Source organism: Tursiops truncatus, chromosome 1 (genome assembly GCF_011762595.2).
Source record: "Tursiops truncatus isolate mTurTru1 chromosome 1, mTurTru1.mat.Y, whole genome shotgun sequence".
Taxonomy (NCBI): domain Eukaryota; kingdom Metazoa; phylum Chordata; class Mammalia; order Artiodactyla; family Delphinidae; genus Tursiops; species Tursiops truncatus.
This window is the reverse complement of record NC_047034.1, coordinates 4,073,094-4,361,451: the sequence shown is the minus strand read 5'-3', so window position 1 is coordinate 4,361,451 and position 288,358 is coordinate 4,073,094. Positions and strand designations below refer to the sequence as shown.

Sequence of the window (288,358 nt, the reverse complement as noted above, 5' to 3'; positions counted from 1 at the left end):
ACCATCTAGTTAATGAACACACTGCTCACCTCACATGTTTACCTTTTTTTGTGTGTGTGAACATTTACATTCTCTTAGTAAATTTCAGTTACATAATACAGTGTCACTGTGTTTTACATCACCATGTACAACATCAGATCACCATGTTTTACATCAGATCTTCAGACCTTATTCATCTTATAGCTGAGAATTTATACCCTTTTTACCAACCTCTCCCTATTCTCTCCCATCCCTGCCTTTCTGGCCCCTGGCAACCACTTTTCTACTCTCTGCTTCCATGAGTTTGGCTTTTTTCTTTTAGATTTTACACATAAGTGATACCACACAGTAATTGTCCTTCTCTGACTTATTTCACTTAGCATCATGCCTTCAAGGTCCATCCATGTTGTTGCAAATGACAGGATTTCCTTCTTTCTCATGGCTGAATAATATTCCATTGTATACATATTCCACATCTTTATCCATTCGTCCATTGATGGACATCTGTGATGCACATCTGTGAACCATCATCACAGTCAGTATAACGGACATTCCATTGTCCCCAAAAGGCTCCTCCACAGTCCCTCCCTCCTGCCACTGCTTTTTCCTCCTTAACCTGTTCCCGTGTAGCCACTGATATACTTTCTTCACTAGAGATTATTTGGTACTTCAAAAAAAATGAAATAATATAGTAAATATACTTTTAAGGCCCAGCGTTTGGCTTCTTTTGCTCAGTACAATTCGATTATCTTGAGTGTCTTTCACGTTGAGTGTGTCATTAGTTCATTCCTTTTTTTATTTTTTTGCCTCAGTAGTATGGATTAGATGAGTACACTGCAATTTGTCTATCCATTATCTGTTGACATTTGCGTTGTTTCCAGTTTGGGGCTATAACAAAGTTCACTATGAACTTTGATGTGTGAGTCTTTGCCGGGACATTTGTTTTTATTTCTATTGTGTAAATACCTAGGAGTGGAATGGGTGGATCATACATACGGTCCATGTATGTTCACTTTTCTAAGAAACTGCCGAACTGGTTTCCAGAGTGGTTGTACCATTTTCTATTCCCATTATCAGTTTACAGAATTTCCAGTTCTCCACATTGTCAACATTTGGTGTAACCAGTTTTTGTAATTTTCAATAGTCTGATGTCGTGTGTAATGGTATTTCATTGTGGTTTTCATTTGAATTTCTCTAATAACTGTTGATGGTGAGCAGCTTTTCATGTGCTTATTTGCCATCAGTGTATCTTCTTTGGTAAACTGTGTGTTCAAGTCTTTTACATCTTTTGAAATTGGGGTGTTTACTTTCTTACTATTAACTTTTGAGGGCTCTTTATATATTCTGGGTATAAGTCCTTTATCAGATAAATATTTTGAAAATATTTTTCATAAGCTGTGCCTTGTCTTTTCATTCTCTTAACACTGTCTTTAAAACGGTGAAAGGTTTCAATTTTGATGAAGTATAATTTATCAGTTTTTTTCTTTTATGGAATGTGCTTCTGTTGTCATAGTTTAAGAAATATTTGCTGAACCATAGGTCACAAAGGTTTTCTCCTATATTATCTTCTACAATATTGTAGTTTTAGGATTTACATTTAGATATATGATCCATTTCAGTTAAATTTTGTATGAGGTGCAGGTATAGATTGAAGTTTCTCTTTTTTTGCATGTATATATCCAGTTGTTTCAGCATCATTTGTTGAAAAGACTGTCATTTTAACATTGAATTTTCTTTGCTTCTTTGTTGAAAATCAGTTGTCCTTATATATGTGGGTCTATTTCTAGATTTTTTTTTATTAAAACAATTATTTTATTGATATATAGTTGATTTACAATGTTGTGTTAGTTTCTGGTGTATAGCAAAGTGATTCATTATACATACATTTGTATATATTCTTTTACAGATTTTTTCCATTATGGTTTATTACAAGATATTGAATATAAGTTCCCTGTTCTACACAGTAGGTCCTCGTTGTTAATTTTATTTTTCAATTTTTATTTATTCTTATTTTTAATTAAAAAACTTCTTAACATCTTTATTGGAGTATAATTGCTTTACAATGTCGTGTTTGTTTCTGCTGTATAAAAAAATGAAGCAGCTCTATGTATACGTATATCCCCATATCCCCTCCCTCTTGCGTCTCCCTCCCTCCATCACTATTCCACTCCTTTAGGTGGTCACAAAGCACCAAGCTGATCTCCCTGTGCTATGCGGCTGGTTCCCACTAGCTATTGGTTTTACATTTGGTAGTGTATATGTCAATGCTACTGTCTCACTTTGTCCCAGCTTACCCTTCCCCCTCCCTGTGTCCTCAAGTCCATTCTCTACATCTGTGTCTTTATTCCTGTCCTGCCCCTAAGTTCATCAGAACCATTTTTTTTTTAGATTTCATATATCTGTGTTAGCATATGGTACTTGTTTTTCTCTTTCTGACTTACTTAATTCTGTATGACAGACTCTAAATCCATCCACCTCATGACAAATAACTCAGTTTTGTTTCTTTTTATGATTGAGTGATATTCCATTGTATATATGTGCCACACCTACTTTATCCATTCATCTCTTGATGGACACTTGCTTCCATGTCCTGGCTATTGTAAATAGAGCTGCAATGAACGTTTTGGTACATGACTCTCTTTAAATTATGCTTTTCTCAGGGAATATGCCCAGTAGTGGGATTGCTGGGTCATATGGTAGTTCTATTTTTAGTTTTTCTTTTTTTTTTTTTTCGGTACGCGGTCCTCTCGCTGTTGTGGCCTCTCCCGTTGCGGAGCACAGGCTCCGGACGCACAGGCTCAGCGGCCATGGCTCACGGGCCCAGCTGCTCCATGGCATGTGGGATCTTCCTGGACCGGGGCACGAACCCCTGTCCCCTGCATTGGCAGGTGGACTCTCAACCACTGCACCACCAGGGAAGCCCCTATTTTTAGTTTTTTAAGGAACCTGCATACTGTTTTCTATAGTAGCTGTACTAATTTAAATTCCCACCAATCTGTATACCTTCTGTGGAAAAATGTCTACTTAGGTCTTCTGCCCATTTTTGGATTTGGTTATTTGTTTTTTCGATATTGAGCTTCATGAGCTGCTTGTATATTTTGGAAATTAATCCTTTGTCAGTTGCTTCATTTGCAAATATTTTCTCCCATTCTGAGGGCTGTCTTTTCGTCTTGTTTATGGTTTCCTTTGCTGTGCAAAAGCTTTGAAGTTTCATTAGGTCCCATGTGTTTATTTTTGTTGTTATTTCCATTTCTCTAGGAGGTGGGTCAAAAAGGATCTTGCTGTGATCTATGTCATAGAGTGTTCTGCCTATGTTTTCTTCTAAGGGTTTTATAGTGTCTGGCCTTACATTTAGGTCTTTAATCCATTATGAGTTTATTTTTGTGTATGCTGTTAGGGAGTGTTGTAATTTCATTATTTTACATGTAGCTGTCCAGTTTTCCCAGCACCACTCATTGAAGGGCTTTCTTTTCTCCATTGTATATTCTTGCCTCCTTAATCAAAGATAAGGTGACCTTATGTGCATGGGTTTATCTCTGGACTTTCTATCCTGTTCCATTGATCTATATTTCTGTTTTTGTGCCAGTACAATACTGTCTTGATTACTGTAGCTTTGTAGTATAGTCTGAAGTCAGGGAGCCTGAATCCTCCAGCTCCGTTTTTCTTTCTAAAGATTGTTTTGACTATTTGGGGTCTTTTGTGTTCCATACAAATTGTGAAATTTTTGGTTCTAGTTCTGTGAAAAATGCCATTGGTAGTTTGATAGAGATTGCATTGAATCTGTAGATTGCTTTGGATAGTATAGTCATTTTCACAATGTTGATTCTTCCAATCCAAGAACATGGTATATCTCTCCATCTGTTTGTATCGTCTTTAATTTCTTTCATCAGTGTCTTATAGTTTTCTGCATACAGGTCTTTTGTCTCCTTAGGTAGGTTTATTCCTAGGTATTTTATTCTTTTTGTTGCAGTGGGAGTGTTTCCTTAATTTCTCTTTCAGAAATTTTGTTTTTGTTGTATAGGAATGCAAGTGATTTCTGTGCATTAATTTTCTATCCTGCTACTTTACCAAATTCATTGATTAGCTCTAGTAGTTTTCTGGTAGCATCTTTAGGATTCTCTCTGTACAGTATCATGTCATCTGCAAACAGGGACAGTTTTACTTCTTCTTTTCCAACTTGGACTCCTTTTATTTCTTTTTCTTCTCTGAATGCCATGGCTAAAACTTCCAAAACTATGCTGAATAATAGTGGTGACAGTGGGCAACCTGTCTTGTTCCTGATCTTAGAGGAAATGGTTTCAGTTTTTCACCATTGAGAACCATGTTGGCTGTGGGTTTGTCATATATGACCTTTATTATGTTGAGATAGGTTCCCTGTATGCCTACTTTCTGAAGAGTTTTTTTTTTTGTCATAAATGGGTGTTGAATTTTGTCAAAAGCTTTTTCTGCATCTATTGAGATGATCATATGGTTTTTCTCCTTCAATTTGTTAATATGGTGTATCACATTAATTGATTTGCGTATATTGTAGAATCATTGCATTCCTCGGATAAACCCCATTTGATCATGGTGTATGATCCTTTTAATGTGCTGTTGGCTTCTGTTTGCTAGTAGTTTGTTGAGGATTTTTGCATCTATGTTCATCAGTGATATTGGCCTGTAGTTTTCTTTTTTTGTGACCTCTTTGTCTGGTTTTGGTATCAGGGTGATGGTGGCCTTGCAGAATGAGTTTGGGAGTGTTCCTCCCTCTGCTATATTTTAGAAGAGTTTGAGAAGGATAGATGTTAGATGTTAGCTCTTTTCTAAATGTTTGATAGAATTCGCCTGTGAAGCCATCTGGTCCTGGGCTTTTGTTTGTTGGAAGATTTTAAATCACAGGTTCAATTTCAGTGCCTGTGATTGCTCTGTTCATATTTTCTATTTCTTCCTGGTTCAGTCTCGGAAGGTTGTGCTATTCTAAGAATTTGTCCATTTCTTCCAGGTTGTCCATTTTATTGGCATATAGTTGCTTGTAGTAATCTGTCATGATCCTTTGTATTTCTTCAGTGTCAGTTGTTACTTTTCCTTTTTCATTTGTAATTCTATTGATTTGAGTCTTCTCCCTTTTTTTCCTGATGAGTCTGGCTAATGGTTTGTCAATTTTGTTTATCTTCCCAAAGAACCAGCTTTTAGTTTTACTGATCTTCGTTATTGTTTCCTTTATTTCTTTTTCATTTATTTCTGATCTGATCTTTATGATTTCTTTCCTTCTGCTAACTTTGGGATTTTTTTTGTTCTTCTTTCTCTAATTGCTTTAGGTGTAAGTTTACGTTGTTTATTTGAGGTTTTTCTTGTTTCTTGAGGTAGGATTGTATTGCTAAAAACTTTCCTTTTAGAACTGTTTTTGCTGCATCCCATAGGTTTTGGGTCATCATGTTTTTATTGTCATTTGTTTCTAGGTATTTTTTGATTTCCTCTTTGATTTCTTCAGTGATCTCTTGGTTATTTAGTAGCATATGATTTAGCCTCCATGTATTTGTATTTTTAACGGTTTTTTTCCTGTAATTGATATCTAGTCTCATAGTGTTGTGGTCAGCAAAGATCCTTGATACAGTTTCAATTTTCTTAAATTTACCAAGGCTTGATCTGTAACCCAAGATATGATCTATCCTGGAGAAGGTTCCATGAGCCTTTGAGAAGAAAGTGTATTCTGTTGTTTTTGGATGGAATGTCTTATAATTATCAATTAAGTCCATCTTGTCTAATGTGTCATTTAAAGCTTTTGTTTCCTTATTTATTTTCATTTTGGGTGATCTGTCCATTGGTGAAAGTAGGGTATTAAAGTCCCCTACTATTATTGTGTTACTGTTGATTTCCCCTTTTATGGCTGTTAGCATTTGCCTTATGTATTGAGGTTTTCCTATGTTGGGTGCTTAAATATTTACAATTGTTCTATCTTCTTCTTGGATTGATCCCTTGATCATTATGTAGTGTCCTTGTCTCTTGTAATAGTCTTTATTTTAAAGTCTATTTTGTCTGATATGAGAATTGCTACTCCAGCTTTCTTTTGATTTCCATTTGCATGGAAGGTGAGGAATTCCACCCCCTAACTTTCAGTCTGTATGTGTCCCTAGGTCTGAAGTGTGTGTCATCTTGTGTAGACAGCATATATACAGGTTTTATTTTTGTATCCATTCAGCCAGTCTATGTCTTTTGGTTGGAGAATTCAATTCATTTACATTGAATGTAATTATCGATATGTATGTTCCTATTCACATTTTCTTAATTGTTTTGGGTTTGCTTTTGTAGGTCTTTTCCTTCTCTTGTGTTTCCTGCCTAGAGAAGTTCCTTTAGCATTTGTTGTAAAGCTGTTTTGGTGGTGCTGAATTCTCTTAACTTTTGCTTGTCTGTAAAGGTTTTAATTTCTCCATCAAATCTGAATGAGATCCTTGCTGGGCAGATTAATCTTGGTTGTAGGTTGTTCACTTTCCTCACTTTAAAAATGTCCTTCTGCTCCCTCTGGCTTGCAGAGTTTCTGCTGAAAGATCAGCTGTTAACCTTATGGGGATTCCCTTGTATGTTATTTGTTGCTTTTCCCTTGCTGCCTTTAATAATTTTTCTTTATATTTTTGATACTTTGATTAATATGTGTCTTGATGTGTTTCTCCTTGGATTTATCCTGTATGGGACTCTGTGTGCTTCCTGGACTTGATTAACTATTTCCTTTCCCATATTAGGGAAGTTTTCAACTATAATCTCCTCAAATATTTTCTCACACCCTTTCTTTTTCTCTTCTTCTTCTGAGACCCCTATAATTCAAATGTTGGTGCATTTAATGTTTTCCCAGAGGTCTCTGAGACTGTCCTCATTCATTCCTTTTTCTTTATTCTGCCCTGCAGCACTTATTTCCATTATTTTATCTTCCACATCACTTATCCGTTCTTCTGCCTCAGTTATTCTGCTATTGATTTCTTCTAGAGAATTTTTAATTTCATTTATTGTGTTGTTCATCACGTTTGTTTGCTCTTTAGTTCTTCTAGGTCCTTGTTAAATGTTTCTTGTGTTTTCTCCATTCTATTTCCAAGTTTTTGGATCATCTTTGCTGTCATTAATCTGAATTCTTTTTCAGGTAGACTGCCTATTTCATGTTCATTTCTTTGGTCTGGTGGGTTTTTATCTTGCTCCTTCATCTGGTGCATATTTCTCTGTCTTCTCATTTTGTTTAACTTATTGTGTTTGGGGTCTCCTTTTCACAGGCTGCATGTTCATCATTCCCATTGTTTTTGGTGTCTGCTCCCAGTGGGTGAGGTTGGTTCAGTGGCTTGTATAGGCTTCCTGGTGGAGGGGACTAGCGCCTGTGTTCTGGTGGGTGAGACTGGATATTATCTTTCTGGTGGGCAGGGCCGCATCTGGTGGTGTGTTTTGGGGTGTCTGTGAACTTGGTATGATTTTAATCAGCCTCTCTGATAATGGGTGGGGTTGTGTTCCTGTCTTGCTAGTTGTTTGGCATGGAGCATGCAGCATTGGAGCTTGCTGGCCGTTGGGTGGAGCTGGGTCTCAGCGTTGAGATGGAGATCTCTGAGAGAGCTCTCGCCAGTTGATATTACGTAGGGCCAGGAGGTCTCTGGTGGTCCAATGTCCTGGACTCGGCTCTCCCACCTCAGAGGCTCAGACCTGACACCTGGCCAGAGCACCAAGGCCCACTCTTGTTTCCAACACACCCTGCAGGCAGAGATCCAGGAGACTGACTTATGTGGTAGGAATTCTCACCTTCTGCTGGCTTCCGTCACTTGCCCAGCTTCTCTTACTGCAACAGCTTTGGGGAAAGTAGTGTCCAGCCAGTAAAGTTGCACAACATTCTCATCCCAGCTGTTGGGTAGGAAGAAATTGCCCTCTACCCTTCTAGGTTCTTCTGGCTGGTCTAAGAATTAAATTGACAAGGGACAGATTAACAGTAGAAAATCAAACAAAAGTTTAACAACATCTGTACATGGGAGAGACTCAGAAAAGCTAATTCCAGATTAATATATTTTTTAAAAATACAACAAATCACTTATCATTTACAATTTTGAAAAATACAAGGACATTTCTGCAGGCAAAATACCCCAGACAGTAATGGTTAGGACTGGTGAACATAAATCAGTAGGTGTATGTTACTAAGTGTGTCGGGAAAGTATGGCAAGCTTTCTTCTGTTACATACAGATGACTTGCTAAAAAGTCCTTTGCTAAAAAGTCTTTTTATTATTCTCTAGCTACTTGAAGAAATGAAAATAGATTAGCCATTATTAAGGAGGTGGTTGAGTTGTTTTAGTACTATTACTTCTTTTCTCTTAAGATGTTTTCTAGGGATGTCACAAATTTCTATGGCATTTGAGAATGTTTATCATGCTTTTAGATATAACAAGATTCATGTGCTTTCTGGAAAAGCAAATGAAATATGAAGGTAACTGAGTAAAATAATAGATTTTAAAGAAAAGAATATATAAGTTTGATCCCATTGCATCATTTATTTTCTTATCTGCTTTTATAAAACCACATTCAATAATTCTTTAAATTTATATATCTCCACCATTTGTTTTAAATCGAGACAGTTTTCTTGATTTAAATCACCATGAAAATATCTGAAGTAAAACACGTTGTTATTGTGGTATCTGATATCACAATTAATTCAATATAACTCTCATGGATTAACAATGGCTTCTGTTAGAATCTTTGTGAGATTTAACAAAATCTGGCATCACAACATTTAAAATAGATAACCAGCAAAGACCTACTGTATAGCACAGGGAGCTCTGCTCAATACTCTGTAATGACCTAAATGGGAAAAGAATTTGAAAAGAATAGATACATGTATATGTATACCTGAATCACTCTGCTGTACACCTCAAACTAACACAACATTGTTTAATCAGCTATACTCCAATATAAAATAAAAAAATTTAAAACTTTGTCACTTTGAAAGTCTGATGTAATGACAGTTTTGTCAAAATCATGTATCTCAAAACTATGGAAAAATAGTTTTCCAAAGGTTCAGTGGCAGAAATCATGATAGCAATGAGAGTGGGCCTTGCTGACCTCCAGCTATGGGGATTATAACTGACCAAGAGCTCCAGTGGCTATCCTCTGAAACCCATTCCCATGTTTGTACTGCTCCAGCCAGTGACTGCATGTGACCGGGGTGTTAGGGCAGACCTATTACTGAACACATGGGGCCCCCCGATGGCCTGCTTTGGCTCGAGACTTCCAAACGTTCTTGCCAAGCCTTGATTGGACTGCATGGCCGTCTGGATGATTCCTTCCACTCAGCCTTCCCTCCTTCTCTCCTTTGCTTCCTCCTCTGGGGTCAGACTTGTGTCATTGTCTGACAGCTCTTTTAGCTCCTCCTTTTTTCCCTAATAAAACTCTTGCACTGTCAATCTCTTCTTTATATTGCTTCTCAGAGGATCTAGAATAGGATTTCAATATAGGAAAATTTGCATTAAAACTATAACCAAATATAATCTCTAATTGTTTATTAAAAATATAAAATTATATTCGTAGTGTTAAACCTATATTTGAACAGACAGAGTACATGCTTCTAAGGCTTGCCTGTGTCTCAGTGTGACAGCTAAATTCATCAAACATTATCTACCAATTAGATGTCTTGTGCTTCTGATTGAAAGTGCACACTGAATGTCAGGGTCAGCAGAGGGAATTAAAATAAAATAATATTTTTGAAGGGCCAAAATGTAGCAAAAGTCAATGAATATTTTAAAAGCCGATTTTTTTCTCTCCTGAGATCAAAGAGTATAGGTTGCAGATAGATATGTGTAAATATTTTTAATAAAATAATAATTATTATGGTGGTGTATTTCCATTAAAACATAAGGGGATTGCATAGAATAGAATATTACAAATTATTTAGGAAATAGTACCAATTATCATAAACTGGTTGCTATTCTTTGTAATGAAGCAATGCTGCAAACTCACAGATAGCAGGATTGGGAGTCGAGTTCCTTTTCTGTTCATAATTATGGTTTCCCCTGAGACATTTGTATCCTCCTACCTGGTTTTCTTATAATCAGCAATATTGGTTTACAAGATGGCTGAGTAGGATTTGGGTGCAATTTATGGTCATGGATCTTTTCTGTTTATACATCTGTCTTGCTCAATAAGTGCTCACATTATGACTTCAGTGTGCTCTAAGCAGTTAATTAAAAAGCTCACACAGATCCCTATCAAAATACTGATGGCATTTTTCACAGAACTAGAACAAATAATCCTAAAATAATATGGAACTGCAAAAGATCTTGGAAAGCCAAAGCAAACTTAATAAAGAAAAAAGCAGGGAGTATCACATGTCCTGATTTCAAACTATACTACACAGCTACAGTAATCAAAATAGTATGGTAGTGGCATAAAAAATAAAGACGCACAGATATCCAAAATACATAAAGAATTCATACAACTCAATATAAAAAAAGGGCAAAGGATCTGAATAGACATTTTTCCAAAGAAGATATACAGATGGCCAATAGGCACATGAAAAGATGCTCAACATCACTAATCATCAGGAAAATGCAAATCAAAACTACAATGAGACATCACCTCACACTTGTTAGAATGGTTATTATAAGAAGACAAGAAAAAACAAGTGTTGGTGAGGATGTGGAGAAAATGGAACCCTCATGCACTGTTGGTGGGATTGTAAGTTGGAATAACCACTATGGAAAAAAGTATGGAGATTCCTCAAAAAACTAAAAATAGGATGATCATATGATCCAGCAATTCCATTTCTTGATATTTTCCCAAAGAAAATGAAAACATGAATTAAAAATGATATATGTACCCACAATGTTCATAGCAGCATTATTTACAGTAGCCAAGATATGGAAGCAAACTAAGGGTCCATCAACAGATGAATGGATAAAGAATATATATATATATATGGATATATATATATATATATATATATATATGGGTATATATATAGATATATATATATATACCCATATATATATATATATCTCCATAACCTAATCTCTGAAATGTAATGAATTCAAATATTTCTTATTGACATTTTTTTTGACATTTTTAAATGGATATAATTCACATATGTGCTTGTGTGATGTTCAAACTCAATTAACTCTATAAGACCTAACATATATTTTTGTAATGAACACTGTCATAGGTAACATAACCTGTCTGTACCCATAATTACTAAATATTTATATCTATATCTAAGAAAATAATGTATAATCTATATCTGTCTATCTAAAGAAAACAACGTATAATAAACAAATTGGCATTTAGTGATATAAATTCTCAGGCACAGCTACACTGCAGTACTGAAACTTCTGTGGAAGACACAGGAAGAAGCCCGATTCTGGCACCTGTGTGTAGAATCACCACACATGGGACAGCAGCAGCAGATGTGTCTTGATGAGCTTGTGTTCTGTTCAAATTTGTCTACTACAAACAGCAGGTGGACCCACTGATGGCATGATTTACCAAAGTGGAAATCACATCTTTATAAAGTTAAAAATAAGACTATAATACAATATTTCTTCAGTATAATTACAATAATAGCATTTCTGGAAAATTCAGTTTATATTAAAGCTCTGAAAAGAAAAAAAAAGGTCACACAAAAGAAATACAATATCAAGCAAGACCAATAACATTTGTCTGGTAAGTGAGGCATTTACTGGATCCACTATGCCTTCCGCTAGGCTTTGGCAGGAAAGATTCCTCTTGCTCGTTCACCAGAATTTTCTTGCATTAGCTTGTTGGCTATGCAAGACTTTTAGAAAGGAGTTAAGTTCAAGGTGATTATAAAATCTAAATTTTAAAAATTTTTTTAAAAAAGAACAACAAGTGATTTTTGAGTAAGTGGATCATTTAAATGTTTAGTTTGTTTCATTGAAATGAATCACACTCTCTGGTTACACTGAAAGGTATAATATAATACAGTTTTAGTTTTGAATTTTAAGCAGTTAGTGGAAATAAACTTTAAGGGCAATATATATATTTTTCCTTCAGAAACCAACTTGCTATTTATGATTTTATTCTTTAATTAATTTTAATTAATATAAAGAAATGTATAAGAAATTATATAAGAAAATATATATAATATATAATTATATAAATAATATATATAATATATATAAGAAAATATATAAGAAATTATAAAGAAATTTAATTAATATAAAGAAAATTAATATAAATAAAATAGAGTAAAAAGGTAAAATGGGAGGTCCATTAAACTCAGCACCACAAAGATAGGTTTTTCTTTTTTCAATCTTTTGTACTACAAATAAAGGAGAACAATTTGCAGCTCTAGGGGAATGTTCTGAAAATAAAAGTAAATTAAGCACTAAAAGCATTATTTTTAGCACTTCTGTGGAAGCTGCTCTTAGTTTCCCAGTTAGACTCGCCCCCTCTTTGCCTCCCCTAATCACACGTATCTTCCTCCTCTGGCCACGAGTGGCAGGGGACGTGTCTCGAGGCTTCGGGGTGGCTTGTGGGAGCCCTTTGCCCTCAGTCCCTGCACTGCAGGTGCTTAATTGGCTCAGCGAGAATAACTCAAGGTGAACCCTCCCAGAGCTGAGACTCACGTTGCATTAGCCTTAGTGACACCTTTTAACGCTTATGGTATTTTTCTCCCCCTATTTCAAAAGTGCTCAGGGATTTGCAGGATTGTGCATAGAACTCAATTCCAACTACACTCATAAACTTTTTTTACAGGACAGTGTAAAACATTTAAAAGCTCTGCTCATTTTATTCTGTAATTTATTTGTATTTCTTCTCCTGAAATATATATGTATAATATATACAAACGTGTATATAGATATATATGTATCCATCCCTAATAATACAAATTCTGTTATTCTTTAGAATGAGGTATTTTTTGAGTATTTCAAGGCACTAAAACATTTGACTGGGCTTCCCTGGTGGCGCAGTGGTTGAGAGTCCGCCTGCCGATGCAGGGGACGGGTTTGTGCCCCGGTCCGGGAAGATCCCACATGCCGCGGAGCGGCTAGGCCCGTGAGCCATGGCCGCTAGGCCTGCGCATCCGGAGCCTGTGCTCCGCAACGGGAGAGGCCACAGCAGTTAGAGGCCCGCATATAGGTAAAAAAAAAAAAAAAAAAATAGTGATTTTCAGTAGAGAGCACAGTAGTTGCCATTGTGGTATTTTTGCTGGCAAATGGTTAAAAAAATTCTAAACATAAGATCTAAAATGAAAAACTAAAATCTCACTTCTCCTACAGCTACCCTTAGCCCCACTCCTAAAGGTAACTCTTTTTGAACAATTTCTGCTTTTTAGGTCTTTTTATAATTATGATTCAACATAAACTACACTTAACTAAGCTGAAATTTAGACTGATATTTCTTGGTACATGAACCTCAGACAATATTTATTAGTGTATTTACCTCTACGTTCTTTTCCTCTCCCCCATCTTCTATTTTGGTAGTTATTATTTTTACATTAACAAAGTTTATAATAGGTATTCTGTATTGTGTGTCTTCTATGCTTTTTTTCTGTAGGCTTATTCTTAAAATCATTTGAAGTGCATTTACATTATGATGTAAATATTATACACTGGAGAAATAACTGATGTGAATGGACACATAAAGAAAGGGAATGCAATTTTATATTACCAATCCTCTACTATTTAAGGTGGATAACCCAATCTCACAGTCCAAAGGAATCCTTTATTTTTATCAGCTTTTCTTGCTGTTATTTCTCCTGGTATCTCAGTCATCCTTAGTGGGTATTCTTTTATGTTTTCCTGGAGTACCTACTCGTGCACTTTTTTATATGGGTGCATAAAAGGTAATTTTCTTTTAGTTTGCTTTGCCAATCCCAAAATATCTTTACATTTTTCTCTCTTTATTTCTTCTCTTACAATTGATAGTTTCTAATACTGTCCTCTCAGAATGGGGAGAGGAAATTATTTCATATTGTTCTATCACTCATTGCTGCTAAAGAGAAGTCTGATATCCATTTCTTTGTAAGATACCACATTTTCCACTCTGGAAACTTTCTTGATTTATCTCTTTGTTATTAGAATTTAGACCATTTACTGGCATAGATATTTTCTCCATTTACCGTGAATATATGTGATAGGCTCTTTTAATCAAAATACACACCAATTTTTTTAATGCAGATAAGTTTTTTGAGTTAAAAAGGATAATATCTATTATTTAATCATGTCCTACCTTCTGTTGTCTCTAATTTTGGCTTCTGGAACTCTTATTCCTACATATTAGAATTTGGGGATCTATGTTCTATGTTTCTGAAATTTTCTTTATTATTTTCCTTCACTCTTTTGGAAAATTACTTTGCTGTTCTGTGTTTCAGTTTTCTCATCTGTAAAATGGGACTAATAACATCTTATTAGATTGTTTGGTAATTTCAAGTGCTTAAAACAGTGCCTAGTGCATAGTAGGAGCAGATATGTACTCTGTGGCATATATCAGGTCTACAAATAAATCTATGTTATGGGATATTTCCTTGATTTTATTTCTCAGTTACTAGCTTGGGTCTGAGAGTTGTCTGTTCTATTATTCACACTATTCATTGAATTTTTATTTCAACAATCACCATTCTTAGATTCCCAAGTCTATTCCTCATTCTTTGATTGCTTTTTTTGTAGCACCTTCTTTTATTAAAATGGTTTATAAGCCCTTTAATCTCCGTGGGTCACACTCTTCCCACACACAGATGTATTTAATTGATTTATATTTATTGTGATACCTGATATAGATGACTTTAATGTGCTTTAATAATAGGCATAATTGTAATACTTTCAAAATAAATTACAATGTTTTATTTTTAAATTGCCCACATGTTTATTAATTTCTTTGCTTCCTATTGCTTCTGTAAATACCCATTTCTTTTGAGTCCAGTTTCTTTCTTCTCAAAGTCTGTTGTTTACAAATTCTTTCAGTGAGAATATTTTGCTAAGTTCAGTCTTTGAAGGCCTAAAAATGCCTATTCAGCTCTTTCTCTTGAAATACAATTTAGCACTTTGGAGATATCAGTTCACTGTTTGGGGGAGCTCTCCTTGTTGCCCATCTATTTTTAGAGGTAATTTGTCCTATGTCCTTGGTTGGTTTCCAGATTTTCTTTGCTTTGATGTCCTGCAGTTTATGTACAGTTGGTCAAGTTGTAAGTTTCCTTTTTAAAAATTTTTCTTTAATACTTGTTCTGATTTTAGCATTTGTATATTCATCAATTTTCAAAAATCCTCAACCATGATCTCTTTGAATATTGCATCTCCTTTTTTTAAAAATTGTTTTAAAATAAAAAAAATTTTTTTTTTGCATTCTCCTGAAATTCTTCTTAGATATGCATTGGGTCTTCACATTTTACTTTCCTTGCCTCATAACCTCTCTTTACTATCCTCTGTCCCTTTGTATCTCTGTGCTATATTTGGGTATTTTCCTCAGATCCAGCTTCCATTTTACTAATTACCTCTTCAACTGTACCAAATCTAATCTTTAATCCATCCATTTAGTTTTAAGTTTCAATGACTATATTTTTCATTTCTAGCTGTTACATGTGATTCATTTTAGAATCTGATCATTCACTTTTATAGTGTCATATCTTTCTCATAGTTTCTGCCTCCTTTTGTCATTTACATTATTTTAAAAATAATTATTTTGATCTGTTTAACAGTATTATCTTCAGTTCTTGAGATGTGAATCCTTTTGTTTGTTGTATTTCCTGACTCTTACTCATGCTCAATCATTTTTGCATGTTTTGTAATTTTTGATTATGAGCTCATCTTCAGTGGATTTTGATTTTCCTGTGACAGTTCTTAGGTCCTGTTTGTAGAAGGGGTGATACAGAAAAGTTTTAGGTTTTCTTCTGCCAGACACCCAGATGAGGTGGGATTAGACTGGGGACAGATTTTATTATTTTTTGGCATTGAGAGTCTCTCACCATACAGATTAAATTCTGACTCCAAATTCCCACATGGCTCTAACACATTTTTTCCCCCTAACCCTAAGCTTTGGACAAAGATAAATTTCCTTGTTACATACTACTGAGCAATATTTTTCTGGTCTCTCTTTTTCTGAGAAAACAGCCTTCTGAAAATCCTGGTTTTATACAGGTGACTGAGTTCCAATTACTACACTTTTGTGCATCAAAGATTTTTTCTATTCCTGCATGGATGTTAGAACCCAAGTGATTTGTGAAAATCTATTTCTTGATGTAATAACCCCCTAGATCCACAGCACTATCTTTATTTATTGTTCTGTTTTTTAGTTCCCATTTTCATTTCTTGGAAATTTCCCTCTCTTTTCTTCCAAGTCCAATTTTGAATTAATTTCTTTTGTTGTTTTGTTTCATTCTTAGTTATTTTAGCTCCTCATTAGCACTGGCTATCTATTTTCCCCAACAGAAATTCTTGTCATTTGTATATTTTAAAGTTTATTTATTCTTTTCTTTAAACTATCTCTGTTTTCTATGATGGCATTTTCTCCCCTTTCTGTGCTATTAGTTTCTCTTAAGTAGCTGGAAGACTTGTTTTTGTTCATATTTTTGAATAAAGATTGAAGGCATTTAGTGTGCATGTCTTCCGACGTTGTGTAGTTCCGTTTTCCTGACATGTCACCCTTGTAAATGGGAGGGCTAGTTCTAGATGCTATAAATTTTCCATGCCTGTTAGAAGCTTCCTCATTACTTTACCAAGGAGAGCTTTACTCTGGGGTGGAGTGCTTTGGTGTGTTTCACCACTGGATGGAGCTGCCTTCTCTTCCTATAATTTCTTTAGTGACTATGCGATGGGCCAGTATTACCACCACACTGGTAACAGTTCGGCTTTGCTCGTTTTGGCCTTGGCTCTTCTCTGCTTTTCTTATAGCCTTCAGCAACACGTTGAATCTTCTCCCAGGTAGAAAAACAAGTTTGAGTTTTATCCTTGAGGACTTAAAAACTCTGCTTCATAAACTTTGAATAGAAGGAGGCTGGAAGGGAGGGAAAGTTGCCTAAATGATTCAACTATGCCAAAAGCAATGATCTATTCAATTGTCACCACGGTCCACTCTTTGTGGTCACTGATGTTGACCTACCAGCTCTTAAGGACCTCTTTGGAAAGGGCCATTCTTACTTCTGGTTTGGGGGATAAAACTCTTCCTGACTTGTTTTCTCTACCAATCTGAAATCTTCTTGTCCATTGCTAGCCCTATTTCTAGTTTTTCAGCCCTCCTATGGTTTATTCCTTAAAAAACACCTATTGTGTCCTTTCAATGGAACATCCTTAAAAAGGAGAGGTGAACTCATGTGTTTAGTCTACCATCTTAAACTAGAAGGAAAGCCTTACCATTAGTTTATAAGCCAAGCATTTAAATGAAATAAAGAAACGAATGCATTTTTAAGTTTTTATAATAATGTGAGTAGGGCATACAAATATAAAAGTGCACAAAGATAAATGTACAGCCCCATGAATTTTTACTAAGTGAATACACACCCATGTGACTAGATCGAGAAGCGGAGCACTGCCAGGCTCCCAGCTACAGACCACTTAAAATGTGGCTAATACAAGTGAAGCACAGAATTTTACATTTTATTTGATTTTAATTATTTTTAAATAATAATCACATGGGGTTAGTAGCAACTGTATTGGACAATTCAGGGCGAGATGACATAGGGCTTTGGGATTCATATAACAAATTTTGTCCTATCCTAAGAACAATGGGAAGTATTTTTTGTAAAGGAGAAACATGACAAAATTTGTCTTCGAAAAAGATCAGAGTGGATGCAAGCTGAGCAGGATCTCTCCCAGCTGTTTCTTGGCCTTTGGCCATTTGGGGTGTCTTTTTCCAGTGTCCAGTTGGGGTGTCCAACTTCTAAAAGTTGATGTAGGGATATGTTGAGTAGTAGTACAGTGAAAATTTAAATTCCCTCTTAAGTAGAAGCTGCAAACATGTAGTTGCTGATACGTGTGGGAATTTTTCTTTCAGGTCTCATTTCCAAATGAGATGGTAAATTCTGTTAGCTAGACATTTCTTCAGGCTTTTATCATCTAACCCCAAGCGTCTTAGGAAGTTAAACTACTAAATGCACACAAACTCCTTTTTATTGTTCAGTAGATCAATGACTTACCAATGGCTTTCAGGTTCATTTCAGGTTATTTATCATCTTTCAGAGCATATGGCTTATACAGAGAACATTTTGTCTTTTTCTAAGGTAATTGCCTGCTCTGGGTTTCCCTTCTTTTCTGTTGTTCCTCCACCTTTTATCCTGGAGGCCTGATGAGTTCATGGATTTGGAAATATTTCCATAGAGCAGAGGGGAAGGGTAGCAGGAATTTCCAGTAGAAAAGATTGTAAAGGCAGATCAATGCCCGATCATCATTCACTGAAAGCTATAGGACACCCCTGAAGGATTTTAAGCAGGGGAATGGCACGGCAGCCCAATTCTTATCCATCCTATGAGAGGAGAAAATGCAGCTCCCGTCATATTACCCTTTAGTTCAAAAACTTTGAATGCTTTCAGGTGAGGGTCCAAATAGCTGCAATTCACATTAAAATGTTTTAACAGTAGCAAATCATGAATAAAACATCAAATGAACAAGTGCCATTACAAGCTGGTAAAGCAGATATGACAAGAACTAGATGATTAAGGGCATGAGGCTTCATTAAGGAGATGTATTATAACTTGAGAGTTATACTTCAGCAGATACATGTGTATATATTTATATATAAATTTTGGTTGATTATGTGTTGAACAAAGATTGAGGTGACTGGATGGGGGAATTACACAGGCACAAGGGTGAGCATGAGAATCCCATATGTGAGGAACAGTGAAAAAACCTGATGTGAGTAGCTGGAATTGATCCAGTCAAAATCTGGAGCTGGATGGGATTGGTAGAGGATCAGCTGACGAAACACTTGATCTGAGTGCAGGTTCCTGAACACAAATGACACTTCAGGGAAGTTTTTAGAATATAATTTTGTTTCAAAATCTGGTGAGATCCAAGAAAGACTTAAAGAAATATTTCCGAAAAAGAAACAGCCCCTCTTAACAGGCTGTATTCTAACAAGAGTACATTAAGTTGAAATGTTGAATATGTTCATTAAAATGTAGCGTTCTTAGAAAAGGAGAGTCAGGATGGAGGATTGTGACGGATTTGGGGTTGATAAGCTGCAGGAAAGGCAGGGCTGATGGCAAAGCTGACTCCTGGTATGAGAAGTCTGGGAAATTAGTGAGGAGGGAATAAAAAAGTATACAGAACCCAACCCAACCACAGGTTTGACTAGAACCTTCCCTAACACGTTCAACAATGTAAATCACGGTTCCTTTTTATTTTCTCAGCCTTATTATTCCCCTGCATCAGTGTCCATTTTAAAATCTTTGCTAAAAGCTTTGCTAAAGTTATAAAATAATAAAGTTCAAAGCAAAACAAAAACTTAACAGTTTTACCATATTTACGTGTGCAGTCACACTTGACGTTTATAATTCCACATGGACTTGCGAAGGCCTTAGCCTTCACCATATATAAAAGTCCATTATTACTCTAGCATTATTTCTCTCTGCTGCTAACATAAAAAGGATCCAAAGATATTTGAAAAACAAACAAATAAATAAATGTTACTAGAAATAAAGGGAATACCACGTAATGACAAAAATACAACTTATACAAAGAAAACCCAAAAGAATCAAAACATAAATGAGACATTATTTATACTCTGTGGAATGTAACATACATTTTTTAATGGTTTTTATTCAAAATCTTATGTTACCCTTTCTTTTTATTCTACCTCCCTTCCTGCTTCCTTTCTTCCCTTTTCCTTCCGTCTTTCCTTCCTTCCAGGATGAAAGAATTGATAGTTTTCATCAATGTGATCTGATTTATCTTTACTTAGCAGAATGAAGAAGAAATGTTAAAATAGCCTTTAAATTCCTCATAGGACACAAGGGGAGACGAACAGAATCCTTTGGAGGACATTATTCATCATAAGGCTTGATAATTTGATGATTTTGTGTGTGTGATTTGTGTGCAAGTTGTGTTAATTATACATCATGTTTAGAAAAATACGTTTTTGTTGAACAGTGTAAATGTCAGTCTCATTAGCTATCATTATTACCTGTCAGAAGGAAGATGCTTTCCATGAATTATAATTTCCCTTTATAGTTCTGAGGCTGCATACAAGTGTAAAAACTGTTTTTTATGTTTTCTTATTTTCAGTGCCAGTAACCTTGCCTCTTTCTTTCGAAGTGTTTTCAAACCAACCTCTAAACTTGAAAGAGAAACAAATTGGCCTGATTATAAACTACTAGCTTGAATTAGTTCAGATTGATTCATGGGGATAAGAGAGAACAGCCTTATGGGAGGGCCTACTAGCTCAGGTAACTGCATGCTAATAATGGTAACTGAGGAGAGTCAGACCTCCATATCTGCAGCTTTCACATCCAACCAACGGAGATTTTGAAATTTCAATCTGCGGGTGGTTGAATCCATGGATGTGAAACTCACGGATATGGAGGGCCAAGTGTATTCACTGTTCTAAGCCATTTTATAAAATACCTCATTATTTAGTTATTTTATTTACTTAATTTTATTAATTTTTTATTGGAGTACAGTTGTTTTACAATATTGTGTTAGTTTCTGCTGTACAGCAAAGTGAATCAGCTCTATGTATACTTATATCCCCTCTTCTTTAGATTTCCTTCCCATTTAGGTCACCACAGAGCACTGAGTAGAGTTCCCTGTGCTATACAGTAGGTTCTCATTAGTTATCTATTTTATACACAGTAGTGTATATATGTCATTCCCAATCTCCCAATTCGTTTCACTCCCCCTTCCCCCCTTGGTAATCTTAAGTTTGTTCTCTACATCGGTGACTCTATTTCTGCTTTGCACATAAGGGACTTGAGCATCTGTGAACTTTGGTGTCTGTGGGGGCTCGTGGAGCCAATACCCTGCAGATGCTGAGGGAGGACTGTAGTTTGAAAGGGAAGGGTGGAAGGGAGTACAATCCCCAATTTAATGTTGATTATCTAAAATGTCCAATTTTAGCCTGACTAATATAAATAACTCTGTCGTTGCACCACTTCGAACTGGATAGTTCCTACTAGGTCTAAATGTCAGTGGGCTTTTGATAAGATATGCTTATTAAAAGAAACTGACAGCCAAAAATGATGGTATATGTAAGTTTCTCCAGTGCTCTTGTATCATCACTGAAAAAGAGTTATGAAAGATTTTCTACTTTTCAAATAATTTTCACATCCATTGTCTGTTTCTTTTGACCCCTACTTTACCATGCTTTGTAATGATCAGAGAGTTCTAGAGACTGTCTACTTAAAATCCACATTTTGTGGTTCCACTGAGACCCAAAGAAGAAATAGAATTGCCCAAGCTTGTAATGCCAGTTATTAGCAGAGAAAGTGCATTTAGTATGTTGCACATTTGATACGGGGCAGTTAATAAATATTTGCTAAATCATGCTATTATTCTTTTTTGAAATTTGGGCAAAACCCAAAGGCATAGAGAAGGTGGTGACATACATGAGATTTCATAAGTTAATGGTAAAACCGGGACTGGAAACCTGAATCAGAGTTCATTTTCTTTTCCTACGCTATTGCTGAACCTGTCACACAATTGCAAATTTAGATTCAAAAGAATATTTTCAAGGCTAGAACTTCTGATGAGCTAGGGACAAAACAGCAACAGAATGTTGCACATTAGTTCTCACTGAGGAATATGACACAACCAGAAAAGAACGAACATTATTTAGGAACTGTTCTGTTCCTAAAGGTCTTGATTACCTTGTTCTGGCACCATAATCCAAATGTAATTCCTGGTAGAATCTGCCAAGTTCATGTGAATCTACTTAAAAAGTGAAAAAGTTTCTAGGACTTTATCAGTATGACAAAGAGTTTTCATTAAGAATGACTGAAACCACATATAGGATGAATGATAAAATGTTCACTAAGCATTTCCAATGTTATGCCACAAATTTCAAATAATATACAGAAATGAAGACAATGGGATTCTAGGGTAAATTTTCAGTCTTTTTTATTTATGTGAATCAGGCAAAGCACTTAACCTGATACGGTTAAGAAAATTGTTCCTCTCCCAGGTTAATTTGGAGACTTTTCTGTATTTATGATGTCATTCTGCATTCTTCATTGACTCCTGTCTTATGTTGATCTACAACACGTTGGTCATTTCTCTGGAGAAGGGCTGAGAAAGTGTTCACTGCTGGCTGTTCTCAGCCTATGTTAGCAATTTCTCAGTCCAGACTTCCATTACAAAGTGGTAAGCAGTGGTGGTGGATAGCAGTGGTTGTGGTTTAGTCTGCTGAATGATTTTCCTTCTTCCTTTCGGTGTCAGCACCTTCAGCCTTCGTTTTGAGAATCCCCTCCCTCTCCTAACTCCATGTAGCTCGAGTAGGGCTGTCACTGTCTTACTTGACCCCTACTTCCCAATCCTGGCCATAAACTGGACATGTGAGTTGGATCTGGGGAAGCAAATATCTCCTCTCACTGACCATTGGTTCAGAAAAGGGCATGTGAGCCAGGTTGGAACAAGAGCTCTGCTCAGGTCTTTTTAGCTAAAGTACAGTGGAGGACTGTCCTGCTTTGGGGATCATGTAAAAAGAAAATGTGAACTTGGACCTGCGTGCATCCATCTTCCTAACTCCAGGGTGGCCACTAATTATTAAGGTGCCTTTGTATAGATTTGAACAAAGTACCCTTTCTCTTAGAAAGGCTTTATATGGCTAATATATTATTCATTTCTTAGCAATAGGAACTAGAACAGATGTAATACAGTTATACGTTTTGTTCTTTTGGAAGTAAAATTCTTTTGCTGTTTATTTGCTCCAATATCTGTTTTTTCTTGAGATGTTGTAGGCATTAAGTAGTTTTTAATATATTTTAACCTTAAAAAACGATATTCTCCACTGGTGTCTGATGTGAGAAAACAATTTAAGGTCCTTCTTTCAATGTCAGGTCTGTACTGGGCCATTAATTGATTTCAAGGGAAAACGTTTATATAGTTGCAATAGTTCAAGCCATGATTTTCTTCAGTATGATAATCTTTCTTTTTAATGGTGATATTATTATATATAATATAGAAAAAATACATTGATTTTGAGATTTAATTTGGAAATGTAGACCCACTTGATCAGGGAGTTTGTAGCTGAAATTGGTCTTTTTACTCTTTTCCACTAGTATTCACATTGGATAAGTTGGTATCAATGTCAAGCGGCTGCAATTTGTTTATCATCAGCAATTTTTTATAAAGATCATTGTTTAATTTTTCTTCCAAAATGTATTAATCCCTTTGATATTTTCAAGAAAATTATATACGTTGAATTTGATGCTTGCATAATTTTGCTCATAACATTAATTTTACTTCAAATATGCCTGATTCGTTCTGAGCAATGAATTTACAAAGGCAATATTTTTTTAAACATCTTTATTAGAGTATAATTGCTTTACAATGGTGTGTTAGTTTCTGCTTTACAACAAAGTGAATCAGCTATACATATACATACATCCCCATATCTCCTCCCTCTTGCGTCTCCCACCCATCCTCCCTATCCCACCCCTCTAGGTGGTCACAAAGCACCGAGCTGATCTCCCTTTGCTATGCGGCTGCTTCCCACTAGCTATCTACCTCAGTTTGGTAGTGTATATATGTCCATGCCACTCTCTCACTTCATCTCAGTTTACCCTTCCCCCTCCCCGTGTCCTCAAGTCCATTCTCTATGTCTGCGTCATTATCCTGCCCTGCCTCTAGGTTCTTCAGGACCATTTTTTTTTCTTTTAGATTCCATATATATGTGTTAGCATATGGTATTTGTCTTTCTCTTTCTGATTTACTTCACTCTGTATGACAGACTCTAGGTCCATCCACCTCACTACAAATGACCCAATTTCATTCCTTTTTATGGCTGAGTAATATTCCATTGTATATATGTGCCACATCTTCTCTATCCATTCATCTGTCGATGGACACTTAGGTTGCTTCCATGTCCTGGCTGCTGTAAATAGAGCTGCAATGAACATTGTGGTACGTGACTCTACAAAGGAAATATTTGTAGGTGCAAATCTGACTTGTCTCTAGAATAGATGCCTTCATTGATATCACCCATGGTTTCTAAGAGTAGAGCCTCCTACCTCCAGCTGTGTTTCTGGTGGCATGATAGTGTCAAGTTGACTATCGTGTAGCATAGTTAATAAATATGTCAACTTGTGTTTACACTTTAGTGTTTCACTGAAGCTGAAAAATAGTTGTTAGCTCTTGGATAATATAAAATATGGTGGTATCAAAAAAGAACTTACCTGAATTTTTCATTATCAGACTTACATAATGCACACTCTTAAGTAACTAAGAATGCCTAAATATTCTTTTTTGAAGACCCTCTTTTATGATCCATTATGTTTTCCATGCATAGTTGTGACACTATTATTTATGCTTGGTTTTTCAAAATAGTTTTATCTAGATGAAGTTTTTAAAAATAGTTTACTGGGGCTTCCCTGGTGGTGCAGTGGTTAAAGAATCTTCCTGCCAATACAGGGGACACTGGTTCAATCCCTAGTCTGGGAAGATCCCACATGCCACAGAGCAACGAAGCCCGTGTGCCACAACTACCAAGCCTGAGCTCTAGAGCGCACGAGCCATAACTACTGAGCCCGCATGCTCTAGGGCCTGCATGCTGCAGCTGCTGAGCCCACGTGCTGCAACTACTGAAGCCTGCGCACCTAGAGCCCATGCTCCGCAACAAGAGAAGCCATCACAGTGAGAAGCCCGTGAACTACAATGAAGAGTAGCTCCTGCTCGCCACAACTAGAAGCCCACACATAGCAACGAAGACCCAGTGCAGCCAAAACTTAAAAAAAAAAAAAAAGTCTACTAAAATGTATATAACTCTTTTGGATCCATGTGTCTACTGGACTAAATATTTGTATTTTGAAAATCTGCAAAGATCTAACAATAAATGTTTAAATTCTATGTGGTTTACATGAAGATTGGATCTGTAGTAACTGAGAAATAATTAACATTGTTTTGGATCAAACAAAATAATCATGATCATTGCATCTACTATAATTTTAATCATTGGTTTTGTATTCCATCCCCTAAGAGGTATATTATTTGATGTTAATATTTGTATTCTATGTAAATATTCTACAATATTATTATCAGTCATTGCTATGGTTTCCGTCAAATGAGGGACATTCTCATTATTAGGCTTATAAAGTCTCCTGGGTGGTTCTCTGAACACCATGATTGCCTTGCCAAAAATGGAATCCTGTATATTGTGCACTTGACAGTGTGCAGTTTCCTTCATTGCCCACATGCAGCATGATTAATTACATATTGTTCAGACCAGACATCAGTTTGGAATCCTTTGCAATGTTGGTATGGACATGCATTTCCACCTATTCATGTTTACTAAAATCTGTAATAAATGCTATCCACCACTGCACCCATTCTTGTTCTTCAAATTATTATTGTTTTTATTCCCAAAGAGTTTTTTTTTTTTTTTGAAGATGTTGGGGGTAGGAGTTTATTAATTAATTAACTTGTTTTTGCTGTGTTGGGTCTTCGTTTCTGTGTGAGGGCTTTTTCTAGTTATGGCAAGCGGGGGCCAGTCTTCATCACGGTGCGCGGGCCTCTCACTATTGCGGCCTCTCTTGTTGCAGAGCACAGGCTCCAGACATGCAGGCTCAGTAGTTGTGGCTCACAGGCCTAGTTGCTCCGCAGCATGTGGGATCCTCCCAGACCAGGGCACGAACCTGTGTCCCCTGCATTAGCAGCCAGATTCTCAACCACTGTGGCACCAGGGAAGCCCCAGAGTTTTTTTTTTTTTTAACATAAATGTAATGCAGAGTCTTTGGAGATAGAATAAAGTAACTAAGAGATAGGATTATTTGTAACCACTTGGATGGTTTTTGTGTGTAATAGGTTCTCCTAAACTTCCTACTTGTAATGTGGTGTTATTTTATAAATGTTAAATTTCTTACTTGAGGTTGATAATTATCAACAGAATTTTAGTATTACATAATAGTCAAATTGTATGTCCTGTACCTGGTTAGCAGAAAATACATTTCGTTTAAGAATTTTTTTTGCTTTAAAAATTTTTTGTTTTGTTTTGTTTTTTAAATCATAGGTTTTGGTTGACATGGAAGCAGAAGTGGAATTCATATCTTCTGCTTTCTGTAGACAGCATGTGTCTATGCTACATTTTGTTCAAAGCAGTAATTATGAAGACTTTTCCTTTTATTATGGATTTGCCATATATATATTCAATATTCCAAATATTTCAAAATTTTACTTCTCTAAGGGCTTTCCATGTTCTGATCTTGAGAAATTAAAAAATATACTTTTTTTGGTATCTGGAGAAAAATAATGTAATGATTAGTATTTTATTTAACAATTTGTAATATTTTGAAATAATCATATATAAGATGTTAAATTCTAGCAGCAGTTAAATTTTGTATTGGTGACTTTAATAACAAATAACAACTGCTGTAATATTAGATCATTATGTAATAATGACCAACTTATGTCCAAATAATACTTTGTGAGTTATTATTGGTGATTATTATTATTATATAATTTTGAGCATAATGACTAATTTAAATGGATATGTAAACTGAGAACTCATAAATATTATTCTAACATTGTAAACAACAGATGGATGATATAAACTACAATTTGAAAAATCAGTTTACCCAGTGTACTCATACTCCAGCAAGAGATTTTTTTAAAAAATTGAGATATTTGCCAAGCAATACATCAGTCTAAAAAAAAAAAGCTGCACTTTGTTCAGAAGCACAGGTAATTTTAGATGTTGTTAGATCAACTAGGTTTCCGATGGTTAATTCCAGTTTTGTAAGTCAAAGTAAAGTGACATACATTTACCATATTGGAACAAGATGCTTTATTGCCATCTGCCAAAGAATTGTCACAATAAATACAGAAACTGCCCATCCTTAGAGTTAATAAAACTGTAATCATAGAAATAAAGAGTCCATGATGTAACTAATATCCCCTTAGATAAGTGCCCTTGTGCAGTGCAAAACCTGAACAACCATACCTGACAGCCTTGTCCCAACCGCATGGAGAAAACAAATCTGTTAGCACGTGAGCTTTTCCAGCATTCATGACAGGTGAGCTACATTTGACATCTTCATTGTGGCACAATTTTGCAGGACTAAGAAAGATAGAATTCTTGGCAGTGTTAAGCACTGGAAGTTGTGTCTATGCAGTACTGCTTTGGAAACACGAAATCCATAAGCTGACAAGCTTTACTTTAATCATTTTAAGCTGAAAAAGTTTGAATTTTTAAAATCTGTTTTGAGGGAAACTCCTTCCTTCCTTTTTTCCATTTGTGAACAAATTAGAGGTGGCTTAGAGTAGAGGAAATGTCTGCTCTTTGCTTGGGTGTGTCCTAGAGTCCAAGGTTCAAGCACTGGCCCTTCTGCACATGACTATTGGGAATAGTTCACTCGTCTTCATGTGAGATCAGGGTACCCCTGCTGGGCGAAGGTCCTCCTTAGGAGGGAAAATCCCACCGTGAGGAGAGCTGCCAAGTCAGTTTCCTATGAATGTAACAATTTGTCAAAATCATGGTTGTTGAATACAATTTGTTCAGTAGATATTGTTCAAATGAGATGGTAATGTAAAAAAAAAAGTATATATATTAATATACATATAAATGATAGGTATACAGTTTGAGAAATATACAGCAAGAAGGTGCTGTTTACTGCATAAACGTATAGCACACCAGGCTAGGAAAAGAGAGATTAAGTACCTGAACAATGGCTCTCGTTTTCAGCTGCAGTCAAAACCCCCTGGGATCCACATTAAAGCCAGGTCTTCCTAAACCTTCCTCCAGAGAGGTAGAGTCAATAGGTCTGGTGTTGTGCCCAGGAATCTGTATATTTTTAGAACTACAGAGGTGTTACTGATATCCATCCAGGAGTCTGCATCTTCCTTTTTCCCATCTGCTTCCTCCAGCTCTCTTTTGTCTGTGTCACAGAACAGGCTGCCCCTAAAAGCAGTCATTTAATTACCAAATGTCTACCATGTACATATCGTGAGCAGCATTATAGGAAATACAAATACAAATAAGATCCAGTTTTGAGGGAGGTTAGAATCTAGTAGGGGAGATAAAAACCTGAAAACAGTAAGGCTACAGGCAAAAGCGTCACCCTCCCTGTTCCGTTCCCACCCAAGAAATCCAAGGTGCTTCTCCAAGTCCTGGTTGTTTTATTCTCTGTACAGTGTCATTGGCAGTGCTTCCTAGCTGACATTCAGAGATAAAGGAGCAGGTGAATTATTATGTACAGGTTAAGGAAATTGAACACAATGATTCTTTGTTGTAAGGAAAAGGTAGGAATAATTCCTACCTTGAATTAATATGAATAGAGAGCTCTATTTTGGGATTTAAGATTTCATTGAGGCTTACTACGGGACCTTTCCATTATTGTTGTGGATATACTGCCTACGTTTATTTTAAAATATAAAAGTGCTATTTTTCTGAATTGATCTATAATTTATAAGGAACATCATTATACTTACAAAGATGGTATTATTATTCTGCATTCATCGCGTGAGAATGGTAGCTTAATGCTTATGGTAATTCCTTCCCTATTTCTCCACAACTGATTTATCACTTGTCTGACCCAACTTCTCGGCACACCATTGTTCCACGCTCTCCACACCCCTCATTTCACAGAGGAGTGTTAATAATAGGATATGTTATTCAGCTTTTCATTTACATGCTTCTGAGATGCCAGGCAGTATAATTAATCACCATCACAAATATTCTCATGTATATGCTTTATACATATATACTCTTTCTGGGTCACTGAACTAATAAAACAGCATATTCTAAGGATTGTTGCAAATCACAGCCTATGGCTACAAGGTAGTTAGTAAAATGTGTAAGGTAAACATAGATTTGCAAGATATTTTCCTTCAGGTGAAAATATAGGAAATCTTTTCAAATAATGCATGTGCTAATAGAATCCAAAATAACCATTCTGTGTTATGTTTAATAAATGCTAGTGTTTCCATAGCTTTTAAATATTTATAAAATAGTTTTATAACAAAATTGGAGGAGGGATGGGACTCACCTTGTGCCCTTTTTCTCCAAATAAAGAAAAGGGTAGCATATTCTTTTTTTTTTTTAATTGGAGTATAATTGCTTTACAATGGTGTGTTAGTTTCTGCTTTATAACAAAGTGAATCAGTTATATATATATATATATATATATATACATATGTTCCCATATCTCTTCCCTCTTGCGACTCCCTCCCTCCCACCCTCCCTATCCCACCCCTCCGGGTGGTCACAAAGCACCGAGCTGATCTCCCTGTGCTATGTGGCTGCTTCCCACTAGCTATGTACCTTACGTTTGGTAGTGTATATATGTCCATGCCTCTCTCTCGCTTTGTCACAGCTTACCCTTCCCCCTCCCCATATCCTCAAGTCCATTCTCTAGTAGGTCTGTGTCTTTATTCCTGTCTTACCCCTAGGTTCTTCATGACATTTTTTTTTTCTTAAATTCCATATATATGTGTTAGCATACGGTATTTGTCTTTCTCTTTCTGACTTACTTCACTCTGTATGACAGACTCTAGGTCTATCCACCTCATTACAAATAGCTCAATTTCGTTTCTTTTTATGGCTGAGTAATATTCCATTGTATATATGTGCCACATCTTCTTTATCCATTCATCCGATGATGGGCACTTAGGTTGTTCCCATCTCTGGGCTATTGTAAATAGAGCTACAATGAACATTTTGGTACAAGACTCTTTTTGAATTATGGTTTTCTCAGGTTATATGCCCAGTAGTGGGATTGTAGTTCTATTTGTAGTTCTATTTGTAGTTCTATTTGTAGTTCTATTTGTAGTTTTTTAAGGAAGCTCCATACTGTTCTCCATAGTGGCTGTGTCAATTCCCATTCCCACCAGCAGTGCAGGAGTGTTCCCTTTTCTCCACACCCTCTCCAGCATTTATTGTTTCTAGATTTTTGGATGATGGCCATTCTGACTGCTGTGAGATGATATCTCATTGTAGTTTTGATTTGCATTTCTCTAATGATTAATGATGTTGAGCATTCTTTCATGTGTTTGTTGGCAGTCTGTATATCTTTGGAGAAATATCTGTTTAGGTCTTCTGCCCATTTTTGGATTGTGTTGTTTGTTTTTTTGATATTGAGCTGCATGAACTGCTTATAAATTTTGGAGATTAATCCTTTGTCAGTTGCTTCATTTGCAAATATTTTCTCCCATTCTGAGGGTTGTCTTTTCGTCTTGTTTATGGTTTGCTTTTGCTGTGCAAAAGCTTTGATGTTTCATTAGGTCCCATTTGTTTATTTTTGTTTTTATTTCCATTTCTCTAGGAGGTGGGTCAAAAAGGATCTTGCTGTGATTTATGTCATAGAGTGTTCTGCCTATGTTTTCCTATAAGGGTTTGATAGTTTCTGGCCTTACATTTAGGTCTTTAATCCATTTTGAGTTTACTTTTGTGTATGGTGTTAGGGAGTGATCTAATCTCATATTTTGACATGTACCTGTCCAGTTTTCCCAGCACCACTTATTGAAGAGGCTGTCCTTTCTCCACTGTACATTCCTGCCTCCTTTATCAAAGATAAGGTGACCATATGTGCGTGGGTTTATCTCTGGGCTTTCTATCCTGTTCCATCGATCTATATTTCTGTTTTTGTGACAGTACCATACTGTCTTGATTACTGTAGCTTTGTAGTATAGTCTGAAGTCAGGGAGCCTGATTCCTCCAGCTCTGTTTTTCGTTCTCAAGATTGCTTTGGCTATTTGGGGTCTTTTGTGTTTCCATACAAATTGTGAAATTTTTTGTTCTAATTCTGTGTAAAATGCCAGTGGTAGTTTGATAGGGATTGCATTGAATCTGTAGATTGCTTTGAGTAGTAGAGTCATTTTCACAATGTTGATTCTTCCAATCCAAGAACATGTTATATCTCTCCATCTATTTGTATCATCTTTAATTTCTTTCATCAGTGTCTTATAATTTTTTGCATATAGGTCTTTTGTCTCCTTAGGTAGGTTTATTCCTAGATGTTTTATTCTTTTTGTTGCAATGGTAAATGGGAGTGTTTTCTTGATTTCACTTTCAGATTTTTCATCATTAGTGTATAGGAATGCCAGAGATTTCTGTGCATTAATTTTGTATCCTGCTACTTTACCAAATTCATTGATTAGCTCTAGTCATTTTCTGGTAGCATCTTCAGGATTCTCTATGTATACTACCATGTCATCTGCAAACAGTGACATCTTTACTTCTTCTTTTCCAATTTGGATTCCTTTTATTTCCTTTTCTTCTCTGATTGCTGTGGTTAAAACTTCCAAAACTATGTTGAATAAGAGTGCTGAGAGTGGACAACCTTGTCTTGTTCCTGATCTTAGTGGAAATGCTTTCAGTTTTTCACCAGTGAGGATGATGTTGGCTGTGGGTTTGTCATATATGGCCTTTATTATGTTGAGGAAAGTTCTCTCTATGCCTACTTTCTAGAGGGTTTTTATCATAAATTGGTGTTGAATTTTGTCAAAAGCTTTCTCTGCATCTATTGAGATGACCATATGGTTTTTCTCCTTCAATTTGTTAATATGGTTTCTCACATTGATTGATTTGCATATATTGAAGAATCCTTGCATTCCTGGAATAAACCCCACTTGATCATGGTGTATGATCCCTTTAATGTGCTGCTGGATTCTGTTTGCTAGTATTTTGTTGAGGATTTTTGCATCTATGTTCATCAGTGATATTGGCCTGTAGTTTTCTTTCTTTGTGACATCCTTGTCTGGTTTTGATATCAGGGTGACAGTGGCCTTGTAGGATGAGTTGGGGAGTGTTCCTCCCTCTGCTATATTTTAGAAGAGTTTGAGAAGGATAGGTGTTAGCTCTTCTGTAAATGTTTGATAGAATTCGCCTGTGAAGCCATCTGGTCCAGGCCTTTTGTTTGTTGGAAGATTTTAAATCACAGTTTCAATTTCAGTGCTTGTGATTGGTCTGTTCATATTTTCTATTTCTTCCTGATTCAGTCTTGGCAGATTGTGCCTTTCTAAGAATTTGTCCATTTCTTCCAGGTTGTCCATTTTATTGGCATAGAGTTGCTTGTAGTAATCTCTCATGATCTTTTGTTTTTTTTTAATTATTTTATTTTATTTTATTTTATTTTTGGCTGTGTTGGGTCTTCGTTTCTGTGCAAGGGCTTTCTCTAGTTGCGATGAGCGGGGGCCACTCTTCATCGCGGTGCGCGGGCCTCTCACTATTGCGGGCTCTCTTGTCGGAGCACAGGCTCCAGACACGCAGGCTCAGTAGTTGTGGCTCACGGGCTTAGTTGCTTCGCGGCATGTGGGATCTTCCCATACCAGGGCTCGAACCCATGTCCCCTGCATTGGCAGGCAGATTCTCAACCACTGCGCCACCAGGGAAGCCCCATGATCTTTTGTATTTGTGCAGTGTCAGTTGTTACTTCTCCTTTTTCATTTGTAATTCTATTGATTTGAGTCTTCTCCCTTTTTTTCTTGATGAGTCTGGCTAATGGTTTATCTTTTTTTTTTATCTTCTCAAAAACCAGCTTTTAGTTTTATTGGTCTTTGCTATCGTTTCCTTCATTTCTCTTTCATTTATTTCTGATCTGATTTTTATGATTCTCTCCTTCTGCTAACTTTGGGTTTTTTTTTTGTTCTTCTTTCTCTAATTGCTTTGGGTGAAAGATTGGGTTGTTTATTCGAGATGTTTCCTGTTTCTTAAGGTAGGATTGTATTGCTATAAACTTCCCTCTTAGAACTGCTTTTGCTGCATCCCATAGATTTTGGGTCATCGTGTCTCCATTGTCATTTGTTTCTAGGTATTTTTTGATTTCCTCTTTGATTTCTTCAGTGATCACTTCGTTATTAAGTAGTGTATTGTTTAGCCTCCATGTGTTTGTATTTTTTACAGATCTTTTCCTGTAATTGATATCTAGTCTCATAGCGTGGTGGTCGGAAAAGTTACTTGATACAATTTCAATTTTCTTAAATTTACCAAGGTTTGATTTGTGACCCAAGATATGATCTATCCTGGAGAATGTTCCATTAGCACTTGAGAAGAATGTGTATTCTGTTGTTTTTGGTTGGAATGTCCTATAAATATCAATTAAGTCCATCTTGTTTAATGTATCATTTAAAGCGTGTGTTTCCTTATTTATTTTCATTTTGGATGATCTGTCCACATATTACTTCTTAGTAGAAAATTTCATCTGGCCTAAGGTCAAGTAACCCACTAAATGTTAACCTGTGACAAGAGCCACACTTGAAAGATTTTAAGTGAACTGTCCTCCCTCCAGCTGCATTTCTCTGCATTTGTAGAACAGATGGATTTCTCAAAAGGAGGTGGGTTACAAAATAAATGTATTTTCTTACATTTCTTTGGGAAAGTTGTATCTAGGGAGTAACCCCAGAGACTTGGGCCCCTCGAATCCCTTGGGCCCTGACTATAATCTGGGAAAGAGTGTTTTGTCTTACAGATAAGAGGGAAGAGGGACATATATGATACTCAGGATAAAACCCAGGTCCCAAAGTGCCAAGGCTAGAGCAAGGATGTAGTCAGAAATCAGGATCACAGTAATCAGATCAGTATCAGAAACACGGGGGTCAGAATTTTAGGCTAGACAGAGGCGACAGAAAAATCGACGTTAGAAACTTAGCTTGTTTGAATGATGCTTGCTATTCATTCTCTCATTCACTCATTCATTCCTTCAGCAGACATCTGTGATCACCTATTCCGTGCGTGATCCTTCCCTGTATGGAACTTAAAGTGAGGGGTGTAGGAGGTGGGGTTGGAGGCGGGCAACGTCCAACCACTTTTTAACTTGATTAGATTCTGACAGGAGTACTAGGTAGTCTGTGGTGCTCTAGAAAATGAGAACTTTAGTGCTAAGGGAACATGGGCTCCAAGAAACAAAGACAGATATGAGCTTAAAGGATAAATCAGGAGTTATCAGAACAGAAAAATGCATGACATCTGGGTCTAACATCCATACTAGAGCCAGTACAGGTACGACAGGAGGCCAGGTATTAGGAGGAGATGTGGAATGTTAGGTTAACACAGTGCAGCGTGAAGCCCAACGGCTGGGAAGTTAGACAAAATTCAAATCCCAGGTTCACCTTTTCCTAGCTCTGTTGTCTTCAACACATCAACCTCTTTGAGCCTCAGGTTTTTTTAACTGTCATTAATAAATGATGCATAGTAAAATAAATAAATAATGGGTAATACTATCTACCTAACAATGGGGTTGGGAGAACTAATTTTAGAATTTTGCTATTATGGAATTTATGACTTCATGCACATAACTACCTTCCAGTAATTCGGAGCTCCTTTGAGTTATATTTTTGGAGTTTGTTATGACTTATATCCCAATGTTAAAATTGTGACATTAACCTGCTGTGTTATCAGGATTCCCATTAATAGTGTCCATATGCATTCCATAGCATTTTTATAAAGAATTTGGTCTAGGTTTCCCATTCTGGAAAATATTTACCTCCAGCATTTTATGAAATAACTAAATCCAAAAACAAATATGTCTCTCAGAAGAAATGAATTGACTTTGTCACTAGGGGGAGACCTAGCCAGGTTTTGAAACTTGCCCCAACTTTGAGAGGACAGAATCTTTTTCTTTCCTGGACGTTCTCAGGAGATAAGAGAAGTGATAATGTAGGAAAAGGCATTGACAAAACTGGCAGTCCCAACAGGAGGATTGGAGAGAGTTTCTTTTTCTTTCAGTGGCTCTTAACTAAGTGTTTTCTATGTAGATGGGAATAAACCTTAGGGGATACAGATGCTGAGACAGCCTAGAAGCATCAGGTGAAGCCAAGACTTCAGGGGGCACCAAGCAAAGGGGAGTTGCATCCTTTCACGGGAGCCTTCTGAGAGGGTAGGGACATTTAATAAACACCAAGATTTCTCACTGGAATTTTCGGTGACCATAGACAGTCTGCATGTGTGCATATTTATACACTTTTTTCTATTATATCTTTTTCTGTTAATTACATTTCCCTGCTCATCTTGAATCATAAGCACTTCTGAAGAAGTGGGGCAGGGATATCTTGACCGTTCTGTGGAAGGAAAAGGCCAAGGGGTGCTAGGAGGGGAAATGCCTCTCACAGGTAACGTTCGCGGACTAATTCCCTGGGGAGCCAACTCATAAAAGGGTGCAGCAACCCAGGCAGTAGAATTCCATCTGGTTAATGATATTTCTTTAAAGAAGAGAGATCCAGGCTCAGAACTTAGTGAATGGCAAACCTTTTTATCTTCTCAGTTCTCTTCAATCTATCAGTGCAACTAATTTATAGAGGATACTTGGAATAAAGCAGCAGACTTTTATTTAAGAAAATGAAGAATATAAACATGAAACATAATTGGCTATGAGGCTGGCTTAAAAAATAATTTCAAGTATATAGCGTGTATTAAATGTTTCCAATTGTACAGTTTATAAATATCAAATTCTATACCTCTTACCCAAGTGATAATTTATATTTAACAACTTGGCATTTGCCTTGCTGAGCATCCTAAGTCCATGAGTTCCATTAGTATAAAGTTCAGAATATTCAAATTATATTGTATATGGTTGAATTAGGGATCTCTAGAAAACTAATGGAAGTATCTTAAAAGAGTATTATTTTTTGATTATCAGAACAAATACATGGTAAAGAAATTTAAAATCATCTGTAATTTTTTTCACAGAGTAATAACCACTGTTGACATGTCGGGTTAGTTCTTTTTAGCTCTAATTCCATAACATTTTTTACAAAGTTGAAATCATGCTGAATGTACAATTTTGTATTCTGATCATTTCTTTTCCCCAGAGCACAAGGCTTGTGGTTTCTATACTCATTGCCGTCTACAAATGGAGCACATTTCTTGCTCTTCTTTTAAGTACAAAATCATTATATGTTGTTTTTTAAACTACATAGTTATTCAACCTTTTCCCTTATCATTCAAAGTCTTTGTAAATGTCATTGTAATGGTGACAAGATATTTCATCAATGCATATATCACAATTTATTCTACAGATTCCTATTATTAGATATTTAGTTATTTCCAGTAAATAATACTGTAATGAAGGTCTCTGTTCATAAAATTTTAGCAGTTTTACTGTATTTAATAAGGATCATTTGCATTGAAACCAAAAAGCTATTTTTAACTATAGTGAGATAAGTTGATTATATTTTTAAATAAAACTATAAACCACTAATAGTAGAACTACTGGAAGTATATGAGTTTCTGTGACATATGATAATTCCTTAGGATATTTAAAAACCCCTTTTCATCTCAGGAATTGAATATAGGTGTTAGATGTCTCCCCAGATCCTAGCACCTCAGTGACTATGAGTGCCTGCATATTAGAGAATATGTAATGTAGACTTGTCCATCTCACTTAAGAAGTGCTTACATTGTAGGAAGCACACCGCTAAGTGTTCTCACTCACATGAACTCTTAATCATCAAAATAACCCTATGAGATATAGAATATCATTATTATTTAATAAATAATGCCTCGTGGATATGACTTGCATCAGGATTAAATGAGCTAATACACTTATGAAATGAACACTTCCATACACATAAATATCACTTAACTATATATACAAGTAGTATATAGAAAAAGGTCTGGATGAATCTGTACTAAACTGCTATTATGTTTATTTCTTGAGAGAGAGAAAGGGGATTGATCTTGGTGGTAAAAGTCAAAGTAGACCTTAGCCTTATCATTGATGTTTAGTTATTTTCCCAAAAGAATGTAATCATATACTACTTATTTAATTAAAATTAATTTAAAAATATAACTATATGACAAGGGGATTCTTTTTATTATTGAGCTTTACAATCATATTTGAATGCTTTGGAGTTTACTAGCTCCTCATTAGTTATAGAAAAAAGATGATAGTGGAAAAATTTAAACCCCAAACTTTAGGTCTCTGAAAATTGAAGTCAGTAAAATAGACGAAGAAAACACTTCCAGACGAATACGCTATGTCAAGGGCAAAATAGGATTGTTTGCAACACTCTTTTACATTCAATTTTTATAATAATTTGTGTTAAGATCTCATTGAGCCTGTAGAGTAAGATCATTTTATTTTTAGTTAATTGCTTGTGCCTTCAACAGATGTATATTGAGCACCTGCTCTGTCCCAGGGACTGTTTTAGTGAGTAAAATAGAACAGGCTTGCTTCCATTAAAGTTGGGGAGAGGCACAATAAATAAATCAACAGATACGTGCATGTCAGGTTGTGATCCGCTCTGAAGAAAGTAAGCAGGGTAAAGGGGGTGAGAATGGTGAGCTGGGATGAGGTGGGAGGGGTGAGCGTGGACCATTTGACATCCAGAGGCATGAAGAGGAGGCCGCCCGAGCAGGGTCCTGAGCGAGCTGAGGGCGTGAGTCCGTCCAGACAGAGGGGAACGCGAGGGCGTGGTCCTCAGGCCCGGGGAGCCTGCAGGACATGACATGGCGGCGCAGGGAGAGGAGGAAGCCAGCGTGTGGGCTGAGCTCAGGGAAGCAGAGAGGAATCCAGAGACAAAGTAACGTGGCATGTAGGTAGGGCACGATAAGGAGTTCAGACTCAGCCCTTCAGTAACTCCCTAGATGGGCAGGTTGGGGACTCTGGTGGCATATGCGGAGAGGGAGTTTGGGGGTGTAAGGTATTTATTAGAGATCAACATCTCTGTAGGAAGGAGAACGCAGAGGGAGCCCTCATAAATCTCAAGGAGCTGATGCCTTGTCCTGTGCAATCAGCAGATCTGTGGATGCCCGGGGAGGGTGTGGCTATGGGGAGGCCGCTGTCTACAGCTGGACCTGAAGGAGCTGATAGCTGGTCTCGGGGGCGGCCACATTAGGACATTTGCTAATGCGCTATAGGAATGGTTTACGATTTTTCTAAACGATCATAACTATTGAAAGGTTCTTTCATAAAGGTAAATGGTCAAGCCTGATTGGTATAAAACCCTAGTAAAATAAGAATGGCTTGATATTTCCTCACCGTGATAAAAATACCTATGTCAAGCTAAAATGCAGGGTCACAGTTTTCAATGAAACATTAGAAGCCATTGCTATTAAAGCCAGGATGCCTGCTACCACCAGAATTATTTGGTAGTTCTCTGGAAAGTCAATCCAAAGCAGTTACAACAGGGAAAGAATAAAAACATTAAATAAAGGAAAGAAGAGGCAGTAGTATCATTCCTTGCACATGGTGTGATTTTTTAACCTAGAAAACCCAAGAAAAGTGAAAATCATTAAAAACGTTAAGAAAATTCAGTAGGGAAGTTGCTTATCAATTAACACATAAAATCAAATAACTTTCCTGTACGTCAGGGGTTGGCAAATGTTTTTCTGTAAAGAGCCTAGCTAGTAAATATTTCAGGCTTGTGGTCATACTGTCTGTATTGCAACTACACACCTCTGCTGTTGTAGGGCAAAAGCAGCTGTAGACAAAAAATAAACACAGGCATGGCCGTGTTCCAATGGAACTTTATTTAAAAAACAGGCAGCAGCCCAGACGTGGCCCACGTTGGTTGTTTGCTGAACCTTGCTATAGTCATGAAAAAATCATTGAGAAATTATAATGGAAGAAGAAATCTCATTCCCAATAGCCAACAAAATGATTGAAACATTAGACACTTGATTAAAAAATGTACAAGACATAGAGAAGAAATTTTCTGAAAGACATTAAAGAAACTTCAAGTGAAAGAGAATAAAACTCTGCTTTGAATAGAAAGATTCTGCTTTGTAAAAGGGTCAGATTCCCCTAAATTAATTATAGATTTAAGGGAGTCCCTGTTTTAGCTATTTCGATGATCTAAAAAATATCTCTTATTTTTAAAAAAGTCTTGTAGACTTATATCATATGCATATACTATACTTTAGTCAGATTTCTATTGATAAAGCTTTGATTGTTGCTACTTTTTTTTTTTTGCTATCACAGATAATTTCTATAATAAATATCCTCATACATGCTGGAAAGCTGTGAAAGTAAATCCACAGGCCAAATTGCCAGAAGTGGGGTTACTGGGTCAAAAAATATGTCATTTTAAACGTTGATGAGACTGTAACAACCTGCATGAGAGTGATCTTTACATCTTCTCTACAACTGGGCAGCATCAGTTTTTTGTTATTTAAAAAAATTTCTGATATGTGAAAAATCATATCTCCTAGATTTTTAATTGATAATATTTGATTTTAAGAGAGAAATTGGACATTTTTTTTTCTTTTGCTCATTGACCATAGGTATTTTTTCCTAACTTGCTTTTCTATACCCCATTTTAAATGTATTTGATTGCTCCCTTTCTTACTGGTTTGTGTGAGCTCTTTATTAGTTATGGAAACTACCTCTAGGTCTGTTGTTTTCCTTGCAAAACAGATTATGGTTACCCAGAGTGTATAAAGAAATTATATATTTTTTTCCCTTTATGAGCTTGAGATTTTGTGTACCTCTTAGAAATGTCAACCCTTTATGTCATGCAGGACTCTGCAAAAAATATCACCTCCTGTGAGGCTTTTCCTAATTGCCTACCTAAAATAGGTAGTATTTCCCTCATTATGTCAATAAGGAAACTAAGAGAGAGGAAATAACTGGCCCAAGATCACACAGCTCATAGGTAGCTGAACCTTGAACCGGAATTTAAGCTCAACATCGTCTGACCTCAAAGCCAGTCTTACTGTTTTATCTCATCCCAACCTGGCCACACCCACCAGCATATGGGTGGATAGGAATATAAAATTTTAGGGTTAGTAGAGACTTTTTATGCAGGGTCCTAAAAGATAGATCAGGAAGGATACATAGATTTCTGGTAGTAAATATTTCATGCTCATTAGTTTGACCAACAGTTACTTCTCTTAGAGAAATTCTCAGAATTATTTTCTTATGATGCATAGAATCTCTGTTACTGTTTTGACATGCATTAACGCACTCCCAACTTCAGTACCCATCGTAGATGTTAAACATTATTGTGTGTCATTATAATTATTTGCCTTAGGAAGGCTGTGATTCCTAGCTGGATTTAATAATTAATCCCCATAAGTATAGTATTTATTATTCTCAACATTATATAGTAGCAGAACCATGATTTTCAGTCATTAAGAGTTTCTATGAAACTCTTTTGGAATGCATTTTCAGATTTGGGAAAAACAAAAGGCTGATTAATGGCACATTCCTGCTAAATGTCACAAAAACAAAACATACGTTGTCAGTAAATCAAAATTACTGGTAGTCCTAGAAGAATGCATAATCAGAGGAGATGGTGATATGTTAACTAATTTTTATATTTGAGGTATTTAAGATGAATTATTCACCTTTACTGACCATAGAAATTAGATTGTTTGAGTTGAAAGGATGAAGCCATACAGAGTGATGGTTAAGAGCATGTTTAAATTCTGTCTCCGTAGCTTCCTAGCTATGAGTTATTGGGCAAGTAATTTAACTCCTCTGTCCCTAAGCTTCCCCATTTATAAAGTAGGGATAATAATAGTACTAATAGCACAGGAGTGTGGTAAGTATTAAATCAGGCTACATACAGAAATTTAGGAACCATATGTATGGAGAAATTGAAGAAATCTCAATTGTGATGGTGAAGAGCCAGGCTGAGCAGGCAGATGGAGGAGAAAAGGCTCAGGGAAACCTCTAAAGAGTACAAATTGTTAAAATTTTTTTCTTAAAAATTTTTTTTTATTGACATATAGTTGATTTACAATATTGTTTTAGTTTCAGGTGTACAGCAAAGTGATCCAATTACACATATTTATATATTTTTTCAGATTATTTTCCATTATAGGTTATTACAAGATATTGAATATAGTTCCCTGTGCTATATGGTAGGTGCCTATTGTTTATCTATTTTAAATGTAGTCGTGTGTATATGCTAATACAATACTCCTAATTTGTCCTCCCCCCAGCCTTACCCCTTTGGTAACCATAAGTTTGTTTTCTTGTCTGTGAGTCTGTTTCTAGTTTTGTAAATAAATTCATTTGTATCATTTTTTAGATTCCATGTGTAAGTGATATCATATAATATTTGTCTTTCTCTTTCTGACTTACTTCACTAAGTATGATAATCTCTAGGTCCATCCATGTTGCTGAAAATGGCATTATTTCATTCTTTTTTATGGCTGGGTAATATTCCATTGTATATATGCGCCACATCTTCTTTACCCATTCATCTGTTGATGGACACTTAGATTGCTTCCATGTCTTGGCTATTGTAAATAGTGCTGCCATGAACATTGGGGTGCAAAAAATATGGAACACTTCACGAATTTGCGCGTCATCCTTGTGCAGGGGCCACGGTAACCTTCTCTGTATCGTTCCAATTTTACCATATCTGCTGCCAAAGTGAGCACCAAACTGCTGAAATTTTTCGACATAAAATGTGTTCTTCCAGTAGAAAACGCCAGACCGAGCACACTCTATTTTATCTCTGTTGAAACCTCATTAAAATTATAGTAAAAGAAAAAAAGGTTTAAACATACAGTGAAAAGAAAGCATGGTAGATATCAGAGGAAGTAGAAGGAAAACTGATTTTTAAAAGTGCTGACATGGGACTTCCCTGGTGGTCCAGTGGTTAAGACTTCGCTTTCCAATGCAGGGGGGTGCAGGTTCGATCCCTGGTTGGCAAGCTAAGATCCCACATGCCTCGGGGCCAAAAAGCCAAAACATAAAACAGAAGCAATATTGTAGGAAAATCAATAAAGATTTTAAAAATGGTCCATATCAAAAAAATCTTTTAAAAGAAAAAAGAAAATCATAGTCTGGATATGAAGCAAATGAGCTAGGGTACATCTCATGATGATGAATGAATGAAGATGAATGAAGTGAGGTTCAAGCAATTGATAGAAGGAGTAGGAAGCTGAAGATATTAGGGATGGAGGAAAGATGACAAAGAAAATCCATTCAGAAACAGAAGGATAAACTGTGCAATAAATTCATAGTTCAGAAGTAGAGCAAAGTAAACTATGACACGAGTTTGAATAAATGGTGAAGACATTAGAAGGGAGAATCAACTTGAACTTGATTCTAGGAAGATCCTCTTTAGAGAGTGTTCACGATCTTGGTGTCTTAGAGACGAGAGTGGAGTTAAAGCGCAGTACTTAGCAAAAGTGATTAATGTTTACACCATCAAATGTTGTCACCGCTATTAACTGTTTCTTCCTCTTGTAGAAGCAACCCAGAGGCAAACACCAAAGACTTTATGTGGGTACATCAAAAAATGTAAATGTTATGAACCTTGATGATATAAGAGTGAGATTTGTTTACAACATTGAGAAGTGGAGGGAAGGATACAGGTGATAACATGGTCATTTTACAAAGAGGGCATAAAGATAACATAGAGAGAGACCAATATTAGTGAACTAACTGTATTAGGGAGGGGAAGGAAGAAGGGAAGGGGTTATAGATGAACTAGATCTTCATCCAACATTGCGGAAGCCAACAGGTAACATCTGAAGCTGATTGTTCAGAAAGAGCTGCATACGTGTGGCAGGGGCTTCTAGTGGATCTTTTAATGTTCATTCTCCCTTTCTTTTATACAATAAAAATGAATCTGGGTACATGAACACCCAGCTAACAACTACATTTTCCCTGAAGCTAGGTATGGCCAACAAGGAGCCATGCTGGAATGTAGTGTGCAGCCTTTAGGTCAGTTTCTTGAAATAGAAGGAGCCTGGCCGCCCCTCCTCTCTCTCCCTGCCTTCCCTAGGCTGGAGTGCAGGTGAGGCAGAATGTCTATGAAGCTTGTGGAAAAGGGCCATGTCCTCCACAGGGAGGCCAGAACAGTGCCTTATATCACTGTGTTTTGGAGTTCCGTGTTAAAGCAGTCTGACTTGTATCCTATTCCTATGAATAATTGTTTCAAGACATAAAGGCATGTAAGTCTTATAACAGCAATGATTAAAAGTTGTTTTCTGGAAAGCAGGATTCAGTGTGTGGTAGTTGAATCGAAGACAAGCATTGTTTTTCCTTGTAACTATTTCTATGCCATTTAATTTTTAAGCATGTGTATGCATTATTTTGATGGAAATAAAATGAAAGTTCGTTAAGATAATTAGAGAAAAATAGAACATATACAGTAGTAAAATGGAAATAAATAACTCACTCTCTAACTAACCTGAGAAAACGTTTTAGTGACTCACTTCAAGCTATTTTTTCTACATATAGTTTTTTGTATATTTGATCGAAAGTCTACATTTCAGGGATGGATAGAGGAAGGGGACTCCACCGAGAGGACTGAAAAGAAATATTTGGAGAATTATTAGACAAACCAAGAGAATTAAATATCAAGAAAAACTGGAGGCGGGTGGTTTCAGTAATGACAGGTTAGTTAATGGTTTCAAATGCTCTGGAAGAGTTAACAGGTTGAGATTTGGCAATTGGTTAATTGGATTTGGCCTCTTGGGTTGAACAGACTAAGGGTGATTGTGTGAAGTGCTGCTGACAGGGCAAGCGTGATGGGGGCTGAGAACCGACTTGGGTTTGTCATTGTCAAGGTCAGGGGTCAGTCCTAGTGGGTGGCAGGTACAAACTCCTGGTTGCAGTGGTTTAAAGAGAATGGAGGATATCTTTAGATGAGAGAGAAGTGAGTAGATTTGTAGGTAAGATTTAGGACCTGAACATAAATTTGTAGGTAAGTAGTGCCCAGTCAAGGACCTGATGGGGATTCTACCAAACTGGTTTAAAAGCAGAAGTGTATGATCCTTTTAATATATTGTTGGATTTGGTTTGCTAGTATTTTGTTGAGCATTTTTGCATATATGTTCATCAGTGATATTGGCCTATAAGTTTCTTTTTTGTGTGCATTCTTTGTCTGCTTTAGGTATCAGGGTGAAGTAAGTCAGCCAGAGAAAGACAAATATCATATGATATCACTTATATGTGGAATCTGAAAAAAAAGATACAAAAGCAAAGGTGGAAGCTTTGGCTTGGAAAGAACATTTCATCTCCCAAAACCAAAGGGAAAGGGGAATATTAGGAAGGGAGAAGTTAATCTCTTTATCCATGTGTTAGTTTACAAAGTAATATCTTGAAAGCGTGAGTTTGTGGGTTTAACAAGGGAAACAGTTTGAAAGAGTTGACCTGGTGAATTACGCAGGAGATGAGCTGAGGGCTGGCCAAGGAGTCCTGTGCACTTGAGTAGGATTATCCATCATGGAAGCGAAATCAGCTGGGTCCTGGGGCTGGACCCAAAACTCCCAGCAGCTTAGCATTGGGAGCAGAAATAAAGACAGTCGGGTTAGCCCAGGTTACCACCTTTTAGTAGTCTTTCCGCTTAAAAATGTTTAAGGTAAAAAGTAGCTGTGCTGTTTTCTGTTACATCGATAGATACACTGAATAGCATGTTTACTAGTGGGTCAAATCAACCTGGCATGCAGCAGTGATAAGGGTGTGCCTTCCTTTTCATTCATGTCCTAATTTCTGTTTTTCCCCCATAGAAATTCAGTACATGTGCTTAATCTTACCTAAACTGACCTGTTTTCTGCTTCCAGGAAAAAAATTACTCAAGAATTTTCTTCCACTGATATATTTAAAAGATTAATAAAAGAAAGAAAATAAAATGGAGACCCATGTAGAATAAAGTGTGTATTAAATCTGCTAAGCAATTCTAATCAGACTCATTGACTGTTTCTGCCCTGATTATTTTGGACACAAACTACTGGGGCCTGTGTTTATATCATAAGGCACAAGGAAGGAATGGATTGTGATGTTTTTGTATGTTCCTCTGTTTTCTGCCTACAAAATTGACAGTGACTCTTTACGGTAGGAAATGTTTAGCTGTAACTCTTTGGTAGGGACCAGTGGAGACTGCAGATTTGGTTGTAGTTATACTAGAAAATTCTGGTATGTTTTCTCTATACAGCATGGAAGTGTAACCTCAGAGGTATAGCTAGGGCTGCTGAAATGGGTTCAGGATCTGATGAAAAGAAAAATGTTCAGGTCCCTCCCAGCATTTGGTTGAGGTTCACATCCTCTTCCAGCCCAGATTATTTGTACTGAATTTCTCCAACCTGTTCAGCCCTAAACGTGCCAAGAAATCTAAGCGTAGTTCAAATAAAGATATGATTCCATCATTTCAAGACCACCTGCCAGCTTTTTGTTGTATTCTTTCTTTCTTTCTTTCTTTTTTTAAGCTCCATAAAGGGCTTTAAAAAAAAGCACAGAGTTAAAAAAAAAATAGTCAAATGGGTACTAGGTATAATTTCTGCTCCAATGGTCCCTACAAAACTTCAAGAAACAAAAGGTGCCTGAAAATAACCATTTGGAAATGACATTACCAACTAATTCTAGCTCTTGTCAATGTAACCAGTGATATCATGTCTCGTTACAATGTCTCTATTTTCTACACTGTATCCTTTCTTGTTGTAAGACAGTATCTGGCATCTTTTCTAAGATAACCACCTAAATGACTCAGGATTACACAAGGCGAGAGACAATCCTCTCTTTTCTTTCTCAAGTGTGGTGGACCCATCCAAATAGTGGTCCCTTGGATTACAAAGGGGGCTGGGGTCTCTTTGTACCCTTGGGTAGGTGTGGGGAGGAGTTGGTCCTGATTCTTCATCTTCAGAGGAGGTGATGAGGATGAGAACCACAGAAAACCCTTGAGTTTCCTGACCACATTGAGGTAATCCTGAATGCATCACCTGCTGCTTGTACCTAGGATTCTAAAGTTTAAGAACAGTGGTACTAGTCCATGAAAGATGAAATAAGAAATTTTAAGATACGAAAACTATAAACTAAACTAGCAGCATATACGTGGAGACTGTTTAAGACTTTTCCACTTGAGGCTCTGGTGGAGAGTGGTGACTCAATCACTGTTTAACTAAAAACTTAAATAAAAAATTGTGAATGTATTCTTTTGGTAATTATATTTAGCACATGCCCACATTTTGAGACTTAGGTCATAAGCCACTAGTTCAGCCATCTGTCTGACCCAGTTTCACGTTATGGTCTCAAAGCTGCATGCCAGACCTGTTAGTAAAGATAATAAAATTTAAAAAAATCTGAGCTGGAGGGGACTTACAATTTGACTCTGAAACCGAACATTGCTTGACTCATCAAGATATTATAAACATCTGGGAATTCAGGGAGCGATCTCAATGGAGCTTAGAAATATGTGTAAAGAAAAGGTTTAATAGCCTCCTAACCCCTGAAAATTATTCATGCTGGTGAAATTCTGCTTTGGGCAAATGCTCTGTCTTCTCTTTGTTTTCTGATTTACTGGCAATTTTAACACTTCAGCTGAAAGCAGTCATACCACATTTCCAAACTGTTTCACTTTTGCTCTAACTTTCAACCTAGGCTTAAAGCTCAGGGATGCCAGGAAGTACGAGCCAGTCCGGGACACTGAAAGTGGCAAGGAACTAGATACTAAAAGAGAGATAATAAAGAAAACACCCGTGATGCATTTCGGCTAAGTCAAGCATACAAACACCGTCTCTGGAAAGATAAAAAAAAAAATGTGTTCAGTGCTTCAAAGCCATGAGCTCTGCTCATCAGCGATCTAATCCATGACATGGTCTGAAGTTCCAAATTCTGCAGCTGAGGGCATGGCTTTGGCTACAAGTAGTGCTTGAACCAAAAGGAGTCTGGAAGCTCTGCCTTGTGCATTCTGTGGCACTGGACTTGCAGAGGTGGCTGGGATTGTCATGTGCAAACACAGAAACACTGACCTCATCCCCAGGATGACGGCTCCCCTGATGGGAGGAACCTTGGAGAACATCTAAAGCCAATCCCCCACCCTGCAGTTGAGCAGCTCCCACTCAGTTAGGGGTGGCTTTATCTATTAAAATTACGTTTTTGTCCATTTCTCCCATAGTTAAAGAGTTTTTGCTTCTGATGCATTTTGATGCAATGCTGCCTGTCAAACAGAAGTCTATGGCATTGGCGTGTGAGCTGTAAATTGTATCTTTTTGATAACCACCTGAACAATGTGAAGATTACAAAACAGATCCAGAGAAGTTAAATAACCAGCCCAGAATCAGAGAGATAGTAACAGATGCACAACTAGATACAACCTTGCTTTCCTTGCTGTCTCCTTGAGCTTTTTTTTATTCTTGTGCCACATCAGTGTGGGTTTTATATGGCCACCGTACGGAGAATCCCCTCTGTGTGTCATTTATTGCTAAGTACCATTACTCTGTAAATAATGAGAGCCCAATATGGAGACTTTCGAAGTGCTCTCAGGTTCTGGCACACACAAAGAAATGGGATTACATTTTTCAGAAGAGAGAAGGCAAGCCTAACCTTGGTTTCCAAAGAATGGCATAAATGCTGGGTGAATATAAAAACCTCTAACAAAAATGCAATCATGGAAGAGGCAACACAGAGCATGGAGTTATATTACTGGGTTCCAGCCTGGCTCTGCCGTTTCTCACGGGGCCAGCACTGGAGTAGCCTGGATAGACTGAGTCAGATGCAGTGACGTTGAAGAAGCTATCAGTGAGCACCCCCCGATCAGATGCTGTTTCTCCTTGTCAATCAGAGTCCTTGCCTGGGGCTAAGGCGTAGAGGAACAAATATGTTCTTGCTGAAGTACCTTTGAAAACCAGGGTCTCAGGCATTCTGAGTGGGTTTCAAACCAGGAATAGGCAGGGTTCTTTAAAACAATGTGGCCTCTGTTTCTGGCCATGAGGTTCTAAGATACTTTTTAAAAAATTTTTTATTGAAATAGAGTTGATATACAATATTGTAATGTTGTGTTAGTTTCAGGTGTACAGCAAAGTGATTCATATATATATATATATATATATATATTCTTTTTCAGATTCTTTTCCATTATAGGTTATTACAAGGTATTGAGTAGAGTTCTGAAAAAGCTAGTCTTTCTTGACTGCTGTTCTAATCCCAAATCCTTTCCAGAATAACCCCCGTTATCAATTGATGTGTATCTTCCAGACATTTTGCTGAATGTTTATACATATACATACAATGTACACATATATGTAGACATATGTGTGTATAGAAATATCCAGGAGACTTTGATTACTGTGCTTCATTTTCTCCTGTAAAATTTTTCTGGAAACACACCCACCTGTGACAACCCCAAGCAGTGAAGCCTAATTAAAGGGAGGGTAAGAGGAAGTGGTCTAACAATTTATAAAATGACTAAGTTTTTTCAGGCATTTAAAATTTTTATTATTTTCTTATTTAAGTTTCACAAAAATTCTTAGAGTTCAGAATCATTTTATCTATTGTACTGATGCGGAAATTAAAACACATCGACAGATGAGTGGATAAAGAAGATGTGGCGTATATATACAATGGAATATTACTCAGCCATACAAAGGAACGACCTTGAGTTATTTGTAGTGGGGTGGGTGGACCTAGAATCTGTAATACAGAGTGAAGTAAGTCAGAAAGAGTAAAGAAAGTACCATATGCTAACACATATATATGGAATCTCAAAAAAAAAAAAAAGGTCATGAAGAACCTAGGGGCAGGATAGGAATTAAGACACAGACATAGGGAGTGGACTTGAGGACACGGGGAAGGGGAAGGGGAAGCTGGGACAAAGTGAGAGAGTGGCATGGACATATATACACTATCAAATGTAAAATAGATAGCTAGTGGGAAGCAGCTGCATAGCACAGGGAGATCAGTTCGGTGCTTTGTGACTGCCTAGACGGGTGGGATAGGGAGAGTGGGAGGGAGGGAGATGCAAGAGGGAGGAGCTATGGGGATATATGTATATGTATAGCTAATTCACTTTGTTATAAAGCAGAAACTAACACACCACTGTAAAGCAATTATACTCCAATAAAGATGTTAAAAAAAAAGAAATTAAAACACAGAGAGGTAAAGTAACTTGCTAATAGTAAAGACAGAACTCAAACCATGTCTGTTTGGTCTCCAAAATCAAGTCTCTTTTCACTCTGTTATACAGCGCCACCCCGATTCTAGTACACTGCATTGTATAGCATATTGAAATGAAAACTACTGTAAGATAGTTCATAATTTTATTACTGCATGCAAATAGACTGGATTTTAGAAGTCTGAAGGATAAGATCATGTACTATCCACTAAGGAAAATAGCAATGATAATTCTTTCAGTTTTCAGTTAGAATCTGTTTGCAAAGTACCCGTTAAGGCAAGAGAGATTATTTTTATTTTGTATAATGAAAAGAAAAAAAGCTAAAATTTTATAGATACAATTATTAAAGACAATAAACCTTGAAGAAGGTCCAAAACAACACTTCACATTCAATATTAGTATTTTACTTTGCAATCTCAAATAGAACACGCTAAGGTATTTTTATGGTAGTCTTCAAATATGTAAATGTGTTGTGTTAAAATTCTTCCCATTTTATGATTGGGAAATGTGAGAAAAAGGAAAAGACTTCTGTGAGGTCACCAGGTCAGAAACTAACGTATTAAACTATGGTTTTAGCTTAGGGTAGACAGATTTTTAGAACAGAATTTAGGGTATAGGTCTCTGTAAAATGTAATACCACACAAATATTTGTTATTTGTGTTGCTGTTATCGTCACATGAGAATGGAGGCCCATAGAGGGTATGCATTCATTGAAAGTAGCTGTCCCATTGAATGGTTTGGAAAATCACCAATGGGTCTATAGAGTATAGAAAGTTATATATATTATGTAAGTAGACAGTCTTTGGTATGATTTTTCCCCCTTTGTAAAATATCAAAAGGAGTAACACTAAATTTAAGAGAATAATGCACCAATAACTGAATTCTTATGATTTCTCTTCTTCCCATCTCTTCTCTCACCAAACTCTCAGCTCCTTCTTTTCTCCTTGTCCTTCCTTTTCAAAGATAGAGATGATATTAGAGATGGGAAAGCCATGGAATTGTTTTTAGATTGTAGCTCTTTTGACTTTGTCTCTCCTTGGATGTTCTGGGGCCATCATCATCTCTGGCTGAGATTTGCTGGAGACTTCTGATAGAGCTTTCTGGTCAGCCAGTCACCCCATCAGACTGGGATTCCGAGAGCCCGAGAAAGTGACTCACACAGCACGGAAGGTCCCACGGCTGTCCACTCCCGCGGGTCTCAATTATCATTCATTCCACTAGGGTTTGGTGTTCACTTCCATTAGGATACACCTCTGTGTTTGGTTTCAGTGAGCCACACTTCCCTTTTAGTCCTTGGTGCCCATTACAACTTTAAAAAGATGTCCATTGACTGATGAATGGGTAAAGAAGATGTGGTATATAAATATAAATATATATATATATATATATATATATATATATATATATATATACAATGGAATATTACTCAGCCATAAAAAAGAACAAAACAATGCCATTTACAGTAACATGGATGGACCTAAAGATTATCATACTAAGTGACCCCAATGAGTGGACAAAGTATCATATGATATCACTTATATGTGGCATCTAAAAAAATGGTATAAATGAACTTATTTACAAAACAAAAATAGACTCACAGACATAGGAAACAAACTTATGGTTATCAAAATGGAAAGGGGAGGATAAATTAGGGATTTGGGATTAACAGGTGTGCATTACTATATATAAAATAGGTAAACAACAAGGACCTACTGTCTACTACTGGGAACTATATTCAATATCTTGTAATAACCTATAATGGAAAAGAATCTGAAAAGGAATATATATATATATATATATATATATATATATATACACACAGACATATATATGTATATATGTTTAACTGAATCACTTTGCTGTACACCTGAAACATCGTAAATCAACTATACTTCAATTAAAATTAAAAAAATAAAAGCTAGCTGACAAACAACACATGATGTAATTTGAATGGCATTGGAGGAAATTAAGGAAGTAGAGACCAGCGGTGTATATATTTAGAAATGTGCCTACCCTCCAGTCATCCCCCATCAGCCTCTGGAATCTTCTACAACCTGTCATTGTGACTCTGCTACAGAGTTGACAGTCCCCAAATGAGGAGACAAAATGCTCGCTACTTGACCTGCACTTGCGAGATCTGTTTCACTTCAGGCCCTGGGACAAAACATCTTCGGGAGACATTTACATCCTTCCCACTGAAAATGGAGGCAGCTCAGCATCATCAGCCTTGCTGTTGGTATGGCTCTAATTCTGGGATCAAGTATTTTGGAAGCCGAGCACCTATCTCTGATGCAAGCCTCTAAACCTGACACCCTGCTTTGTGCTTGTCAGTGTTACATTCTCTGCCCCTAAAGTTCCGGTAGATCCTGAAGCCCTGCAGCCTCTTGACAAAGTTCCCCGATGCCACACCTCCTTGTGTCCTGCCCCTGGACCATGTGTTGCTATGGTGCGCCTGGGTGGTAGACAGAACAATGGTGCCCCAAAGATCCTAATCCCTGGAACCTAGGAATATGTTAGGTTACAGAACAAAGCGGAACTAAGGTTGCAGATGGAATCCATGTTGCCGATCAGTTGACCTTAAAATAGGGGGGTTATCCTGGATTATCCAGATGAACCCAATGTAAACACAAGAGTCCGGAAACATAGAAGAAGGAAGCAGAAATATCAGTGTCAGACTGAGGTGGAGTGAGAGACTCGACTGGTCATTGCTGACTTTGAAGAGGGAAGACCGAGGTCGTGAGCCAGGGCATGAAAGCCACCTCTAAATGTGGAAGAAGACAGGAAACAGATTCTTCCCTGGAGCCTCTGGGAGAAACACACACATCTCGTTTTGGTTCAGTGAGACCCATTTCTGATTTTTGACCTCCAGAACTTAAGATGATAAATTTGTATTGCTTCAAGCCACCAAATTTGCAGGAATTTGTTAGAGCAGCAATGGAAAACTAATATATCCTGCACATCCTCCCATCTCTCTTATTTGTGTTTAACCCCTAGTGAAGCAGCTACATTGCCGACTCTTTTTTCTTTGTTGCTATTATTGAAATGACTGTGTCTGTTGGTAAGTCTGGGTCACAGTAAGTCTCCTCTGCCCTGTGAAGGTTGACCTTTCCATGCCCAGGTCACGAAAATTGATACTCAAAAGTCCACCAAGTAGAACCTAAGATTTAAGAACACTGTCGGTCGGCCAGACCACATCTATAGGTACCAATCTACCTAACACCAGCTCCCCCTTTGTGTGACCTTGGGCAAATGACTGTGCCTCTCTGAGCCCCAGTTTTTATCTGTAAAATGGATAGTAAACCTCCTTGGATAGCATACTTGGAATGAATAAAAGATAATGCCAGAAAAGTACACAGTGCCTGGCACAAAGTAATGTTTACATAAATATTATTTCTGCTTCTTATCAATGTCTCACTCATTATTTCCCAGCTGGTACAACAGAGACACTAATTTAACCAAAGACCTTGATGAAATGCCTTGGGAAACCAGGCATATGGTCCCCTCTGCATTCAAGAACCACTTGACTCTGTGCTACTCCAGCGTGTAGACCGTGATATATCAATATGGGAAGTCATGCCCTTGGGGATTCCAAGACCAAACTTCAGAGGGACAGAAAGAGAATAATGATGTCATTTTGCAACACAGAAACTTGAAAGTGTACAGTGTGGTGGAAGATGTGGGCTTGAATCCTCTTCTACCACCTCATGGCTTTGAGTGGACTGGCCCTGGATAAACACTGAGGTCACTGAGCCTTGGTTTCCTTGGCTGTAAAATAACACTGATGAAACCTACTTTGCAGGTCGTTATAAGGATTAAGTAAAGCAATGTATATAAACAATGCATATAAATTGTTTAGCATATTTTTAGACTGCAACATGTAATTAATACATGATAGTTATATATTTTATTTTGTTTTTGTCCGTTTGCTATATTCCTCACAGATTTTCTCAGCACTCTGATAAAAGAATAGGATTGATTATAAGATGAAATGTAAAATTCTTACCTGAAGATCTAGATTCAGTTTTAAGTTCACCCTGCCCCTTCCTCCAAAATCCAAATAGCTTGAGATCCAGTGCAAATGTAAGTGAAAAAAAAATGTTATTGGCAACTGTAGTAGATCACTATACATCCTCTTGTTCAGAGCATATTAAATAAATTAATTCTTGGTGTGATCCTAAAATTGGTAAGGCAGCTTAGGTAAAATCCAGGGCAGTAAGTTGCCAGAACTGATTATGCGTCCTGGTGGCAGGACCTGAGAAACGGAGCAGCTGATTGGTTTAAAGAGGCTTATTCTATGGATACACCCTCCTCCAGGAACCCCATATACGTACAAAGCCACTTAGGTGTTTTGTCTCCTCAGTAAACATCTTTAAGGGGAAAAAAATGTACTGAACATCTATGGGCATGCCAACTAATGTTTATTATTTTAAAATACGAAATATGTTTTCTGGTTCACAACCCTCTCACTTAAGGTTTGACGGCATGAGCCAGTTCTCCCAGGGGTTTATTGATCCTAAAGAAATTAATCACTGAGGTCTAAAGTGGAGTGAAGAATTCAGTCTTGACCTACAGAAATGTGTCAACCAGCCCATGTTCTCGCCCAAATGTCCCTTCTTCATGATTATACAATCTGCTCCGTTTTCCAGCTCAATACAGCACAGTTCGGGTAAGAGGCTGGGGTAGGGGTCGGGAATTCCAAATGACACTGGGACCAGGTGAGACAGAGCCTACGTGTGAGTCACATGAGAATGACTTGGATGGGGTACGAGAAGGGTCTCTTATAGCTGGACAGCCTTGTATTTCCTCCAGCATCAGGGATTAATCGTCGTTACCCCTCTCTGGGGACCCTGATGCAGTTGTGTGGTAAGAGTGGGAACTGTGATTTCCTGCCTCGGGCTTGAGGTGTATGACCCTTTCACTGACGGGAGGAGAAAGTAGACAAAGAAAATGCGTGGTGTAACTTCCCCCCGGGACCTTGAGATTGGGGTCCTGGGCCAATCTGCTGAGCTGGTGTTATCAGAACAAGCCCACGGGCAGCTAGGAAAAATGTAATCTCTCAATATGTTCCAAGATGGAAATCTTATGTATATACCTTAAAAGAGCCTATAAAACGGTGTCCTTATTTTGGCCTCATAATTAAGTCATAACAGAAGTCTGCACTGCTTTTACAAGGCAATATTCTAGTTCCTAAGTGGGTAAGAGACATGGATGCTTTTGCCAAAAATTGTAATTTATTCTGACAAGCACCCTCCGCCCCTGCTCCCACCCTGTTCTTGATGAGAGAAACAGGTCTGGGCTTGCTCTGAAAGAGTTAAAATGAAGCTACTTAAGCTCATGTGGGACATAAAAAAAAAAAAAGAGCAGCAGAGTCTGTTGACGAGAGCAAAGTTAAGCTGGAGTTGCCATCAGGGCAGGAGTATTGATCATTTTGAAGAGGAGTTCTGGGGTTAGAAAGTAAGGTTGACTGACTGTTGTCACTTCGTGTATGTAGGGGACCACGCAGAAGTTGAGCTGCCCACTCCTGGTCCCTGGCAAACTGCAGGGGTCATGCGAAGGTGCCCCATCTCACATAAAGAAAAGGGAAATGTGTTTTCATTTTTCTCCCATAAAAATAATATTTAAAGTATGGTTCGGTTTCCAGACAGTTTTAAGAGCTAAAAGGCTCATGAGGTAGGGGTTGGGGGGAGTTAGGAATGGTCATAACATTTAAATGTGCAAAAAATTACCTTAATTTGGGGAACTTGCAGGAATTGTATATTTGATATCAATTTATTTTCAGATCAGTGGTTTCATTCTTAAAATATTCACATTCTGCAGAGTCCGGATACAATTAAATTATAAAATGAGATGTTTGCAAAGAATTTGTTTCCAAAAAATATGGTCCCATAGGCCTATATTTTAGTAAACTTGACTTTAGAAGACCTGCTCCAGGCAATTAAATGTACGTAACTTAACAAAGCCCAGGAGTGAGGTTGCCTTCAGCTATACTCTTAGAAAAAAGATTTCCATAAAAGCGTGCTTTCTTGTATCTATTCGTGAAAATTCTCTAAATATTATTCTGCATTAAAGACATGTGAAGTAAAATGATTCTTAAACGAGCTCAAATTTATCTAAAGGAAAATGAATCCATCGTTATTTGCATCCTTTCCCTTGGAAGGAGGGAAAAGGTAACATAAAAACGGAAAAGGTAGTGGGATGAATTCATTCCTTGGGTCTTCAGAAATTATGTGCATTTTTCCAATAGCTTTTTCATTGCCAAAAAGCACAATCCTAAGTCATCTACATTTTTCCCATTTGGAAAAAAATTGCATAATTGAACTGTTGCCAAAAGCAAAATATTTGATTGCACATTCGAAAGTGGCTTTCAGAAAAGACCAGTAAATCTAAGACCCCATTGCAATGTAGAAAGAATCTAAAAATGTCGTTGTCTTATTTATGTCTTCCAAGTATCTGACTGAGAAAATGATTGGCAGCTGTACACATACCCCGGTGTCTCCCTTGAGTTCTCAGTTACCTACTGCTGCGTAACAAACACCCCCAAAGACAGTGACTTAAAGCAGTGACAATAATGTCTCACAATTCTATGGGTTAGCTAGCTTCACCTGGGATCCTTCACGCTACTCCTTCCGTTTTCTGTTCTCAGCTGGGACAGTTGGACCCCTTCCTCCAAGTGGTTTCCTGTCCTGGAATTAATTCTCTATGCCACGGTAGCCTAGGGGAGCACTCCAAGAGGCTCGAGATAGAGATGATGAGGCCTTTGAAGATCTGGGCTCTGGAATCTGGCTGCATCACTTCTGCCACCTTCTATTGGTCTTAGCAAGTCACAAATAGAGCCCGGATTCAAGGGGGTAGAGAAACAGACACCACCTCTGCGTAAGAGAAGTGACAAAGACACATGTGAGGGTCTGATATACTGGAATGGAGGAATTTGTGTTCACTAATTCAGGCTGCTCTAATAAAAACCCCACAGACTTGCTGGCTTATAATCAACAGAAAGTATTTCTTACAGTTCTGGAGGCTGAGAAGTCCAAGATCAAGGTGCTAGCAGATTCAGTGTCTGGTGAAGGCCCACTGCCTAGATGGTCATCTTTGGGCTGTAACCTCACATGGAGGAAGGGACAAGGGAGCTTTCTCAGGCCTCTTTGATAAGGGCTCTGCCCTAATGACCTAGTCATCCCCCAAAGGCTCCATCCCCTACCATTATCTCCCCAAAACCTTATTACTAAAATCACACTGGGCATTAAGTTTTCAACATATGACTTCTGGGGGGACACAGACATTCAGTCTATAGCCACCATCTGCCATAGGTGATTTGTAAGATTTGGTGTCAGGTCAGGAATGATAAGTGGGACTCTTTCTTTGACTCGACAGATGCTAATGGACTTGGAAACAGATTCACTGTTATCTTCCCACCAGTGACCGCTGATTGTTTGTCACCATCGAGATTTGAAGTATCACCTTGGCCCAGAAAAGTGGCTGGCACATTGTACAGCTAAATAGCTAAATAAATACTGAAGGCATTGAATGAAGAAAACACATGTGGATAAACCTTCACTCCTTTCATAAGAAATGAACTTACAGGAAAAGAATCCCATGGTTTTCTTGAAGAGGCAGTGGGGTGAACAGTTCTACACTCAGAGTCAGATTCTAATGCCCTCTATCACATTTCCCTGTCAAAGCACAGTAAAAAATGGTAATTTTTGGTACATAGTAGTAGCGGCTCCCTGCTTGTGTGTGTCTGTGTGTGCGTGTCTGTGTGTGCATCTGTCATAAGGAGTGGAGTTGTAGTGAGTATTTCCTGTTGCCTGAAGGCTGCAGGGATCCAGATTTCTTGGCACACTTCTATTTGCAGAATACCTGGCTTGAGAAGCTCTAAATGACTGGACACATGACCCTGGTCCTGGACCCTTATTCTATCTTTGGAAGTGTAAGAATAAGGCCAACACCCTTCCCTGCTTCCTCTCAGGTTACTAGGAGGACGAAATTACACTAGTGAATTTGGATGGTAATATCCTAGACCCCCCAGAGTCCAAAGCTGGAAGTAGCACCAGTGAAACAGCATTGTTTTTTTCTCAAATGAACAAAGTTGTTCATGGAATGCTCATCATAATCTCCCCATCTTACACCAATATATTTACTATTTTGTTGTACATAACCTCAAAGCAATGCACCTCTGAAAGGAGTGCCTGAGGTAGTAGACTGATGTTCAACAATTACAGCCAATATTCTCTTGTTGGATAGTGTGCAGCCAGTCCCTGAAAGAAAAAGCCACAGAGATTTGAATGAAAAAACACAGAGCTGAATGTTATAGAGACATTTTGCCAATAGAGTCGAGTCCCAATAATAGTTTCTATGAACTAAATGGTTATGTGTCATGGTAAATAAAATCTGGTTTACATTTTATTTTACCCATATGACTTCTCTTTTCTGCTATTACTTAAATAAATGTAAGAGGATGACCAGAAAAATACATATGTTCACTGGTGAATATTCCCTCTGAGAGAAGTTCAATTTAACAGGCCAAGCAATTCCAGAGCCTTCCTGGCACTCAGGGATCCAGCGGGGCATCTCCAGGATCCCTCCTTTCACGTTCACAGCCCTGCCCCAATTCTGCTCGCATCACCCCAGCTTGGAACCACAGTCCTTCATGAACATACATGAAAACAAAACAAAAACTGCTTTTACCAATCATTTACAAAGTTTAGAAATTTCACTAAAGGTTTGAAGGTCACATAAAAAAGAATGCAGTCTTTTCTTAGTTTGCTGTCTTCTTTGCGGTTTTTTTTTCCTTCTCATTTTCTTCTCACTCTTCAAGAAACAAAGAAATGCTCCTGTCCTTGTATTCAGTAGATCAGCTCCACCCACATGGAGGACACTCGAGGTCTCAGAATCCCAAGGGAATTTTGTAATCAATTTTCCCAACAAAGATTTCTCACTATGATAATCCCTGTACTAGCCAATAAGTGAATAAAAATATCTCCACATTTTAGCATAACTTTATCCCAAGTTTCCACTCTATGAGCTGATGTTTATGTTCTGTTTTATTCACTGATATTCCTGATGACACTAATAGTACAGAAAATTAAGTTGGGGATGATGTTGTTTTAAAATGTAATACTGTCATCCAGCAACTTGTCTGCATGTCTAAACTCTCCCGTTGTCCCACAGAAACTGTCCCATTCCTCCCCCGCTAACTCTTCCTTCTCATTCTCTGCACAAATGCTTCCTTCCTAAATCACAGCTAAGACAGAAGTCAGGAGGCATCAATTCCTAAACTTGCTTCTCCTCCATCTAAAGACCTCTTTATGTCGGTACCCACCCTCTGTCTGGTCTTAGGGGAAGAGGCATCCCTTCTATAGCTCAAAGCGAATCCTGCCACCTGTTCTCTTGATCCTGCCAACTCCCTCGCTCCTCAGGGGTTTATTTCATCCATTTCCCTCCTGACATCGTCAGCCTCTCTGTTTCAGCTCTTTCTTCCTCCTAAAACTCTCATTGGACCCCACTCTAACTACAGTTCTCTCTCTCTCTTTTTTTTTAATCAATATTTTTTTACCTGAAGTACAGTTGATTTACAGTGTTGTGTTAATTTCTGCTGTACAGCAAAGTGATTCAGTTATACATATATAATTAGTTTATTTTAATTTTTGGCTGCATTGGGTCTTTGGTGCTGCATGCAGGCTTTCTCTAGTTGTGGCTAGAGACGGCTACTCTTCGTTGCGGTGCACGGGCTTCTCATTGCCGTGGCTTCTCTTGTTGCAGAGCACAGGCTCTAGGCACGCGGGCTTCAGTAGTTGTGGCACGCGGGCTCAGTAGTTGTGGCCCGTGGGCTCTAGAGCACAGGCTCAGTAGTTGTGGTGCATGGGCTTAGTTGCTCTGCGGCATGTGGGATCTTCCCGGACCAGGGCTCGAACCCGTGTCCCCTGCATCGGCAGGCAGACTCTCAACCACTGCGCCACCAGGGAAGCCCCGGCAGATGGACTCTTAACCACTGCGCTGCCAGGGAAGCCCTGATCAATATTATTTTAACTGAAGTATAGTTGATTTACAATGTTGTGTTAATTTCTGCTGTACAGCAAAGTGATTGAGTTATACATATGTATGCATTCTTTTTTAATATGTTCTGTTCCATTATGGTTTATCATAGGATATTGAGTATAGTTCTCTGTGCTGTGCAGTAAGACCTTGTTATTTATCCATTCTATATGTAATAGTTTGCATCTGCTAATCCTAAGTTCCCACTCCATCCCTCCCCCCAACCCCCTCCCCCTTGGCAACCACCAGTCTGTTCTCTGTGTCCCTGATTCTGTTTCTGTTTTGTAGGTGGGTTCATTTGTGTCATATTTTAGATTCCACATATAAGTTGTATCATATGGTGTTTGTCTTTCTCTTTCTGACTTACTTCACTTAGTATGATAATCTCTAGTTGCATCCATGTTGTTGCAAATGGCATTATTTCATTCTTTTTTATGGCTGAGTAGTATTCCATTGTATATATGTACTGCATCTTCTTCATCCATCTGTCAATGGACATTTAGGTTGTTTCCATGTCTTGGATACTGTGAATAGTGCTGCTATGAGCATAGGGGTGTGTGTATCTTTTTGAATTATAGTTTTGTCCAGGTATGTGCCCAGGAGTAGGATTGCTGGATCATATGGTAATTCTATTTTTAGTTTTCTGAGGAACCTCCATGCTCTCTTTTTTCTTGCCTCTGCAGCCAAGCTTCCTATGATGACAGTTCATAGTTGCTGTGTTGACTGACTTGTTTTTGCTGCTAGCATCCCTTCTTGCTGCTTTGGGTAACTAGTACCTGACTGCCCTCTGAGGAACCAGGCCCTCCTGCCTCTTTGTGATCTCAACCTTATCTAACCAATCTCACAGGCAATACTGATGGATTCAGAGATGGACACATGACCCAAGTTGGGCCAATTAGAATAAATTAGACCCAAGGAATTTTGTTTGAGTTATTGAGAAAGTAGATTTTTTCCCCAAGGGCTTGAAACCTGGAAACAGATAGTCCTGGAGCTGCAACAGGCTGTCTGCCAACAAAAGGAGAGGCCAGCTGAGAAGGGAGCAAACATGGAAGACGGGCCTGGAAATGGAGAGAAACTGGATCCTGGTGACGTCACCAGTGTGGCTGAGTCCAGCGGTGGCTGAAGCCAGAAATATTCCTGGATGTTTTAGTTACATGAGCCCATAGATAGCTTTTTACGTAAGTCATTTCAGTTGTATTATTTTCCGTCCTTTTCAAGCAAAGAAATGTCTCACAAGACATTCCTCACCGTTTGCAATTTTCCCCTTCTCATTCATCTCTCATCCGCTGGGGTCCATCTTCCAGCCCCACCGTGACACTCAAAGCTCCGTCGCCAAGTTCCCTTCTTTGCCAGGCATTTGTTCACTTGTCCTTCCTGTAGAGCTTGAAAATATTGGCCAATCTCTCCTTTTGTTGAAACTATCTTCTCCCTTGAATTTCTCCACTTTTTATTGTTTTCCTCTTGCCTCTCTGCATTTTCTTTTCTCCTTCTTTCTTCAAATCATAAATCTTATCACAATCAGAGTGTCATCCTCTTCTTAGTCTCTAATTCTTTTCCTGTGTGATTTCATCAGCTGTTAGGGTTGTACGATCATTTATCTTTTAGTAGTTTGCAAGTTTCTGTCTCCTGCTCTGAGCTCTCCTTTGAATCCTAGACTCACACAGTCAAATGATCTTAGGTGTCCTCACCTAAATGTCCAAACCTACAAATACCATTTTCCTTCCAAACCTGCTTTACCCTTTTTCTATATTTCCTACACATTCCTGTGTTCTTATATTTATTACATCAGGCAACGACACCATGGACACCCTGCACTTGCCAGGGAGTCCCCGTCTTTGGATTTCTCACCTCCAGCCTTCCTGTCTCCTATTCATCACTAATTAGTTGCATGACCTTGGGAAAATGTCCTAGGCTTCAGTTTTCTCATAAATCAAACAGAGGTATCCATAATATTTGTTAAGAAGATGAAGTGAAACCTTCACATAAGCAATCCCATTCCTGGGCATATACCCAGAGAAAGCCATAATTCAAAAAGATCCATGCACCCCAATGTTCACTGCAGCACTATTTACAATAGCCAGGTCATGGAAGCAACCTAAATGTCCATCAACAGAGGAATGGATAAAGAAGATGTGGTACATATATGCAATGGAATATTACTCAGCTGTAAAAAGGAATGAAATTGTGCCATTTGCAGAGACGTGGGTGGACCTAGAGACTTATACAGTGACGTATGTAAGTCAGAAAGAGAAAAACAAATATCGCATATTAATGCATATATGTGGAATCTAGAAAAATGGTATAGATGATCTTATTTGCAAAGAAGAAATAGAGACATAGATGTAGTGAACAAACGTATGGATACCAAGGGGGAAAGGCAGGGCAGGGGGTTTGTGGGATGAATTGGGAGATTGGGATTGACATATATACAATACCATGTATAAAATAGATAACTAATGAGAATCTACTGTACAGCACAGGGAATTCTACTCGGTGCTCTGTGGTGACCTAAATGGGAAGGAAATCCATAAAATAGGGAATATATGTATACATGTGGCTGATTCTCTTTGCTGTACAGCAGAAACTGACACAGCAGCATGAAGCAACTATACTCCAATAAAAAAAAAAGAAGAGAGAAGAAAAGTAAATCTAACCATGGAGGGGGGGAAGCACTTCAAACAGTATTGGGCTCATAAAACATCTGAAATAAATATTAGCTTATATGTCAGTTTTCTCTTGATATGTAACAGGACACCCCATAACCCAGTGGCTTAAAACAAGCCACTCATGAATTTCTTTTGCTCATGAATCTGCAAAGAAGTGAGGGCTCAGAGGGCCCAGATTACCTGCCCTGTGCAGCATCAGCTGGGGTGGCTGGACCAGGGGCCGGAGGGTAGACTTCAAGATGGCTCAACCGCTCAGGTGGTTGACAAGTTGGTGTTGGCTGTGGCTGAGCTCAGCTGGGCCTGGGGCCAGAGAGCCACGTTCTCCATGTGGGCCCCCCTGCCCGTTAGCTTCTTCATCGTAGGAGGAATGAGCACCCACGAGAAAGGAAGTGAGTCCTGAGAACAAGCACCCCATGGACAGAAGCCGTCAGGATCTTAAGGCCCGCGTGCAGAAACTGGCACTGCACTGCCACCATATCCTATTGTTCAAGTAGCCACAGAACCCGGGTTCGAGGAGAGGGGCCATGACAGTTTTAGACGGGCAGACTGTCAGAGGATGGAGAAGCCAAGTTACAAAGCCACCGCGGCTCTTTCTCTCCACTCCACCACCGTCCTCCTCTCCACAGCCTCTGCCACAGCTTTGCTTTAGCTTTTAGTATATTTCCTGCACTGCTGCCACCACCTATGAACTTGTCTCCTCTATTCGTGCTTTTCTCCAGTCTCCTCCCACACTGATATTTCTAAGACTACATTACTCACCGCCTTTAAATCCCTGGATCACTCCCCATAATATGAATAATTCCAATTCTTTACCATAAAACTGTAGTTCCCAAACTGTGCACCAAGTTACCCTGGGACATCACATCAAACTCACAGTGGTACAGTGGGATATTTAAAAATTTCAAGGCAAACACAGAGACATCTATCAGCTCCTGCACAATATCATAGCTTAAGGTCTTTACCAGTTTCTGGATCGAGCTACCTTTCTTTTGACGACGTCTTACGTACACAAAGTTTGGTTTCGGGTGTTTTCTCTGATTAAAAAAAAAAAGTACTATGTGAAAATCAGTGTGGAACAGGAAATGAGGGTGGTGGTGTCCAACCTGAGAGTTAATAAAATTTGAGATGTTCTCTGTGACCAATAGACATGCACATCCCATCAGTAAATTATTATTAAAGAATGATATAAAAATTACTTTTTTTTTTTTTTTTTTGCGGTACGCGGGCCCCTCACTGTTGTGGCCTCTCCCGTTGCGGAGCACAGGCTCCAGACGCGCAGGCTCAGCGGCCATGGCTCACGGGCCCAGCCACTCCGCGGCATGTGGGATCTTCCCGGACCGGGGCACGAACCCGTGTCCCCTTCATCGGCAGGCGGACTCTCAACCACTGTGCCACCAGGGAAGCCCTAAAAATTACTTTTTATTTCAATTTACATGCATTGTTTTTCCAAACAGCTGTTAAGTTGTTGGGACACAATTACTTAGTAAATGGTTTGGACCTGATTACTTAATAAACAGAACTGTTAAGTACTTCGTTTGTGCTCAGACTGCCATGAAAAATTCTGAGTCACTGAGGACACCATGAACTGAGAAAATTTGGGAACTTCACACATCATGTGTGAGACAGACATCTGAGAAAAAATGTTTAAAATACTGTTGGCCATCTTTCCTTTTTAAAATCTCTCCCCCAGCCACCAAGGTACTTAGTCAGGAGGAAAGACACTTGTTTCCTTGAGTTTGTCGGGATTATATTACTCTGTGCCTCATGTGCTATTTCCTCTATGTTTGCCCAAATGTCAACCCCTCTGGCCAACTTCCTTCTTCCAGATTTCCAGTCTCTGTGCTTCCTGTTCTCTAATCTAGGTTTGCACTCCCCACCTCTTTTCATGGTATCCTCTGGAACTTTCTCCATGATTTAATGACTCTCCCGTATCCTGAATTTCTTCACAGCCTATATCCTACTCTTTAATCAAAACCAATTCCTCCCCTGGTACGTGGCTTTCCCAGCAGCCTTCTTCAATGGAAGCCTTTCATTCTCTTATGTTAGGAATATTCCCTTACGTGTTCTCTTAGTGACTAACTTGCTTTGGAAAGCTAACAGCAGACCCTGACTTTCTCATCTTTTTGAAACACTCCTGCTCCTATAAGACTCTTGCCATCAGGTTAATCCCCCTGTCCTCACCCAGCTCCTCTCCGTCCCCAAGAGCATTTCGTTCCTCACTTCTCACTGTATGTTCCCCCATCCAGTGATGACTCTGTCCTCTGGCTCACCGTCCTTTTCTCCACCCTGTCTGGTCTCCATCCTGAGTGACGTCAGCAACCATCTGAATGTGTCATCCCACACCGAGGCTTTTCGGTCCTTGGTCTCCTCATTTCCAGCCACCTTCTCTTCTGCTCCATGTCGTGGTCTAGCCCAGACTTCTCAAAGTGTGGTCCAGGGACTGGCTGTACCAGGATGGTTTAGGAGGCTTGATAAAATAGGCCAACTGTCCAGTTCTACAGAATCACATTTTTGGAGGAAAAGTCCAGCAAATCTGCATTTTAACACTCTTCCCAGGTGATTCTTAGGCAAAGTGACTTTGAGATCCACTGTGTTAAACTTGGCTCTCATCAAAACTATCCCATAGTTTAATTTAATGACTCAGAAATCACATTCTTTAACCAGAATCTCCTATCTTTCCAGAAAAATTTCTCAATTATTCCCACTACAACTGCTCCTTATATAATGAGGCCTCTCCCTTAGCTATTTTTTCTCATTATATGCTGTTTCCTGATCTCCCTTCCCTCTCTCTTTAGCTTAGATTTTTATTAATAATAATGATAGCAAATGTTTCCTGAGCATTTACTATATGGCAGACACTAAGTCCTTTATCATATTAATGCATTTGACCCTCACAACGTGATGAGGTAAGTGCTCATTTTAGTCCTCATTTTTTTCTTGCCCAGAGATTTTGGATTCCCTTGCCTGTGTATGCCTTCTGAGCTTCCATCCAGCAGTGCCCCAGCCCTGATCCACCCTCCCGTGCTTGGCCCCTGGCCGCTGAGCACAGCAGGAAGACCTGGGACAGTACGAGTTCATGGTCACCTGCCCTAATGGGTCCTGAACACCAAGTGTTGGGGGTCGGCATGGTCTCTCCCCCTCTAGTGGGCTATATCATGCCTCCCGCCTCAAAATCTCCCTTCTTTTCAGCAGAAAACTGTGACTACTACTTCACAAAATGGAAACCCTCAGACAAATACAAACAAAACTGCTTGCCGCCCAGTCTACTAAAACATCTACATTAGCACTTATGTTTCTTTCTTTCCTTTTTTTTTTTGGTTCTCTTTTATATTTAAAAAAAAAATTTATTGGGGTATAGTTGGTTTACAATGTTGTGTTACTTTCAGGTGTACAGCAATGTTGTGTTAGTTTCAGGTGTACAGCAAAGTGATTCAGTTATACATATATAATACATATATCCACTCTTTTTCAGATTCTTTTTCATACAGGTCATTACAGAGTATTCAGTAGAGTTCCCTGTGCTCTGCAGTAGGTCCTTATTTATCTATTTTATATACAGTAGTGTGTGTCTGTTAATCCTAGTCTCCTAGTTGATCACTTCCCCCTACATTTCCCCTCTGGTAACCATAAGTTTGATTTTCGAGATCTGTGAGTCTGTTTCTGTTTTGTAAATAAGTTCATTTGTGTCCTTTTTCTTTCATTTACTCACATATTTGACAGAAATTTATTGGGTATTACCATGTGGCAGGCTCTGTGCTGCACTGTTTCAAGGAAGAGACAGGTTGTATGCCTCTTCTTATGTTATAATGTGAAAACTAACACTGAGAGCGGTCAAGAAGCTTGCCTGATGCCAAATCTCGTCAGTGGTGGATGAGCTCACCAGACCCAGGGTCCAAGCTCCTAACTGGCAGATGTCACCACTGCTCCCTCAGTGTCCCAGGAGTCCTGTGACCAAGAGTGAGAACTGCCAAGGGCCCTGGTTCAATGAGAGCGGCTACACTCACCTATTTCTTCTAAAGCAAAGCCTGGAGGTTAGGAACAGCTTTGTTATCGCTGGAGAATCTATGTGTTTTCTCCTCTGGACATTGAGAACCACATAATTGATCATGGTAAATTTCGCTTTGTCATTCTCAGAAGCTTAGGGCCAAATTCCAGCTCAGTGAGGACCTGCGGCTTATCTAGTTGTGCTCTTTTCTCTTTGCCCTTAACCACCCATTCCCTTGTTTTCACCGTTTGTCCAGATGTTTTAATTTTGGCATATGTTTTCAGTAAATTGCTCAGATCCTTTTTGGAGCAATATTTGACACAGTTAGAGATAATGTGTGTGAAACATTTTTTAAACTATAACTGTAGTTATATAAACTATGTAACTGGAGCTATATGAACTAAATATATAAACATAAAGAGGTAAAGGCAAGAGTTTTAGTCTTTTCAACAACTGCGGTACAGCCCAGCTATATGCATCTCAGATACAGTGAACTAAAGTTTTGGAGAACTTTGGAGAGAGCCCTGTAATTCCCATTGAGACTTCTGGCAACGAAAGTTTTGTCAGAGAGAGAAACTACATGAATGAAGGGTTCATTACTCAGCAATTCAAGAAAAATTGGGGGTCTGCATTCTTTTAGGTATTTAGAGTGCTTGTTACTTTGCGGTACGTGGGTGCTCACTGTGGTGGCCTCTCCCGTTGCGAAGCACAGGCTCCGGACATGCAGGCTCAGCGGCCATGGCTCATGGGCCCAGCCGCTCCGCGGCATGTGGGATCTTCCCAGACCAGGGCACGAACCCGTGTCCCCTTCATCGGCAGGCGGACTCTCAACTACTGCGCCACCAGGGAAGCCCAACTTTTAAAACTAGTTTAAGACTGAGGTTCTGGATAAAGATGGTGGAGTAAGAAGCCCCTGAGCTCCCCTCCTCTGATGGACACACCAAACCACAAGTGTATGTAGAACAGCTATTTCTGAGAAGGACCTGAAGCCACCCAGAACAGATTGTCTACAGCTGAGGACACAAAGAAAAGATCACACTGAGAGGGGTAGGAGAGGCAGAGATGTAGTCTGGTCAGAACCCACCCCAGTGCAGCAACTCACAGCAGGAAGGATGTCACAACCGCAGGGGTCACCTGAGGAGCAAGTGGTCAGAGCCCCACGTCGGACTCCCTAGCCTGGAGGTCTGCACTGGAAGAGGAGCTCCCATAACGTTTGGCTTTGAAAACCAGCAGGGCTTATGTCCGGGAGAGACAGAGGGCTGTGGGAAACCAAGGCTCTGCTCTTGAAGGGCTCGTGCTCAGACTCACTTGCTCTGAGTCCCAGTACAGAGGCAGCAGCTCAAAAAGCACCTGGATTGTAGGAGAAGGAGGTTCACTGACTAGTTTTAGGGCATGTGCCAGAGGTGCAGGGAGACAGTGGAACTTCCTCTGGGGCTGGCCGCTCTATTGGGTGCCATTTTTTTTTTTATTCTCCTTCCACCTAGCCATTTGGGTGGGGTGGGTGCTATATCTGTCACTCTTTGTCAACCTAACACTGCTGTGAGGACCCACCCACCCTGGCTGGCTCTCCAAAGCAGCTCTTGTCCCGCCCCACCTAGTGGGTGGCCTTGGCCAGCACTGGTCCCCTCCAAAGTGGCTTCCACTCCAGGGGGCCAGTCCCGCACACCAGCATTCAACAGTTGTGTCTGGGCCTCAGCCAGCCATGCCGGAGGCCAGCCATGCATATCACTGTGCCCATAACAGTCACAGGTGGACATCTCAGCTAGCTGGGCCAGGATCCAGTGCCCCCCCTGCCCCCCACCAATGTGCCCACAGACATCATGGCCCAACCCCAACAGGAGGGTGCATGCAGCCCACACAGGGGACACCCCTGGAGCACCTGGCTCTGGTGACCCAGGAGGGATTGTGACACTGGGCTCCACAGGACACCTTCTACATGAGTCACTCTTTCAAGACTGGGAGATGCAGTTTATCTACCTAATACATAGAAACAAACACAGAAAATTAGGCAAAATGTGGAGACCAAGGAATACCTTCCAAATGAAAGAACAAGTAAAACCTCAGGAAGAGAACTGAATGAAACAGAGATAAGCAACTTATCAGAAAGAGTTCAAAGTAATTGTCATAAAGATGCTCTTGATACAAGAATGGATGTACTCAGTGAGAACGTCAACAAAGAGACAGATAATATTTTAAAAAATCAAAATTAAAGAATACAATATCTAAAATGAAAAATACACTAGAGGTAATCAACAGCAGATTAGAGGACGTAGAAGAACAGATCCGTGATCTATAAGACATGGTAGTGGAAATCACCCAATCAGAACAGCAGAAAGAAAAAAATATTTAAAAATCAGACACCAAGATCCTTTTTGATCCACCTCCTAGGGAAATGGAAATAAAAACAAAAAGAAACAAATGGGACCTAGTGAAACTTAAAAGCTTTTGCACAGCAAAGCAAACCATAAACAAGACGAAAAGACAACCCCTCAGAATGGGAGAAAATATTTGTAAATGAAGCAACTGACAAAGGATTAATCTCCAAAATTTACAAGCAGCTCATCCAGCTCAATATCAAAAAAACAAACAACCCAATCCAAAAATGGGCAGAAGACCTAAACAGACATTTCTCCAAAGAAGATATACAGATTGCCAACAAACACATGAAAGAATGCTCAACATCATTAATCATTAGAGAAATGCAAATCAAAACTACAATGCGATATCATCTCACACCGGTCAGAATGGCCATCATCAAAAAATCTAGAAACAATAAAGGCTGGAGAGGGTGTGGAGAAAAGGGAACCCTCTTGCACTGTTGGTGGGAATGTAAATTGATACAGTCACTATGGAGAACAGTATGGAGGTTCCTTAGAAAACTACAAATAGAACTACCATATGACCCAGCAATCCCACTACTGGGCATATACCCTGAGAAAACCATAATTCAAAAAGAGTCATGTACCACAGTGTTCATCACAGCTCTATTTACAATAGCCAAGACATGGAAGCAACCTAAGTGTCCATCGACAGATGAATGGATAAAGAAGATGTGGCACATATATACTGTGGAATATTTCTCAGCCATAAAAAGAAACAAAGCTGAGTTATTTGTAGTGAGGTGGATGGACCTAGAGTCTGTCATAGAGAGTGAAGTAAGTCAGAGATAGAAAAACAAATACCACATGCTAACACATACATATGGAATCTAAAAAAAAAAAAAGAGGTCATGAAGAACTTAGGGGCAAGACAGGAATAAAGACACAAACCTACTAGAGAATGGACTTGAGGTCACGGGGAGGGGGAAGGGTAAGCTGGGACGAAGTAAGAGAGTGGCATGGACATATATACACTACCAAACGTAAAATAGATAGCTAGTGGGAAGCAGCCGCATAGCACAGGGAGATCAGCTCGGTGCTTTGTGACCAGCTAGAAGGGTGGGAAAGGGAGGGTGGGAGGGAGGGAGACACAAGAGGGAAGAGATATGGGAACATATGTATATGTATAACTGATTCACTTTGTTATAAAGCAGAAACTAACACACCATGTAAAGCAATTATACTCTAATAAAGATGTTAAAATAAATAAATAAATAAATAAATAAATAAATAAATAAATAAAAATGAGGATAGTTTAAGGGCCCTCTGGGACAAAATCAAGCATACTTACATTCATGTTATAGGGGTCCCAGAAGTAGAAGAAAGAGAGAAAGAGAGAAAGATAGAGAAACCTATTTGAAGAAATAATGGATGAAAACTTTCTTAAGTTTTCAATTTTCCTGAAACCTGTGTCCAGGAAGCACACAGAGTCCTAAACAAGATGAACTCAAAGAGACCCACACCAAGAGACATTATAATTACAATGTCAGAAGTTAAAGAGAGAATCTTAAAAGCAGCAAGAGAAAAATAACTACAAGTTACATACAAGGGAGCCCCCATAAGATTATCAACTGATTTTTTTAACAGAAAGGACAGAAGGATCTGGCATGATATTTTCAAAATGCTGAAAGGAAAAAATCTTACAACCAAGGATATTCTACCTGGTAAGGTTATCATTCAGATTTGAAAGAGAGAAAAAGGGTTTCCCGGACAAGGAAAAGCTTGATGAAAAGGAGCTCATCACTGTGAAATTGGCCTTATAAGAAATGTTAAAGGGACTTCTTTTAATGAAAAAGGAAAGACCATAACTAGAAACAAGAAAATTATGAAAGAAAAAAATCTCACTGGTAAAGGCAAAAATGTAGTGAAGGCAGTGGATGTATCACCTATAAAGCTAGAATAAAGGTTAAAAGATGAAAGTAGTAAAATCATCTATGTCTGAAATAATTAGTTAAGCAATACACAAAATAAAAAGATGTAAAATGTGATTTCAATAACATAAAATGTGAAAGGGGGGAACAAAAATGTAGTGCTTTTAGAATGTGCCTGAACTTTTAGCAATCATCAACTTACAGTAGACATATATATGAGGTTTGTCATATATGAATCTCATAGTAACCACAGACCAAAAACCTATAAGATACACAAAAAATAAAGAGAAAGGAAAGCAAACATAACACTAAAGTTGTCAAATCACAAGGGAAAGGAACAAGAGAAGGGAACAGAGAAGAATGGAGAAGAGCTACAAAAACAACCAGAAAACAACAAAATGGCAATAAATGTATACCTATCAAAAATAACTTTAAATGTAAGTGGACTAAATGCTCTAATCAAAAGATAATGGGTGCCTGAGTGGATAAAAAACAAGAGCCGTCTATAATCTGCCTACAAGAGGCTCATTTTAGATCTAAAGACACAGACTGAAAGGGATAGGATGGAAAAAGATGTTCCATGAAAAGGAAATGAGAAGACAGCTGGGTTTGAAATACTTATATCAGACAAAATAGACTTTAAAACAAAGACTGTAACAAAAGACACAAAAGGGTATTACATAATGATAAAGGGATCAATCCAGCAAGGGGATGTAACATTTATTAATGTATATGCACCCAACATAGGATCACGTAAATACACAAAGCAAATATTAACAGACATAAAGGGAGAAATTGACAGTAATACAATAAAGTAGGGGGCTTTTAACTAAAAACTTCCCTAACTGGGTGAAGGAAACATACATCCAAGTCCAGGATCTTTCTCCTCAGGCAAGGGAAACAAAAGCAAAAATAAACAAACAAGACTACTTCAAACTAAAAATGTTTTGCACAGAGAAGAAAACCATCCACAAAACTAAAAATCTGCCTACTGAATGAGAGAAGACATTTGCAAATGATATATCCAATAAAGGGTTAATATTGAAAATATACAAAGAACTCACACAACTCAGTATCAAAAAACAATCTGGGGTTTCCCTGGTGGCGCAGTGGTTGGGAGTCCGCCTGCCGATTTACGGCACGTGGGTTCGTGCCCCGGTCCGGGAAGATCCCACATGCCACGGAGCGGCTGGGCCTGTGAGCCATGGCCGCTGAGCCTGCGCGTCCGGAGCCTGTGCTCCGCAGCGGGAGGGGCCACAACAGTGAGAGGCCCGCGTACCGAAAAAAAAAAAAAATCTGATTGAAAAATGGGCAGGGGATCTCAATAGACATATTTTCAAGATATGCAGATATCCAGCAGACACATGAAAAAATGCTCAACATCACTAATCATCAGGATAATGCAATTGAAAGCACAGTGAGCTATCATTTCACACCTGTCAGAATGGCTATCATCAAAAAAGACAGCAAATAACAAGTGCTGGCGAGGATGTAGAGAAAAGGGAACCCTCGTACACTATTGGTGGGAATGTAAATTGGTGCAGCTAGTATGGAAAATATGGAGTTTCCTCCAAAAAATTAAAAATAGAACTACCGAAAAAAAAATAGAACTACCGTATGATCCAGCAATTCCACTTTTGGGTATTTATGTTGGAGAAAACAAAAACACTTTTCAAAGATACATGCATCCCAGGGTTCATGGCAGCATTATTTACAATTGCCAAGATATGGAAGCAACCCAAGTGCCCATCAACAGAGGAATGGCTAAAGAAAGTGAGACGTACAAACTTAAACATTTACTTAAACAAATTATACAGTCACATAGAAAAGCTCCAAAGAAAAAAAGTGAAATACAATAGTATTTCATAAAATAAAAAAAGAAATTTAAAGAGCCTTTCAAGCAACTGTCAAATATTTATTGAGGGTCTACAATACACTAGGCACGGTTCTAGCCACTGGGGATACAGTGATGAAAAGCATAGGCAAGGTCTCTGTGACCTATAAACTAGACTAAGATTTTGTTCAACCGCCAGTATGTTCCTGTTTTAGAGGATGCATCCCATTTGAAAATTAACTCATGTACATAGACTTACATATTTAAAGGATATATCCAACAAGTGTACCCATGACAAGAAAAGGCTGTTATTAAATATTAGTATTATTATAGCCTAACCCCTTTCAATGAAATGTGACATGTTTAATAATATTCATACTCAGCAGCTCACTGCAATGATCCATGTAGATCTTTGAGAATTTCCTTTCATTCTTTTTATTTGTCCATAAGTATACTTGGATAGCTTCTTGAAATAAATCTGTTTTAAAGAAAAGATAAACATTTAGATAGAAAACACAGAAGGCTGTTTTTGTTAAAACTGAAGTTTTCTCTTTAAATGATTTATATGGATAAAGGAATGTGTAGCCTTATAAACTCTTGGGAGTTGAGGGATTGGGCATGAATATTAGTGCTTTCACTATAAACTAGCTGCAAAACAGGAAAGCATTATTCTAAAAAATATTTTAGATGTAAGACAAGAAGACATATTTCCTTTAAATACAGGGTAAAGCATAGGAGTATGCTTCAGCCATCTTCATCTGAACCATAGGGTCTTCTCTTAGAAGTTTTGCTACTGTATATCATTTTTCTAATTTGACTTCCTAGTCTACTCTCTTTTCAGTTCTTAGAACATATTCCCCAACAAAATAAATAATTAAACTATAGATGAACTGTCAAAAGGGAATATTATTTTAATGCAACATTAACATTTTGGTAATTAACATGGAAGTTAATGCATTTAGCAGATGTAACAACATTAGACTTGTAAATTTTAATTAAAGTTAATGGCTCGTGATAGCTGTAGAGAGCAGGCATCCTCTCTAGATACTGAAAACATGTCTGATGTGATTAGAAATACTAAATGTAGAATAAAGGATAGTACTGGCAATGACTATTCTTCATTTCTTACAAAATCAGCAACTTGAAAGTCCTTTCAAATGAGGAAACTGGCAAGCGAATGGAAGTTAATAGAAGAGGTGATGATAATATTTAAGGGACTGACTCAAAACGCACAAACCGTTTTTGTGTATTTCCCTTTCTATATGAAGCTACCTGAGAAAATTCCAAGAAAAGCAATGAAGTTACTGAGTAATTTTAAACTAGGAACTAATATGTCATCTTCAATTCTCTCTGAAATTTCTAATGGAAAGTTGCCATCCAAAAGTATACTCAGATGGCTCAGTCTAGATTTCTGAAAACAAGAGTCAGTTACTTTGAGTGACAAATAAACAAAAAACCTGCATGTAAAAATTTTGATAAAATGATGAATATGTTGACTGATAGGTAGCTACACTTATTAACCAGCTAAAAGTATATGTAATATTCAAATTCAATGCCAATGATAGATGTTTCACAAACAGATAATAAGTCTGCCTATTTGCCATTGGGGGTCAAGATTCCTTTAATGTTTCCCAAGTATCTTCCTTTCTACTAAGGCCTAATTAATTAAGGTTACTAATTCCAAACAATCCACTAAAGATACTGTATTTCTTCCATTCTAAGACATAGCTTCTTTATTTACTAGACTATAAGCCTGTCTTGTTTAAATAGTACTTGGCAAAAGTAGGAACCCACTAAATATCAGGCGAATGAATGAATAAATTTAGTTTTCTGAAATTTAAATAAATTTACAATTAATATCTATATTTAATACTGGCTATGAATTATATATTATATACATTATATTATATATACAATGAATACTGCTTTCTTGTTTGGTCCCCCAAAACTGTTTTAAAATCCAGAGTGTCTTACAGTGGATGGTGGAGTGGAATCAAAATACAGAAAGTTAAGTGTTTCCATAAGTAATTATTGTTTTAAGAATAAAGTGAACTCTTCAAAGAATAAATTGGACCCTGTATCCAAGCAGCTCTGAATGCAACATTTTCACGCGCCTTCACTGAGAGTACAAAATACAAAAGACTCAATAAAGGATGAGCTGTAAATACCAGAAACTTGGATGCTGGCACACCCCCAAGGAATGATGGATTCTGAGTTGTTGGTCAGGGCTCACTCCTGACTGTCAAATTCCTTGTGGTGCAAAGCACTGAACCGGTCAGCATGAAAGCTTCTGTCATTCTTTAGTCCTAGAGGTGGTATGGATTGCAGAAATTACAGATTAAACAGAGACCATTTCAATTTCTTTTCACACTCGATTTTTGGCTTGGTTTCCAACCTAGATGTAGACGGGCTAATTTGCAGGGCTAGTGAAAAGTGGTAGTCCCGAGGTTTATTGTATATTATAAACCTAATGGAATGTTGAGAACGAAACCTTGCTTTCCAACTGGTTTCTCTAGCCGTCTTTAAACTACGCTATAAAAATGACGAGAACTCGAAGCGGAACTGCATCTGCTGGCGAGTGACCATTCAACGTCTCAGATTTCTACACATAGAACATGGATTATATCATAATTTTGTTATGAATTTTAAGCCTCTTTCAATAATAACAGTGACCTCCTAGGTCAGGTATTTTCTGGGTAATTAGTAACCAGCTGGGTTAGGAGTCTAAATCTCATAAAATATTTTAAAGATGATTTTATGTTTTTGTAATTCAGAAAGGCCAACCAGTGAAATCAGGTAGTTCTCTGTTTTTCCTAATGGTGAATATGAACTTACACCTCAATCTCACTTGTCATTTTGTGAAACATGGACTCTTCCTGTCATTAGGGGCAGAAAAATACAATTCCAAAAATTTAAATATTTGGAAACACAGAGAAGGTAAATGATAAATTTACCGGTGAGCAGGAATTGTAATTCAAAACATGAACCACTGACCAATCCAGTACAGACACAGTGATTTTTTTCAACCACCCATGTTTAGGTCTCCCTGAACTTTGAGTGCTAATAGTATATCAGCGTGGCAAATAATTTTACACCAGAGTTACCAGACTTAGTAAATATAAATATGGATGCCCAGCTAACTTTGAATTTCGAATAAATAAAGAACAATTTCTTTTTTAGTCTGAGTATTGCATGAGACATACTAAAGTATTATGTGTTGTTCATCTGAAATTAAAATTTGAGTGGACGTCCTGTAATTTCTTCTGGCAACCCTACCTCCTTGTCCAGATTCTGGTGTCTCCCCCTCATTGGCCTCTTAGCCCTAGTTCCTGCAGTTTAGGTGGGGCTGTTTGTGGCATGTGTGTGAGGTGTCCTATGTGTGGCCACTCATCATCTTCTCTCCTGCCAGACCTGCCAGACCACTGTTCACACTTTCCTGGGTCTGTCCCTCGTCCGCATGGACTTTGACATTCTCTCTTCCCAGAGCTCCAGGCTCTGGTAGGAATAAATGCCTGTGCTCGGGACACAAAATCTGCCCAGTGTCTCTAATGACACCACTTTCGGGATTTCTGACCACAGGGCGGAAGGTGCTTCAGAATCCCTGATCCCCAGAGACCTCACCTCCAACCCATGTCCCCCTTTTCCTTTATCTCAGGCTCCTGCCCCAAATTCTGAACTGACCACATTTTTGTGAGGTGATCAATCACTTCCTCATAAAGATCTGCCTCCCTTGATGGCTTACTCACCTTGCTTTTCAGCTGGAAAAATCTGGCTTTGCTGGGTTTTCTGACACAGACTTCAGAGATCTACTTTTGAAATTGAAAACCTGACTATTGAATTTCTGTTTGCTTTCACCTTTAAGCTACCTTGAGGCCAAGGTTGCCTGTGGTTGAAAGGGGGGGGGAACAAAAAAGAAAAAAATGACTATTGTATGATTTTACATGACTGTGTAGCTACTCTTAGAATGTGACTTTGGGCTCAATGTTTTGCCCCAAACTTCTTCCTTATCTTCAGATTGAACACGTGGTCATCTTTATCAACCTACCGCCATCCAGTTATCTGAGGGACCCTGTGACCCTGTGAAAGGTCTTAGTCTTGTAGTTCTCAGTTTTCCTCCTTGTTTACAAAATGGGACATGTTGAGGAAGAGTTATTTAATATTTTTCAAGTAACTCTTATGTGTTATGTAATATGAAATATTTCATTACACACAGTATCAAATACAACAATTCCTAGCCTACAAAGAACAAAATACAGTACAAGGCATGCCTTTGAAATATGATGACTGTACACAGGCTCCCCAGTTCTCCCTTATTATAGAGTGTATGGTTGTATGCGGTGATGGGATCACATTACGTTGTGAGTGGATCACAGATTTTCGACATTACAAGGATTCCAATTGTGTATTTATTTAGTCAAATTTCCTCATTTCAAAACAGCACAGCTGTATTTTTTTAAATTAATTAATTAATTAATTTTAGTTTTGGTTGTGTTGGGTCTTCGTTTCTGTGCGAGGGCGTTCTCTAGTTGCGGCGAGCGGGGGCCACTCTTCATCGCGGCACGCGGGCCTCTCACTATCGCGGCCTCTCTTGTGGCAGAGCACAGGCTCCAGACGCTTAGGCTCAGTAATTGTGGCTCACGGGCCTAGTTGCTCCGCGGCATGTGGGATCTTCCAAACCCAGGGCTCGAACCCGTGTCCCCTTCATTGGCAGGCAGATTCTCAACCACTGCACCACCAGGGAATCCCCCACAGCTGTATTTTTCAATTAAGAGACATGGTCGGGAAGTTTCAGAGAGAGTCGGCCTGTCCTTTACAAATGTGTAATTTTACACTTCATATTCATCCCAGTCATCATTTAGCATTTATCTTGTCAGTGGAATGTGTTAACTTTTAGAATAGAAAATCTAAATATTGATTTTTCTAAGATTGAATGTATCTTCACTGGGGGTACTCACACTCATGTCCATTTCACTTTTTGCTCATAAAACAATTTATCTAGCAATTATCTAACAATTTAAAAATCAGGACAAGAACAAATGATTTATGGTGAAAATGTGTATCAATTATTGATAAAGATGGAAAATATACATATAATTTTATAATAATAAAAGAACTATGAATTAAAACAATATGACCCTTTTATTTTTTTCCTTCCAAACTGGCGAGTATTAAAATGATTAGGGTAGTCCCTGTAGGTGTAAAATATTGAAGTGAATCAGAAACACAAACCTTGCTCGAAAATTCTAGCTTACTTCATTGGCATTATCCTAATCCTGCATCTCTTTTTTCCTTAGCAGTGATATCCACCCTCCTGGCTTCATTTACCATTTTACACCTATGTTTCAAAAATAATTATCACCTACATATTCAGACCCACACAATCAACTGGCTACTTGAATTCCACTTGGATGACTCACAATTACCACAAATTCAATACCACAGTGGGATCAGCCCATATATATTGTTCTACAATTTTCCTTTCTTTTATTTAACCTTTCATTGTAGGTGTTTTTTCATAATGGTATATTTATATCATTAAAAGTAAATCCATTTTTGTCCCTTTTTGCTCTCCATCCCACTGTTAATGCTCTCTGGTCGGGACATCATCATAGGTAGCCTGGAATTTTGCAAGACCTTGCCTTATTGATTTCCCTGTGCTCACTCTTGGACACTTTCAATCTTTTTTTTCTCTAATTAGCCAAAGCCATCTTGTAAAAATACTGAATTTAGCTCTCCGTGTGATCCGAAGGACCTGGTAGTCCATGGGGAAAGGTTTGAATTTTCTTCCAAAGGAAAAGGGAAGCCGTTGAAGAGATTCAGAGGTGGGGAAGTCACACACCATCACTCACCCTTTTCAAGGGGTGCTTTGGCTGCTGTGTGGAAAAATGGATTGTGGGAGCACTCGTGGGATCCAAGAGACTAGTGAGGGGGGCTTTAGCTGTGGTCTAGACGGGACGTGATGGAGGTTGGGGCTGAGGTAAAAGCAGTGACGAGAGGTGGACAAATTCTTGAAATATCTTGTAGGTTTAATTGACAAGAATTTCTGATGGCTTGGATGTGCGGGGTAAGGGAAAGAGAGTAACTGAGAATTATGGGAGATGGGGAAAGGAATTCGCTTAAGGAAGCAGTCAGAAATTTCACTTGGGGTATATTAATTGTGTCATGCCTCCACCACATTCAACTAGAGATTCGAGTAGGCACTTGTCCATATCAGGCTGGAGCACAGCGGAGGAGTTTGGGCTAATCAGATAAACGTGGGACTCATATTTATAGCCCTAAAAATGGAAGACGGGGAATATAGTTAGAGAAATGGTTGCAGAAATGAGTCTGAGGAACTGTTACATGTAGCGACTGAGGAGTGAAGAAAGAGGCAGCGAAGGAGACCAAGAAGGGACAGTCAGAGGCAGGAGAAAACCAGGAGAGTCAGGTATTGCAGAAGCCAGAACTGAAAGTGCTGGAGAAAGAGGAAGTGCTGCTAAAAGGTTAAGTAAACTGAGGACAGAAAAGTACTCACTGGAGCTGGCAGCACAGAGGTCAGGGATAATTTTGATACGAGGTGTCATTACTGTTATTTGCCAATCATAACGAGTGAGTTTCCAGCTTAAATCCTTTCAGTGGCTTCTCCTCGGCCCCATGATGCAGTTCAAAACACTTCCTAGGTCTTTTAAATCTCTCCACCTTCCGGCCAGTGCCCTGTTCCCTGACCCGTCTCTGCAGCCATACTGGACCTCTCTGAGTTGCAGTCCTGAAAACGTGATGTGCTCTCTCTCCTGTCAAGGTCCTCACACAGGTTTGAACCAACAGTAACTTCTAGACTGTGTGGCATATGAGAAGCAGCATTACATGGTGGTTAAGAACGCAGGCTTCTGTTAATCCCAAGCTCCTAATTTATCCCTGCCCCCCTTTCCCCTTTGGTAACCATATGTTTATTTAGATTCACACTACTTTATATAAAATAGATAAACATCAGGGACCTACTGTACAGCACAGGGAAGTCTATTCAATATCTTGTAATAACCTAGAATGGAAAAGAAACTGAAAAAGAATATAGAAGTGTATATGTATAACTGAATCACATTGCTGTACACCTGAATCATTGTAAATCAACTATGCTTCAAAAAGAAAATACAAGAATGCAGGCTTGAGAGTCAGCCTTCCCAGATTTGAATTCTGGCTCTGGCTTTTCTATTTGTGCCATCTTAGGAAGTTCCTTTTCTCAACTTAAGTTTCTGCAGTTCTTTTTGGCCCTTGAGTAAAATGGGATATGTCATAGAATTATTGTTAGAGGGAAAAAAAGTCACACTCGAATGAGAATTACAGGGCATCAGACTATGGATGTTAAAAAGGTAATTGAATCATGCCTTCAAAATCTCAAAGAAAAATTATTTATAATCCATATTCCTGTATCCAGGGAAAAAAAGTCAACCAGTTAGAAGGGCAAAATAAAAACATCTTTCCAGACATGTAAGAATTTAGAAAATTATCTCCCACACGGCCTTTCTTAGGGAATTATTTGAGTATGTACTCCTAAAAATAAGGGAATTAAAAAGTTGAGGAGAGGACAGGGAAGGCAAGAATAAATGACTATAGCAAAGGAAAGGGATGAAGGGAAGTCTGAAAAACAGCTTCACAGCAGGCTCAAGTGACAATTAATCCTGATTGGAACCAGAGGATGGAGAACTTTTGAAGTTCCTAGGAAAAAAATACAGCATCCAGGGATCTGATCATATGCCTAGCTTTAATATACTGGGTGATCTGAAGAAGGAAATAAATGCTGACAGTATAAGAAGCAAACAAAGGCAACAAGACAATCCAGGATAAATTAAAAAGGTACGTAGGATAGTTATGCTACACTAATTGGATTTGAAATAAACAAGATTTACATGGTTAAACCACAAAGTTTAAGTTTCATTTGACATAACCTCTAGAATTAACTTATAGACAAAAGATTTAGTTATGGTCAAAGTGCCAACTTGATTCTCTACAAGTTCAAGTTTAGATGACTGCAGTGGGAAGGTAGAAGGTGGAGAGTTCAGCTGATGGGAAGGACATGGGTACAGTTATCCTCATCTTACAAAATGGGGAGTGAAAAAATAACATCTCTAGTTGCTGGCATTCATCAAGGGTGTCAGATGCAAGGTGACTCTGACTTTACCAAGCAGAAAGGAGATCACTAAAATCATACTGGAAAGCTAACAATAAGAGTTTAGTTTTAGGAAAGCTGATAAAAAAAACAACAGGCTCAGAGCTGTTTTTAAAAGTAATATCCAAAAGCATGTTGCAGAGCTGGTCTGATGAGAAAAGCCTTGGTGCTCCCACTGCTTCCGCTCCCCAACCAACGACACGACAGTGCCAGGAACTCGCTCACGCAACTCTGGGAAACAAGCACTACCATTGCCATCAGCGGTCACCCTCTGCCATCCACGCACTGCACACTTGGAGGCTCAGGAGAGCCTGTTTCTTTTCCCTCATGTTGTTCACCTGTAAATGAGACTATGAACAGGTGCATCTGATTGGCTGAAACTAGGCCATGTGCCTCTGTCATAGACACAAGGGAAATGGGACTGAGTTTAGCTCTTAGAGTAGAGGGGAAGGAATCAGAACATTGGTTTTTCCCCAAATATGATATTTTAACGCTCGCCGGAGATGAGGACAGATGAAACAATATGTAAAAGTCTATTATTTAAAGTTATAAGAATAATTTAAACAGAGACTAAAATTATTGCATTCTTTTTTTGTTTCTTGTTCTTACAACCTGAATCCAATTCATCAGAAAATTCTGTTGGTTCTCCTTTCAAAATATGTACAGAAAATGACTCCTTAATGCCTTTCCTGCACACAGCCTCATCCCAGCTAGCGCAGTCTCTGCCCTAAATTACTAAAATAGCTTCCCAGCTGGTCTCCCTGCTTCATTCTTTGTCCCTTTACAGAATATTCAAAGTTAGCAGCCAGAGAATTCCTTTCAAGATATAAGAAAAATCCTGTTGTGTCTGTGCTCAAAACCACGCAAAGACTTCGAAGGTGACTCATTGTAAAAGTCTAAGGCCCTTCAGGATCTGCTGTTCTCCCCACCCAGCTGTGACCTCATCTTCTATTCTGACCCCACTCACTGGTCTCTCATCCTTCATCCAACGTGAGGGAAAAGCTTTGGTCCTGAGCACTCTTCCCCCAGGTGTCTGCATGGTTAACTCTCTCGTACCTTCAAGACCACCCTGCCCTTAGACCTCCCAGTCTCACCCTTTCTGTTTTACCAAGTTACCTTTTTTCAACAGCTCTGATCACCTTCCAACATACTATGTACAATTTACTTAATTATGGTGTTTATTTTCTGTCTCAAGAATGGTAGTTATTTTGTCTCTTTTATTACCTGGTGTATCCAGGCCCTTAAAAAAGCTCCCTGGTATAGGAAAAGAATAAGCCATTGTTGAGTAAATAAATAAATGGATGAATAAATAATTGCTATAAAACTTCATAGGGAAGAGCTGGTGGAATTAATTTATCTAAATTCTGGTTTGTCAGAGCAGAAAGCTGATAGATAGACCCTAAAACAGGTCAGTCAAGAAATATCAGCATATATTATTTAGAATTATGGCAGTAACTACAAAAAGAGCAAAAGTAGAAATATATAAAAGTGGTTGTGTCTGCAGGACAGTACTGGGAGAAGAAAGAAGTAGGGCAGAGCTCTGTGGCTTTTTATTTTAAACCTTTTTGAACTCTTGGATTTTTTTTTTTTTTTTTTGGCCGCATGGCATGCAGGATCTTAGTTCCCTGACCAGGGATCAAACCCGTGCCTCCTGCAGTGGAAGCATGGAGTTTTAACCACTGACCACCAGGGAATTCCCGTGAACTCTTTGTTTTTAAAAAATCATGTATGTGTATTCAACACTTTGACAAAAACTAATGTTTTTGGTATAATCAATTAAAAGGAAAATGTAATGCTGCATTAAAAAATTTAAATACATAATGAAAAATGAATTATATGTTCATTGTGAGTAGGAGATAGAATGTACAATGGGAAGTTGATATGGGCTGAATGTCTGTGTCCCCACCAACACCCATACGTTGAAGCCTAATCCCCAGTGTGATGGTCTTTAGAGGTGGGGTCTTTGGAAGGTAATTAGATTTGGATGAGGTCCTGGGGGAGGAGCTGTGAGATGATTGGTGCTCTTATAAGGGGATGGAGAACCTAGAATCTCTCTTTCTAATCAATGTGGGGATGCAACATGAAGTTGTTTGTCTGCCACCTGGAAGAGGGCTCTCTCCAGAACCTGACCTCCCTGGCACCCTGATCTCAGACTTCCAGCCTCCAGAAGTGTGAGAAATAAATTTCTGTGGTTTATAAATTTCTGTGGTAATTTGTTAGAGCAGCCAGAACTGACTAAAACAGGAGTAAAAATCATGACTAATAAAAATAATGAAGTAACTTCAATATTCTTCTGGTCAAAATACCTTCCTAAATTTTTTATTTTTATGATGACAAATTTCAAGCAAAGAATGAATATATATGTGCCCATCTCTTAGCTCTGTCAAATTTTAACATTACACTTAATTTTGTATTCCTACTCTTTGATTTGCCTGGTGTGAGTCCCAAATATGGGTATAGATGGTTCATGGAAATATTGACACATGACTCTTACAAATTCTTTTTTTTTTTTTGCGGTACGCGGGCCTCTCACTGTTGTGGCCTCTCCCGTTGCGGAGCACAGGCTCCGGATGCGCAGGCTCAGTGGCCATGGCTCACGGGCCCAGCCACTCCGCAGCATGTGGGATCTTCCCGGACCGGGGCACGAACCCGTGTCCCCTGCATCGGCAGGCGGACTCTCAACCACTGCACCACCAGGGAAGCCCCACAAATTCTTAATAGTAAAGGTAATGGCACATGTGCTACTCTAAAGAGAATTTTGTAAATTACAGGTAGAATAATGCTGTTGAATATGATGAGGCAAAATAATGGCTAAGCATTGCATTTCTGGATATTTTTATGCAATAGGACATACTGATCAAATCCTAACAGTTTTTGCTTTCCTGGCAACTCACAAATATGCATGGAACTTATAAGACATGTCTGTAAATGGGAGGGCAGGATCTAAAAATTATGCTACAAAGATGGTATATACCCTTGTGCATATCTGAAACTCAATTTATGATTCTAGAAATGTAATTGTTGGACGTCAAGTTCATCCATTAAATAGTAATAGCAGTTAATCTCAGTTGTTTCCATTGAAATTGGCAAGCCTAGCTCTAATCTGTTATGTTGGGTGCCATTTTGATAAGAAGTGTGTGATAATACCATCCCCGGTATACAATATTGCTTCAAATTGCTCTTTTCATGACTTTGCAAAGCATTTCTCTTACCTGGTTATCATCTGGCACTCCGAGAAGACAGTGAGCATCAGCTGACCCACTTGGGGAACGAGGAAGCCACATCACTCTCCAATCTGTCCTACTTGCCATATTAATGAGCTGTGTTACCACCTGCCTCAGGGGAGCATGTGTGATCAGTTCTCCCACTTCTGATCGTGCTGTCATGATGATGAAGGGCTGAGAGAGAGTTTAGGAGAAAGAAACCTAGTTTAGTTAAAAAAGAAAAAGAGCAGAGCTGATTTTAATAATAGCAAAATTAGTATTAACACTCTTGGACATACTGTAATTCTCAAAGATATTAAAAGGAAAACCTCACCAAGTTAACTCTTCCTGTTTGTTTGCAGTCCTTCCTGATGAATGATTTAGAGGGACAGCCTAAGTTTTAGGCCACCTGTCAAATATAGAATTTACATGAACACAGAAAGTTGTTACTAAGCATCGTGGTCTCTGGTGAATTCTCAGTAGAAAAATATTAACATAAAATCTGTGGGGATTACAATATTTGACTCAAGACTTTACTAAGCTCACATTAAGAACCAAATATTTGGTTAGAGATATGAGAAAGCATTTATTTTCTTCCTGTGTAACTCTTAATGCTTCATAATATCTTGATGTGACCTTGACATTTTTAAGGACTTCATTTATATTTTTGTCGATTACAAAATACAAACATTACTATTTTAATTCTTTTTATTGAGCTATGTATAAGGACTCCACAGACAAAGAGCTCTAAAAATGCTTTTTTTCTGTGAGTATCTCAATTTCATGGGAGAATCCCACCCAAACCGATCAGGTTTATACGAACTAGGACATGTGCAAATATAAATCCAGAGAAAGCTATGAAATTGAAAAGAGCTTTCAGACTTACTATAAAATTTAACTAGACATAGGTAAAAAGCCAGCTAAGCTCAAATTTAATGACTAACCTTCACTGTAAATTGGGCATATCTCAAAAAACACGATACTTATTAAATGATTTCAGAAAAATCACATACCACAGTTTTTTCATAGAGTTTTAAAGCAAAAGCGAACTCAGAATAATTATTATTTCTCTTCCAAAATTCTATTCAGCATTCTTGTCAATGAAGGATACTGAAAATTTTTATAATAACTCTTAAAAAACCATGCTTCATTTTGGTTCCTTAAGAAGGAAAACTGAATCTCCTCTATTTTTTTTAAGGCTTTTATAACAGACTGAAAAATGATTCAATAATATTGTAAGACTTCAGATATACCCCTGTTACATTCTAAGAGGCCAAATTAGTTGGCTATGGCTACCGTAATAAAATATCACAGACTGGATGGATTAAACAACAAAAATTTATTTTCTCAGAGCTCTGGAGGCTGGAAGTCCAAGATCAAGATGTCGGCAGGGTGGCAGTGTTGGTTTCCTTGGAGGCCTCTCTCCTTGGCTTGCAGATGGGCTTCCACATGGCCTTTTCTCTCTGTACACCCCAAGTTGTCTCCCTTTGTGGGTCCACATTTCTTCTTTTTATAAGGACACAAGTCAGATTGGATTGAAGCCCACCGTCACAGCCTTTTTTCTTTAATTGAAGTAGAGTTGATTTACAGTGTTGTGTTAGTTTCAGGTGTATAGCAAAGTGATTCAGTTTTATATATATATATATAAATAGATAGATAGATATAGATATAGATATTCAGATTCTTTTCCCTTATAGGTTATCACAAAATATTGAGCAGAGTTCCCTATGCCATACAGTAGGTCCTTGTTGGTTATCTATTTTATATATAGTTGTGTGTATATAGTAATCCCAAACTCCTAAAGCATCCATCACCCCTTTCCCCTTTGGTAACCATAAGTTTGTTTTCTCTGTCACAACCTTATTTCAAATTAATCTCCTCTTTAAAGGCCCTGTCTCTACACTTACAAATTCCTCTTCCTCTTGCCCCTCCTCTTCTTCTCCCTCTCCCTCCCCACCTCTTCCTCCTCCCCACTTCCTTCTCCTTCTCTTTCTTTTTCCTCTCCCCCCCTTTTGTTATCTTCTTGACAATTCAATAATTCAAAGCTTAGTTATGGAAGAGTGGAGAAAATAGGAAAGAATGTTTGAACTGTCATTTTTCTGCATTTTTCTCTAAGTCCAAATCTGTTTCATTAAAAGAAATCATAATAAATTTGGGAATCATGCAGAACTTCTAGCAAGGAACTTTGAACTATTTGAGGGTCTGAATTGCTTCAGTGCCCCCTTGGCATGTCTTGGCGGTGGCATAGGCATGAGAGGAAATTTATAATAATTCTTTAGATCACCACTTTAGAATTTTCTGGTATTAAATTTTCATCACTTTGCTCTGGTCCTTGGAGTCTCCCTGTTTAAAATACTAGCATATTTTTCAGTTTAAAAAAAGGAAAAGAAAAAATAAACTAGTACAGCTTTACCAAGAGCCTTTATCCTGTGGGATAAAATTGTTTCTGAAGTTAAAATTCTTCTTCCTGTTTTCCCAGCATATCAGGTGGGGTCTCCCTTAAAGGTGAAGGACAGGGATCATGCTAGTGAAGGGCGAGTCTGCCTTCCAGTCCTTAGCACAAAAGTCATCCTGCTACTGTCTGAAGCTGTTGCTCAGACAGCTTTCAATTCAACTCAGAACACTTCCTTGAATTATTGATAAATCTGCATCATTTGGGGAAGTAGAAAATGGTAACATGGTGGAATTAATAGTTCATCTCATTCTTTCTTCAGGGATATGGCATTTTTATGTGTTGCACAGAAGAAAGACCTTATAAGTGAAGATTTCATTTTGTAGGAAGTATATTTATGTAAGAGGATACAAAGGATGCTCCGAAGGGAAGTCTTGAATCATTCATCAGTGTATGCCTCACAGTACTTTGTACTTTATAGTGAATTTTCAGTAAATATTGGCTGAATAAATAGATGAATTTACCTGGAGATGAAGCAAACTCAGGCATATTAAAATCCATATTGTCAACAGCACTAATTCTCAGCTCTGAGGCTGCAATCAGATAGATACGCCATAAACAGAGATTTCCAAACTTTCTCAGTTCGTGGTGGTGCCCTTAAGTGTATCAGCAGTTTTTTTTCCACAAGCCCCTTGACAAACAAACAAAAAAATAAACCAAAAACCAAATCCCCAAACCCTAAACCCCAACAAAAATCAAACAAACACCACCTGCCGATTCAGGTCACCAAGTAATTAAATCTTAACAATTTAGTGTTTATGCCCTAACAACTCAGTAGCCATTTGAAAAAAATTATATGCATAATTTGAAAGAGCAAATAATACTTTTATTTCATTCTTAAATAATCACAATTACTAATAAGATGCACAGCTTCTTAAGCCTCAGAAGCAGATTGGACAACACCCCCCATGTCATTTTTGGTTCTACATTGATTATTTTCATGATATTTGTTTTTTAATCTCAGCAATCTCCCAAAACTCAACTTCACAAAGATATGATGTCATCAAAAGGAATGGAACTCGATGTAATATCCAAACAGTGAACTGCCTCAGGCTAGTAGCTCATAAGAAGTCTGACAAATGTTGAGTGTTGCTGTGATTCCCTCAAATATTTAAAATTTTCCTAAATATTCTCATATGAGTTCACTGTAGTGAACACAGTTTGAGCAAATAAAGTGTTATCAGCAAGAGTCAGATTATTGAAGGTACCAATCATTTTCCTAAAAATAAGACTGTTCTCAGTTATTTTTGTAATAATACCACTTATGTATTGACTTTCCAATACTTTTTTCAATAGTTTTAGGGAAGCAATGCATGTAAGAGCTTAGGATGTGGGACCTGTACATAACCACATTCATTGAACTTGCTGGAGTCACAAGTATTTGGTATTCTCACCTGTTCTGGGCATTTATTATTCTTTCTCAGTTCCTCTATTGGAAATGTGGAGTCTCAGTACCCCTATTTGCTATCACCTAGAAGAATCTGCTTGGCAACTGTATGTTTTTTTTTTTTTTTTAACTCCTTCCTGCAATTAAGCTACAAAACCACTTGGTGGTGATAGATGCTTTATTCATAACAACCAATTACCAAATATGCTTTTTGAGGTCTAGTCAAAATCATTTTTCCACTATTTTCAGATTTCTAAAATTAAAACAATAAAATAGCTGAGTTGTAAAGTAAATAATTCTAAATAGAACTTGCAAAGGAATAAGTAGAAAGATTTGGTTTGGTACTTTCTTCACTAATCCTTGTATACAATTTACTTTTAATTTTCATTTTATACTTAGATTTTGATTAAAATATTTTGTGTTTTTTAAAAACAGATTTAATGTTCTGCACCTTTGTATCATAGTTCATTGATTCTAAGACACCACTGAATATGAGAAGCATTCCAACTTCACAGATGTTAAATGTTAAAAACACAAAAAAGGTGTCTTAGAAACAGTGAGATGCTGTATTTGCAGATTCCAAAAGAGTCTTAGTTCATGGGAGATACTCAGTAAATATGTCTAGGGAAGAAAAGAAGGAAGGAATAAGAAAGAAAGAAGGGAAGGAGGAAAGAAGACTGTGGAGGGGAGGATAAGGAAAGGAGAGAGGAAAGAAAGCAAGAAAAAGGGCAGAAAAGAAAATGACATCCTCTTCCCCAAGAATGGGCATAATTCTGAGGCTTTCTTGGTGGGAAACTTCCAATTTTCCTTTTCACAGATGGAAACTTTATTTATTACATCAATAGTAATTTGATATTGATGAGTTAATAAAAATGAAGCCACTGAGTTGTAATCCCAGGGCCATGAGCTTCTGCATTCCTTTCTTCCCACGTGGAAGGAAGAAAAACCAGACATAGCTACCTTTGGACCTTCATGCAGGGGCTAAGCCTTGTTGCCTCCTTTCTGTCTGGATCTCACTTTGTGTCACCTCCTCAGAGAAGCACTCCTGGACTGCCTATGCCAATGGGATTCCCTCTCAGAGCTTCTTATCCTTGGTTCCCTCCAGACTGTCTCCTCATCCCCACAAGGGCTCATTAACTAGGCTTAAAGTGTAACTCATTTCCAAAACCATGTATACTTTAACAGTGATTTCAAAGATCAGAAACCATTTAGAAACCAAAGGAATGCAAGCCTACATATTAATTACAAGATTTAGATTGAAAAAAAAACAAACCACAGTAACATGCACTAACACTGAATAATCTTAAACCTACAAAACTAACAATTTATAGTTAATCCGTGATGATAAAGGAGGACCAAACTCTGTACCAAGGGCAATGAGAGTGAAGGAAGGATAAGCTGGACTTACTTCCATGTATTTCTGGAGCTGGATTGCTAATTGGCTTGTGTGTGAGCTTCTGTGATTTAGTAAGCTAACAGGTAAGCTTATGTGAACCTAGCCCATCTTCCTGCTTTTGGACAGGCCAGAAAGATGAGCTAAATTCCATTTTTTAATTTCAGTAGAGAAGGATATTTGAGAGCCTACTTTGCAAGTTTACAGACTCTTTTTTTTTTTTTTTTTTTTTTTAATTTATTTGGCTGTGCCGGGTCTTAGTTGCGGCATGTGGGATCTAGTTCCCTGACCAGGGATTGAACCCAGGCCTCCTGCATTGTGAGTGTGGAGTCTTAGCCACTGGACCACCAGGGAAGTCCCAAGTTTACGGACTCTTTTCTTGCAGTTACTTTTAGGCCATATCTTTTGTAAGTTTCTCATGTTTTACTTTAAGGCAGGTTATTACTCTGCTTTACTAGTAAAGGAGAATAGCAAGCCTGTTAGTGCATGAGGGTCATCCTCCTTTTGCTACCCTGAGATGTGATGCCTGGAAAACCTCCATGTGCTTTGTTACAGTTGGTACCTCTGTTCCTCACCTCAGCCCCACCACCTTTTCTTTGCCTCACGTCACACTCCAGCATCCCAGGTAGAACCCCAGGGGCAAAACACAGATGAAGCTCCATCCCAAAGCTGCACTGGTCCCAGAACTGGTCCGTGAGCTGCTGCCCCATCAAAGTTGTGAAGATCTCCTAACACAGCAGCTGATTTATCTCAGTATATGTTAAGAAACAGAGGAGGGTATTGGTTTTGATTTTTGTATAGTTTTGTACACACATAAATTTAAAGAATCATGAAACAGGAAAATATATAGATTATCCATAAAAAGAATTAAAATAGTAGATTCTGAAAGTCATAAAAGTAGATTCTAGCTTTCAGGGGCTAAAAAATCAGCAGCAAAGATTCAGATGATATGATTGTTCTGACTTAATATAATCTCTCTACATATTTAGATGTCAAGATAGTGTAATTGTCCATAAACTCACTAGCTAGGTATTAGGAATAAAGGCTTGGTAATGTAGTAATTACAGAAATGTATATTAAAAATTTTACATAGGAAATTAAAACTAACCAATCATTGACATGACACGACTAATTTTCATGTTTTGTTCCAATCATTTCTAGTTTATATTCTGACAGTTCTACAAACTTCCTATTGTAAAACTGTAAAACATGCCTAACTATTTAGATTGGAGTTACAAGATATAGGCCTGATGGAAGTATTAATTTCATGTAATTTAGAACATGAAGAAGTAATATTTTTATTATTTACTTGTCTTCAGAAAATGATTGTCTTTACCTTTCAATATGAGCAAGGAAAAGACAAATAAAAACAAAACAGAATTTTTAAAGTTGCATACTTTGGTTGCCCAAACTATACATTATGTGTGTGTATATTTATATATTCTTAAATAATTTTTAAAAGTTACTTATATATATATATATATGAGCAACTTTAAAAGTAATTTATATTTTAAAAATAATAATAATATAAAATAAGTAGATATTTATATAAATAATTTAAAAGTTCTGAAGATTAAATAAACCTATTAGTAATACAGCAATAAATAACACTAATGGGCAAATGTAACAAAATTGTCCATTTAGGACTGTTTGCGGTTTCCATGGGTGACAGTCTACTGTTTGTCTTCTACTCTTTCAAAGAAGGAATTATCCCATAAATCTATGGATAAATATTCGTTTGCCTCACCCAGTACTTGAATGGTTTATGAATTTAAAGGTTCTTGCCCTGAATTTTAAGGATCGGAAGTTCACCAAGTTTTTAAGCATATTTCTGATTTTTGCCCCCAATTTTCAAGCTTTGGAAATGACTGTTTTGTTCTAGGAAGTGTTGTCCCAGGCGCCTCTTACTCTACATAATGCTAACTTTTCCATAGGAAAGCTGATATGACAGAGTGATTAAAGAAATAAGATGTCTGTATACATGTACCACATCTTGAATGAAATTGTGCCATTTGCAGAGACGTGGATGGACCTAGAGATTGTAATACAGAGTGAAGTAAGTCAGAAAGAGAAAAACAAATATCGTATACTATCGCTTATATGAGGAATCTAGAAAAATGATACAGATGAACTTATTTGCAAAGCAGATATAGAGACACAGACATAGAGATCACACTTATGGTAACCAAGGGGGGAAGGGAGGGTGGGATGAACTGAGAGATTGGGATTGACATATACACACTACTAGGCATAAAAGAGATGACTAATGAGAACTTACTGTATAGCACAGGGAACTCTACTCGATGCTCTGTGATGACCTAAATGGGAAGGAAATCCAAAAAAGAGGGGATATATGTATACATATAGCTGATTCACTTTGCTGTACAGCAGAAACTAACACAACATTGTAAAGCAACTATACTCCAGTAAAAATTAATTATAAAAAAGAAGAAATAAAGTGTCTCCATAATTTGAATTTTACCTGATGGTGAATTCAATGGCAGAATTATGGAGGGTGTTGAGGGTGTTTATGATTATCTAGGCTTATTGTCATAAAGACAGTGAGAGCCTGCTTTCGGTATATCTTTGAGTTTGACATGGCATGATTCCAAATCTGGCTTTACTCACATCCTGTATTTCCAAATAGATTGAACATTAACTGTGCAGTTGAACTGCTGAAGAAATCATTACTGAGGTATTTTTAAATGCACTTCCACCCTTAAGTAGAACAGCTGAAAACAGAAGATCGAAGAGATGCATATTTTAAGCAATAAAGGCTCAAGTGTGAGCAAAGAGGGTTAGAAAGAGGAAAACAACATTGGATGCAACTTTTCACTTCTTGTATTGACTTTGTTAGTGATGCCCTTTTGGATCTGTAGTCTAAGGGCAGCCTCTCAATTTATCTATGTGAAATATTAAAATCAAGAAGAAAAACATTATTTTCCATTTTCTTTCCTTCGTAGGAAATAGACAACTGTTTCAACTGCTCAGACCTGAACGAATTTGGTGCATCCCAAGGCAGAAGTGAGAGCACAGAAGTGGTAGAGGGTGATAGAAATTAGACAGGACTCTGAGATATTCCCATTCAACTTTGTGAAATCACAGAGCATTTGTAGCATCCCCCTTTCAGGGTAGACACATGCACACAAAATTTTCCAGAGAAACCTGCACTCTTTAGATTTATCTTTAACCGGGCTTTCTGTTAGCATAGATCAGAGAAATTGCCACCAAGGTGGAGGAAAGGGCACCCTGGGAAATGGCCTCAGTTTGGTCCCACATCAAGGATGGGATGTACCAGTGTGAAAAGGAAAATCATTCCTGAGTATATTTCCTTCATTGCTTTGACTCTTTGCCTACTGCCTATTGGCCTTCTGGCTTTTGTAGTAAGAGTCAAAAAGTAGAGATTCAGTTGAATCCTGTTGACCAGAGGCAATCATGATATAAACATAAACGGCCAGTTGTGCTGTTTCTTTCTTGTTTTGCAACCAATATAAAATATTAGGGACTTCCCTGGTGGTGCAGTGGTTAAGAATCCGCCTGCCAATGCAGGGGACACGGGTTCGAGCCCTGGTCCGGGAAGATCCCACATGCCGTGGAGCAACTAAGCCCGCGAGCCACAACTACTGAGCCCTCGTGCCACAACTACTGAAGCCCGCGTGCCTAGAGCCCGTGCTCCACAACGGGAGAGGCTACTGCAGTGAGAAGCCCGTGCACTGCAATGAAGAGTAGCCCCCGCTCGCTGCAACTAGAGAAAGCCCACGGGCAGCAATCAAGACCCAACGCAGCCAAAAATAAATAAATAGAAGAAAAATATTTTAAAAAATAAAATAAAATATTACATTTTCCTATGTTAAATATATATATATATCTCTAACATATATGTGTACACACACACACACACACACACACACACACACACACACACATACAGTGTTGAAATGATTCTTCAGTTTTAAAACTACTACAAAAATAGCTGGGAAAAAGCTGCCGTCAGTATGCTGCTAAAATAAACCATGAACTGTCTTCTCAAAGTACAGAACTAGATAGATGGGACATAGCAGAGTTGTCTTTCTGTGATTTTGAATTCTAGGTGTTTGATGGCAGGATAACATTAAGGCAGATTTTATTGCTTTAAAGGGAAGTTCATCTGCATGATCCGTTAATAATCACATGCAAGGGGCCAGGAAAGTGAAAAAGTAGCTTTCAAATATTTTTCGTGAGTGTTTTTACAGCACGGTAGAGATTTATTTTCTGCCACTGTACAGTGACCAGAGCCAGGCCCCGAGGAAAGTGATCTCCCTGGGGTTGTCTGCAGTGTGCACTTTGACCTCTTCCTCTTGGCCCAGGTTAGTCCAGACATTTCAACAGCTTGACTAAGCCTCATCACCGGTCAGCTGCCAAGTTCAGCGGCTGCCAGGATCACTAGCTGCTTTTTAAGTACACCTGTTGCCAGCACTGTGTATGAGTCAAGAAGGCTAGACCTTTCTGGTCTATCCCACTGGCTAGGATCTCTTTCAAAGAAGAATTATTTTTAATACGACTTCATCCTGCTTCATCAGGAAAACATTTTTTTTAGCAAGCTTCTCTCCTTACAGAGAAGTTGTATTGACCCTGAATTGCTATGGTACATCAGGTCTGGGTTAACCTACAGATAAAAAATGGTTTTGATAATCAGTACTACCTCTACTTTGTATTTTTCATTGTGTGGGCCAGCAAAGCTGCATGAATAACAAAACATGTAGACAGGGTGTAAACTGAAAGGGTTTTTTTTTTTTTTAAACATCTTTATTGGAGTATAATTGCTTCACAATGGTGTGTTAGTTTCTGCTTTATAACAAAGTGAATCAGTTATACATATACATATGTTCCCATATCTCCTCCCTCTTGCATCTCCCTCCCTCCCACCCTCCCTATCCCACCCCTCCGGGTGGTCACAAAGCACCCAGCTGATCTCCCTGTGCTATGCGGCTGCTTCCCACTAGCTATTTACCTTACGTTTGGTAGTGTATATATGTCCATGCCTCTCTCTCGCTTTGTCCCAGCTTACCCTTCCCCCTCCCCATGCCCTCAAGTCCATTCTCCAGTAGGTCTGCGTCTTTATTCCTGTCTTACCCCTAGGTTCTTCATGACATTTTTTTTCTTAAATTCCATATATATGTGTTAGCATTAACTTCACCGTAAATGGTACTTGATTATGACACTTAAAACCTTTCATATATAATAACACATATATATGAAAGGTTTTAAGTGTCATAATCAAGTACCATTTACGGTGAAGTTAATCTGATAGTTAATGGTAAGTATTGCATGGTAATTAGGTATAAACACTAAGTAGCACGTATAAAGGACTGTAATTAGTGCATTTCAGGGAGCCAGGCAAGCATTTTTGAAGCAAGCTTGGTGGGGAGATGAATAGAAAAGCAGTTAAACCCGGACTCTGCTCTAATGATCCCTCGGACCAGAGGAGCCTCTTTGGCCAGAACTCTCTGCTTTTCCATGAGCATTTGCTCTAGGCCAGGGGCCCAGGGCAAGGGGACAGCCTCCCCTATCAGCACAGAGGTGATGAAAAGTCATAGATAGAAAGTATATTGGATTTGGAGAGTCTTCACAACTTCTGAAACACTGTACACTATCTAGCTGCAGCTTTGTAGTCTTTTAAGGTGAAGAAACAGGACACATAGGGATGTTTTCAACACTCTGGGCATCATTTAGCCATGATAGGATACTTCTAGGGCTTCATGAGCTCTGTTTTGATCCATTTCCCTATCAGTCACTGTTCATGAGGGATAAGTGTTTTCCTCATACCAGTGAAATGTCTGGTCCGTATCCGAATGTGTAGTTCATTTAATTAAGCGTGTTTTATTGATTATCTATCTACCTATTGACCCATGTACATTTCTAAAAGGTGGTACAAAAGATAGTTTTTAGAAACCTTAACCAGGGTGAAATGTCTTAATCCTGGGAATATCTGGTTATTTTCCCTGCTGGGTGTGCCTGTGTATAACTCAAGTGACACTGTCCTTACTTGACTGATTTTGATTTGGTGGGACTCGACAGAGCAACCTGGTTCAAATGCCAAATCATTGGCTTCATTCTTGCCCACTTTCCTACCCCAAGTTCAGTTCATTGTTAAATCTTGTTGGCTGTATCTTAATATATCTGGGAAATATATATATCCCAGAAATATATCTGGGATCTGACCATGCTTATCACCTCCACTGTTAGCACGACAATTTAAGTCATCAATATCTTTTACCTGATTGTTATACTAGTCTTTTAACTGTTTGACTAGTTTCTACCCTGGAATCTGTTCTCCACAGCAGAGCTATTCTCTGCAAACCAAAGTCGATTTGGTCACCCTTCAATGGCTCTCCATTCATACCCTGCTTTATTTTTTAATGAATCACCATTTGACATAGTATGCATTTATTGGCTTATTACATTATTATTACCTTTTCTACAATATAAGGTCCATGAGAGCAGGGACTTTGTGTCTTGGTAAGGGTTTATCTTTATTCCTTAGAACAGTGTCTAGCAGGTTTATTAACACTTTATTAACCACTGAAGTCAACATCTACTATTGAGATTTTGAATTATTTTCGTTCTAAAAGTAAACTTTCTAAATCTTAATTCCATGGCTTTAACATTTTAAGCATTTGAGCTATAATCTACTCATTCTTAGCTCGAATCCCTTTGGTTGGGAAGCCAAACTAGTGAACGGACCTAGGAGTAATAGCAACTGCTTAATGAGCACTTCTATGCCAGGCTCTTGTGCTTCAGCATTTTGCTGTATCTCATTTAATTCTAGCCTAGTTCTAGAGACAGGTATTATTACTATTCTCCTTTTACATTTAAAGAGACTGAGACTTGGGAGAGATGAAATAACATAATACTCAGAGTTAATAACCCCTGAGCTGAGATTACAATCAAGGTGTGGTTGACTCTATACTGCCTTCTAGCCGTGTCCTCCGGTAACGCGTGTCAGGTTATTGAAGTAGCGAAGCGGCTTAATTCAAAGCATTCCTTCTGCAGTTCCATGTGCTAGGGTTCTGGGATATAACAAATGTCCCTCCATCCCCCAAAGACTCTTAGGGACCAAACCAGGTAGTTCCGCTTTCAGGAATGTCCTAAAAGCCACTGTCCTCTAAGCTGGGTCTCTTACTTTAATGTAAGTTTCTCAAGCGCAGAGGCAGTTACATCACCTAGGAAAAGACGATGGGATCAAAACGCTATGATCCAGAAGAAGAAAGCGTTGTCACCAATTTGGCTGACCGCTTGCAAATAGGGCACTTAAACATAAAGTTCTCAAAAAGCAGCCGACCCCCGGCTTGGAGGGAAGTTGGCGGAAAGAGGGGAATAGGTTTCGGCCTGACCACAGGACGGCTTCTCCAGACCCGCCTGGGCTCCAGCGCGTAAGTCGAGGGGTCCCTCCGCGGAGGCCAGCGGATGCATCGTGCGGCCAGAGCAGGGCTCGGGGGCGGGGCTCGGCGTGGGGGCGGTGCCGACGCCCGCTCCGCCCCCTCCTCGGGGATGCCGGGATGTTTACACTCCTGACAGCAGCAGCCGCTGGAGGAGGAGCGGGAGTCTTGGGAGGATGGGCCACCGCTAAGCTCGCGCTCCGGACGCGCCTCGCCGTGCACAGGGTGGGTCTCCGTGCCTGCAGCGTCCGCGGGGGCGGCGCGGCGGGAGGTGGCCAGCGCTCCGGGCCTAGCAGCCACAGCCCCTGGCCCAGCGGGCCTGTGCGCGGCACCGCCTGGCCGAGCCGCCCGCCCGCCCCGGGTCCCTCGCCGGCCGGAGAACGGAGAGCTCCCCGCTTCTTGGTGAGTCGCCACCGGGGTCTCTGGCGCGCGGGCCGGGGCCCCGCCGGCTGGGGCCGCCTGCGGGAGCCAGGCGGGAGGGGAGGTAGGTCCGGCTCGCGCGCGGCAGCCTCGGGACCCCGCCAGGGGGAGAGGAGGCTGTGCGGGGCGCGCGGACGAGCGGGCGGGGGCTTTGGTCCGGTCGTGGGCGGTGGCGAGAGCCTCGTGCCCCGTGCGGCTCGGGCGTCCGAGGCCGCCGCCGTAACTAAGAAACTCCGCGGCCACGGCTGCGGCGCAACAGGTCTCGGTTCGGGGACCCGAGGAACTTGGCGAAGTTCCGCCTCCCGCCGCACGCTCATTGGCGGCGGCGGTTATTTATTCCACGTGGATTGGTTGGGTTCAGCTGTCAGCCGTCAGCCTCAGCCGGACTGGGCAGAGCGAACTTCTGAGGAGAGGTGGGTGGTGGGAGCCTTGAAGACCGGCCTTGAGAAGTGCGGGGAGGGTTACCGGTCTGTTGGAGAAGGAGCTTTCCTGGGACTCTGTCAGAACTAGGAAGCGTCAGGGAGAGGGATTGCAAGGCAGTAGCGAACATTGGTGGTGATAGTGGCAATGGAAAAGAAATAAAGACATTGAACACTGAGGCCCAAGCCAGAGAGGCGAAGGGGAGCGCAGAGAAGAAAGGAGAAAAGTAAGACCACATTGCCCCAGGACAGGGTCAGGAATCGAACACAACCTAGAGGAAGGATCCTACAGTGAGATTTAAGAATCCCTGTTACCTCTTTCCTATATACTGTAGGCCTTGGGAGATGATGTTTCAAACAGGTGAATCTTGTTCTTGCACAGCTGTAGGTCTTGTTAGGGATAGATACTAAGAATAGACTTATTTTACAGTAAGATATGTTTCCAACCTTGAGCATTGTTGGTGATGGAATTGAAAGTCAGAAACATTGCAGAAGTGGAATGATTTTTCCCCTCCTTTGAGGCTACTGATCTTAAGGATGCAGTTGAAACGATCAGATGCCCATGGTTTGTAGAGCATTGTGTACCCGTTATAATTAGAACCACTGTTTCTAATTCCTTCTCCAAGGAATTTGCAGTTTCAAGGAGTATGCACACTCCCAGCAGGCTACAGCAGAGTGTCTCGCCAGGTTGCATTACAGAATAAAGTACAGAATGTGTGTGTGAGACCCATCTGTTCTGTTTAGGAGCTTGAGCTGCTCCGGGTGTGGTCGGAGAATAGCATAGTACTTTCACTCAAAAAGTTTATGGTACGTTTGGGACTATCAGACAAACACTGAAAGGGTGAATAGTTAGACAAGAGATACAATTAACTCTGTAATGCTTTGTGGCAACTCTTGCTGAATTGATGCCGAGTATTCTTGGCTGTAACGCTTGATGAAGGCCAGTGCCCCCAAAACGGTTAACATAAAGCGTAAGCAACTTCATTTCCAGACGAAGGGATCCCTCGCTACCGTCGAGGAGATCCAGTCCACAGGTTGCTTCACTCCTAAAACCGCAGCATCCTCAGCTTGGCCCTGGACTAGGTGGGAGCTTGCTGGGGTGGGGGAGAGATGTTGGAACTTTGAAAAACTTTGCGTCTCGGAGGCGTCAAAGGGGTAGAAACTATGGGGACGGCGAGAGGAGGGCGGCGAAACTAAAAGGCTAAGGCACCCCTAGTGGAAGCTGGTTGCTTTCCCGGGGTCTGGGGCAGCCCGGGACCTTGCAAGACGCGCGGTCCTGAGATTCGGCTCTCGAGCAGGAGGCCCCGCCCCCTTCAGACTGACGGCCTCCACAGCCAATGCGCGGTGAGGACGGCGCTGCTCCCGCTGGAGGGCGGGCACTTCCCCCGGCCCCGGGGGCTCAAGGGAGGGGGGCGGCGTGTGGGATAAACGGGCAAGATAAGGGGAGGTTGTGAGGTAAACACGCAAAACGAGGAGGGGGGGCTTGTGAGAGAAACGCATAAAACGAGGAGGGGGCTTGTGAGAGAAACACGTAAAACGAGGAGGGGGCTTGTGAGATGGGGGGCGTGTGGGGTAAACGGGCAGTGTAAGGGGAGGTTGTGAGAGAAACAGGCGTAAAATGAGGAGGGCGCAGCGGCAGGTTCCTAGGACCCCGTGGTGCTCGTCTCCTTTCAAGGTTCAGCCGCGCTTTGGACCCACCGGTTGGTGTGACTAATGGAGGGGAGGAGGGGCTCTCACAAGACCCCTCCTCATTTTACGCGTTTCTCTCACGAGCCCCCTCCTCGTTCTTTGAAATTATCTGAAAATGAAAACCAAGAAATGTCAGAATCCCAATCCTTAAGCGTTTTTACAATTACTTGGGACTCTTTCCACAGTTAAAAAAATTTTTTTTTCACCTAAAAAAGTAAAGACCGTCCCTGGAGTGCAGACTCATTTCCTAGTTTGCACTGCTGTGCTGCTCGGGGTCGTTGACTCGGGTCACACCTGCAGCGCCCTCCACGCCCTTTCCAACTCACACATTGTCCTGGCTGGACAATTTCAAGAGCGCTTTTCCAGCCCCTAAAGCAGCACTTACGCCAAGAATGAGGAAAGCACGCCTGGTATGATGGCCGCGTACTGGTGGGGAGGGGAGGTTTGAGGCCTCGGGTGTTAACCTACCCGAATAGTAAAACTCAGTTTTGTAGTCTCCACATGACCAGAACGCGGGTATAGTTTGTGCGCAGGAGTATCTGATCTCGTACTCCCCTCCCTTCATCTTTCTGGTGGTTGCAGTTGGCAGTGTGAGGCTCTGGTTTATTGCAAACATTTAAGTATTTTCTTCCCGACTCTTGTGCATTTACTGAAATGTAGATTTCTTTTTTTTTTTTAACTTAAATATGTAGTCAGAGAAATCATTAGAGAGTTTTATAACCAAAAACTGTTTTCATTGGAACTGCCTGATGTTTTAAAATGTATCTTTCCAGTATTACTAGTGTAGCCACTGTTCAGGGCATCTGGAGAGGAGAGAATAACGATTACTTAATGCAGTTTTGGAAAAGAAGTTGCTTAATTAGGTAATAGGTCCCCAAAATTCCTTTCAGGTTTTGATTTTTTTTTAAAACAGGCTTTGGTGTTTAAAAAATGTGCAGGGCAGCTGCATAAAGCAATACACTGTCCACATTCCTGGTTTCATTCAAATTAATATATTTGTCCCTTCAAATATTTGCTCAAGAGTTATGTGGGTAGGTGTTTTAGTACATCATTCATAAAACGTGGCAGCAAACTTAGCATAATACTAAGGGTGTTTTGGAAATGACCTGTGTGATTAATGTTTGCTCTGAATTGCCTTACCAGCAATTATTTTATCAGCATTTCTATAAATATATAACAAGATGTTTTAAGAAGCATTTCTTCATACTTTCGAATGTTTCAATTCATTTCTTCCTCCCTTCAATTTTATAGGGAATTTATATAATTGTAATCAAATATATTTATTTGCAGGATATAACGGCAATTGAGAAATTTTGAACTTATACATAGAACTAATGTAGAACCATTCATTCTTAGAGCTATAAAACCTCTAAACTGCTGATTCCTCTTTTGGTGATTAATAGTTTGATTATCCCTGTGTATTATACATCTTTACAGAATAAGGAAAACACTTAGAGAATATATTTCATGGTTTTTAGTGAGCAGTGGAAATGAGAAGGACAGGTAGATGGTCTTGAAGCATTCCTTAATTTTTTGGAGCAGGATAACTTCTTTTTTTTTAACTTTTGTTAAAATAACAGCTGTCATACTATGTATATAACGAGCCGATACAATGAGCTGTTTGCTAATAGCTATCCAAAGTGTTAATCGGAGTGTGTAACTGAATGGAAGTTATTTAATTGGTCTATCAAATTTTAGAAATTTGTATGTTTTCTGTTACTTAATGGAAATAGACCTTTCTGTAAATCTTGCCATTGGTCTTCTATTGATAATCAGTGTAAGTCATTAAAGGCAGTTTTTTCATACCAGGTTGCTTTTGTAGAGAACAGGGGTTCGCAGACTTTGTCTCTAAAGGATGAAAGAGTAAATATTTCTGGCCTTGTGAGCCGTATGGTCTCTGTGACAGCTACTGCCACTGTAGCCGTGGACATACCTGAACAGGTGGGTGTGGCTGTGTTCCAGTAAAACTTTGTTTATACAATCAGGCTGGAGGCCCAGTTCTGCCCTAGAAGGTAATACCAAGGGTCTAAACCTGATTCTAGGATGGATGTTTGGGCTGACAGGGATTTTCCACAGCACTGTGTTCGCCTTTTCTGGTCCTTTGATCCCTTATGACGTTCTCTTGATCTTCCCCAGTCCTCTCAGAATAACGCCCAGTTATTCATTGCCAAATTTTGTGTTTAGTCTCAGAGCCCTCATAAATATATCAGCCTCTTTCAGATTTATTCACCTGTTCAGGGATTTCTGTCATTCTTTGCCTCGGGGCAGGGGGGGATCCCACACCCATCCAGTGATGTTGAATGGATTTGCGCTCTCTCCGCTTCCTTCTTGTTGCTAAGCCAAGATGGACTCTGATGTCAGACATTTTTCTTTGCTTGATTGACTGATAGCCCTAGAAGGAATGTGCTTTGCTGTGTTTCTTTAACTAGTAGTTTTTGTTCTAAGTCGACTGGAGTGACTGCTTTTTCTGCTGTTAGAGAGAATTTCTGGCATGAGCAAGCGGGTGCACAGATTTTTTTTTCTTGTTAGAAAAATTGACTAAGCCTTTTTTTCTTTTTTTTGGCATTCTAATTTAATCATTTTATTAAGCTTTTTATTTATTTATTTATTGATAAGTCTTTTATAAAAGACTGTTTTTCCAGTAAAAAAAAAAAAAAATTCTAAAAAGGGCCTGCATTTGTAAGGAGAGGCTATAGTCACGGGCGTTTGTGGCCTGGGAGTACTTGCGGGGTACCTGACTCTTTGCTTTCAGTAGAGTTAGCTGTGGCTGACCTGGTTGCAGCTGCTGAGAAGCGGTTGAATGGAATGGAAAAGGCAACAGTTTTGAGCTTACACAGAAGGATTTCCCAGTCCTAGCCAGGAGTGGGTTCTGGGTGGGCCGAAATATTGACCCCTCGGGGCGGGGCCTGGGGCTTCAGAGCTTCCCGGCTAGTTGCCAGCAGCTGCTACCAGCCTCTTCTCTTTGTGTGACCTTGCTGCACAAATATCATTTTCTGTGTTTACCATGATGTGAAAAAGACTAAGGCCAAGGCTTCGCTCCTACTCTCTGACCTTGCTTGAGTTACTTGATTTGTTCAGACCGTAGTTTTCTCAGCTCAGGTCACAGTGCTTTGAGGAGTAAATGACAACATCTTTGTAGAAGGAGGGTAGTAGGCTCCGTGAGTGTTAGTTTCATTTCACCTCTTTCTCTATTCTTAGGACGTTTTGTGGTGGGAAAAACACGTCTTCTCAGTTTCTTCTGATGGCAGGCCCTGCTGCCCAGCTTTATCTGAAGAGGCTCCTACCCAGCTCTGCTGCCATTTCTACTTTCTCCGCCTTAATTATTCTTCCCTTTTGCCCTGTGATTTCCATATTTATAATTTAATTGTTCCCAGCACGAGTTAATGTTTTTACTAAACTTTGTGGGGAGAGGGCAGTAATCCTTAGTTCCTCAGGTAGAAAAAGCCACAAGAGCCTTGGGGGTTATAGTTTGGACAACAAAAAAAGTGAGAGTTGCAGAAAGATACTTAAATACTGATTCAAAAATGGAAAAAATTAAAATATTCTTTCTAGTGTGCTTCCAATTCTGTTTTTTTTATTGTTAAGATATTTTTCTCATATTCTGCTACTTAACTGGCAAATTACTCTAATTTTTTTGTGGTCGTAACCATAGCAAAGCCACATATCCTCTATATATTATGATTGGAAAAATGGAACAGTTAGACATGTTTATGAAAAATTGTTATACCTCTAAAATGGAAGGAGTTGCCAATCTTCCATTGCCTTTTATATCTGTTGAACCCTATAGTAAAATAATGGGATATGTTTGCATACTGTCATAAAGATACCCAGAACTGGACAATAGGTAATTTATTTCAGGCAAATAGCTTGTTCTTATTTCAAATCGTTTACTTCTAAGCATGGTTTGTTATTTAACAAGTACAGGTAAATTGACAGACATTATACAAGAAGAATGTTTATTGATGGATTGATTTTATAGGAATAAATTATGTTTATTCTCAATTTTTTATGGTAACCTACAAATTCACTTCTTTTGTGTGTGTGTGTGTGTGTGTGTGTGTGTGTGTGTGTTTAACAGTCTTTGGTATTTAGACACATTTAGAATAACATAGTAGCAGGTGAGGTATTCAGTGAAAAATGGCATTTTTTAACATTTTAATATATACCTAAAATAAAGTTTTAATGAAGTTTCTACATTTGATAAATATTTTGGTTGTTGAATGGCATATTGTTTTCAACTTCACTTTGTCATTTTGTGACCTAGAGTGTTCAAAGTATCAGCTGTTGATGAAGAGTTGTATTTTATTAGGTGCTTCTCCCACTGCTCTTCTAATCATTCTCATCGCTCTCTCCCTCTCTCTTTTAAGTAGGAAGGAATTTATTACACCATGTTTAATAGTATTTGGTGGCTGGGAGGGAGTCTGAGCTTCTAGCAAGGTTTCCCAATACTGGGCCACCAAGGGAGTTGCTGCCTCTTTCGTGATCAGAAAGCCACCAGCCTGGGACTACACAGCCACTGCTCACGATGGCGCTGCTATTCTGGGGGCCCTTGACTGCTGCGGTCCAGGTGATGGATGCTCTGGGTTCAGTACTTAACACCTCCTGTATTAGTTTCCCAGGGCTGCCCCAACAAATTACCACAAACTGGGTGGCTTAAAACAACAGGTGTTTACGCTCACAGTTCTGAAGGTCAGAAGTCAGAAATCAAATTGCCCACAGGGCTGTGCTCTCCGTGCAGGCTCCTGGGAGAACATGCCCCATGCCCTTCTCTCAGCCTCTGTGTTGGCGGCCGTCCTGGACGCTCCTTGGCTGATAGGTGCGCCACTCCAGTCTCTGCCTGTGTCATGTGGCCTTCCTCATGTGTCTCCTCCTCCTCTTAAAAGCGCACCAGTCTTACTGGATTAGGGTCACCTGATGACCTCATCTTTACTTCTATTCACTTACACTTAAAATTTAACAAGCAAAATCTGTACTTTTTTTTTTCCCCTCCCAGATTCTTCACCACACAAAAGATTTTTAAGATTTCTGGTCTTTCTGTTCTGAACAGAATATTTTCAGGTTGTACAGAGATTGTACCTGAGAGATAAAGGTACCCAGGTTATCCTGTACATATGTCATCTGCAGTTTGTATTTTATACTACCATAGAAGAGCTGTTCCAAAATCAATTTTCCATTCACCATTATTTTGTAGTTTCCCTTAGGAGACCTTAAGTCCATAATTCACTAAATCAAATACTTTCAGAACTGGAAGGAAACTTATAAATTGTCTAAACTGGCCTTTTCATTTAATGTGAGAATAAACTGAAACTCAAGGATGTGAATTTGCTAATCCACATTCCACTAGATTCCTTAATAGTCCATATTGCCTTGTGTGTTACCTTTGTCATGCTCTTGGTAGTAGGCATGGTGTTTTGTTTTCACTTGCTTGAATTAGCAGTCTTGTTGCATTCACAGTACGTGCTCAAAAAAAGACTTGAGGATAGAGTGACATTGCACCTCTGATTGCCCATATCAGGGCCTTGATTCAAGTCAGCAAATATTCGAGAGCCCAGCTGTGTAGTGGGGAAGTATTTCTGTTGCCTCTAGAACGAGGAACGTTAGCGTATGTTGCTATATCCTTACTATGAAATAGGATCAAAGAAGAAGAAATTCCTGTTATGGAGGCCAGTTCTAGGAAGCAGTCCTTAGTTAGAGATGGTAGATAGATAGTAAAGGCCAGAAAGCTCCTGGGTGATCACAGGGTTGTTTGGTCAGTATTTCATAAATAACACATTTCATTATATTAGTTACCTTGATTCATGAGGGCCAGGCTTCATTGTTTGTTTGTCATTTTGCTGTATTGACAATAACTTACGTGTCCTTGTTGCTTCTTGCACAGTATGTATGACTGAAACGTTTGTTAACCCCACTGACCAGTTTCTCCCTTTAATTTCTTCTTTTGCCATGATTCAGAGATCATGATGGGCTGTTTCCTTTTTCTCTGTAGCCATGCCTTTCTCTTAAGTTGGTTCTCATTTGTTTATTATATGTGTTCCCTGTTTCAGTGAAAATCCTATCTTACAAAGCAGTTATTAGAGATTAATCAAATCAATCCTAAAGGATTTGTCTTATAATTCCTTGAAATAGTTATATCTATCTGTACATTGAAAATAATTTTCAGAAAACTTGTATAGCCGTTCAAGAATACATAGTGACCTTCTTGCCATCACCGTGGTAGGCTGTATTTTCAAAGCATTTGTCCTATTACTGTGTTTCTCAAACTATGGTCCTCACAATGCCTGTGTCAGAAACACTGATTTGATAAGTACAAGCACTGGCGTTTAAAAGCAAGTACCCCAGATGGTTGTTATACACAGATTGGAAAGCTACTGTTCTCTGATATAGTGCAAGTGATTTTAATGGAGGTGTTCCTCAGGCAACAGTAAGAAATGCCACATGGCCTTTTTAAAAAAGATTTTTTCATTTAAAAAATTATTTATGATGGAAGTCCATCCCTACTGCTACCATCATTTCTCACTGGGGCTGTGTGGCCCTTGGAGTAGTTCACACTTAGTAATCAGACCCTTCTAAGCATATGTAGCCAATGTTTCAGCTCAACTGGTGGCCAGGTATTACTGAAATCAGTGTTATAAATCAATTAAAATAAATTAGATAAATACACATAACTGTAAATAAGAATTGAGTAATAATAGAAAATTCCACTTCAAACTAGTGAGAGAAAATAGTACATCTAAGTGTTAATTTTAGTTCTGTCCCAACCAAACGGTCCCTCTTGAGTGTACTGCTTGTGCTGTGTGCTGTTCTCACCATTTTTGGCATTTTTAGGGTATTTTTCTCAGCTGGGTGTGAAGGCTTACCACTTCCCTTACCTCGAGATGGTTTGCATTTTGCTTAAGGGCAAAGCCCTTAGCCTGGCAGCAGAGATTTTGCCTCCAGGCCCCAAGGCCCGAGCTTTACCTGCAGTTGCCTCTCTTGCTCCTGGGTTTGACTTTGCCAGGCTCTCCTGTCCTGCTTATCTGGCCGAGCTGGAAAGTGTTTGGGAACAGCGTGATGACGGCGTGATGACTAACCTGTTCCTTTTTCCATCGATAACAAGGAGCTGGTTCTCGAGTCCTTTCTAGCTGCCCTCCTTGTCCCAGATACAGGCCTTAACATGTAAGTTATGTTCTTTACTTAAGCAAGCCTATGTGGCCATTTTAAAACTACTTTCTATCAGTGATTTTTTGTTTACCTTTTTCTTTAATTAATTTGGAGTGTATCAATAAATTCAGGCCCTTTTTGTTTATCACCATTTCTACACCCACCTTAAAGAAATATATATTTATACACATATACATATGTAGATCATAAATAATGTAAGAAGAAACAGCTTGACAAAGAAGGTTTTGAAGTCCTGGATTGAGTCCAGGTTCATTTTTGTATGTTTTCAGAGGCCAAGCACAGGGTCTTAGGGTGAGTTAAATTAATATCCACAGAACTCAGTTTAAGAGTTGAGTGTCTGGCTTAGGAGAGAGATCACGGGGTGTGATTAATGGTTCAGTTAATAAAAAGGAGCCTGGGCTGCAACGATGTGCTCGGTTGCCAGGGCACCCTGTCTCCCGGGCTGTGGTCCCTGCAGGGCACGCTACAGTTCCTAGGCCTTTTTTGTTCACGAGATGGGTTGTCAGCCTCTGAATGGCAGTGTTTCCAGAGTAAGACCCAAATGAACATCCATTTTTCTTCATTGTGAAGTTTGTGGGGTATTTGCGTATGCATCTTGAGACCCCTGGAAAGATGATCCAGTTGGCTGCACAGCATTTGATGTTAAGCTTAGTTTCAGATCAAGGCCAGCTTTCTCTGAATTTGGAAGGCATACTTGCCTGCAAGCAGAGAGGCAGGCCGTTTGCTCTCTGGAGAGCTGCGGCAGCTGTAAGGGTGAGTCTGTGTCTCTTCCCTTTATGATCCTCCTTTTCGCATTTGTTCCTTTATTGTTCTCCCCACTTTCCTACTGGGCCCCACCAATTCACAGGTTGAAGAAAGAAATTTGGGGATATTGGTAAGTAGCTCACAGTGAGTAGACAAATAATCTAAACAAAGATCTATCTTTATGCTTTTAAAACTCAGTTTTGATTAATTGCGGAAGATGGGAGACAGGCGTGAGCAGTGTTATCTGTATGATCACTCCTGGCTCACCCGTCTTTAACAGCTCTGTATCGGGACCTCTGTCTTCAGCCTCAACCCTGACCTGCCTTTCCAGATTCACTTCTTTATTCTCCCCCAGATGTTGGTCCCATCTGACAACTTACCATTTTTTGATAAATTTTGTACCCTTTCTGGCCTCTGCTTTATCTTTTTCTAGCTGCTTTTAATTTCCATTTTTTTATACTTCAGCTGTTCAATCTCAGTGATTAAAAATCATCTTTATCCTTTAAGACTCTGCTCAAATGTTATACAAAAAGTACAAAGAAATCTTCCTTCTGCTTCTTTAGGCCTTTAGTGCTTATCGACTCTCCCTGTTGTTGTACTTGTCTTAGCTTCCGCCCTGGAATATGTGCTTCTGGAAGGTGTGAATCATGTCCTGTACATATTTGTGTTTCCTGCAGGGCCTGGGACCATTCTTGTCAGAACTGGCCATTCAGGGAATGGCAGATGACTGCATCCCAGAGCCTGTATGGGGCAGAAGGTCTGGGTAGATACGAGTAGTGAGAGAATGTCCAGGACAGTTGAGCAGTTGATTTCAGGGAAGTATAGGGTGAATGGCAGACACAGGGGCCCACAGGGTGTGGTATGAGGGAGGTTTACTCAGTGAAATGGGTAAAGGTCTCACCTGGGCTTGGTGTCTGAACTCTGAATTTTTGAAAGATCTCAGAGTGGGGTGAGATGGGAACGAGGACTGGGAAAAAACAGGAGTATATGCCAGACACGAAGTTGGTGGGGATGGAGAGGGGTGTGGGGTCAGGACAGAGAACAGTTGGGTGATTAGGTATAAATTAGAGGCTTGGGCAACAAGGAACAAAGTAAGAACTGAGCTCCTCTAATTAGGACATACATTGAAACAGGACCAGGAGTCAGATGACATTGATTTGAACCTGACTTATTACTAAGGTGTTCACCAAGTATCCTTCTGTTTCCCTTCCTTAGAGGCTAGCCCATTCCTAGTTCAAGGTAAGTGCTTTGGCTTTTCTGTAAAGGGAAAGGAACCTCTCTCTGCCCATAGAGGGTGCTTACTGTATATATTTGCCAAATGAATTCCATTATGATGTTCTGATAATCCCCTCATGGAGAAAATGTTGAACTAAGTTATTCCCTTCTTAGGAATAATTACTAATTTGAATTGATGGAAAATTATCATTTGATTTGTGTTCATCAAATGCTGACATAGTAAAAAGTTGTTCCACTTCAAAACAGATACGTTTTATTTAGTATCTTTTCATATTTTTAATTGCTAGAAGTTTAAAAGAACAATCAAAATGTCAATAATTATTTTAAAAAACATTTAAAGGCCAAGCCAGATGGACCAGAAATACATTGTATATTCATGAACTCAAGAAGAGACACATAGGCAGTTAACCTGGGAAGGTACCACCTTATCAAAGGTCTTGAACACTGTGCTCAGGAGATCGACCCTTTCCTCTCCTGTGATGTGATTATAAAGAGTTACTTGTACCTTTATGGTTTCAAGTTTTGTTTTTAATAGGGGTAAAAGCTATAGTGCTTTGATACTTCTTTATTTGGTTCTTAGTTAATGGCACGTCAGGAACTAGCATCAAAATAGAATCAAGGTTATTATAAAGGGGACCTCAGATATATTTGTTAAAAAAAGTATTAAGTTGAGTTTGGTTTATGAGATGTATGAAGAAATTTAGTTTATATTTGAAAATCCAGACTTAAGTGATCCTATACTATACTTTAAAGTTACCAAGAAAAAGTAAGATTACCAAGAAGAAGTGCTATTTCTTTCTTTTTTTTAAAAAATAGATTCCCCCTTTAGCGTCCTCTAACTTTTTCCCCCTTTTAAAATTAAGGATTAAGTTAAATTTATTTGTTTGTCTATCTACTCGTTGATTCAGTTTTTAAGGAAACACCCCCAACACCTTCTGCCTGTTTCTAGGTAGGTTTTAACCTTGTTTAAAATCCTTCAACTATTGTCTTGAATAATTTCCAATCCCTTAGTCTCCTAACTGCGGTTTGGGCGTTGGTGCTTGCTCTGCTGCGTCCTTAGCTCCTGTCTTCCTGCCCTGCTTGTGGTGGCCCCGCTCTCCCTGCGTCAGTCGGGACGTCCCCGTCCTCTGCCCGGCCAGCTCGCACAGTTCCTTCAGATGCACCTCGGTGTTTTCTCTGCAGGGCTGGCCTGGCTGCCAGGCTGCCTGGGCATCCTTCCCATCAGCTCTTGTCCTGGCAGTCCCTGCCACGGCGTCTGGTGGAATACTTATTTCCTGATATTGTAAAGTCTGTTTCTTTGTCTCCCCTAAGAATAACCTGATGGGTTGGAATTACCTCAGTGCTTTTTGTATTCCCAGCCACTGGTAGACAAGTTAGCTGTGGTCAAAAAGTGGCTGAATGAGTTTTGGAGAAGATAAGAAAGCAAGCAGATGGGCATCTGGGATGGGTCCCAGTCACGGCAGAGGGTCTGGGTAGGTGATATTGTCCTTTATCTCCAGTTCCAGCACGTTTTTCTCCCTACCCCTGTCCCCCACCTTTGAGTAGCTGTGGCTGTTTATTGAAATGGGATGAAATAAAGACATGAGAGACTTCACTTTCTTGCAGATTCTTAGGATGTTTTATTTGTGTCCTGGTGTTTGCTGCCTCATTGAAGGCAGGGGTTTAGATGTCTTTGACTAAGCGTGAAGAGTTGATTCATCTCTCTGTTACGTTTTCTAATTCTTTTGCAGTTGTGACTGTCTCTGTCCTCCTTCATAAGCAGAAGGAGTATGATCATGGGGGTCAGGAGGGCAAACCTTGTCTCGTATGGTTTTGGAGGCCTTCTCAAAGCTCTGTGCAAAATACACTTACCTCTGGTCTGCCCTTGTCACTGCAGTGCCAAGATGGCCTCCCACGCGGAGCACCATCCAGTCAGTGACTGTCAGAAGGGCGCAGATCCCTCCACTTGGCTTGGGAAGGGAAAGTTGAAATACTCTAAGATACAAGGAAATACAGGTTTTGCCTCAGTTTTAGATAAAGTTACCATAGTGCCTAGTGCTGAAGAGCAAAGGCGAAGAAATATTAACCAGATCAGTGTAGAGTTCAGAGCCCTGCTGTTTACGCCGAGAGTACAGAACAGCTTCCTCCGTTCTCATTCAATGTGCATTCGCCAGAACTACCCAAGTTAAGAACAAACATGGCTTCTTGGTGGCGCGGGGGTGGGGAAGGCCTCGCTCACGTGGATCTTGGATGCCTGTGGGAGGCCCGCATGACCTGTCTAGTAAGTAGCTGGTGGTTGCATGTGGCTTGAACACCGCAGAGCAGTCCGGCTGGTGAGCAGCTCTGGGGTCATCAGCGTGGAAGGTGGAAGCAGGTGAGCATGCCTGGGGAAGGTGTGTCAGGGCCTGTCCAGCCTTCCTCACGTAAAAGGGCAGGTTCACTAAAAGGTAAGTAAATACTCAGTGAATCCTGGGAGAAATTAAAAGTTAACTTCTGTGTTGCTGCCTGACTTCAGCTGTAAGTATGACATGTAAGGTATTTCTTGTGAAGACCCAAATCAGGCTGTTTCCATCCTTAATGAATCTGTGCTTTTAAAGCCTCTTACTGTTTGCCATTTTTCTAAGATTTTATCAGTTCTTTAGTCAGAGGAATGGACTTCTGCAGAGTCAGAAGGTTTCTGAAAACAAAACTGAAGTAGGTGTCAATTATATAATTCCATTTTGAGTGTAAGTCTGTAATCACTATTAATTAGATTTTCAGGTTTTTTTCTATGAGTCCTTTATGTTTAAAGTCTCACGTACAGTCCTAGGTAGCTTCCTCAGCATGCCGTGTTTATTATTGCCACTATTAATGTAAAACAGTCATCCTTGTTCTTTGGGTAGTATCTTCATAAAATCATAGTTTCACATGATGAGTGTGCCAGAGAAAGTACATTTGTTTCTAGTGACTGTAAAAGTTTGGCATGATTTGTAGTGTGTGTTCAGAAGAGCAGGAGAGGACTGCATGGTGGTGCAGCAGCAGTGACATGATGGGCGGTGTTGGCTGAGAAAGTCTGCCCCGCAGCCGCCTTGGTCAGCTTCACAGAATCCGTTTAAAGACTTGTGTGGTTCTGTGGTATGAAGAAGAGTGTAACAGCGATTGAATTTAGTTCCTCAGAAGGTAAATTTTAAAACATAAAGTATAGCCATGATTTACTTAAGTTTGTTGAGAAATCTTTTTATTAAAAGCTAGGACAGTTTTGTGTGACTGTCAGTGGCTTTTCCTGCTTGCTTCTTCTCCCTTCTTTCTTAATTTTCTGTTAATTTTCATTACATTGGAAGTCTGTGCACAGTAAAACGGAGGTCAAGCAGCCAAGAGGTCTAATTCTTCTTCTTCTTTCTGTTTTTGAGGGGCGAGGGTGGGCAGGAGGGGGCAAGGCAGGAGTTTTCATAGAAGTAGAGTAACACATTCAGTTTGTTTTGCTAGACACTGATTGTGTCCTACTAACCTAATTGTCCCTTAGATAGACTCTGTTGTTATGACTGACTCAGGTCGTGAGAATGTCGTGGGGCCCTGGGTGTGGGTCAGTGGAGAAGTTCCCTGGCAGGGAGTCCTGCCTTTACCACTGGGCTGTAGGGCTCCTTTCCTTGCCTGGGGTTTAGGAGCATCAAAGGAAGGAAGTGATAGGACATCTTTTAAAACCACTTCATAGTTTACTGTAAACTAGCCTGGAAAGAAATGAGGGTTTTGGAAGTTCAGGAATAATCAGAATATAGAGCAGTGACTGTGGTAGAGCACATGTGCTAAACAAATGAAGAAACAGCAGTTTATAAGCTTTTTTTAAATAAGGATAAAATATAAAATCTGTGTTAATTCAGAAAAATCTATTAAATTTTTCCTTTATTTAAATAAGTGTTTTTTAGTGATGATTTTTCAGTTAGTGAGTGCTTGTTACAGACAAAAGGCTGTTAAAACAAATGACCTTACAATACATAATTCATACTCATTAAAGTGTTCCCAAGTACTGGCTTGTATTCCATGGGGTCTTATCAGCTTTGTTATGATAGAATTCACTCCTATGAATTATTTAGTACAAGGAATGCTTTTTATAATCAGATTTGGAAGATGGGTCCAAGCTATTTATCTTAGCTCTTTACGTATGTCAGCCTTTTGCCGTGGATGGTTATAGTTCGGCTACCATGCTTTTTTCTGGTGTTAACAGCTGAATGGTTGGCCTAGTGATCACGTGCTTTTGCCAGGCCTTCGTTGTTGCTGTGTGGGTAACTGAATGACATGGCAGAATGATAAGGGACATTTATTGTGTTTGTAACAGCATCCTGTGCCCACAGTTAACCAAAACAAATGGAAAGTGTCAAAAGCTTTTTTGGACAAATTTCTTTGAAAGGGGTGAGTAAGGATCACTTGTTTTTTTTAATCCTCATAGGGAAATTCTTCTGTAACGATAAACAGAAGAAATAATACCATCTTTTATTTGTATTGAACTTTAACCCTTTTGAGAAGTAGTAATACTTCATTCTTCCAGGCACTGTTTCTGGTAGAAAACTCCCTGTATTTGCCACTCAGGGAGAAGGATTTGGGGCCTTGCTGTGTCACCGCAGGCTGTGTGCTCATCGTGAGCTTTCCTTCAGAGCAGAGCAGTAACTTGTCCTTGATCGTTCAAAAGTGTCAGTAGATGCTCATGTGAATTTGAACTAGTTAGGTCCTGATTGTTAGACCTGTGTTCTTTATAAATTCTTGTTTTCTAAATTTGATTATTTAACAAGTGTTTATTGGACTTTCATATGTACTGGAGGTAAAAAAAAAAAAAAAAAAAAAAGGAAGAGACAGATTCTGTCCTTAAATAGTAATTGCTTGTGTTGTTATTGGACCTAGTGAGGTATTGGACCTCAAATGCACAGATAATGGAGTCACTAAAATGCCCTGGGACAAATTACTTAAAGGGGTGTTTTATAAAGGTTCACCTGAGTGTGAAGCAAGGTTGGCCAGGCAGGTAGGCTAGCTGGGAAGGGTGTTTCAGCTAGGATGGCACACTGTGTCAGAGGCGCACAGGCGTGAAAGAGCCTGGCATTTGGAAGAAGTGTCAATGGTTCATTAAGGCCAGAGTATAGGATTTATATGCAAGCCAGCAAGGCTAAGAAAAGTTTCATTCCTTAAAGGGTTTTAGGCAGGAGTGTGACATATGGAGGTTTTCGTTTGAGATTGATCATTATGGTGGGTGTGGGGAGTAGGAATTACATTACCAAAGTCAGGAAGAACAATTAATTGGTTATAATAGCTGCAAGGATCATGAGAGTCCGGGAAAAGCAGAGAGAGGTTTCGAAGGTAGAATTAATGGGAGTTGGGGACTCGTGCAGGTGAGGGAGTCAAAGGGTCTGTGATGGCCTAGGAACTATATGACTGAGTGGCAGTGCCATTCACTGAGGAGGGAATACAGAGTAGAATGGATTTGAAGTGGTCAAGATTTTAGACGTTTCTGGTTTGGCTAATCAGGCAGAGAGATCCAGCCAGTAGGGTTGGAAATGAGATTCTGGAGCTATTGGTTCATAAATCATCAGTATGTAAGAGGCAGGCTATGTGCCAGATGAAAATGCATAATTATTGATTTAAATAATCAAGGGACTTGCTGTTAAAGGAAACCTGAGCAAGCAAATAAGCAGAATTGCTCATTGATCATCGAGCAAAAGATGTATTTTGTGTGGAAAGGAAAGAAGCAGATAAAATAATTTTCTAATCACGCCCTTTATGGTGGTGATTCAGATTGCTAGCTTGATTTATTCCCAGCAGGTAGTACATTAAGTAGAAGTAAATACATTAACCAATAATTGATAAAAGTAAGTCACTGGAACTTGGATCTTCATCCAAGAAATTGGAAGGGATTAACGTGTTCTCTTTAGTATCACAAAATACTGGAAGTAACGGACCCGTTACTGCAGAGAACAAAGCATGGTGCTGTGGCTAAAACAGTGTATACATAGCCAAATTATTGTTCACGTGTGGTTAAAAGGGAGTGACGGTTTCAGATTTTCAAGGGGTAGAGAAAGTGTGTTGCATGTGTGACCTTTAGAAAGAATACTTATAGATGTACTATAGGAGAAAAGTCAAGACTAAGAGTTTGGGAAGGGGCCATCTTTGTACGAAAGCATTGGGAATGAGCACTGGAGCAGATTAGATGTAAAAGCAGGACTAAACAGGTGTTATTCAAGGTTGGAAATAGTACAAAATGCCAGGGATAACTTGGATAGGCTGTGGCTATAAAACGTATAATCTCTGGAGATGGAGCATTAGGGGAAAAGTAATGGCATGATCAGTCCTTGGCTAACCTGGATCGGATTGTGCATCATAAGATGGATTTTACTTTTCCCTTGATAATCAGCCAAAAACTGGTTAGTGGAGGACTTAAAAAAACTTGGAAGTCACCATTAGTAGAATTTAAAATTGGAGGGGATATATGCTTTCTAAGTAGCTGGACAGGATTAAAGCAAGCAAACATGGTTCATACGGCAAGAGATGAAACAACAAACCAAACAGGAAGGAAACAAAAAACAAGACTCTAAAAGACAAATACCAGTGAAACAATTTACATTAAATGTGTTTAACGTGTTAAATGTGTTAAATGTATTAAATTTCTGTTTTAAAAGATGGACTCAACCTAAAAAATAATCCTCACCTGTGTCCTGCTTTCAAAAGATACTTAGAACAAAGAAACATAGAAAGGTTAAAAATAAAAAGGTAGGCCAAGATTTGTAAGGAATACACAACAGAAAACACAGAAGGTTAAGAATAAGAATTCCAGAGTAGAATTGAATGAAAAAAAGAAAAGCACTGAAGACAATAAAGGACAGTTTTAAAAAAATTGACTCGCTGTAATCATTAGCAGACCAGTAACTATGAAGATCTGAAGTTATATGAGCTGCCTTCACAACAGACTTCTAAGCCCAGTTTTTATATTTTCACTTCATAAAATTAAATGAATGGGAATCTTCTGATTCATGCTCTTGAGTTAGTATATTCTTAATACCAAAAATTGGACCAAACATTTAAATAAAATATCAACCAAGCTATGTTTAACAGATTACCAGAGTTCTCCAAGAGATTAATGGAAGTTCTGTGGAAGAATTTTGTGGCTAGACAGTTTTGGAAAAATCTGTATAGGGTACCATTTTTGAGGGTCACAGTGCACTTTTTAGCATATTAGGGTCCCTGAGAAGTCTAGCCCAGTATTTGTTTAGCCCAGTATTTTGCAGATACCTTTGATGATGGATCTCTCTCTGTCTCTCTGTTTTGGTTGTGGAATACCAATAACAACTTAAGGGAATCCGGTGTTTTAAAGAACAGAGTTTGGAAAACACTTCTGAATATTGGTGTACATTCTGTAATAAAATTAAGACTAATGGAACAGTTGAAGAGTCAGTCATTCATTAATCAAGGAGGGTTTATCTGAGCATATAAAGGTGGTTTAATAGAAAAGATCTAGTTATATGATTCATTACCTTGTTTGGTTCAGTAAGAAAACTTGTATGATAAGCTTACTAGAGCAGAAAAGCATTTGATATCATTTGATACCTAACTCCTCCTTTTTTTACATTAAAAAAACTTAGAAAATTGGGAATATCGTTTGATATGGAATATGGTCAGTATCATAATTTGTTGCAATTTCATAGTTCGTCCTTATTCTTATCTGCTATATTTTAAGCTTTTTGAGAGAAGGAAATAATAATTAATTTTTACATTTTTTTTGTTACCCAGTCTAATATAGGACCTTGTGTTTTATGCATTCTGTTGCGATTTGTTAATGAAGACATTATTTGGAAGTGTATCCGTATGTAGTTTTTAGATCAAAATGGATTATAGTAAAAAATGATCTTTTTCTTTATGTCAAGTATTTTTTAAGTGTGAAATACATGATTTTTCAAAATGGAAATAGATACTCTTCAGGATGGGCCTCTTTATGTTTGCTTTATTCATTTGCCTAGCAAGCCTTGAATACTTAAGGTGAATTTAAATTTTGTCTAACAGTTAAGTGACAGGAAATTTTATAAAGGTTCTTGAACAGTAAAGGGGTATTATAAATACTGTTTTTAAAAAGGATTATCCTGGCCAGAAGGATTATCCTTGGTAAAGCAGGATGCGTAAGGAAGACTCCTATAATGGCAGAAGTGCTCATTTAGGAAAAGCAAGGGATTTGGGGACCCGAGGCCGGCTCAGAACTTTCCAGGATGTGGTTGGGTTTTGAGCTAAACACAATTTTTCTGTGGTCTTGAGGATTGCATTCCAGCCCATGAAACCCTAGCTGTGAACTGTGGCTTTACAGAGCTTGAGAAAATTTTGTTTGTATGCAGATTTCTGCAGTCTTTCGATTTCCAGGAAGAAGCCACAGTTACTCAGGGCTGTGTGTGTGTGTGTGTGTGTGTGTGTGTGTGTGTGTGTGTGTGTGAGTGAGCGTGTGTGAAGAGACACACAATAGGCTGAACTTAATACTGATTTATAGGAGTCAGGAAATCTGAATTCTAGTATTTTCTCCTTGTATGATCTTGGATAAGTCATATAACTTGCCTCTTTGGAGTTTTCTCACCTGTAACCTGGAAATTATTCCCCCCCCTCACTCCACTGTGATGTCTTGAGAAGGTGCCTGTGGGAACTTTTTAAAAATTACAGGGCTTCCCCGGTGGCACAGTGGTTAAGAATCCACCTGCCAGTGCAGGCGACACGGGTTCGAGCCCTGGTTGGGAAAGATCCCGCATGCAGTGGAGCAGCTAAGCCCATGAGCCACAACTACTGAGCCTGCGCTCTAGAGCCCACAAGCCACAACTCCTGAGCCCATGTGCCACAACTACTGAAGCCTGTGCGCCTAGAGCCCGTGCTATGCAACAGGAGAAGCCACCGCAACGGGAAGCCCACGCACTGCAACTAGAGAAAGCCTGAGTGTAGCAACGAAGATGCAAGGCAGCCAAAGATAAATAAATAAATAATTTCAAAAAATTACAAAACTGTAAGTGTAAGATGTCAGTAAAGCATATTCATACTCATTTTGCTGGAAGAGGACATATAAACAGAATTTGGAAACCCTAAAAATCATGGCAACAAGGAAACATGAAGATCTTTTTTCTTTTGGATTTTCAGGTGAAAATTAAGCATGCAGTTAAAACTAGTATTTAAAAGCCTTTCTGTTACAGAGAGAAAATTAATAATACAGTTGTGTCATAATTTAGAATCAGTATTTACATTGCTAACATTTTGTTACTTATTCTAAAGTGACTTGTTCAGTGTATACCCTGAAGTCTGTTGTTTTAACTGTATAGCTAGATGAAAATATGGCAGAAGAGGTTTGCATGAGCTTTCTTTTCCTTTTAACGGTTTGCTTGAGGAATGGGCAGGCTTTTCTTCACTGGACAGACGGTAAAGGGAGGACATTGAGTGGATTTCCTAAGCTTGCATTTGCTGGACAGTGACAGAGTCAGGGCTAGAATTCATAATTTTTGTTGTTACCATATTTTCTCCCTTTGGCTACAGCATTTTTTTGCTGATAATTATGACTTTGTAATAATATTTGATAATCATAATAATCTTTTAGGAAGATAGTCCAATGGTGTGTGCCTTTTGCTTATTGATTTACAGATTCACAGTAAGAAGACACAGGGAGTATTTTTTATAAGAGGACATACGATTTTTTCTTTGAAACAACAAATTCTCAGGCTTATTAAATAAATTACATTCATATAGTCATTTACAAATGTGTGAATTAGTAATGGCCTTATAGCTCACACATTTTTCAATGTTGATTCATAATAGGACAAACTGTATAAAGTACTTCATGAAATGATGCTCTAATATGCATTCATAAAATGATTGGTTTTTTTTTAAATGTAAGAGAAATATCTATATGGGAAAGGTTAAAAGGGGATAAGTTATGAAACTGAGAATGTCATCTATTTTATATGGTTTTTCCCATTAACTTTAAACACATGATAGTTCCCTTGTACCTTGAGGTAAATAATTATAAGTTGGAATCTTAGAGCATCACATCATCTTTAAATAATTCAGAAACAGTAACAAACACAGTAGCATTAACTTAGTTTTTTTTGTGAGGTCAGCTGTGTACTTGAAATGTCATTCTAAGCAAATAAAAACTTTCGCTTCTTGGTATTTTAGATTTCAGATTAATTGGCCACTGACTGTTTCTGAGTAGTGTTTTATTCCGTGAAGAGTTTCATGAAGGGATCTTAGGAATGGCTCAGGCATCCTAGGGAGGCTCTTCTCGGGGGCGGGGACTGACCTGCAGCAGCCCAGGGTCCCTAGCTCAGAGGGAACTGCTCCAATTTATGCAACGTGACTTATTTATTTCAGAGGAAATTAGAATTTGGCGGATGTTTGAGACTGGAAGGGACTTTGGAAGTCACGTCCTCCAGTTGTATTTGATATTTTAGGTAACTGAGGCTGAGAGCGTTAAGTGAGACGTTACAAAGACCGTGCTTGGTCCAAGTGGGTTAAGTTGTATTCTGCGTATCATATTCAAGTGCTTTTCTTCCACTGTTATTATTTATGTTCGTGAGAATCTCCTTGATAACATCACTGAAGAAGTAAACAGAAACAATGAAGTTCTAAACTTGTAGGGTTGTAGGACTCTTACATTTCATTCAGTGCTATAACAGAAGAAATGATTATTTGAGAAATTTCACCTAGATGGTGGACTAATCCACAAGCTGTACTTAAAATATATTTCGTTAACATTTAACAAAATGTTGTAAAGCAAATCAGTTTCTTAAAAATGACACGTGAAAGGGACAGCGCTTTAATTGAAGTAAAGACCTCATTAAACTTTGACAATTAATGAAATAACTACGTTTGTTAGGACACTGGGTTTTATGTTAATATATCTTTGACATATTAAACAAAATATAGGTAGATGTTCTTCAAGTTTACCTCTGTTTGATGGAAGTAAAGAGTGAAATCATCAAAAGGTGGGCAACAGGGAGAAGTCTGTATCAGGACAGCAGATTAGTCAACTTCTATGTAGTTGACTGTAATGGACATTTTTGATGGCAAAGCTGTAAATCCCAGGAGATACAGAGATGTGCATAATTTGATTGCCAACTTTCAGTTAGGAATGTGTTCTTGGACATACATTAATAATGGTTTTGCCATTCTTGAGTTTTCTCTTTTGTTTAAATATTAAATAATAAGTAGGTCTATTTGGCCTCTGTTTCCAAGCGGAGAGGCTTGTTTTAATCTCTTAGGCTTTGACCTGGAGAGGCAACAGTTGTGAATAAGTGTGTGTGTGTGTGTGTGTGTGTGTGTGTGTGTGTGTGTGTGTGTAAGAGAGAGAGATGGACTTGTGTTTGCCTGCTTTCTTATTACAGCCTAAGATTCTGATCATGGATTATGACTTGGTTTTCTGGTTGGTATTCTTGCTGCCACGCCTGCAGTTTTGATTTCTGTATGTATTACAAGTAGTTAAATAATATGAAAAAAACATGCAGGGATTTTAGGGTTATTTTTTGGAAATACTACTTCTGTTTTTAAATTTGAGAAACTGTGACTTTTAAAACCACTGTTCCTTGTTCCATGCTATCTACTTAGGGACTTAAACACACTTATTGTTTTGATAAAATAGAATCCAGCTGATAAGCAGTGGTTATTCACTGTACCTTGTGAAGGCGTATTGTGGAAGAACTGTGCTGGATATGATGGGAGATTCAGAGGAATCTGCTACAGCCTTTGTCACCAAGGATTTTATAACCCTGACCGATGGTGTCATTGACAATGTGAGGAAGGCCCTTAGTGCCTGTAGAGCACACCATAGTGTCAGGCTACTGCAGGGACGTCAACGGACAGGGGCTCTCCTGGGGTTTGGGTGGACTCCCCCGAGGCCCCAGGGAAGCAGAGGGGTGTGTGCTGGGCTGTGACTGGAAGCTGTTGCGGTAGGCGAAATTAGGGTTTCTAAAGGTCAAAAATGGGCCAGTTTGGCAAAAAGAGTGCGACATGAGGCTCTGATTCATTCTGTCTATGGCTGCCAAAGTGGTATTTGTAAAATGGAAAACCAGCTCTAACTCTTCGTCTGAGAACCAGCCAGTCTTCTGAGTCTGCGTTGAGTAGCCTGAAACTTGAGCCTTCCCTTGACTTTCCGTCGGCTGCATCTCTGGCAGCTGCTTCTGAGGCCTCTTCACTGGGATGTGAGCTCTTCAATGGAAGGCTCCCTTTGTTGTTCATCTTTTTATCCTTAGTACCTGCCTGCTTCAGAGAAGGAAGTCAGTACATTGCTGTTGAATAAATAGGGGCCTGCAGTTCCAGGCTAAGGAATTTGGACTTTATTCTAAAAATGGTGGAGAACAATTAGAAATTTTTAAGCAGAACGATGATATAGTGAAGGTATTCTAGGATGATGAATGCAACTGATTATTATGATGCTAGCTAGCCTTCTCAACATTATACTCTGAAGTGCTTCTGACTTATGGTAAATACACATTTGTAGTCCTAGACACTTGTGGTAGTTAATCGATGGAACAAATCCCTGCTGCTTTTCTTATTTTACTCTAAATTAGCATTTAGAGTCAGTTTTAACCACTGCTTTTTAAGCTCACCAAAACAAAGCAGGATTAGGTAGGCTTTATTTTTTCATTCATTTGGCAAATACTTGAATGTCTGCTTTGTGCCCATTGTGTTCTAAGCATTGGGGGACACATAGCGTGTGATTCCAGTAAGCAAAAATCACTCCTAGGGTGGTTCAAAAATCATGTGAAGAGAACATAAATAGAAACATTTTCCTTTTCTCTGTTTCATATTTTTCTAAAGGACATCAGAAATCTGGGAGTGTAGGAACCTCCTCTGGACTTTCTTGGACGTTGTGTGTATTGGTGATACCTGGACCATTTAACAGTTTGATGCTTAATTAACAATAACTTTCAAGTGATTTAATAATGAGATATGCACATGCCAGATTGTAGTTCTTAGGAAATGTATCAGTGTTACTGGTGCTTAGTACTCATTGATTACTCACAATATACGATGTGCTCTAACAGAAAGCAAGGTTTTGACTTTATTCACTGGGCAGTTTTCACAAATGGTAAATACAATATAAATAAATGTGCATAGTATTTCACTTACTTAGGCATCGGAGTCCTTTATAATAATCTATGACTTTAAGTGCCCCCTTTGAAGGAGTGGATGAATAAGCACTGTAGAGTTCTGAACTTCATTTCTTCAGTTGATAGGCTTGACTTTTTTCCCGTCAGCCTATTTGACTGAGAGACAGTTTTTACATGGCTTTATTGGAAAATTCATATATATAATAATTTCAATTTTAAATAGTCAAACTGCTTATATATTCATAAAACTTCCATTATTTTTCTAGATCATTCAAAAATTTAGAAGATTTGTGACTAATGGTTGACTTAAGGATTCTTAAGTGAAATTTGGGTTTGTGTTGACAGCAGTTTTACCAACTTTAGAACACATACACACACAACAGAACACGATGTCAGCAGTAATAACAAGATTATCCTTATCTCCACTAATATAGTGACAAAATATTCTAAGCCAAAATAGAACGTTACTGGTGGTTTGGGGAAAGTCCAGTGACAATACGCTTTTGAAAGGTACTAGGAAAATCCGTATTAAAAACAATGTCTTCACTGTTCTATTTTCAACATACAAACAAGCACGCCTGTGAAGACCGGGGTGTGTTAATGGGGGTGCCCACTTCTCCTCTCTGAGGCGTTTCTTTTACTTAGCAGGAAGAGAGAAGCTTTTTGCTTAGTGATTCTGTATTTTAACTTAGTTCTGTCATGAATGGGAACTGTGTCCATCAGTTGAGATAAGCCAGGTTTTCTGGCGGATATTTTGTTTTAAACAGGTGTTATTGGTGATTGCCTCATTTTATGTATGGTTCAGCTTTGTGAAACTACTTAAGACATAAAATTTTCACTTCATACTCCTCTGGGAGGGAGGAAATGAATTCTCCCAATTCAGAATGTTCCTTGGTAAAGCTTTCTTGATGGGTCTATTAAAGTCTTGTTCTGAATTATAGAACTAAGAATCTCATTCCTTTTTTTAAAAAAAATTAATTAATTAATTAATCTTGGCTGCATTGGGTCTTCGTTGCTGCGCGGGCTTTCTCTAGTTGTGGCGAGCGGGGGCTTCTCATTGTGGTAGCTTCTCTTGTTGCAGAGCACAGGCTCTAGGCACGCGGGCTCGGTAGTTGAGGCGCACGGGCTTAGATGCTCCGCAGCATGTGGGATCTTCCCAGCCCAGGGCTAGAACCCGTGTCTCCTGCATTGGCAGGCGGAAGAATCTCATTTCTTGAATTATGTGATCTGATATTAAAACAGTAGAAGTGTAAGAAATGTGGTGTCTTGACATATTGAAGGTTGCAAGCACCTCTGACCATCCATGAAGTGGAGCCTTTCTGTATGTAATGAGTATGAGGGACAGACAGAACCCAGAAAGAACACCTCCCATGTGGAGGGGCACTGCCTGGAATTCCTCCTCTGTCCCCTTTCTTCCCCTTCTTTCACCCCCTCATTAAATGAACTCCCGCTTATCCTTGAGGCCTCAGTGGGAAGAGTTCCTTGACAGCCCCCTCCCCCGTTTCCCCCAAACTCTGGTATATGCTCCTTTATCACCTTGCCTTTTTCACCTGTCAAACTAGCCATCACAGGGACCCTTTCTAACTAGATTGCAGGCTCCCTGAGGGCAGCGTCCGTGTCCGTTCTGTGCAGGATATACGCCCAGTGCCTAGTGTAGCACCTGCATATAATAGGCCCTTAATAAGCAGTGTTAATGTGGTGACGACGGAGATATAAAGGTACTCAGAAATACTTAATCAGTGTCAGTGAGGATCTGTGTCAGCGGAACTGGGTGAAACACATCTAGTCAATCTGAAAATAATAGAGGAAAAAGTCGGTGTGATATGTGGACTGCCCAAAATTGAAAAAGTCATATTATGTTAGATTAGATTTATAATCATACTGACTTGCTTCGTCTTGTGGATTTAAACGAACCTGAAAATAAATTGACCAGGGCCTTCCTCTCAATCAGCTGCACTTGTTTTTTATTTCTACCCTAACTACGCAGCTGTCTATGCATCCCTTGTGCTCAGTTGACGGCTAAATTGTCTTCCTAACAACTAATCTTGGGTTTGTAGCACATGTGACTGTGCCTTGCCTTACTGATCAGGTTCTCCTCAAAAGTTCAACATTGTGTCTGATTTCCATGTTTCCTTTCTTGGAACGTAGCTCTAGGGTCTCAGGGATTTGGAAACTATTTTTGTTATTGTTTACTGCTTTGTGTAGTGACCTTTTGATAGCTGCTGAGTTGTGGGAATAGGTTTGATAGTATAAATATAACAGGAGCATATCTCAAAGAGATTTTTTTCTTTGGTTTTAAAATGTTCTTTTCCTTAATTATGTCCAACCTGATTTAAACGTTAAAAACAATTATTCTGAATTTTTCTCACACCAATGAGAGTGTTGAACTGAGTACAGAACATACGTGTGAGCAATACACACTGAAGTATAAGTTAATTTATGTGTATGGTTTTTCTTGTAATCTTAAAAATTGAGACCAGTGCATTTGTGGTAACTGTGAAGTGTCACCCACGGAAACAGCCTTAGAAAGCTGTAAATTGTGGAATTTGCTAAGGAAACAGATATCTTCTTCAGGGAGTCTGAATTATGGTTGTTTTTCTGCACATTGTATGATACATGCTTAAAGTATAACTACAAATTGGTGAGGGAATGATGAGGGATGAAAGGGTCCAGAGGGGGGAGAAAGGTAGTCTTGTTACTTGTTTCAATAGAAACAACATTGGCATAAAAAATTATGTATAAATATATAAAGCTGGGCTTTGTGAAAAGAAAGGACTCGTTCAGTTTGATTGGTGATTGGTTGCTGGTCGTCTTCCAGATAACTTGTCATTTCTGTTTCAATTTCCTGAGGCCATACCGTTGGGTGCATACTGAAATATTGAACGTGAAAATGAAAATCTATAAATCATTTTCTTTGTTAAAACATGCACGCAGAATCTTGGCCCTAGAAGATGACCTTATGAGAGAATTTATGCTGCGATTCTTTAACGAGCTAGAAGATTTATGTCACCGGATCACCTTTCTAATGGTCATTTTATTTAAACTTATGGTCAATATGTTTAGAACAGTAAACTGATTAATGGAAATTATTTTTATATGTGAAAGGTTGTATTTAAAATTATTTCCATAGCTATTGAAATATTATCTTTCTTCTTAGTTTTCTGTTTAGTAATGAACTCAGATGTCAAGGCATATTGGGTGTGTGTTTGGTGAAATAGAACATTAAATCCATCGAAGTTAATATTCTGATTTGTTGAACTCCCTCTTACCTTTACAGTTTCCTTTAAAGGTGTGAAATGCCAAGATACTGTGTGAAGAACAGGTGGTTGTTGTTTTACCCTGTTTCTAGTATTGTTATTTGCTGGCTGTCATGCAGGCCCAAAAGGAGTCGGTGCTAAGACTAGAATAAACGACAAAGCGAGCAAGAAGCTTGGCCTGCTCCGACTCTGAGGGAGCTGAAAGTGGATGGGGAGACGTGATTAGAGCCCAGGGGTTCATGAGAGCACAGCCACCAGCGGGAGCGCCAGCATAGCCGCGTTGGTGCTTCTGCCCACGGGTCCCAGGGAGGAGGAGAGGGGCCTGGTTGGTTGCTGTGCTTGCCTTGCGTTCCGGCTCGTAGCTCCGGAACCCAGGGCTGTCATTTGAAATAGACGTTTGAAAATTTTGCTGTTTTTGGTTAATTATGATGTAATTAATCCCTGATTGTATGAACCAATATCTTATACTTCGATTAGTTATAGTTAAAGCACAATTGAGAGAAGTAGATACTTGCATCTTTCAAGTTAAAAGGACTAAGGATTCCTTCTAACTGAGTGGAGTGAGCAGTCATAGGACGCTGCTGAGTAGGCTGTCATAGCTGTCAGGTGGATGTTAGGTTGCACTTTGCATTGTTAATACTGCTTTTGGTTTTAATAACCTCTGGTTGAAAATTCTTTCCAGGGAACAATTTTTATATAGAATTTCAGTCTGGGAGAAAACATCTCATGACTCACAGACCTCTTTAAACTTTCAGATTAATGTTAAAGGCTTTTAAGATGAAGGCAGATTTTGTTTCAGAATATTTCAAAATATTTATTCTTCTGGGACCAACAGCTTAAAATTATTTTATTCATTCCTTCAGGGGCTGCATTCTTCTTAGTATTATGCTCAGAATAGCTTCTAAGCTCGGATGATACACTTTCAAAAATTCGAAAAGGTAACTACTCGGTTAAACAGCATTTAGTCGATTTTAAGAAGTTGTTAGAATGAATAAGGAATTTGTATATTAACTGATTTAAAAGTTAAACTTCACTTTAGTTTCACTGATTAAAAAAAAAGAAAGGAAGAGTATCATTTTATGTTTACTTAAATTATTTGTTTTGTATTGCTGTATAAACTAATATGTTAATTTAAGAATACAACACTGTATTAGACAGGGTTCTCCAGAGAAACAGAACCAAGAGGATACACATACAAACACACACACACACACACACACACCTCTCTGTATATGTGGTTACCTTAACCTGTGCAACTAGCCGTGTATCCAGCTGTATACATACATACACACATCAGATACACATGTATAAAGAGATTTGTGGTAAGGAATCTGCTCACGCGATTCCAGAGGCTGGGGTGCCCCCAGATCTGCCACCTGCAAGCTGGAGACCCAGGAAAGCTGGTGATGTAGTTCTAGTCCAAGTCCAAAGGCCCCAAAACCAGGAGAGGTGGTGGTGTGAGTTGTAATGCAGTTACGAAGGCCTGAGGGCTAGGAGTGCCAGTGGTGTGAGTCCCAGGCCAAGGGCAGGAGAAAACCAACATTCCAGCTCAGCAGTCGTCCAGAGAGAGAGTTCCCCCTTGCTCCGCCTTTTTGTGGCATTCAGGCCCTTGATGGATTGGATGCTGCTCCCCCATGTGGGGAGGGCAGGCTGCTTAACTCAGTCCTCTGATTCCAATGCCTGTTTCATCTGGAAACACACTCACAGAAGCTCAGAAATCATGTTTAACCAAATATCTGGGCACCCCATGACCCAGTCAACTTGACACATAAAGTGAACCATTCCAAACACCACGGATAATTCTTTCCTATGCTCTTAGTCATACTATTTCCAGAAGTGCTTGTACTGTACTTGAATCAGATGAGACAGAGGAAAATGTTTTGATGAAAATATTACTTTCGCCTTAAGTTTCCTTTTCCTGAAGCTGCATAAAGAATAGCCAGGGATCCCTCTCGCCCACCCCCAGTACTGTCAGTGATGTCCAAATCCACTGTGAAACTTAGGAATTGGGTCCGTTTCAGGGTTGTCGTCTGGGAGCATACTGTCATGTCTCAGTCAGTTGCAATAGACAGACTCTTGAGACTCCTCTAAGTTTCAACATACCTCCATCTTCCTAAGTCAGAGTATTCTGGTATTTTCTCCCAAGACAGGCAAACCAACTCAAACTGTCAGAGTGGTGGTGTTTTTATACCATTATTTTTCTTTAATGCTTTTTAAATGACTTAAGCTTTAACAAAATATATATTTATTGAGTTTGCTATTTTATGGAATGCTAGAATTAAAATATGGTTTTTCTAAATGAATAATTATCAGTTATACATTTAGAAATTTAGTATTTTTTTCTAGAAATGTTTTGTTTTGTTCTGTATTTCCACCATTTATTAGAAGATTGGCCCAAGAAGAGAATGACTATTTTATTTCCAACAAGTGAGATTTGTTAGAATATTGACTTTTCTAAATCAGTGAAAGGTTTTTGCTGTGTTTGCTATTAAACAGTAAAGGGGTAGTCATAAATTTTATATAGTATTTATCATTTTTATATTTTTAAAACGTGTTTAAAAACAAGTCGTAACAGAGATCAAGTTTAACAGAGATCACTTCTGTTTTAACTCAGTGGATTAGGAACCCTGAAACTGGGAAACTAGCACATGGAGGGGGTCCTAGGCTGTTATTCCCCTGGGAAGGGGGTCTTTTGGCAGAAGTGAAATGCTCTTTCCAACACGCCCTGAGCATTCTTGTGTGTGTCTTTTGGGCACGTAGGAGGGGAATTGGGAGGTCCTAGGGACATTGTCCTCCAAATATTCCCACCTACGGTATATGAGAGTTCTAGTTGCTCCATATCTTGGTTTTATTTTGCCAGAATTCAAAGTTTTTAGCCTCTCCGATGGGTATGACATAGTACCCTGTTGTTAGTTTAATTTGCCTAGCTCTGATCTTAAAATGCTGAGATTGAATATTTTTTCAAATGCTCTTCTGAAAATTACTTGCTCATGTCTTTGCCAATTAAAAAAATTGGATTGTCTTGTTTATTGAGCTCTTCACAAACCCTAGATATTAAGGTCTGTGTTGGTTATACGTATTATGAATATTTTTTTCCTGGTCTGTGAATTTTCTGCACTTTTTCAGTTGTCTCCCTTGATGAACGAACATCATTGAGCTTATCAGTGTTTCATAGTTGTATCTTTTATCCTGAAGTATATTTCCTTCTACTTTGATGTCATGAAGATACTTGTCTATTTTCCTCAAAAGTTTTACTTTTCACATTTAGGTCTCTAGCCCACTGTGTGTAGTGGAAGGTGGTGGTCCCCTACTTATGTATGTACACATGTAGTGCCTGTTCCGTCACATACAAAGTTTTCATACGGGAGTAGTTCTGTTTCTGGGCTGTAGTTCTGCTCTGCTGGTCTTTGTTTTTTCCTGCTTCAGTTACACTTTCAGTAAGTCTTGATCTCTGTTTGGGAAAAGCCCTTTGCCTTGGTGGTGTTTCTCAAAAATTTCTTGGCTATTTTTGGCTCCTTTTTCTTTCATAATTCAGAATTAGTTTCATAGACATAACAAATACACAACACATTTTTTCAGGAATTTGTCCATTTCATCTAAGGTTTTAGATTTACTGAGAAAAATTATTATTATTTTTGTATTCTTTCCCCCTGACACTTCTTATTCTTCTGGATTTGTAGTTATTCTTATATTTTTATTATCTTTCTTTTCACTTTCCTTTTTTCTCGATCAATCTTGCCATAGGTTTGTCTATTTTTATTAATTTTTTTTTTTTTAAGAACCAGCTTTTGGTTTTGTGGAGTATTACTGTCTTTATTTTCTATTTCATTTATTCCTGCTCTTTTTAAGTTATTGGTATGACTTGGAATTTTATTGGATGTGGGGCAGACAGGGCTGAATGAAGGATTACTCCATGGTTTCCACTGTAGGGACGAAGTGGATGGTAGTGTTTAAGGGTTGAAGTGAAAATAGTTGGAATCAGTTCGTGGGGAAGTCATTGAGTTCACTTTTGTATAGCAAGCTTGCAGTGGAGATGCTTAGAGGAGAAGCTGGACCTGAAGTAGTCATTTCGGTATTTGCTTATTGATAGAGATAGTCAGTGGAGAAGAGTGGGAAGAGGGAAAGACAAAATGCTTGTAGGTCAGTGGGAAGCCTTCCTGGCACAGCAATACCATCACCATCCCTATTTCCATTTAGTTTAAAAACCTCTGTACTTCCAAGAATAGTTGTGCGTACATTTGCAGTAATGTACTAATATTTGCAGATTCCACAAATATTTCTACATGTTTATTTCCACAAACGCCCCTATGTCACATCTCAGAGCCCCATTTCTTCCCAGTCTGGATCCTGACCTCGGAATAGCAGTCTCAGCAGAACTGATGATCTGCTACCCCGACAGTTAGTCTTGGGCCCAATCTTTGGCCCTTTCTGCTGACTGCAGACGATGAAAGGAGCCTCCTTAACTTTTCATGTGACCTCAGATCACTCTCAGTTTTCATCCCCTACCATTCGCTGACGACCCCAGCAACAGCTGATTCCATAGTTCTTGCAAGTCACTACTTCCCATCAGCCTCTCATCAGGTGGGATTACTCCACCTGCCAGTAAATTTCTTTCAGCTGGTATTACATCCCACTGCATGACTAGTGAAAGTTTTAACCATCGCACTATTACTCATGCGAGGGGCTGTCTGTGCTTCACCTGTCGCCTGTGATCCAGGTGCAGAATCCCATCTTTGAGACTGCTTTCTGGACCACTCCTACTGGCAACTGACATTGGCCAAATTCTTCAGAAAACAGACTCTGAGATCTGCATGCGTGGCCTTTTTTTTTTTTTCTGTATAATGCTTTTGGGAACAACACCTGGGAGGAAGCAGGATGGTCAGTGGAGGTACTTAATTGCAGTGTGGTTGCAGCAGAGGCTTCAGCCAATCCCACGGGAACATTCCAGGGCTGGACTGGCCCTTCGGGATGGTCCCAGGTTGATGGAGGAGTCTGGACCTTTGTATGACCGTCTATGGAGGCAGCTGCCTCGAGAGGAGCTCAGGTGTGAGCCCTCAGCAGCCGTCACTCCTGCAGCTCGAGGGACCAGCTCCTGACCTGGAGGGTGACCTGGAGGCTTTTAGACTCTCTTCTTCCCAGTGCATGCATTTCATACCACTGATATTAATTAGTTAATTGTGTGGTTTAACTCTTTTCTTTACCTACTGCTTTTTTGTTTTTTCCTCTGCTAGTTCTGCTTGCTGCTGAGAGAGGTGTTTTAAAACCTCCAACTCTTGATTGTAGAATTGTGTGGGGTTGTTTTCCTTCTAGTTTTATCAATTTTTTGCTTAATAGATTCAGGCTATGTTATTCAAATATAGGATTGTTGTGCCTTGTTGAATTGTACCTTTCATTTTTATAAGATATTCCTCCTTTTAATAATGCTTTTTGTCTTTAAAAGCTACTTTGTCTAATCTAAATAGAGTTTCACCAGCTTTCTTTTTGGCCATTGTCACGTAGTATTTCTTTTTCATTCTTCTAATAAATCTTTTTGTGTTCTACTGTATATGACGTATCTTACAGACAATTCAGAATTTGTGAGTGTCTGGTCTGATCAGTTTTGTCTTATAATTGGAGCTAATAGTTCATTCATTTACATTTAAGTGCCATTACTGAAATATTTGGATTTAAGCCTATCATTTTATTATTTATTTTCTACTCTTCCAGCTGGTCTTTGTTGCTCTTTTGCCTTCTTTCTTGCCTGCTTTGTCAATCATTCCATTGTTGTTTTTGCTGTTTCACCCCTGCCCCATTACCTTGCTAATTATACTCTTTCAGTGCTCTGTTGAAGAATGCCAGGGAGATTTCAATGCATCTCTGACCTCTTAGAGTCAGCATTAAATTAGAACTTTTATCACTTCATGAGCAGTGCATTGCTTCTTTTTATAGATATTAGTTTTCTGGTGAAATTCTCTGTATTTTCAACTAATTTACAGAGCATATTAATCATTATTTTAAGGTTTTTTTCTGATGATTCTAAAATCTGTTTCACTTTTGGGACTGTTTCTGTTATCCACTCCCCACCCCCTTTTTTTTTAGGTTGTATGTCTGGTTTCTTGGCCAGCCTGGTGATTTTTATTGCACAGCAGATCATAGAGGCCCTGAATGGTGTCACCTTCTCCAGAAAGGATTTGGTTTTCTTCTGGAAGGCGGTCACCTTTCACCTTGATCCGTGGAGGTTGGTCTGTCCCAGGTCTTGACTGCTGCCTCGGGTGCTCACCTAGACCTCTGCCCCATAGCAGTCTCTGAACTCCAGCTTTGTCACCCCAGCACCTCGATTCTGCCAAAATCGCTTGTTTGGCTTCTTAAGCTGTCAGCAACTGCTTTCTCTTTGGGTTTTTGGATTATTTGTGATGCTAGACTTACTGGCTGCCTTCCCTCAATTTTGTACTTGTTCATGTTGAATTGTTGCGATCCATAGAATTTTTGATAGCGATTCTTGCGGTCTCTGATGCACAGGCTATGTTTTATTGTTTATAATTTTATTAATTTGTGGGCTTTTTAGTGGGAGAGGATTGTATTTGCATTCATTGTGGTGAGGAGGGAACAACAGAAGTGTCAATTGAATTAGTGAGTCCCCCCAGAATTAACCCCATAGGGTGTATCTGATTTAGTGTCGTTAGGATAGCCACAAAATAGTTCAGTCTTACTTTAGCTTAAATTTCATGGGCCTGTATCCTATTTTATCTCATTGATTCATTTCATACACTTGATAAACCCAGAGTATGTAGTGCAGTACTCAATGGGAATGGCAGGCTCCAAGTTTAGCAGAGATGGTTTCACATAAAAAGGGCCAATGAAATATCTCCTGGGTCCCAGATTTTCACTGGGCCAAAATGTGACAACCACTGCTTCACATCAAGGGTGGGCAGACTATGGCCTGTGGCCAAATATGGCCCTGACCCATGTTCTGAATAAAGTTATATGCGAGCACAGCTGCTCCCCTCCTCCGTATGTGTTCCACGGTGGCTCTGCCATTAGGGTCGGCTGGCTGCAGCAGACACTGTATGGCCTGTGAAGCTGGAAATGTTTGCTCTGTGACCCTTTGCTGAATGAGTTGGCTGATCCCTGCTTTAGATTGTCAAACTTCAGTGACTGAATCCTTTTATAGAATCCATCATTAATATGCTAAGAAATTGGCCACCGCTTAAAAAAAAGGCTGTTCTCTCTCTCTTCTTGCCTGCTGTTCTTCCTTGATTTTTAGAATTGCTTCTGCTCCCGTCTCTGCTCTCTCTGGACCCTCACCCTGTTGATCATCTGCTGGGAGAAGGCAGGTGACAGAGGTGGGTGGGGTTTCTGCCCCAGGGACGTGCAGACCTTGAGGAAGCAGCAGGGCTGGGAGGTGCGCCTTCCCTCTCAGGGGCCACAACGGGGGACACTTGAAGGTCACGTTTAAGCTTTGTTTCAGAATGCAGCAGGTACTGAAACTGGGTGAGACACAGACTGGTTCAGTCATCAGAATTGGGGAGCCTTTTGTTCAGCAGGGCTTTTAATGACCTGTGTGGCCGTCACAGAGAGCACTGTAGTTTAGATTTAGCACCGAGCTAAAATGTCACGTCTGAGGACACTTGATGACAATCGTTCCTCTGAGGGCATCTAGTCTGCTGACTCTTTTTGGCTGAACGTAAAAAGTCAGAGGTACTTTAGCCACGTCTCTTTCCAGAACAGAAATAACTCAGATGTGGCCGCGGCAGCACTGGAGCTCCACATTTGTTACACTGGCTTAGGGGCTGGGTGTTCGCAGGCGTCAGTCATCATGTTCAAGTTTTAGTGCCGTCGTAGGCGTTGTCAGGAATATGAACAAATGTGGCCCAGCCTTTGTTCACACGGAGGGCTGGCTGGGCGCCCTTGTCACTTGGCGTCCCCTGCCAGCCACGGGAAAGGTGCTGAAATCCAGCGTGGAAACTCAGTGCTTGAGAAGGTTTTATTTTTGGGTTGGAAGCAGATGACTCCCGCACCTGTGGAGCGCTGCGTGCACAGCCTCACAGGCAGGCGGAGCGCCCCCCTCGCTCTCCTCCCCTGTCCCGGTGCCATGTCACCAGGACAGTCTCGCCGGGAGTCGAGGTGGCTCGGGGGCCCAAGGGGAGCCACAGCCTCCGCGATCTCCCTCTTATCTCATGTGACTCTCGTGTCAGGGAGGAGGGGGATTAAGGAAAAGAATAGAAAAAAAAATTTGTTGGGAAACAATCTTCCTGCCACTTCTGTTTTTAAGCTAGAATCAACACATTTGAATTACAAATGCTTTTAGAAGAAAATAATGTATTTAGTATGAAGTTTTCATGAATTCTTACATGGCATTTATAACCATTTCTCTCCCCACCATTAATTTCCCAAGTCTGTTTAGAATCTCAGTGATTGTAATTATTGTGTAAAGTTGAAGGGGGTTGAAATAGATGACACCTCACACCCGCATGGATGTTGAAACGCCCGAGCGCTCTCTGGAGCGTCAGGTGATTACAGTTCACGTTTGCCCAGGGCCGCGCCTCTCAAGCCTGGTCCCTGAAACCGTCTTCCTGGAGCATCAGTTACACTTGTGGATTATTTGGGGGGAAAATGTTTCGTATAATGAAGAGGAGAACAAAAACTTCTCATCTTTTAACAGAAGCAATTAACTTAGGGGTGAATTTCTCGCTGACCTGGCTTGAGGCCAGTTCCCCCAGGTCCCAGGGCTGGGCCCCTCCTCCGGCTCCTGGAAGAGTTTGAGAAGCAGCGTGTTACACACACGTCAGAACTCAGTTTCTTTCCTCTCCGGGGGGAGCAAGAATATCTCTCTGTGGGGACGTTCCATCTCTGCCAAAGGAAAGGATGATTCGGTGTTGACTTGGCCACTCTTAACGGCCTTTGGAGGCTGAAAGCCCTGTTCAGTGAATGGAGACCGTGGGGGAGAAGTGAGGACCATCACGCTTCTGAGAGCACGTCCTCATCAGGACAGTCCTGCGGCAGAAATAATGACAACCCCCCCCCCGCCCCCCCCCCCCACACACACACTGCCCCTGTGCCCAAAACAGGGCTGCCGGTGACAAGAGCTCAGAAGAAGTGGCGTTCGTTTCATCTGCAGCCTGGACAGTGCCCGAGGTTGACTCACTGCACTTCCTTTGGGTTCCCTCCCTCCTTCCTTTTCTTCCTTCCTGTTTTCTTTTATAGATCCTTTCCTTTTCAAAGATCCTTTTCAGGAAAGTAGCAGTGTTTGCACCTTGATGATACAATAGAGAGCTCTGAAGGTGAGAGCATATCTTAACACTTACTTGTTGCTGTGCTGAGACCTTACTTGGCATGTGTCTGAACTGGAAGATAGTAAGATGCTTGATGGTTCTTCAAGTTCAATAGCTTAGATCTATATATTTGTTATTTTAAAAATCAAACTCAGAGGGCTTCCCTGGTGGTGCAGTAGTTGGGAATCCGCCTGCCAATGCAGGAGACATGGGTTCGAGCCCTGGTCCAGGAGGATCCCACATGCTGCGGAGCAGCTAAGCCCGAGAGCCACAACTGCTGAGCCTGCGCTCTAGAGCCCGTGAGCCACAACTGCTGAGGCCTGCACGCCTAGAGCCCGTGTGCCAGAACAAGAGAAGCCACCGCACTGAGAAGCCCACAACGAAGAGTAGCCCCTGGTCGCCGCAACTAGAGAAAGCCAGCGTGCAGCAACGAAGACCCAACGCGGCCAAAAATAAATAATAAATAAATAAATAAAAATCAAACTCAGATATTTCATTTATATATATTGTCTGAAATAACTTCCAAACATGGTAATTTAGGGAATAAGTCAGATTACATACGGATTTGAAACTAATGGATAATCTGTTTTAAACCAGGAGGAGGGGAGATATTCAGAAGAGACTTCTGTGTTGCTGAGAGATGTTTGTGTTCCTTCTAATTTCCCTTTTAAAAAAAAATAACATATAATAATAACATGCTAACAACAGAAATCCATCAGAGAGAGTCTCGAGCTCCTGCTGCGGCTGCCCCTCCCCTACTCCTCCTTCTTTCAGGTCACCAGTCAGTGTCCTGGAGTAAAAACCCCACTGCTTCTTTCTTTTGGGGTCCAGCTTAGACTCAGAAAGATGTTGAGTGTGAGCTGCTTTCGTCTTCTCTGCCTGCCTCTGAAGCAGCGCTGTTAGTGGGCCCAGCACAGTGGCAGATTTGGTGGCCAGAGTGCTCGTCAGCACAGCCGCAGTGACGCTCCTGGACACAAGGGCGAAGCAGGAAATAGACTGGCCCACTTCCTTATTAAGTTCTAATGCTGCGTAGTTTGCAAACTGAGTTGTGCACCATCATCATATGTGTACCTGTTTATGTATTTATTCTTTTGTACCCTGTTTTTAGGTTTCACATATAAGGGATATCATATGATATTTCTCTTTCTCTGTCTGACTTACTTCACTCAGTATGACAATCTCTAGGTCCATCCATGCTGCTGCAAATGGCGTTATTTTGTTCTTTTTTATGGCTGAGTAATATTCCATTGTGTGTGTGTGTGTGTGTGTGTGTGTGTGTGTGTGTGTGTATGTATACACATCTTCTTTATTTATTCCTCTGTCGACGAACATTTAGGTTGCTTCCGTGTCTTGGCTGTTGTAAATAGTGCTGCTATGAACATAGGGGTGCATGTTGCTGCAAATGGCGTTATTTTGTTCTTTTTTATGGCTGAGTAATATTCCATTGTGTGTGTGTGTGTGTGTGTGTGTGTGTGTGTGTGTGTGTATACAGTACATCATCTTTATTTATTCCTCTGTCGACTGACATTTAGGTTGCTTCCGTGTCTTGGCTGTTGTAAATAGTGCTGCTATGAACATAGGGGTGCATGTGTCTTTTCGAATTATGGTTTTCTCCAGATATATCCCAGCAACTATACGCCAATAAAATGGATAACCTAGAAGAAATGGTATGCATTTATTCTTTAATGGAGAGATGCCGGTCCCACTCCAGACCTGTTCAGTCAGAATCAGGGGGCAGGAATCTGGGCGGGGAGCCCAAGCAGCTAAATAACAACAAGAACAACTCCGCAGGTGACCTGATAGCCAACCAGGGTCGCAAACTACTGATTCATGGGCTGCACTCAAGATTAATTTTGTTCAGAATGATGTATTTGAAAATACCTCTTACTTTGGTTTAAACAACTATTTGCTGTGGAAGAAACATATTAATGCATAATTAAGAAATGAAGGAAATGTATTTACTCACAGCCTACATTGCACACTTTTTGACTTCCTCCTGTGTATCCTTGGTCTTGGATTTGAGTTAATCCTTTCCCCTACTGAATGGTGGTACGCGAAGCCTGTTTCTTACTAGGTTTGCTGAACTAGGCAAAGAGTAAGAGCAAGTAAAAAGATAAGTAAAAAGACGGCTCACTGGAGCATTTCTTTTCCTTAAGAGACATTAAAAAAATTTTTTTTAATGTTAGGAATATGAAACACCGAAGTTTCTAGGAAGAAGAAACTTTATTCTTTCAGGTTTGATATATTTATTCAGAGGGTGATTCAACTACAGAATGAAGCATTTTTAGCATTATGAAATCCAATGTTTTAAAATCTTTTTCCTTGCAATTCGATTACTAATTTATAATCCTGAAGAAATTGTTTCATCTAAAGTTGTTCATGCGTTCAGGTCTTTTGCATGATGTCTGATGTGATCGGTAATAAAGGTTGCAATGTAGTAGTAGCTATGATCACAATCCTCTAAAATAATATTTTATAATGGGTTTAGGGGAAAGAAGGAGGGAGGGAAGAGAGTAAAAATTTGAGGACTTAGTAAGTGACATGTATTATCATCTTATTTACAAGCATAGAATTTTGAATTTGCTAACAACAAATCGAAACTTATCCTAGATAATACTTTTAAAGACGTCAGCTTTTTGGCATTTTTGAGTTCTAACAGCATGACCTACTGGCTTTTGCAGTTGAAGGTTAAAAACGTAACTTTAGTATCAGAATTAAATAATAAGGCAGAATCAAAATATTAGGTCACAGGCAATTTGTATTAATTAAATTCATTGGGAAGTGAGTTATGGTAAAGCCACAACACTGATTTCAGTAACTCAGTGGATATGGGAAGTGATTTCCTGACATGTGCTCATTTAGTTTTTGGGTCGTTGGTCCCTTGATTAATCTAAGGATTCTGTTTCACGTGCTACAAGCTTTTGCATCTAAGATGCTTATATCTTATACATGGATGTATATATTAAGGAGGAAGATAAGATTGAACCAGCAGGTGTCAGCAAGAACCATAATAAAACCATCAGTCCTGATTATCTCAACCTTTGTTTTGTTACTTTTCAGTGATGCTTTAACATAAAACAACATTAAAGTGATTTTTCAGTAGACACTTATCTGCCTTGTAATGTAGAACCCTTCTTTCAGATGTTTTAGAGAACATGTCTGAAGTGTAACAACAGCTTTAAAAAGATTTAGTTCAAAGAAAGTGTTGTTTGCCAAATGCTGTGAACTTTTCTTCATTTCACTCTCTTGAAAAAATTCACCATAAATTATTCCATATCAAAAAAGTTTATATTTAACAGTTTAAATATTTCTCTGGCTATCTGTGTTCTACTTTTTTCAATACACCACTCCTATTGACTAGTCAACAACCATATGCATTTTATAGGAATAGGAATTCATAAACAACTCTCCTCGTACTGGGTTTAATCGTTCAATGAAAATACAGCATTTACGTTCTCTCAGCATCCAATTACTTATTTTATTTTAGACCAATTCTAAGTCATTGAATTGTCAGGGGACGGTAATGTCTACATTTCCACAAAATTAAAAGGTTCAATACATTTCTCAATGTGCCATAATTTTTATTAGAAATTCTATCTCTTATTTCCTTCTTCCTCACATGATGACTTGACAAAAATACAAATACAAAAGGCAAACATGATACCATCTTTTGTGATGATTTTATTAGAGTAAACAAAAGAAGAATGAGTAAGGAGAACCTCACTGAGACCTCAAGGAGGTGTGTGGGAAGCAGGATGATTTCAGGTACTTTTCGTTTTCTTATTATCATACCAAATAAAGACCTTCTATTTTACAAGCATCCTTATTAAAATCTAACGTTACCTGAGCAATCCCATTCCTAGATATTTACCCATGTGAAGTGAAAACTTACATGTGAACCTGTATGCAGATACTTATAGTGGCTTTATTTGTAATTGTCCCAAACTGGAAAACAATGCAAATGTACGTTAATTGGAGAGTGGATAAACAAGCAGTGATACTTCCATTATGGGCTGATGGAACTGTTCTAATTTTGATTCTGGTGGTAGTTACAAGACTAAATTTGTCAAAATGTATGGAAATTGAACAGGAAAATGGCAAGTTTTCTGTATATAAATTATACCATAATAAAAAGAAGTGCTAAAATAAATTTTGGACAAGATAAGTAGACTAGAAGAATGAAGATAAGGCTAATTTGTACTTTCCTTTTTCCAGACATTGTAATAGGAACCTTAACATGCTTTATCTCCATTTAACCTTCTTTTATATGTTGGTTTTCATGTATTCAATTCTAGATTTATTTGTAACTCTACAGTCACTTTTATCTATTGGTTCATGCCGATAATACTTACTTAAATGTCTGCCATTGCCTTTATTTATGATTCCTTCCTGCATCTTCCACCTTCTGTCTGAGAGCATTTTCATTCTGTCTTTTCTCTCTGCTGATTTTTGTTCATGTGGTCTTATTTGCTAGAGTGCCTAGTTATTTTTTATTATGCATTGGAGATTATATGTGTAAAATTGTTTGTAGCAGTAATTTGAAACCTAAGATATTCTCTTTCTCCAGAGTGTATGTTCATGTGTTTCTGCCAGGTACCTGGGGGTTTTAGCTATCAGAGATGACCTCAATCCAGTTTCAGGATTTCAGATGATTTAGTATTGTGAAGGTGTGTTTACCAGGGTTAAGGCTTTCAAGGTCCCAACCCAAATTGTGGGGCTGTTCGCCACAGCCCCTTGTTGAGACGTGGACTACACTTTCTCTAGTCCCAAGAGGCTGGAAGTGCTGTACAGCCTCTCGGCATCATAACTGCCCCTCCACAGGCAGTGCAAAAAATGCCCAGATATTAGACCCACTTCTCCTTGGTTTCCTTCATCCCTCAGACACTGGTCCTTTAATTCTTCCCTATTTCCACAGCTCCGTGATGCATTCAAGCAGATTGAAAAATATTTCTTTTGTGTAACTAACTGCCCTCAGAGGGGAGGGTTGGTCTGAATTATCCTTTTGCTATTATGGAAGCTACGTTTGCCTGTACTGTTTTTAATACCCATACATGTATACAAATGTGCTTTTCTTAAAAATAATTTTATTCTATTAGGCAACTTCCTGTTTTTGATTTAAAATATTATGAAATCATGCTAGAATCATAGATGACTATATATTTGCTATATGTTTAACTCTGTGCCAGCCACCATGGGGATGCATAAAACAGATAATTTTCTACCCTTACTTGGCTGATATTTTGGCAAGATAGTTAGCTTAAACAAATCACGACTCAATTATCTACTTGTTACTGATAAGAACAGTATACTTTGAGTACATATAACATGGAAATTTGTCTCCAAATCTTGCTTTTTCACTTCACATTATACTGGGTACATCTTTAAATATCATTACAATTTTTAATAAACATTTGGTCAGTCTAGGGTTCTGTTTTGTATGTTTACTGTAATTTATTTAGACATTTTCATATTGTTGGACCATTATGTTGTTCCTAGTTTTCCTTTATGATAAATGCTTTTTAATAAACATTCTTGTATATAATCCAAAATTCACTCACTGATTTATTTCTTTAGGATAGAGTTGTGGGATTGAGAGTCTTGAGTAAAAGTGTATGAATGATTATTAATGTTTATTGCCATATTGCTTTCTAGAAAGGTTATTACACGTATGTAAGCATTATGTATAATTTTTAAATATGTGTCATTTTGAAAGGTTATCAGGTGTATACTATTTCATTGTTGCTTAAATTTGTATTCTTTATCAGTGATATTGAGCATTTTTTATATTTATTTCTAATGTACATTTCTTTGTGCCTATAACTATTAACAAAAATAAGGCAGAACATTCTGCTTTATGAATGAAACTGTAGCGCTAGATTTAAACTAGAATTAGGTCTTCTACTGCTTCTTTTCCAGTGCTATAATTTTATTATTTTATACTTGGATTGCCATTTTTAACTTGTTCCTTTGTTGAGAATATTTTTTAAAAATTTCTGTAATGAGTAGCAGGAAGTAGCTTCCGGAGTCTTTAATAATATAGAAAAGTATGTGTTAGATAAGGAACGATATAGTTGATCATTGTTTATCTGAAATCTCTTGAGATTGGTATGTACATAGTTCAATATTTAGGATTTAGTACTGTGTCAAAACTGGTTGTTGAGAAACTGGATAGAATGATGAAATTATCAAAATATATGTTTGGGAACAGAAAGAGAAAGATTTTTAATGAATAGAATCTATACATACCCATTGTTAGTTGAATTGCATTTACTTTAAGCTTTAAGTTAGAAGTTTAATTGAAAGATTGCAAGATTGACTGACCTTTAAGTCTTTATTGTTAAGTAATTTTTGTTGCAGAATGAAGGAAATATTTTTCTTTAGCTAAGCATTCTTTAATATTGACTATAATTAAATTTTTTTATTTAATGGCTAGTTATAACTTTTTTGACCAAAATCACGATCACAAATAAAATGCACAAAATGATTTTCTTACAAATATCAATGCATATTTAAGTCTCATCTTTATTATTCTGTCATATGTTTAGTACTGTACTTTATAATTGACCAAAAAATCAGGTTACTGTTTTGAAATGTATGATTTTAAGGCAGTTTCTGTAAGAAATAATTAATTCATTGAGGATGTCTATAGACACAGAATAAAGCTCATTTTGTTGAAGATTTTGGCCAAGGTGAACATATTAACTGAGGTTATTCAATTCAAGTAATATTCAGAAAAAAAGTATAAATTTAGCATGATTTAATTTGCTTATAACTACCTCAGGGCTTTGTATTTTATAAGTTTATTAAAATATGGGAACTAGGAAAGGTATTGTTTTCATTTAAGGAATGGTGCTGTAAATGCTGTTTCAGTGTTCAAATTAAGATGGCTATCTAATACCTTGTCACTGAGGGCTATGTTATTATCGTTTATAGTATATATAGTATTTTGTATTTTACTTAATAATTTTCTTACCAGGGTCATGTGAATTATGAATTAGTCCACTGACAGACACAATTGCTTATAAATAAGTACTTTGTCACTGAGTTAGCTTTTATATCTGAAATTCAGATTCTTAATTTTGTAGTTTTCTTTTCTGCAAAATATGTGACTACACACAAGAATTGTTTTACTTTAATGTGTACTGAGATTGTGGATATATATGAAAATATTTGGAGTATTTAAATATCCATTCATGATAAAAAATTTCAACAAAGTTGGTATAGAGGAAACATACCTCAACATAATAAAGGCCATAATGACAAACCCACAGCTAACTTCATACTCAGTGGTGAAAAGCTGAAAGCTTTTCCTCTAAGATCAAAGACAAGACAATGCCCAGTCCTGCCATTTGTATTTAACATAATTTTGAAAATCCTAGCCACTGCTATCAGACAAGACAAAGAAATAGCATCCAAATTGGAAGGAAAGAAGTAATACTGCCATTGTTTGCAGATGACATGATACTATATATAGAAAACCCTAAAGTCTCTACCAAAAAATTATTAGAACTAATCAATGAATTTAGTAAAGTTGCAGGATACAAGATTAATATACAGAAGTCTATTGCATTTCTGTACACTTAATAATGAAACTATCTTTAGATCAGAAAGAGAAATCAAGAAAACAATCCCATTTACAGTTGCATCAAAAAGAATAAAATACCTAGGAATAAATTTAAGCAGGTGAAAGATCTGTACTTGAAAAACTGTAAGATATTGATAAAAGAAATTGAAGATGATACAAATAAATGGGAAGATACATCATATTCATGGATTGGAAGAATTAATATTGTTAAAATGTCCATACTACCCAAAGTGATCTACAGATTTAATTCAATCCTATATAAAATACCCATGACATTTTTCATAGAACTAGAACAAATAATTTTAAAATTTTCTGTGGAACCACAGAAGACCCCCAAATAGCCAAAGCATTCTTGAGAAAGAAACACAAAGCTGGAAGTATCATGCTTTCTGACTTCAGACTGTGCTACAAAGCTACAGAAATCAAAACAGTATGGAACCGGCACAGAAACACACACATAGATCAATGGAATAGAATAGAAAGCCCAGAAATAAACCCATGCTCATATGGTCAATTAGTCTATGACAAAGGAGACAAGAATGCACAATGGGGGAAAGACAGTCTCTTTAATAAGTGGTGTTACAAAAACTGGACAGCTACATATAAATGAATGACATTAGAAAACTTTCTCACACAATATACAAAAATAAACTCAAAATAGATTAAAAACTTAAATGTAAGGCCTGAAAACATGAAACTCTTAGAAGAAAGCAGAGGCAGTGCATTCTTTGACATTGGTCTTGGCAGTATATTTTTTGATCTGTCTCCTTAGACAAGGGAAACAAAAGCTAAAATAAATGGAACCTAATCAAATTTAAAAGCTTTTGCATGGAGAAGGAAATCATCAACAAAATGAAAAGACAGCCTACTGAATGGAAGCAAATATATGCAAATGATACGTTTGGTAAGAGGTTAATCTCCAAAATATATAAAGAACTCATACAACTCAATATAAAAAAAAAATCCAATTAAAAAAATGGGCAGGAGAACTGAATAGACAGAGAAGACATACAGATGGCCAACAGGCACATGAAAAGATACTCAATATCATTAATTATTGGGGAAATGCCAATCAAAATCACAATGAGATATCACCTCACACCTGTCAGAATAGGTGTCATCAAAAAGACAAGAAATAACACAGGTTGGAGAGGATGTGGAGTAAAGGGAACCCTCGTGCATTGCTGGTGGGAATGTAAATTGGTCACTATGGAAAATAGTATGGAGCTTCCTCAAAAAATTAAAAATAGAACTACCATATGATCCAGCAATTCAACTGCTAGGTATTTATCCAAAGGAAATGAAAACACTCATTTGAAAAGATGTATGTTCCCAAGTGTTCATAGCATTATTTAAAATAGTGAAGACATGGAAACAACCTAAGTTTCCATAACAAATGAATGGATAATGAAGGTGTGGCATATATACACAATAAAATATTAATGAGCCATAAAAACAGAATGAAATTTTACCATTTGTAACAACACGGATGTACAGAGAAAGACAACATGTAGACAGAGAAAGACAAATACTGTAGGTTTTCACTTGTATGTGGAATCTAAAAAAGAAAACAAACGAACCAATATAACAAAGCAGAAACAGACTCACAAACACAGAAAACAAACTAATAGTTAACCAGAGGGGAGAGGGGTGGGAGAGGGGGAGATAGGTAAAGGGAACAACTACTAGGTAAAAAATAAGTAAGTTACAAGGATGCAATGTACAGCAGAGGCACTGTAGTCAATATTTTATAATAACTTTGCATGGAGTATATTCTATAAAAATATCAAATTACTGTGTTGTATGCCCGAAACTAATATAATACTGTAAGTCAATTATACTTCCATTTTAAAAAAGAGAACTGTTTTCAAACACATTGAAGAGCTTTAGCTAATAAAAATAATCGATATGAGAATTACAGGACAGTGTATTGAATTCCCCTTTCCTAAAGATTCTACTTGGCAAAATGTGGCTGTTATGAACTTTTTATATATGGCCTTTCTCCTAATAACTCACAGTTAGGTTTTTCTGTATCATTTTCATCCTGTACCCTGCTCTTCCTAACACCCACCCTATTTTGGTTTCTTCTCTATCAGTCTAGTTTGGATGGTGCTACTACTGTGCCCTGTGTCCTCCAAGCTAATGATGACTTCTGGAGTTGTCTTTAACTTTCTAATCAGTCAGAAGTCCTACACGTCTAAACATAAGCCACTGTAAAATCTGTCCTCTGTTCCTGATTTTCCATTCATTCAGCAGATGTTTATTGGGTGCCCGTTATGTGCCAGGTTCTTGCTGGGGGAGTACAGCAGGGAACAAAATGATAAGGTCCTGCCTTTATGTTACCTGCCTTACAGCAGAGGAGATAAACAATAAACAAGTTTAAAAATGAACAAGATAATTATAAATTGCTATAATTGCTCCATAGGAATGAAAGGGTGATGATATGAAAGGTAAACAGGGAGGGCTGGGTCCTACTTTGGAGAGGATTGTTAAGGTAGGGACAGCGTAGAAAGGCCCTGAAGCCAGGAAAGACTTAGAGGGTTTCAAGAGCAGAGGGGTTTTCATGTTGATGGCAGGTCATTAGTGGGAGAGACTAGGATGACCTGATGTGGGAGAGGGAGGCAAGAGATGCTCTACAGGGCCCTCCTGTATTTGGCAAGGAGTTGGGATTTTAGTCCAAGAGTAATGGGAGTGTCATGAAGTGACTTGTGTTTTTAAAATATTGGGGTGGCCAAAAAGTTCGTTCGGGTTTTCCTGTAAGATCGGAAATACCACTGTGAAGAGAATGGTGGAAGAAGAGAGAACACTTCCTAGGCTATGAGAGTAATCTCTGGCGGAGATATAATGACACCTTATAGGGTTGTATTAGTGGCAGTAGAGAAGCATGGACAGATTTGAGATTTATTTTGGAAATAGAACAAATGGCACTTTCTGGTGTGTTGGAATGGGGAGCAGGGAGGTGAGGGGGAGGGAAGAATCACAGACGAATTCTAGGTTTTTGACTGGACCAGAGCTTCTGAAAGTGTGGTCTTTCGACTTCTGGGGATGGTGAGGGTCGGGGGTTGGGTGGGCTCCTTGAGGTTCATTCATGTGGTCTGCAAGAGCAAATGATTTTTGTAATATTAAGACATTATTTGTAAAAGCACTGATGCCTTAGCTTGAATCAGTGCAGCAATACCAAACTACTAGTCTCTGTCTTCTCTACCCATATGGAATAGTACTAAAAAGTATGAGTTTCATTTTAAAGTGTACTTGATGAAGCAGTTAAAGAGTATTATTTTTATCACATTTCAACCTTTGAGTACAAGTCCCTTAATATGTGCAATGAAATGGGAAGTAGACTTTAAGCGCCATGGCAGCAAATCAAAGTTGTCTTGAGAAAAACCTCTCTTCAGGTGTTGGAGGAGCAGCCTGACAGCTACTGTTTTCATGGGACACCGTTTTCTCTTGAAACAGCAACTGACATTCAAACCTAGGTGTTTTGTAGACATTTTCTTGAAAATTAAGTGCCTGTCATTTAAGGGAAATCAAGTGACGTTGTTTGTTACTAATGATAAAATTCCAACTTTTAAAGTGAAAGTTGGAATTTTGGAAAAATTATATTCGTCACCCTGTCCTTGGCATCTTCCTGGTATTTAAAGACTTCTGATGAGATTAGTGGTGATATTAATGAATGTGTTTTTGAATATTGTATAATGAAATGGTCAACATTTATAGAGGATCTGAGTAACTAAGGGAACTAAAATTTTCCAGATGACCAGTGCATGATGTTACAAAATCATGCATGAGTAAAAGATCTATTTAGAGGGCAAGAGAGACCATTGGATTTTCACATTACAGAGTACAAAAGTTCATTGGTGAGTTTTGACAGTCCACATTGCAGTTAACCTTTATGAATCTGCCACTTGTCAAGTTTGGTGTTAGTACTAAAGAAGAGTATCCAAGACAGGAATAAAGACGCAGACCTACTGGAGAACGGACTTGAGGATATGGGGAGGGGGAAGGGTGAGCTGTGACAGGGCGAGAGAGAGTCATGGACATATACACACTAACAAACGTAGTAAGGTAGATAGCTAGTGGGAAGCAGCCGCATGGCACAGGGATATTGGCTCGGTGCTTTGCGACAGCCTGGAGGGGTGGGATAGGGAGGGTGGGAGGGAGGGAGACGTAAGAGGGAAGACATATGGGAACATATGTATATGTATAACTGATTCACTTTGTTATAAAGCAGAAACTAACACACCATTGTAAAACAATTATACCCCAATAAAGATGTTAAAAAATAAATAAAAAAATAAAGAATAGGAAAAAAAAAAGAGTATCCACAGGGATATCCACAGTGGGTATTAAAACACTCTATTTTCCAACTATACATCTGTGTAAGACCAGATTTTTAAAAATATACTTTAGCCAAAACAACATATCTCAACAAACTGAATGTAGAAGACAGACATTAAAGAAATTTACAAAATGTAAAACAATGTTTCTCTTCTAATTTTTGAAAAGTTAACTATTTTTCATAAAAATATGTTATTTATAAGCATGTAGTGATTGCTTTTATTTGTAAATGAATTAGTATGTATTTTAAACATTTCTCAGTTTTAATTTCTAATGTGGGAAATATTGATAGCCATGATCCACATGAACAAAAGGTCTTTGGGGTTCTCAGATAAAGAGGTCCTGAGACCCAAAAGTTTAAGAAGTTTGGGCTTGACCTACTGAGTAGATGGTGATACATGTAAAGAGATAAAGAAGATTAGAGAAGCTTGCCTTTTTTTTTTTTTTTTTTGAAGAATGGGAGATGGAATCTTCTATTCAGGAATTGTGAAGATATCAGGTAGTCATTTGGATATTGGTGTTTGTGGCTCAGAGCTCAGAACAGATGCGTGTAGTAGACAGAAATTTCAGAGTAATCATACATGGTTAGTAATCAAAGTCATGGGACTGGATGGGTTGACTTGAGAGAATGTAGATTTAAAAAAAATAAAGATTCAAGTCATAGAGCACTCCAACATAAATGTTGGATAGCAAAAGGAACTTAGAAAAAGTAGCTATAATGTGGGAGAAAATCCAGGAGAATGTGGGACACAGAACGTTTCCAGAAAGTGAGATAGTTGTGTTGAAAGCTGGTTGAGGTGAAGTAAGAGACCTTGGTGAGGGCCCTTATCATCTCTTGTCTGGACTGCTGCAGTAGCTTCTTGACTGGTCTTGCTTGTGGTTGTGAGCCCCTCTACTCTGTCACAGAGCAAGAAAGGTTGTATTTCAAAAAATGAACTTCCCTCTCTTAGCTTCTTGAAACCCAGCATTAGCTCTCTGATACCAGCTGGATAAAGTAAATATCATAACAGCTTTCTCATGAGCGGACAGCTGTCTATGTTGTTAGCCTAACCTTCTGATATTAACTCCCCCCAGCTATCTCTCACCACCTGCCAACTTTAATTTTACTTATAAGATGTTGTGCTCTGCTTTTGGGTATTTTGATGTGTCCTTTCCTTTTCCCAGGTTTCCTCTCTTCATTGCCTCGTCTAAACCTTGTGAACTTCTCTTCCTTATTGAAAACCCGATTCAGGCAGCACCTTCTTTGGGCAGCCTTTTTTTATTGAAGATTGGTTGACAAATTTGTTGAATTTGATCATAATTTTACTCACCATTGATTTTAGACTTATTAAACTCTAGCAATTATTATTTGATGTTTTTATGACAGAGATACATTTATTCATTCATTAAATAAATATTTGCTCAGCACTCATTTTGTGCCAAGCATTGACCTAAGAACTGGGGGTACAGCCGTGGATGACACAGATCCTGTATCATGGAAATTATAATCTAGAAGACTGAATGCATGTTTAACATATTTATACATTAAATGTGTTTTTATTTCATTTGTGAGGAGATTAGTGGAAAGAGATAATACATAAATATATTTGGCCTTTGGAAATATGATGATATTAAATCAGTATACAAACATTGATATATTCTTATTCTGTAAAAGCATTAAGAATCCAGTGACACATGGAACCGCGTTAGATATTATGCAAAGAAAATTTTGTTGCGTTATTATTCATTGTATTACTAAGCTTATGTGCGACATGAGTATTTCATACAGAGTTTTATTTCTAAGCAGAGGCTCTTTGACCTCTGTCTGGGATACTGTAGAAGTGATTTCCCTGTTATGCAGATTGTTAGATTAAATCACTTCTAAGTTTCCTTTGATTTTTATGTTCTTTTTTGTGTTTTTTTGTTGTTGTTTTACTTTGGCTTCTTTTCTTCATAATTTTATTTGCTTAGACATTGTCACACATCAGGAGGTGTGATGAAACCCACTTTGTTATAATCTAGCATAACATTTCTCATAGTGTCTTCTCTTCTTAGGATTGGTCAAGCTGTGGGATATTAAAATATGTTACACAAAGAAAGCATTTTGTGCTTAAATAAGTTAAATATAAATGAAGTTGTTTTTTTTAACTGCAGGCCTGCTTGGGTCCTTTAGTAATATTTAGCTAATATTTACTATGATTTTCTAAGAGAGGTTCATATAGCGAGTAGTATTTCACAGAGGTCTTTGACCAGGAAACCTTTTTTTTATGAAGTGTCTTGGGAAACTATCTGTGGGACACTAGATGTGAAATGTTGATTTTAATGATTTAGATTTCTTTTTTTTTAAATTTAAGTCTTTATTCAGATGTTGTCTTGCTTAAAATGTAACAAAAAAAATGAAAATTTCTTGGTGTTCTGAAATGTGCAGTTTTGAGCAATAATCTGTCCTGCACTAGAATAATAGCAGTTAAGTTGTAAGATACCATTTTGGATGTGTAGTTGGTTTGTAATAGCTTTTCTTTTCCTAAGCTGGAGAAACTGTTTAATTTATACTGCCTTTTGCAAAAGTGTCCTTGTTGCTTATACACATTTTAAATAACCAATGTTGCCTTAATGTGTAGCCTTAAAGCATTGTCTGTTGATTGTTTAATGATTCAGATTTCACACTAAAATGTATTCTAATTCGTTACTGGGATTCTCTTTCTCCTTCCCCCTCCTCACTCCTCAAATCCAACACTATATAAAATTGAATCCAAAAATACATAAGTAGGATTATATATCATGACTAAATGGGGTCCATCCCAGAAATGAATACTGGCTTAGTGTTCACCAAAATGAATGTTCAAAATTTAAAATAAATGAACCACCAAAATTCAACATTTTAACAATTTAAAACATGTATAATCAGCTCAGACACAGAGGAAGAATTTGACAGAAATCTAACATCTATTCTTTATAAAATCTTTCAGCAAAGTAAGGATAGAAGGGCACTAGCTCAACCTGATAAATTAAGGGCATTTATGAAAAATGTACACCTTACATTATACTTAATGGTAAATGGCTGAATGCTTTCCTCCTCAGATAGGAATAAGAAAATGATGTCTCTGCTTCTATTCATTGTACTGGAGGTTCTAGCCATTGCAATAAGGCAAGAAACTACAAAAAATCTACTTGAACCAATAAGAGAGTTTAACAAGTTTGCAAGATAAAAGGTCAATATACAGAAATCAGTTGTAGTTCTGTATGCTATCAGAACAGTGAAATAAAAAACACCTACTATTAACAATAGTATCAAAAAATATAATATACTTAGGAAATAACCTGAAAAAACATGTGAAAGGCCAGTATTGAAACTGAAAACCATTACTGAAAGAAATTAAACCTAAAATAAATGAGATATCCTGTATTCATGGGTCTGAAGACCCAATATTATTAAATGTCAGTTTTCTCCAAATTGATCTATAGGGTTCATGTACTTGTAATCAAAATCTCAATAGACTTTTTTTTTAAAATAGAAACAAACAGGCTGGTTCTAAAATTTATATTAAAATCATATATGTGATTAAGCATGTAACAAGACTTTATAATAAACCTACACCATACACTGCTATATTATATATATGTGTGCAGTCATTTGATACATGATGAAAATGATATAGTAGCACTGTAATGGGGTGTGGGGTAAAGGACAGTCTTTGCAGTATATGATTTGAAATCAGTTGGATAGCCATATGGAAAAACAAACTAAATATTGACTTCACCATATATTGTACAAGACTTTAATTCCAGATCAATTGCAAATTTAGATATGAAAGCCAAAGCAATAAAGCTTACATTGAAAGATAATGTATGAGAATTTAGAGTAGGGAAATAATTCTTAAATTATTAAGCATTTTGTACACAGAAGCATTAACCATAAAGGAAAAGATTGATCAATTAGAACATATTAAATTTATGAATTTCTGTTCATAAGTTAATTAAAAGATGCCATTGGGAAGGTTTTCTATAAGATGGTAAAAAATATTTGCAATACAAATAACCCATGTCTAGAATATTTTTATTGCTTTTTAAAGGGTATAATGAAGTGAAAATGTGTTTTAATTTCTGTCTGTTGATCCTATTTAAATGGACCCTAGTTTTTTAACCCACAAGATTTTAGTTATAAAATTACACTTATGAAGAACCTAGAGATACTTGGTGTTGTGTAGAATCAGTGCAGAAGTGGCTCCTGGACAGGGGTGTCAGCTGTGTTTATAGTTCAGTTCTTGAGCCTTGTGCAGGACTTGGCGTATGCTTGGTCTTCAGCCTGTGTTTACTGAATTAATGGGTGGATGTTTTGTAATTACAAAAAAATATGTATAAAAGAGTAAACACCCTCATATGAGGACAGGCCTTTTAAGTTTAAACCTAAAAATCACAGTAAGCATTATAGTTGGACATGAAGAACCAAAGTGCTAACATTTTTAGAACATGAAGATGAAGTGCATTTTAGGAATGTAAAATGTTAGCCACAATTCTGGGAAGCTTACCGTGGTTATTATCTTCTCACGTCAGGGAGGGAGAGGGGATGCCTCTTTGATCTATAAGAAGTAATGGAGAAGAGAGAATTTCATCTCACAAAACGGGATTTTCTAAGCATAACATGCTACTTTTGATAAGAATTAGCTGAGATAGTGAATATTTGTGTTAGCTAAGCAGAGCTTGGATTTAGCGAATGGCAGATAAGAGTATAGAGTGTCTTAATGGACATTTTTGAAGCATTAGGTTCATCTCAAGTATGTATTGGTAATGATTGCATTATTTAAATTTCAACTTTGCATTTTTTGCAGAGTTCTGAAGTTCCTGTTGCTTCAGACGATGGATGAGCAATCACAAGGGATGCAAGGACCACCTGTGCCTCAGTTCCAACCGCAGGTAGTTTGTTCTCATAAATGCAGCCGTAAGAGTGTGTGTGTGTGAGAGTGTGTGTGTGTGTGTGTGTGTAGACATAGATGTACATGCAGTGAGGAAGGAAGTAGTACATGTACAGTCCCTTTAGGAAATAAAGTAGCCAAAAATGCTAGTATGAATTTCCAAGCTTCAATCAGGATTGTTTTTATTATAAAATACTGTTTTAGAATATTTAGTTCTCATGTACAAATATGAAAAAAGAGGGGGGGCAGCTTTAGCTTTTAACTTGAATTGAATGACCTACAGGCTTTGGAAGCTAATGTTTGGCTCAGAGAGGAAGAGAAAAGGCAAGGCGGCGCCTGTGTGTCTAGTGCCTGTCTCTGCTCTGGCTGGTCCTGCATTGCCCACGACTGCCTTCTGTTACTGTCACTTTTCTTATTTTCTCTGAGTAGCAGTGTGTTTCCCCTGTTACGTAGTTGCTCGTTTTTTTATAGCATGAAATGAAGTTAAAGGAATGTTTCAGCAAAACATGTCCACACACTATAGAAGTTAATTACCTAGCATGCTGTGTTCTCTATGGATGCTTACCCTAAAGCCCGATGCATGATGACGTGTCTAAAATAACATTCATCCCTGCACAGAGGCAGCAGTTCGTTTCTGTTGTTGTTATTAATAAATACCGTGTTTTTTCAGTTTGGTGTTGGAGACCTTCTACAGTGTCCCAAATTTACTGTGCTAGCCTTGTCCAAGTTTTGCTTGATCGTATTTCTGGAAATGAAGAATTGGTAGATGTACTTTCGTGGTATCTTTGTCTGGTGTTGGTATCAGAGTGATGGTGGCCTCATAGAATGAGTTTGGGAGTGTTCCTTCCTCTGCAGTTTTTTGGGAATAGTTTCAGAAGGATAGGTGTTAACTCATCTCTAAATATTTGGTAGAACTCGCCTGTGAAGCCATCTGGTCCTGGACTTTGTTTGTTGGGAGTTTTTAAATCACAGATTCAATTTCAGTACTTGTAATTGGTCTGTTATAGATGTTATTTCAAATGAGTTCTGTAGTCAGATAAGTTTGGGAGACTTGGATTTACACAGCTGCTTCATGACAGTACTTTCTCAGAGCCTTCCCTGTATTATTGGGGTGCACTGTGAACTTCCTGGAGGGGGTTTTGGGGTGTCGTGTTTTCCAGACTTATTTGACCACGGGATCCTTTTTGTTTAAGCACATTTATTGGCTTCTCTCAGAATCCATGTCTGTGAGGCACAGTGCAGGAAATACTGCCTACAGAATAAACTATCTTTTCTGCCTCTGTGACTTTTTTCATCTTGTACCCTCATATTCCTCTCCAATTTTTGAAATCCTGCCCACCCTTTAAAGGACCATCTAAAATGCCATCTCCACTATGAAGCTTTTTCTGATTTTGTGAATGTAATATTTTTTCCTTGGAAACGTGATGGTGCATCCTTTGTATGTCTCTTCTGGTATTTCTGAGGCCTTTGTGTCATTTTACATAGGCATTTTCCTTATCTTTGCTGTTGGGTTAAACTCTCCTTGAGGATTTATACTGTGTCTTACTTTCTTTGGATGCCCTGTGATACTGCAGCTCCCCACATGAAGCAGGGTCTCAATAAGAACGTGTGATTGAAACCAACCAGGGACTCCTTCAAATGAACATGTTTAAATTAGCCCTTTACCCAATTGAATTTTACATTGTTTTCTTTGTTACACCCGTCTGAATCCTCTGTACCGTATTCAGAAAAGAGACCCTTTAGAGAGCTTAGAGTAAGGCCAATATTTTAATTTCAAGATGATTGTTTTTTATTTTTTAGATCTACCATCTATATTTTGTGTACGGTCATAAATTATCAAGATTATAGTAAGCAGTTTCTATCTATTAGATACAGACGTATCTTAGTGCTAGTTTTACACACATACATAGATACTGTGGGTCCGTATTATATTGTTTCTAGTGAAGACAGTAAAAGAAGCACTTCTAAAATTAGGTAGGTCATGTCATGATTTTGAAATTCTGTTTTGAACAGTCCTAAATTTCAAAGGAAAAAAAAATGAGCACTTTCATTTTTGCCTTCTACTGACTCACCAGCCAGGAAAGTCATGGTTTCCTGGGACCATGCAGCATACATTTCAGAACCACGTCTGTGGTTCTGCATCTCTTTTCACACAGTTCCCTTCATCTCTGCCTCCTGCTGCTGCTCCCAGGGGTGGGGGAAAGAGGGAGGGTTTTTCCTGTCTCTGCGTCCAGACTGATGGTGTGAGATTACCTGACAAGAGTTTACAGGCGTTATTGCTTATTAAGTCTTTGAAAAGTGTTACTGCTCTCAGTAGCATGATTTTTAAAGGCTGGCAAAGGACAGGCTCTGCTAGGGGCTGACAACCTTCTTTTGTTTTGTTCCACACCATTGGCCTGAATAACGGGGTGATATGGCAACATATGGTTAGCTGAGTGACTCCTACTTTTGTGATGCTAATACGTGTCTGGACATAAACCGAAAACGAAGTCAGCTTTCTAAGTGTCAAATACCAATCCCCTGTATAATGACAAGTGATGTATATTCTTGGCATATCTTTCTTTTTCTTGTTCTGAGATGAATACTCTAACCCCTTAATGTGTAATATGTGGTCTCACATATTACTGTGAGAGCTCCTTTTTCTTTAGTACGGTGTGAGGTCCCTTTTTTATAAGCTTCAGGATGTGAGATTTATGTATCTCTATTAATTTTTTTGTGTGTATTGTCATTCTCTTGAACTTAGGGAAATTTTTTTTCTATCAGCTTCCTTTTCCTTCCCTTTTTCCTTTGATTCCTCTACTAAAGCCAGAAAGTACTGAAAGGATGTTTTGACGAGATTTGTATGCTGTCGGACTCTTGTTGGTGGAACAATGGATTTAGCTTAATTTAAAAAAGAAAATTCAGACTATATAAAAAATGGTGACAGAGAAATAGGAAAATACTAAACTATTTTAGTATGAGACTAATTTTAAACAATGGGGGCTTACCTGGTGGTGCAGTGGTTGAGAGTCCGCCTGCCGATGCAGGGGACGCGGGTTCGGGCCCCGGTCCGGGAAGATCCCACGTGCCGTGGAGCAGCTGGACCCGTGAGCCATGGCCGCTGTGCCTGCGCGTCCGGAACCTGTGCTCCGCAACGGGAGAGGCCACGACAGTGAGAGGCCCGCGTACCGCAAAAAAAAAAAAAAAAAAGATTAAAAAAATAATAAAGAAAACAATGGAAGTTTGCAACTAACATTTTTTGAGTATTTTGATTTCTGATCATTGAGTGAAGAGCACTATGGTACATTCACTTCTTATCATAAAGATAAATGTAAAACAATTATAATCAGAGCACAATTTTAAGAATTTATGGGAGTGATTAGAAGGGAGGATTAATTTTAATTATGATAATCACCAGGACTTAGGTTATAATTACTATTTGTAAATTTGAAGATATCTAGTGTAACGCTTTGGCTACCTGTGAAAGAGGGAAAGCTTCCCAGATCTACAGGTAGGAAAATAGACGTTCCTCGTTTTTATTGCTTGGAAGGTATGAGAACCTTGTCTGGGAGTCTTCCAACCCAAGCAGTAAGGTAGATCACCCATTCCTTTAAGCTTCCTGGTGGCCCAAATTATTTGCAGCCCCCCTGTGCTTTTGCATCCCTGTGAAGCGAGGTGTAGGGATGAGATGAAGCTAACCTTGTAGCATGTTTGGGGTAGTGATCTGGGCGCTTTGTGGGCCAGAGCGACGTTGCCACCAGTGGACTGTGTCGAGTGGGATGAGTTTTGGACATGATGATTATATCACCTTCCCCTGTCTTTAGCTCATCTTACAGAATCACTTCATGAAATAAGGGTCATCATGTAGTTTACTTCTTTTGATAAATTGATTTTGCCAAGGTGTTTGTTGTAAGTAGCATTGAGTACAGCTTCTGTTCTTTGAATTGTTTATAGAAATTTCGGTGTGGTGTTCTCCCTTTGACAGTTGCCTTCAGTGAATGACTTTAGGTGCAGGAGAATGAACAGCAGCTGTTCTGAGGAAAGCAGGCTCGCGCCGTGGTTTCAGTTCACGACGTCTCGTATCTCTGCTCTCCCCAAACCCCCAGCACTGTCTCCCCCGTCCTCACACTTAGCTGATGCCCTTGCTTCCTGTTTTCACTTAAAAACACCATAACAGTCAGAAGAGAACTTCCACCGACTTCTCCCAGACATGTAGTCACATGACTGGCCTTTGCTGTCACCAGATGAACCAGCCACACTGTGCCCAAGGCCAGCACGCCCCTGACCACTGGATCCCACCCACCCCCTGCTCCTATTGGCCCCTCTCTGCGGGTCCTTCACTAGTACACCATCGCGTGGTTCTCTCCTCCGTCTCAACAACAAACCGTGACCTGCTCGGGTCCTTGGACTCTTTAATCAATAGAAATTGGTAGGAGGCCAGATGAGAGATCCAGGCAAGGCTTTATTGAGACTCGTGCCGCAGCGGGGTGGGGCTGGGGGTGGAAACGAGCAGTAGGTGCCCTTGCTTGCTCCCCGAGGGGGCTTGAGCTGGTTCATCAAACGGGCTGAGGGCGGGGTGGGTCTGGCAGGAGGCCTGGCTTAGGTGGTCTGCTCGCCCTCTGGGTGGTGCTGTGTGCAGGGATCTCGTGCAGGACCCTGCTTTTGCCCCTGGCACCTCAGAAGGGGCCGTTGGTTTGGGGCCTGTGTGTACCTTATTGTTCATAACTGCCCGACTGCACATGCGTGCAGTTATTTTTAGTCCATAATGGTTTCTTTATATCCTGTTGCCCAGGTGCAAGTGCAAGCACTCAGGTAGAGGGTCCCCTGTCACAGCCTATCTCAAAACCAAAACAAGTCCAAACCAAAAACCAGCTTTTAAAGTCCTTCTTTTCTCCAGCTGTTAACTAACCTATTTCTCTGCTGCCTTTTATTGCTAATTCTTAGCTTTATTTGTAGGTTTGTCTCCCGTTTCCCCCTTCGCTCTCTGAAATGTGCTCCAGTTAAGCCTTCTCCCCACCCTCCCGGCTAGACTGCCTTGTCAAGGTCCCAGCTATGCGCAGGTGCTCCGTCCCTGGTCAGCTCTCAGGCCTCGTCCTCCTTGGCTCATCAGCTGCATTCAGTAGTCGATGGTACTCTCTTCTTTGAAACCTGTTCATTGCTCAGCTTCCAAGAACCTTATTTTTCTCGTCTTACTGGTCCATCCTTTGCTGATTTCTCCTCACCTCCTGGACCTCTTAACAATAGAGGGCTTCAAGGCTTGAGACCTCTTTCTGTCTATATCCCTGCTTGGAGATCTCTTCCAGTTTCGTGATTCTGAGTATGATCCATATGCTGGTGACTCTCACATTTATATCTCAGCCTGGACCTCTGTCCTGAATTCCAGACTCATGTATCCAGTTGCCTGCTTGACCTCAAATTTGTATGTCTCAAAGCGAGCACATGTGAAGCTGAACTCTGAATGGTCCCCCCCAACCCTTCTGTCTGCAGGCCTCTCTGTCACAGTTGGTGGCAGGTCCATCCTTCCCTTGCCCAGGCTGAAGCTCCTGGAGACGTCCCTGGCTTCTTCCAGCTCTCTCGTGTTGTGTCTCACCTGTTCCCAGACCCCACAGCTCCATTTTTAACACACAGTTAGAATTGGGATACTTCTTGCCTCCTCTGCTGCTACTACTGTGGTCCAAGTAATTCTACTTTTTCTCAAAACTTATTTCAGTAGCTTCCCAGCCTCCATCCTTGCCTCCCTTCAGCCCTCTCTCAATACAAAATTATATAAACTTTAAATGTAAAATACAAAATTTCAGTCAAATTGTGTCTGTTTAAAACCTTCTAGTAGTTTCTCATAGGCTTACTCACTCATCATCTTCCAGGGTATATTTAACTATCACCTTCTTTGATCATTTAATGAAAATTGAACCTTCACACCCACCAGTAAGCCTTTGCTGCCATATTTTTCTGCGTAGAATTGATTGCCTTTTCACTTTTTCATTGTCTGTCCGCTTTCTCTAGAGTATAGGCTTCATCCCGAGACCCCAGAGTGGTACCTAGGGCACGTAGTAGGCATTCAGTAGATGCTTGTTGAAGACAAACTGGGTGTCAGATCAACCCATTCTCCATCTTTTCAAGCACCACCTTTTAAATGAATATTAAGATACATAAATGTCTTTGGAATTTCTCTTCCTGGCACAAGTTCAAGCAGTGGCCTGTGCCTTGGTACCTACATCAAAAATACGATAGGAAGCCATTCTTGGCAACGCTTTGTTAGACTGAGGTGTGAGAGACCAGCCTGCGCCGAAGCAGGGAAGAAGAGCTCAGAGAAAAAGAAATTTTCTCCAGGACAGGTTTCCACATCTTTGTGAGCCCAGAAGTCAGGTGTGGCCTAAGATGTCTGAACTCTTAATTTACCATTTTTGTTTTTCTTGGGTAACAGTCCATATACAAAAGTAAATGTGTATTAAATGGTTTATTAAAAAACACATCCTCCATTTCTTATGGACTTTTTTTCACCCCCTTGGTTTAGCTGGAACAGACCTCTTTCCCCCAAGGACACTGTTTCCCGTCACCCTCTCAGTGGAGGCTGCTGGTTCTCTAATAACCCCACGCTGTGAGGATCGGGGGTCGGATGGCAGCCTGTCTGTCCACAGAGCCTCTTCCAGACCACGATTCCTCCTTGTTCTTGGGGTAGGGAGGCCTGAAACCTGCTGCATCAAGGCTCTGCCACCCTAAGAAAGGGCGTTCACCTTCCCTGTCGCTGTTGTCTCCTGACCTCTTCATGACCCCTCGCACTACTTGGACACTTGGCCCCTGGCTCCTGGCTTTTGTCCAGGGCAGTAGCCCTGCTGCTGCTATCAGTACCTGCTTCTGATTGAGTTCTTACAGCGCACCCACCCTGTGCAAAGCATTGTGAATGTGTGTGTCATTTATTCCTAACGCAAGCTGTAGGAGGCGTTATCTGTCACACTTCACAAATGAAGAGACCGAGGCTCAGACCAATGAACTAACTCACCCTTGGTCACGTAGCTGGTAAGTGGCGGGGCTGGGATTGGCACCGGGTCTGTCTCACTCTTTAGAGTGAGCTTTTAGAAAAAGCTCCCCATCCATTTCCTGGCCAGCCTGATCTTCTCAATCACCGTGACTCTTGATATTTTTATAGGTACCTCAAGCTCCTACTCTTCAAGATGGAATTTATTATTTCCTGCCCAAGATTGTCCTTTTGCCTGTGACTATTAGCACCGTCCATCTAGGCGTCCAAACTACAAACAAGCAAATCGCATACTTTATATTAGGCAGTTTTCCTCTTGTCTTGATTTTGCTCCCTAAATAGCTCTTGAATCTGCTAATTCTCTACATCCTGACTGTAACTACTGTAGTTTATTTAGATTACTGCCACCTTTTGCCTGGATTATCGCAGAAGCTTCTGAACTGATCTCTTTACCTCTCATTTTACCATTTCTAGTTCATTCTTTACATTGTAGCAAAAGTCATCTTTCCAAAGTGTACTTTTTATCGTATCACTTCCTAAAAGCGCCGGTTTCTATGGCTTTTAGGGTGGATTCTGCATTTCCTCGTGTGTCGTAGAGGGTCTTGCATCATCTGGTCGCCTTTTTCTTCTCCAGCTGCATTTTGTGTCTTTCCCTATTTTGGACACAGATTCAGTCGTGTCTTGCTTATACCATGCTCTCTTTCGGCTCCAAATCTCAGATGCTGAGGTAATGGTCTCAGGAGCCGTTCAAGGAGATTTAGTCCCTAATGGAACCTAATAGCATAAAGGCTCCTTATAATGCGGATGAACTACATGGTAGAGGCCCTAAGGAAAGTGTTATCCTAGAGGAAACATGTAATTTGGAAGACAACAAAAAGATTATTCTCAGAAAAATAATGATTACTGGGTAGTTTCTTACACTAGTATGCTTCTAACAAATCAGAATATGCTATACCAGCAGTGCAGTGTTCACTTCTGTAGATCATGCTTTATATCAATGAGTAGTAGGTCATGGGTACTCAATAAATATTTGTTGGATGAATGAATTAATCTCTAAGTGAAAGCTAAATATTGATCAATCTAATTATGTTGTATAGATTTTAGTTACTTGAGAGTTATTTTAGGAAAAGACTGTGGCAATATAGAATAATAAGGAATCTGTCAAATGAGAAGTGATATCAAAATATTTAAAGCTTAGTTGAGTTTTGAATTTAGATTGCTTGTTCATATTTACATATATAGGGGTAAGTGTTCCTTAAATTTTAAAGGAAATGCCTTGAGAAATTTAGATGGGTTTTAAAAGGATGGGAATGCGGTAAGGATTCTCTCATCTGCTGTCTTGGAAATTTCTATTTGAATAGTCTGATGTGGGCAAAGATGAGGTCGACATTAATCAAAACAGTTTCCCAGTTCTATTTGGAATTGCATCCAGAGCCTGAAATATAGTTTTAATAAATACAGTAATGAAAATTGTTCCATTTTTGAGGGTGAACGTAATATTTGGAAGATTCAGAAATCTTTTGGAGCCAAGTATGTACTTGGTGAAAAAAATAAATAGTCTTGGTATTCTTCTTTCGATCAAAATGAGATATCTTCTTAAATGAGACCAGTAATTTTCGTGTGATTCACAAACTGATTACAGTCCAAGGAGGAATTTCAAACATATTTTCAGTATTCGAAGCCTTCCTGGAGTAAGTCCATATCCTCTCACGGTGCTTGTTTGAAGGGCAACGTTGAATGTATAGATTCTAATATGTTTGTTAGACTTCGGTTGTGTCATTTTACATTTAGCATACCTTTATATTTTGTCTCCCTTTATATTATTATTATGTGAATATTATGACTTTTTCATATGACTGTGGTTATGTTTCATACATCTTTCTCACTAAATATTTATAAAACAAATATTCCTCAGATTTAGAAATTTTGATAAGCACTTCTTTTTCCAGGAACACTTATGTAGAATACATTTAATTATGCATTCCTTTTATTTATTTTTTTTCCTTGACTGGGTATCATTCAGTGTAGGAGAAGAGGGGGATGGAGGGGGAGGGATTTCTAGGAGAGTTCTGATAGGGTGTCCAGGAGGGCGCCAGGGGGGCACCAGGGCTGAGTTTCAGGCAGCACTAACTTCTAGAACCAACACATGGGAGAGAGGGAGCAATGGGTTCCGTGGCCCAGAGTGATGAGCAAAGTGAGAAGAGAAGGCTGAGGATGGAGCCCTGTGGACACCAGAATTTATATGTGGGGGGGAACACGTAGGGGAGCTGGGAGCAATCAGGAGCGCTGGCTGTTCTGTGGGGTGGTTCAGGGCCTGAGCCCTGAAGTCGGATTGCCTGGGGTCAATTCTTGGATGCCCCACTTTCTGGCTGTGTGATGGAGGACAGGTTATTGAACATCTGTGTGTTTCACTTTTCTTATTAATAAATTAGAGGAATCATAGTTTTTACCTCCTATGAGCTATGGAGCTTCTAAGATTGTGCTTGGCACGTAGATAGGACCCAGACGACGGGGATGAGGGTGAGGGTGACGATGACGACGTTCTGCCAGTGACACTCTTGGAGCATAGGTTTCTCCACCAGTGGTTGGTGCTGCATCATCTTACATCCTTTATTACATTGTTATTACCTGCCTTCTGCCCACACTGTTGCTTCGTTAGCCTTGGTTATCCTAGTCAGTGGCATCACTATCCATCGAGGTGCTCAAGCCCCAGATCCATGATTTATCCTTGATTTCTCTCTGTCCCCCTCTCCTCATACTCAATTCATCAGCAGCTCCTTTGACTCCACCTCAAGATCATATCCTGATTCCGTCTGCTGTTCGCATCTCCCTGCAACAGTCAGGTCAGGTCCACTTCCTCCCGTCCAGTCCCCCTGCTTCCACTCTTGCTTTACTCATCCTCCTGTCCATTCCTTCCCCACCAGCGTCATGAGTTGTCATTGTAAAATGTGTGTTAGCTCGCAGTACCGTGCTTCCCTGCTGGAGACCCAAGTCCCTCACTGGTGCTGTCAGAGTGCCGTGCGGTTTTGTCATGCTCGCCTCTAACCTCGTTCCTCAGCCCGTCACCCTTGTTCTCCATCTTCCAGCCAGTGTTCCTTCAACACACCCAGTTCATTCTTTCCTCGAGACATTTTCTCCAGGTTTTCTTTCTGCCCTTTTTTTTCTTCTGGTCTTTTAATCTCACCATAAACATCACCTTCTCACCAAGGTCATCCCAGAATTACCCACTCTAAAATAACCATCCACTCATTTTCCATTATATCACTCTGTTTTATTTCTCTGCATATGCTTAAATATTAGATACTATTATGTATTTGCTTATTGTCTTTTTGTTGTTTTGGATTATGTATTTGTTTAATCTCCCTCCTCTGTTAATAACTGTGGAATAAATGAATACATTGTAGAAAACCTCTCCCCTCTATTTGTGTCTGTCTCTGTCTCTGTTTCTCTCAGGGAAAGGCTTTTGCTTGCCATGTTTAATTGTACCAGGTATGGCTGGTGGTGCTCATGGGGCAGATGGGAGTGTCTTCATCATTATCCTACTCATGAAATGCTGGGAAAGGTCATCAGTATTTCTGGTTACATAATTTGGATATAGTGATTATGCGGGGTAGTGTAACTAATGATGATTAAATGATACAAACACTGGGGTCTTATAAATGTTTAACTAGATAATTGGTTGTATTTGATCACTCATTTTTCTTATGCTATAGTGAATTCTCTCCTTTGTTTGATAAAAAGCCAGTTATAATGATTAATGGCATATTGTTCCAACTGATGTAAATCTCAGACACTTAGTGTCTTTAGGAATAGGTTACTTTTGAAATAGTTAAAGAAATTTTAGGGAGATCATTTTTCACATGGGAAGAAGCATGACTAATTAGACTCTGCTGGCACATGTGGTGTTTTGTTTTTGTTTTTTAATATGTGTTTTTTTTATTTCTAGTGAGGTTTGTAGAAAATAATGTATAACAGCTTTATGTTAGATATTGTTGAAAGGATGTTCTAGTTTTTGTAGTTTGGAGGTGAGTAATATCTCTTTAGAGATCATACACAGCATGAGCTTTATTGCCAAATAAAATTGAAGGGCATTTTGAAGTTTTGTAACTTTTAAATTTTTGAGAAATTTAATAATGTTAATATAAATATAGTTTATTAGATTACATAATTGGTAATATGAAAATCACCAGTAAGAGGTGAGTTTGCAGTAACAGGGAAAACCATATTAATGATGTTAAATATTGTAATTAATACTGGCTTGTATATTAGATCATTGATAACAATACCTCTAGGAATTATCAGGACATAATTTTCTCTCTGGGGAGTCTGTTGAGTCCATGCTGTGACTCTTCTAATTTCCCCAGAGAGAATTATCATCATCATGTTACCCTGAATTATCTTACTGCTCATTAAATGTTCCTGCCTTCAAATTTAAAGGAAATTAAAGAAATTAATTTAGTCATGGGAAATTATTAATTGTTTAACGAGGTTGCACCTGTGATAGTATGAGCCTGTGGCACAGCAGAAGGAATTTTATTTTAAAATGAAAAGTATTTATGTGAAGGAAGCAGTTAACAGACTGACATGTAGAAGTTAATCCCAATTAGTTAGCAAGATCTGGCGGTATGTAATTAAAGTGCATTCAGATCAACAAGAGATTTCATTAATGAGAATGCAGAACACTTAAGGTGTTATAAAAAGCTTCCTTCACTCTAGAGTTTGATTTTTTTTAGTTGTCGTATGTAATTTTGAGTATTTATTTTATGTTTCTGAGATTTTAGGGTTCTTTTATAGTATAACTTGCAGATTCACATATCTCAAGAGACTAAACATAATTTACCACAAAAATGTAATGCAAATGCTTCCAACATCTGTTTTAATTGTGTCCTTTATTTAAGGAGTTGTGGGTGTCTTATAGTTAGTAATTAAGAAATAAAATAACAACAGTAAAAACAATAAACAATAAAACAATAACTATCAAAACAATGTATGTAGGCTTACAGTTATGTTATTCATGTTAATTAGTTATATTTTGAGACTTATTCCAAAAATGAATGTGTTTGAAAATTCTTGTATGGGGTATGTATGTAGTCTTTATTTAGTAAGTTTAGAAGCTACCCCGTGCTGAATTAATCACACCCTTTCTCAGTTTCTTTTGTCACGAAGAGCTTGCAGCTTCACACTTGTAGGGTTTATGGGCTTTCAAGCAGTTATTATCTTCCCTTTGCCTGTGAATTTAAACTTTACTGTGAGCATGTTCCAGCCCGATGGCTGCATTGCGGCCACACATGGTTTTGTTTATTGCATGCTCCCCCACAACAATTAGGAGGCCTTCGGGCAGAATAATTTTAGTTAGCTCTAGAGTATGGCACCAAGGAGCCTTACACCCAGGGGATCAGGCTGTGTTCATTCTTGAATCAGGAAGACAGTCCGCGTGGTAACTGGGGTGTCCTGGTTGGAAGGCAGAGCCCAAGGCTGGGCGGTGCTCAGAGACCCTAGTAAGGATGTGGCTGGCATATGGGAAGCCTAGCTGTAGATACAGACAAACTCCAGTTTCGGCCAGAGGAAGAGGACCAAAGAAGCAAATCAGGGTCAAGACTAAAGAATTTCAGTCTTGAAAACCCGAGGACATGCAGGAGGCTGTACAAATCCAGAGCCTGTGGGGAGAGAGGGTCGGTGGCAGGCTCTTACCGCTGGCGCCCCTGGGGGAGGGGGCGTAGATGATGGTGAGGGAGTGCGTAAGCTTGGCTCTGTCCCAGGGGACACTCACGCACAGTTCTTTGTGCGGGTTCACCCCTATGCTAGAGAAGTGGGAAACAAGGTTTGGGTAGCTGGCCCAGCTGAGAAAGATACTGGGCGTTAGAACTGGGGTTTCGAGCCCAGGCCTTGCTGACTGACTCCAGAACCTGTGCCGTTTCTCTGGGGCTTTATGGGAACTCAGTGGATTCTTCTGTACCGCCTGGCCCAGGTCCGGCCTCAGAGCACAGTGTTCAGGGCTTGCTGTACTGCCCTAAGAGGGCAGTGAATTAGCACTAAGGTCCCCTTTCCTGCTGCGGGTGCAAGGGGAGTCTCTGTCTCACCTGTTGGGAAGCTGTTACTGGCAGAGACAGCGTCCACTTGCAGGTCTGGAGCTTCCCCACTCCCCATGGAGCTTCTGCCTCAGACCTGCTGGGAGCTTCTCCGTGGTTACAGTCACGGGGATGCACTTAGAACTTTCATATTCATTAAGTTCTTTCAGCTACATTCACTTACTTAGTAAATATTTATTGTCTGTTTCATGTTGAGCTGCCTTCATGGCATCTGGACACAAAGATAAAACTTGGTTTCTGTCTTTGAGAAACTCTGTGTTCGGAGGGAGAAATATACACATGTAAACAAATAATTAAAATCCAGTGAGGTCTGGAACCTAGCTTAGTGCCTGAGTTTGCACCACTGTGTGGAGAGTTGACTGCTGTCGGTTGCTGTGCAGGCCCAGGGGCAGGAGCAAGCAAAGCCTCCTGGCGAGCTGAGGACGATTCCTGAGAAGGGCTGGCAAGTCAGCCCCCAGGACGAGCTGGGCTGGCCAGGTGCGAGGGGCGCAGTCACTCAGAGGGCCTGGGACACACAGATGCCTTGCACGGAAGGGCCGGAGCTGCAGGCGCATTTGGCGCCGAACGGTGTGGTTGGAGGGGGGGCCCAGGGCAGGGGCCAGGTGACTGAGAGAGCTCCTGTCGTAGGTGGGTGTCAGTGTGTTGCGGAAGAAGCAGAGTAGCTTTTTACTTTCATAAAAGTTAAAAATCCTTTAAATGACTCACATCAAATCCAAAAGCCATTTTGTGCAGCTCGGACAGGTACCCTGGTCATTAAGGGACTGCAGAGACTGAGACCCAGTTTATCCACCAGCATGAGAGCACGGAAAGGCAATTGAAGTGATTTTATTTGGTTTATATTTTATACTGATTTGAATCTCATTATTTTGCTGGGTTATTTTATTCCCATTATAATTAAAATGCTAAGCTAAAGAATATGGGGAATTGGACATCATCCAAGAAAGAGACTATAGCTCTTTCCTAAAAATAGTTCTTTACTTGTGTGGGCCCTGATTTGATACCATCTTTTTTATTTTAAGCACCTCATACAGCGCTGCTTACATGGGGCATAACTCATCAAAATGAACTGTGGCACTGAATACAGTATCAGAGAGTCATTACCGAAGTATATGTATAACCTGCCTGGCGATCTCTTAAAGGAGACCTCATCCTACACAGGCTTATTTTTATACAAATTGCAGCGTGGCACAGACACGGGGGGGTAGTCGGAGATGTGCAGCTATGCTTCTTCTCATGTCAGCTCTGCACGTCTACACTGGGTGACAGGACATGGGAGCAGATGAGACAAGCTGTCACTCACCCACACTGCCCTTTGAAGAAAGGCCATGGGGGGAAAAGGTGCCGCAAATGGGCTGTGAAGTTTACATACACTGCCCACTGTTAAACAGATTACGTCTAATGAAGTGTCTAATGCTCAGGCCATATCAACCTAATCCTTGGTGGCAGTTCATCCCTCAACTGCCAAAAAACACCGCCCTCTGGCCCTCTCTCGCCCGCTCTGGCCGCCAAGCACAGGGAGGTGCCCAGCCTTAATAAACCGAGACAGTGTGTGATCTGACATGCAAATGTAGGTCATTGCATATGTAAATGTGTGATTACAAACCTGCATGCCAAAACACATTAGTGAGACTTTGCTCTCAGCATGCGGTTGTCACACTGCCTTAGCAGTTCACGCTAATATTTGTCAGTTATTGTGCAGACAGAAGATGGAATTCCCAGTCAGGTTTAAAGGATATGGATTGCGTGATACCGTTCCTAATGATGAAGCTGTATTTCACTGTTGAGATTGACAGGTTTCATCGGGAGAAGGAATGGTCTGTACATTTTGGGGAGAGGAAGAAAACCTATTTCTCAGATGTTGCAGACTATCCTAGTGTGTAAATTAAAAAATAAAAAAAAAGATTTTTTAGAAAAGCCTGGACAATTTAAAAAGTCTCTCCTCTTTAAATGAAACAAAGTTAAGGAAACTAAAAAAGTTGCTAATATCCACTGAATATATCTGAGAAGTGAGGCTTTGTAAGTTTCCTTTGTTAAGTAGGTGTCACAGTGACACTTAATTATAAATTCATCTCAGTGACCACAAAAAGAAATCTTATATATGAACAGAGTGGCAGGTTGTCTCCCTTTATTTTATAATTTTGTTTTTATTTTCATTTTTGACATACATGTTTCTAGTCCCAGTTTTGTTTTTTCATCAAAAGGCCTGAAATTGAAAATTGAACTTGAAAATACTGTGGATCATCATGTAGGGTCCCATAATGTTGTATCACATTGTAGGTGACTTTGTTTAGTAACCCTGGCAGTATAGCAAAGCCTATACTTAGGAATTGGGAATCAGCTAGACAGTGATTTGGTTTGATAACATCTACCTTACAGGATTGTCATGAGAATTGAATTAGATGGCATATGAGGTACTAATTTATAGGACCTGTTAAGTTGTAGGTACCAAAACAGAACCTTTTATTATTGTAGTAATGTTATTGTATTGTTATTCTAACAATTATTTATGGTTTTATATTTATATAATGAATTTGTGAAATTTGTATTCTGATTATTTTGCATGTCTTAAAGGAAGAGTGGTATTTTTCTTGACAATATTTTGGACTTTCCGAAGAAAGAAAAGCAATGCACAAGAGTAGAAATCATTGCTACCTTTTTTCTCTTTTTGAGAAACATTGTATTTGAATGACAGTGAAACTTTGGCAGAATTTTAGTTTTTGCTAGCATGACAGATGTAGTGAAATGAACAAGGTAACATGTATTAGGGGTTAGTGTAATGCCCATGTGTCAAAATAGCCTTGTACATAAGTCATGGGGTCATCAGCTTTGACTAAGGTTTGCTTGAGGGACTCAGAGATAAATTACTTTAGTGGGTTTAGGAACCAGTGCGCCCTTTGGTTGCATTAATAGGTATTTAATGTTCAGTCTTACTAGAGGGGGCCCAGTGAGGCCCCACAAGAACGTCATGTTTACTCTGAGTCGGCTCAGAGTAGAGCAGGTCCAGAAGGATGTGAGCAGAGTGGTAAAAGGCCAAGAAGCGTGTACTTACCAGTAATCTAGGAATCTTGAAAAGGCTCGTGTGTGTTTAGCCAAAAGAGAGAAGATAAGAGGGCATATGATGGCTAAACTATTGTTACACTTTTATAGGTAGATCGCTACAGATAGATTATGAGTGTCATGAGGAGCTTAAAAGGCAGTAGTCCTTGGACATGTGTGGTAACCTCAGCAGCAGACAGTGTTGGATCCTAGTGGATCCTAGATCTGTCCTATGACTGGTTGAATGAATGAATGAGTCTGTAAACAATGAACGAAAGAACTAGGACAGTGGATAAAACGTATAAGGAGTTGGGATTTGCCTCCAAATGGGGACGGCTGGGGTGCTGCCTCCCAGCACCTGTAATTCTTTCTCAGCACCATTGAGAGCCCTTCCCTGTACCTGTGTAAGCTCTTTCAGAGCAGAAGCATTTCTGATGCATCTCTGTTTCCCTAGCAGCTAGTACAGTGCCCGATGCATAGTAAGTACTAAAATGTGTTAGTTTCAAAAAGAAATGACATTTTCCACAAACAACAAAAAAATATTGTTTAAAAATGTAATTATGTACTGAGTGACAGAGGCCAATCTGAAAGGCTACAATACTGTATGGTTCTAACAATGTGACATTCTGGTAAAAGCAAAACGATGGGTACCGTAAAAAGTCAGTGGCTGCTGGGGTTTAGTGGGGAGGGAGGGATGAATAGGCAGAGTATAGAGGATTTTTTAGGGCAGTGAAAGTGTACTATATGATACTGTAATTATGGATACATGTTATTATACATTTGTCCAAACCCATAGAATGTACGACACCCAGAGTGAACCCTAACGTAAACCACGGGCTTTGGGTGATAATGATGTGTCAGTGCAGGTTCATCAGTTGTAACGAAAGTCCCACTCTGGGGGGGTGTTGGTAGCGGGGAAAGCAGTGCATGTGTGGGAGTAGGGGGCGCATGGGGGACCTCTGCACCTTCCTCTTAATAGTGCTGTGAACCCAAAACTGCTTTTACACAATTACGTCATTTTTAAAAAAAATTTATTTTTACATCTTTATTGGAGTATAATTGCTTTACAATGGTGTGTTAGTTTCTGCTTTATAACAAAGTGAATCAGTTATACATATGTTCCCATATCTCTTCCCTCTTGCATCTCCCTCCCTCCCACCCTCCTTATCCCACCCCTCTAGGTGGTCACAAAGCACCGAGCTGATCTCCCTGTGCTATGCAGCTGCTTCCCACTAGCTATCTATTTTACATTTGGTAGTGAATATATGTCCATGCCACTCTCTCGCTTTGTCACAGCTTACCCTTCCCCCTCCCCATATCCTCAAGTCCATTCTCTAGTAGGTCTGCGTCTTTATTCCTGTCTTACCCCTAGGTTCTTCATGACATTTTTTTCCCTTAAATTCCATATATATGTGTTAGCATACGGTATTTGTCTTTCTCTTTCTGACTTACTTCACTCTGTATGACAGACTCTAGGTCTATCCACCTCATTAGAAATAGCTCAATTTCGTTTCTTTTATGGCTGAGTAATATTCCATTATATATATGTGCCACATCTTCTTTATCCATTCATCCGATGATGGACACTTAGGTTGTTTCCATCTCCGGGCTATTGTAAATAGAGCTGCAATGAACATTTTGGTACATGGCTCTTTTTAAATTATGGTTTTCTCAGGGTATATTACGTCTTTTTAAAAAAACCTCAATGATGAGGTGGTAAACTCACTGCCACTGGAATTGTTCTTGGTAGAACTTAAATGATTGTCAGGAAGTTTAGAAGATTTTCATACATTACTTGGCAGGTTGGACTAGGTGAATTTATATATATATGTGTGTATTTTTATATAATATGAATAGTTCGATAAATACTTGTCGAGTGAATGGCTGTCTGCGGGTTTACCATAGAAATCACCTACTTATGTGAAGACAATCAATGATTGTGTGTATATTGTGTGATTGAAAACTTTTCTGACTTTTTTAATTACAGAAGGCCTTACGACCGGATATGGGCTATAATACATTAGCCAACTTTCGAATAGAAAAGAAAATTGGTCGCGGGCAATTTAGTGAAGTTTATAGAGCAGCCTGTCTCTTGGATGGAGTACCAGTAGCTTTAAAAAAAGTGCAGGTAAGATGACTTTAATTATATAAATCCACGTAAAATTATACTCTGTGAAGAATAAATAGAGAAAAGTGCATCCTGAATGATTGGGTCATGACAGTCTTAAGTTGAGAACGATGGGAAGGAATAAAAATTTTACTGTAAACACTTGCATTAAGTGCAATACATGGTGGAAATCATTTTTTAGTTTTAATACTACTTTTAAAGTTCAGCTGGTTTTGTTCACCCAGATTCAGTAATGACTAGAATGATCTTAGAAAAGCTTTCACAGCTCTAGGTTTTAAGAGGCAGATTTGAGTTGTCACCATGGCTCCTGACTGGACGTGTGGCTACGTGTTGTATCCTGAGCTGCAGGCACTGCAGAAGGAAACCAGGCTCACAGAATGCACAGCCTGATAAAGTCAGTAAACGGCAGGCAAGGTTAGGGGGAGGTTTTCGTTAATGTAGAGAGCCACACTGGCAATAAATGAAAGAAAACTGAAGTGAACTTTATTTACTGGAGAATAAAAAAAAAATGAAATAGGTAAAGTTAGAGGATTGACGTCTTACGTAAAATCCACACGTTGTATTGGTATCATTCTAGCATCAGCTCTGCTCTCCAGTCCTGACTCTGTCTGGGTTCCTCAGATCCATGGACCTGCCCCAGCTCACCTGGCCAGGCCCTGCCCCAGCCCGAGCCCAGGACAGGTCACTGCCCTGATGGGTCCACTCGCCTCTGGTCTCGAAAGCACTTGCCTTTCTGCCCCAGAGTGTGTTTGACATTATACCGTTTTACTTCCCTTTTTCAGGGAAGGGCATTCTTGTTCACACCTGCCTGTGGACTTTCCATTTTACTCTGCAGCCCTGGTGTCTTTTCTGTGTCGAGACCTGCAAAACCTCAGTGTCCTCTTATTATTATTATTTTAATTTTGTAAGGGATCAGTATACTTGCAACAGCTATTGCAGAGGTGAACAGTTTTCACTCATATTTTTAAGCAAATAGTAAATATTTATGAAAGATTTTATGGGGCATATATGTTAGATATAAAGAATAGGACAGATGCTGTCATATCCACCACTCACCTTTGACACACTTCTGCCACTCCCTTCCTTCAGAGGTCACCATGTCCTGAATTTGTGTGCTTTTCTTTAGAGTTTTTCTCCAAATCTGTATACATTTCTGAAGAAATCTGTTGTTTGCTTTTGCATTTTTGAACTTATATAAATGTTGTCACATGTTGGTGTGTGTGGCTATGCTTTATTCTTTATATATCTAGTATTCAATGTGTAGATACGCGTGTGTATGTGTAGTATTACATACTACGTGTGTATACTATCCAGTTCTTGTTACGTGCTACTGGTTGTGTACAGTTGTTTGCTGTTACAAACAGTACTTCCGTGATGTTCCTGTGTATGTTTCCTGGTGCACACATGCAAGAATCTCCCTTTTGCATGTGCCTGAGGATGGAAGTGATGAGCCCAGGGCCACGCACGGTCAGTGCTGCAAGTTTATAGCGAGTTCTTCCAGCGGTTGCACCGTTGACCTTCTCTCCAGCAGCACGTGAGGGTAGCCGTCTTCTCTCATGTAATCTGCCATTTACAGTAAGAACATAAAATATACAATGCAGATATTAGTGTTTATGACACAGATGACTTTGGGAATGATTATTTCCTAACAACAACTCTGATCCTTTTTTTTTTTTGCGGTACACGGGCCTCTCACCGCTGTGGCCTCTCCCGTTGCGGAGCACAGGCTCCGGACGCGCAGGCTCAGAGGCCATGGCTCACGGGCCCAGCCGCTCCTCGGCATGTGGGATCTTCCCGGACTGGGACACGAACCCATGTCCCCTGCATCGGCAGGCGGACTCTCAACCACTGCGCCACCAGGGAAGCCCTCTGATGCATTTTTAAAATGTATTGAATTTCTAATATGTATCTCTGGGCACTGTGCGGGGGGGAGGAAAAGAAGCTAGCAATTTTATTCCTGTCCACCAAGGGAAAAAGAGTCTATCTAGAGCAATGAAACGTTAAACCCTGCGGCGTGGATTCCTGGTTTCCCTAGTTCGCAGAAAGGAAATGTCAGTATGAGCTGTTGGCGTGGCTGGGATTGGAAAGGAAGCCAGGCTGTCGAGGTGAGACCAGATCCTGGAGAGCTCTGAAACCAGGAACAGGACTTTGAGTAGGAGGGAAGTGAGGATTCGCTATGGATTCTCTAGGAGGGTAATAATCTTCAAAATCGGTTATTTTCAAGATAAAAGTACAAGCTGAACACACAGAACGGACTAGAGAGAAGACAGCTGCTGATTTGCCCCAGGTGTCCAGGCGGGGCTGGCTGGCTAGCTGGCTGGATGGCTGGCTGGATGGATGGATATGTGGGTGGATGGATGGGTAGGTGGGTGCATGGGTGGGTGGATGCTTGGATGGGTGGGAGGATGGGTGGGTGGATGGCTGGGTGGATGAATGGGTGGACGGATGCATGGATGGATGGATGGAGTGAGAGACCATCTAGGTGGAGTCCCTGCGGCCTTCCTGGCTTCCCTCTCCCCCCTACCCCCCACCCCCGACCCTGAGTGTGGACAGAGAGACAGCGCTCAGTTCTGTCTCTAAGGATTGCGTTTTAAATCACAGAACCTTGTCATTGGAAATACTGAGAAAGAGGGGGAGAAAGAAGGGAAAAGGGAGGGAGGGAGAAAGAACAAAAGCTCTTCCAGGCCTCTTGTAATACCGTCTACATCGTTTCTGGTTGCCTGTATCCTTCTTTCCTTTGACTGGAAAATTGAATGGACAGGAGTGGATGTGCATGGTCGTGTTTCCAGTCAGTGCAGGGTAGATGCCCCTCCAGCTGCCCCCACTTCACACTATGGTAAACCCCAGACCGCTGCCTCCCGCTGTGCCGAGTTCAAGTTTGTCCTTTGGGCTTTGCCTTCTTCTGTGCTTCTTAGGGTTGCTATTGGGACATATTCTAGTTTAAACGTAACTCCTTTATACAAGAGAGAATTGTTGCTGTAAAGATATTCTTAGCTTCTGTAATTAGGGAACAGTATCTTAAACCTTTGTGAGGAGAAATATATTTGCATTTCAGACATGTTATTGATTTTTGTGATGTATTACACTTGCGCTGGACAATAAAGACCAGGGTTCTTCCTTTTTAAAAATCCACCTCTGCAGCTTAGTATGAAAATGTTTTAAACTATTGTTGACCAGACTCTTTTCCTGCCTGAAGAATCCTAGCCCTTCTTTAAAAAATTCATAAGGAATCAAACATTGGATATCCCCATGCAATTTGTTATTTTAAGGCTACTTTACTCGTCTAAAGGGCCATGTCACTGTTTCCAGCTCTTCTAGAATCCTTCCTGGTTGAGTTCATGTGTTGAAATGTTGCGTTTATAACTCATTTCTCTGCTCACAAATCTTTGATGAGACTCTTTAGAAGCAGAGTGCAGGTTCCTCAGCGTAGTTCTCCAGGCTCTTCTGTACTTTGTCCTGTGTCAGGTATCACTTTTCTGTGGCCAACTTGCCGGAAGCCCTGGTGACTTTTCTGGATGTTTGCCTGTTACCTGTGTGTGGAAAGGAAAGAGTGTGTACTGAATGCATGTTCCTTCTTTGAAATCATAAAGAGGTTGAGAGCCTGCAGTGTATGACAGCATTAACCAACCTTCTAGAAAATTTGCCCACATCCCGTCATGATTTGTTTGCCAAAATTAAGATGGTTCTTAACTGATGGAACATTTTTGCAATTCCACATACTGGCTTTGCTTCCCTGTCTCCCTGCTTCCCTTCCTGTTGCTCGTTCAGTTCACTTCTCCAATGTTAGCGATCACCTGATGTTCAGTGGTTAGCTTCTTAAGGCTTTGAGAACGCCAGCATGAACAGAATAACGGAGCTCGTGGATTCCAGTGGAAGTGCGGCCAAGACACGTCTAAAATAGTGAGGGAGGAACCACAGTGGGCGCAGCCTTGAGGGGCCCAGGGTGAGAGGGAGGTTGGGAAAGTCTTCACAGGCGTCGGGCTGTGTCTCAGAACCACAGTTCTTTGTGTTGGAAGATTATCAAAGAATTGTTTTGATCTGGTCCACTTAATCTCTGTTTTATTATACTTAGTTCATTGATTAGAGCTGTGTAATTGGAATTGGTAGACGTGATGTTATAGCATGAATTTTGGTTTTTTGTGTCTCAGTTCTTTGACCTTTTTTACCCTGACTTTTTAATCGTAGGTGAAGTAGTTTGATCCTTAGTTCATTAATGCTTAATTTGTCTTTTCTTGCTCTTAAGTTGTATGCTGAATAATACTGTTTTACTGTGGGACATCCATTGTCAGTCAGTGACATTTATTAGAGTCACTTCTGTATAAAGCACTTTTGTATACTTACAAACAAACATAAATAGTGATAATATACAGTATTTGTTCAGATTCACCCTTTTGATCCGGGTGATCTCAAAAAAACTTTCTGAAAGGACAAATATTCTTTGATATTTGTTTTACTTATATTTACTTATATTTGATAATTATGTTAAAGCATTCATCAAGAAAATCACTTTTTATAGTATATTAATGAGTATAACTTGCTCTTCTACATGTGTTAATTTTAGATTAAAGATTTTGCATGTTTGCATGTAATTAGACATTAGGATTTGCATGCAATTAGAAATTTGTGGGCAGTAGCTTCTTCCGTAATGCATACGCTGATTTTAACATATTTGTAACACTTTATAGCCATATATTCAGTCTCTTTTTCAGTGTTCACCGTGATTACGGAATTCGTCCTGCAGCTTTTATCAACTTCATTATTTAATCCCTATAGACTTCTTTGAAACTTTCAATAGATACTTGAGCAAATGAAAATTAGGAAGCATTTGTAAGAATAATTTATATATTATATATTTTTTAAATTGAAGAATAATTTAGTAATTGATACTGTACTAGTTTACTTGTCAAGGAGGCAGAGACTTCATCTTAAAAAATTAAAGCTTCTTAATTTTATTCGTTTGTACTTTCAATTTTATTTTAGGCATTTTGAGGCATATAAAAATGTAGTAAATTTTTAGCCTTATCGAATATTTAGAGAATGGGGCATTCTAGTTAACAAAATTTGGGGGTTATAATGAATTAAGATATATACCATAAATAGTTTACTAACATTAAAATATTTAACTGATACAGTGGACATCAGTGAAATAATTTAGTTATTTGTCCATTTTTTGATGTTTCACAAATTTTTCTTTTAGCATCTTATGGTACCTTAGGGTCATCATTAAGATAAATGCAAGTTTTGATTATGTGAGTTTATCTTAAAATTTTTAAATGAGAAACTCTTCTAGTGGCCAAGCTCGGTGAGTAAATATTGTTCTTTGTGTGAATCTTCTCTCTCCTCGACATCCCCACCGTCCTCCCCATCGTCTCAGTGTAAGGTGCTTCTCTTTCCTTGACTTGGGATGCGGGGACGTCATCTTCACTAGGGTTTCTTCCCCTTAGTCTGTGCCCAGCCATCGTTATTCTCTTCTGTCCTTGAAGCCCATCCAGTTCAATACTTGTTCCATCTTGCCCCTTGTCTGCCAGTCTGCAACAACCCCCTCCTTTTTTTTTTTTTCTTAAATATGTTTTCAGCCCCTTGCTCTCATTTTCCTCTGTCCCTTCCCTGGCACCATGCTGACTCTGCCAAGACCAGGCATCACGGTTGCTCAGCACGCCCACCCCCGGCACCCGGTCTGCTCGCAGCACTGTCACAGCCCACCCTGCGCTCTGCTTGTCCTGTCTTAACTCTCCACATCCCCTCTTCATCTCCCCGTCTCATTTCTCTCCCATTCTATCTTTCCACCAAAGCTTGTTCTTTGACCTCATCCTGACCACGGCCCTCTATTCCATATTCTCTAGACCTCTTATTTAAGGTCTGATTTCAGTTGTTTGTGTGTTTCTTGGACCTTTGTCAGCTATTTGAGCAATGCGGATGTTTCCACTTTACAATCTCCCCCATCTTGTTCCTGTCTTGCTAACCCCCCCGGGCAGGGTTTCTCTTCACTGGGTGTTTCTTCATTTCCCTGTTCACATGTACCCACTGTTCCACACCCCCTAGCACAGAAGGGTTCAGGTTATTTCTTGGAGTTTTGCTTACCTTTCTTTGGAAATGCACTCTCTTGTACTCCCTACTTGGATATATTTTAACCACGGTAGTGAGAAGAACACAAACCAGCAGGTACATACGATTACAGTGTTGTCAGTGGTGGAGTTAAAAACTACCACCTACTCTGAAGCCTCAGCCATGGCCCGTATGCCTTCATGCTTAGTGGAAAAGGGCATCTCCTGTGTGACAGTGACGACCTCTGCCATCTGCTGTGCTTTCACGATTGCACAGCCATCCTAATCCATCTTCCCTTCCCTACCTGCGCTCTGGACAAGATCTTTCTCTTCTGTCTTCCTAGAGACTTTTTCAGCTGCTGCCCGTTTCTCCCGCATCCACCTCTCCTCTCCTGCAGTGTCATCACTTGACGTTCTTACTGACGTCTCCGTAGTAACTGTTGCTTCAACACCCACAGCTTCTTCACACTACACTGGCTTGGTTCTCCTGTCTGTCTGGATATCCCTTTTCTTCTTTCCTTCAGTGGCATCTCTTTTTCCCACTCCTTTCAGGATATTTCTCACTGTCATGATTTTGGATTGTTTGCTTCTCCTGCACCACCTTCTCCCTGACCCCTGTAGGGTGGCTTCTGAACCTCCGGAAGCCCTGACTAAGCTTTGCTGAGCTTCAGGCTCTCAGGAAGTCTGAACAAAGGATGAATTTCCCGTGGTACATATTAGAAGCTTTTTAATTTTAAGCAAACAGGACTGATTGATGCCCTAGGAGTTAGATCACTATATACTAGCCTGTTGAGTTAAAAGGCACCCCCTTGGAAACAAAGGTTTTTTGTTTTTTTTTTTAAATAATCATGTAAAAATTAAAGACACACACAGGTATCTAGTTCCTTGCCATCATTTGCCAGGGCCTTAAGGAATCCACGAGGAAGAAATTGAGTCCTGTCTTTTGCCTTGAAGTTCAGACACGTTGGTGCATGAAGAGAGGAAGGCTGATGGCCGCTGGATTATAGGCCTGGGTGTCAGAGGAGCACGGTTCCTGGCTCCAGTGCAGATCTCTTCGAGCACTCACCTGGCTTAACTTCCGCCCCCCTCTCCACCCCTTAGGGGCCTGTGTATTGAGTCTGGGAAGGGCTGGTGGTAGAGACTTTCATTATTCGGAGATTATCTTGTTCGATGATTGTAATTTACGTCTAGAGAGGCCACTCAGCCCTTCTGCCATGGATTTTCTAACTCCCTCACCCATCTTCCATCCTTCAAATAAGAAAGTCTGTGCCTACCACTCAGCAAGTGCGGGAACCAGAAGTCACTGTGGCATCCGGGTTGCAAGGGGCAGGAGCACCGGGAAAGACAGAGGCACAGTCCAGGGGTGAGATCAGAAGAAGGACGGAGGGCACGTGGGAAACAGGCCTCAATGTGGGACAAGCTGCTCAGTTCATTTATTCAGGCTCTGTGAAGCTGGGGAGGCCCAGATGTTTGGTTGAGATTTCCATTTATGTAAGATTTATTTAAAGTAAGATGTAACAGGTTTGTCAAACTCTCTCAGTATATTTTTTGAAGTACTTCCTTCGCTACATTTTAAGTGTTTTTTTCTCCTACCAGATTTACAGATGCCCTTTTAAGGACATTTGTGTTTAATGTTTAAGTCACTTGAAAGCCTTTTCCCTCCAAAGATACCTAGTGTTAACCTTTTGAGTTTCATTAGTCGTGAGTAATTTTGGCAAAATTTAAAGGTGACAAAAGAGAACTTTTTAAACGATTCAGAGAGTACCAAGAATGTATCAGCCAATCACTTGCTTAAACACTGCTAATAACTTTGCTCTTATCAAACATTAGTTTAAAAACCCAAACATTAGTTTAGAAACTTTGGTAGAGCTGGAAAGATACCTTCTGAAGACAAGCTTGTAAATAGTTTATGAAAATCCAGATTTTTTTTCATGTGTATTGCCTTTTGCTCACGGAATCAGACAGCTTTGAATCTATGTCTGCGAATGATTTAATCTGAAGAATCAGTTTCTGTTTTTGTCTTGACATGCTGGCTAAGAGAAAAAGCAAGATAAGATACTTCTGAATTTCCAATTAAAAGTATTTGGTTCAGAATTTAGTTTTGCCTTAAATGTGCCAGCAATGCTTCATTCCTCAGTGTTTGAGAAGTGACTTTTGGTATTGAGAATTCAGTTCAAGATGGAAGTTAATTTGTTAATTCTGAATTAGTTTAATTATAAGTTGAATTAAAGATTCATGATTTCATCATGGCACAGTTCTGTCTTTGTATTTTGTGTCTAGTTAGGGTTTCCTAGAGCTCTCATACACATTCTCATCTCGCTCAGTCTTTCGTGTTTTAATACTTTTCCATCATAGAGACATTGATTACTGGGAGATTAGATTTATACATGTCTCCAAGTTTGTGATTTTTTTTTTTTTCCATTTTAGTCACTGGTACCAGAGTGATCCTTTCTCTGTTTCCTTAAAAAAAGTTTTCAGGGGCTTCCCTGGTGGCGCAGTGGTTGAGAGTCCGCCTGCTGATGCAGGGGACGCAGGTTCGTGTCCTGGTCCGGGAAGATCCCACATGCCGCGGAGCGGCTGGGCCCGTGAGCCATGGCCGCTGAGCCTGCGTGTCTGGAGCCTGTGCTCCGCCACGGGAGAGGCCGCAACAGTGAGAGGCCTGCGTACCGCAAAAAAAAAAAAAAAAAAAGTTTTCAGGAATTCCTTCAAGGTCTAAGACATTCAAAATTTTGTACTTCCCCACATTTCTTCAAGTTGTATCAAGTCCCCTGTGAGTGGTAGTTCCCGAGAATGGCATCATAGATAAGTAGTGTGTGTGTGTGTGTGTGTGTGTGCGCATGTGTGTGTGTGTGTTTCATATCAGAAACTAACATCAAGTTCAAAATTTTCTGTTTACATTAATATTTGTTTGATTTGTTATTTAGTGACAACATCATTTTTCTGGCACCTTTTGGCATTTTGGGTAATGAGTGGCTTTCCTACGTGAAATTGCTAAATGTAGAGTTTACTCCTTTAAGTAATGAACTTGTCATTTTACTTATTTCTGTAAGAAATCTTTCTGAGGTGTATTGCACTTCCCTGCATATATGAATCAAGCATCGGAAGCCCGGGCAGCCACAGCCCGCCCCTCGAGGCACTCATGTCACTTCGTGCAGCAGCACTTGCCGGTTGAGTGTCACGTTCTGTGCTCGGGGCTGCAGTCTGCCCCTGACAGTGTGCCTCCTGAGGACTGCAGGCTGGTTCCCTTATTTGTAGCTATAATAAAACATAACGATAAGTTGGCATTCAACACAGTTTTGTGAATCATGGAAAAGCAAGAAAATGGACGTGTTATCCTCATTTATGCTTGGAGTATTGACTTATTAAGATATTTATTTATTGTTAATTTTCCATATGCTTGGAACATTGAGCGATTTCTTTGTCTTCAGAGACATGCTAAAGAGCCCTTTGATTGTATTATTTATTTTTATGTTTTTTACATTAGATCAACGTTTCTCAACCTTTTCTTTATTTTCACCCCTCACCTTTTTAGACATTTTTTCCCAATTATGCCCCCCACCATGAAATTTTAATTCTGTAGATACAGTGTGTCTGTTTAGGTATCATATGTATATCTGTGCTTAAAGAGAGTAAGACTTTGTCACCCTCTCTCTGAAGAACCAATTTTCACCTCCTTGGAAAATTGACAAGGGTATCAGCCCTGTCAAGAATGCATGCATTAGACCTTTTAGACCTGATTTGATCATATAGATTAATGGTTCAGAGCTTGGGTTATAGTAGGATAACTTGGAGAATGAATTCTGGCTGCTCCATTAATTACCTATGTGAACCCCTGTCAATTTCTTAAGCTTTCTAAACCTACTTTCCTTCATGTGTAAAGTGGGAATACTAACATTATTGTCCTCATGCGGATTAAATGAGAATTAAACGAGGTGGTTCATGCAGTATATTTAGCACATATTGTTCAGTATTTTAACTATTATTGTATTAATATATCACAATCTCACAACTTCCGTGCTGTTCGATTTGAACTTAAGACTTGAAATATCTAGCTCTTCTCTTTTCCCATTTTTAATACTGACTGCCTCTGGAGGGAAAATGTAACTTCTAGTCACATGGGATAAAATACCTGTAGATCGCCACAGCTCCTAAAAGCTAATTGGAAAGAATACTCCTTAGTGTGTGTGTAATTATGTGCAAAGTATTACAGTGGACTCACATGGTAACTTGAACCATAGATTACTATTTTATTAAGTAATTCTGGATTTTATTTTTAGATATTTGATTTAATGGACGCCAAAGCACGTGCTGATTGTATCAAAGAAATAGATCTCCTTAAGGTAAATAACAAACGAACTGTTGACTGTTTTGAACATAACTGAGTAGGTTGATAAAAGTGATTTATTAAATATCACACTTAAAAAGATTTTTGAGATACAGCTTATGCTGCACCGATTTCAAGTAACATATAAGTTTGAAATCAATATATTGAAGAATCCAGTTACCTTTTGGATTTACTGTACAATAATTTAATTGGAACATTTGGTAGGATTAGCTTTTTTGTTGTTGTTGTTGTGGCCTCTCCCATTGCGGAGCACAGGCTCCAGACGCGCAGCCTTAGTGGCCATGGCTCACGGGCCCAGCTGCTCCGCTGCATGTGGGATCCTCCCGGACCGGGGCACGAACCCGCGTCCCCTGCATCGGCAGGCGGACTCTCAACCACTGCGCCACCAGGGAAGCCCTGGTAGGATTAGCTTTTTTCCCCCATTTCAAACTAGAAGATAAATAAAATAGACATAAAACATTGAAGAAATTTTTTCTCGATGATCCCAGTTAGACATATTCTAAATGTTAAGTAATGTAAATGCATATTAGCATTATCTCAGGGTATGGTATATTGAGAATGTGGACTGATCCAAATGGCTCACATTTTAAAAATAATATTTCCATGTTTTTTGCAGATATAGAAAGGGTGGTGTATGGAGTATGTCAGAATTAGCTTTTCAGTTTCTTATCCACTCAAAGAATAGGACTGACATTTCAGTTACCGTCACACTGCATTTATTATAGTGAGATTTCTTTTGAGGAATTCAGTGGTTTATGTTATATTTTTAACTTTTGGATAAAAGTTGGGTGATTTTTATGCCATCCAGTTTTGTTTGTGCCTGAAGTGAATCAGATCTAGTCAAAAAGATAAGAGTAAGATCAGATTGAACCATGCTTTCCACTGTTCTATTTGTTGTTATTTCCTGGGACATGAAGTGACTGCTTTAATAAACCTTTGTTAGAGAAATAATATATCATCATAGAAAATGTGGGAGGAAAACCTTTAAATAGAAAGAAGAGAAGAAAATCCTGTGTATACTCTTTGGGATCATTCTTGAATAAGTTTCTTTGAGGAATGATTTTTCTTATGTTACCTTGCTTAAAGATTGAATGAAAAGATTGTACAAAAAGACTGTAAATGTGTATAGACTTACGAATATATTTCTACAAGGTGAAAAATTTTTAAGGTAATTTAATAATCAACCCCGTAGATAAGTTCAGAATATTTATATTATTTGATGTAAAAGTGATATTTAGATACAATATAGTAGATGCCAGATTTTTACCACTGGCTGGAGTTATACTAGGATCACCCTTAACTTCAAAATAGTAGTAAAAAGGAATACTTTACTTAACATTGAGTGGCCTTAAATGACATTTATCATTTTGAAGGATATAATTTTTAACAATTGGTGATTTAATTTAGTCATTCGTTTATATGCATGTATTTATATATTTGTTCATCATAGCAATACTTTAAAAAATTTTAAGTGTATAATTTACTCTATTATTTCTAATAAAAATATTAAAATAAAAATGATGTCTAGTTTTACTTTCAATAAGTATAATACTTATTTCAAAATTCACTAGATTAAAGAAAAATATAGTCATGTTAAGATTTCTGTAACTTAAAAATGAAATGCAGTAACTAACTTTATTCTTAAGTTACGAAACTGTGACTCTTGGGAATTTACAGTAAGAAAACTTTTTGATGCCTGTTTTTTTTTTTTCCCAGCAACTCAACCATCCTAATGTAATTAAATATTATGCATCATTCATTGAAGATAATGAACTAAACATAGTTTTGGAATTAGCAGATGCTGGTGATCTATCCAGAATGATAAAGGTAAGGTTTGTTTTTTTTTTTTAAACTGAAGATTTATTTTTTCTAATTGAGTTGTAGGTTAAAAATATAGGCATGTTAGCTACTTTAAAGACCTCAACGTGGTGCTTAACATACGGTAGCCCTGTAATAAGTGGTAGGCAGTAGTGATGATTATGATTATGAAGCTAGATACCTGGTGAAGTCACACTGGATATGTGAACACTCCGAGACCAACCTGGAAATAGACCGAGGGCTCGTCTTCTGTAAGCTGAAGTTATAGTTTTGCAGCTTGATTTCTCCAGCCAGAGCACCCTCAATCCTGCATCTCTGGACATCAAACAGAGGGACCAGTGGGAAATAGTAGGGCAGCCTGACCTGGGCTGTCCCTGCTCCTGGGAGGGATGCTCAGAGAAGAAAGTGGGCCTTAGATTCAAAGTTGCACATCAAACCCTGATTTGACCACTTAAAAGTTATTTCTTTTCTAAGGGCATATTAATTGGGTTTAAGTGCAGCTACGAGTTATAGAAACTGCCAAATAACAGTAGGCTAAAAACTGCTTATACTTGGGCTTAACTTCTTTTTTTTTTAATTTATTTTTTTGGCTGCATCGGGTCTTAGTTGTGGCATGCGGGATCTTTCATTTCGGCACGTGGGCTCTTCGTTGTGGTGCGCGGGCTTCTCCCTAGTTGTGCTGTGCAGGTTTCCTCTCTCTCGTTGTGGCGCACAGGCTGCAGGGCGCATGGGCTCTATAGTTTGCGGCATGCGGGCTCTAGTTGACGCACGTGAGCTCAGTAGTTGTGGCACGCGGGCTTAGTTGCCCCGTGACATGTGGGATCTTAGTTCCCTGACCAGAGATCAAACCCATGTCCCCTGCACTGCAATGCAGATTCTTTACCACTGGACCACCAGGGACTTACTTAACTTCTGTGTGCCATATTTTTTCCAAAACAAAATAATAATAGAACCTACTTCATAGGGTCGTTTTAAATGATTAAGTAATTGATATTTACTAAGAACTTAGAAGAGTGTCCCACGTATAGGAAGGCTATGTAAATGGAAGCTGTTGCTGTATTATTAGTGTTATTATGTATATTTCTCTGTTGCATAAAATTCTGGGGCTAATACGGCAGTTCTGATCTCAAATTCTCAGAGACCAAGCCTGTTTACAGCTGATCAAGTCGTAGGCATGAAGGGAGAAGGGTACTGGCTGGCTGTATCTAAGGCACATCACTAGATGCTGCCACACACTGTTTTCCGTTTCATCCCATTGGCCAGAATTTCATCTCATGAACGTGTGTAGATGCAGGGGAGGCTAGCATGTGTAGTCTTCATTTGGCTGTCCATGTGTGAGCTAAACTCTTACTCTGGAAGCTGAATTGAACAGTGTGGAAATCAGCAAAGACCAACAAAATGAGAAGAAGCGAGAGCTGTTCATTCTGAGCCTGTTCCAGCAACGGAGTCAACCACTGTCACCAGCGTGTTGGCAGAGATTCTCGGGCAGGTAGAGGAGGAGGGACTCTTTATAGTGGATAAAAGAGGAGGCTTCGGTTGTGACCTGATGGGAGGCCACTGACACGCAGAAGCTGTTGGTGAGCTCACTCCAAGTCGGGCATCTTAGGTGACTGGCGAGGCTGTGTATTTGGCTTTCTCTGGTTGGTCCTAAGTTGGAAGCAAGGATGAAAATTGGGGAAGCTGTCAGTTATTAAGTCCTGGCCATTTGGGGCTGTTACAGAAGTTACTGTTCAGCTTACTGGATTGTCACTAGAGAGAGCAGTCTGACCTCCTCCGAGTCTGATGGAGCAGGCTGGCTTCCCGGGCTGCTTGTTAAAGATGGAAGGTTGGTTTCCTGGTCAGGTTGCTGGGGACTGTGGTTCAGAGTTCTGTTTTTATATGTGGTCTGGCCGTTGTCTATTTGTATATTCAGTCTCTTAACAGATACCTGAGCACAACCAGTAATCTCTGCTACATGGAGTTCTTGTAAGGGGTTTTTAAAAACAGGGTTAGGTGCTTTGTATGCATTATCTTGTTTCCTCGTCAGAAGAATTCTTAGAGGTAATTTTGACACTTAGAGAAGATAAGTATCATTACTAATAAATAGAAGAACTGTATTTGAAGTTAGGTTTGTCTGATGTAAAAACCCATGTGTTTTTCTTTAGTGGCCCTTAAGAATTTTTGTATCACAAAACTCCTTTGAAAAATCAGATGAAAACTCTTGACCTTCTCCCCCGGAAAATGCTGATGCATACACAATTTGCATTCCGTTCCAAGCCCTTTGCAGATGTTCCGGTCAAGGTGTTTGTGGGTTTACTAGCAGTAGCTGAGAACCCTGCTCTCCAGTGTGAGTTCAGTGTCAGCCACTTAAACTCTCATTACTTAACTTCTCTTAGGGTCAGTTTCCTCATTTGTAAGATAGAGACAGTTTTGAGATTGCTTTCTAAATTATAAAAACGCTACATAAAAGGAGGATAACATTCCTGCTATCACAGAATGCTATCAAGCTGACTCTGTTTAAAAGTCCTGTGGTAGGATGACACACTTCCCATCAGTTACCTGACTTGCTGTTGTAGGGACTTCCCACCGCTACCACAGATAGCTAACCACCAATTAATTTGCAGTGTCTGCAAATTAATTAACAATAAAAATAATGTAGTCTTCATTTTAAAAAGAAATGCAAATACACAAATGGAAAATCTTACAAAACAGCTGTCTATCAAGATGAGACTCATAAAAGCTCATGTAAATAATCCTTACAAGAGAGACAAGTAAGATAACATTCTTTGCTTGAACCTTTAGGTACAAGAGTTATTTAATTACTTATAGTGCAAAGGAAAGAGGGCAAATCCCTACTGGGCAAATGCCTGCTGAAGCAGATGAAAGAAACAGACAATTTCAGTTACAGAGTCTTGCCCTAGATTGAGAGCTTGATGATTTAGGGGCTTGATTGCCTTTTAGAGTTTTTGCTCTTGTTCAATCTGGTTTTCTTCCTTTGCTGCTCCTACTTTACACATAAAGGTTGCTGTTCCTGGCCTAATGCCAAGGCATGCCTGGGCCTATGACATTTACCTTGGAAGAGTACGCCTATCCTTTCACATTTGAGAAAACTAACTCAAAACCAGAGTGCCTTACAGAAGCCCTGTTACCTCCATCTTCAGCAGATTCAGATTTCTTCGGCCCGTGAGGAAGGAAGAATTTGTCAGTGTGATCTTACATTTATTGTGGTGGTGAACTCAGCTCCATATTCAAACAGACTTGCCATCACTTGACATTATCAAGGAAATTTTTAATCAGCTGACCCTGTGGATCTAGTAAGATAGATTCAGAAGAACAGAACTCTGGTAACGAGTAGTAACTTACCATTATAGAATGGATAGCTATACCCTTAGTCAGGGGCTACTGATTAAAATTTGAAAGTATCTATCACGTAAAAGACTATTTAGGGAACTTTTTATAAAAATAAAATATATCAACTGATTCCTAGTAAGTTATAAGCTTTTAGAGCAACATAGTGTATACTTTGGTAGAATACGGGAGTGGTTCTTCTTGACAGGATTAGTGCTATCATTCCTCCATCCTCTCCCATAGGCTTTACTGTGTAAGCCTTTAATGATCCTGTCCTTTATTAGAGCCGACATCAGTTTGCCTAGTCAAGATAGAAGACATTCTTGGGTCTGGTTTTCCAGATCCTCTTGGAGCTGCACTTCTAAAGGTTGAAAGTAATACTATCAAGTCTGTAGATCTTACAGTAATCTCAGCATAATGACCATAACAGAAAGTTTCTCTAGTGTTCAGAATAGAAATTTTGACTAAGCAGATTCACATAAGTAGAATGTCTTCATATCCTGATTATAGTCATGTATGCCTTTTGCAGTATGATATTTTAGACCTGACCAAATACCTAATTGTACTGGGAGGGAGTGATTTAATAACTTGGGAGGATCTGACCTGTGAGATCTCTCCTGGTCCTTCATCAAACAGAATTACTCTGATTATGGATTGATGCATTTCAATAGAACACATAGTTGTGGCTTTTCTCTCCATTTGACTTAGTAAGCGTAGTGTTTATTATTTTTTTAAATATAAAATATCTCTAATTACTTTTCTCAAATGGTGAAAGCCTTAACTTTCCTCCCTGCATTTCCATCTCCCAGATAAACCACTGACTTTTACGTGCATAAAACCTTTCCAACTTTATTTTGTATCTTTACACACATACACACACATACAAAAATATATACTGATTGATTATGTATTCTTTCTCAGACGCATCACAGTGCATTTACTTATTGCTTTATTATAGACAGTTGGACTGTTTCCATCGTTTAATTCTTACAGAGAAAGCTCCAGTACAAAACCTTGTGTATTTCAATACAACGGTACCATACACACTGTACTTAATAGACAGTTACACAGATTTCTATAAATAATATTGCTGACCAATAGGGTATATGCATCACAGATACTGCCAAATTGTTCTCTCAAATAGTTATACCAGTTTGTAGCCTTAAAGAAAATAACACTCTTTAATTTGTTTATTTACTGGACACTGTGTGCTGTACGCCTGGTTTATGGCTTCTCGGAACTTGTCTAGGAGAGAGGCATTTAACTGACACTCATAGAAAACTGTGTAACTGGAGCTGTAATAAGTTTTGTAAAGGAGTAGGATAGATTAGAATGGTAGTTTGTAACAAGACAGCCAAATCTAGACAGACTGGGAGCTTCTGAGGGTGATAGAGGACTCTAAGCAGTGATGCTATGGCCTTGATTTAACGACTTAATCTTAATGATTGAGCTGCAGTTTCCTCAGGTATGAAATTGGGTTAATAATAGCTGCCTTATAGTCTTACTATGAGGGCTAAATAATATATAGGTATTTTATTTTTGTAGGCATATGTACAGATGTGTGCACATACTCAAGTATTATAATTACATGTGCCTATCTGAATGTGTGCTATCTACTCGATAGGTACTGGAACGTTCTTTATTCTGTTTAAATACTCCGGTCACCCCTTCTCCCCTCTCCTCTCACCACACTTCACAGATGGCAGCCTGCCTCCTCTTTCACAGGAGGAAGGGGACGTCATCTTCCTCCTGTGAACGGACGTCATCAGTCAGGATGCCATCACCTTCCCGTGGCCGAACCTGCTGGAGCAGCCTGGCCCTTCACCCTTCTCTCTTCCTTCTCTCCTGTCTCCGTATTCCTTGTTGGACAGAAGGGGTTGTGTGTGTTGCCACCTGGATTCTTTGTTCTTTCTCTACCCCGATTCTCAGAAACCTTAGTTATCTACTCCCCATCCTGGAGGCATCTGCTGGGTCCTTCTAACGCCACTTGAACATGCTCAGGTCACTGTTATCTTAAACACGTTCACACGCACACACGTGCATTCACACACGTCCCGCCTTCATGCATTCATTGATTCATCCGAGAACCGTATGTCTAGTGGGCAAGACAGAATGATAGGCGAGTGGAAATGCAGTATGTCAGACGTCAGTCAGTACAGTGCAGAAAAAGGAAATCCGGTTCAGAGGAGGGTGTTGCTGCTCTAAACGAGACGATGAAGGGAGGCCCTGCTGAGTTCAGTCCTGCCACCCCCGCCTCTGCCTGGCTTTCCCTTCCCACTGCCCGAGTTCTGTTTGTCTCCACAGTCAGACACTCACTCCTGACCTGGCTTCAAACACACCACAGGGCATGGCTCTCGAGTGACCCGTGTCATTCAATCCAGTGCCCGGGTCCGGTCCTCGTTCTGCTTGATCCTCAGCCGCCTTTGCCTCTGCTTTTCCTACCCTCCTTCTTAAAAGACTCCCTCTATGGCTTGTTGAGTCCCAAAGTGCCTTGGTTTTCTTCCTGCCTCTCTGGAGACTCTGATTCTTCTTGACTGAGTCATTCTCTTCTTCCTAGTCTTTAATGACGGAGTTTTAAAAGTTTCAGTCCTGGCTTTTTTTTGCTTTTTGCTTTTCCCTCCCTTCCCAGTTGATCTTGTTTGTGCCAGTGGATCAGTTACTCTCTAGGCTCGTGTTGATCCAGTTTCTTGTCTGTAGCGTGGAGTTCTGTCTGAATCCTGAGAACATGCGATTCCCCACGTCTACACGGGGACCCGTGGTTTCCCTCATGGAGGCTGCCCCCGGCTGTCCAGGGCGCACGCTGGACCCCAGCAGTCTTCTCGGACATTCTTTCTCTCTTACCTCCCCTTCTCAGTCTGTCACCAAGTTCTGTTTACTTTCCTTCTCAATGTCTCTCAGATTTCTCCACCCAGCTCCGTTTCCGTTTCTCTCCCTGCTGAGTGAAGGACTGTCACCTCTCACCTGGAACATGAGAGCTTTTTAACTAATCTCCCAGCATCCAGGATCCACCCCTCAAATCTATTCTATTTCTCCATCAGTCTTTAAGAGAAGTGAGGAGGGAGAGAAAAAACAAAGAAAGAAAAACCTCTGCTTTCAAACCTTCCTAGAGTTTCCCATTGAGGTAAAGGTACAGATGTTTGACGAGACGTACAGAACCACGTGTGATCCAGAACATAGGCTCTCGGAGAGAGGAACCCTCCTCTGCGTCGTGTCCTCACGCACTCCTCGTGCTGAGGACAGAGCCCTGCACACAGTAGGTGCTCAGCAAACCCTTGCTGTAGAATCTGCCCCGCCTCCCCTCCCAGGCCCCAGCAGCGGCCTCTCAGTTCTTCTTCAGGGCAGTCGAGCATCAGCTCCCGCTGCCCCAGGTGCTGTGCCCCCCAGGCTGGCTGGGCTTATGTCTGTCTGTCCTTCGGCTCTGCTCAGACATCACTTTCTCAGGGATGGTTTTCTTTGACCTGTAGACGGCTTTATGCTCTTAATACTCCTGGCATAGTCTTCTCTCAGTGCTTCGTAAGACATTCATGCATTTATTGGTGGGATTATTTTCCTGATGTCTGGATTTCCCATTTGACCTAAAGCCCTGCTGAGTACAGGGACTGTGTCTCACAGCCTGCCTTCATTTTCCAGGGAGTACCTGGCTGATAGTAGAAACTCAATAAATGTGTGGACAGTGTATGTATAACAGTTGATTGTCTCACCTCTGTTCCACTCCTCTGTTCCAGGGGTCCATCAGTAAACATGGGTGGTGGTATGACAGGCACATGTTTCCTACTGTTTCATACTCCGGTCCCACGAGGAGTTGCTAAGATATCGAGTGGTATGTGGCATGAGAGGAGACAGTGTTCTGATACAGGAAGGGGGTTTTTTGGCCCTAAGAAATTCTAAAACTGCTTTCTAACCACTTTGATTTGTGTTATAAGCCAGTCTTTATAAAAGGGACCACATTATGGAAAAAATCATAGGAACTTCTTTATGAAGGAACATGACAGTGACTTAGTGCTTTATAAAGGACAGCAGTAGATACTTGAATTGTAAGAAATGTGATTCATTTCTTTATGGTGAGTAATATTGTAAATCATTGTTCATCACAACAATATATTTCACTGTCTCAACTCTTCAGCTTAATTGGGGTAGAAGAGGAAATATAGCTCCTGGTCTGTATTCTAGAAATGAACCTCTGGATAGCACTGCATCAAAGATTTTTACAAGTAAATAATTAATTGGTTTAGAGCAGGCTGACAAATATAATTAAGCAATTTATAGTGGAAATATTCAGTATTTCTCTAATTAGTGACAGAGGAATACCTGAGGCTGTGGTCAGATGAAATACTTCCCAGATGAGTTTTAAGATAAAAGGAAATCCAGAATTTTTCATCATATATTTCTTTATCATCAGTAATCAGAATTTTAAAGGAAAAGACTCTTACGAAAAGTAGCAGTTGGATTATAGTTTATCAAGTTGTGACATATATATGCTATACATTCTCTTTATTGTATCCTAAATTGGACCCAATACATGTTCCATTTTGTAGTATGCCTTATTAATACTATTTATGTCACTTTTCTGTTGCTAAGAAACATATTTGGTGATGGAGACTTAGTATAGAGGAGATAAGAGACTAATCTCAGAAATATATAAACTAGAGCTTTGTTTATTACACTTTGTCAGTAGAAATATTGCTAAAATATATTTAAAATTTTCATAGCCAATTTTGCCAAAATATAGTTTACTTTTTGAACTATTTATAAGTTCCTATATAATTGCCTATTAGAAAGTCAGTTTGAGACAGATAGAAGAAAATATAAGTGCATATATTTAACATTATGTTTTTTAAAGCTGTACTTTACTAAAATATCAGTAAAACAAGATATAACCCAACATAAAAAGTCTCATGAAGGGAAACTCAGAAGTTTGTTATCTGCCAAAAAATTGTCATACCACACCACACTGGCTAAGAAGGAAGTAAATATTATTCTTACAGATTTCTTTTTAGTGAAATATGAAATACAAATAATTTAAATTGAACTCTGTTTTGTGCCAAGAGTTTGGCACAATTTCAAATAATTAGTTAAGGCTATCTCTTTTTTCCCCTCCAGTTTTATTGAGATATAATTGAGATACATCACTGTATAAGTTTAAGGTGTACAGCATAATGGTTTGACTTACATGTAATATATTGTGAAATGAATATCACAGTAAGTTTAGTTAGCATCCATTAGCTCGTATAGGTACAATAAAAAGAAAATGCAAAAAAAAGGGGAAAAAATGGTTTTATTCTTGTGATGGGAACGCTTAGGATTTATTCTCTTAACAACTTCCGTGTATATCAGACAGCAGTGTTGACTGTAGCCATCATGCTGCACATTGCATCACTAGTACTTACTTATCTTATAGCTGGAAGTTTGTACCTTTTGATCATCTTCCTCCAGTTCCCCCTCCCCCCTCCCTTGCACTTCTGGCAACCACAAATCTGATCTCTTTTTTCTATGAGACTGTGTGTGTGTTTGTGTGTTTTTTATTTAGATTCCATATGTAAGCGACATCGTGCAATATTTATCTTTCACTTAGCACAATGCCCTCAAGGTCCATCCATGTTTTTGCAAATGGCAGGATATCCTCATTTTTTAATGGCTGAATAATACTCCATTGTATATGTACCACAACTTCTTTATCCATGTACTGATTGATGCACACTTAGGTTGTTACCATGTCTTGGCTACTGCAAATAATGCTGCAGAAACATGGGGCTGTAGATATCATGTTTGTTTTCATTTCCTCTGGATATATTTCCAGAAGTGGAATTGCTGGATCACATGGTTTTATTTTTAGTTTTTTATTTTTAGTTTTACTTTTTTGAGGCTCCTCCACGGCAGCTACACCAGTTTACAATCCCATCAACAGTGTACAAGGGTTCCCCTTTCTCCACATCCTGGCCAGTATTTGTTGTCTCTTGTCTTTTTCTGATGGCCGTTCTAACAGGCATGAAGTGGTATCTTATTGTGGTTTTGATTTGCATTTCCATAATGACTAGTGATGTTGAGCATCTTTTCATGTACCTGTTGGCCATTCATATATCTTCTTTGGAAAAATGTCTACTCAGGTCTTTTGCCTGTTTGTTAATTGGATTATTTGGGGGGTTTTTTGCTATGGAGTTGTGTGAGTTCTTTATATATTTTGGATATTAGCCCCTCATCAGATATATCGTTTGCAAATATTTTTTCCCATTCTGTAGGTTGCCTTTTCACTTTTTGATTGTTTCTTTTGCTGTGCAGAAGCTCTTTAGTTTGATGTCATCATACTTGTTTATTTTTCATTTTGTTGCTTATGTTCTAGGTGTCATATCCAAAAAATCATTGTCAGGGAGCTTTTTCCTATGTTTTCTTCTAGGAGTTTCATGGTTTCAGGTCTCACATTTAAGTCTTTAATTCATTTCGAGTTAATTTTTGTGAGTGGTGAAAGATAAGGGTCTAGTTTTATTCTTTTATATGTGGATGTCCAATTTTCCCAGTACCATGTATTGAAGAGACTGTCTTCTCCCTATTGAGTATTCTTGGCTCCCTTGTCAAATATTAGTTGACTGTAAATCCTTGGGCTTATTTCTCAGCTCTCAATTCTTTTCCATCGATCTATGTGTCTGTTTTTATGCCAGTACCATACTGTTTTGATTACTGTAACTTTGTAATATAGTTTGAAATCAGGAAGTGTGATGCCTCCCGCTTTTTTCTTCTTTCTCAGGATTGCTCTGGTTGTTTGGGGTCTTCTGTGGCTCCGCATAAATTTTAGAATTGTATTGTCTACTGCTGTGAAAAATGCCATTGGAATCTTAATAGGGATTGCATTGAATCTATAGATGGCTTTTGGTAGGATTGACATTTTAATAATATTAATTCTTCTGATCATGAACATGGGATTTCTTTCCATTTTTTTGTGTCTTCTTCAATTTGTTTCATCAACATCTTGTAGTTTTCTGAGATCGTTCACCTCCTTGGTTAAGATATTCCTAAGTATCTTATTGTTGTTGATGCTACTGTAAATGGAATTGTTTTCTTTATTTCTTTTTCAGATAATTCACTATTACTGTATAGAAACATTACTGATTTTTATATGTTAAATTTTTATCCTGAAACTTTACTGAATTTGTTGATTAGAACTAATGGTTTTTTGGTGGAGTCTTTAGGATTTTTTACTTATAAAATCATGTCATCTTCAAGTAGAAACAATTTTACTTCTTCCTACGCGGTTCTAATGCCCTTAACTTGTTTATTTTCTTGCCTGATTGCTCTGGCAGGTTCTTTCAGGGCTGTGTTGAATAAGGGTGGCAAGAGTGGCTCCCGTGTCTTGCTCCTGAGTTAGGCTACCTCTTCTTATTTGTAATATATTTAGATATAGGCTGTGTTTTTGGATTGTCAACTGTGTATTTTCTACATTGTTACCACCTGTGTGGTATTTCTTTTAAATTTTGTAGGAGCTTTAAGACTCTTCCTTTATACAGACATAATGTTAATCTTTTATACTGATTTTTTTTACTGTGTTTATAAATGCACTTTGTATTAGTTTTTAATTGCTAATTATCACAAACTTAGCTTAAAGAAACACAAATTTATTATCTCACAATTTGTGGGGGGGTCAGTGAGTTCACATACTGGTTTGTGGGTTCTTTGCTCAAGGTCTTAGAAACTGAAATCAAGGTGCCAGCTGGGCCTGTGATCTCATCTGAGGTTTAGAGCTTTCTTCCTTGTTCACTGATTGTTGGGAGAATACAGTTCCTTGCGGCTGTATGATGGAAGTCCCTGCTTTCTTCCTGGCTATCAACTGGGAGCCGTCTTCGAGGCCACATGGCCCTCTCTGCTGTGGCAGTTTGCTCCCTTAAGGCCAGCAGGAGAGTCTCTCTGGCTTTGAATCTCTCTGACTTCTTTGAAGGGTTTACCTGATTAGGTCAGGTTCACCCAGGATAATCATCCTGGTGATTATCTCAAAAGTAGCTGATTTAGAGCCTTAATTATGTCTGCAGAATCCTTTCTGTCACATAAGATAACCTAATATGGGGGTGATAGTTCATCACATTCACCACCCAGCTCATACTCAAGGGGAGGGGATGGTGCACCAGGACTTGAGGATTTTGAGGGGTGAGGTATGTCTGAGAATTCTGCTTACCACAAACTTTGATAAGTTAGCTAAAACATGAAGTGTTTTGGAGATAATTATTATCTTCAAATATTATAACGTGTAAATCTTGTTCGCCTTCTTGGTGTGGTTGTTTTTTTTGCATTTGCAGACATATTCTTACCTGTTCTTATCCAAATTTAGAGGCTGTACTGGAAATAAAATCACTTAGAAATGTCTTTTACACTCTTGACCTTTGGATCCTTGAAGCAGTAAAATCTCCCCAGCAGCACCATCTATCTTTGCTGACTCTGATTTATGGTTTAGAGGATACAGACACTGTCCATTTCAGCATCTGGCATAAAGTGTGCAGCCCAAGCCAGACCACAGGGCGAATTGCCAGCGATTCCAAATGCAGTCTGTTTCCTGCTGAATCTCTTGTATACGATTGCTATCTATCTTATTTCATACATGACTTTAGAATTATTCAGAAGTCTTAAGGTTACAGATTAGCGGTGCTATCTGAAAAAACTATACAGAATTGAATATTCTATACATAGGTACCTACCTACCTACATCATGCATGTACACCTGTGTGTGTCTGTGTGGTATGTATATGTAGGTGTGTTATACAGCATTATTTTTACAGAAGCAGTGTTACTGATAAAGTATCCCTTGGGTTTTCTTTGATACCTGTGAAGTTTGGTAATAAAGTAGTATTGAACTTAGGGATTTTAATAAATTGAAAATTATGTACCATAATGGCCGTTATGTCGTCCTGTGAGCATAATGAAAAAGTGGTGTGTAAGTTTTGAACTATATTTACTTAGGAAAAAATAAGAAGATAATTTTCAGGGAACTTTTTGCTCCTTCTATTTGAAGGTAATATTGATTGAAAGCTGCCTTTATAAACCATTTACCACCACGAGCAGTAGTGCTGGTAGCTGTAGACAATTAAGTAGAGAGAAGAGGTATGGACTTCTGTCCAATTTTTCTTTGTTCAAATTTCTACTGAGAGACTTTTATTGTCTCATTATTGTTCTGCTGTCTTCCTTGTCCATTAAGAATATTGAAATATCTTTCTAACTCTCTTACTATTGTCTGGTTTAACATAACTAGAAAGAATTCATCAGAGGCAAGTGTTGCCCTCTCTGCTTGTGAACTTCCATGTCGTCCTAAAGATGGACTTCCTGCTTTTTCATCTCACCACCTCTGTCTCTAGTCCTCTAATGCAGTAGGGACAACATCTTAAGTATTTCCAAGTATTTTCCCATGAATTTTAGGAACATGGAAGCTTCTCTTAAGAATTATCAACGTGGCAGCAATGCAGGCATCATTCCTTGTAGTAATTCTGATGCATTCATATCTTTTTCATTGATTTTTTAAAATATCCTAAGTTTCCTTGACACTGATGTATGAACATTTAGAAGGCAACTTTTCAGGGGGAAAAATATTGTGACTTTATAGGAGCTTATTTTTCTTGTTTGCTAAATAAGGTCTTTTTTTTCCCCCAAGGCTTAATTACTCAGAAAAAATATCTTATCTGTTTCACATTTTCTACCATAAGATAAAATATGTTTTCCACTTCCATTATTAACCTATATGATTTTGACTTTGGGGAATGAATGGATTACATTGATGTTCTATTAAATTATAATTAGAAACAGCTGAGTACACTTAGCAGCTTTTCTAACATTTATAGGAAAGGAAAAAGACAAGTAGAGCTTGGATGAGAAATGTTTTATCAAAGAGGATAAAATTAGATGCAGATGATAAGTATTTTTAGTGATCTCCTGACTGCCAAGCCCATATTACTTGCATCTTCTAAGCAACGTAGGATACCTAAATTTTATTCTGAGTGCCAAGGGTGAAAATATTCACACATTGCAAATTAGTATCACATACCAAAATTCTAATTGAGACATAACTATTTTATGCATTTGTATAATTCCCAAAATTGGTGTATAGCAAATACTTGTACAGTTTAGTCTGTTGACACCTTCTTATGCCTTTGGAATAAAAATATTTCCATAGAAAGATTGACATATAATAAAAGTCACACTTAGAACTGTCAGTAACACTTTTAGAAGCATCCTGTCTTTTCCATCACCCAGTCCCTGTGCATTTGATTCTTTGAAATAACCACTGCAAAATATCATCTTATAAAAATGCATTATACTTAGAGAAATGTTTGGGAACATAACATCCCTTCTGTTGGTAAATGGTTGACCTAATTACAAGGTCAGTTACCTTATAATTACCTAATTACAAAAATTTGACCTGTTATCTCATGTGAAGGCCATTTATAGCATTAACTGGACCTATGGGGATCTCAGAGGTATTAGGATTGTTATTTTTGCTTTGTTTTTATCAGCTGGAGATTTAAAGGACAGGACATACTAGTAAAATTTGTTACTTTTAAGTGTGAAAATGTGCCAATCAGGCATTTATTATTTGTGTTTTATTTGTAACTGAGATACTTTAGAGGCAGCAGGTGCCACACAGATCATCCCCAAGCTCTGTTTAATATAGTGAGGACACAGAGGCCCAGCAAGGCTAAGCGGCTTCTTCAAGGTCACACAGCCATTACTGTCAAGAATCAGGTCTGTTATTAAAGGCGCATATGGATTCTGTGAGTGGCACATGAAACATCTGATGACACCCCCAAGCAGGAAATAGTTCCTCATAGTGAACATAAATTACTTACTTCCTCCTGTGAGATACTTGGAAGAGATGGAAAACAGCTGATGCCTGCAATGCCAGTTCTCATATAACTTCATTATTTCTTGTTATTTAATTACCATTTCTCCTAATTTTCTTCAAGAATGACTTGCCTGACAGGATTGTTATTTGTTGTTTTTTTGGTTTTGTTTTTAACTACAGCAGTATGTTGTTTCCAAAGGATGCTTGGTATATGGTTCCCAGGACCAGCACACAATCGTGGGTCCCCTTGTTGACAAATGACTAGGAATTTCTAGGTGGCAGAACAGAGCATTACACTCAGTGCAGGGCCCTGCATGAATGTATGGGCCGCACACCTGTGAAGCTGGCACTCTGGTTCTGGGTGTTTTGTCTGAAACTTTCTTGTTAAAAATTAATATACCAAACTACGGGCTTAAATATTTTGATACACTATAGAGATTAACTTTTTTTTTTGATCCAACAAGATAAATTTCTGTTCTTTCTCTGTTGATGAGTTTATGCTGGGTAATACTGTTAAATTTTTTTCCCAAGATTTCCTGAGGAGGAATGCTAGAGTTATAAAACTTAGAAATAAATGTATGTGCTGTTTGGAGTAGTGGTGTCTAGATTCAGGAACCAAGTGACCCCAAAACTGATACTTGATAAGCAGTGCCCACTATGTAATTTGGTCTGGGGCATTTAATTTGTAGGAGGATGTTTGACAATTTAAAAAAAAGATGTGACTATTTTCCAAAAATCTTTGAATGGAAGCAGCTTGCATCAGCTAGCCTCTTTTATATTAATACACATCATTCAGTGACATTGCACATGTTTTACCAGGGATGCTGAATTTCACCTAAGTGAGATGCTGGTAATCTTTTTACACATAAATGAGAATATAATATAACCTGATGTTTGTATATGCATTTTACATGTACCCTGGCTGCCTTTTTTGTTACATCGTTTCTTTTGATGTGAATAATGTTCAGTGTATATTTGAATAATGTTGATGGAGATAGAAAAATATGCTTTTAAAGTAAACAATATTTGAAGCTTTGCATAGAAAAAAGATGAACGTACCTTTGAAAAAAGACTAAATAATAATTCTGTCCAAGTGGTTAGGCATACCTGAGTGCTAATTTCTGTCTTTTCATGATTTTTTAGATATTTTATTTTCAGATATAAAAAGTTAAAATTCTATTTTATAACATAAATATAGTAAAAATGACATATCCTGTAATATCCAGAAATCTTTATTACTACTAACGTTTAAAAATTATTTATTGCTTTATTAAAAACTTACCACATGACAAATAAATGTACATTTTTTATTTCTGTGTATTGGTATTAGATTTTTTCCAAATCTAGAGCTGAATATTTATGTGGGACTGTCTTCTTTCGAAAGAAAGATAGGATTTTTGAACAGTAATGCTATTTAACTGGATAATTAACTTTTAAAAGATATGTATATATTAGAATAAGTTAAGAAAAGGTGGTTCTTTTTTTTAATACATTGGCATTTTGTAAGTTCCTCCTTTGTAGTGCTAATATAAATTTTACCAGTAGTAAAAAGAATTCAAATTTGTATTGCCTTTTTTCTGTTCATCCTCTTTTTAAGAGATAGCCAACAGTGCCACCATCAGAACAGACAGCCTTTTCTCATCATAAGTATTGGTTTCCTCAAAAAAAAAAAAAAAAAAAAAAAAAATCTACACTGAAGGATGGTTGAAAAACTGCATGTGTTTAAACAGACACATAAAAAATATTGGGAGATAACCAGTGACGTAATGAAACTGCTTTTGATTTATTTTACGATCCAGTCAAATTCCTAAAATTATTCTTCAGAAACATGTTAGTAATTTAGATAGTTACATTTGGCCAAGTCATTCCGTCTCGGTAGCATTATATTGATGCCAGTTTATTGTTATCACCTTTAATTTGTTATTGAAAGAAACGATCCTAAACAAGAATATGAAAACATGAAAATAGTCAGACTGTCTTGGCCTGGTTACATCTTCCATTTTGAGGGCAATTTTTTCATTCTGCCCTTTCCTTTATATATGACTTATTTTTTAATAATGGAACTTTAAAGGTAAATTGTCAAGTTAATTATAATTACGGTGGTTTCAGAATCTATATTAAAGCATAAGATTCTTCTTTCATGGTCTGATACTTACATGATACGGTATATTTATTTTTGAATGAAAAGAAACCTGGTCCCCATCTTCCTGTTGACATCAAACAGTCTTCTGATATGCTAATCCAGAGTGAGGGAAAGCACATAGACTGGCTTTATTTGGAGTCATTCCAAATCTGAAAGAATATTATGTGTATAGAACTGATTTTGCAGCATTGCCCCCATAGAATGAAAACCGATGCTGACACAGTCTGCAATTAATAAGACTTAACGTTGAAACATGATATGGGAGGTTTTCACCATTTTAGTATTAACCCTGATTTGCTTTTTAATATCCTGGTCATCTAATTGTTATCTGTTTTTTTGCTACTGATGTAATAGCTATTGAAATTGCTAATAAGTTCATTCCTATAGTATGTGTTCCAATAAAGATTAACCTAAAGTGATTCGCTTTTCCTTCAAGATTTATCCTTTGGTGTATTGAGTGCATATGAGACAGTAAATATAATCCTTTGCTAAGTATGAAGTAGGGATACAGGCAGATTTGTTTCCCTGTATTGTTTTTCCTTTCAGCCTGCCCTCAACTGGTCACAGGGGTAGGAACTGACACAGCTCATTATTTCGGAATCATCTGAAGTACCATTCTCCATATTCAATAAGAAAAGAAATCAAATTAGTTGAACTTTCAAAAATGTCAAGTCACCAGATAAAGTGCATTAAAGCACGTATTTAAATGTTGATGTCTATTAATAAATGTATATCTTAAAAAGTTAAAATTGTCTGAAAATTTGTCTAAATGAAATACTTCTTCATGTTGGTCATTTATAGATTTTGCTAAGTAGAAAACGAATTACACTTTTGTTTTTGAAAAATAATTTTTATGTAAAGAATCTTTATAAATCTTATGAAGCTACGAACTGTGTTCTTGAATCAGCATATTATTAGTATATTCTTCTAGCAAAGGTAATGTAGAAAAACGGGCATGAATATGTACCTTTGGTTTTGCAGTTATTTAGTTATTGCCCTCTTAACGCGTGATGGCCCACTCCTTCCAAGCTAGCATATTTACACTCAGCTTTTTTTGCCCTGGTCTTCCTGTAATGTTTTGCTCCCATATTTAGTTTCATTCGTTCAAAGCAAAGTGCAAGTTTGACTTGGAGTATGCAGTGGAAATATTCATGAAAACTTTCCACATAAATCCCTTTTATTTATTTAAGTTTTAATAAATTAAGTGATATTTCAAATCACCAAGGATGGTTCAATATTTAAAGGAATTCTACTTCACTACCTTCTGTCAAGAGAAGGACTATCTTGTAATGAACATAATCACCTCCATGTCTCTAGACTCTTTTATTCCGGCTATTCTTAAAATAAAATCTGACATCCTCCTTTTAGGATAAGAAATTACTTTATGTGGATGTTAATTTTTTGAAATAGATGGACACCACAAAGACGTAGCATGATATGGCTTGTGCTGACCTTAGATACAATAGGGAGACATTTAAGCCATTGTGTCCGGTAAAAAATCTTGGTATCCTTTCACTATGGAAAATCATGTTTTTTAGCTGGTAATAGGTAGATAAAAGTAGGTGTTTTTCTGACTGAAGTCAGAATCTAGTCTGAAGATAATTTCTGTTTTTAAAATCTTATTTAAAATTTTTTAAACAGCATTTTAAGAAACAAAAGAGGCTAATTCCTGAAAGGACTGTTTGGAAGTACTTCGTGCAGCTGTGCAGTGCACTGGAGCACATGCATTCTCGACGAGTCATGCACCGGGGTGAGTTCAGTCATGAGTAACTTTTAGTGTTGGTGTCAACGATGCACAGTATCAGGCTTTCCCAGGTAATTTATTTCCAAGTTTTGATTTTACTAGAATGATAAGCCTTTAAGTGAAGACTACTTGGGTTTTTTTTAAAATAAGAATTAGTTATTTTTCTGTTTGACTTTTTTTTTTTTTTTTTACTGATTATGTTGGTAAAAGAAAAAAAATTAGATGCAGGAAAGCAGTTGAACATGCATAAGGAAGAGGTTTTTTTTGTTTTTTTTAATGAACTATACATTACAGCTATTTAGATTTTTAATGTTCAGCATTCACTGTTAATGTATTTATAGTTATCAATCAAATGGTTGGGTGGAATGTATGAAGGTTACATCACTAAGGCATTAATCCCTTGATTTGGGGGTTTGAATAATTTCAGTACAATTTACTTAAGCAATTAAAATTTCTGAGGTCATCTAAGTAAAGAATTACCTGTGTCAGAGTTATGATTTTATATTTTGTGTAAACATGTCAATAAATTGCTCTTTAGTGGGATAGTCTATTTAAAATAGATATAAGAAGGGCACAAATTTATTTTGTGCTTTGAATGTCACAGAAGTTTATTTGAAAATGGAAAACAAAATACATTTTAAATGAAAATGAATAGTGATCATCCTGCATTGATGATTATCTGTCTGTCATGGGACTGAGACTCAGAAATATTAGGCTATATGAAAATTACTCGAAATAATTGGTTAAAAATTCAAACTGACTTTTCATTTTTGAGATATATTTTAAATTCAACAATGAGAAGTGTTTTTTAATCCCTTGAATATACCTAAACTGACATCATCTTTCACCTGATCCCTTCATTTATTCACAGATATAAAACCAGCTAATGTGTTCATTACAGCCACTGGGGTCGTCAAACTTGGAGATCTTGGGCTTGGTCGGTTTTTTAGCTCCAAAACCACAGCTGCACATTCTTTAGGTAAGAGACACAGTATAATTTCATTCGGTTATCTACCCCCCTTCCCCCCACCCCGCCCATATGGTTAAAAATGTAAGGGATGTACAGATTACGTGCTAGCTTTTATAGTCTAAATAAAACTATTCTAAAAATCATCAGGTCCTGAGCTGAAACCTGTCAGGTATAATATGTCCATTCATGTGACAGTTGGATACTTCTGTTAGTTTGACCCTCAGGCAGGCATTTAGTAAAAGAAAATGCCAATGAACAAATCTAGTTTTAACCATTGCCATGGATCCTTCCTTTTCTTTTACATTAATAATATTAATATGAAGAATAAACCATATCTTGAAAAAGGACCTCACCTGACCATTTAAAAATACTATAGTTGTTTGTAAATGTTTATTTATTAAAGTAACATACATGGTTGTGATTGCTGTAGAGGGGGGACCTAGAGATGATCTGTGGCTAAGGAGGAAGATATTCCCCTAAGTTATAAAGTAGAAGATGCTTGTAATTTATTGATTCTAGAGCTGATAATATACGAGTGTCCTTTGTACCTAAAATAGAACTGAATGTAGCTATTACAACATTATATTAATGGAAAGAAGGTTGTCCAGTTTAGAAACAATAATTACTAGGAAGAAATAATTTTTAAATTGAATAACTTAAAGGGAGTGTTAGAGCTTCTCCTGAGACTCTTCAAATCATATTGTCCCCTTGTAATATGACTTTGTCAAAATGGTAACAACCAAAATAAAACAAGGATTAAGATAAAAATAAGTTGGCTTTAATTTAATGATGCCCCATCTTTGGTGAAAGATGAAATCATTGGAAACAAGTGATTTTTTGGATAAAATTATTGTTTTTAAATGAGAAATAAAACAATTTTAAATGGCTTGATGAGGAATAAGTGAGTTACACTAAATAATGATGTTGTGAAACGAGCATCTGAATTAGTTGACTGGACATTTTTAAATGGCTTTGACATAAAGGTCCTGTGTGGCCTTGAACCTGTCATTTAATTCTTCTGTATATAGGATAGTGTGTGGCACATAAATAGGCACCTGATCAGTCTTTGCTGAATGACAAGATATTGGGTCCTAGATTAAGAAGTGGTGGGAAGATAATACTTTACCCTTTACACAGAGTTTCAGTTTTGTCCAGTACTTTAAGAAAATAAAATTTCAACTGATGCCGAGTAACAATGTTTTAGTTTTCTCTTTCACTTTACATTTATTCTTGCAGAACATTACAATTTTTTCAGGATAGGAAAATTTGATATGAAGTTCCATAAGAAATGCATAAATTTGCAGAGCACTTTAATAAAGTTTTATTTGGAAGTTCCAACTCTGACAATGCAAATAGTAGAGGATTTCTGTGAAGAAAACTTTAGATTGTTCCAAGCCAGTGCCACTGATCGTTAGGGAAGATAACGTGTTCACTGTTACTCATCTGAACGGAATATCCTAACAGCACTCTGTTGTTAATCTACTTAGAAATGCTAGGTTACAGTTACACATGCACACACATACAGGCACACAGGCACAACTGCACGTATCCATGCTCCTGCACACATATATGTATTGTGTAATTGCTGCTTTGCAGGCTGTCGCTCTGAGCATGCCGTAGTTGCCTGACCCTAAGTATCCAGCATACTGTGTGAAAACCAAATCTTAACAGTTTAGGAAATGGGCTTCTTTAGCTTGCCTGTCACTGCCTCTTACAAAAGTCCCCAGTGGGGTTTACAAACGTGTATGCATGTCTTAGATTTAGGTGATGTGTTATTATATGATATAGAGGGTAAAAATTTAATAGGTTTAATAATTCATTAAGAATTTCTAACGTCAGTTTTTATCTAAATCAATTCACTTAGCGTCATGTAGTTTGTGTGTGTGTGTGTGTGTGTGTCTGTGTGTGTGTGTGTGTGTATGGACACACACACATATAAATGGGGATGCCCATAATTATAAAACATTGAGACACACCTGAAGTACAGACAGTGAGGAAGTAGCAATGAGACTGGTTTGTTGGATGAATGAATCAATAGAAAAATAATTTGTTTCACAAGTATTTTTGTTTTCCATGTTATTTGGAGAAAAATATTCTTAAAATAAGAAAACATGCTTTATTCCTGCCTATCTTCTCTGTGAAGTAAAGATTTTGATGGTTTGAAACTGAAGTTCACTAAGCAAAGTACGTTGAACATCAAGAATTAAAGTTTGAACTCTAGCCTACCAAGGTATTTGGACCCAATAAAAATCCTATGTAGGAGGATCAGGAAAACTCTTTGCTAACAAAGAATATGTATAAAATAACAAGGACAGAAATTGTGACATAGATTTATGTTTGTTGACAAGTTGACCCTAATTTTTGCTTTTAAAGAATTATTGCCCTCCTGTGTTACTGACATATATTTTTATTTTTAAGAGCAAATTTAAAAGATTGCTTTTAACATAAACAATAAGGATATATAGTGCAGCATAGGGAAATTTAGCCATTATTTTGTAATAACTTTAAATGGAGTATAATCTGTAAAAATATTGAAACACTGTATTGTACACTGGAAATTTATAATATATAAATTATAATATAATAAAAAATAAAAGATTGCTTTTATTTTTCCAAAAAGTACTTGAAAATGTGGCCACCTCTACAAATTTATTTTGCTCACAGAAAATATGATAAACTGTATGTTTTACAGTTGTTGTTTTTTTTCTGATTTTGCTGAGGATTAAATCTGTAGGGCATGATTTATTTATTCACAGTGCAGGTTTAAATATTAGTGAAACTACAAATGAATGAGACCTGTATATCGTTCATAAAGGAAAATCCGAATAAGATTACTTTGAATGAAGTCTGTTCTGATGCCAAATTTTGTTTAATTTTGTAAAGGAGATTTTTTTCAGGAATTTAATTCAAAAAGGCAAAAATACCTAGGATTTTAGAAATATCTTGTTGTAGTAACAGATTTATACTTTGTTTATTTCAAAGTACATTTTTTTCAAAAATCAAAGATTTTTCACTTATTTTTATTCAATCATTAGTAAGGAACACACTTCCAAATTTTTTTGTATTTAACAATCCTTAAGAGATTGTCAAGTCCTTGAATTTTTCAGTTGTCTCTTCAGTTTCTCTTTTTTTTTTTTTTTTTTTTTTGTGGTATGCAGGCCTCTCACTGTTGTGGCCTCTCCCGTTGCGGAGCACAGGCTCCGAACGCGCAGGCCCAGCGGCCATGGCTCACGGGCCCAGCTGCTCCGCGGCATGTGGGATTTTCGCGGACCGGGGCACGAACCCGTGTCGCCTGCATCGGCAGGCGGACTCTCAACCACTGCGCCACCAGGGAAGCCCTCTATCTCTTATTTGTATCATTTAATTACATGGTAACATATCGACATGCAATAAAATCTCTGGTTCTCTCACATTTTCTGTAGGAAATGAAGTTGTGTAGGTGGCCACGTTTCCAGTCAGTTTTCACAACCAGTTTTTTAACTAAGGAGTATGTCAACATAAAATAATAATAATTCCTTAAATTCAGGGTTAAAATTACAGATACTAAATCTGATGTTGCTGGATGTTCAGACCATGTTCAGTTCTTCAAAATTGAAAAAAAAAAAATCTCAGAGGCCTTTAGTTTTTCTTCTGCTCCCACCACACACAGTGTCTCCCAGTCTATCCACTTTCTGTCCTGTCCTCCTTAATCCACAACAACTTCATGTTTGGACTAGGAAAGTATCCTCCCTTGTTTGTAATATTCCTTCCCCAAAGACATTATCTGATCATGTTACTTCCTCCAAATATTTGACTGTTCCCTGTGGCCTAAAGAATATCGTGAGAAGTCCTTGGCTTCGCGTTTGGGGTCCTCTAGGTCGGTGTCCGCTGGCCCACTTCCGTCTTTGGCTACCCACCTACCTCATGATGTCCGCCGTGCTTTTCCTCTTGCCTTGTTCTGAACGTGAGACAGAACAGAGGACACCTGGATTTACCTGCCCATTCTTCTGTAGGACCCTGAACAAGCCCTTCATTCACTTTTCCCAGGTTCAGTTTCCTGGTTTCTAAAAATGGAAATGTGGGTAATAACCATCCTATGTCAAGCAACCCCTAACCTAATGATAAAATGAACGCAAACATGTTTTCTGAATACTGCAAGTTGCTGTATGAACGTGAAGTTGCTTATGTTAACATGACAGTGGTGTGGGGAGAAGAGGAGAGGGAAGTCATGTGAAATTTATTTATTCTGTTGAAATACCTGAACTGATTCATTCAAAGACACAGGTGCTAAATCAACTAAAGTTGATTTCCCAACTCATTAATGGGTGATAACCTGCAACTGGGAAAACATTAGTCTGTGTTTACAGTACTTTCATGCTGTTCCATTTACTTAAAGACAGATTCCCATTTTTCTGCCTTCTCCTTGTAGACCTTCTTCTGTCCTGCTCTCTGGCCAGTTCGGTTGGTCAGACGTAGCGCAGTCATTTACAGAGTTGCCTGTGCTCCTGGAGGTGGGGAGTAATGTGCCTGATTGTTCTGTACAGTTTGCAGCCGTTCAGCTCCCTGAGGTCCTCGCAGGAGGATGTGAGCCATGGATGCAAACTGTTCCCCTTCTAGAGCCCAGGAGACTGAGGCATAGGAGGCGAACGGGCTTTGCCAGTGAGGCAAAGCTTCCCCAGTCTGCGGTCCCTCTCCCACCCGGCACTGTATGTTTTTGCTGTATCCGGACCTTGTGGCGTTTTCCCTGACTCTGCCACTGTTTTCTGACTTGTTACTTCCCTCCGTCAGGGTTACCTTATCCCGCTGTGCACATAGCTGAGGGGCCTGCAGGTGAAAGTGCAATTTGCCCCCATCCTGCACTTGACTGTTCTGCATGCCCAAGACCCAGAAGTAAATGGGACGGAAGTCTTTCTTACAACCATTCTGTCTACCAGCAACTGGGGCTGATATTTCTAAGGAAGCGGCTCTTCTAGACTGAAAACTAAAACTTCACCAAAACCTGTGAAGTAGGAACATGGCAGTCAAGGTGTAATTTTTCTCATGTCACCTTGGATTATTTAAAAATAATCCAAATACATGATTGTTAGTCAAACCATATCAAACTGCCCTAATTTCCTGTGATAATGACCCAGAGGAATCGTCCACGGCTACTAAATATCAACCGCAAACGTAGCAGTGAATATGCGCACAGCATTTATTATTTGCAGGCACTTTTAAAGCACATTTTCTCCTCTGTGCCTTCATGTTGTGTGGGGCTAGGGTGGGGATTACCGAGCTCTCTGTGTTTAATACTGAACCTGACCCCCCCACACACCGTCCCTACGGTTCCTGATCCTTTATCCTATTTTCTTTTTTCCGTTTTTCCTGTAGGACTTTGTATCTTCGAATATGCTGTGTTACTCACTTATTACGCTTAGTGCTTTCTGTCTTTCTGCCTCAGCCATGTGGAAGCTTCATGAGGACCGGGTTCTTCATGTTTTTGGTTCTCTGATGTATCTCAGATGTGTAGGAGAGGGCATTGCACATAGTAGATGCTCAGTGCATACTGATCAAGTGAATTAGAGACAGGCTACACATCAAAGGATGGATTTAACTAAATATATCAGTAAGTATAGGTTAGATTATGCCGCAGGAAGAAACAATAACAGCATTTAGTTGCTTGGCACTGAAGCGTATTATTTCTCTGGTCACCCGGAGTCAGCTGTGGGCCCCCGTGTGGGTCCCGGTGGCCGCCCTCCCTCCAGGTGGTCACTTGGCATTTCAGGGGGCTTCAGCCTTGTGTGATCTTCATGAGACGAAGAGATCCTGGAGAATCACTTACTGGCTCTTAGTTAAGTCTTTCTACTTGAGTGTAACACATTAATTCCCATTCGTATTTTATTGGCTACAACAAGTCTCGTGGCCACATCTATCTTAAAGGAGTGGATGAATAATTCTCGCAGGTGTTCAGGAAGAGGAGAACCGAAAACAGTGAAGGTGAGCGCTGTCCCCCTTCATTGTCCATGAGATGAAGGAAACATACCTCATTCATTTGTTTATGTGGTTTGCACTCCTTCTCTCCTTGTTTATTTTTGTGACATACTTGTAGCTATTGCACCTGAAGGGTAATTAGCTCTCTTGATGGGATTGTGTGCCCGGGGCGGGACGGGGGGTTGGGGGGGGGGGGTAGGAAGAGGGAGCCATGGATAGCCTTAGGGAGTGTCCATCATTCTGAATTAGGAGATTCTGAGCAGAGAGATTATTTTTAAATCCAGAATGATTCATGAGGTGTGCTAGAGTATTGGTCCTTGGTGAGTTTTCTCTTGATCAATAAATCTGTAATTTTCCCTCCTGGATGTACTTGTGATAGGGACCTTATTTTGGCCAATTTAAAACATTTATAATAATTATTATTACTCACCCAACTTCAAACACCAGCTGTGGACTGAGTGCCATGTAGCACATGAACTGCTTTCTCTTCTGCATCTCTAATTCAAATCTTTAAAGTGGTTGTGATTACCTGGTTTAGGGTCCTTATCAGTTAGTGAACAACCAGAGCTCTTTTAAATGATAAAAGATCACCATTTTATTATTTTATTCTTCTTATGGTAAATGTATTGGCTTCTACCCCCCCTCCAAAAAAATACCCTCAAAGAATGTACCTCATCCCATCCCCAGACTGTCCAGTGAACTCGTAGAGGTCGAGGATGCTTTAGACCACAAGCATTTCCTGTGGGGTTCTTGGCCTGTGGCTGGCTCGGCACGTGGAATTGGCCCACGTGACGCGTGAATGAATCGTCAGTGCATTTGTGTTTCTTTCCTATTGGTGCCCTAACAAATTCCCACAAATGCAGTGGCTTAAACCAACAGATTTATTATTTTTGCAGTTCTGTAGGTCAGAATTCCAACATGGCTCTCACCCGGCTAACATCAGGGTGCCTGCAGAATGGCATTTTTTTCTGGAGCTTCGAGGGGTGACTTATCCGGGTTGTTGGCAGAATCCAGGTCTTCGGTGTTGCCAGACCCAGGCCCCTTTTTCCTTCCTGTGTCCTCCCGAGGCTGCCTCACCTTCTGAAGCTGCCCTCATTGGCTTCTCCTCCTTCCTCCATCTTCAAGTCCCGCAGTGGCAGGTGGAGACCCTCTCACACTTGGAATCTCCCCTGCCCCTGCCCTTGCAAATGTCACGGACAGGCCAGGGTAGTCTCCCTAGCTTCAGATCCCTTTGCCGTGTGATGTGACGTTCGCGGCGTAACACCAGGTGCCAAAGTGCTGCCCGCCTCCCCGGAGTAGTCGGCCTGACGGCTGGAGAGTCTTTGGTGTCCTCCTCTAAAGCCCGGTAAGGTGACGTGGTTTAAAAGTCAGAGGTTTTAATGGAAGTTCACAGTACTGAAATTAAGCACTTTCTTTTTTAGACAGATGTCTTAACGTTAAAATTTCCCATTTTTAATTATAGACTTTCATCAGTGATATGTGTTTACTTTTCAAGGGAGAAAATACCACACTTGCATTCATGTAAGTTTTGCAGGCAAGTCCTTTTCTATCATTACTATTAGTTTATTAACAGTTCTTTTTTTTTTTTAATTATTTACAAAAGCTTGTTTAATCCTCAAGGGTCGTCTCTCCTTTGTGCCAGTCTTGCTTTTGAGTGCCTTGCCTCCTCATGGACAGAAATAGAAAGCAATTTTAACAAAACTTAATTAGAAAAATTAAACTGCCATAAGATATAACCACATTATGTACTCCAAAGGTATATGTAAGTAATTAAGGGTAGTTATCTGCTATTCAAGCAAATCTACTTGCATCAAAGTTGCATTTATTATTTACAATGAAGTGTTTCCTGTCTGACGGCTTGCTCTAGTGAAAAGGAGAAAAAAAAAAAAACAGCTTAATCATGTTCTAATATGGCATTTTACTTGCTTTCTTAATGTCTCCCGGAAGAGCAAAGATAGTTTCCTTTTTGCATGTACGTGTGTGATTTAGTTATTATATATGCTTGTTGTACCTCCTGAGGATGGAATAGATTTTTACAAAGAGCTGGCTAGGGGGCTCTGATACTGGTCCTTGTGCTGGACAAATACTTGAAACCTCTTGGGGGGAAATTGTGTTGTGGTTGTCGTTGTTGTTTGCGTTACAGGGTTGCTTGAACTCCTCTTTCCCTTTCAAAATGAGACAATGGTTCTCTGATTTTGTAATGTTGCCAGCTGAGTAAACGCATGGCCGTCCTTCCACCAGCATCAGAATTTTCACACTGGGGTCTCTTGAGTGTACAATTCATGCTCCCCACACTATTTCCAAGTGTGACATATCCTCTGATTACAACTCGGAAAATTAGTGTTCTTGAACCAGGCTTTAAAGCAGTTTCATTTTTGGTGCCAAGTGCCACCTGTGGTCACGTGCTTGTCCTTCCCACACCTTCCCTAGCACCTCTCTGTGGGTCTTTCCTTGGCGTGTACCCCATCATAGTTCAGCGTGGTTTGGAGGCTTAAAGGCAGCATATGCCTGGTCAGTACTAAAGACTACTTTCACTGATTTATTTTTAACTTGCAGTCCTTTCTTGACTTAAATAATCAGGCTGGGAAGAAGCTGTTATCTAATTGTAAACTGTGCATGTTTAACCTCTCAGCTACCATAAAAAGTATCTATTTGAAGCAGAGTAGCTGCAGAGAAGCACTGAACCCTGACCCTCACTCCTGGCCTTTGGTGTGTACATGCTGAGACTTGTAGAAGAGTTCTCTGCTGCTTAATTTGGAAAGATACAGACTTTTTTTTCCCAGTCTTATTTCACAGTCGTCAATTTTAATGAAATAACTGTTTAAATGCAAGGGACAGAATGACCTGGCTTGAATTCTACATCCACACCTTACTAGCTTCGTGATCTTTGGCAAATTACCTGACTTCCTTTTGTGTCCTCTCTACAACAAGAATAATAGTAGTAACATCTCATTAAACTACCTCTTGGGGACTCCTCTGATGGCGCAGTGGTTAAGAATACACCTGCCAATGCAGGGGACACGGGTTCGAGCCCTGGTCCGGGAAGATCCCACATGCCGCGGAGCAGCTAAGCCCGTGCGCCGCAACTACCAAGCCTGCGCTCTAGAGCCCACGAGCCACAACTACTGAGCCCTCGTGCCACAACTACTGAAGCCCGCGTGCGTAGAGCCTGTGCTCCGCAACAAGAGAAGCCACCGCAATGAGAAGCCCGTGCACCGCAGCGAAGAGTAGCCCCCGCACACCGCAACTAGAGAAAGCCCGTGCGCAGCAACGGAGACCCAATGCGGCCAAAAATAAAATAAATAAAATAATTCATAAACCACCTCATGATAGCCCCCATTTCACTAGCCAGTGAGCCCCATGAAGACAAGGATTCAGCCTGTTTACTTCTGTCTCCCCAGCACCTAGAACAGTGTGGGCCCTGATAAACTGTTAAAAAGCTCAGCAAGGTAACACATGTGATCCATTTAACACAGTGCCTGGAGCAGAGAAACAGTAACTAGAAAATTTTCTGGGTTTTTAAATGTTATCAGTTACACTTGAAAGATGAAAAATTTATTTAACAAACGTCTTTTGTAGAAGAAATATTGATCTACCACTCAGCCATTCTATACTGACCTCAGATAATACTCCTTACAATTAAGTAAATTTGGCCTCCATGGCGTCTGCCAACATAATTTCTGGGCTGGCTTAAGAGTATGAAGGAAAAAACGAAAATTAATTCCTATTCCCTGAAGTTGTGTGTGTTTGTGTGTGTGTGTGTGTGTGTGTGTGTGTGTGTTTAAATCAAATTGAGGTTTAAGATGAATTGTGTCCTTTCAGTTCTCCCAACAAGGAATGTTCAAAGCTTTCTTTTCTGCAGTTTGTTCTGAGAGAAAGAAGCAACATTTCTAAACTGAATTTGCTTGTTTCTACCCTCTGACGTAAAACATTTCAGTCAGCTGTCCTAGGTAATAGTTTAAAACAGGAATATATTACTTTTTTCCACTTCACTTTCTGTATGGGTGTTTGCAGGGTTTTTATGAGTGCTGGAGAATTTGAGAGCAAAGGGATCTCAGAAACGATCTCATCTTCTTCATCACTGCAACTTACAGATGAGGAAAGTAATAAAAAGAGAAGTTAAGTGGTCCTAGTTAGTTGGTGCTAAATGTTTATAAACTATTGAAAAAATTCTGTATGTAACTTACTCTGATGAATTGAAAGTTATTAGTTTATTCTATAATAGCATGTTAACAGAAGTTTTTGACTTTCTTAAACATATTGTAGAACTTGCGAAAATCAGTCTTCATTTTGTTAAGGATACATTTTAGGATGTATTTATTGTTAATAGAGTACTCCATGTAAAACTTTTCTCATATAGCTAGAATAAGTCAACTAACATAATGGATTTTTTTAAAATATTTGAATGACTGTCTTACTATAAAGAAGGGTCAGATAGCATTTTCAGTTGTTAACAATTTTCCTCTAGTATCAGACTTTCTGTGTTTATAATGTTATCATCCGTTTCTTACTCACTTTTACTCCTGTCGGGAGGTTAAAATGACATAAGTATCTGCTGCAGTGAAATATATTCCCGTTTTACCTCCAGCCACGCATTCTGGAAAGACTAGTGGAATCATGCGTCCTGCCGTCTGAGGCTCCTCAACGCACTGTACTTTGCGTGGTCGTTTTAGTGTCTAATCATGTCACTCTGCACCGCCCCCTTGTCTTGTACAGTCGTTAAGAAGTCACCACATTCTTGAGGCAACAGCACTAATACACACAGCTGTCATGAATTTTAGAAAAAAAGGTTTTTAGGAAATAATCATGTATTCATTAAGTTTGAAATGTGGAGAACGTCTCACTGCATTTAAACGCATTTCGCATTTTCCTGGGCACTTAAACTTTGCGGCTCTGTGCCCAGTAGAGACGGGCGAGGATGGGCAGGGGCCCAGCCTGTGCTCAGTGTCGGCGTCCACGACGGAGGCGCCCTGCGGGGGCAGGTCGGGGAGGCATGGGGGAGGGGCAAGACCTGCCTCTCGCACCCAGGCTCAGCGCTTAGTGATGAGTCTGTCCCATCAGTAATCATAGTGCAGGAGGCAGACTTTCTCCTTTCCCACTTAATGACGCTTTTGGACATGATGTGTCGGTCAGAGAGGTGAGTAGCATACTCAGATTTCCATTTTATTATATACGCAAGATACACATAATTGAAATACCCAAACATGCGTATTTAGTATAAAGACGCTGGTTGCTGGTAATATGAAGGAGAACCCTCGTCTGGGTTTAAAGCCGCAGCGTTAACTCTGTGTGTAACTGTTGGTAATGACCTCCAGCAGCGCCCTAAGAGGCTCTTCTGTACCTTGCAGTTTTTCAGGATTTAGGTTTAGTTTAGTGGGATTCCTAATCATCCTGCTTCTCTGCCTCCTTGGCTCTCAGGCCAGCCGTGTGTTGGGTCTGTGTGGCAGTTAAGGTGTGATGCTGGGGCTAATCTCTGTAAAATGCAAGCATTTGTTCTTCTTTTTCCCTCTCATCAATCTTTCACACTCACATCAAACCCCTAATGTATCAGCAGGTTTCCCAGAGCTACTGGTTAAAATTACCTTTGCTTTTGGTAAACTCTGAACCTTCAAGCCTCACTGTTTTCAGTCGCCCCCTGTGGATTCCGTGAAGCCTCTCTCTGCACATCCCTCACTGCCAGTCACTGGCTTCACGTCCGGGAGCCTGTACAGAGCCATTTATTATTCCAGCTGTACCCCTCCCCCCTTGAATGGAGAGCGTTCAGTATGCCCACAGTTGGTGTCGCTTGTGAAAACTACAAGTGGAAGGGGCCACAGCGCCCAAAGCTGCAGAGCTTGTGTTTATCTGACTCAATAATAATGCAAATTCTTTAAACCTAGCCATTTCTAAAAGTTTCTTGGCTTTTCTCACCCTTAGAGAATTTGGCAAACTCACTTGTTTGTCTTCAGAGGAAATGCTGCAATTAAATCATTTTTTTCTTAAAGTTTGCGTCAAATATCATGTCCGAATACTTCATACTTTAAATTTCTTTTATCCTCCTGTTTGCATACTCCTTTTTTCACTTCTTCAGTTCTGTAAGTACCTCCCTTTCATCCATTCTGACTAGGACCATCCATTACTAGGAAAAATGGATTCCAGTATAGATAGGATTTCTTGTGAATCGCTGGTTCATGATGTTTTCAGCTTTTAGCCCAGCATAGTTTCCACACAGCCGTTAGGTTATAACTTCATTCTTTTGGAAGAAGAGGATGATGCCTTTGAAGATGATGCTTTGACTGTTGATGTGCCTCTTCTTGTTGCCTCTGACGAAACACCGCTGTTCAGCATTCTGAGTTACACTCTCATTAGATTTACTAACTCCTAGGGAGTACTTAAAAATTAGTAGAAGAAGGGAATGTGCTTTTCTCTGTGAGCAGCAGCATAGTTTTGGTAGCTGTTGCCTCAAGCAAGTAAAATTTCTAAATATTGTTCTCAAACTTTGATTTTCTATTTGGCAAAAAGCCTTAGGCAGATGGTGAAATAATAGTCATCTAAGTTTGAGACTTAAGATATTCACTTCCAAAGTCACTTCAGTGTTTTTTACCCTTCAAAATATAATGTATATGTCTTACTTATTTTAAGATATTTAATACATTTTAAATTAAATGTATTATATTAGCATTCCTTATATTATGTTCACATTTTCTAAAATGGTCATAAAAAAACAAAAAATGTACTCACACATCGAAACAAGCAAACCCCCAAATTATCCGGAGTATCTTGTCTCTATAAAGTTCTCAGTAGCAATAGTCTCGGACATTTTTTCAGAGATGTCAGTGACTTTTCACATATGTTATTATATAACCCTTTGATGTACAAAAGTCTGTTTTATTCTTTATAAAGTGGGAGTAAGGTACTGAAGGTTAATGATTATATCATTTGTAATTTTAAGAGTCACAACAATGTTCTAAGGGATGTTTCTGTAAAAGTTAATAAGTATGATTTATTTATATGTACTCTACTCAATTATGTATTGCTGTTTATTTTAAAATTATTATATCATCATGTTTAATTATTTGGGATATACAAGCCATGTTTAAAAAAATCAAGAAATGAAATCAATGTGAGTCACTTAGTAGATTTTTGTGTTAGAATTCCTTTCTTTTTCTTTAGTTATGCTCCCTAGATTCTCCCTGAATTGATCAAAAGGAAATAAAGTGTAACCCACCACACCCTTTTTAAAGTGGGATAGTTGTAAACATGCTGTTCAAGGATCAGAGAGGAAAGAGGAAGTTTAAAAGTTTTGAGTATTCCCCAGCGCAATCTTCTGATCCTAATGAATTATTTTGATGACATTTTAAATCTGGAATTTTGGATGTAATTTCTTAGCACAGCGGCATCTTCATTCTTTTCCTTCTCTTGTTTTATTTGGTTTCTTTCTGCAGTGGGTACACCTTATTACATGTCTCCAGAGAGAATACATGAAAATGGGTACAACTTCAAATCTGACATCTGGTCCCTTGGCTGTCTACTGTATGAGGTAGGTAATGGTGATAAATTCCATATATTGAAGAGGTTTTACTTACTGGAATATATTTCCCCTATCCTAATAGTATATAGTTATTTTTTTCTGGGTGATGTTTAAGAATTAGCTTTTTAATTATGAGGAAGTTAATTCATTGACTTAGTAACTGTTCGTATAATGAAATTTAGTAACTGTACATTTCTACACATTTACTTCCTCTAATATAATTTTAAATTGTTTCCTTTTGATGGGAGTTTTATTTCTTAAATGTTTTTTATGTTAATATAATGTTGCTATATAATCTTACTTATAAAAATACACATTTGAAGATCTATTAAAAAAAAAACTGTTGCCCATGCGTAACAGGATGGATATAATAGAATGGATGTAAAATATGAAAGCATAGTAAATAGCTTTGTCACATTTTTTTTCACTTTTATGTAGATTAATTCAGCTTTAAGGATAGTTTGTAGACAGATAATTCTTCTAGGTTATCACTTAGTTTCCGTGAGTAACGGTTTATATTGGTAAAGCTCAGTGAAATACTCTCTCTCACCTGTTCTACTGGTGATAATTTATCAAAGGAAGATGGAATCATGTAGATAGATCCTCTAGCAAGTACTGCAGTGTGACAGTTTGAGTGAAGAGAAGAAAGCATGCTATGAGCACATTTTATATTCATGTTATATAGTAATGGTATCAGAGAACACTCATGCTAGGGACTTCCGTAATTTACTTCTTTAATTGAATGGTAATTTTCCTAGGAATGTAGGCTTTCAGTCAAAGCTGTTAACTAAAACTTAACCTACATCTCGGTAACTCTTTTAATAAAATAAAATGAAGGAAAATAATACATTGAATCATTTTCATATTTTAAGGTATACAAAGGAAATCTGAACTGGATAGGTAGAAACCAGTGTATTTCTTACTCTTTATTTTATGTCTCGTCTTCCTGACTTAAATGGAATATATGATGAGATCATCTATTTTAATTGTTCCACCTTTACTTGGAAGTAGAGCAGCAGCAGGTTTTTTAAAATGTGTATCATAATCTTTAATTATTATTTTACAGATTGCAGGTTCAAATTTCCTTAATTTAAGGAACCTGAGATTGTTTATTTTGTTCTTCCTACTAAATAAACTAATGACCACTTAAAAAGAAAGAGATTTTAAAAATGTTCTTAAAGAACATCCTTAGGATAATTTTTATTAAGAAAAGTTATGAATTAGTGATAGAACAAAATACATGTTTGTACGTATTCACATGAGATTAAAAGAGATTTATGCTTACTATATTATATTATGTTAATAGGTTGGAACAGTGTTGCACTGATTTGATTATATTAAGTTATTGTAAAGTTTAAAAGGCACTTTGTACATTTTAAAATATTTTATACCTGTTTAGGTGACCTTAGATTCCTTCAGGCCGTAGTCTAATAATATTATCAAAGCAACATTTTCCCTTTATACACCTAAAAGTAAACAGCAAATTGGTTTCCACTAAAGAAATTAAATTTAGCAATGAAAAAGAAAAAGTTCAGTTGAGGTAATAAGCATTTTTTGGGAAGTTTGCTAATTATTGTAGGAGCAGCAGACTCCCATGTCAAAACTCAAATAATTCTTCACATTCTGGATTTGCCTTTGAGAGGCAGTGTCCCATTTTTATGTATACTTGAACACCAAAATAAAAATTATTTCTTTGGACACTCCTCCATTCATGTGTGTTATGTGTTGTGGATGGTTCTGAGTTACAGTATTTAACATGGTAACATTAGTTTTCAGCTCAGCACATTTCCTCAGTTGCTCTGTGTAGGTGATTGGGAAGAACTAGAATTTTTCTAAGGATTTAATTTACCTTGATGCTGTATATCTTTCTGGTTCTGTATTAATAGAATGTCAATAAAAATGCCCAGTAGTTTAGCTTTAAAAAATTGGCCATAGCGTCACATCGATATTTTATATTGTATCCCACTAAGAATTTACCATTCACAACGAAGGAGTGGGAAGCCTTTTTCGAAAACGTATTTTAAACTCAGAAAATTAGACTTTCAGATATTCCTGAAACCTCAAAAAAAAAAACTAGCAGTACAGTTTTAATTGATATGCAACAAAGTAGACTTTACTAATTAAAATCAAGATGCTGTGCTTTTGCTACACGGACCTTTACATGGAAAAGTAGGTTTTACACATTTCCTTTATTGTTCAGTGCAGCAATTGCATCCTTCCAGGGTTGTAGGTTGGTGGCTTACAGTTCAAAAAAAAAAGAGAGCTGCCACCAGCCCCAAAGACAGACAGTGGGCTTTCGTCCCTCCAACACCCCCAGAATACTAATCAGGGAAGTCGGACCCTGGAGGTCAGGGAGCAAGTCAATCATTCTAGCGATCGTCTCAGTGTGGAGGATCAAATTAGCCTGAAAAATTCAGCTGCTGGGAGGAGAGGGCGAGCAGCTGTCAGGGGCAGCATCGAGATGCACTAATGAACCAGATGAATAGTGCAAAAGCTTGAAAATAAAAACAGGACAGTTGACATTTTTCATCTGTCAAAGCAGGAGTTGCATGAAAATATACTATTCCTGTTTAACTCCTTAGGGGACATTCAGATTTTTTTTTTTAACACTGCAGTATTGAGACAAAAGTACTGTAATGAACTCCTGGCACATGATAATGAATATACGGACGTTTACTTAGGGTTTTTGCAAACACGGAGAGACAGTAGTTTATACACACAGTCTATTTTTCAAGGGGGGCATTTTAAAGATTGTGTTTTATCATAAAGTGTCCTCGCATTTCAACAAAACATGTTATTATTATTGTAGCCCCTCTTCTAGAAATTTCCTCTCAAATGGAGTGGAAATTTGTATGTTTAGGGACATGCACCTTGTTTGGGGGTTTCTTCTCTTCGTGGGGAACACCTGTTCCTAAGGCGGTTTTGCAGGAGATCTAGGAAAGGGCTGCCGGGCGGCTCTGAGCTCTGCTTCCCCCCCCAGCCCCGCCGTCCAGGCCGGGAAGGAGTTAAGCTCTGCCTGCAGCGGCCCAGACAGATGAGAGCCATTCGCAGCTCATGTGTCCCCGCCGACGCCCACCCCACCGAGGAGCACTGCTCGGCCCAGCGTGTTGCACGCACGCCCAGCCTGTCTGGGGAATGTACACATTGTCCTTCCAAAATCAAACTTATTAGCACATGTAGAAAAGGGTGACTGACTTGGGGGCAGCGTCGTACTCCGTGTTGTAGTCTCACGCCCGCAGTTCAAAGATTCAGGAGGCGAACATTTTCAATTGAATTTTTAGTTTGTAACCCTGCTAACCGCAGTCCTTGCTCACACCTGAAATCAGGTCAAGTTAGAACCTGGTCTTAAAGTTAAATTCAATAATGTCTTTTTAAAAGGCATTCATTCTTAGAGTCGTTTTTTTTTTCCTACATAAAAATCTCATTTGGATGCCTTGAAGTAGCGGCTAGACTCCTAGGGCTTTTGAGCACATTTCGTGTTTTCGAGACATCATCAAAAAAGAAAAGCAGTTCTAATTCATTGTGAACTAGTTGAGGATCAGTTATAACATTCAGACTGAGAAGACATTTTTTATCTCAAAATAACCTTTTCCTACAGAAACTGTCGTGTGAAATAAAATGTTATGTGTTCGTTCCCCAAGCATTGCTAGATTATAATTCAGTTTTAACTTCAGTTTCATTTTTGTTGTATTGTGACCATTACATGGTTGATATATACCAGTGATGTCTGTCTAGTCATGAGATATACTAGTCGTTCCTGTAGCATTGTATTTACAAAGAGTCTTAAGTTATTTTCTTATTCTTCTAATACTGTTTTATACTGCGTATGTGTGCATGTGTATATGTTTAAATAATTATATGCTAACCATTTCTCCCTTTTAGGAAAGTTTAAATGTTGAAAATAATAACCAAAAATTGAAGTAAGACTTTTTAGGACTTACTCAGTAATTCTCTGAAAAGGATATTCATGAAACACAAAATGCCTACAGAACTTTATTTAAAGTATTTGTAATTACCCCCCCACCCCCCGCAGTGTAATATACTTGATGAAATCTCCCTTAAAGTTACCATGTAACTATATCAGTTTCATTGGGAGCATTTTACAGATGGCTGCGTTACAGAGTCCTTTCTATGGCGACAAAATGAACTTGTACTCGCTGTGTAAGAAGATAGAGCAGTGTGACTACCCACCTCTTCCTTCAGATCACTATTCAGAGGAGGTAAGTCATTTTTCAGTCATGCGTTCATGTTGTTCATTTTGCTGATGTTTGCATTTTATTATAGAATCTTCTTTTATCCATTGATACAAATGACAAGTACAGGTGGCAGAAAGAGCACCTTCATTCCTTTTTCCTTCTCTCGGAGGCTTGGCTGTTAGAGAGGTGACCACAGTTAGTTCATCACGTGGAAAGGAACACAGCACAGCACGTGGTGTGACACCGGCCACTTCCTACGTGGGATGGGAACAGCGGCTGACTGCAGCCTCCTAAACACGGCAGAGGGCAGAATTAATGCCGAAGCCAGGCTCTGGGCGACCAGCATGTCCAGTGGCCCCTCTTAACAGGGTCCCTCCTCATGCCTATGGTCTCAGAGCAGCACACAGTTGTAACTTTCTCTTCTGGCACCACTTCCTTCCCTCCCTTCGGCCCATGTTTTCCCAGAGTGGAAGCAAACATCTCTCAGCTGCATGCGTCTCAGTCTTATTCTTTCAGCTTTACCCTCTTTCCTTTTGCTTTTACAAGATCTGTCCCATCACCACCTCACTGCTGCAGTCAGATTCCTGTAGGAAATGTTTGTGCTTATCACTGTAGATGTGGTAAAAAGTACATTGGGTAGAATTGAAAATCTTAGAGGACTTTACCTTGTTAAGATCTGAGCTGGATCCTTGCTTGCTTTGGGAGCCCACTGAAATGAGTTGTTTGGGCTCCACCCAACATCCAGTTTTTCATTGAACAAAACATCTCCCATTTTTGCCTAATGCATCATGATTTTATCTATATTTAAGGAGGAGATATGCAGAATAGCAGTGTCTCAGGTTAACTAAGTGTGTTCACATAACTGTTTTTGGAAAGCTCACTGGGGACCCACCCAGAGAAACCACTGTTTTAGGACATCTCACCTGCTCATGAGCAGCAGATGTTTTGCCCAAGGAAAATGGAAAGGGGCAAAGGAAAAATATAAAACAATTATAATGTTCACCTTTTAGGTGGTCTTAGCACTCTTTCTATGTGAAATGAATGCAGTCGGTTCCAATTTTATATAAGGAAGAGTGAGTCCATGTAACTTGAATAATAAATATCTCTAAAGAATTTTTACCATATGTAAGGCATTTGTGGTCCTAGGATGTTGAAAGTACCTTTTTTTTCCTAATAGTTTTGATATTGATAATCAATGACGCTTGGTTTTTTTTGTTTCACAGCATTGGTATTCAGGTAATTAGAACAAACTCTTACAAGGCAGTGGTGGTAATTTAGAAGTATTACCTTTATTTGATGTTAATGCTATTATGTTAGCCATTTTTAATTACTATTTTGGGTATAGAATATAAATACGGCACTTCACAAAGCCAACTGCAGAACTCTCGGCCTGGAAATACAGTAGGGTGTGAATAGTCATGCAAAATGATAGCGAGAATGTCAGGGGCCGTCCTTTGTTGTGTCATTCATGCTGTCTTCTTTTTTCCACGAAGCGCATGAATATTTCACATATCTGCATCCTCATCCCCTATTCTTCTTGACTAATTTTCAGACTGTCTGAATTTGCATTTCACATGGTAGCTGATTAGGAGATGCCGAGTGCAGCAGTGAAGCCTCAGCAGGCGGTTGCCATGGTGACCTTCAGCAGGATTTTAATGATGATACCACTAGTGGTTCGTTGAAGTCGGCCTGCCTGCAGGGCTACTTCACTGCAGCTAAGTGTGAAGTTGGATTTGCAGATTCTCAGCCAAGGGGCAAATATCAAAGTCTGGCCCAGATAGAAGAAGGTCTTATGGTTGGGAAAGGAAAACAGATTACACTTTTTTACTTCACTCTATATAGTTACCAGTTTTGAAGAGAGATATAAAGCAAAACATGTTAGATGATGTACTTTCCAAAAAAGATAGTACAGTCTCTCCGATTGGCAAAATTTGCTGTTGCACGATGATAAAACTGAAAGCTGTAATGCGTAGGTAAACAGGGAAACTAATTCTTACTGAAGAAATGAGATACAAAAAATACAGACTAATGATCTTACTTTAATCTGTTCAGTTATGTAGAAAAGTTCTCAGAATAAGAGCTTTGAAATGCAGATGTGCTTAATAAATATTTTCTCTCCTTAAGTAGGAACTCAGTTTGTTTGGAAAATAATTATACAGAATTTATGGTAGCAAAAAACCTGAACAGACTTCATGCTGCCACACTTTAACGGTATCTTAATATTCCTTTATATAGTAGGCTTTACAGATCTTTTAAAAGTCTAAATTGCCATGTAGCTTTTTAGTAGGGCAAAATTTAGGAAACAATGAAAAGTGAAGTATAAAGTTTTTCAACAGTGAACTTTTAGTTAAAAGACCAATCCATTAGGTGTCAATTTTATAGCTCAAATGCTAACAGACTCTATATCTGTTGGAAAACTAAACATTTTAAGCAAATTAATTTCCCACCAAATATCTATTTGAAAGCTTACCAAGTTGATTTAGCTACTGCTAAATTTTTAAGGCTCCTGCCCAAAGAGGACACACAGGGAGCATTTCATGAGAATAAAAGGCATGCCTGCCAACCAGCCTCAATTGATCAGAATCCTGAGGAGCTCTACAAGGTTTATTTCCAGATACAGTCATTCCATTTAGAACAGCTCAGAGTTTAAGAGCTTAGGATTTTTAAATTTCTTATAATCTAAGACATAGATACACTTCAGCATTAAAAACCAAAGCTGAGAAATAGTATCCTTTGGAAGAATAAACCTGTATGTCAGATATTTCCTTTTGAATTAAGTTGTTGTTATTATGTACAGTTCAGGATTCCAGACTGAATTATCTCAGCTGCACATGAATGATATTAGGAACGTATATATATTTGTAGCTGACTAAAGTATCTTATGACTTTTAGTGTTCAGTATTCTTTCCTTTTCTAGTAGTGATCTCATTCATGTAGCAATAGGGAATTACTGTACTTAACAATAAAAATATTGGGTCAAAAAAAAAAAGGTAGATATTTTCCCTGAGATACGTCTTAGTTTTAATTAAACTTGGTATTGTTGGTGATTAAGAAATTAACATCAGTGAAGCAGACATTTATTGAACATTTACTAAGTCCAAGGAGTTGTAATTCCCACGGCCCCTCGTAGTCTGGCCTGGGCTGAGCTCTCCTGGCGTTCTGATCACAGTGTACTCGCTTCTTTCCTGAACTCTGCCCATGCAGGTTGTACTAGAAGGCCCATGAATTTCCTTCTTTCTGTGGGTGCTGCTTCCTTGTGTTGAAGCGCTCCTTGCCTTGTGCTTTATCAGGCAAACTCATTGTCTTTAGAACAAACCATGGCCGTCATCTTCTGCATAAAATTATCCTGCTCCCCTTTCTCCACCCCTCAAACCCTCCTCCCTTGGCAGCCACACTGCATTATAATTGTTTTTTTTCATTGAGGTAGAGTTGATTTACAGTATTATGTAAGTTTCAGGTGAACAACATAGTGATCCACAATTTTTAAAGGTTATACTCCATGTATAAGTATTATAAAATATTGGCTATATTCCCTGTGCTGTACAATATATCCTTGTAGCTTATTTATTTTATGCATAGTAGTTTGTGCTTCTTAATCCCCTTTTGTCCCTCCCCCTTCCCCACTGGTAACCACTCATTTGTTCTCTGTATCTGTGAGTTCGTTTCTTTTTTGTTATAGCCACGTTTGTTTTCGTTTTTAGATTCCACCTATAAGTTATGATGTACAGTATTTGTCTTTCTCTGTCTGACTTACTTCACTTAGCATAATACCCTCCAAGTCCACCCATCTTGTTGCAAATGGCAAAATTTCTTTCTTTGTTCTGGCTGAGTCGTATTCCATTGTGTATATGTACCACGTCTTCTTTGCACATGTGGCTCCCCACTCCAGACTGTCTGGCTCCTGTAACTGCTTTTTATCTGTGTGTCTCTAGGGCCTGGCACACTAAAAAAGGTTCAGTGATTGATTGATTGATCAATCAATCGAGCGAATGAGAGAGTGAGATTAAAGGAATAAATGAAAAGAATGAATGAACCAGTTAATGTCAATTGAATGAATGAATGTTCTTACAGAACTCTCTATGCAGTGAGGAAGAAAATTACTCAAAAGACAGGTCAGAGGTATGATGTTTCCTTTTATTGATGTTACCTGCTATATGATTTTTTTCATTCTGATAAGCAAGCAACATCATATCTGCAATGTCCAATGTCCATTACTAGGAAATAAGGCAAATAGATTTTTTCCCTTCAGTTTCTATATTTAATTTCTTTGGGAGATACTGGAGTAATCATCAGAATTGTGCATTTTCACGATTGTTCACTAATTTATCTCAGGAGAATCTAAATTTTAAAAATAGTGAATAGTTTATTGAAAATCATTTATATAGAAAGTGTAAAGTGTGGTTCTCTACTGAGTTAGTTTCTTTTTAACCGATATTTGAAAATCTGAGCACTAACACAATGCGAAATATAGATTTGTGTCTTTAATTTTTTTTTTAATTAAAAAATCCTAGCATAAGTAGAGAATACACAGGAAAGGCTGAAGAGAATTTTGCCTCAGCAGATTGGAAGGAAGTTCTGAAAAGTTGAGTAAAGAGTTTGTAGATGAAAGTGAAAAATGGAAATGAGTAGAGTGAAGAAGAGTGTTCTCAGTCTGAGAAAACAGAGTAGGGAGAAATTAAATTAAAGATTTGAAAACCATACTTTAAGTAAAAAAGAAACTTAAGTGCCTGTAAAACATTGGTGAGATGGTTAAAGCTTTTTAATGAAGTGGACAGTGTTATGATAGCAGTGCTTGTGAATCTGACCTATTATGGCAAATGCTGATCTGTTTAGTAGTAATTTTAAATTCATTATAAGTGACAGACTATTTTAGGACACAGTACTTGTGGTTACCTTGTAATTTTATATATGTGTGTATATATATATTTTATTTATTTATTTATTATTTTTTTTTGCCGTATGCGGGCCTCTCACTGTTGTGGCCTCTCCCGTTGTGGAGCACAGGCTCCGGACATGCAGGCTCAGCGGCCATGGCTCACGGGCCAAGCCACTCCGTGGCATGTGGGATCTTCCCAGACCGGGGCACGAACTTGTGTCCCCTGCATTGGCAGGCGGACTCTCAACCACTGCGCCACCAGGGAAGTCCATTGTAATTATATTTTTGAAAACTTGATAATTTAGTAGGTCTTACTGCTTCTTTTATAGGTGAAGAAACCAAAATGTAATATTGGAATCAAAATTATTAAACCATTAGTCAGTTTTCACATTATTTAATGCCTCTCTTATACATTAAATTTCTGTGTGTTTTGTGGCTTTATACCTCCAGCCCACAGATAGAAAAATATCAGTTACTATTAAAACTCAGTTAATGGAACTACTTCTCGAATATGCAATTATCCTATAAAGTATCAGCCTAAAAGGTCACATCCAAAGAACTAATGGAGAATGGATGAAATCTCATAAACATTCACCTCCAAAATGATAATCTTTTTCTTTAACGTTATTAAATAACAATTTTTTTTTTACTTTATTACTTCCATTATGATTTCTTCCTTTCTTAGACAATGCCACAATTCCCCCTCCTCCTTTTTTATTGTTTTTAAGTTAGAGAAATGGAAGGCAGGAGGGAGGGTTTTTTCCAGGAATAGTTCAGTGGTGTACACTGGCAAAGTCTTCCCTACCACTTCACTCAAATGCATAAGAATTTCCAGCATCATTTTCATTATTCTTTTTCTTTTAATTGAAGTGTAGTTGATTTACAACATTGTGTTTCAGGTGTACAGCAAAGTGATTCAGTTATATACATACATATTTTTCACATTATTTTCCATTATAGGTTATTACAAGATATTGAATATAGTTCCCTGTGCTATACAGTGGGTCCTTGTTGTTTACCTATTTTATGTGTAATACTTTGTATCTGTTCATCCCAAACTCCTAGTTTATCCCTCCTTCCCTTCCTTCCTCTCCCTTTTGGTGACCGTACGTTCGTTTTCTGTCTGTGATTCCGTTTCTGTTTTGTATATAGATTCATTTGTATTATTTTTTAGATTCCACATAGAAGTGTTGTGTAATATTTGTCTTTCTCTGTCTGACTTACTTCACTTAGTATGATAATCTCCAGGTCCATCCATGTTAGTGCGAATGGGATTATTTCATTCTTTTTCATGGCTGAGTAATATTCCATTGTATATGCGTACCACTCCATCTTTATCCATTCATCTGTCAGTGGACACTTAGGTTGTTTCCATGTCTTGGCTGTTGTAAATAGTGCTGCTCTGAACATTGGGGTGCATGTAGCTTTTTGAATTAGACTTTTTGTCTCCTCTTCTGGATATATGCCCAGTAGTGGGTTGCTGGATCATATGGTAGTTCTATTTTTGTTTTTTTAAGGAACCTCCATACTGTTCTCCATAGTGGCTACACCAATGTACATTCCCACCAACAGTGTAGGGGGGTTCCCTTTTCTCCAACCCTCTCCAGCATTTGTTATCTGTGGACTTTTTGATGAGGCCATATGAGGTGATACCTCATCATGGCATTTTCATTATTCTTGAGACTAGGTAAGTATTGATTTTTCCAGAGTATTTAAAATATAAGGATTAAAAAGCTTGATCCTTTCTATGCTTGATTATATATGAATAACAAAATAATAATGATGAATTTTTAGTTGAACTAAACTGATTTCAGATATTTATAGGTTATTGTAGAGTAACTATATTTGCATGGCTTTAAATAAAATTGGAATACCTAAATTTTTTCAACTTCTGAAATCACCATTTTCTTTCACCCACGTAAAAAGTTTCTTGTTAAAGAAGGAAGGTCTGCAGCATTATTCCCATTTTACACGTGAGCAGACAGAGACCCAGAAGTAACAGAGCAAATACTAGACTCCAGGGCACCCCTTACGACATCCACTGCTTGTGCTGCAAGAGCAAAGGAAGCAGCCTTTGGAAGGAGGAAGGAGAGTCTCAGGTCTACCCCAGGCTCGTGGGCTCCTCAGTGCTCTCTTTTCTGTCCCCACCCTCAACCACCATGTCACCTGGGCACCCCTTCCTGGGGGCACTGTGTCCCGGGCAGAGAGGCAGGGTCACAGCTCCCTCAGAGCACTCCTCTGCCTGGCCTGGCCGCAGCTTGTGGGCCACGCCACACTGAAGAGAAAGAATAAGGAACTTTCACAGAAGGGTAGGAATGATTTTTACATATTAGAATGTGTAAAAACTACTACATGTATTTCAAATAAGGTATCAGAAGTGTCGATCCATGACATGCTAAACAAAAAATGTTATGATTTGTTGTAATTTTATTGCTTTATTTCCCAAATGTTTACCCTTAAGGAAAGGAGAGCAAAGTACTAAGTGGAAGCCTTAAAAATTAAAACTGGCTTTTTAACCTAATACTTACAGGTAATTTCTGTTTATATTTAAATTCAGAATATGCTTAAAGAAGTTTTTTAAGTTGAGTCAGTAACAAAAAACATGACCTTTGTTTTACCTCATAAAAGAGCTACTTTATATAAATAAGAAAAAAAGATGAAAGTGCCAGGTACAGATTAGTTAAACTATAGTTTATAAAACCTCTTATTCATTTGACCAGTCTAAATAGTTCTATTTTATAGTTGCTACCTTCACAAATTTTAATACAACTATATAAATTTCCTGGAGTTCTTACTGGAAGTTAACCATTGTTATTTAAATTGGTGCTAGAAGATTCTTCCTAATACACTGTCCCAAGAATATTTAAATGAGGGACATTATATTATATGGCACAAATAATGTTTGGAAGTATATCTGTTTTCACAAATATTTCTCTAGTTCTTATAGTTATGTAATCCAATGCTAAGTGAGATGAGAGTATTTTACTTTAAAATGTAGAATGAGATATCTAATAATATTAAATATAATCTATAACTGTGCCATTATTTGTTAAAATTAACATTGAGTGTTATCTCAAACACTATTTTTTTTTCATTTTAACATCTTTATTGGAGTATAATTGCTTTACAATGGTATGTTAGTTTCAGCTTCACAACAAAATGAATCAGTTATATATATACATATGTTCCCATATCTCTTCCCGCTGGCGCCTCCCTCCCTCCCACCCTCCCTATCGCACCCCTCCAGGCGGTCACAAAGCACCGAGCTGATCTCCCTGTGCTATGCGGCTGCTTCCCACTAGCTATCTACCTTACGTTTGGTAGTGTATATATGTCCATGCCTCTCTCTCGCTTTGTCACCGTCTACCCTTCCCCCTCCCCATAGCCTCAAGTCCATTCTCTAGTAAGTCTGTGTCTTTATTCCTGTTTCACCCCTAGGTTTTTCATGACATTTTTTTTCTTAAATTCCATATATATGTGTTAGCATACGGTATTTGTCTCTCTCTTTCTGACTGACTTCACTCTGTATGACAGACTCTAGGTCTATCCACCTCATTACAAATAGCTCAATTTCGTTTCTTTTTATGACTGAGTAATATTCCATTGTATATATGTGCCACATCTTCTTTATCCATTCATCCAATGATGGACACTTAGGTTGTTTCCATCTCCGGGCTATTGTAAGTAGAGCTGCAATGAACATTTTGGTACATGACTCTTTTTGAATTATGGTTTTCTCAGGGTATATGCCCAGTAGTGGGATTGCTGGGTCATATGGTAGTTCTATTTGTAGTTTTTTAAGGAACCTCCATACTGTTCTCCACAGTGGCTGTATCAATTTACATTCCCACCAACTGCAAGAGGGTTCCCTTTTCTCCACACCCTCTCCAGCATTTATTGTTTCTAGATTTTTTGATGATGGCCATTCTGACTGGTGTGAGATGATATCTCATTGTCGTTTTGATTTGCATTTCTCTAATGATTAGCGATGTTGAGCATTCTTTCATGTGTTTGTTGGCAGTCTGTATATCTTCTTTGCAGAAATGTCTATTTAGGTCTTCTGCCCATTTTTGGATTGGGTTGTTTGTTTTTTTGTTATTAAGCTGCATGAGCTGCTTATAAATTTTGGAGATTAATCCTTTGTCAGTTGCTTCATTTACAAATATTTTCTCCCATTCTGAGGGTTGTCTTTTGGTCTTGTTTATGGTTTCCTTTGCTGCACAAAAGCTTTTATGTTTCATTAGGTCCCATTTGTTTATTTTTGTTTTTATTTCCATTTCTCTAGGAGGTGGGTCAAAAAGGACCTTGCTGTGATTTATGTCATAGAGTGTCCTATGTTTTCCTCTAAGAGTTTTATAGTGTCTGGCCTTACATTTAGGTCTTTAATCCATTTTGAGCTTATTTTTGTGTATGGTGTTAGGGAGTGTTCTAATCTCATACTTTTACATGTAGCTGTCCAGTTTTCCCAGCACCACTTATTGAAGAGGCTGTCCTTTCTCCACTGTACATTCCTGCCTCCTTTATCAAAGATAAGGTGACCATATATGCGTGGGTTTATCTCTGGGCTTTCTATCCTGTTCCATTGATCTATATTTCTGTTTTTGTGCCAGTACCATACTGTCTTGATTACTGTAGCTTTGTAGTATAGTCTGAAATCAGGAAGCCTGATTCCTCCAGCTCCGTTTTTCGTTCTGAAGATTGCTTTGACTATTCGGGGTCTTTTGTGTTTCCATACAAATTGCAAAATTTTTTGTTCTAGTTCTGTGAAAAATGCCAGTGGTAGTTTGATAGGGATTGCATTGAATCTGTAGATTGCTTTGGGTAGTAGAGTCATTTTCACAATGTTGATTCTTCCAATCCAAGAACATGGTATGTCTCTCCATCTATTTATATCATCTTTAATTTCTTTCATCAGTGTCTTATAATTTTCTGTATACAGGTCTTTTGTCTCCTTAGGTAGGTTTATTCCTAGATATTTTATTCTTTTTGTTGCAATGGTAAATGGAAGTGTTTTCTTGATTTCACTTTCAGATTTTTCATCCTTAGTGTATAGGAATGCCAGAGATTTCTGTGCATTAATTTTGTATCCTGCTACTTTACCAAATTCATTGATTAGCTCTAGTAGTTTTCTGGTAGCATCTTTAGGATTCTCTATGTATAGTATCATGTCATCTGCAAACAGTGACAGCTTTACTTCTTCTTTTCCAATTTGGATTCCTTTTATTTCCTTTTCTTCTCTGATTGCTGTGGCTAAAACTTCCAAAACTATGTTGAATAAGAGTGGTGAGAGTGGGCAACCTTGTCTTGTTCCTGATCTTAGTGGAAATGCTTTCAGTTTTTCACCATTGAGGACGATGTTGGCTGTGGGTTTGTCATATATGGCCTTTATTATGTTGAGGAAAGTTCCCTCTATGCCTACTTTCTGCAGGGTTTTTATCATAAATGGGTGTTGAATTTTGTCAAAAGCTTTCTCTGCATCTATTGAGATGATCATATGGTTTTTCTCCTTCAATTTGTTAATATGGTGTATCACGTTGATTGATTTGCGTATATTGAAGAATCCTTGCATTCCTGGAATAAACCCCACTTGATCATGGTGTATGATCCTTTTAATGTGCTGTTGGATTCTGTTTGCTAGTATTTTGTTGAGGATTTTTGCATCTATGTTCATCAGTGATATTGGTCTGTAGTTTTGTTTCTTTGTGACATCCTTGTCTGGTTTTGGTATCAGGGTGATGGTGGCCTCGTAGAATGAGTTGGGGAGTGTTCCTCCCTCTGCTATATTTTAGAAGAGTTTGAGAAGGATAGGTGATAGCTCTTCTCTAAATGTTTGATAGAATTCGCCTGTGAAGCCATCTGGTCCTGGGCTTTTGCTTGTTGGAAGATTTTTAATCACAGTTTCAATTTCAGTGCTTGTGATTGGTCTGTTCATATTTTCTATTTCTTCCTGATCCAGTCTTGGCAGGTTGTGCCTTTCTAAAAATTTGTCCATTTCTTCCAGGTTGTCCATTTTATTGGCATAGAGTTGCTTGTAGTAATCTCTCATGATCTTTTGTATTTCTGCAGTGTCAGTTGTTACTTCTCCTTTTTCATTTCTAATTCTGTGATTTCAGTCTTCTCCTTTTTTTTCTTGATGAGTCTGGCTAATGGTTTATCAATTTTGTTTATCCTTTCAAAGAACCAGCTTTTAGTTTTATTGATCTTTGCTATCGTTTCCTTCATTTCTTTTTCATTTATTTCTGATCTGATTTTTATGATTTCTTTCCTTCTGCTAACTTTGGGGTTTTTTTGTTCTTCTTTCTCTAATTGCTTTAGGTGCAAGGTTAGGTTGTTTATTCGAGATGTTTCCTGTTTCTTAAGGTAGGATTGTATTGCTATAAACTTCCCTCTTAGAACTGCTTTTGCTGCATCCCATAGATTTTGAGTCGTCGTGTCTCCATTGTCATTTGTTTCTAGGTATTTTTTGATTTCCTCTTTGATTTCTTCAGTGATCACTTCGTTATTAAGTAGTGTATTGTTTAGCCTCCATGTGTTTGTATTTTTTACAGATCTCTTCCTGTAATTGATATCTAGTCTCATAGCATTGTGGTCAGCAAAGATCCTTGATACAATTTCAATTTTCTTAAATTTACCAAGGCTTGATTTGTGACCCAAGATATGATCTATCCTGGAGAATGTTCCATGAGCACTTGAGAAAAATGTGTATTCTGTTGTTTTTGGATGGAATGTCCTATAAATATCAATTAAGTCCATCTTGTTTAATGTATCATTTAAAGCTTGTGTTTCCTTATTTATTTTCATTTTGGATGATCTGTCCATTGGTGAAAGTGGGGTGTTAAAGTCCCCTACTATGACTGTGTTACTGTCAATTTCCCCTTTTATGGCTCTTAGTATTTGCCTTATGTATTGAGGTGCTCCTATGTTGGGTGCATAAATATTTACAATTGTTATAACTTCTTCTTGGATCGATCCCTTGATCATTATGTAGTGTCCTTCTTTGTCTCTTGTAATAGTCTTTATTTTAAAGTCTATTTTGTCTGATATGAGAATTGCTACTCCAGCTTTCTTTTGGTTTCCATTTGCATGAAATACCTTTTTCCATCCCCTTACTTTCAGTCTGTATGTGTCTGTAGGTCTGAAGTGGGTCTCTTGTAGACAGCAAATATATGCGTCTTGTTTTTGTATCCATTCAGCCAATCTGTGTCTTTTGGTGGGAGCATTTAGTCCATTTACATTTAAGGTAATTATCGATATGTATGTTTCCATTCCCATTTTCTTAATTGTTTTGGGTTCATTATTGTAGGTCTTTTCCTTCTTTTTTGTTTCTTGCCTAGAGAAGTTCCTTTAGCAGTTGTTGTAGAGCTGGTTTGGTGGTGCTGAACTCTCTCAGTTTTTGCTTGTCTGTAAAGGTTTTAATTTCTCCATCAAATCTGAATGAGATTCTTGCTGGGTAGAGTAGTCTTGGCTGCAGGTTTTTCTCCTTCATCACTTTCAGTATGTCCTGCCACTCCCTTCTGGCTTGTAGGGTTTCTGCTGAGAGATCAGCTGTTAACCTTATGGGGATTCCCTTGTGTGTTATTTGTTGTTTTCCCTTGCTGCTTTTAATATGTTTTCTTTGTATTTAATTTTTGACAGTTTGATTACTATGTGTCTTGGCATATTTCTCCTTGGATTTAGTCTCTATGGGACTCTCTGTGCTTCCTGGACTTGATTAACTATTTCCTTTCCCATATTAGGGAAGTTTTCAACTATAATCTCTTCAAATATTTTCTCAGTCCCTTTCTTTTTCTCTTCTTCTTCTGGAACCCCTATAATTCGAATGTTGGTGCGTTTAATGTTGTCCCAGAGGTCTCTGAGACTGTCCTCAGTTCGTTTCATTCTTTTTTCTTTATTCTGCTCTGCAGTAGTTATTTCCACTATTTTATCTTCCAGGTCACTTATCCATTCTTCTGCCTCAGTTATTCTGCTATTGAGCCCATCTAGAGTATTTTTCATTTTATTTATTGTGTTGATAATCATTGTTTCTTTCATCTTTAGTTCTTCTAGGTCTTTGTTAAATGTTTCTTGCATTTTGTCTATTCTATTTCCAAGATTTTGGATCATGTTTATTATCATTATTCTGAATTCTTTTTCAGGTAGACTGCCTATTTCCTCTTCATTTGTTAGGTCTGGTGGGTTTTTACCTTGCTCCTTCATCTGCTGTGTGTTTTTCTGTCTTTTCATTTTGCTTATCTTACTGTGTTTGGCGTCTCCTTTTTGCAGGCTGAAGGTTCGTAGTTCCTGTTGTTTTTAGTGTCTGTCCCCAGTGGCTAAGGTTGGTTCAGTGGGTTGTGTAGCCTTCCTGGTGGAGGGTACTAGTGCCTGTGTTCTGGTGGATGAGGCTGGATCTTGTCTTTCTGGTGGGCAGGTCCACGTCTGGTGGTGTGTTTTGGGGTGTCTGTGGACTTATTATGATATTGGGCAGCCTCTCTGCTCCTGGGTGGGGTTGTGTTCCTGTCTTGCTAGTTGTTTGGCATAGGATGTCCAGCACTGTAGCTTGCTGGTCGTTGAGTGAAGCTGGGTGCTGGCGTTGAGATGGAGATCTCTGGGAGATTTTTGCTGTTTGTTATTATGTGCAGCTGGGAGGCCTCTTGTGGACCAGTGTCCTGAAGTTGGCTCTCCCACCTCAGAGGCACAGCACTAACTCCTGGCTGCAGCACCAAGAGCCTTTCATCCACACGGCTCCTTAATTTGGGATGATTCGGTGTCTATTCATGTATTCCACAGATGCAGGGTACATCAAGTTGATTGTGGAGCTTTAATCCGCTGCTCCTGAGGCTGCTGGGAGAGATTTCCCTTTCTCTTCTTTGTTCGCACAGCTCCCAGGGTTCAGCTTTGGATTTGGCCCCGCCTGTGCGTGTAGGTCGCCGGAGGGCGTCTGTTCTTTGCTCAGACAGGACGGGGTTAAAGGAGCCGCTGATTTGGAGGCTCTGGCTCACTCAGGCCGGGGGTAGGGAGGGTCATGGAGTGCGGGGGCGGGCCTGCGGCGTGCTGTGCGTTCTCCCGGGGGAGTTGTCCCTGGATCCCGGGACCCTGGCAGTGGCGGGCTGCACAGTCTCCCCGGAAGGGGGGTGTGGAAAGTGACCTGTGTTCGCACACAGGCTTCTTGGTGGCGGCAGCAGCAGCCTTAGCGTCTCATGTCTGTCTCTGGGGTCCGCGCTTTTAGCCGCGGCTCGCGCCCGTCTCTGGAGCTCCTTTAAGCAGAGTTCTTAATCCCCTCTCCTCGCGCACCAGGAAATAAAGAGAGAAGAAAAAGTCTCTTGCCTCTTCGGCAGGTCCAGACTTTTCCCCGGACTCCCTCCCGGCTAGCCACGGTGCACTAACCTCCTTCAGGCTGTGTTCACGCCGCCAACCCCAGCCCTCTCCCAGCGCTCCGACTGAAGCCGGAGCCTCAGCTCCCAGCCCTGCCCACCCTGGCGGGTGAGCAGACAAGCCTCTCGGCTGGTGAGTGCCGGTCGGCCCTGATCCTCAGCGCTGGAATCTCTCCGCTTTGCCCTCCGCACCCCTGTTGCTGTGCTCTCCTCCGCGGCTCCGAAGCTTCCCCACTCCGCCACCCGCAATCTCCGCCTGCGAAGGGGCTTCCTAGTGTGTGGACACTTTTCCTCCTTCACAGCTCCCTCCCGCTGGTGCAGGACCCGTCCCTATCCTTTTGTCTCTGTTTATTTTTTTCTTTTGCCCTAACCAGGTACGTAGGGGGTTTCTTGCCTTTTGGGAGGTCTGAGGTCTTCTGCCAGCGTTCAGTAGATGCTCTGTAGGAGTTGTTCCACGTGTAGATGTATTTCTGGTGTATCTGTGGGGAGGAAGGTGATCTCCGCGTCTTACTCTTCCGCCATCTTCCCGGACGTCAACCTCAAACACTATTAATAACATTTGATTTTCCTTCCTAAAAATGGTTTTAGTAAGTTTGAAACTCTCATCATTTATAATATCACTTGACCACCTTACTTAAAGTTGCCATATAAGATTAGATCTTTAAGCTTTAAATGTTTCATTTTTGTTTAAAAAATATATTTAAGGGCTTCCCTGGTGGCGCAGTGGTTGAGAGTCCGCCTGCCAATGCAGGGGACACGGGTTCGTGTCCCGGTCCGGGAAGATCCCATGTGCCGCGGAGCGGCTGGGCCCGTGAGCCATGGCCACTAAGCCTGCGCGTCCGGAGCCTTGCTCCGCAACGGGAGAGGCCACAACAGTGAGAGGCCCCAGTACCGCCAAAGAAAAAAAAAAATATATATATATATATATATATATTTAAGCAGGCCCTTTGTTCACGTATGCTTCTGAAGTGACACTGGGGACTCGCTCCTTGAAGACGAATCCAAAGTGGTGCCCTATATTTTACGCATCCTGTAACTTTCTAAAGACGTTTCAGAGTTTTCAGAAGACACTGAATGATTTTCTGTGGAACGGAGCCATAACGTTACCTTGTAACGTATCTGTGTAGGAGGGCTTTCTTTTCCCTTCCCTCCCTGCCAAGTCAGTCCCTAGTGATGCTTTGGCATATGCGTTGGATCTGCCTCCTCATTTTGTATAAACATCTGAAGCTTCGAAACATAGTGCGTGTTAATGTATTAGACCCACTTTGGGGTGCTAAAACGTGTCCTTGTGTAGATGGATACTGGGTGTGTTTGGGAGACTGATATACCATAATTGGTCTCAGAGGGATTAGGATGGGGTGGAAGAGAAGCAGTACCAAGAGCAGGGTCTGTTACTCTATCGAGAGTTGTGTCTGTGACCTTGCACTACGATGCACAGAGAGCCCTGTTTTCATCACCTGTACGCAACTGAACTTGACGCTTAAGTGGGTTATCGCCCTGACAACAGTGACTGTTAACACTCTCTTCTTTTAATATTTTTGGTACCAACCTATCTGCTTTGACATTTCTTTAGACATATATAGATCAGAATATATTTGCATTTTCTCTGCTTCATTAATTTCCATGTGGCTTATGATTTCATAATCCTTTAGAAATGTTGGAGACAATTCATTTTATTTTTATGTTATATGCTTTTCCTCCCTTAAATGTTTGTGTTTTTATTTTTTAATTTTTTAAAAATTAATCTGTCTTTGGCTGCGTTGGGTCTTCGTTGCGGTGTGCGGGCTTCTCATTGCGGTGGCGTCTCTTGTGGAGCACGGGCTCTAGGCACGCAGGCTTCAGTAGTTGTGACACATGGGCTCAGTAGTTGTGGCTTGCAGGCTCTAGAGCGCAGGCTCAGTAGTTGTGGCACACGGGCTTAGTTGCTCCGCGGCATGTGGGATTTTCCCGGACCAGGGCTCTAACCTGTGTCTCCTGCATTGGCAGGCAGATTCTTAACCACTGCACCACCAGGGAAGCCCTGTGTTGCTTTTTAAATGTCCCTTAAACATCTGAATCACAGTTATTTCTTCTCTGATTTTTGTAAAGGGTCCTACATATTAAGACCTTTATTTTTAACTTGTCCTATAAAACAATTTAAAAACAACAAAGTACATGTTTTTACAAACACATGTAAAGTAATGCAAACTAAACAATTTTCTCGAGGTAACGTAAACCATGAAATGTCTCTTTTATTTACTCCTGTTTATTTTTATTAATGTAATATCTACTGATTTTGGAGTTATTTCTATAAAGTAATAAATGGAAAGCTAATTCCCTCAATTTAAACAAAATTTTTTTGAGCAAGTGATTGCCTGACATTATTATTAGAAATTAAAGCCCGACATATAGGAATATATACAAAATTCTTAAAGTGATTAAATGAACATATGTCTTCCTTGAACGTAGTTAATAATGTAGTACTTAGAATCATCTCAAAGTGTTGTATAGTTTTTCAGGATTTTTAAGGTAGTTTCTTCCAGAGGTTTGCAGGAACTTTTTTTTTTTAAATGTAAGACTAATACTGAGGGAGATCACTAAGATAATTCTTTCTTTTTGATTATGTAATGTCTGACTGTCTGATAGAAAACTTAGAGACATTTTTTTATGATTCATCATGTCACTGTGTAAATTCATAACCTGATATAAAAAAATTGTTCTCTGTGAAAATTCAAGTACATTTTCTTTGGAGGGAGTCACATTAGAATAGAGGAACAACATAAGAGATGGTAATAGGGTTGAACAGTCATTAATTAGAGGAAGAGAAAAAACCCTTACCTTTGCTAGACAGTCTCCAACTTTTTAGTTGTTAAATAGCTAAACTTGTTCCATGGCCATTTGTAATATAAAAGTAGTAAGTTGGGCTTCCCTAGTGGCGCAGTGGTTGAGAGTCCGCCTGCCGATGCAGGGGACACGGGTTCGTGCCCCGGTCCGGGAAGATCCCACATACCGTGGAGCGGCTAGGCTCGTGAGCCATGGCCGCTGAGCCTGCGCGTCCGGAGCCTGTGCTCCGCAACGGGAGCTTTCTCACAACAGTGAGAGACCCGCGTACCAAAACAAAAAGCAGTAAGTTATTTGTTGTGATTCTTTTCTCCCCTTGCTTTGCCAAAAGACTATTGCAACTGATTTCCCCCCACTAGTTTAATATGTCTATTTAAATGTATCTTTAGAACAACCAATAGTTACATCAGAGAAAACTCCATCAAATTAAGAATTCGGGCCTATATAAATCTCCCATAACATGTTTACAGTCCACCATTTTTCTAAAAGGATTTGAGATAACTTACAATAAAAGACACGACTTAACAGGTTATTAAAATAGAACAGAAGCCCACTTCAGGACCAAGGACAGAAGGGGCATGTAAATATACCTATACAGAGACGCTGAGGCAGATCTGTTTCTGTCATGGCTCCACGGGAAACAGTAAGCAAATCGTTTCTCATTTTAAGGAGGAAGTGTACCTGTTCTTCAGAGAAAACAGAGTTTTCTCCTACTAAATTATGATAGGAATATCTCCTGTAAGGGTCTGTGAGTAATATACTGGCATTGTCTTACACAGCAATTATACAATAAATGCCTGAGTGATTTTTGGTAAAAGCCAAAGGCAAGCATTAAAGCATGGTTTTGGAAAGGTGATTTAGCAGCAGGATGAACCAGTGTGCTCCCAGCGTGCAGCCTTCTGGTGGCCTAATTTGATTAAAGGGTACATCATAGATTATCCAAAATTATAAGGATGAATTGTATTCCTTACCAGGTCTTCTCTAAGTTTTCATCCTCTTAGCAGGTTTGATAGGAGCTGTGTAGCACACGTCTCAGTACTCTCTGAGTTCAAATTTTTTGAATAGTCCAGTCTTTGGATATTCAATACACCATTATGTATTCCTTGACAAGGAACTGCAGTGATAGGTTCTATTCTGCTGATTTACTTAACGGAAAGCAAGCAGCAAGTCAGGCTGACACTTTTGATCAAAGCTGAAGCATCTCACCACTCTGCTCACCAGTTGGAAGTCAGACCAGCCTCAGAGTACCTGAATAAAGTACCTGAGATGTTAGTTTCTCTACTCTGGAGGACCACCTGTTATCACCCAGTAACCACCGTTCCCTGTCAGAACCCTGTAACTCGTCTCTTGATTGGAACTCAGATAGACCTTAACCCACGTGACATCACTTTCTAGTGGTAATGATTTAAAATTAAACCATTGAGTGTTACTGGATGATCAGTGTGTGTGGGAAGCTGTATCAGGCATCATCATGAGGGGTCCAGAGCAGAAGGCCAAGCTGGTAAAAGGAAGCAAGCTGTCAGCTGGAGGAGTGTTCCAGTACTGTAGTGGTGGAGACTGTGACAGGAACAGTGCGTCTTCTCAGCCAGTAGGACTTGGCTGGTGATTGTTGGGCAGGGGGGCAGAAGTGTGATGAGGGTCTGTACAAATTTCAGATTCTGGCTTCAGAAATGGGAGGCACTGCCCAAGACAGGAAAAACTGGTCTGGGGAGAAAAAGAATAAGATCTCAGTTCTGAACACGTTCCACATGAGGTGTTAAAGTCCGTGTGGGTAGATGTGTTCAGAGGGCAGTGGTGGGGCGGGTGCATGGATGGGGCCCCTGAGGAGGTCTGGTGACCCTCGGCACGTGGCAGTGGCTGCAGCACAGATGAAGATGACGCAGGATAAGAAGGCAGAGGGAAAAGGGATAAGGAAAGCGCTTTGGGGCCCACCAACACTGGAGGGATTGTCAGAGGATGACAAACCTTAAACCTACAAAGAAAATTGGAAGGAAAAGTCTGAGAAGCTGGAGGAGAACCGGCAAGGTGTCAGGGAGCCAGGGGAGGAGGGACTCGCAGCCAGGGCACGGGGGGCCGTTAGATGTAGCGCCTGCACACGCCGCCCACCTCGGCCAGGGTGGGGCAATGTGGTGCCGCTGGGGGTGAGGGCCCAAAATGGTGGCTGCATGGGCTCAGGAACTCGAGGTAGTGAGTGCAGATTCTAGTCACCCTTGAGTTTAGTTTTAGAGCAAATAAATGAGGTGCAGCAGCAGTTAGGAGGAGTTCCGTGGACAGACTTAACTGTACTTACATACTATGGTGAAGGAATCAGCAGATGAGGAGAGACTGACAATTTAGAAGAATAAGGGACTCATCATTCACTCATTAAATATTCAGAGCCACCTGGGTCCTAGTTACTGATGTACAAAGTTCAGATTCTGGAAGAGATTCCAGTGACAGAATTGAGAACAGAAAAAACACTTCTGATGCTGAAAGAACAGGTGATGTGGCTCAGGTGCAGATGCCAAGGAAGCGTGAGTCTCATAGTCTTGAGACACACGCTCAGTATCACAGAATATTGAGTAGAGTTCCCTGTGCTATACGGTAGGTCCTTGTTGGTTATCCATTTTAATGTCAATCCCAAACTCCCAATTTATCCCTTCCCCTACCATCCCCCCCAGGAACCATAAGTTTTCTAAGTCTGTGAATCTGTTTCTGTTTTGTACATAAGTTCATTTGTATCATTTTTTCCTAGATTCTGCATAGAAGCAATATCATATGATATTTGTCTTTTCTCTGACTTACTTCCCTTAGTATGATAATTTCCAGGTCCGTCCATGTTGCTGCAGATAGTATCATTTCATTCTTTTTTATGGGTAATATTACATTGTATATATATGTACCACATCTTCTTTACCCATTGATCTGTCAATGAACATTTAGGTTGCTTCCACGTCCTGGCTATTGCAAATAATGCTGCAGTGAACATTAGGGTGCATGGATCTTTTTGAATTATGGTTTTCTCCAGATATATGCCCAGGAGTGGGATTTCTGGATCATATGGGAGCTCTATTTTTTGTTTTTTAAAGAACCTCCATAATGTTCTCCATGGTGGCTGCACCAGTTTATATTCCCAGAAACAGTGTAGGAGGGTTCCCTTCTCTCCACACCCTCTCCAGCATTTATTGTTTATAGGATTTTTGATGATGACCATTCTGACTAGTGTGAGGTGATATCTCATTTGATTTGCATTTCTCTAATGTTAGTGATGTTGAGCATCCTTTCATGTGCCTCTTGGCCATCTGTGTGTCTTCTTTGGAGATATCTTCTGCCCATGTTTTGATAGGGTTGTTCTTTTTGTTTTTTTGCTTTTGACAATGAGCTGCATGAGCTGTTTGTAAATTTTGGAGATTAATCCTTTGTCAGTCGCATTGTTTGCAAATATTTTCTCCCGTTCTGGGTTTTTTTTTTTTTTCGTTTTGTTTATGGTTTCCTTTGCTGTGCAAAAGCTTTTGAGTTTAATTAGATCCCATTTGTTTATTTTTGTTTTTATTTCCATTACTCTGGGAGAAGGATCAAAAAAGATATTGCAGCAATTTATGTCAGAGAGTGCTCTATGTTATGCTCTAAGAGTTTTATAGTATCTCGTTTTACATTTAGGTCTTTGATCCATTTTGAGTGTATTTTTCTATGTGGCGTTAGACAATGTTCTAATTTCATTCTTTTACACGTAGCTGTCCAGTTTTCCCAGCACCACTTATTGAAGAGACTATCTTTTCTCCGTTGTATATTCTTGCCTCCTTTGTCACAGATTAGGTGACCATAGGTGCATGAGTTTATCTTGAGACTTGACTTTCTGTTCTGTTCCATTGATCTATATTTGTTTTTGTGCCAGTACCATACTGTTTTGATGACTGTAGCTTTGTAGTATAATCTGAAGTCAGGGAGCCTGATTCCTCCAGCTCCTTTTTCTTTCTCAGGATTGTTTTGGCTATTCGGGGTCTTTTGTGTCTCCATACAAATTTTAAAAATTTTTGTTCTAGTTCTGTGAAAAATGCCATTGGTAATTTGATAGGGATTGGATTGAATCTGTAGATTACCTTGTGTAGCATAGTCATTTTCACAATATTCATTCTTCCAGTCCAAGAACATGATATATCTTTCCATCTGTTTGTGTCATCTTCTATTTCTTTCATCAGCATCTTACAGTTTTCAGAGTACAGGTCTTTTGCCTCCTTCGGTAGGTTTATTCCTAGGTATTTTATTGTTTTTGATGTGCTGGTAAATGGGACTGTTTCCTGGGTTTCTTTTTTGGATCTTTTATTGTTAGTGTATAGAAATGCAAGAGATTTCTGTGTATTAATTTTGTATTCTGCCACTTTGCTGAATTCATTGATGAGCTCTAGTAGTTTTCTGTTAGCATCTTTAGGATTTTCTATGTAGACTATCATGTCATCTGCAGACAGTGCCAGTTTTACCCCTTCTTTTCCAGTTTGGATTCCTTTTATTTCTTTTTCTGCTCTGATTGCTGTGGTTAAGACTTCCAAAACTATGTTAAATAAAAGAGGTGAGCAAGAGTGGACATCCTTGTCTTGTTCCTGATCTTAGGGGAAATGCTCTCAGCATCTCTCCATTGAGTATGATGTTAGCTGTGGTTTTGCCAAATACGACCTTCATTATGTTGAGGTATGTTCCCTTTATGTCCATTTTCTGGAGAGTTTTTATCATAAATGGATGTTGATTTTTACCAAAAGCTTTTCCTGCCTCTATTGAGAGGATCATATGGTTTTCTTTCTTCAGTTGATCATGGATTCACATGGATTGATTCACATGGATTGATATGCAGACCTTGAAAGTTCCTTGCATCCCTGGGATACCCCCACTGATCATGGTGTATGATCCTTTTAATGTATTGTTGGAATTGGTTTGCTAGTATTTTGTTGAGGATTTTTGCATCTGTGGTCATCAGTGATACTGGCCTGGAATTTTCTTATTATGTGATATCTTTGTCTGACTTTGGTATCAGGGTGATGATGGCCTCATAGAGTTTGGAAGTATTTCTTCCTCTGCAGATTTTTTGAATAGTGTCAGAAGGATAGGTAGTAACTCTTTTCTAAGTGTTAGATAGAATTCGGTTGTTCAGTTGTGAAGCCATCTGGTCCTGGACTTTTGCTTATTGGGAGTTTTTAAATCACAGTTTCAATTTCAGTACTTGTGATTGGTCTGTTTATATTTTCAATTTCTTCCTGGTTCAGTCTTGGGAGATTATTCCTTGCTAAGAATTTGTCCATTTCTTCTAGGTTGTACATTTTATTGGCATAAAGTTGCTTTTAGTTGTCTCTTAGAGCCCTTTTTATTTCTGTGGTGTCTGTTGTAACTTCCATTTCTAATTTTATTGATTTGAGCACTCTCCCTTTTTTTCTTGATGAATCTGGCTAAAGGTTTATCAATTTTGTTTATCTTTTCAAAGAACCAGCTTTTTAGTTTCATTGATCTTCGCTATTGTTTTGTTTCTATTTCATTTATTTCTCTCTGATTTTTATGATTTCTGTCCTACTAACTTTGGGTCTTGTTTGTTCTTTCTCTAGTTGCTTTAGGTGTAAGTTTAGGTGGTTTATTTGAGATTTTTCTTGTTTCCTGAGGTAAGCTTGTATTGCTATAAACTTCCCTCTTAGAACTGCTTTTACCTCATGCTTTCATTTTCATTTGTCATGCTTTCGTTTTCATTTGTCTCTAGGTATTTTTGGATTTCCTCTTTGATTTCTTCAGTGGTTGTTTAGTAGCATAATGTTTAGCCTCCACGTGTTTATGTTTTTTACAGTTTTTTTCTTGTATTTGATTTCTAATCTCATAGCATTGTGTTCTGAAAAGATGTGTGATATGATTTCAGTTTTCTTAAATTTACTGAGGCTCATTTTGTGGCCCAGTATGTGATCTATCCTGGAGAATGTTCCATGCGCACTTGAAAAGAATGTGTATTCTGCTGCTTTTGGGTGGAATGCTCTATAAATATCAAGTAACTACATCTGGTCTAATGTGTCATTTAAGGCCTGTGTTTCCTTATTAATTTTCTGTCTGGAAGATGTGTCCATTGATGAAGATGGAGTATTAAATTCCCCCACTATTATTGTGTTACTGTCTATTTCTCCTTTTATGGGTGTTAGTATTTGCCTTATATATTGAGGTGCTCCGATGTTGGGTGCATATATATTTACAATTGTTCTATCTTCTTGGATTGATCCCCTGATCACTATGTAGTGTCCTTCTTTCTCTCTTGTAACAGTCTTTATTTTAAAGTTTGTTTTGTCTGATATGAGTGTTGCTACTCCAGCTTTCTTTTGATTTCCATTTGCATAGAATACCTTTCTCCATCCCCTCACTTTTCAGTCTGTATGTGTCCCTAGGTCTGACGTGGGTCTCTTGTAGACAGCATATATATGGGTCTTATTTTTGTATCCATTCAGCCGGTCTGTGTCTTTTGGTTGGAGTGTTTAATCTGTTTATGTTCAGGGTAATTATTGACATGTATGTCCTTATTGCTATTTTGTTAATTGTTTTGGGTTTGGTTTTGTAGGTCTTTTTTCTTCCCTTCCTCTTTTGTTCTCTTCTTTTGTAATTTGATGACTAACTTTAGTGTTGTGTTTGGATTCCTTTTTGTTTTTGTGTGTGTGTATCTATTGTAGATTTTTGTTTTGTGGTTACTATGAAGTTTTGATATAGCAGTCTTTATATAAACAGATTATTTTAAGTTGCTTGTCTTTTAATTTCAAATGCATTTCCAGTATCCTGCATGTGTACCTCCTCATGATTGCTGGTTTTGATATATTTCTGTGTGGATGATTCCTACCTTTACTGTATGTTTGCCTTTACTGGTGAGCTTTTCCATTCATAATATTCTTGTTTCTAGTTGTGACCTTTTCTTTTCCGCCTAGAGAAGTTCCTTTAGCATTTGTTGCAAAGCTGGTCTGGTGGTGTTGGATTCTCTTAGCTTTTGCTTGTCTAAAAGCTTTTGACTTCTTTGTCAAATCTGAATGAGAGCCTTGCTGGGTAGTAGAGTATTCTTCTTTATAGGTTCTTCCCTTTCATCAATTTAAATATACCATGCCACTCCCTTCTGGCCTGCAGAGTTTCTGTTGAAAAATCAGCTGATAACCTTATGGGAGTTCTCTTGTATGTTATTTTTTGCTTTTCCCTTCTTACTTTTAATATTTTTTTCTTTGTCTTTAATTTTTGTCAGTTTGATTACTGCGTGTCCTGGCATGTTCCTCCTTGGGTTCATCCTGCCTGGGACTCTGCACTTCCTGGACTTGGGTGACTGTTTCCTTTACCATGTTAGGGAAGTTTTCAGCTAGAAGCTCTTCAGATATTTTCTCAGGTCCTTTCTCTCTCTCTCTTCTCCTTCTGAGACCCCTATAATGCGAATGTTGGTGCATTTAATGTTGTCCCAGAGGTCTCTTAGAGTGTCTTCATTTCTTTTCATTCTTTTCTCCTTATTCTGTTCTGCAGCAGTGATTTCCACCATTCTGTTTTCCAGGTTACTTATCTGTTCTTCTCCCTCAGTTACTCTGCTGTTGTTTCCTTCTAGCATATTTTTCATTTCAGTTATTGTTCATCTCTGTTTGTTTTTCTTTAGTTCTTCTAGGTCTTTGTTAAACATATCTTGTATCTTCTCAATCTGTGCCTCCATTCTTTTCCAAGATCGTGGATCATCTTTACTCTCATTGCTCTGAATTCTTTTTTGGGTTGATTTCCTATCTCCACTGAGTTTGTCTTCCGGGGTTCTATCTTGTTCCTTTTTCTGGGATATAGTCTACTGCCTTCTCATTTTGTCTTACTTTCTGTGATTGCAGTTTCCATTCTGCAGGCTGCAGGGTTATAGTTCTTCTTGTTTCTGCCATCTGCCCCCCTAGTGGATGAGGCTATCTAAGAGGATTGTGCAGGCTTCCTGTGGGAGAGACTGGTTCCTGCCTGCTGGTGGGTGGAGCCTGGTCTTTACCCTCTGGTGGGCAGGGCCATGTCAAGGGGTGTGTTTAGCAGGCAGCTGTGGCCTCTGGAAGACTTTTCTGCTGATGGGTGGCGCTGTGGTCCCTCCCTGTTGGTCGTTTGGCCTGAAGCATCCCAGCACTGGAGCCTATAGGCTATTGGGTGGAGCCAGGTCTTGGTGAGAAAATGGTGGCCTTCAGGAGTGCTCATGCCAATGAGTACTTGGCAGAACTGCCGCTGTCAGTGTCTTTTTCCCCACAGTGAGCCAAAGCCACCCCCCACCTTTGCAGGAGACCCTCCAATACCAGCAGGTGGGTCTGGCCCAGACTCATATGAGGTCACTGCTTTTTCCCCGGGTTCTGGTGCTCATGAGACCTTCTGTGTGTCTTCCAAGTGTGGAGTTTGTTTCCCCAGTCCTGTGGAATTCCTGCAATCAAACCCCACTGGCCTTCAAAGCCAGATGCTCTGGGCGTTCCTCCTCCCGTTGCCAGACACCCAGGCTGGGGAGCCTGATGTGGGGCTCAGAACTTTCACTCCTCTGGGAAAACCTCTGTGATATAATTATTTCCAGTTTGTGTCTTGCCCACCTAGCGGGTATGGGATTTGATTTTATTGTGATTGTGCCCCTCCTTCTGCCTTGTTGTAGCTTCTTCCTTGTGTTTGGACGTAGGATATCTTTTTTGGTAGGTTCCAGAATTTTATCGTCAGTGGTTGTTCAGCAGTTGTGATTTTGGTGTTTTCATAAGACGAGGTGAGTTTACATCCTTCTACTCTGCCATCTCGTCTCCACCCCCCAGAAAAGTCTTCATGAGAAAATAAACCACGTATCTGAAGGAGATTGAGCCACATGAATGGGGAGGAAAAAGCACATGGTGGGTTGTTCTGGCTCCATCTGCTGAGGGGTTTCTGCTTCGCCTGGTGTCCCTGTGAAGCCTGTCCTTACGATGCTCATCCACCTCTCCATTTCCCTCACTCTTGGTCCCTTCCCCTTTCGATTACTTCTGGCTCTCGTCTTCCACCTGGGGAGCCAGAGATCCTGTCTCCTTCAGCTGCAATCCTCATGGCGGGAGCATGTGAGGGCCAAGCATTTGCCACAGTAGGTTGGAAAGTTCACCCTATTCTGAATTACTGTGCAGGAAAAGTGAGGTTTCTTGACTAGCCTGAAGGGTGCAGCAGTTTCATTCAGTCAAAAAATGGCTATTGCATCTGCTTGTATCTTGGTTAAATAGAATTAATTTTGGTACCACAGGTATCCTTTCTGCTTCTTTTGTCATTTTCATCTCTAAACAAAATTTCTGACAATTAGGTGACGTGTTAGAAAACATTGTCTTTTTAAATATAAGTATCGTTATAGTTTTCCTGCTGTTTTCTATATTGTGTATAACTGGGTGTATTTGTTTTTATTTTAATGGGTAAAATGCCAACCTCTTTCTGATTTAAATCTCTCTTAGATCACCATAGTAAGATGCCCTGTGTACGGCCATACCCCTTAGAATGTTGAATACTATCCTCTGCACCACTGCAAAGAATAGAAATTGAAATCCTCAGACCCTCTCAGTGGGACTACCATTAACTGTCAGCGTTGTTGAACTTCTAGATGTGAAGTCGTATCATTAAACTTCATTTTGGTAGAATCATACAACCTAGGGGCTAGAGCTAGAAAAATCCTTATAGGTTATCTACTCCAGCCTCCTTTTTGAATAGATGAAGAAATAAACCTTGGGAGACAGTGCCTTACTTCAGGGCACAGGGCTGCAGGTGCCTTGAGCGAGCCCAGCTTCCACAGCCCCGTCCATCTCCTCCCCTCCTCTCCCCTCCCCTGGGGGCCTCCTTCCACACACCTTCTTTCCAGCTGACTTTTCTCACTTCCTCGTCACACTGTTAACAGACTCAGCCCACAGATTTTATCACCAGCTTCTGTTTCCTCCAGATGAAAAATATCTTCGTGGTGGACGTTGAGGACTGTGAAGAAATTACAGTGATTTGATAATTTATGTGCTGTTATACTGGCGAGAAAGAGTTAATGCAAGTTCAGAATACCTGAATAATTTCAAAGACATACTTAAATACTAAAGAATCTGGTTCTTCCTCTTGATTTGGCTTGTCATCTGGGAAAGACCAGATTACAAAGACGCGTGTTTTCATAAACTATGGCAATAGAATTAAGAATAATTCTATATCCTTCACTCATTGGCTGTAGGATCAGATGGAAGGATATTAATTTGTCAAAATGTGTTTTCTGTGATGTATTGGGTTCTCCAAAAAGTGCCTTCAGTTTTTAAGTAAAAATAAAAGACACATTTTTCATTTTCACCAACAACTTTATTGAACAACGTATTCACTCTTGTTCCACTACCTTCTGCCATTTTTCAGGCAACTTCATAATTCCATCTTCCCAAAACTTTTTATCTTTTTGAGTAAAGAACTGTTCCAGGTGCCTTTTACAGTCTTCTGGGGAATTGAAATTTTTTTCCATTAAGAGAATTTTGTAAAGACAGAAATAAATGGAAATCCGAAGGTGCAATGTCTGGGAATATGGTGGATGAATCAGAACTTTCCAGCCAAGCTGTAACAGTTTTCGCCTGGTCATCAAAGAAACATGTGGTCTTGCATCATCCTGATGGAAGATTATGTGTTTTCTCTTGACTAATTCCAGACACTTTCTGTCGAGTGCTGCTTTCAGTTGATCTAACTGGAAGCAGTACTTGTTGGAATTAATCATTTGGTTTTCCAGAAGGAGCTCATAATAGAGGAGGCCCTTCCAATCCCACCATATACACAACATCACCTTCTTTGGATAAACACTGGCCTTTGGTGTGGTTGGTGGTGCTTCATTTCACTTGCCCCATGATCTCTTCTATTCCACATTGTTGTATAGTATCCACTTTTCATTGCCCGTCACAATTTGCTTTAAAAATGGTATGTTTTCATTACGTTAAAGTAGAGAATTGCATGTGGAAACACTGTCAAGAAGGTTTTTTTCACTTAACCTATGTGGAACCCAAACATCAAAGCAATTCACATAGCCAAGCTGGTGCAAATGATTTTCAGTGCTTGATTTGGATATTTTGAGTATGTCGGCTATCCTCCCTCATGGTATAATGTTGATTGTTCTCAATTAGTGTCTTGAGTTGATCACTTCAACTTCAGCTGGCCTACCCGACCATGGAGCATCATCCAGCAAGAAATCTCCAGCACCAGACCTCGCAGACCACTTTTGACACATTCAGTCAGTCACAGATATGCTGAAAATGTTGCTTTTTTCCTTCCATCTTCAATATTAAAATGGCTACACAAAAATTTACCAACTTTGATAAGTCTTTTTTTAAATGCACGCTAATATGACAGGTGTCACATACAATCTAACAAAATGTTTTGAATAAAGTTAAAGACAACTAAGTGCTACTAGAGCCATCTGACGCAAAAAACCAAATGAACCTTTTGGCCAACCCAGTAAGTAAACCTCAGTCCTCTCATCTATAAAATGAGGATATAAATACTACTTCATACAGTTGAGAATCAGAATACTATTTGTTACTTAGTTTCCTTTATTATTCTTAGTTTGGAGGAGTGCTTTTACTTTAAAACTAATAAAAACTTTATATATATATATATGCAAATATATAAATTGGCTTATGATAAATGTATGTGACAGCCATTTATCCTAATTTCCTTGTATAAATTTAGATATATAGTAAGCTATTAAAATTTAAACTTACAATCAAGGCTATTGTAGTAAACTTTAGCTCAAATAAATATGTAGAGATCTTCAGTTAATTTGGAGACTTAGAGTTTAAAACTTACTGTCTTTCATGACTTCTGTCTTCTGATTAAACTTCTTTGAAAGATCATAAGATCATTGTAAAGCCTCTGATTATGGAGAATGCTCCATGCTTGACATTAACACTCACCAATGAATATGCTTCTTAGATCCTTCCACTAATTGTAAAGTCATTGACAGCGGTCACATATATTTCCAGCCAAATAAACATTTAGCAGAACACTTACCCTGTAAGTCTATAGCTTTTCAAAGTGTGTTCCTTGTTACTGTCTGACCAGAATGGTTTCCTGAAGCAGGTTGTCTTTTCTGTCTTTGCAGCTGCGGCAGTTGGTGAACATGTGCATCAACCCAGACCCAGAAAAGCGACCAGACATCACGTATGTGTACGACGTGGCCAAGAGGATGCATGCCTGCATGGCCAGCAGCTGAGCGCATGGACGGCGTGGAGGATGTAAGCAACCCAAGTTCAAGTATTTCTGTGCAAATCATACCTCCCTGTTCTTGGGTGTTAAGACTAATATTTCAGAGCTAGTGTGCTTTGAATCCTTAACCAGTTTTCATCTAAGCTTCATTTTGTACCAATTTAAGTCACCTTCTTGCAAACCCCAGTGACTTTGGAATAATCAGATTGCATGTTAGGAGAGCAAATGGAACATGATGGTTTTTAATGGCTAAAGATTTTTAGAATTATTTTGAGTTTTGTGCTGATAAGTCATGTTCAGATAGACTCTCAGTGCCAAATGTTGGCAGCTCGGCTTGGCCCCATTGGGACAGACGTGCAGCCTGAGGAAGGTATCTGAACATGTGCCTTGTGTGCTGCTCTCCAGTCATTTGTGGACATTTGAGATGAACCCAATTGTGAACTTTTGTGCTTATTTTATTTTTAAAAGTTTGAAGTATGTGTTTTAGTTCTTAGCATTGTAGCTTTCAAATAAGATTCTTAAAGATAAATGTAGACATATGAACTATTTGAGAAGCCTTTAAAACTCTTATAGATTTAAAATAGCTTATACATTCAAAATGCAACTATTAAATGTGAAAAGATTTGGGGATAAAATGTGAGTCAGACACTGAAGAGTTTTCTGCTTTATTTTGTTTTATTTTAATATCTTTGAAATTCTCCTTGCATTAAAATGGTATAAATGAATCCATTTAAAAAGTGGTTAAGGATTTGTTTGGCTGGCGTGGTAGTAATTTTCCAAGTTGCACATTGCCCAAGGCTTTTCTGTGTGTTTTTACCATTCTTTGTACATTTGAAAAATATTCTTCGAATAATCCTGCAGTACTATTTTCAATTTCTTTATAAATTTAAATGCTCTACTCATGATTGTACACTATAGTGTAAGCATATGTTTTTATTCATAGATTTTATTGAAGTTCTGATTGATCCCCTTCAGAAATTTTTTATTCAAGTTACTTTCTTATTTATATTGTACATGCATTTTATCCACTAATGTTTCAGATTTTCTGACAACATAATAACCTTAAAATAAATATTTGATATACCAACACTTTTCCTGGATTGAAAACATTTTTTTTTTCAATTTTTAAAATTTGGGCCACTGTGTATGCACGGTGCCGTGTCTTGGTAGGAAGAGGGATGTGCATTGTACTGTAGCTGTGAATGTTGATACTGTTTCAATTTATCCGACAAGGTTGTAACTTTAGAATATGTTTAAAGAAATGAAAACTGGCCACTACCACAAACAGAATTTTTATGAGCTAAACGTTTCTATTGAGAAGCTTTTAGGCAAAGTACTGTATTCATGCATAAAGATAACAGAGGTGGTAACACTTTGTTTAGCTTAAGGAAATGGGCAGAGTTTAGTAAATGCTGTCATGGAGATGTTTTCCCTGAATGCCTTCATGTTAGTGGTGACCAGCTCCTCCCAGAGTTGTGAAGCCAAAAGCCTGCGTGGCAGTCACTGCCTAAGGACGCCCATGCCACCATGTAACCTTGGGACAATAATCCTGCCAACAGGAAACCCTCATGCTCAGAGAACACCTACCTTTAGCCCATATGACTGCTAGTTTTATTTTTTCCACAGAAGTATTTTTTCTTACAATCATTTGAATACGTCCAAGTCATTTGTAAACTTTAAAAATGTACAAAGGACAAAAGTGTAAACTTTTTTTCTAAATTTAGTCAGCTACAGTATCTTAATCATTTCTGAATGGAGGGTAATTTTATCCCGGGACAGACAAAGGAGAGGTGGTCATTCTGTATGTGAGGGCCGGGCATGCTGTTTCTCCCAGATTCTGGTGACTTTGACCGCATTGGACGCCCGCACCCTCCTCTCCAGAGTGACGAAGGGAATTGTTTCTGTTGACCGTTAGTGTCATGTTCATTTTAATGTAATATGATTCATGGAGGTGAAATGTTCTCTAGTTGGAACAGATACACTCCTTTTTCTTGCAATCTTTAAAGATACATGGATCTAAAAATCATCAGCTTAATGCCTCACAGGACTTTTAAGCAGAGATTTAAACTTTTAAGTGAATCTATCTGCTGGAAGGAGATAGTTGGGAAGAACTTATTGATCAGGGAAGTCCATTATTGTTTTCTACATATGGAAACTTTTTGTTTTGGACATTGTATCCTTATCTAAGTGTTCATATTTTTCTTGCAGAAACCACTGCACATAACAAATTTTAATTTTGAACGGGATCATTTCAAAGAATTATGAAGATGATTAATTTTTATAATCACCTATAAAATATTCTCTTTGTGTTTCTGTTTATAAGTAAATTTTGTATTGATTAAGTAAAACATTTGAGTTGATGAGGAACAGTAAAATGAAAGGTACATCTGATTCTAACCCTTATTTTAGACTTTGGTACCAGTTCCCCAGGACACAACATGGGGTGACTTTGTTTCATGTGCTGAGGTTTAGGAATGGTAGATGAAGCGTATCCCTGTATAAATAAAGCGTTCAGCAATGTGCAATGATTGTGAATTTAGTAAGACAGGACAGCCACTTCATGACCGCTTACCATTCTACATAGTGTGTATTACACAACACCATTCTTGTATCAATATACACTTCAGGTGTTACTGTTAACATTTGCATATTTATTTTAACCAAAATGTTATTCATATTAAATGTTTTTTCTTTAAAATGAATGTATTATGTTTATAACCCACGAATGCATAATTATCATATGCCTCCTATTTCAATAGTACTGTAATATGGACTTCTTTTGTGAAGTACTTTTATTTTGTTATGCTACCAATACACATACTAAAAAGACTCTGTTGTTAGCTTTGAAAATTGTATAATATCCTAATATAAATTAAAAATTAAGTACAGTAAAAATTTGTATGTATCTATGATTTTTTTCCTCTAAAGTCTACCATTGTTTATTTCACTTAACACTTAATCTACAGAAGCAGTTCTTATTCATTTCCATAACTCTGTCATTTTGGAGAAGGCTGAGAATTAAAACAGTTGGGGGTGGTGATAGTGGAGGGCTGACAGACCCTAAGCAGTAGGCTTTTAAATATGCATTAAATGAAGGCACATCTTCACCTGTCCCTGCTCTCTTTGGTACATCATTTAGTGTCTTTGAGTAAGAAAAGTTTCTTAAAATTATAAAAGGTGTCTAAAACTCAGGCAACAGATTCTATTCCTATCACTGTACTATACCCCTAATAATATTACAGATAGTTGGAATGTTCTTTTCACATAGGAAATGACAGTCGCTACCATGCCTGGAGACTTGGTGGCCGAAAGATCCTAATGGGGTAAAATCTGCCAGGCTGGTAGTAGAGCGAGGGGTATACCTTACACATCAGGATCACATTCCCAGTAGCTTGTGGTGAAGTATAGCTCATTTTATAACCTAGGACAGATAGTAAGGAACCTGCAGCCTCACTGTGTGTGTGCATGTGTGATTGTAAGTAATAGGAAATTTTAGGTTCAAGATACTGTTGGACTATTTGAAATTTTATTTCAAAAGTATGTTTGTTAATTAGAAAAGTCAGTACCAGTCATCTATGTTTACATGGATTATTAGTTGGTGCAGCTATCTTTACCACCAAACTACTGCACTAACGAACTTTAAAATCAAAATGTTGACATACTGACAAAGATTGCTGCCACAAAACCTTACCAGAAAATATCTGTGGAGCTGTTACATTATCTATTTTTAATAACGTGGGTTCCAGATGCAATTAATGAAGAATTAAAACAGGCTCCTCAGATTGTTTTTCAGAGAAATATGGGGATGTTTGTGAAGTTTATTTTAATTGAGGGGTTTCTCTGAGGGAGTTTCTTTCTGGTCTTCTTACACACCCATTTCATTGTTCACTTGGGTCTCTAATTTTAATCCTTAAGAGAGAAAAGTAGAGTAAAAGAGAACCTGAAAGTTAATATTTGTAACCAGGGGTTTTGAGTAAATTATTTTCATTGCGAATATTACAATGCCTAGAAAATAATTTTTTTCACTCCCAGAAGCATAATCCTGTTCATACGTTATTTCTCTAATCCTCACTTTCTCAAGTATAAAGTCGTGATGTAAATTCGTAAACACTACAAGAGAATTAAATTGCAATACATTTTATAAAGGGCTAAGTGCAATGCCTGGCACCAAGCGAGTGCTTGCTAAACAGAGCTGTTGTTACACCATATGCATCTTTTCTGACCCCACTCTTCATCTACTTTTGCCTAATTCTCTCCATTCTAGGCCCATAGGACTGGTTTTCCAAGAGCCCCAAGTTCTTTCTCACCTTAGGGCTAGTACAGCTTAAATAGCTTTTCCCCTTTGGCCACAAGAATCCTCCTGCTCTTCCATGGCTGACATCAAATGAACTTTTCCAGGAGCCACTCATCCTATACTTTTCCTTTGGTGCTGACCCCACTGCACCCAAGTGATCACTTGTGTGACTCTTGGTTAATTTGTAATCTGCTAGACCCTAAGCTCCAGGAGGACAGATGCTTCCTGTGTTGTTCAGTGTGGTGTTATACGCTTAACACGGTGCTCCCCTCGTGGTAGTCACACAGTTTATTCTTCTTGAATTAATAGTATAGTGCTTACAGTGTCGGAAGTGGAGCTGAGTACTCCAGGGGATTGTGCAAAAACGGCAGCAGTCAGGGAAGGAAGGACAAGTAAGGACGTAAAAGAATCAAAAACAGAAGGTAAACCAGAAGAAAAACATGAAGTTATCAGCTGCCAGAAGTTACAAAGAAATTAGGATAATAAGGATTAAGATTGGGACCCTGGACTTAATGCGGAAGTCATGGTGATGTTCAAAGTGGATGATTCACTAGGAGAAGAGTGGAAAACAAGTTGGGGGTAAAAACAGAAAAGATGTGGCATATGGAGAAGAAGTAGATGGTAACCAGGCGTAGTAGTAGCTCAATTTTAAAGGTTAAATGATGGTTAAGAGGTTAAGAGAAGTAGCAAGTGAAGAAACTGAAAATATTAGATCAGGAGTGCAGAGGTGATAAAAAAGAACGAGACCAAAGAATTGATCCACGAACCCCACCAGTGTTCACTGGGCATCCCCATATACCAGATCCACAATACAGTCTTGAGCAAATGTCTCTGTTTCCATGGATTTAAAATCAAGTCCAAGTACGTCTATGAAAGTATGTAAATGCAAGTTGTGATGAGGAAATTTCCTATGGAGGAAGAGAGACACTGCGGAGGTGACACTTAAGTCTAGACCTAAAGCATGAGAAGGAGTCAGTCCAAGAACAGACAAGGGGAAGATCCTGGAAGGCAGAGGAAGAATGCCTGGGAAGCTTCAGATGGGAAGAAGCTTGGCTGTCCAAGAAGCGAAAGATGAGGGGGGTGAGGCAGGGTGGAGGGATGCATGGTGAGTTTGCAGGTGTATATTTTCCCTATATTTGCAAAAAGAACTTGGTAATATAAACAGGAAAAGAGTTTATGATAGCTAAGAATTATAAGGTAACTAGAAATAATTGAAAAACGTATAAGACCTATATGAAAGAAATAAAATCTTGTTTAAGAACACAAAGAAAACCCCGAATAGAGAAAAAGGCCGTGTTTTGGATGCGAAAGTTAAATATCAAGTACTATATAATGTTTGTTAGTAATGGATTGTTGATCCAAATCTCATAATTTCTTGCAACCAGATAAAATGATGTCAAAGTTCATATGGAAAAATAAATATATAAAAAGAGCCTAAAACTTTTTTAAAAATAAAAAGACTGAACTTATTACATATTAAAACCTACCATAAAGCTACTTAAAGCAGTATAGTATTGGCAGAGGAATCGATGAACAGTGGTGGAATGAAATATAAAGGTCAATCATAAAGTATTGTGGGACCTTAATATATGAGAGAGAATGACGTTTATGGTAATGTATGTTTTCTTAAGGGCACTAGATGAAAACAGATTTCTAACTCACACTATACAGAAAAGTAAATACCAGATAAATTAATGATCTAAATTAAAACAAGGAAGGAAGGGGGAAAGAAAGGAATAAAGATAAATTAGGAGAATGCATAACACCATGGGAGTAGGTGACCTGTGTAATCTAGATAGGAAACTAAAAAGAAATAATAGCTGTATTTTTGACCACATAAATAATTGGCAGTGGATATCATATGGTAACATATACCACAAACAAAATCAAAATACAAATGATAAACTAGGAATCACATATAGGTAAATATCCTCAGATTGATTAGTAAAATTGGTAAGTAAAAATGCAAGAAAATAGGAGAAAAAAGACCAAAAGATATAAAACAGACAATTCACAGTAGAATAAATTCAATTAATAGTCAATAGCAAAAGAAATCAGTACACACGAAAAGTGATGACATCGGATGCTGGAGAAGATGCAGAAAATGCACTCTTTTGATTGTTGTTGGCAGTGGGAATTGTGATCATTTAAACAAATCTGGGTAAATGGCAGAGTAGAAGGACCTTACGCTCACCTCTTCGGACAAGCACACCAAAATCACACCTAATTGCTGAACAACCATCGATTAAAAAGACTGGAACCGGGCTTCCCTGGTGGCGCTGTGGTTGAGAGTCCACCTGCCGATGCAGGGGACGCGGGTTCGTGCCCCGGTCCGGGAAGATCCCACATGCCGTGGAGCGGCCGGGCCCGTGGGCCATGGCCGCTGAGCCTGCGCGTCCGGAGCCTGTGCTCCGCAACGGAAGAGGCCACAGCAGTGAGAGGCCCGCGAACCGCGCAAAAAAAAAAAAAAAAAAAAAAAGACTGGAACCTACCAAAAAAGATTCTATAACCAAAGACATAAAGAAGGAACCACAATGACACAGCAAGAGGAGCACTGTGTCAGATACAATCAAATTCCATAACATGGGGTGGGGAGGGCAACCACAAACTGGAGAATAATTATATTGCAGAAGTTCTCCCACAGGAGTGAGAGCTCTAAGCCCCACAGCCTAGGGGTCTGGCATCAGGAGGAGGAGTCCTCAGAGCATCTGGCTTTGAAGGCCAGTGGGGCATGCCCGCAGGAGCTCACAAGGCAGGGGAAACAGAGATGCACTCTTAAAGGGCTCACACAAGAACTCGCATACACTGGGACCAAGGGCAAAAGCAGTGACTTCATAGGAGCCTGTACCAGACATACCTGCTGGTCTTGGAGGGTCTCCTAGGGAGGCGGGGAGCGGCTGTGGCTCTCTCTGGGGTCATAAAAGCTGGTAGTAGACATATAAGGGAGTATTCATCTACTTGAAACTCTTATGAGAGGCAGACATTTTGCCTGAGCCAAGAGCAACAAGATCTGGCCCCATCCAACAGCCTGTAGGCTCCAGGCTCTAGAACAGTCTCACCCACCAGGGGTGGACACCAGAAACAAGAAAACTTGTTGAGTTTGGGATTAGCAGATGCAAATTATTATACATAGAATGGATAAAAAACAAGGTCCTAGTGTATAGCACAGGGAACTCTATTCAATATCCTGTGATAAACCATAATGGAAAAGAAAATGAAAAAGAATGAATAGATACATGATAGATGACAGATAGATGATAAATGTATAACTGAATCACTTTGCTGTACAGCAAAAGTAACACAATATTGTAAATCAACTATACTTCAATTAAATCAATTATTTAAAAAACCCTTGAGACAAATGAAAACAAAATCACAACCACCCAAAACCTATGGGACGCAGCAAAAGCTGTTCTAAGAGGGGAGTTTTTAGTGATACAAGCTAAGAAGAAGAAAATCTCAAATAAATAACCTAACCTTACACCTAACTTAACTAGAGAAAAATTAACAAACAAAACCCAAATTTAGTAGGAGGAAAGAAATCATAACTATCCGAGCAGAAATAAATGAAATAGAGCCTAAATAAACAAACAAAAACAAAAATCAATGAAACTAAAACTGGGTTCTTTGAAAAGATAAATAATATTCAGAATCCTTAGCCAGACTCATCAGGAAAAAAAGCAGAGGTCCCAAATCAATAAATGTCCAAATGAAAAACAGTTACAACTGACATCACAGAAATACAAAGGACTCTAAGAGATTACTAAAAGCAAATATTTGCCAATAAAATGGACAACCTAGAGAAAACAGACAAATTTTTATAAAGGCACAATCTCCCAAAACTGAAGCAGGAAGAACTGGAATATATGAACTGACCAATTACCATTCCTGAAATTCAATCCGTAATTTAAAAAGTCCCAACAAACAAAAATCTAGTGGATGGCTTCATAGGGAATTTCTTCCAAACATTTAGAGAAGAGTTAACACATATCCTTCTACAAATCTTCCAAAATATTCCAGAGGAAGGAACACTTCCTAACTCATTCTATGAGGCCATCATCACCCTGATACCAAAAGCCAGACAAATATAGCACACACAAAAAGAAAATTACAGGCCCATAGCACTGATGAGCATAGATACCAAAATCCTCAACACAGTATTAGCAGACAACAAGAATAGATCATACATCATGATCAAGTGGGATGTATCCCAGGGATGTAAGGATTTTTCAATATTCTCAAATCAATAAGTATGACACACCACATCAACAAATTGAAGAATAAAAACCATATGATCAATTCATGCAGAAAAAACTTTTGACAAAATTCAACACCATTCATGATAAAAACTCTCCAGAAAATGGGCATAAAGTGAACATTTCTCAACCTAATAAAGGCCATATATGACAAACCTACAGCTAACATCATTCTCAATGGTGAAAAGCTGAAAGCATTTCCTCTAGGATCAGGAAAAAGACAAGGCTGTCCACTCTCAACACTTTTATTCAATATAGTTTTGGAAGTCCTAGATATGACAGAGAATAAAAGGAATCCAAATTGGAAAAGAAGTAAAGTTGGCACTGTTTGCTGATGACATGATACTATACATAGAAAGTCCTAAAGATGCTACCAGAAAACTACTAGAGCTCATCAATGAATTTGGTAAAGTTACAGGATACAAAATTAATACAGAGAAATCTGTTGCATTTCTATACACTAACAATGAAAGATCAGAAAAAGACATTAAAGAAACAATCACATTTACCATCACACCAAAAAGAAAATAATACTTAGGAATAAACCTTACTAAGGAGACAAAACACCCATACTCCAAAAAGTATAAGATGCTGGTGAATGAGATTGAAGACAACACAAACAGACTGAAAGATATACAATATTCTTGGATTGGCAGAATCAATATTATTGAAATGACTATACCACCCAAGGCAATTCAGATTCAATGCAATCCCTTTCAAATTACCAATGGCATTTTTCACAGAACTAGAACAAATAATCTTAAAATTTGTATAGAGACAAATAGTCAAAGCAATCTTGAGAAAGAAAAACAGAGCTGGAGGAATCAGTCTCCATGACTTCAGACTATACTACACAGCACAGTCATCAAAACAATATGATACTGGCACAAAAACAGAAATATAGATAAATAGAACAGGATAGAAATCCCAGAAATCAATGTAATCATCCATGGTCAATTAATCTATGACAAAGATGGAAAGACTATACAGTGGAGGAAAGACAGTCTGTTCAACAAATGATGCTGGGAAAACTGGACAGCTACATGTAAAAAAATGAAATTAAGCATTCTTTAACAGCATATGCAAAAATAAACTCAAAAATGGATTAAAGAATTAAATGTAAGACAGGATACTATAATACTCTTAGAGGAAAACATAGGCAGAACACACTTTGACGTAAGTCACAGCAAACACACTTTGACATAAATCACAGCAGTATCTTTTCCAAGCCAACTCCTAGAGTGATGGAAGTAAAAACAAAAATAAACAAATGGGACCTAATTAAACTCAAAGCTATTGCCCAGCAAAGGAAACCATAAACAAAGCGAAAAGATGACGCACAGATTGGTAGAAACTATTTGCAAATGATGTGACCAACAAGGGATTAGTCTCCAAAATTTACAAATAGCTCATGCAGCTCAATATCCAAAAACCAAACAATGGTCAGAAGACCTCAATAGACATATCTCCAAAGAAAACATACAGATGCCCGAGAGGTACATGAAAAGATGCTCAATGTCACTAATTATTAGAGAAATGCAAATCAAAACTCCAATGAAATATGACCTCACACCAGTCAGAATAGCCATCATCAAAAAATGTAAAAACAATAAATGCTGGGGAGGGTGTGGAGAAAAAGGAACACTCCTGCATTGTTTGTGGGAATGTAAATTGACACAACCAGTATGGAGAACAGTGTGGAGGTTCCTTAAAAAACTAAAAATAGAACTACCATATGATCCTGCCATCCCACTCCTGGGCACATATACGAACAAAACTCTAATTCGAAAAGATACATGCACTCCAATGTTCATAGCAACACTATTTACAATAGCCAAGACATGGAATCAACCTAAATGTCCATCAACAGATGAATGGATAAAGATATACTATGGAATATTACTCAGCCATAAAAAAGAATGAAATAATGCCATTTGCATCATCATGGATGGACTTAGAGATTGTCATACTAAGTGAAGTATGTCAGACAGAGAAAGACAAATATATGATATCAGTTAAATCAAAATCTAAGAAAAAATAATACAAATGAACTTATTTACAAAACAGAAACAGACTCACAGACTTAGAGAATGAACTTATGGTTACTAGGGGAAAGGGTCAGAGGGAGGGATAGATAGTGAGTTTGGGAATGACATGTACACACTACTATATTTAAAATAGATAACCAATAAGGAGCTACCATACAGCACAGAGAACTCTGCTCAATATTCTGTAATAACCTAAATGGGAAAAAAATTTGAACCAGAATAGACACATGTATATGTATAACTGAATCACTTTGCTGTACACCCGAAACTAACACAAAATTGTTAATCATCTATGCTCCAATATAAATCAAAAATTTAAAAAAAGACAATCACACACACAAAATAGAAAATTAATGGCCTATATCAGAAGGAGAAGAACAAATAGCATATAATATCACTTATATGTGCAATGTAAAATATGATGCAAATGAACTTCTATGAAAGAGAAACAGACACACAAACATAGAGAAGAGACTAGTGTTTGCCAAGGGAGAAGAGGAGCAGCAGAGGGATGGCTTGGGAGTTCGGGTTTAGCAGATGCAAACTATTATACATAAAATGGATAAAGAACAAGCTCCTACTGTATAGCACAGGGAACTCTATTCAATATCCTGTGACAAACCATAATGGAAAAGAAAATGAAAAAGAATGGATAGATGGACAGATAGATAGACGTGTAACTGAATCACTTTTTCTACAACAGAAAGTAATAAAACATTATAAATCAACTATATGTCAATGAAATCAATTTACAAAAAACATAGAGACAAATGACAACTCAAAACGTATCAGACACAGCAAACGCAGTTCAAAGAGGGCAGTCTTATGCAATACAACCTAAAAAGAAGAAAAATCTCAAATAAATAACCTAACCTTACACTGAATGTAACTAGAGAAAGATGAATTAAAAAAACCAAAAGTTAGTAGAGGGAAAGAAATCATAAAGATCAGAGCAGAAATAAACAAAATAGAGCCTCAAAAAAAAAAAAAAAAACAGAAAAGAATCAGTGAAACTAAAAGCTTGCTCTTTGAAAACATGAAAAAAATTGAAAAACCTTAGCCAGACTCATTATCAAAAAAAGAGAGAGAGCCCAAATCAATAAATGTAGAAATGAAAAAGAAGTTACCACTGACATCACAGAGATGCAAACAACCCTAAGAGATTACAACGAGAAACTATTTGCCAATAAAATGGAAAATCTACAGCAAACGAACACATTTTTACAGAGGTACAATCACCCAGAACTGAACCAGGAAGAACTGGAATATATGAACTGAACAATTACCAATCCTGAAATGGAATCAGTAATTTATAAAGTCCCAACAAACAAAAACCCAGGACCAGATGGCTTCACAGGGAATTTCTGCCATATATTTAGAGAAGAGTTAACACCTATATTTCTGTAAATCTTCCCAAAAAATTGCAGAGAAAGGAGCACTTCTGAACTCATTCTATGAGGCCACCATCACCCGGACAAAAACCACCAAAGATATCACACAGAGAAAAGATAATTACAGGCCCATATCACAGATGAACATAGACGCCAAAATCATCAACACAATATTACCAAACAGAATCAAACAATACATTAAAAGGATCATACACCATGATCAAGTGGGATTTACCCCAGAGATGCAAGGATTTTTCAATATCCACAAATCAATCAGTCTGATGCACCAATTAAACATAAAAAACATATGCTCCTTTCTAGATAGGCACAGAAACCTCTTGATAAAATTCAACATCCATTTGTGATAAAAAAATAAATGCTATATACGGTCGGCACAGAAGAAACATACCTGAATGTAATAAAGAACATATATGACAAACCCGGCACTAATATCATACTGGATAGTGAAAAGGTGAAAGAATTTTCTCCAAGATAATGAACAACAAGATTGTGAATATGCCCATTCTCACTACTCTTATATTAACATAAATTTCAAAGTCCTAGCCAGAGCAACAGAGGAGAAAAATAAAAAAAAGAATCCAACTTGGAAAAGAAGAAGTAAAACTGTCATTTTTTGCAGATGACATGCTAGTACACATAGAAAAGTCGAAAGAGGCAACCATAAAATGGCTAAAACTCAACAATGAATTCAGTAAACTTGCAGGATACAAATTTATTACAGAGAAATCTGCTGCATTTCTATACACTATCAGTGAAAGATCCAAAGGAGAAACTCAGGAAACAATCCCATTTATCATAGCATCACAGACAAGAAAATACTTTAGAAAACAACCTACCTAAGGAGGGAAAAGACACTTACTCCAAAAACTATAAGCTCTTGAGGAAAGAAATTAAAGCCGACACACACAGATGGAAAGAACTGTTCTTAGATGGGAAGAATCAATATAGTCAAAATTATCACACTGTTCAGAACGATCTACAGATCCAATGAAATCCCTATCACATGACCAAGGGCATTTTTCGCAGAACTAGAACACAAAAAATTTAAATCTCTATGGAAACACAAAAGACCCTGAGTGACCAAAACAATATTGGGAAAGAGGAAAGAAGCTGAAGGAATCACTCTCCCTGCCTTCAGATTATATTACCAGGCTACAGTAATAAAAACAGTATGGAATACTGGCCAAAAAAACCCAACATATAGATCAATGAAACAGGAAAGAAAGCACAGAAATAAACCATTCAGCTATGGTCAATTAATTTAAGACAAAGGAAGCAAGAATATACGATGGAGAAAATACCGTCTATTCCATAAGTGGTGCTGGGAAAACTGGACAGCTACATGTAAAGAATGAAAGTAGAACATCCTTAAGACCCTATCCCACAATAAACACACTATGAATTAAAAACTTAACTGGAGAACTGGATACTAAAAGACTCCCAGAGGAAAAGCTAGACAGAACACACTTTGACATAAATTGCAGCAATATCTTTCTAGTGTTGGCTCCTAGGGTAATGGAAATAAAAACAGAAATCAACAAATAGGACCTAATCAGACTCAAAAGTGTTGGCACAGCAAAGGAAACCATAAACAAAAAGGAAAGACAACCTACAGACTGGGAGAAAATATTTGCAAATGAGGCAACTGACAAGGCCTTAATTTCCAAAATACACAAACATCTCATACAACTGAACAACCAAAAAGCAAAGTGACCCAATCACAAAATGGGCAGAAGACCTACAACGACATTTATCAAAAACATACAAATGGCCAAACGGGCACATGAAAAGATTCTCAACATCAGTAATTATTAAAGAAATGCAAATCAAAACTACAATGAGCGACCACCTCACAAAGTCAGAATGGCCATCATTAAAATGTCTATACATACCAAATGCTGGAGAGGGTGTGGAGAAAAGGGAACCCTCCTACACTGTGCATAGGAATGTAACTTGGTGCAGCTGCTTTGGAAAACAGTATGGAGCTTATAGAAAAAACTAATAATTGACTTCTCATATAAACCAGCAACCCAGTTACTAGGTATATAACCAGAGAACCTTCTAATTCAAGAAGTTACATGAATCCCTATGTGCACAGCAGCACTATTAAGCATAGCCAAGACATGGAAGCAACCCAAATGTTCACTGACACATGAAAGGTTAAAGCATTTGTGGTATATGTATACAATGGAATACTACTCAGCCATAACAAAGGATGAAATAATGCCATTTGCCGCAACATGAATGGAGCTAGAGATTATCACACTAAGTGAAGCAAGTCACAAAGAGAAGGAGAAATACCATATGTTATCACGTATATGTGGAATGAAAAATCTGACACAGAAAAACTTATCTACACAAAAGAAACAGACTCACAGACATAGAGAACAGAATGCTTGTTGCCAGGGAGAGGGGAGGCATGGAAGAGATGGATTTTGAGTTTGGGGTTAGCAGATGCAAACTATTATACATAGAATGGGGCAAGAACAAGGTCATGGAGAAAAGGCAACCCTCCTATACTCTTGAAGGAAATGTAAATTGGTACAGACACTATAGAGAACAGTATGGGGTTCCTTAGAAAACTAAAAGCAGAGCTACCATATGATCCAGCAAGCCCACTCCTGGGCATATATTCAGAGTACTACATAGTTCTAAAGGATACATGCCTCCCAATATTCATTGCAGCACTCTTTACAATAGTCAAGACACAGAAGCAACCAAAATGTCCATTGACAGAACAATGGATGAAGGAGATGTGGGACATATATACAATGGAATATTCCTCAGCCAACAAAAATAATGAAATGATGCCATTTACAGCAAGATGGATGGACCTGGAGATTATCCTACTAAGTGAAGTAAAAATATCATACAATATTGCTTATATACGGAATGTAAAAAGAAATGACAGAAATGAACTTATTTACAAAAGAGAAACAGACTCACAGACATAGATTACACACTTACGGTTATCAGAGGGAATGGGGTGGGGGGAAGGGATAGATTGGGAGTTTAGGATTTACATGTACACACTCTCGTATTCAAACAGATAACAAATAAGGACCTACTGTAGAGTACAGGGATTTTGCTCAATATTTTGTAATAACCCAAATGGGAATTAATATGAAAACGAAGAGGTACATGTTATAATGTATAACTGAATCACTTTGCTGCACACCTGCAACTAACACAGCATTGTTACTCACCGATATTCTAATATAAAATAAAAATTTGTAAAATTTAAATTAATTAATTAATTTAGAGAAGGAACAAAGTCCTAGTGTATACCAGAGGAAATTGTATTCAATATCCTGTGATAAACCACACTGGACAAGAAAATGAGAAAGACTGCATAGACAGAAAGATAGGTAGGTGTATAACAATCAATTTTCTATACAGCCAAAGTAACCAAACATTGTAAATCAACTATACTGCAAATAAATCAATCAAACAAAGACCTAGAGACAAATAAAAGCAAAAACACAATGACCCAGGACCTATGGGATGCAGCAAAAGCTGTTCTAAGAGGGAAGTTGTTAGTGATACAAGCTAACAAGAAGAAAAAGCTTCAATAAATGACGTAAATTTACACCTAAGGTAACTAGGGAAAAATGAACAAACAAAACCCCAACTTAGTCGAAGGAAAGAAACCATAATGATCTGAGCAGAAACTTATGAAATAGAGCCTCAAAAACAAACAACAAACAAAGAAAAGATCAATGAAACTAAAACCTGGTTCATTGAAAAGATAAACAATATTCATAATCCTTAGCCAGACTCATCAGGAGAAAAAGGGAGAGGGCCCAAACCAATAAATGTAGACATGAAAAAGCAGTTACAACTGACAGCACAGATATACAAAGAACACTAAGAGACTACAATGAGCAACTATTTGCCAATAAAATGGAAAATCTACAGCAAATGAACACATTTTTACAGAGGTACAATCACCCAGAACTGAACCAGGAAGAACTGGAATATATGAACTGACCAATTACCACTCCTGAAATGGAATCAGTAATTTACAAAGTCCCAAGGAACAGAAACCCAGGACCAGATGGCTTCACAGGGAATTTCTACCATACATTTGGAGAAGAGTTAACACACATCCTTCTGCAAATCTTCCAAAAATTTGCAGAGGTAGGAGCACTTCTGAACTCATTCTATGAGGCCACAATCTCCGTGATTAAAAGAAAAAACATAGACAAAAATATCATACACAGAAAAGATAATTACAGGCCCATATCACAGAGGAACATAACGCCAAAATCATGAACACAATATTAGCAAACAGAATCCATCAATACATTAAAAGGATTATACATCATGATCAAGTGGGATTTACCCCAGAGATGCAAGGATTTTTCAATATCCACAAATCAATCAGTGTGATACACCAATTGAACATAAAGAACATATGATCCTTTCTAGAGAGGGAGGGAAAGCTTTTGATAAAATTCAACATCCATTTATGATAAAAAAACAAAACAAAACTCTGTAGACGGTGAGCACAGAAGAAACATACCTCAATGTAATAAAGGTCATATATGACAAACCCAGCACTAGTATCATACTTGATGGTGAAAAGCTGAAAGAATTTTCTCTAAGATAATGAACAACAAGATCATGAACATGCCCATTCTCACCACTTTTATATAACATAAGTATCAAAGTCCTAGCCAGAGCAACAGAGGAGAAAAATATAAAAAAGAATCCAACTTGGAAAAGAAGAAGTAAACCTGTCATTTTTGGCAGATGACATGCTAGTACACATAGAAAAGTCTAAAGGCGCAAACAGAAAACTGCTAAAACTCATCAATGAATTCAGTAAAGTTGCAGGATACAAAATTCTTACAGAGAAATCTGCTTCATTTCCATACACTATCAGTGATAGATCCGAAGGAGAAACTCAGGAAACAATCCCATTTATCACAGCATCAAATAGAAGAAAATAGTTTAGAAATCAACCCACCTAAGGAGGGAAAAGAACCTTACTCCAAAAACTATAAGATATTGATGAAAGAAATTAAAGCCGACAAACACTGATGGAAAGAAAGACCTGTTCTTGATTGGGAAGAATCAATATTGTTAAAATTATCACCCTGTTCAGAACGATCTACAGATCCAATGAAATCCCTATCACATGACCAAGGGCATTTTTCGCAGAACTAGAACACAAAAAATTTAAATTTGTATGGAAACACAAAGGACCCTGAGTGACCAAAACAATCTTGGGAAAGAGGAGCGAAGCTGAAGGGATCACTCTCCCTGTCTTCAGACTATATTACCAGGCTACAGTAATCAAAACAGTATGGAATACTGGCAAAAAAACCCCAACATATAGATCAATGAAACAGGAAAGAAAGCACAGAAATAAACCATTCAGCTATGGTCAATTAATTTAAGACAAAGGAGGCAAGAATATACGATGGAGAAAATACCGTCTATTCCATAAGTGGTGCTGGGAAAACTGGACAGCTACATGTAAAGAATGAAAGTAGAACATCCTTAAGACCCTATCCCAAAATAAACACAATATGAATTAAAAACCTAACTGGAGAACTGGATACTAAAAGACTCCCAGAGGAAAAGCTAGACAGAACACACTTGGACATAAATTGCAGCAATATCTTTCTAGTTTTGGCTCCTAGGGTAATGGAAATAAAAACAGAAATCAACAAATAGGACCTAATCAAACTCAAAAGTGTTGGCACAGTAAAGGAAACCATAAACAAAAAGCAAAGAACACCTACAGACTGGGAGAAAATATTTGCAAATGAGGCAACTGACAAGGCCTTAATTTCCAAAATACACAAACATCTCATACAACTGAACAACCAAAAAGCAAAGTGACCCAATCAAACAATGGGCAGAAGAACTACAACGACATTTCTCAAAAACATACAAATGGCCAAACGGGCACATGAAAGGATTCTCAACATCAGTAATTATTAAAGAAATGCAAATCAAAACTACAATGAGGCACCACCTCACAAAGGTCAGAATGGCCATCATTAAAATGTCTATACATACCAAATGCTGGAGAGGGTGTGGAGAAAAGGGAACCCTCCTACACTGTGCATAGGAATGTAAATTGGTGCAGCCGCTTTGGAAAACAGTATGGAGCTTATAGAAAAAACTAAAACTTGACTTGTCATATGCTCCAGCAACCCAGCTCCTGGGTATATAACCAGAGAACCTTCTAATTCAAGAAGGTACGTGAATCCCTATGTGCACAGCAGCACTATTAAGCATAGCCAAGACATGGAAGCAACCCAAATGTTCACTGACACATGAATGGCTAAAGCATTTGTGGTATATGTATACAATGGAATACTACTCAGCCATAACAAAGGATGAAATAATGCCATTTGCCGCAACATGAATGGAGCTAGAGATGATCACACTAAGTGAAGCAAGTCACAAAGAGAAGGAGAAATACCATATGTTATCACGTATATGTGGAATGAAAAATCTGACACAGAAGAACTTATCTACACAAAAGAAACAGACTCACAGACATAGAGAACAGAATGCTTGTTGCCAGGGAGAGGGGAGGCATGGAAGAGATGAGTTTGGGGTTAGCAGATGCAAACTATTATACACAGAATGGGGCAAGAACAAGGTCATGGAGAAAAGGCAACCCTCCTATACTCTTGAAGGAAATGTAAATTGGTACAGACACTATAGAGAACAGTATGGGGTTCCTTAGAAAACTAAAAGCAGAGCTACCATATGATCCAGCAAGCCCACTCCTGGGCATATATTCAGAGTACTACATAGTTCTAAAGGATACATGCCTCCCAATATTCATTGCAGCACTCTTTACAATAGTCAAGACACAGAAGCAACCAAAATGTCCATTGACAGAACAATGGATGAAGGAGATGTGGGACATATATACAATGGAATATTCCTCAGCCAACAAAAATAATGTAATGATGCCATTTACAGCAAGATGGATGGACCTGGAGATTATCCTACTAAGTGAAGTAAAAATATCATACAATATTGCTTATATACGGAATGTAAAAAGAAATGACAGAAATGAACTTATTTACAAAAGAGAAACAGACTCACAGACATAGATTACACACTTATGGTTATCAGAGGGAATGGGGTGGGGGGAAGGGATAGATTGGGAGTTTAGGATTTACATGTACACACTCTCGTATTCAAACAGATAACAAATAAGGACCTACTGTAGAGTACAGGGATTTTGCTCAATATTTTGTAATAACCCAAATGGGAATTAATATGAAAACGAAGAGGTACATGTTATAATGTATAACTGAATCACTTTGCTGCACACCTGCAACTAACACAGCATTGTTACTCACCGATATTCTAATATAAAATAAAAATTTGTAAAATTTAAATTAATTAATTAATTAATTTAGAGAAGGAACAAAGTCCTAGTGTATACCAGAGGAAATTGTATTCAATATCCTGTGATAAACCACACTGGACAAGAAAATGAGAAAGAATGCATAGACAGAAAGATAGATAGGTGTATAACAATCAATTTTCTATACAGCCAAAGTAACCAAACATTGTAAATCAACTATACTGCAAATAAATCAATCAAACAAAGACCTAGAGACAAATAAAAGCAAAAACACAATGACCCAGGACCTATGGGATGCAGCAAAAGCTGTTCTAAGAGGGAAGTTGTTAGTGATACAAGCTAACAAGAAGAAAAAGCTTCAATAAATGACGTAACTTTACACCTAAGGTAACTAGGGAAAAATGAACAAACAAAACCCCAACTTAGTCGAAGGAAAGAAACCATAATGATCTGAGCAGAAACTTATGAAATAGAGCCTCAAAAACAAACAACAAACAAAGAAAAGATCAATGAAACTAAAACCTGGTTCATTGAAAAGATAAACAATATTCATAATCCTTAGCCAGACTCATCAGGAGAAACAGGGAGAGGGCCCAAACCAATAAATGTAGACATGAAAAAGCAGTTACAACTGACAGCACAGATATACAAAGAACACTAAGAGACTACAATGAGCAACTATTTGCCAATAAAATGGAAAATCTACAGCAAATGAACACATTTTTACAGAGGTACAATCACCCAGAACTGAACCAGGAAGAACTGGAATATATGAACTGACCAATAACCACTCCTGAAATGGAATCAGTAATTTACAAAGTCCCAAGGAACAGAAACCCAGGACCAGATGGCTTCACAGGGAATTTCTACCATACATTTGGAGAAGAGTTAACACACATCCTTCTGCAAATCTTCCAAAAATTTGCAGAGGTAGGAGCACTTCTGAACTCATTCTATGAGGCCACAATCTCCGTGATTAAAAGAAAAAACATAGACAAAAATATCATACACAGAAAAGATAATTACAGGCCCATATCACAGAGGAACATAACGCCAAAATCATGAACACAATATTAGCAAACAGAATCCATCAATACATTAAAAGGATTATACATCATGATCAAGTGGGATTTACCCCAGAGATGCAAGGATTTTTCAATATCCACAAGTCAATCAGTGTGATACACCAATTGAACATAAAGAACATATGATCCTTTCTAGAGAGGGAGGGAAAGCTTTTGATAAAATTCAACATCCATTTATGATAAAAAACAAAACAAAACTCTGTAGACGGTGAGCACAGAAGAAACATACCTCAATGTAATAAAGGTCATATATGACAAACCCAGCACTAGTATCATACTTGATGGTGAAAAGCTGAAAGAATTTTCTCTAAGATAATGAACAACAAGATCATGAACATGCCCATTCTCACCACTTTTATATAACATAAGTATCAAAGTCCTAGCCAGAGCAACAGAGGAGAAAAATATAAAAAAGAATCCAACTTGGAAAAGAAGAAGTAAACCTGTCATTTTTGGCAGATGACATGCTAGTACACATAGAAAAGTCTAAAGGCGCAAACAGAAAACTGCTAAAACTCATCAATGAATTCAGTAAAGTTGCAGGATACAAAATTCTTACAGAGAAATCTGCTTCATTTCCATACACTATCAGTGATAGATCCGAAGGAGAAACTCAGGAAACAATCCCATTTATCACAGCATCAAATAGAAGAAAATAGTTTAGAAATCAACCCACCTAAGGAGGGAAAAGAACCTTACTCCAAAAACTATAAGATATTGATGAAAGAAATTAAAGCCGACAAACACTGATGGAAAGAAAGACCTGTTCTTGATTGGGAAGAATCAATATTGTTAAAATTATCACCCTGTTCAGAACGATCTACAGATCCAATGAAATCCCTATCACATGACCAAGGGCATTTTTCGCAGAACTAGAACACAAAAAATTTAAATTTGTATGGAAACACAAAGGACCCTGAGTGACCAAAACAATCTTGGGAAAGAGGAGCGAAGCTGAAGGGATCACTCTCCCTGTCTTCAGACTATATTACCAGGCTACAGTAATCAAAACAGTATGGAATACTGGCAAAAAAACCCCAACATATAGATCAATGAAACAGGAAAGAAAGCACAGAAATAAACCATTCAGCTATGGTCAATTAATTTAAGACAAAGGAGGCAAGAATATACGATGGAGAAAATACCGTCTATTCCATAAGTGGTGCTGGGAAAACTGGACAGCTACATGTAAAGAATGAAAGTAGAACATCCTTAAGACCCTATCCCAAAATAAACACAATATGAATTAAAAACCTAACTGGAGAACTGGATACTAAAAGACTCCCAGAGGAAAAGCTAGACAGAACACACTTGGACATAAATTGCAGCAATATCTTTCTAGTTTTGGCTCCTAGGGTAATGGAAATAAAAACAGAAATCAACAAATAGGACCTAATCAAACTCAAAAGTGTTGGCACAGTAAAGGAAACCATAAACAAAAAGCAAAGAACACCTACAGACTGGGAGAAAATATTTGCAAATGAGGCAACTGACAAGGCCTTAATTTCCAAAATACACAAACATCTCATACAACTGAACAACCAAAAAGCAAAGTGACCCAATCAAACAATGGGCAGAAGAACTACAACGACATTTCTCAAAAACATACAAATGGCCAAACGGGCACATGAAAGGATTCTCAACATCAGTAATTATTAAAGAAATGCAAATCAAAACTACAATGAGGCACCACCTCACAAAGGTCAGAATGGCCATCATTAAAATGTCTATACATACCAAATGCTGGAGAGGGTGTGGAGAAAAGGGAACCCTCCTACACTGTGCATAGGAATGTAAATTGGTGCAGCCGCTTTGGAAAACAGTATGGAGCTTATAGAAAAAACTAAAACTTGACTTGTCATATGCTCCAGCAACCCAGCTCCTGGGTATATAACCAGAGAACCTTCTAATTCAAGAAGGTACGTGAATCCCTATGTGCACAGCAGCACTATTAAGCATAGCCAAGACATGGAAGCAACCCAAATGTTCACTGACACATGAATGGCTAAAGCATTTGTGGTATATGTATACAATGGAATACTACTCAGCCATAACAAAGGATGAAATAATGCCATTTGCCGCAACATGAATGGAGCTAGAGATGATCACACTAAGTGAAGCAAGTCACAAAGAGAAGGAGAAATACCATATGTTATCACGTATATGTGGAATGAAAAATCTGACACAGAAGAACTTATCTACACAAAAGAAACAGACTCACAGACATAGAGAACAGAATGCTTGTTGCCAGGGAGAGGGGAGGCATGGAAGAGATGATTGAGTTTGGGGTTAGCAGATGCAAACTATTATACACAGAATGGGGCAAGAACAAGGTCATGGAGAAAAGGCAACCCTCCTATACTCTTGAAGGAAATGTAAATTGGTACAGACACTATAGAGAACAGTATGGGGTTCCTTAGAAAACTAAAAGCAGAGCTACCATATGATCCAGCAAGCCCACTCCTGGGCATATATTCAGAGTACTACATAGTTCTAAAGGATACATGCCTCCCAATATTCATTGCAGCACTCTTTACAATAGTCAAGACACAGAAGCAACCAAAATGTCCATTGACAGAACAATGGATGAAGGAGATGTGGGACATATATACAATGGAATATTCCTCAGCCAACAAAAATAATGTAATGATGCCATTTACAGCAAGATGGATGGACCTGGAGATTATCCTACTAAGTGAAGTAAAAATATCATACAATATTGCTTATATACGGAATGTAAAAAGAAATGACAGAAATGAACTTATTTACAAAAGAGAAACAGACTCACAGACATAGATTACACACTTATGGTTATCAGAGGGAATGGGGTGGGGGGAAGGGATAGATTGGGAGTTTAGGATTTACATGTACACACTCTCGTATTCAAACAGATAACAAATAAGGACCTACTGTAGAGTACAGGGATTTTGCTCAATATTTTGTAATAACCCAAATGGGAATTAATATGAAAACGAAGAGGTACATGTTATAATGTATAACTGAATCACTTTGCTGCACACCTGCAACTAACACAGCATTGTTACTCACCGATATTCTAATATAAAATAAAAATTTGTAAAATTTAAATTAATTAATTAATTAATTTAGAGAAGGAACAAAGTCCTAGTGTATACCAGAGGAAATTGTATTCAATATCCTGTGATAAACCACACTGGACAAGAAAATGAGAAAGAATGCATAGACAGAAAGATAGATAGGTGTATAACAATCAATTTTCTATACAGCCAAAGTAACCAAACATTGTAAATCAACTATACTGCAAATAAATCAATCAAACAAAGACCTAGAGACAAATAAAAGCAAAAACACAATGACCCAAGACCTATGGGATGCAGCAAAAGCTGTTCTAAGAGGGAAGTTGTTAGTGATACAAGCTAACAAGAAGAAAAAGCTTCAATAAATGACGTAACTTTACACCTAAGGTAACTAGGGAAAAATGAACAAACAAAACCCCAACTTAGTCGAAGGAAAGAAACCATAATGATCTGAGCAGAAACTTATGAAATAGCAGCCTCAAAAACAAACAACAAACAAAGAAAAGATCAATGAAACTAAAACCTGGTTCATTGAAAAGATAAACAATATTCATAATCCTTAGCCAGACTCATCAGGAGAAACAGGGAGAGGGCCCAAACCAATAAATGTAGACATGAAAAAGCAGTTACAACTGACATCACAGATATACAAAGAACACTAAGAGACTACAATGAGCAACTATTTGCCAATAAAATGGAAAATCTACAGCAAATGAACACATTTTTACAGAGGTACAATCACCCAGAACTGAACCAGGAAGAACTGGAATATATGAACTGACCAATTACCACTCCTGAAATGGAATCAGTAATTTACAAAGTCCCAAGGAACAGAAACCCAGGACCAGATGGCTTCACAGGGAATTTCTACCATACATTTGGAGAAGAGTTAACACACATCCTTCTGCAAATCTTCCAAAAATTTGCAGAGGTAGGAGCACTTCTGAACTCATTCTATGAGGCCACAATCTCCGTGATTAAAAGAAAAAACATAGACAAAAATATCATACACAGAAAAGATAATTACAGGCCCATATCACAGAGGAACATAACGCCAAAATCATGAACACAATATTAGCAAACAGAATCCATCAATACATTAAAAGGATTATACATCATGATCAAGTGGGATTTACCCCAGAGATGCAAGGATTTTTCAATATCCACAAATCAATCAGTGTGATACACCAATTGAACATAAAGAACATATGATCCTTTCTAGAGAGGGAGGGAAAGCTTTTGATAAAATTCAACATCCATTTATGATAAAAAACAAAACAAAACTCTGTAGACGGTGAGCACAGAAGAAACATACCTCAATGTAATAAAGGTCATATAGGACAAACCCAGCACTAGTATCATACTTGATGGTGAAAAGCTGAAAGAATTTTCTCTAAGATAATGAACAACAAGATCATGAACATGCCCATTCTCACCACTTTTATATAACATAAGTATCAAAGTCCTAGCCAGAGCAACAGAGGAGAAAAATAAAAAAAAGAATCCAACTTGGAAAAGAAGAAGTAAACCTGTCATTTTTGGCAGATGACATGCTAGTACACATAGAAAAGTCTAAAGGCGCAAACAGAAAACTGCTAAAACTCATCAATGAATTCAGTAAAGTTGCAGGATACAAAATTCTTACAGAGAAATCTGCTTCATTTCCATACACTATCAGTGATAGATCCGAAGGAGAAACTCAGGAAACAATCCCATTTATCACAGCATCAAATAGAAGAAAATAGTTTAGAAATCAACCCACCTAAGGAGGGAAAAGAACCTTACTCCAAAAACTATAAGATATTGATGAAAGAAATTAAAGCCGACAAACACTGATGGAAAGAAAGACCTGTTCTTGATTGGGAAGAATCAATATTGTTAAAATTATCACCCTGTTCAGAACGATCTACAGATCCAATGAAATCCCTATCACATGACCAAGGGCATTTTTCGCAGAACTAGAACACAAAAAATTTAAATTTGTATGGAAACACAAAGGACCCTGAGTGACCAAAACAATCTTGGGAAAGAGGAGCGAAGCTGAAGGGATCACTCTCCCTGTCTTCAGACTATATTACCAGGCTACAGTAATCAAAACAGTATGGAATACTGGCAAAAAAACCCCAACATATAGATCAATGAAACAGGAAAGAAAGCACAGAAATAAACCATTCAGCTATGGTCAATTAATTTAAGACAAAGGAGGCAAGAATATACGATGGAGAAAATACCGTCTATTCCATAAGTGGTGCTGGGAAAACTGGACAGCTACATGTAAAGAATGAAAGTAGAACATCCTTAAGACCCTATCCCAAAATAAACACAATATGAATTAAAAACCTAACTGGAGAACTGGATACTAAAAGACTCCCAGAGGAAAAGCTAGACAGAACACACTTGGACATAAATTGCAGCAATATCTTTCTAGTTTTGGCTCCTAGGGTAATGGAAATAAAAACAGAAATCAACAAATAGGACCTAATCAAACTCAAAAGTGTTGGCACAGTAAAGGAAACCATAAACAAAAAGCAAAGAACACCTACAGACTGGGAGAAAATATTTGCAAATGAGGCAACTGACAAGGCCTTAATTTCCAAAATACACAAACATCTCATACAACTGAACAACCAAAAAGCAAAGTGACCCAATCAAACAATGGGCAGAAGAACTACAACGACATTTCTCAAAAACATACAAATGGCCAAACGGGCACATGAAAGGATTCTCAACATCAGTAATTATTAAAGAAATGCAAATCAAAACTACAATGAGGCACCACCTCACAAAGGTCAGAATGGCCATCATTAAAATGTCTATACATACCAAATGCTGGAGAGGGTGTGGAGAAAAGGGAACCCTCCTACACTGTGCATAGGAATGTAAATTGGTGCAGCCGCTTTGGAAAACAGTATGGAGCTTATAGAAAAAACTAAAACTTGACTTGTCATATGCTCCAGCAACCCAGCTCCTGGGTATATAACCAGAGAACCTTCTAATTCAAGAAGGTACGTGAATCCCTATGTGCACAGCAGCACTATTAAGCATAGCCAAGACATGGAAGCAACCCAAATGTTCACTGACACATGAATGGCTAAAGCATTTGTGGTATATGTATACAATGGAATACTACTCAGCCATAACAAAGGATGAAATAATGCCATTTGCCGCAACATGAATGGAGCTAGAGATGATCACACTAAGTGAAGCAAGTCACAAAGAGAAGGAGAAATACCATATGTTATCACGTATATGTGGAATGAAAAATCTGACACAGAAGAACTTATCTACACAAAAGAAACAGACTCACAGACATAGAGAACAGAATGCTTGTTGCCAGGGAGAGGGGAGGCATGGAAGAGATGGATTTTGAGTTTGGGGTTAGCAGATGCAAACTATTATACACAGAATGGGGCAAGAACAAGGTCATGGAGAAAAGGCAACCCTCCTATACTCTTGAAGGAAATGTAAATTGGTACAGACACTGTAGAGAACAGTATGGGGTTCCTTAGAAAACTAAAAGCAGAGCTACCATATGATCCAGCAAGCCCACTCCTGGGCATATATTCAGAGTACTACATAGTTCTAAAGGATACATGCCTCCCAATATTCATTGCAGCACTCTTTACAATAGTCAAGACACAGAAGCAACCAAAATGTCCATTGACAGAACAATGGATGAAGGAGATGTGGGACATATATACAATGGAATATTCCTCAGCCAACAAAAATAATGTAATGATGCCATTTACAGCAAGATGGATGGACCTGGAGATTATCCTACTAAGTGAAGTAAAAATATCATACAATATTGCTTATATACGGAATGTAAAAAGAAATGACAGAAATGAACTTATTTACAAAAGAGAAACAGACTCACAGACATAGATTACACACTTATGGTTATCAGAGGGAATGGGGTGGGGGGAAGGGATAGATTGGGAGTTTAGGATTTACATGTACACACTCTCGTATTCAAACAGATAACAAATAAGGACCTACTGTAGAGTACAGGGATTTTGCTCAATATTTTGTAATAACCCAAATGGGAATTAATATGAAAACGAAGAGGTACATGTTATAATGTATAACTGAATCACTTTGCTGCACACCTGCAACTAACACAGCATTGTTACTCACCGATATTCTAATATAAAATAAAAATTTGTAAAATTTAAATTAATTAATTAATTAATTTAGAGAAGGAACAAAGTCCTAGTGTATACCAGAGGAAATTGTATTCAATATCCTGTGATAAACCACACTGGACAAGAAAATGAGAAAGAATGCATAGACAGAAAGATAGATAGGTGTATAACAATCAATTTTCTATACAGCCAAAGTAACCAAACATTGTAAATCAACTATACTGCAAATAAATCAATCAAACAAAGACCTAGAGACAAATAAAAGCAAAAACACAATGACCCAGGACCTATGGGATGCAGCAAAAGCTGTTCTAAGAGGGAAGTTGTTAGTGATACAAGCTAACAAGAAGAAAAAGCTTCAATAAATGACGTAACTTTACACCTAAGGTAACTAGGGAAAAATGAACAAACAAAACCCCAACTTAGTCGAAGGAAAGAAACCATAATGATCTGAGCAGAAACTTATGAAATAGAGCCTCAAAAACAAACAACAAACAAAGAAAAGATCAATGAAACTAAAACCTGGTTCATTGAAAAGATAAACAATATTCATAATCCTTAGCCAGACTCATCAGGAGAAACAGGGAGAGGGCCCAAACCAATAAATGTAGACATGAAAAAGCAGTTACAACTGACAGCACAGATATACAAAGAACACTAAGAGACTACAATGAGCAACTATTTGCCAATAAAATGGAAAATCTACAGCAAATGAACACATTTTTTACAGAGGTACAATCACCCAGAACTGAACCAGGAAGAACTGGAATATATGAACTGACCAATGACCACTCCTGAAATGGAATCAGTAATTTACAAAGTCCCAAGGAACAGAAACCCAGGACCAGATGGCTTCACAGGGAATTTCTACCATACATTTGGAGAAGAGTTAACACACATCCTTCTGCAAATCTTCCAAAAATTTGCAGAGGTAGGAGCACTTCTGAACTCATTCTATGAGGCCACAATCTCCGTGATTAAAAGAAAAAACATAGACAAAAATATCATACACAGAAAAGATAATTACAGGCCCATATCACAGAGGAACATAACGCCAAAATCATGAACACAATATTAGCAAACAGAATCCATCAATACATTAAAAGGATTATACATCATGATCAAGTGGGATTTACCCCAGAGATGCAAGGATTTTTCAATATCCACAAATCAATCAGTGTGATACACCAATTGAACATAAAGAACATATGATCCTTTCTAGAGAGGGAGGGAAAGCTTTTGATAAAATTCAACATCCATTTATGATAAAAAACAAAACAAAACTCTGTAGACGGTGAGCACAGAAGAAACATACCTCAATGTAATAAAGGTCATATAGGACAAACCCAGCACTAGTATCATACTTGATGGTGAAAAGCTGAAAGAATTTTCTCTAAGATAATGAACAACAAGATCATGAACATGCCCATTCTCACCACTTTTATATAACATAAGTATCAAAGTCCTAGCCAGAGCAACAGAGGAGAAAAATAAAAAAAAGAATCCAACTTGGAAAAGAAGAAGTAAACCTGTCATTTTTGGCAGATGACATGCTAGTACACATAGAAAAGTCTAAAGGCGCAAACAGAAAACTGCTAAAACTCATCAATGAATTCAGTAAAGTTGCAGGATACAAAATTCTTACAGAGAAATCTGCTTCATTTCCATACACTATCAGTGATAGATCCGAAGGAGAAACTCAGGAAACAATCCCATTTATCACAGCATCAAATAGAAGAAAATAGTTTAGAAATCAACCCACCTAAGGAGGGAAAAGAACCTTACTCCAAAAACTATAAGATATTGATGAAAGAAATTAAAGCCGACAAACACTGATGGAAAGAAAGACCTGTTCTTGATTGGGAAGAATCAATATTGTTAAAATTATCACCCTGTTCAGAACGATCTACAGATCCAATGAAATCCCTATCACATGACCAAGGGCATTTTTCGCAGAACTAGAACACAAAAAATTTAAATTTGTATGGAAACACAAAGGACCCTGAGTGACCAAAACAATCTTGGGAAAGAGGAGCGAAGCTGAAGGGATCACTCTCCCTGTCTTCAGACTATATTACCAGGCTACAGTAATCAAAACAGTATGGAATACTGGCAAAAAAACCCCAACATATAGATCAATGAAACAGGAAAGAAAGCACAGAAATAAACCATTCAGCTATGGTCAATTAATTTAAGACAAAGGAGGCAAGAATATACGATGGAGAAAATACCGTCTATTCCATAAGTGGTGCTGGGAAAACTGGACAGCTACATGTAAAGAATGAAAGTAGAACATCCTTAAGACCCTATCCCAAAATAAACACAATATGAATTAAAAACCTAACTGGAGAACTGGATACTAAAAGACTCCCAGAGGAAAAGCTAGACAGAACACACTTGGACATAAATTGCAGCAATATCTTTCTAGTTTTGGCTCCTAGGGTAATGGAAATAAAAACAGAAATCAACAAATAGGACCTAATCAAACTCAAAAGTGTTGGCACAGCAAAGGAAACCATAAACAAAAAGGAAAGACAACCTACAGACTGGGAGAAAATATTTGCAAATGAGGCAACTGACAAGGCCTTAATTTCCAAAATATACAAACATCTCATACAACTGAACAACCAAAAAGCAAAGTGACCCAATCAAACAATGGGCAGAAGAACTACAACGACATTTCTCAAACACATACAAATGGCCAAACGGGCACATGAAAAGATTCTCAACATCAGTAATTATTAAAGAAATGCAAATCAAAACTACAATGAGGCACCACCTCACAAAGGTCAGAGTGGCCATCATTAAAATGTCTATACATACCAAATGCTGGAGAGGGTGTGGAGAAAAGGGAACCCTCCTACACTGTGCATAGGAATGTAAATTGGTGCAGCCGCTTTGGAAAACAGTATGGAGCTTATAGAAAAAACTAAAACTTGACTTGTCATATGCTCCAGCAACCCAGCTCCTGGGTATATAACCAGAGAACCTTCTAATTCAAGAAGGTACGTGAATCCCTATGTGCACAGCAGCACTATTAAGCATAGCCAAGACATGGAAGCAACCCAAATGTTCACTGACACATGAATGGTTAAAGCATTTGTGGTATATGTATACAATGGAATACTACTCAGCCATAACAAAGGATGAAATAATGCCATTTGCCGCAACATGAATGGAGCTAGAGATGATCACACTAAGTGAAGCAAGTCACAAAGAGAAGGAGAAATACCATATGTTATCACGTATATGTGGAATGAAAAATCTGACACAGAAGAACTTATCTACACAAAAGAAACAGACTCACAGACATAGAGAACAGAATGCTTGTTGCCAGGGAGAGGGGAGGCATGGAAGAGATGGATTTTGAGTTTGGGGTTAGCAGATGCAAACTATTATACACAGAATGGGGCAAGAACAAGGTCATGGAGAAAAGGCAACCCTCCTATACTCTTGAAGGAAATGTAAATTGGTACAGACACTATAGAGAACAGTATGGGGTTCCTTAGAAAACTAAAAGCAGAGCTACCATATGATCCAGCAAGCCCACTCCTGGGCATATATTCAGAGTACTACATAGTTCTAAAGGATACATGCCTCCCAATATTCATTGCAGCACTCTTTACAATAGTCAAGACACAGAAGCAACCAAAATGTCCATTGACAGAACAATGGATGAAGGAGATGTGGGACATATATACAATGGAATATTCCTCAGCCAACAAAAATAATGTAATGATGCCATTTACAGCAAGATGGATGGACCTGGAGATTATCCTACTAAGTGAAGTAAAAATATCATACAATATTGCTTATATACGGAATGTAAAAAGAAATGACAGAAATGAACTTATTTACAAAAGAGAAACAGACTCACAGACATAGATTACACACTTATGGTTATCAGAGGGAATGGGGTGGGGGGAAGGGATAGATTGGGAGTTTAGGATTTACATGTACACACTCTCGTATTCAAACAGATAACAAATAAGGACCTACTGTAGAGTACAGGGATTTTGCTCAATATTTTGTAATAACCCAAATGGGAATTAATATGAAAACGAAGAGGTACATGTTATAATGTATAACTGAATCACTTTGCTGCACACCTGCAACTAACACAGCATTGTTACTCACCGATATTCTAATATAAAATAAAAATTTGTAAAATTTAAATTAATTAATTAATTAATTTAGAGAAGGAACAAAGTCCTAGTGTATACCAGAGGAAATTGTATTCAATATCCTGTGATAAACCACACTGGACAAGAAAATGAGAAAGAATGCATAGACAGAAAGATAGATAGGTGTATAACAATCAATTTTCTATACAGCCAAAGTAACCAAACATTGTAAATCAACTATACTGCAAATAAATCAATCAAACAAAGACCTAGAGACAAATAAAAGCAAAAACACAATGACCCAAGACCTATGGGATGCAGCAAAAGCTGTTCTAAGAGGGAAGTTGTTAGTGATACAAGCTAACAAGAAGAAAAAGCTTCAATAAATGACGTAACTTTACACCTAAGGTAACTAGGGAAAAATGAACAAACAAAACCCCAACTTAGTCGAAGGAAAGAAACCATAATGATCTGAGCAGAAACTTATGAAATACAGCCTCAAAAACAAACAACAAACAAAGAAAAGATCAATGAAACTAAAACCTGGTTCATTGAAAAGATAAACAATATTCATAATCCTTAGCCAGACTCATCAGGAGAAACAGGGAGAGGGCCCAAACCAATAAATGTAGACATGAAAAAGCAGTTACAACTGACATCACAGATATACAAAGAACACTAAGAGACTACAATGAGCAACTATTTGCCAATAAAATGGAAAATCTACAGCAAATGAACACATTTTTACAGAGGTACAATCACCCAGAACTGAACCAGGAAGAACTGGAATATATGAAGTGACCAATTACCACTCCTGAAATGGAATCAGTAATTTACAAAGTCCCAAGGAACAGAAACCCAGGACCAGATGGCTTCACAGGGAATTTCTACCATACATTTGGAGAAGAGTTAACACACATCCTTCTGCAAATCTTCCAAAAATTTGCAGAGGTAGGAGCACTTCTGAACTCATTCTATGAGGCCACAATCTCCGTGATTAAAACAAAATCATAGACAAAAATATCATACACAGAAAAGATAATTACAGGCCCATATCACAGAGGAACATAACGCCAAAATCATGAACACAATATTAGCAAACAGAATCCATCAATACATTAAAAGGATTATACATCATGATCAAGTGGGATTTACCCCAGAGATGCAAGGATTTTTCAATATCCACAAATCAATCAGTGTGATACACCAATTGAACATAAAGAACATATGATCCTTTCTAGAGAGGGAGGGAAAGCTTTTGATAAAATTCAACATCCATTTATGATAAAAAACAAAACAAAACTCTGTAGACGGTGAGCACAGAAGAAACATACCTCAATGTAATAAAGGTCATATAGGACAAACCCAGCACTAGTATCATACTTGATGGTGAAAAGCTGAAAGAATTTTCTCTAAGATAATGAACAACAAGATCATGAACATACCCATTCTCACCACTTTTATATAACATAAGTATCAAAGTCCTAGCCAGAGCAACAGAGGAGAAAAATAAAAAAAAGAATCCAACTTGGAAAAGAAGAAGTAAACCTGTCATTTTTGGCAGATGACATGCTAGTACACATAGAAAAGTCTAAAGGCGCAAACAGAAAACTGCTAAAACTCATCAATGAATTCAGTAAAGTTGCAGGATACAAAATTCTTACAGAGAAATCTGCTTCATTTCCATACACTATCAGTGATAGATCCGAAGGAGAAACTCAGGAAACAATCCCATTTATCACAGCATCAAATAGAAGAAAATAGTTTAGAAATCAACCCACCTAAGGAGGGAAAAGAACCTTACTCCAAAAACTATAAGATATTGATGAAAGAAATTAAAGCCGACAAACACTGATGGAAAGAAAGACCTGTTCTTGATTGGGAAGAATCAATATTGTTAAAATTATCACCCTGTTCAGAACGATCTACAGATCCAATGAAATCCCTATCACATGACCAAGGGCAATTTTTCGCAGAACTAGAACACAAAAAATTTAAATTTGTATGGAAACACAAAGGACCCTGAGTGACCAAAACAATCTTGGGAAAGAGGAGAGAAGCTGAAGGGATCACTCTCCCTGTCTTCAGACTATATTACCAGGCTACAGTAATCAAAACAGTATGGAATACTGGCAAAAAAACCCCAACATACAGATCAATGAAACAGGAAAGAAAGCACAGAAATAAACCATTCAGCTATGGTCAATTAATTTAAGACAAAGGAGGCAAGAATATACGATGGAGAAAATACCGTCTATTCCATAAGTGGTGCTGGGAAAACTGGACAGCTACATGTAAAGAATGAAAGTAGAACATCCTTAAGACCCTATCCCAAAATAAACACAATATGAATTAAAAACCTAACTGGAGAACTGGATACTAAAAGACTCCCAGAGGAAAAGCTAGACAGAACACACTTGGACATAAATTGCAGCAATATCTTTCTAGTTTTGGCTCCTAGGGTAATGGAAATAAAAACAGAAATCAACAAATAGGACCTAATCAAACTCAAAAGTGTTGGCACAGCAAAGGAAACCATAAACAAAAAGGAAAGACAACCTACAGACTGGGAGAAAATATTTGCAAATGAGGCAACTGACAAGGCCTTAATTTCCAAAATATACAAACATCTCATACAACTGAACAACCAAAAAGCAAAGTGACCCAATCAAACAATGGGCAGAAGAACTACAACGACATTTCTCAAACACATACAAATGGCCAAACGGGCACATGAAAAGATTCTCAACATCAGTAATTATTAAAGAAATGCAAATCAAAACTACAATGAGGCACCACCTCACAAAGGTCAGAGTGGCCATCATTAAAATGTCTATACATACCAAATGCTGGAGAGGGTGTGGAGAAAAGGGAACCCTCCTACACTGTGCATAGGAATGTAAATTGGTGCAGCCGCTTTGGAAAACAGTATGGAGCTTATAGAAAAAACTAAAACCTGACTTGTCATATGCTCCAGCAACCCAGCTCCTGGGTATATAACCAGAGAACCTTCTAATTCAAGAAGGTACGTGAATCCCTATGTGCACAGCAGCACTATTAAGCATAGCCAAGACATGGAAGCAACCCAAATGTTCACTGACACATGAATGGTTAAAGCATTTGTGGTATATGTATACAATGGAATACTACTCAGCCATAACAAAGGATGAAATAATGCCATTGGCCGCAACATGAATGGAGCTAGAGATGATCACACTAAGTGAAGCAAGTCACAAAGAGAAGGAGAAATACCATATGTTATCACGTATATGTGGAATGAAAAATCTGACACAGAAGAACTTATCTACACAAAAGAAACAGACTCACAGACATAGAGAACAGAATGCTTGTTGCCAGGGAGAGGGGAGGCATGGAAGAGATGGATTTTGAGTTTGGGGTTAGCAGATGCAAACTATTATACACAGAATGGGGCAAGAACAAGGTCATGGAGAAAAGGCAACCCTCCTATACTCTTGAAGGAAATGTAAATTGGTACAGACACTATAGAGAACAGTATGGGGTTCCTTAGAAAACTAAAAGCAGAGCTACCATATGATCCAGCAAGCCCACTCCTGGGCATATATTCAGAGTACTACATAGTTCTAAAGGATACATGCCTCCCAATATTCATTGCAGCACTCTTTACAATAGTCAAGACACAGAAGCAACCAAAATGTCCATTGACAGAACAATGGATGAAGGAGATGTGGGACATATATACAATGGAATATTCCTCAGCCAACAAAAATAATGTAATGATGCCATTTACAGCAAGATGGATGGACCTGGAGATTATCCTACTAAGTGAAGTAAAAATATCATACAATATTGCTTATATACGGAATGTAAAAAGAAATGACAGAAATGAACTTATTTACAAAAGAGAAACAGACTCACAGACATAGATTACACACTTATGGTTATCAGAGGGAATGGGGTGGGGGGAAGGGATAGATTGGGAGTTTAGGATTTACATGTACACACTCTCGTATTCAAACAGATAACAAATAAGGACCTACTGTAGAGTACAGGGATTTTGCTCAATATTTTGTAATAACCCAAATGGGAATTAATATGAAAACGAAGAGGTACATGTTATAATGTATAACTGAATCACTTTGCTGCACACCTGCAACTAACACAGCATTGTTACTCACCGATATTCTAATATAAAATAAAAATTTGTAAAATTTAAATTAATTAATTGATTAATTTAGAGAAGGAACAAAGTCCTAGTGTATACCAGAGGAAATTGTATTCAATATCCTGTGATAAACCACACTGGACAAGAAAATGAGAAAGAATGCATAGACAGAAAGATAGATAGGTGTATAACAATCAATTTTCTATACAGCCAAAGTAACCAAACATTGTAAATCAACTATACTGCAAATAAATCAATCAAACAAAGACCTAGAGACAAATAAAAGCAAAAACACAATGACCCAAGACCTATGGGATGCAGCAAAAGCTGTTCTAAGAGGGAAGTTGTTAGTGATACAAGCTAACAAGAAGAAAAAGCTTCAATAAATGACGTAACTTTACACCTAAGGTAACTAGGGAAAAATGAACAAACAAAACCCCAACTTAGTCGAAGGAAAGAAACCATAATGATCTGAGCAGAAACTTATGAAATAGAGCCTCAAAAACAAACAACAAACAAAGAAAAGATCAATGAAACTAAAACCTGGTTCATTGAAAAGATAAACAATATTCATAATCCTTAGCCAGACTCATCAGGAGAAACAGGGAGAGGGCCCAAACCAATAAATGTAGACATGAAAAAGCAGTCACAACTGACATCACAGATATACAAAGAACACTAAGAGACTACAATGAGCAACTATTTGCCAATAAAATGGAAAATCTACAGCAAATGAACACATTTTTACAGAGGTACAATCACCCAGAACTGAACCAGGAAGAACTGGAATATATGAAGTGACCAATTACCACTCCTGAAATGGAATCAGTAATTTACAAAGTCCCAAGGAACAGAAACCCAGGACCAGATGGCTTCACAGGGAATTTCTACCATACATTTGGAGAAGAGTTAACACACATCCTTCTGCAAATCTTCCAAAAATTTGCAGAGGTAGGAGCACTTCTGAACTCATTCTATGAGGCCACAATCTCCGTGATTAAAAGAAAAAACATAGACAAAAATATCATACACAGAAAAGATAATTACAGGCCCATATCACAGAGGAACATAACGCCAAAATCATGAACACAATATTAGCAAACAGAATCCATCAATACATTAAAAGGATTATACATCATGATCAAGTGGGATTTACCCCAGAGATGCAAGGATTTTTCAATATCCACAAATCAATCAGTGTGATACACCAATTGAACATAAAGAACATATGATCCTTTCTAGAGAGGGAGGGAAAGCTTTTGATAAAATTCAACATCCATTTATGATAAAAAACAAAACAAAACTCTGTAGACGGTGAGCACAGAAGAAACATACCTCAATGTAATAAAGGTCATATAGGACAAACCCAGCACTAGTATCATACTTGATGGTGAAAAGCTGAAAGAATTTTCTCTAAGATAATGAACAACAAGATCATGAACATGCCCATTCTCACCACTTTTATATAACATAAGTATCAAAGTCCTAGCCAGAGCAACAGAGGAGAAAAATAAAAAAAAGAATCCAACTTGGAAAAGAAGAAGTAAACCTGTCATTTTTGGCAGATGACATGCTAGTACACATAGAAAAGTCTAAAGGCGCAAACAGAAAACTGCTAAAACTCATCAATGAATTCAGTAAAGTTGCAGGATACAAAATTCTTACAGAGAAATCTGCTTCATTTCCATACACTATCAGTGATAGATCCGAAGGAGAAACTCAGGAAACAATCCCATTTATCACAGCATCAAATAGAAGAAAATAGTTTAGAAATCAACCCACCTAAGGAGGGAAAAGAACCTTACTCCAAAAACTATAAGATATTGATGAAAGAAATTAAAGCCGACAAACACTGATGGAAAGAAAGACCTGTTCTTGATTGGGAAGAATCAATATTGTTAAAATTATCACCCTGTTCAGAACGATCTACAGATCCAATGAAATCCCTATCACATGACCAAGGGCAATTTTTCGCAGAACTAGAACACAAAAAATTTAAATTTGTATGGAAACACAAAGGACCCTGAGTGACCAAAACAATCTTGGGAAAGAGGAGAGAAGCTGAAGGGATCACTCTCCCTGTCTTCAGACTATATTACCAGGCTACAGTAATCAAAACAGTATGGAATACTGGCAAAAAAACCCCAACATACAGATCAATGAAACAGGAAAGAAAGCACAGAAATAAACCATTCAGCTATGGTCAATTAATTTAAGACAAAGGAGGCAAGAATATACGATGGAGAAAATACCGTCTATTCCATAAGTGGTGCTGGGAAAACTGGACAGCTACATGTAAAGAATGAAAGTAGAACATCCTTAAGACCCTATCCCAAAATAAACACAATATGAATTAAAAACCTAACTGGAGAACTGGATACTAAAAGACTCCCAGAGGAAAAGCTAGACAGAACACACTTGGACATAAATTGCAGCAATATCTTTCTAGTTTTGGCTCCTAGGGTAATGGAAATAAAAACAGAAATCAACAAATAGGACCTAATCAAACTCAAAAGTGTTGGCACAGCAAAGGAAACCATAAACAAAAAGGAAAGACAACCTACAGACTGGGAGAAAATATTTGCAAATGAGGCAACTGACAAGGCCTTAATTTCCAAAATATACAAACATCTCATACAACTGAACAACCAAAAAGCAAAGTGACCCAATCAAACAATGGGCAGAAGAACTACAATGACATTTCTCAAACACATACAAATGGCCAAACGGGCACATGAAAAGATTCTCAACATCAGTAATTATTAAAGAAATGCAAATCAAAACTACAATGAGGCACCACCTCACAAAGGTCAGAGTGGCCATCATTAAAATGTCTATACATACCAAATGCTGGAGAGGGTGTGGAGAAAAGGGAACCCTCCTACACTGTGCATAGGAATGTAAATTGGTGCAGCCGCTTTGGAAAACAGTATGGAGCTTATAGAAAAAACTAAAACTTGACTTGTCATATGCTCCAGCAACCCAGCTCCTGGGTATATAACCAGAGAACCTTCTAATTCAAGAAGGTACGTGAATCCCTATGTGCACAGCAGCACTATTAAGCATAGCCAAGACATGGGAGCAACCCAAATGTTCACTGACACATGAATGGTTAAAGCAATTGTGGTATATGTATACAATGGAATACTACTCAGCCATAACAAAGGATGAAATAATGCCATTGGCCGCAACATGAATGGAGCTAGAGATGATCACACTAAGTGAAGCAAGTCACAAAGAGAAGGAGAAATACCATATGTTATCACGTATATGTGGAATGAAAAATCTGACACAGAAGAACTTATCTACACAAAAGAAACAGACTCACAGACATAGAGAACAGAATGCTTGTTGCCAGGGAGAGGGGAGGCATGGAAGAGATGGATTTTGAGTTTGGGGTTAGCAGATGCAAACTATTATACACAGAATGGGGCAAGAACAAGGTCATGGAGAAAAGGCAACCCTCCTATACTCTTGAAGGAAATGTAAATTGGTACAGACACTATAGAGAACAGTATGGGGTTCCTTAGAAAACTAAAAGCAGAGCTACCATATGATCCAGCAAGCCCACTCCTGGGCATATATTCAGAGTACTACATAGTTCTAAAGGATACATGCCTCCCAATATTCATTGCAGCACTCTTTACAATAGTCAAGACACAGAAGCAACCAAAATGTCCATTGACAGAACAATGGATGAAGGAGATGTGGGACATATATACAATGGAATATTCCTCAGCCAACAAAAATAATGTAATGATGCCATTTACAGCAAGATGGATGGACCTGGAGATTATCCTACTAAGTGAAGTAAAAATATCATACAATATTGCTTATATACGGAATGTAAAAAGAAATGACAGAAATGAACTTATTTACAAAAGAGAAACAGACTCACAGACATAGATTACACACTTATGGTTATCAGAGGGAATGGGGTGGGGGGAAGGGATAGATTGGGAGTTTAGGATTTACATGTACACACTCTCGTATTCAAACAGATAACAAATAAGGACCTACTGTAGAGTACAGGGATTTTGCTCAATATTTTGTAATAACCCAAATGGGAATTAATATGAAAACGAAGAGGTACATGTTATAATGTATAACTGAATCACTTTGCTGCACACCTGCAACTAACACAGCATTGTTACTCACCGATATTCTAATATAAAATAAAAATTTGTAAAATTTAAATTAATTAATTGATTAATTTAGAGAAGGAACAAAGTCCTAGTGTATACCAGAGGAAATTGTATTCAATATCCTGTGATAAACCACACTGGACAAGAAAATGAGAAAGAATGCATAGACAGAAAGATAGATAGGTGTATAACAATCAATTTTCTATACAGCCAAAGTAACCAAACATTGTAAATCAACTATACTGCAAATAAATCAATCAAACAAAGACCTAGAGACAAATAAAAGCAAAAACACAATGACCCAAGACCTATGGGATGCAGCAAAAGCTGTTCTAAGAGGGAAGTTGTTAGTGATACAAGCTAACAAGAAGAAAAAGCTTCAATAAATGACGTAACTTTACACCTAAGGTAACTAGGGAAAAATGAACAAACAAAACCCCAACTTAGTCGAAGGAAAGAAACCATAATGATCTGAGCAGAAACTTATGAAATAGAGCCTCAAAAACAAACAACAAACAAAGAAAAGATCAATGAAACTAAAACCTGGTTCATTGAAAAGATAAACAATATTCATAATCCTTAGCCAGACTCATCAGGAGAAACAGGGAGAGGGCCCAAACCAATAAATGTAGACATGAAAAAGCAGTCACAACTGACATCACAGATATACAAAGAACACTAAGAGACTACAATGAGCAACTATTTGCCAATAAAATGGAAAATCTACAGCAAATGAACACATTTTTACAGAGGTACAATCACCCAGAACTGAACCAGGAAGAACTGGAATATATGAAGTGACCAATTACCACTCCTGAAATGGAATCAGTAATTTACAAAGTCCCAAGGAACAGAAACCCAGGACCAGATGGCTTCACAGGGAATTTCTACCATACATTTGGAGAAGAGTTAACACACATCCTTCTGCAAATCTTCCAAAAATTTGCAGAGGTAGGAGCACTTCTGAACTCATTCTATGAGGCCACAATCTCCGTGATTAAAAGAAAAAACATAGACAAAAATATCATACACAGAAAAGATAATTACAGGCCCATATCACAGAGGAACATAACGCCAAAATCATGAACACAATATTAGCAAACAGAATCCATCAATACATTAAAAGGATTATACATCATGATCAAGTGGGATTTACCCCAGAGATGCAAGGATTTTTCAATATCCACAAATCAATCAGTGTGATACACCAATTGAACATAAAGAACATATGATCCTTTCTAGAGAGGGAGGGAAAGCTTTTGATAAAATTCAACATCCATTTATGATAAAAAACAAAACAAAACTCTGTAGACGGTGAGCACAGAAGAAACATACCTCAATGTAATAAAGGTCATATAGGACAAACCCAGCACTAGTATCATACTTGATGGTGAAAAGCTGAAAGAATTTTCTCTAAGATAATGAACAACAAGATCATGAACATGCCCATTCTCACCACTTTTATATAACATAAGTATCAAAGTCCTAGCCAGAGCAACAGAGGAGAAAAATAAAAAAAAGAATCCAACTTGGAAAAGAAGAAGTAAACCTGTCATTTTTGGCAGATGACATGCTAGTACACATAGAAAAGTCTAAAGGCGCAAACAGAAAACTGCTAAAACTCATCAATGAATTCAGTAAAGTTGCAGGATACAAAATTCTTACAGAGAAATCTGCTTCATTTCCATACACTATCAGTGATAGATCCGAAGGAGAAACTCAGGAAACAATCCCATTTATCACAGCATCAAATAGAAGAAAATAGTTTAGAAATCAACCCACCTAAGGAGGGAAAAGAACCTTACTCCAAAAACTATAAGATATTGATGAAAGAAATTAAAGCCGACAAACACTGATGGAAAGAAAGACCTGTTCTTGATTGGGAAGAATCAATATTGTTAAAATTATCACCCTGTTCAGAACGATCTACAGATCCAATGAAATCCCTATCACATGACCAAGGGCAATTTTTCGCAGAACTAGAACACAAAAAATTTAAATTTGTATGGAAACACAAAGGACCCTGAGTGACCAAAACAATCTTGGGAAAGAGGAGAGAAGCTGAAGGGATCACTCTCCCTGTCTTCAGACTATATTACCAGGCTACAGTAATCAAAACAGTATGGAATACTGGCAAAAAAACCCCAACATACAGATCAATGAAACAGGAAAGAAAGCACAGAAATAAACCATTCAGCTATGGTCAATTAATTTAAGACAAAGGAGGCAAGAATATACGATGGAGAAAATACCGTCTATTCCATAAGTGGTGCTGGGAAAACTGGACAGCTACATGTAAAGAATGAAAGTAGAACATCCTTAAGACCCTATCCCAAAATAAACACAATATGAATTAAAAACCTAACTGGAGAACTGGATACTAAAAGACTCCCAGAGGAAAAGCTAGACAGAACACACTTGG

General features: G+C 38.6%; 1 protein-coding gene, 1 long non-coding RNA gene and 1 other non-coding gene across 22 annotated transcripts; 1 reads left to right on the top strand and 2 right to left on the bottom strand.

Annotated features, from left to right (window-relative positions):
• Positions 1-41,222: 41,222 nt before the first annotated feature.
• Positions 41,223-41,329, bottom strand: LOC117309692 (U6 spliceosomal RNA). Its single transcript, XR_004524006.1, has one exon. It is a non-coding gene; the product is annotated as a U6 spliceosomal RNA (small nuclear RNA).
• Positions 41,330-70,425: 29,096 nt separating this feature from the next.
• Positions 70,426-83,093, bottom strand: LOC141277931 (uncharacterized). The gene is made up of 2 exons (XR_012329863.1): positions 82,911-83,093; positions 70,426-72,033 (listed from the first exon to the last, which is right to left on the bottom strand). It is a non-coding gene; the product is annotated as an uncharacterized lncRNA (long non-coding RNA).
• Positions 83,094-95,662: 12,569 nt separating this feature from the next.
• Positions 95,663-248,774, top strand: NEK7 (NIMA related kinase 7). Of its 20 annotated transcripts, none has more exons than XM_033848954.2 (11): positions 95,663-95,953; positions 167,672-167,812; positions 178,134-178,196; positions 179,918-180,028; positions 197,941-198,049; positions 198,915-199,022; positions 206,458-206,496; positions 212,387-212,481; positions 216,537-216,692; positions 245,776-245,908; positions 248,088-248,774. In XM_033848954.2, exons 1-10 carry the CDS (start codon positions 95,672-95,674, stop codon positions 245,884-245,886), a joined length of 1,215 nt encoding a protein of 404 aa, XP_033704845.1. In that variant the 5' UTR covers positions 95,663-95,671; the 3' UTR covers positions 245,887-245,908; positions 248,088-248,774. The 20 variants fall into 20 exon arrangements, 13 of the variants coding, with proteins under 13 accessions (XP_033704845.1, XP_033704939.1, XP_033704821.1 ...); XM_019920448.3 differs by lacking the exon at positions 248,088-248,774 and adding an exon at positions 149,521-149,605 and having other exon boundaries at positions 95,735-95,776; positions 245,776-247,803; XM_019920447.3 differs by lacking the exon at positions 248,088-248,774 and adding an exon at positions 149,521-149,605 and having other exon boundaries at positions 95,815-95,953; positions 245,776-247,803.
• The last annotated feature ends 39,584 nt before the right edge of the window (positions 248,775-288,358 follow it).

What these genes read in the sequence shown, in the direction of transcription:
- NEK7 (XM_033848954.2), top strand. Translation starts at nt 95,672, where the DNA reads ATGTTTACACTCCTGACAGCAGCAGCCGCTGGAGGAGGAGCGGGAGTC. An exon ending in AAGAAATAGATCTCCTTAAG is followed by an intron (nt 178,197 to 179,917) that starts GTAAATAACAAA and finishes TTTTTTTCCCAG; the next exon opens with CAACTCAACCATCCTAATGT. An exon ending in ATCTATCCAGAATGATAAAG is followed by an intron (nt 180,029 to 197,940) that starts GTAAGGTTTGTT and finishes TTTTTTAAACAG; the next exon opens with CATTTTAAGAAACAAAAGAG.